This window comes from Bombina bombina, chromosome 1, assembly GCF_027579735.1.
Source record: "Bombina bombina isolate aBomBom1 chromosome 1, aBomBom1.pri, whole genome shotgun sequence".
NCBI lineage: Eukaryota > Metazoa > Chordata > Amphibia > Anura > Bombinatoridae > Bombina > Bombina bombina.
In genome coordinates, this window is record NC_069499.1 from 251,437,268 (window position 1) to 251,725,625 (window position 288,358).

General features: G+C 39.1%; 2 protein-coding genes across 4 annotated transcripts; one reads left to right on the forward strand and one right to left on the reverse strand.

Annotated features, from left to right (window-relative positions):
• Positions 1 to 59,202: 59,202 nt before the first annotated feature.
• NUBPL (NUBP iron-sulfur cluster assembly factor, mitochondrial) lies at positions 59,203 to 141,648 on the reverse strand. Its single transcript, XM_053697927.1, has 11 exons — positions 141,510 to 141,648; positions 134,715 to 134,862; positions 134,570 to 134,604; positions 134,226 to 134,316; positions 122,574 to 122,613; positions 122,038 to 122,128; positions 121,127 to 121,220; positions 98,203 to 98,288; positions 92,029 to 92,149; positions 75,886 to 75,968; positions 59,203 to 63,519 (listed from the first exon to the last, which is right to left on the reverse strand). The coding sequence occupies exons 1-11, from the start codon at positions 141,567 to 141,569 to the stop codon at positions 63,454 to 63,456; spliced, it is 915 nt and encodes a 304-aa protein (XP_053553902.1). The 5' UTR covers positions 141,570 to 141,648; the 3' UTR covers positions 59,203 to 63,453.
• Position 141,649: 1 nt separating this feature from the next.
• On the forward strand, positions 141,650 to 241,975 carry DTD2 (D-aminoacyl-tRNA deacylase 2). Of its 3 annotated transcripts, none has more exons than XM_053697928.1 (4): positions 141,650 to 141,744; positions 168,975 to 169,108; positions 191,612 to 191,681; positions 241,252 to 241,975. In XM_053697928.1, exons 2-4 carry the CDS (start codon positions 168,998 to 169,000, stop codon positions 241,575 to 241,577), a joined length of 507 nt encoding a protein of 168 aa, XP_053553903.1. In that variant the 5' UTR covers positions 141,650 to 141,744; positions 168,975 to 168,997; the 3' UTR covers positions 241,578 to 241,975. The 3 variants fall into 3 exon arrangements, with proteins under 3 accessions (XP_053553903.1, XP_053553904.1, XP_053553905.1); XM_053697929.1 differs by lacking the exon at positions 141,650 to 141,744 and adding an exon at positions 145,358 to 145,408; XM_053697930.1 differs by lacking the exon at positions 141,650 to 141,744 and adding an exon at positions 162,335 to 162,421.
• Positions 241,976 to 288,358: the final 46,383 nt, after the last annotated feature.

The following is a 288,358-nucleotide window of genomic DNA, read 5'->3' on the forward strand; positions in this document are numbered from 1 at the left end:
ATAATATAAGATACCAAATGATTTTGGATCAGCATGATCCCTTAATCTTTCAAGATAATAAATTAAAAATGTTCATGGCAAAATGGGATAGAGTAATTCTAGATTACCCAAGGGAAACCCAATTTTTGTGTATAGATTATTTTCGCACCTCACCAACCTTTATGCAATTGATACTATCTGATGACTACCCTGAGTACTGGAGACAGCATCTTTTCTCGGGGGGGGGGGGGGTGGGGGGAGGAAGGGAAGAGGAAAAATCTCTCTTAAAATGTCTTCCTTTTTTTTCTCTTTGTCTTATTTGGTTAATTTAAAATGAACAAGTTTAAAACTTAGACACCCTATAGGAATATTAGTACAGATGTATTGAAGCAAAATGATGTATTGTTGAATTGACTAAAAGGTAGAGATTTAGGTATATATGAGTAAACCGTTGGCATAATTCAGCTGTGTCCTTGTTTCTTTTTGTGTTTGATGTAAAACACACTGTAAATCGGTAAACATCAAAAGTGATGTAATGTACATTGTAATTCAGTAAACATCAAGAGAATCTGATGTTTGCCTTAAATTGCTGGCTATGACGGCTCTATGTAGATAACTATTTGATTGTTTTATTTTCTGTACCACTTTTACTTGATTATTGTTTATTTGTTTTAATATTTTTGTATACATGTGAATACTAATAAAAAAGATATAATAAAAAAAAAAAGAATCTCCACTGTGACAAGAGGTAAAGGAGCTTTTCTTCCTCAGGACAAAAATCTAAAGGGTAGATTTAACAAGCAGCGGATGCTGCTTTCTATGCCCGAAGTAAGACCGCTGCTCCTTAAAAGGTGGCGGACTGCATTCATCCCGATCCGGGATTGGCCGCGAATGTGCAGGGGGCAGCATTGCACAAGCATTTCACAAGAATCATGTCCATTCAACCTTTAATAAATCTACCCCCAAGGGTAAATCTAAAGCTACTAATCCCTTTCATTAGTATAAGGCACAGACATCCAGTTCTTCCTTTCAGATGCCAGGTACCTCTGATTCTGTCTGGCAGCCAAGTTCTAACTGGAACAAGTCTAAGCAATCCAAGAAATCTAATTCATCTTTTGAAGTCTGCATGAAGGTGAGGCCCCTGTTCCAGAGGCTGTATTTGGGGGCAGGTTACACCTATTTCAGGAGACTTGGTTCCAGTCTGTTCGGGATCCCTGGGTGCTGATGTAGTTTCCCAGGGTTATCAGATGGGATTCAGAATAGGCCTCCTAGGGGAAGTTTTTTTCTGTCCAATGTTTCAAAAAATCCTGTGAATGCTCAGGCATTTTTGCAGTCAGTTTTGGATCTAGAATCTATGGGAGTGATTGTGCTGGAACTTGGAAAGGGGTTTTATTCTAGCCTCTCCATTGTTCCAAAGCAAGAGGGAACTTTCAGACAAGTTTTGGAACTAAAGGCTCTGAGCAAATTTCTCATAGTTCCTACCTTCAAAATGGAGGCTATTCAGACTATTCTACCTTTTGATCTTCAAGATTAGTTTATGTCCACAATAGACAATCATTTTAAGTTTGTTGCTTTACCGTTTGGTCTGGCTACAGCTCACAGAATGTTCTCAAAGTTTCTGGTTTCCCTTTTTGTCTGTGATCAGACCTCAGGGTATTGCTGCATTTTCTTACCTGGATGATATCTTTGTTCAAGCTCCATCTTTTCAATTAGCAGAATCTCACACCAGCAGAGTGTTGTTGTTCCTTCAACAACATGGTTGGAAAATGAATTTTCCAGAGAGTTTGTTGGTTCCTCAGACAAAGGTTACTTTTCTGGGAGTGCAGATAGATTCAGTTTCCATGAGATTATCTTTGACAGATCTAAGGAGGGTAAAGTTAGTGTCTGCCTGTCTTAACTTGCAGTCTCTTTCCTTTCACTCGTTGCTACTTGCATGGAGGTATTATTTCTCATGATTGCGGCGTCGGATGCTATTCCATTTGCTCGTTTTCACTTGAGGCCTCTTCAGCTTTGTATGCGTAGACAATGGTGCAGAGCTCATACTTAGCTATGTCAGAGAATTCATCTAGATTTCAGAACAAGCCAGTTTCAGTCTCGGTGGCTGAATCATCAGCTTATTATGCAGGGGGCTTTTTTTGTTTGTCCTACTTAGTCTGTGATCACTACAGAGGCAAGTATTTCAGGTTGGGGGTCGTCTGGGGATCTCAAAAAGCACAAGGGGTTTGGTCTCCACAGGAGATGAGGTTACATATAGTTGTTCTAGAAGTCCATTTTCAGAGCCCTTCAGAGTTGGCCTCAATTTAAAAGGGAAAGTTCAATACTCCACAGCACCAAGGGATTAAGCAATTTTCTTTTATTGTCTTACAACATCACAGACAGAATGAATATGCAACGTTTCGGGACCTTAGTCCCTTTGATGCATGATTATGGGTTATGAATGATTATGGGTTGGAGGTCGCCAGCCTGACCACTTTGCACCAAGACCCAGTTAAGGGAATTGCCCGTTGCCGGTCTCCATGTGTTTTGCTGTATCAATTTAAAAGGGAGTCATCTCCATTTTAAGACAGACATTGTCACAGCTATGGTTTATGTCAATCATCAAGGGGGACTCACAGTCCCTTAGCCATGAGGGTAGGATCATTAATTATTTCCTGGGCAGAAATCAATTGTTGTCAAATTTCTGCATATTCCAGGACTGGACAACTGGGAAGCAGATTTTCTCAGTTGTCAGTCCTTGCATCCAGGGTAGTGGTATCTTCATATGGATGTGTTCAGTGAGATGGTAGATTTTTGGGGTCTCCCAGAAAAAGATCTGATGGCCTCTCGGTTGAATTACAACTTTCCCAGGTACTGTGTGAGGTCCAGGGATCCTCAAGCAGTGTTTGTGGATGTTCCTTGGTCATTTAGACTAGCTTTTGTCTTTCCACCACTGGTTCTTCTTCCCAGGGTGATTACCTAGATCACACAAGAGGTGGCATCAGTAATTCAGCTTGGCCTCACAGAGTTTGGTATGCAGAGCTAGAACAGATGTCTAGTAATGCTCCTTGACCACTTCCTCTGCATTCAGACCTTCTGTCTCAAGATCCGTTTTTTCATCAGGATCTCAAATCTCTGAGCTTGATGGTATGGAGATTAAACAAATAGTTCTTAAACAGAGAGGGTTTTTTTATTCTCTTATTGTAATTTTAATACATGCTTGTAAGCCTGTCACAATTAAAATTTATTAAAAGGTTTAAAAAAACTTTATTTCTTGATGTTCAGATAATGTTTTTTCATGGCATTCTTTTAAAATTCCTAGGATTTTGCAGTTTTTGCAAGATGGTTTGGATAAAGGTTCTTTGAAGGGTGACATTTGAGCTCTTTCTGTTTTATTCCACAAGATGATTGCTAATCTTACAGACATTCATGGTTTTTTTCAAGCTTTGGCTGGAATTAAACCTGTGGTTAAACCAGTTTTTCCTCTTTGGAGTCTTAACTTGGTTTTGAAGCTTTTGCATGATCCTCCTTTTGAGCCTATGCATAAAGTCGATATTAAGCTTCTTTCTTGGACAGTTTGAGCTTTTGTTCGTTCCTGGAAGACTGATTCTCTTTCTGTTTGAATTTTTATTATGACCCTGGGGAAAGTCTCCCTAAGAGTGGTGTGGGAAACCAGACGTAGACTCCTTGCCCAATGTGCTTAGAGGGATATGGCTGCACCTTACTGACGAAGCCCATAGAAGGCTGAAAAGATTGTCTGGGGTTGCCGTTTCCCTTGTTCAGAGAAAAAGTATTTGGTATTTTGGGGCTGGACTGACCTTGTTAGGCAGGATCAGACTAATATACTTCTGGAAAGTTTTCCTCTGTGAAAAGTACAATTGGGCAAAAAGAAGCTACTCCCAGGTGGTAACTGGGCCAAAGAACAAGCCACTGAGCTGTGAGCTGTTGTTCGTTTCTGGCAGACTGCTTCTCTTTCTGTTTGAATTTGTTTTCTTTGGCTATCTCTTCTGCTATAAGTCTCTGAGTTGTCTGATCTTTCATGTGATCCACATTATCTTATCTTTCATCAGGATAAGGCAGTTTTAAGGACTACATTTGATTTCTTGCCTAAAGTTGTGTCTTCAGACAACATCAGTCGGAAATTGTTGTCCCTTCTTTGTGTCCTAATCCCAAGAATGCTTCAGAGAGTTGTTGGCATAATTTGGATGTTGATAGAGCATTGAAGTATTTTATTGATACTACTAAAGATTTCAGACAAACTTCAAGTTTGTTTGTTCACTTTTATGGTTCTAGGAAAGGACAGAACATTTCTGCTGTTTCATTGGCTTCTTGATTGAAACTTCTGATTCGTAAGGCTCACTTGGAGGCAGGTCAGTCTTCACCTAAACAGATTACTGCTCATTCTAGAAGAACAGTTGACACTTCTTGGGCTTTCAAGAATGTTTCTGTTGACCAAATTTGCAAGGCAGCTACTTGGTCTTTGTTGCATACTTTCACTAAATTCTACAATTATGATGGTTTTGCTTCTTCTGAGGCAGACTTTGGTAGTAAAGTCCTTCAGGCAGTGGTCTCAGCTTTATTTATTTCTGTCTGTTGGTTATTTTTAATTACCTTAAAAAATGTATGCCCTTTTGGGTTCTTTTGGGGTTGTGGATTTAGTTTCTCAGTGAAAAAAGATGTTTCATAAATCCGCCCTTTATATTATTACTCATGGACTCAACTCCACAGCTTGGATATTAGTTCCCAGTAATGGATCGTAGATCCTCCTGTATGAAAGAAAACATAATTTATGCTTACCTGATAAATTCATTTATTTCATGGTTATGAGAGTCCATGATTTTTTTATTTCTTGAGCACATAATTGTTCCCTACTGTTTTTGTTTTTGCTCGTTTCTTTTCTTACCTCATTTTGCTTGGCTATAAATTAAACTGAGGTACCTATGAGGCAGTAGGGGTTCTATAGAGCTCATGGGGTTTGGGAATCTTTGCCTCCTCCTAGTGGTAGGGACGAGTAATTCCAGGAGTAATGGATTGTGTACTCTCACAACCATGAAATAAATTAATTTATCAGGTAAGCATAAATTATATTTGTTTTTTTATTAAAAGGGGCACTAAAGTCAAAATTAAATGTTCATGATTCAGATAGAACTTTCAATTAACAATAAATAAAATAAAATTTACTTCCATTATTAAAATGTGTACAATCTTTTTATATGCACATTTTCTGAGGAGCTCCTACTGATTTCCCAGTATATATGTAAATGCCTATTGTGGATTTTCTAATCATCAGAGCTGGGAAAGCACACTGCCGAACTTGCAAAACTAACCCTGCTACATATCCGATCCTAAATGGTTTGGATCGAATATAACTGAAAACAATTACATTTTACTAACATAAAAGAGGCTAGTAGCATACATACACACACACAAAAGAAATCCTAATGAATGTCCCATGTAATTTACACATCCCTTCACATACTAAATACTGCCACTTAAACTTGCAGAATATGGTAAAAAATATTTCCTTTATGACTTAAAGGGGCAGAAAACACTGCTTGTGTTAGTGAAATATGCTGTGCATACATCATTGTCTCTACTTCATTAAAGGGATATTAAACAGTATGATATTGTAATATAAAATGTTTAATTATGTGTAGTTGAAAAATTTTGCAACATCCTTTCATTATTTATTTTGTTCCAGTTTTCTAAATTCTACGCGTTTCTATAAGATAATGAGCACCACCATGAATTTATTTCTCCATTTATCTCTCCTGCTTTTATTTTCCCCACTTTTTTGTGTCATACCAATACAAGAAAAAGAAATAAACATGAGAATGCCTAAACATTTGTAATTGCAAAATTTTATTGGCGCAGTGGTGCATTATATGACAGAAATGCAGGTGTGACAATATTTTGGCCAATGACTGTAATTATATATATATATATATATATTATATATATATATATATATATATATATAATGCGATAGAGAGCACTCTCACTTTCAAAGTCCATAAATGCCAGGGTGCCAGCAGATAAGTATAAAAGGTGAAGGAAGGCCACTCGCTGGTCTTTTAATCAAAAGTTTATTAAATTTAAAAGACCAGCGAGTGGCTTCCTTCACCTTTTTTTTTTTATATATATATATATAATATATATATATATATATCATATATATGTCTTTATATATGGGTATATATTTGTATATACAACTGTTATTTATGTATTTATATATGTATATTTGTATATACATACATATATAACATATATACACATATATAAACACTTTGGAGCACTTTCCACTCAAATACCTTGAAAAAGCATTTTTAATCAATTTTAATATTTTATAATGTTTTTTTCTGTGTATGTAATGTAAATATTTTCCATTCCAATGTTTCTATTTTTAAATATACTGTATATTCCTATATATCTGTATATATTCATATACACGTAGATATATAGGTGTAGCTATATATTTTACAAAAACAATAATCATATATAGATATATATTTAAAAAGAAAAAGAAAAGTTTCTCCTCTGTGAACGACATTGGAATGTAAAATATTCATAACTAGCAATGTTTAGCAATATAAGTTGGGTTAATGCGCAAGCAATAACTGTTAGTTTTTCTTTCTTTAGCACACTCCATTGAAGCCTAAGGGGAGAAGTAAGTTTAATGCAGTACAATATTCAGAGTCCTAAAGTTAGCAAGCATCGGGCTTCGCTTGCTCACACAACAATTTACTTTTAACTTTTAATATGCCGCACCTTACCCCACCCACATTTAAAGTTTACTTTTTAAAAGCTGGTGATTCTACACGGCAGCCCTGTTGTAATTCCGTAGAGTCTCCAAACAGGAGAGGAATCGGCTAAAAAAACACCCTACTCTCTATTTATCACATAGCTTAAACTGGTCTTGGACACATAGAAAGAGATCTTAAAGGGACACTGAACCCAAATCTTTTCTTTCATAATTCAGATAGAGCATGCAATTTTAAGCAACTTTCTTATTTACTCCTGTTATCAATTTTTCTTTGTACTCTTGCTATCTTTATTTGAAAAAGAAGGCATCTAAGCTATTTGTTTGATTTAGAACCCTGGAAAGCACTTGTTCATTGGTGGATGAATTTATCCACCAATCAGCAAGAACAACCCAGGTTGTTCACCAAAAATGGGCCGGCATCAAAACTTACATTCGTGCATTTCAAATAAAGATACCAAGAGAATGAAGAAAATTTAATAATAGGAGTAAATTAGAAAGTTGCTTAAAATTTCATTCTCTATCTGAATCATGAAAGAAAAAATTTGGGTTCAGTGTCCCTTTAAGCATGTACATATGATAACACTATCCTCATAAACGGACTTATAATTTTTTGGATTATGTCGCTACCTGTTTAAATACGACTTTCACAGATGGACTAATATACCCTGATGATAGTCCATGGCTTGAAAACTGGGGACCTTATGTATAAAGTACACGGTTGTTGCCTACTATAAACTTATGAATGATGCTTTACTCCATAGTTTAATCCTTATTGGGGGCATGTTCTTGTACTCATATCCTGTGGTACGTAGCTGTATAGGACTCAACATGGTTAAATATTACTGTTTAAATGCCCAGGTTGAGTTTACAACAACACATCTATCAATGTGCTAGTATGTCATGATGTTTTTATGGAGTTCTGTACAGTCTCATACTATGACGATATTTTATCTGACAATATGTGAGGCTTTCATGTATACTGTCCCTAAACTACTAGCTGCCATATATTGCCAACACCAATGTCTTTAGCACTCAACATAGCTTAGACATGATATACACTATTTCATTACAAGTCTTAAATCATATACTATGTCTACTATGCCCAGCTAGAGCTTAAAGGGACATGACACCCACATTTTGTCTTTCATGATTTAGAAAGAGAATGCATTTTTAAACATCTTTCTAATTTACTTCTATTATCTAATTTGTTTTATTCTCTTCATATTCTTTGCCGAAAAGCATATCTAGATATGCTCAGTAGCTGCTGATTGGTTGCTGCACATAGAAGCCTCATGTGATTGGCTCACCCATGTGCATTGCTTTTTCTTCAACTAAGGATATCTAAAAAAATGAAGCAAAATAAATAATAGAAGTAAATTGTAAAGTGGTTTAAATTTGTATGTTCTATCTGAATCATGAAAGAAAGATTTTGGGTTTAGTGGCCCTTTAAATCCAGATAATTATTTTGTAGCATAGGTCTGATGTGTTATTAATTATAGTACTGAAGCACAACTTATTTATATACTCTATACCTTAGTTGCTGGAATACTTGAGTACCTGACAGAGAGACCCCTCTTTACATCTGGAGTTAATCCCAGCTTGTCTTGCTTTTCAGATAATGAGACTCATAATCCTAATTATATAACTATTACTATTTTTCAATATTTAATTGTATTTCAAAGTGTACCATAGTAATATCAAGACCTAAAAGTTGAGTTATGTTGGTTGATATTTTCAATACTATTGTGCTCCTATTTAACATACACTAGTGCCTTCGCATACACTAGTAACTATATGCAACCACTATAGCCTGACCTGCTTTAAGTCAGAAGCTTATAATTATTCGTTGCAAAAATACTGTCTAGGCTGAGGTATAGTACAGACCCATACACCATATCTATGTGTTACAAACATGCAGGTACTGTTTTTTTGCACATTTTGCTGCTTATAGAGGTCAATAGAATAGCCATTTTAGTTAATTCTAAAAAAACTTATTTCAGCTATAAGACATGGTCAGTATAATAGTCAGTCATGGTCAGGATTACTATGTGATGGATAAATATTTCTAATATCTATATTTCTCCGGTATTAACCAGTTATTGAATATATTTGTATAACCATGTTTACCATGATATTGAGAAATATATACTAACTTTCATCACTAAGGAGCTGAAGTAGCTAGATACAATGATCCTCTAATGGAATACACATTTACCAATATAGTTGACCTGTCTTTGGGTATAGGGCCCATGCCCAGATGACAAGATCTACACATATAATAAGAAGGAAAATGATCTCCCTATATTACAGATCAGATATCTTGGTATAGAGCTAACATCAGCCCTTTATCACACCTTATAACGGCAGAGATATTAATGATGAGGGTCTCTTATACTTCTAATAGTGGTAAACTCATATTAAGTTGGTTTACTTGGAACATAATGGTTCTTTTCTATATATAGGTTTTGGAATATACATGCAAGTGACCCTAGTACTAATAAGTTATTTGAAAATGTTTCTTATATTATTATATACAAGTCACGTTCCCCCCCCCCCCCCCTATAGAGTTCTGGCATCTCTGATTGTGTCCAGACACTTATTTGCGGTTTCTCTCGTAAACACCGCCACTAATATAATCTATTCTAAATATATCTCTAAGTGATAATTTGTGCTCTTATTCACATGTTAGGTTTCAATATGATACTCCTAGTTCTACCCATATATTCTAATTGGTCTTGTTATTACTGATAATCTTAAAATGTTTACATAGAGGTTCTGAATATTTAAGTTTTTGTTTTGTTTCCATAAACATGTGTCTTTTATGTCGATGTACGCATATTTAAAATTTACACAAATCCCTCCGTTGAAATGTTTAAATATACTGTATATATAGGTCCATGAGTGACCTTTGAAACTTTGGAGGTACCTATGCTCTGTGAAAAAATCGAAAATTGAAAAAAAAATTTGTTAATTGAAAAAAATCCCATTTAATGCCACCCACACTAAACTATCTCTGCTGCCACCACCTTAAGAGTATTATCCTAAGGAAGAAAAAAAAAAGACTAACAGATTAAAAATCCCAAAACACAATTTGGCAAAAATCTATCTAAAAACACAGTACTGTTATTACTAGTTTCTTCCGTAACATGGTTCAAATATTAGACAAAGGCAAATTAATAAATAAAATAAAAAAGGACTATACTTTATGCTTCTACTGCTTACTGTGGACAGTATAGTCTGAACAAAGCAACATCATGCAAGGGATTTTATGGCTTAAAGTGAATGTAAAGTTTGCGGAATGAGTGCCCGGTTTTTAAAAATCCTTTTAAAAACAGGGGCACTTTCATTCACCAAACTTTACATTTCACTGGTTTTGTTAAAATACTTACCTTTTCTTCTTGAAAGCCGCTCCAGGGCTTCTCCAGACCATCGCAAGCCTCTTCATACATCAGCAATGACAATTCCGGCATCCTCCAATCACGGCTTCCCCCTCGGGGGAATCATTGCCTAAAGCAACGCTGTGATTGGAGGAATGCCGGTATCGACATTTCTTACATAGGAAGAAGCTTGTGACGGGCGGGGGAAGCGCTGAAGCGGCTTTCACGAAGAAAAGGTAAGTATTTTAACAAAACCAGTGAAATGTAAAGTTTGATGAATGAAAGTGCCCCTGTTTTTAATAGGATTATTAAAAACCGGCACTGGTTCATCAAAATTTACATTCACTTCAACTGCTCTAATATGGAGGATGCCACCTAGTGTCATATTATCTAGACTCATTTACCTTTAAGAGGCGTATTCTTCATTTGCCTATTTAAGCTGCCTTTTTGCTTCAATACCTCGCTTGGTATTGAAGAACTTCCTATTTTTCCATATTTAATTGATGCCGGTAACAATATACTTCTTGGCCCCTACTTATCAAGCCGTCGACTTTCTTGCATTCGACGGCACCAATACGCTCGCCTAAGTTCGCCTAACATCGCTGCCGCGGACCTGAATACGTTCTCCAAAATTATCAAAAAGCCGCGCACCAAGTACGGGGCGATTAGCAGCGGACTGTTGGTAACTAACAGTCTTCGATCTCGCTGCTCTTCGGCTTTTTTACAGCTTTCTTGGTACCCTGTCACTAAACACCCACACTATACTATACAGTTTTACCCCCTAAACCACCGCTAACGGAGCCACCGCAACTCTAATAAATGTATTAACCCCTAAACCACCACTCCCGGAGCCCACCACCACCTACATTATACATATTAACCCCTAATCTTCCATCCCCTATACCGCCGCCACCTACATAAAGTTATTAACCCCTATCCTGCCGCTCCAGGAGCCCGCCGCAACTAAATAAAGTGTTTAACCCCTAAACCGCCGCTCCCTGAGCCCACCGCCACCTACATTATATTTATTAACCCCTAATCTGCCCCCCCCCTACACCGTTGCCACTATATTAAATGTATTAACCCCTAAACCTAAGTCTAACACTAACCCTAACACCCCCTAACTTAAATACAATTTAACTAAATCTAAATAAATTATTCCTATTTAAAACTAAATTCTTACCTATAAAATAAACCCTAAGATAGCTACAATATAACTAATAGTTACATTGTATCTAGCTTAGGGTTTATTTTTATTTTACAGGCAATTTTGTATTTATTTTAACTAGGTACAATAGTTATTTAAATAGTTATTAACTATTTAATAGCTACCTAGTTAAAATAAATACAAATATACCTGTAAAATAAAACCTAACCAAAGTTACAATTACACCTAACACTACACTATAATTAAAAAAAATCCCTAAACTAAATACAATTAAATAAAATTAAAAACAATTATCTAAAGTACAAAGAAAAACAAACACTAAATTACAGAAAATAATAAAATAATTACAAGTTGTTTAAACTAATTACACCTAATCTAATCCCCCTAATAAAATAAAAAAGCCCCCCAAAATAATAAAAAGCCCTACCCTATACTAAATTACAAATAGCCCTTAAAAGGGCCTTTTGCAGGGCATTGCCCCAAAGTAATCAGCTCTTCTACCTGTAACACAAAGTACAATACCCCCAACATTAAAACCCACCACCCACACACCCAACCCTACTCTAAAACCCACCCAATCCCCCCTTTAAAAAAACTAACACTAACCCCTTGAAGATCACCCTACCTTGAGACGTCTTCACCCAGCCGGGCCGAAGTCCTCCACGAAGCCGGGTGAAGTGGTCCTCCAGACGGGCAGAAGTCTTCATCCAGGCGGCATCTTCTATCTTTATCCATCCGGAGCGTCTCCATCTTCAAGACATCCGACGCGGAGCATCCTCTTCATCCGGAGTCTTCTTGAACAATGACGGGCCCTTTAAGTGATGTCATCCAAGATGGCGTCCCTTGAATTCCGATTGGCTGATAGATTCTATCAGCCTATCGGAATTAAGGTAGGAAAAATCCTATTGGCTAATGCAATCAGCCAATAGGATGGAAGTTCAATCCTATTGGCTGAATCAATCAGCCAATAGGATTGAGCTTGCATGCTATTGGCTGATTGGAACAGCCAATAGAATGCAAGCTCAATCCTATTGGCTGATTGCATCAGCCAATAGGATTTTTCATACCTTAATTCCAATTGGCTGATAGAATTCTATCAGCCAATCGGAATTAAAGGGACGCCATCTTGGATGACGTCACTTAAAGGGCCAGTCATTGTTCAAGAAGACTCCGGATGAAGAGGATGCTTCGCGTCGGATGTATTGAAGATGGAGCGGCTCCGCGCCGGATGGATGAAGATAGAAGATGCCGCCTGGATGAAGACTTCTGCCCGTCTGGAGGACCTCTTCTGGCCGGCTTCGATGAAGACTTCTGCCCATCTGGAGACCACTTCGCCCGGCTTTGTGGAGGACTTCGGCCCTGCTGGATGAAGACGTCTCATGGTAGGGTGATCTTCAAGGGGTTAGTGTTAGTTTTTTTAAGGGGGGATTGGGTGGGTTTTAATGTTGGGGGGGTATTGTACTTTTTTTTTACAGGTAATAGAGCTGATTACTTTGGGGCAATGCCCCGCAAAAGGCCCTTTTAAGGGCTATCCGTAATTTAGTATAGGGTAGGGCTTTTTATTATTTTGGGGGGCTTTTTTATTTTATTAAGGGGATTAGATTAGGTGTAATTCGTTTAAAAAATTGTAATTATTTATTATTTTCTGTAATTTAGTGTTTGTTTTTTTTGTACTTTAGATAATTGTTTTTAATTGTATTTAGTTTAGGGAATTTATTTAATTATAGTGTAGTGTTAGGTGTTAATAAAACTTAGGTTAGGTTTTATTTTACAGGTAAATTTGTCTTTATTTTAACTAGGAAGTTATTAAATAGTTAATAACTATTTAATAACTATTGTACCTAATTAAAATAAATACAAACTTGCCTGTAAAATAAAAAAAAAACCCTAAGATAGCTACAATGTAACTATCAGTTATATTGTAGCTATCTTAGGGTTTATTTTATAGGTAAGTATTTAGTTTTAAATAGGAATAATTTATTTAATGATAGTAATTTTATTTAGATATATTTAAATTATATTTACGTTAGTGGGTGTTAGGGTTAGGGTTAGACTTAGGTTTAGGGGTTAATAAATTTAATATAGTGTCGGCGACATTGGGGGCGGCAGATTAGGGGTTAATAAATGTAGGTAGGTGGCGGCGGTGTAGGGGGGGCAGATTAGGGATTAATAAATATAATGTAGGTGGCAGCGGTGTAGGGGGCAGCAGATTAGGGGTTAAACACTTTATTAGAGTTGCGGTGGGCTCCGGGAGCGGCGGTTTAGGGGTGAATACATTTATTAGAGTTGCGACGTATAGGGAGGGGCAGATTAGGGGTTAATAAGTATAATGTCGGTGACGACGGGCTCCGGGAGCGGCGGTTTAGGGGTTAAACACTTTATTTAGTTGCGGCAGTGTAGGGGGGGCAGATTAGGGGTGTTTAGACTCGGGGTACATGTTAGGGTGTTAGGTGTTAGGTGTAGACATTTACCATAGGAATCAATGGGATATCGGGCAGCAGCGAACATGAGTTTTCGCTGCTTTCCGACTCCCATTGATTCCTATGGCATCCGCCGCCTCCAGGGCGGTGGATTGAAAACCAGGTACGCAGGGCCGGAATAGTGGCGAGCGTATCTGGTAGGAATTTGCTAACTTCCAAAAGTAGTCAGATTGTGCCAAACTTGCGTTCGGAACATCTGTGGTGACGTAAGCATCGATCTGTGTCGGACTGAGTCCGGCGGATCGTATGTTACGTCACTAAATTCTACTTTTGTCAGTCTGTAAGGTTTGATAACTAAGGCGAATCAGGCTCGGCACAAATACGCTGCGGAATTCCAGCGTATTTGCGGTTGACAGCTTGATAAATAGAGGCCCTTATATTTACTTAACAAATTGGGGATTAAACCTTTATGTCTAGAAACACCGCTGCCTTCATGTATCCAGCCATACATAAAAGGTTTAAACCCCAGATACTAAATCCTCTCAAAAAAATTATAGCTAATATTGAAGAGTTAATATTCAGCTGTTGCCAAACTGAGACACTTACAAGCATTAATGTTACATTTGCTCTAATAACTGCAGAGGTCTGCAAAACTCAGAGTTTTCAGGATTTATAAGTGAAAACTATAACTCATGGACAACGGAGCAGTTTCGTGAGTAACAAGTGCGGGCTGAAGGAGTTCTGCCATCAATGGCCTCAATAGCAAGCGGAACGGACCGAGGCAAAACAGGAATGGAGTGCTTTGATACAAAAGCACTGTCAATGAAATAGCCCGCAGCACCGGAGTCAACAAGAGCCTGAGTGACTATGGAGGAGTCCACCCAGGAAAGGACAACTGTGACAAAAGGTTTCTCCTTAAGCGGTTTTGGGGATGAGGATAAACCACAATATCAGATTTATCCAGCAACAAAACCAGAGGATAGAGCTTCAAGGAGTCACTACCAAACTCCCCAACAATAATGCAAAAAATGAGGATGAAGCTCTCCAAAATGCCCAATTGTAAAATGCTTTATTAGAATAAGTGCAGAGTCATACAGCCACGACGTTTCGGGGAGCTATGCCCCTTAATCATGTGGTAAGTGATAATACAGGTACACCTGTTTAAATAGCTTTCACTGGGATTTTAACCCTTACAATCTTATGAAATGCCTATTTTAAATGTAACAGCACCATCTTGCCTCGAGATCCTCTGGTAAATCTCTGGCAGCAAGTTCGTCTTTAATCGCATCAGAGAGCCCATGAAAGAAGGCGGCAACAAGGGCTTCATTGCTCCAACCTACCTCTGCGGCAAGCGTACGGAACTCAATAGCATACTGAGCAACAGATCTTGTACGTTGCTGAATGAACATGAGTCGTTTAGCAGCAGAGGAGGAGCGAGCTGGAACATCAAATACCCTTCGAAAGGAGGCCACAAATTCAGGGTAATTTGAAATCACAGGTTTATTAGTCTCCCACAAGGGATTAGTCCAGGCAAGAGCTGTGTCAAAGAGTAACGAGATGAGAAATCCCGCCTTAGCTCTGTCAGAGGGAAACGCCTGAGGTAACATCTCAAAGTAAATGCTCACCTGGTTCAAAAACCCTTTGGTCCAAATGTGCAGTGCGAGTCAGCAGGGTTTGCAGGGCTAGTGGAAATTGATCCAAGCGGTGATCCTGTTCATCCATCCTGGAAATGATGGCAGGTAAAGGTGGATTATTAGCACCATCAGGATTCATGGCTGTTGCGTAATGTCAGGGTGTCAGGAATCAGACTGAGACGAGAAGTGCAAAAATAATCACACCTTTATTCATAGCAAAAAATAATAAAAAGTCCACAAGACAAATAACAAGCCAGGAGTCAAAATCAGAGCTGGTAGTCAGACGAGCCGAGTCAGGAGAAAAAGCGAATAGTCAGACGAGCCGGAATCAGGAGCAAGGAAAACAGCAGAGTCAGGAATAAGTCAGGGATCAGGAACCAGGAAGAACATCAGGCAGCCAGGTAATACACAGGAACTCTCAAAAACAGGTCTGAGACAACGCAAAGGCAAAGCATACTGAACAGAGGCCCTTTAAATAATAAGTGATGACATCACAATTCTGAGACTGCATCCTGTCTCACATGGATGATGCACACCAGTCTGCCCATAAAAGGAAGTGTAGGAAATGAGCAGCATCCCCCACAATGCACCATAGTCAGGAAGAGAGGTGAGTAAAATGGCTGCCAGCAGCACATGGCAAACAACAGGGAAAAAACCCTGACAGCAGGTCACCCAGGCAAGAACCAAATGATTTGGTCTGTCAATCGACAATTCTGGTGGCCAGGTCTTTGTTCTGATGTTGCTGCGTATGTTGCCTCCTGCTCAGTTTGTGCACAGAATAAGACTCCTCCACATCTTCCTGTGGGTCTTCTTCAACGTATTGCTAATGGTGAGCGTCCTTGGACACATCTTTCCATGGACTTCATTGTCGAGCTCCCTGTTTCCAATGGCAATACTGTTATCCTTATGGTGGTTGACCGTTTTTCTAAAATGTCACATTGCATTCCCTTGAAGAAGCTGCCTACCGCTCAGGAGCTTGCTTCAATTTTTGCCCGGGAGGTCTTCCGTTTACATGGGTTACCCAAGGAGATAGTGTCGGACCGGGGTAGCCAGTTTGTCTCCAGATTTTGGCGTTCCTTTTGTGCTCAAATGGGGATGCAGCTTTCCTTCTCCTCGGCATATCACCCTCAATCCAATGGGGCTGCGGAATGGTCTAATCAAGCTCTGGAACAGTTCCCCCATTGCTATGTCTCAGATCACCACAATAATTGGTCTGAACTGTTACCTTGGGCAGAGTTTGCTCGTAATAGTGCTATTAATGCTTCCTCCAAGTTATCCCTGTTCATGGAGAATTATGGGTTTCAACCATCCTTGTTGCCCGAATCATTCATGTCTCAGGGTATTCCGGCTTTGGAGGAGCATCTCCGGCAACTCCGTTCCCTGTGGGTGCAGATTCAGGATTGCCTTCATCGTTCTATGCAGCGCCAAAAAGTTCCAGGCTGATCGTAGGCGTCTGCCCGCGCCTTCCTACCAGGTTGGCTGTCCTCCCACAACTTGAACCTTTGTGTTCCTTCCAATAAACTGGCTCCCCGTTATGTTGGTCCTTTTCGAATACTCCGACGGGTCAATCCTGTGGCCTACGTTCTTGAACTTCCTCCTGCAATGCGCATCTCCAATGTTTTTCATGTCTCCCTCTTTAAACCATTTGTTTGTAATCGGTTTACCACTGTGTTGCCTTGTCCCCAACCTATCTTTGTTGACAACGATGAAGAATATTAGGTCAGCAGCATTACTGACTCTCGTATGTCCAGGGGCAGCGTACAGTATTTGATTCACTGGAGGGGCTACGGTCCGGAGGAGCGTTCATGGGTTCCCTCCTCTGATGTTTATGCTCCCGCCCTCCTCTGTGCCTTCCATGCCCGTTTCCCCAATAAGCCCTTTGTCCTCCCGTGGTTGAGGCGTCGTTGAGGGGAGAGTACTGTCAGGGTTTTTTCCCTGCTTTGTTTGCCATGTGCTGCTGGCAACCATTTTACTCACCTCTCTTGCTGACTCTGGTGCATAGTGTGTGATGCTGCTCATTTCCTGCATGCCATTTTATGGCCAGACTGGTGTACATCATCCATGTGAGACAGGTTGTAGTCTCAGAATTGTGATGTCATCACTTATTATTTAAAGGGCCTCTGTTCAGTATGCTTTGCCCTTGCGTTGTCTCAGACCTGTTTGTGAGTTCCAGTTCCTGTGTATTACCTGGCTGTCTGACGTCCCTCCTGGTTCCTGATCCCTGGCTTGTTCTCCTTCTTCCTGATTCCGGCTCGTCTGACTACTCGATTTGGCTCCTGACTTGGCTCGTTTGATTATTCGCTTTAGCTCCTGACTCGGCTTGTCTGACTACCAGCTCTGGTTTTGACTCCTGGCTTGTTATTTGACTTGTCGACTTTTTATTATTTTTTGCTATTAATAAAGGTGTGATTATTTTTTGCACCCTGACAGGGGGCAACATTCACAATAGTACACCGTTAAGTAACTGGTTAGCTATATTCAATGGAACTTATAAATGTAATAAAAGCACATGCAGTATGTGCAAACATATACTTAGGGGAGATAGTTTTCATAATTTCAATAAACACGGAACAATTTGAAATAAATAAAAAAGATGCACTTGTGAATCAACTTTTGTGGTGTACCTTATGAAATGAGGATGTGATTTAATCTATATAGGGCGCACACAAAGAAAAATAAGAAAAAGATTCAGTGAACACCTATATAATATAAAGAGAGGTTTGAATAGTCACAGTGTGTCTAATCATTTTAAGACCACACATGGAAAATGTAATAGAGGACTAACTATACAGGTTATAGATTCGATTCCTCCTAGTGTAGAGAATAGACTATTGAAACTTCGACAGAGAGAGACCCTATGGATTAAAAAAAACGAGGAGTTTACATCCTAGGGGTCTCTATATAGACCTTTATATAGAGTTTTTTTTTATAATACACTAGATAGTGGAGTATTAATATTTAATTAAATTATAATATCTTTATATCACTTATTTGTATGCCTTGGGGTGTCTATGTTAGATACCCTGTACCAGTTTATAACTCGGTATATGGTAATAAGGTCATTTTTTTCCTCAGTTTTATTAGAATTGGTACAAAACATTCAATTCCTCTATTTTACTAAATGTATTATTTTTACAATTAGTGTTACTTTCAATGTAAATGAAATATGTTTTTAATGAACAGTATAATTTGTATTAATTGGGGATTTTTTTCGGTTTCTGTATATTAATTTGTGTGTGTTTATATCCTGATTATTTATGAGTTTTAATTATTAGTTATTTTATATATGAGCATATGAATTTATAATGTATATTCATGCATTTGCGGTAGATATTCTGATACTGTATGTATTCGGTATAGCCTTTTTGCAATATATCTCATGTAATATAGGGGTTGGGTTAATTCTACCAATCAGAATGAGCATTACGCTATAAAAACTATTACCCCTCCTGCATTGAGATTAACCCTTGAAAAAGTCCAGCCGTTACTGAAGGAAACGCATTGGGTAGTTATTTTGGCTGATGCCAGGAGCCGTAGTCAGATTTTAGGAGTGACAAAGGCGGGGTGTTTGTATCCACACAGACAGCATCTCTAATTACAGCCTGTGATCTCCGTGAAAAGACTGTATGTGGCTACGAACCTCATTGACGAGGACTTGCTTTATGGATATTAGGAAGATGAAAGAAACAAGAGAGGCACCTGTGTGTACCAGTAGATAACCAAATGATAATTTTTAAAGAGCCCTAATCAGGGTACTCACATTTGCAAAGAGCACTCAGACAGTGCTATTGGAAACAGGCTGGATGTTTGACAGCAACCCAGCTCACTGATTGCAGAAACAAAATGACATCAAATCTGGAGAAGATAAGACAAAACAGGGCGCCTGTGTGTACCAGTAATAAACCAAAAAAATATCAGTGTAGATTCTCATTCAGTATACTCACATTTGTGAAGAGCACTCAGACAGTGCTATTAGGCACAAGCTGGATATTTAGCAGCAAACCAGCTTACTGATATGATGGTAACACAGGCACTGGAACACAGGGACACAGGAACACAGGTACTCCAAAATATATAGAAGAGTCTCAAAGGATAGAGACTATAAACTAAAACTGCAGAATGGACTGCAACAAATGCAGCCTATAACTCCCTAAGGAGTAACAGGTAGGTAGGAAAGGCATGGTTCAAATGTATAATGAACAAAATTTAAAATTGATTTATTGTAAATCAAAAATACAAAAAATACAGATAAAAATATAAAACAATGGAACCAGAAGGCAGGGGTTGCTAGCTACCCTCCTTCAAATATGCAACGCGTTTCTCAGTGATTTATCACACTGTTTCATCAGGCATTGATTGATTATCATTTGGTTATCTACTGGTACATGGAGGTGCCTCTCTTGTTTCTTTCATCTTCCAGATTCTTTGACATCCACATGTGAGGAGAGTGCAGCATTACTGTATCATCGTCATCAGATCAAAACAACAATTGTCTTCACCTATCCTTGGTTGAACTACACAGATCTTATTGGACTTTGCTTGTAAATGGGTTTGTCCATATATAGCATTGGAATATTATATGTATATTTCTATTGTACCTAGAATTTTGGGTGTTAACAATACTACTACTGGTACTCACATATATATATATATATATATATATATAATGCGATAGAGAGCACTCCCACTTTCAAAATCCATAAATGCCAGGGTGCCAGCGGGTAAGTATAAGAGATAAGGAAGGCACTCACTGGTCTTTTAATCAAATAGTAATTTTAATCAAGCGTGACGTTTCGGGGACACACTCCCCTTCCTCGTCACGCTTGATTAAAATTACTATTTGATTAAAAGACCAGTGCGTGCCTTCCTTATCTCTTATATATATATATATATATATATATATGTGTTTTTGTGTGTGTGTATAGTGTGCATGCACATTGGTGTGTGTATACTTGTGTGTGTATAGATATACAGGTATATATATATATATATATATATATATATATATACAGGTAGCCCTCAGTTTACGCCGGGGTTAGGTTCCAGAAGGAATGGTTGTAAATCGAAACCGTTGTAAATTGAAACCCAGTTTATAATGTAAGTCAATGGGAAGTGAGGGAGTTAGGTTCCAGGTCCCTCTCAAAATTGTCATAAGTAACACCTAATAAATTATTTTTAAAGCTTTGAAATGAAGATTTTAAATCCTAAACAGCATTATAAACCTAATAATATAGATTGTATCATCATCAAACCAAGTTTAATGAGCAAAAACATTTGCTAACAGCACCTAATTAAATAATTACACAACAGACTGCATCATCATCAAACTAAGTTTAATGAACAAAAACGTTTTTTTACTTGCATTTTTCTGCAAACAGTTCTCTGCATTGTTAGCATGTTAGATAATATTGGGTCTGCACCTGTTCTTTGCATTTCAATCTGCAGTGATTAATAGGCAGTTAGGAACCTTCACCTCAAGCAGCTGGACAGGAAGATAATAGGGAAGTGGCTGCTCGATAGCTAATGTCTGCTTTGTGTACATAGATCAATTTCAGACCTGTTAAGTTGCATAACTTTGCTGCAAAACAAGCGGACAGCCTCACTATACAGATCTGATCTTCAGCTTGCCAAAAGGAACGAACAAGCTTTACATATAGCGGCACCATTCAGTGTGAATGTAAAGGTTAATTTTCGATCGGATTCATGAAAATTACATCGCTGAATTTTTACTTGGAGACTGAATAAGTTTTGACCCACTGTAGTACTGGGGCACACTGCTGATACCAATTGGTTTTATTCATTTATGTTTGTATTGTATTGATTACTATATTAGCGCCGCTCTTTCTATGTAATTTGTTTGCAAAAAAAAATATTGCACAAATAAGTTATAAGGGCTCAAAGATAAAAGTTCTCAGGTGTTAGAAATAAAGGCAGGCACAGGGCTTTAACATAGATATATCTTGTCTATATATATATGTTGATATGAGTGTACATATGTATTTATTAATATGTGTATTAATGTATTTACAGACATATATACACATATAAAGGGGTAAATTTATTATTGTGCGGACAGACATGATACAATGTAGCGTATCATGATAAATGCTGACAGCATACGCTGTCCGCTGTCGGCATTTATCATTGCACCAGCAGTTCGTGTGAACTGCTGGTGCAATACCGCCCCCTGCAGATTCGTGGCCAATCGGCCACTAGCAGGAAGTGTCAATCAACCCGATCGTATTCGCCACCTCAGGCGGAACTGAAGCGGAGTGGGTCGGGTCGCTGCTTCATAAATCAACCCCATACACATAAATGAACATTTACATGTACACACATATAGACATATATATAAGTGCAGTGGAGCCCTTTGCAGTTAAAGTCACAATTTACTTTCATTTTGACTTAACTATTACGCAGGTAATACTAAATGACTTAGATTTAATAAAATGAACAGGGTACGCGAGCTAGCAGTTTGCAACACGCAGTTAGACTAAGCACATCAGCACTTTAAATAAAGTCCAAGAAGGATAATGACGTAGCTATAAACAACCCTATTCTATATTGGTCCATAAACAAGTCAAATAGCACTTCAAATAAAACTTTATTTAGTAAGAAAACCTTCACAAATAAATGTTGGTTATTTGTGTTCCTGTGTTGTAACAAAATAAATTAAAATTATTAGAATTGCTTGTTTGTGGAAGTATGAGAGCTAACAGCACTCAATCCAGGGGCAGTCTTTAAAGGGATAGTCTAGTCAAATATAAACTTTCATGATTCAAATAGGGCATACAATTTTAAACAACTTTCCAATTTACTGTTATCATCAAATTTGCTTTGTTCTTTTGGTATTTATTGTTAAAAGCTAAACCTAGGTAGGATCGTATGATAATTTCTAAGCCCTTGAAGGCTGTCTATTATCTCAGTGCATTTTGATAGTTTTTCACAGCTAGACAGCACTAGTTCATGTGTGCCATATAGATAACATTCTGCTCACTCCCGTAGAGTTATTTATAAGTCAGCACTGATTGGCTAAACTGCAAGTCTGTCAAAAGAACTGAAATAAGGGGCAGTCTGCAGAGGCTTAGATACAAGGTAATCACAGAGGTAAAAAGTATATTAATATAACTGTGTTGGTTATGCAAAAATGGGAATTGGGTAATAAAGGGATTAACTATCTAACTATCTTTTTAAACAATAACAATTCTGGTGTAGACTGTCCCTTTAAACAGTTGTGAAAGTCAAAATAAAACTTTAATGATTGAGACAGAGGGGCCGAATTATCAAGCCCCTGTTTAGGCTCGCCGGAAAGAGCAGTTATGAAGCAGCGGTCTAAAGACCGCTTCTCCACAACTGGTCTGCTGCCTCTGAGGCTGCGGTCTGAAATCCACCCAATCCTATATGATCAGGCTGATTGACAGCCCTGCTAGCGGCCAATTGGTCGCAAATCTGCAGGGGGCGGCATTGCACAAGCAGTTCTGGTGAACTGCTTGTGCAATGTTAAATCCTGACAGCGTATGCTGTTGACATTCAGCGATGTCTGTCGGACATGATACGCTACAGTGATCATGTCGGACAGACATTGATAAATCAGCCACAGAGACTTTTTAATTATATCTGATATCAAATTAACCTTATTCTCTTTGTTGAAAAGCATACTTAGGAAGACTCAGGAGCAGTAACACACTGCTGGGAGCTAGTTGGTGATTGCTGTCTATGCACGTCGCTTGTCATTGGCTCACTGGATGTATTCAGCTACCTCCGAGTGGAGCATTGCTGCTGTGAGACTGACTTTAACTATGTGTTTAAACTCAATGTAACATTTTCTTTCTGTTTTTTATTTCCACAACTGTATAACCAGCTTTGCTGGAATGTAGTTTATGGACATAAAACCCACAATTTTGCTTCCATGATTCAAACAGAGCATACAAATTTAAACAACTTTCCAATGTACTACTTCTATCTAATGTGCTTCGTTGTCTTGGTATCCTTTGTTGAAAAGCATATTTGGATAGGCTCAGGAGCTAGCTACTGACTAGTGGTTGCCCAAATATGGCTCTTTTGATTGGCTTACCAATGTGTTCAGCAAGTTCCCAAGTTCTTCAAGTGAAGATTCTAAGAGAATCCTCAAAATTGATAATAGATCATGAAATCATTTTCTGGGGTTTAATGCAAAGCATGATGAATAGATGAGAGTGTCATTTGTCTAAATGATTATATGATCGCTCTTGATATTTCTCCTTCTTTGAAAACTGAAATGTAACATTGATTATACATGAAAAAGTGTTGTTTTAGATATCAGACGAGTAGGAAAGGGAGAGAAACTGCTATGACCTCACTAAGCAACCCACACAGAACCCAGGAGAGGAATTCCTGGAATTCCAGCCAGGGCTCCTACTGCTCAACAAACCCCGCCTTGCTTCAAGTCTGGGCAAGAAAGGATTCTCTAGTAGGTTTCACACAGATTCCAATCCTACAAGGGAGAGGGATGTGGCTCTAAATCGAAATGATTTGGATACTTCACCTTTTTCATACTCAGAGCAGCTGCAGTGCACCTCAAACCAGGGACAGAGAACAATATAAACCTCTGCATAGAATTACAGAGTTTTTATTAGGATTTAAATTTTGTTTGGGCAGGATTCAAATCTTTAAAGTTCATGAACTCTCTTTAGCCTGCTTTGTAACCTTGTCTAGCAGAACAACCATTATGTTTATTCTGTATAAATGTGATGATCAATAAGCAAGTAACTTAAACACATTTCAGCGGGATGTTTATTGAAAAGAGAGGGAAACAATGTAATGGTAGTAATGAGAATAAGTAAACAATAATAGCACTATCTTTTAGTTCTTACTATGAAGTTATAGCCTTCAAATACTTTATTACCTTAAAGGGACATTGGACACTAGATTTTTTCTTTGCATACATGTTTTGTAGATGATCTACTTACATAGCCCATCTGGGAGTGTTTTTGTAAAAGTCTATAGTTTTGCTTATTTATTAATAACATTGTGCTTATTTTCAGACACTTAACCAAGCCCCTAAATGTCAGATGTATAAACACGTTTATAGACTCCTGCTGGCTTCTGTTTATGTTATCTGTCGTTTCATATGCAGAGAAGGGGGGGGTAGAGTGTCTGCACTTCTTTCTTGCTCAGACCCTTTCACTGGGTGTCCCAGCCAGCCCACATTAAAAGGGCTAAACAGGGAACTTCTAAGTAAGTTTTTAAAAGGTTTTATACTGGATTTTTAGATCAGCATCTGTGCATTTTCTTTTTTTATAGTAGTGTCTATTACATGCTGTTAAGTGAAAATTGGTGTACACTGTCCCTTTAAGGACAAACTGCAGGCAAATAAAGGAACTTTCAACATTAATTTTTTTTATACTTCATGACTTAAAGTCCCCTTCATTTATAGGCTAGCAGTGGTAAATTATATCGTTTCAAAAACCCACGGATTTACCATCAATTTAAACAATTTTCTAATTTACTTCTATTATCTAATTTTCTTCAATCTATTGGTATCCCTTATTGAAAAGCATACCTAGGTAGGCTCAGACACAGCAATCCACTACTGAGAGCTAGCAGCTGATTGGTGGCTAGCTACACATATATGCCTCTTGTCATTGGCTTACCTGATGTGCTCCGCTAGCCCCCAGTAGTGCATTGCTGTTCTTTCAACAAAGGATACCAAGAGAATGAAGCACATTAAAATGACATGCTATATCTGAATCATGCAAGTTTAATTTTGACTTTCTTATCCCTTTAAATGTGGTGCATTAACCTGTTTTCATCCAAAGTAATCATGAAAATCTTCTCTACTGAGTACTGGAGATGATGATACCCTGCTCTAGTGCATTTTGGGCTCCATGTACTAAGCAGTCAATTCATCCGTCATTGTAGACGCGGATAAACTCGCCGTTACTCGCCGCGGGCGAAATGGTGTCCGCTGTCGCTATGTACTAATATTCCCCCAATAAATAGACAAGTCTAGCCCGCCGCGAGCAGTTGCGGATTGTTGATAAATTTGACGCCTCGCTCGCCGCGACTAAGCTGATGTACTTAACTTTCAGTTGAATTGTCTGGCCAATTATTAACACGTGACATGCAAGGTGTCACGAACATCATAGTAGTCGCGGGAATAGAATTTTGCTCCTATAAAAGTTCAACTTATCTAAACAACTTTATTATTGTTCAAAATTTTTTGAAGAGTGATAACAGAGCGTTATTTTTGTAATATTTATTTACAATTTGGATATGGCTTCATCTGGATCTGATAATATATAAATATTAATATAAAAATAATTATAAAGATTGACAACTATACAATACAAATTTAAATAGATTACTCTTTAATTACAGTCGACAAATTGGGCGCAATTTATGTACATGGAAATGAGAGACAAATTAGACGCCAGTTATGCTGTAAGTACAATGCTGATATTACTGCCTTTTATATATGTCTAGACTGGCGTCTAGATTGACTTTCCTATTGTTTTGTACCTTGCCCGCCACCTAAAAGGTGGCAAGGCAAAAATAACGAGGTGGGAGCGGAAATTGTAGCGAGCGGACAAATAGATTTTTTAGTACATTCGTTTTTGGCGAGTTGGTGGTCAAATGTGTCTAATTACAGTGAAAAATGGAGCGGTAGCGAGGTTTGGCGGATAAGTACGCTCGCAATTTTAAAGATGCGAGTTTTAACATAATTGACGGCTTTGTACATATCAGTTTGCGAATTTTGACGCGAGATTTGTTGCGGGTAGCTCGCTGACTGCTTAGTACATGGAGCCCTTTATCTTGCCATCCACTGCCCCATCCAATAGCAATCTTCTGTTTCTTTTGACTGTATCCCTGAACCCACTGTGTGCATCTAGTGTTATATGTATGAAACATGTCTGTTTTCTCCCTGTGTACTACTTTAGTGTAATAAAGTGAATTTGCTGCCTGAGATTGTCAGTATTTATTACACAACAAGGCTGCTAGAGGTTCTACTCGCTGTGGGTTTGTAAGTTCCTTTTAAGGCTGTATCTATTTCCTCATGGGTACCACATGTTGGATATTTTTTGCAAAGAAACAAGAAGTTAGATTCTGTGCACTGAGAGCTGCATGTAGCATGCGTCACTATAGAGTTCTGGTTTACAAACTTGTACTCAGGCTCCCCAACAGGCTAGATTTTCAGGATTACCTTGAATGAGAGCAGTTAAATGTTTACTGATCAGCTGATTATTTCCCCTGTGCTCCAGTTCAGATGTCCTCAAAATCTGGTCTGTTAGGAAGGCCTGATGACAGGTTTGAAAACCAGTGCAATAGAGTAAGCGGAGGTGCAGGGGGCTGGGCTTGCCTCATAATTGTAACCAAACTGTGAGTGTAGCTAGGGGCTATATGAGAGCAAATCTTATCCCTAAGTTTTTACCTTTATGAATTAAATATTTCAACAACTAATATAATTGTAAAAAATACATCTACAAATCTTTGATTTGAATACAGCATGTATTTACTGTTAAAAGGGACACTAACGTCAAAATTAAACTTTCTTGATTTAGAGCTTGAAATTTAATTAAAAAAAACTTCCATTACCAAAATGTGCACAATATTTTTATATGAACACTTTCTGAGGCACCAGCTCCCACTGAGCATGTGCAAGAATTTACAGTATATACACATATGTGCATTTTGTGATTGGCTGATGACTGTCTTTTCCCTTTAAATGATTATAAAAGCTAAATAATAAAATGTTTTAATGTTATGGATCACATTATTATTGCACTAAATTTGCTTGCACAGAACTCTGTTTTAACCCCCACAAAGAGGTTAAGAACATAGTAAAAAAGTCAGCTCGGGGCCAGCAATGCACTATTGATCTGAAGCGGACTTTAACTATGTGTTTATTACCAGCCTTTTAGCCTGGTCCTCCCCACTTTTCTTCATTTGCTATCTCTTAGGCTGCCTTGTGTTTTAAGTTTCACCTTCTTTGAACCAAAGGTGTATAACAGAGCATCTAAATATCTAAATATTAAAAGGTAAACAAATTTAAATGAATTATTGGTTTGGGTGGATGTGATACATCGAGATTACCCTTTGGCAGCCAAAGAAGTCTACACTGCACTGCCAGTGACCCTTTTTTGCAGGTATGGAATGTAATTATTAAGAAAGATGTATTTCAGTATTGTTAATTATTGCAAAAATTCGAATATGCATGACAATTAAAGGGGCATGGAAAAACAATTCCAATTCCAATTTACTTCTATTATTTAATTTGCTTCATTTTTCACATGAGTGAGCCAGTCACATGAGGCATCTATGTGCAGCCACCAATCAGCAGCTACTGAGCCTATTTAGAAATGCTTTTCAACAAAGGTTATTATGAGAATTAAGCACATAAGGTGACAGAAGTAACTTGGAAAGTTGTTTAAAATGACATGGTCTTTCTAAATCATGAAAGAAAGAAAAAATGTGTTTCATGTCCCTTTAAGAGAGGTGGATATGTTGTGATATGTTACAAGGTTTAGGGAACAATGTTTATAAAATTATTATTCTATAATCACAACCCCTCAGGGCATGAATTTATGTCTATTGTCTACATATAGATTTTGGTGCTCTATGAATAAAAAAGAGGTATGTCAAATAGCAGCCAATTGCCTCACATCATACTATTCTGTCATTTCTCAGTACTTTTTCACACTTGCTAATCTGGGGGGGTTGATTAGATACACCACATAAATTTTTATCGGGAATGTGGAATGTAAAAAGGTGAGAATGCGCCAATGTTGTCCACATAAGGGTTGCATACATGAGAGCAATTCCACCTATACCTTCCAAACTGACTTGCAAATAAATGCTAGAAACGGATTTCCCTACATTACGTTTTTGAGAAGCAACTAGTGCTGTGCTCCACCTTGTGATAGAACAGCAAATGTGTAGATCCACACATAAGGTAATAATGTGGCATAAAATTTTTTTTAGAGAAAGTGAATAAGTTGTACAAAACATTTTAAGCTTGTACTTCAAACATTTTAAATTGTTTGATTTATTTGTTGGAAAGAAACTATTTGTTTTTTTTATCAGTGAAAGAAAACATCTATATCATTTTACTTGGACCCCATCCCAGAATTCAGCAAAAACCTGAAATGACATAAAGTTGTCCCCTGAAAGAAAAAAAAATCTGCTTTCTTGATATTAAGAATCAGATGATTGTTCTAGTCCAGTAATGGTGAATTGTTTTGTTTGTGAGTGCCCAAACTTCTACAGGAAACCAACACTACAAATTATCGATTCTTTTTCATTGGTGTCAAATAGTTATTTATTATTAAAACTCAAAGCTCCTTTTTTTCTCATTAGTATCAGAGGATTTTGCATCTCAAAGGGATATGAACCCCGAAATGTTATTTTGTGATTCAGACAGAGCATACCATTTTAAAGAAGTTTACAAATTACTTCTATTATCAAATTTGCTTAAAGGGACACTGAACCCAATTTTTTTCCTTTTGTGATTCAGATAGAGCATGACATTTTAAGCAACTTTCTAATTTACTCCTATTATCAAATTTTCTTTATTCTCTTGGTATCTTTATTTTAAATGCAAGAATGTAATTTTAGATGCCCATTTTTGGTGAACAACCTGGGTTGTCCTTGCTGATTGGTGGATAAATTCACCCACCAATAAAAAAGTGCTGTCCAGAGTCTGAAAAAAAAAAGCTTAGATTCCTTCTTTTTCAAATAAAGATTGCAAGAGAACGAAGAAAAATTGATAATAGGAGTAAATTAGAAAGTTGCTTAAAATTGCATGTTCTATCTGAATAATGAAAGAAAAAAATTGGGTTCAGTGTCCCTTTAATTCTCATGTTATTCTGTGTTGAAGAGATACCTAGGTAGGCATTTGGAACACTACATGGCAGGAAACAGTGCTACCATCTAGTGCCCTTACAAATAGATAATGTTCTTATAAAACTGCTGCAATATAGTGCTCCAGAAATGGACCGGCTCCTAAGTATATGTCCCTGCTTTTCAACAAAAGATACAAAGAGATTTAAGAAATGTGATAATAGAAGTAAATTAGAAAGCTGTTTAAAATTGCATACTCTACTTGAATCATGAAATAAAATATTTGGGTTTAATATCCTTTTAATGAATACCATATCTTGGGTCTGTGTCCTTTCTCTGTCCTCTATACTGTTTAGAAGCTAGAAGAAGGCCACCAATAGCAGCTGAATAAACTTGGGTTGTGGTTGGCTGGTGGCAGGCAGTATCAAGGAATGGCAGAGGGGACTTGCTATTAAAATATTTTTGATGCCACCAATGTTCCCTCTAATTCTTTTAAGCAGTGTGCGCAAACAGTTTGACCTGTGCAATTTTTGTCCAAGTGAATAAAATGTGTACGCACTATTCTTGAGTTTAGTCAATCTTGAAAATATTGTAAAAGTAGTAACACATTCTGTCACACATGCAGAGACACACACCCTCTATCACACACACCCTGTATCACACACACCCTCTATCACACACACCCTGTATCACACACACCCTGTATCACACACACCCTCTATCACACACACCCTGTATCACACACCCTCTATCACACACACCCTCTATCACACACACCCTCTATCACACACACCCTGTATCACACACCCTCTATCACACACACCCTGTATCACACACACCCTGTATCACACACACCCTGTATCACACACACCCTCTATCACACACACCCTCTATCACACACACCCTCTATCACACACAAGGACACATACCCTCTCTCACACACACCCTCTATCACACACACCCTCTATCACACACAAGGACACATACCCTCTATCACACATACCCTCTATCACACACACCCTCTATCACACACACCCTGTATCACACACACCCTCTATCACACACACCCTCTATCACACACAAGGGCACATACCCTCTCTCACACACACCCTCTATCACACACAGAGACACACACCCTCTATCACACACAGGGACACATACCCTCTATCACACACACCCTCTATCACACACAGGGACACATACCCTCTATCACACACACCCTCTATCACACACAGAGACACACATCCTCTATCACACACACCCTCTGTCACACACAGGGACACATACCCTCTATCACACACACCCTCTATCACACACACCCTCTATCACACACAGGGACACATACCCTCTATCGCACACACCCTCTATCACACACAGAGACACACACCCTCTATCATACACACCCTGTATCACACACACCCTGTATCACACACACCCTCTATCATACACAGGGACACATACCCTCTATCACACAGAGGGACACATACCCTCTATCACACACACCCTCTATCACACACACCCTGTATAACACACACACCCTCTATCACACACACCCTGTATCACACACACCCTCTATCACACACACCCTCTATCACACACAGGGGCACATACCCTCTCTCACACACAGATACACACTCACATACACATACATGCACAGTCTCTCTCAACACTCTGTAATAAATACACAAACACACACTCTCACACACACAAATACACTCACACACCTACACACATATATATGTACTCTCACACAAACTCACACAGATATACACTCTTACACACACACTCTAACTCTCACACAGATACACACACTCTCTCACATAGATAAACACTCTCTGTCACAAACACATACACTCACTCCCTCACATGCACATATACACACATGTATGCACACTCTCTTAAACACACACAAATGCACAGACAGATATTCACACACTCTTAAACAGACGCACTGGGGTTGGAAAAGTTTTGCAGTTGAATAATTATTTGAATTCTTAAAAAATCTGAGACAATTATTTTAAGCTTCTAGCTGCTGGGTCAATGGACCCTTTGGACAATCCAAAGTTAGGAGACAATATAACAGCTGTACAAGAAAAGGCCTTAAAAAAATTAAAAATAATGATCAAATCTGAATCACCCAAGCTGATAAAGGGGGGCATAGTAGTCTTAATTACCTGTGATTATTTACAGGAGGCTTATGGACAACTAAATAATACAAATTTATACATGAAGTTAACATTCTTCTATTAGCTTAAAAAAACAATTAGAAGATTTGTAATCTTAAGGAAATGTAAGGCAAATTGCCTGGAATGCACATAAGGGTTAAGGCCAAGACGGAGGAGGGGAGTGTTGTGTTGTGTGTGTGAAACAATGTTGCAGAAAGAGAGGAGGGGTTCCAGCTTACCTTTTTAAGCCCAGTACAGGAAGCACATGTCCTCTTTCTGCTGTTTTTCTCAAAGTTTTCACATGAGACGTTCAAGGAGATCTAAAGCACCTCCAAAGCGAATCATGGAGGCTGGGGAGGAACCTGCAGAGAGAGAAGTTGTTGAAGACAGCGATGAAGCAGCTGAGTGGATCCCTCCATCGCCAGAAACGGTGGGTCGAACCCCTTTACTTCCCTCCCTTTCCCCTTCACTTGATCAATCCTCCGGGGAGGTTGGGGGTAGTGGTGGGGAGATTTCAGATAGGGCCCTACTGGAGGTGCTGGCATTAGTGAGCAATATGGGGGGTAGTGCTGGGCATCCAGATGGCGCGTCTGAGCCCGTCGGCCATGCGGCCGGGAGTGAGCCCTCTTTTCGGGGGGTTAGTTCTGACATAGGCCCCAATTTAGTTACCACGTCGGGCCCTGCCGGGCCCGTTTCTGGCCTTCGCAGGCCCACATGTCCCCCTAAAGTAGCCGGTAAAGCGGGGGTCCCCGCTAGGCCCGCTATGCGGTCTACAGCCGCTAGCTCCACCTGTCCCCTGCTCTCCGGTCCCCCTGGCTGGGCCTCCCTCCCCTCGCGTGGTCGCAGCGGGCCCTTCTCGGCCTTGTGGCGTTCCGGTCCCCGGCCCCTACGGGCCTTGCTCTTTTGCCCCAATAGTTGGTAGTTTTAGTGGGAGCAGTTCGGCCTTACCTCCGACGTCGTCTCCGGTGTCTCAGGACTCCATCGCGGCCGCGGTATCCCTTTTCCAGATGTGGGCATCTTCTTTGTCGGGGTCTCCGGGTGCGTCCCACGTGGTCCTTGGTCCTCCGGCGGTGGTTGCGCAGGCTCCCGCGTCGACTGTTCCTCCATCGGCGGCGACTTCCGGTTTGCGGTCCTCCGAGGGCGGGACTTCCGGTGACGTCATTTCCGATGACGTCACTGCCGGTCCCGCCATTTGTCAGCGGTCATCGAAGCGGAGCAGGTCGAGTTCCCCGCGCGGCGTCCAAGGTAAGAGAGGAGTGCCGCGGGGGGGAACTTATGCTCCGGGGGGCAATTCTGCTGATGCAATGGGGTCTACAGGGGCAGCACTTGTGGGGGTTGATCTTCACGAGGGGGCTAATGGTGAATCAATGGAGGAATTACCTCAGGGGGGGCATTTCTCTGGCCAAATGAACCCGGGGGTCCCTGTTGGAGGCCCCCGTGGGCAGGTTGCAAAGGGTATTACGGCCCGGCAAAGGGCAAAGGCCCCGTCGGGCAGTAATCCTCGTCAAGGGGCAAAGGCCCCATTGGGCAATTATAAAGGTGTCGCAGCACCTATTGGGCACGCTAGGAGTATGCCTAAGAGCGCTGGCAGTAATAGTGAGGTTTCTTTGGGCGAAGGCGGCGCCCGTGCAGGCGGCGCTTTTGGCGCGCAAATTAGTGGGAGTGTAGGGGCTAGGCCTCAGGCTCCGGGCGCATCCCCGGCAGCAGCGAGGAAGGTAGTAACTAGGTCTTCTACCAAACATGGTTCACCAGAACAGTTTCAGAGTTTAGATTTAGCGGTTGCATCCACTAGACGTAAGAAAGCCACCCCTATCACTCAGAAGTCAGTACATTTTAGTGAAGAGATAGAGGACTTTACAGAAGATGAGCAGGGTGTGTATGATGATGTTGCAAGTGGTGAAGACAACCATGATGTGTGTGAGGGGATGCATGAACGGTCTGGGCACAGGGGGAGGGGTAGAGCAGACCTTCCCCTTCGTGGTACTCCTCTCTGGCAATCTCTTTTGCAGGAAAGCGACATGGCTACGTCAGGAGATTCAGGCAGCGGGTTGGAGAGAGGTGCTGAGAGCGGCCAGGACTCCATGGTGTCAGAGGATGAGCGTCCTTCTACTTCAGGAGTCGTGGCGATTCCAAACAGGACTGGTGTGAGAGATGGTGAGTCCTCAGTTTCAGTGGGGTTGCGGGGTTTTACCTCATCCTCGGATGATTCTGGGTCAGAAAATGACAAGGAACTGGGGTTGCATGGGAAGGGCAATAAAAGAATGTATAAGATGCTTAGATGGTTAACTGATGAGAAGAGATCAGAAAAAGGGGGTTTGCGTGACCGTCATGACTATATTGCCTCTGGTAGGTCCGACAGGGCTGCCCCACCCAGACTTCGCATAAGTGGGGTGGGGAGGCCTGTTAATCGGAAGGTGGCACTCCAAGGGGATACTAGATCCTGGTCTTCTTATGATCTGCACGAGCATTTGAAGACTAAGACAGTACGGAGAATTCAAGAGGGTAAATTTGTTAACATCTTCGAGCTCTCGGTGGAAGCCCTAAGGCAGAAAGCGAGAGCGGAGGATGGGACAGGCCCCAAGAAGTACCAGCGCCCAGATACATTTCACGAATGGCGCCGGTGTTTCAGGATCTATGCGTCCTGCTATTTGCAAAAATGGCCGGACCAGTGTTTAGCCGTGTTGAAATACATGGAAAACATGGAGATCATTGCTGATAATTATCGCGATGGTGCCTGGCGGGATTACGATGAGGAGTTCCGCAGAAAGATGGTGGGTAATCCACTGTTGGATTTCGGGTGCGTAGAAATGCAACTCTGGGCCCGGCTGGGTCCCGAGAAATCACTAGGTACTGCGGGGGCCCCGGCGGGTGCAACGCAGTTTCGACCCGCAAATAGATTTCGCAGACGCCCAGCTGGGGTTTGTTGGAAATTCCAGGACAAGCAATGCACGTTGGGAACCGCGTGTTCCTTTCGGCACGCTTGTCGCATCTGCGGGGGATTTCACCCTGCCGCGGACTGCGTTAAAAAAGGGGAGAGACAGGACAGGACTGGGCCAAGAGGCCCTGCTGTCGCTAAGAGCGGACACCCCGCTGAAGGTGGCCGCAATTAGTAAGTGGCTCACGCTATACCCCGATAGGGTAACGGCGGCCTTGTTGGAGTCAGGGCTCCGGGAAGGTTTTGTTATCCCCGTACAAGGTCCGGTTTCGGGTGCGGCTTCTCGCAGGAACCTGAAATCTGCCTCCCTTTTCCCGGAGGTATTGAAGGAGAAATTGGGTAAGGAAGTTTCACTGGGTAGAATGGCTGGCCCGTTTAGGGAAAAACCTATGCCGGGATTGGTTATCTCGCCTCTAGGGGTCGTGCCCAAGAAAGACCCAGGAAAGTTTAGGATGATACAACATCTCTCATACCCAAAGGGAAAGTCAGTCAATGACGCCATTCCTCAGGACTTAAGTACTGTATATTACCAGTCATTTGATGATGCCTTGCAAGTAGTACGCAGATCGGGTCATGGGGCTTTACTGGCCAAGCTTGACATCGAGTCTGCTTTCAGACTCTTGCCGATTCACCCCGCATCATTTTACTTAATGGGTTGTTTTTTCAACGGACACTATTATGTTGACCGTTGTTTGCCCATGGGGTGTTCCATTTCCTGCGCCTATTTTGAGGCGTTTAGTTCCTTCTTGCATTGGGCCGTGGCGGAAGTGACAGGAGAGGATAGGATTGCTCACTACTTGGACGACTTTCTCCTGGTCGGCAGACAGGGGTCTAGGGAATGTGAGCTGCTCCTTTACGCCATGCGGCTGTTGATGGAGAAATTTGGAGTCCCCTTAGCAGAAGACAAATCGGAGGGCCCTTGCACTTGTCTAACCTTCCTGGGTATCGAAATTGATTCGGTAGCCCAGGAATGTAGGCTTCCGGTTGATAAGGTACAGAAGATGTTGGCAGCAGTCAGGAGCCTCGCAGCGGCGCAGTTTTGCACGCTGAAAGAGCTCCAATCGGTTTTGGGTCTGCTCAACTTTGCAGGGAGGGTCATCCCGATGGGGAGGATTTTCCTGAAAAGAATGGAGCGCTTGTTGCCGGGAGTTACTTCCCCTAAGGCCAAACTAATGGTTAATAGTGACATGAGGGAAGACCTCCGTGTCTGGGATCTGTTCCTCAGGGATTTCAATGGGATCTGTATTTGGAGAACCCCCCAGACTCCGGCGCGAGAACTGCACCTCTTTACTGATGCTGCTGGGGGTTTTGGATACGGCGCCTATCTCAATGGCGAGTGGAGCGCCGAACCTTGGCCGGCAGAGTGGGCGGCCAGGGGCCTGACCAGGAACCTGTGCCTTCTAGAGCTTTTCCCCATTCTGGTGGCGTTGGAGATCTGGGGGGACAAGCTCGAGAACCGCTCCGTCATTTTTTGGACGGACAATTTGAGCGTGGTTTACGCCATTAACGGTCTCTCTTCGTCCTCACCACCAGTAATTCGATATCTGAGAATTCTGGTTTTGAGATGCCTCAAGCGGAACATTGAGTTTCGGGCTAGGCATGTCCCAGGAGTTAAAAACGTTATTGCTGATGCACTATCTCGCTTTCAATGGGAAAATTTTAGGAAATGTGCTCCTGAGGCTGCCACTCATGGCTTTCCCTGTCCCCCTTTTCTTTGGCAGGTGGCTTTGGATGGCAGTCCCTGATTCCGGTGCTTAAGGCGTCCCTGGCACCTTCCACTTGGAAGTCCTATATAAGGTACTGGGAAGAATGGGTATTCTTCTGCGATGTCCAAGGATTTCCTTCTTGTGCTGGTGAGCAGGACTGGCTATTGCGCTGGCTCGCGGAGCTTAGGGCTAAGTTAGCTAAGAAAGGGGCGGTATCCGCGCGGTTGGCGGCGGTGTCCTTTTTCTGTAAACTATTCACGCTGACGGACTCTTCCAAAACGTTTTTGATTCGTCAAATACTGAGGGGTTGGGGAAGGTCGGAAGTGCGGCGTCCAGACGTTAGGGAACCCATAACGGCGGACAGGTTGGTCCTCCTGCTTCGTGTTTTACCGGAGGTATGTTCCTCAGACTACGAGGTGCGGCTTTTTTCAGCGGCGTTCGCCATGGCGTTTCATGGTGCTCTCCGAGTGGGGGAATTGGTCCCCCAGTCTAAGTTGGCGAAAGTGGGTGGCGTCCTGGCGGAGCACGTCAGGTTTACGGATAATGGGGTATTACTTTTCATCCCTCGATCGAAAGTCGATCAAGATGGTAGGGGGGCCTGGCTGTCGCTACCCGCGCATGCGGGTTCCGCCTGCTGCCCTAGTGCACTGTTGAAGACCTTCTCGGACAGGCGTCCAGTGGGTGCGGTTAGATTTTTAATTCATCAGGATGGTACCCCCCTGACGAGGTTTCAATTTCGGAAGGTTTTGGGGTGGGCGGCTAAAAAAGTGGGCTTGAATCCCAATACTATAGCTCCTCACTCCTTTAGGGTTGGAGCTGCTACGACGGCGGCGACTTTAGGCTGGTCGGCTGACCGCATAATGGCGCTTGGGAGGTGGAAGTCTAAGAGGTATCAGATTTACGTTAGGCCACTTATATCCCAATGTTAATATTTGCTGGTTGATAATGTTGCACACTGCGTTGCCATTATATGCCCTAACTCTTGTTTCTATTGCAGGGCCTAGAAGTGGGCCACTTCGTGCCTGGATCGTTGGGCACTCGTTCGTACACTGGGCGGCTATCCGAGCGGCATCGCAACCTGGAGGGCAGCAGCTTGGGTTCTCATTCTCCAGGGTGGTAGTTAGGTGGTTAGGGAGGAGAGGCCTTTGCTGGGCAGATCTGCCTGGGTTACTGCAATCCGCCATGAGGCGGTGGGAGAAACCCCATGTGCTGATCATCCACTTAGGTGGGAATGATCTCGGCTCAATTCCCGGCCGGGACTTGAGCGCAGTGATCCAATCAGATCTGCGCACCTTTAAAGCTTGGTTGCCTGGTGTGAGAATGGGCTGGTCAAACATTATACCGAGGTTGACGTGGAGACACATGGCCAATCATAGGGCAGCGTTCCAAGTTCGCAAGAAGCTCAATAGAGATGTTAGGAAGCTTATGTGCGAGCTAGGTGGTTTTGTTGTGGAACACAAGTTCATTACGGCCGCTGACCGTAGCCTGTACCGAGGCGACGGGGTCCATCTTACGGACCATGGCATGGACCTATTTATTGAAGATATACGTCAGTCCCTACTCCTATTTGTGTGAGTTGGGTGGCGGCGAGAGTGGCCCTTGATATTCGGTGCTGGTGAGCAGGACTGGCTATTGCGCTGGCTCGCGGAGCTTAGGGCTAAGTTAGCTAAGAAAGGGGCGGTATCCGCGCGGTTGGCGGCGGTGTCCTTTTTCTGTAAACTATTCACGCTGACGGACTCTTCCAAAACGTTTTTGATTCGTCAAATACTGAGGGGTTGGGGAAGGTCGGAAGTGCGGCGTCCAGACGTTAGGGAACCCATAACGGCGGACAGGTTGGTCCTCCTGCTTCGTGTTTTACCGGAGGTATGTTCCTCAGACTACGAGGTGCGGCTTTTTTCAGCGGCGTTCGCCATGGCGTTTCATGGTGCTCTCCGAGTGGGGGAATTGGTCCCCCAGTCTAAGTTGGCGAAAGTGGGTGGCGTCCTGGCGGAGCACGTCAGGTTTACGGATAATGGGGTATTACTTTTCATCCCTCGATCGAAAGTCGATCAAGATGGTAGGGGGGCCTGGCTGTCGCTACCCGCGCATGCGGGTTCCGCCTGCTGCCCTAGTGCACTGTTGAAGACCTTCTCGGACAGGCGTCCAGTGGGTGCGGTTAGATTTTTAATTCATCAGGATGGTACCCCCCTGACGAGGTTTCAATTTCGGAAGGTTTTGGGGTGGGCGGCTAAAAAAGTGGGCTTGAATCCCAATACTATAGCTCCTCACTCCTTTAGGGTTGGAGCTGCTACGACGGCGGCGACTTTAGGCTGGTCGGCTGACCGCATAATGGCGCTTGGGAGGTGGAAGTCTAAGAGGTATCAGATTTACGTTAGGCCACTTATATCCCAATGTTAATATTTGCTGGTTGATAATGTTGCACACTGCGTTGCCATTATATGCCCTAACTCTTGTTTCTATTGCAGGGCCTAGAAGTGGGCCACTTCGTGCCTGGATCGTTGGGCACTCGTTCGTACACTGGGCGGCTATCCGAGCGGCATCGCAACCTGGAGGGCAGCAGCTTGGGTTCTCATTCTCCAGGGTGGTAGTTAGGTGGTTAGGGAGGAGAGGCCTTTGCTGGGCAGATCTGCCTGGGTTACTGCAATCCGCCATGAGGCGGTGGGAGAAACCCCATGTGCTGATCATCCACTTAGGTGGGAATGATCTCGGCTCAATTCCCGGCCGGGACTTGAGCGCAGTGATCCAATCAGATCTGCGCACCTTTAAAGCTTGGTTGCCTGGTGTGAGAATGGGCTGGTCAAACATTATACCGAGGTTGACGTGGAGACACATGGCCAATCATAGGGCAGCGTTCCAAGTTCGCAAGAAGCTCAATAGAGATGTTAGGAAGCTTATGTGCGAGCTAGGTGGTTTTGTTGTGGAACACAAGTTCATTACGGCCGCTGACCGTAGCCTGTACCGAGGCGACGGGGTCCATCTTACGGACCATGGCATGGACCTGTTTATTGAAGATATACGTCAGTCCCTACTCCTATTTGTGTGAGTTGGGTGGCGGCGAGAGTGGCCCTTGATATTCGGGCGATCTCGTGGCGGGTGGACAGTGTCCGGGGGCAGGATGTGATCGAGGTAGAGTGACGGCACTTCCGGCCAGGGATGAAGTCCCCAGACGCGCGTCTGGGGTGTTCCCTGCCCGTGTGATTACGATGCCGAGAATTCCCTGTTTTATAGTATTGAGCTACGCTCTGCTTCTTCTCCTGCGCCCTGGTACTGCCCATCTTGTTAGCATGGGTTACTACGTTTTTAGCTAGTACCTGATTGCCGCCCCCCTGGTCCATGTTTATTCAGACGGTCGTTAGTTCTTGTGTTGCCACAATAAACGTGACCTGCGGGTTTTCTCTAACCATAAAAAGTTGTTGTGTCGTTATTTTGTGTGTTATTTATTTCTACGTTTAGAAACTAAGTTGAGTTTATGTTAAACCAAGAATGTATATAGTTATAAGTTATTCTTTCCACAGAGGAGGATATGGCATTTAATCCCTTAAGGAAATGTAAGGCAAATTGCCTGGAATGCACATAAGGGTTAAGGCCAAGACGGAGGAGGGGAGTGTTGTGTTGTGTGTGTGAAACAATGTTGCAGAAAGAGAGGAGGGGTTCCAGCTTACCTTTTTAAGCCCAGTACAGGAAGCACATGTCCTCTTTCTGCTGTTTTTCTCAAAGTTTTCCCCACCCTTCCCTCCCTTTGTTTATTATTTTTGCAATCAGTAGGGGGATCCGTCCTTATGGTGGTCCCCAGGGACTAGGGCTCTCCGAAGGCTTGATGAGGGCTAGCCAGCCTATTTCTGTAAGTCCAAGGACGTTAAGTTTCAGCTCCCCAGGTATTTCAATCTGGTTTACGCACCTTTTTGATCCTGGCCCTTACTGGTACGGAGTGGTGGTTTGCACCCTGGGCTGGCGGGTGGACAGTGTCCGGGGGCAGGATGTGATCGAGGTAGAGTGACGGCACTTCCGGCCAGGGATGAAGTCCCCAGACGCGCGTCTGGGGTGTTCCCTGCCCGTGTGATTACGATGCCGAGAATTCCCTGTTTTATAGTATTGAGCTACGCTCTGCTTCTTCTCCTGCGCCCTGGTACTGCCCATCTTGTTAGCATGGGTTACTACGTTTTTAGCTAGTACCTGATTGCCGCCCCCCTGGTCCATGTTTATTCAGACGGTCGTTAGTTCTTGTGTTGCCACAATAAACGTGACCTGCGGGTTTTCTCTAACCATAAAAAGTTGTTGTGTCGTTATTTTGTGTGTTATTTATTTCTACGTTTAGAAACTAAGTTGAGTTTATGTTAAACCAAGAATGTATATAGTTATAAGTTATTCTTTCCACAGAGGAGGATATGGCATTTAATCCCTTATGATTTATTGCCCCAGAGTTAGTCAAATACTTAGTGGTGGATAATCCAAAAATACCTATATTTAAAACTTTGCAAAATTCCCCAGGAAGACCCATAGTGGCAGGGATTGATTCCCTCTTTGAAAAATTGGGAGAATGGGTGGATCATATACTTCAACTGTGCTTACTGTTTTACCAGGATATATTAAAGAGAGTATTTATGTAATTCAACGATTAGAAACAATAACCTGGATGAAATAACTTTACCATTGATGTGGAAGCCTAATACTCCAGCATCCCCCATACAATAGACCTTTGTCAGGATACCAGGAACCAGACAGAGATATGAAATGCTAAATTAATCACACATTTATTAAAAAATAAAAAATGATAATGAGCCCAAAAGCCAAAAAACAAGCCAGGAGTCAAAGCCAGAGCGGGTAGTCAGACAAGCTGGGTCAGGAACCAAAGCAAGTAGTGAGACAAGCCGGGGTCAGGAACCCGAAGATCAGTGAAGTCAGGAACAAGCTAGGGATCAGGAACCAGAAGAGGCATCAAATAAGCCAGGTAATACATGGAGTAAAGAACACAGGAACTCACAGAGAAGTCAGAGACAACGCAAGGGCAAAGGCAGACTGAACTGAGACACTTCAATAGTAAGTGATGACATCATAATTCTGGGACTTCAACCTGTCTCTCACTGATGATGTTCTCCCATTTGGCCATAAGAGGGAGCCTGGGTGTAGTGAGCAACGTTACACACTCTGCTTCAGGCAAGGAGAAAACACAGGTGAAAGAAATAGCAGCCATAACAAAAAGCTGCAAACAACAAGTGAAGTCCGGTGAACCCATAACAGTACTCTCCCCTCAACGACCCCTCCTCCAGGGGAGGACAAAAGGCTTATCGGGGTAACAGGCATGGAAGGCACGGAGGAGGGTGAGAGCATGAACGTCAGAGGAGGGAACCCAAGAACGCTCCTCCGGACTGTAACCAAAATACTGTATGCGACCTTTGGACATACGAGAGTCAATAATGCTGCTGACCTCATACTCTTCATGGTTGTCAATAGAAATAGGACGGTGACGAGGCAACACAGTGGTAAACTGAATGCAAACCAATGGTTTCAAGAGGGAGATGTGAAATACATTGGAGATGCGCATGGTAGGCGGAGGGTCAAGAGCGTAGGCAACCAGATTAACCCGTCTGAGTACTCAAAAAGGCCCAAAATAATGAGGAGCCAGTTTATTGGAAGGCACACAAAGGTTCAAGTTGCAGGAGGACAGCCAAACCCTTTCTCCGACATGGTAGGTAGGTGCAGGTAGATACCTACAGTCTTCCTGGAACTTTTGGTGCTGCATCGACTGAGTAAGGCAATCCTGAACCTGCACCCAAGTGGAATAGAGTTGCCGGAGATGCTCCTCCAAAGCTGGAATACCATGTGGCAAGAACATATCGGGCAACATGGATAGCTGAAACCCATAGTTCGCGATGAATGGGGATATCTGGGAGGTAGCATTGATAGCACTATTACAAGCTAACTCCACCCAAGGTAACAGGTCGACCAGTTATTGTGGTGAATGGAAACATAGCAACGGATTTATAAATCATTTACATTTTGTAACTTTTTAGAAGTATGATTAGTTTGTTTGATAAGGTTATAGACCGAGGAGAATCAATCTTTTTTTGATATTGTTGTTCCTACAGAGCACCACAATTATGGAACGACCTCCCGCACACTTTCAAACCTTCCCCAAGCCTAAAATCCTTTAAGAGATCCCTCTCTGCATATCTCAAAACAGAATGCACCTGTCATGGTTGAAATTAAATGTTTATCGCTTGAGCGCTTACCTGACTCGCGCAAAGAGCAGAACTTAGAATATGGTGATTATGTTAACGTACCATATTTGTGCACTAACCCAAATCGCCATGAGCCCCCTACTCTAATAACCCCTAAACTGCCACATAGCAAAGTCCCCTCTACACTATTAGCCCCTTAAGCTTTTTCTATTGGCTGATTTGAATTTGAAAATGAAAATCAGCCATTAGGAATGCAAGAGTACCCCTATATAAAAGGGGTATCTCGCATTCAAAATTCAGTGTGTGGCTGGTGACTGCACAAAGAGGATCGTTGATGAAGATCAGAAGATGGATGAAGACTGCCGCCACTGCAACAAAGATAAGATGATGGAGTATCGTGGGAATGAATAGAGACCACCAGGATTAAAATAAGCAGATCGCCGCTGGGATGAAGATGGAGCGCCGCCGCTCAGATTTATCTTTGCTTAGTACCATCTTCGGGGTTTAGTGTTTATTTTTGGGTGTTTTTTAAAAAAAAATAATTTAAGATTATCAAAACAGTTAAATGTCCCTTTCAGGGCCCTTTTTTTGTTTTAGATATTTTTTTGGGGGGTTAATGGCAGAGATTTTTTTATTTAATAAAAAGAGCTAAAACACTTTAGGGCAATGCCCTACAAAAGGTAGTTGTAGGTTTTTGTTTTTTGTTAAAGGTAAGGTTAGTTTTTCTTTTTACTTTTTCAGGTAAGTTTTTAATTATTTTTTTTAGGTTATTTTTTTTTTAAAGGTAAGGTTAGTCTGTTTTGGGGTAACTTAGAGGATGTTAGGTTAGGAGTTTAAATGTTAGTAAGTTACATTGCGGTGGGAAGTTTGGTGGTTTAGGGGTTAATAGTGTAGTGGGTTACTTTGTGGTGAGGGTGTGGCTCTTAAGGGGTTAATAGTGCAGTTTAGTGCAACTGTTTCCTCCGGACAAACTATTTACGCAACCTTTAAGGTCGCGTAAAAAGTTTGAGCGGTAGATTGATTGTGTTTGAGTGAAACGCTACACATATAAAATATGGGGAGCGTAAATGTTCGCACAAAGTCTCAGTCATTTTAACATCTAGCCACTTGTGCTATGGATTTGAGTCTAAAGAACACCACAATCTCACTTACGCTGCTTGCACTAACAATAGTGCCCCACTCGTAATCTAGCCCATTGTGTTTTATTGGCTAAGCTTGACATTGTAATTTTAGTGATCATTAGGGGCGCGATCCGATATCGATCGCAGTTTGCGGCGCAAGCGAGGGAACCGGCGTCGCCCGCAGTTTCAGCTCGCAACTCGAGCCATCCCATATAGGTCGCCGTCAGATGCTAACGTGCCGTAAGTCTGACAAACCAGCGATGTCCAGAAATCTGCGTAAGTACAAATTTCTGGCGTCGCCAGTGACTTGCGCCACGTTAGAATCTGCCGGCGCCTATAAAACTTGACTAAAGTTTAAAACACCCGCACTGTCTAACATGCCTCCCTAACATAGCCCGCACTGTCTAACACGCCTCCCTAACATAGCCCGCACTGTCTAACACGCCTCCCTAACATAGCCCGCACTGTCTAACCCTCTATCCGCTATCCCCCCTCACTAGCCTAACAATAAAAATGCTATTAACCCCTAAACCGCCGCTCCCGTACCCCGCCGCAACCTAATAAAGTTATTAACCCCTAAACCGCCGCTCCCGTACCCCGCCGCCAGCTATATTATATCTATAACCCCCTAAAGTGAGCCCCTAACACCGCCGCCATCTATATTAAATTATTAACCCCTAATGTAAGCCCCTTACACCGCCGCCATCTCTATTAAAATGATTAACCCCTAATTTAATCTACCTACCCCGCCGCCAGCTATATTATCTATATTAACCCTAAGTATATTATAGTTAATATAGTTATTACATTATATATATTAACTATATTAACCCTAATTATATTAGGGTTAATATAGTTAATATAGTTACTATAGTATTTATATTAACTATATTAACTCTAACCCTAACACCCCTAACTAAATTTATATTAAATTAATCTAATTAATTTATAAACTAAAATATTCCTATTTAAATCTAAATACTTACCTATAAAATAAACCCTAAGATAGCTACAATATAATTAATAATTACATTATAGCTATGTTAGGGTTAATATTTATTTTACAGGTAAATAGTTAATTATTTTAACTAGGTATAATAGATATTAAATAGTTATTAACTATTTAATATCTACCTAGTTAAAATAATTACCCAATTACCTGTAAAATAAATCCTAACCTAAGTTACAAATACACCTACACTATCAATAAATTTAATAAACTACAAACATCTATCTAAAAATACAATTCAATTAACTAAACTAAATTACAAAAAAAAAAAAACACTAAATTACAAAAAATAAAAAAAAGATTACAAGATTTTTAAGCTAATTACACCTATTCTAAGCCCCCTAATAAAATAATAAACCCCCAAAATAACAAAAATTCCCTGCCCTATTCTAAATTAAACACATTTCAAAGCTCTTTACCTTACCAGCCCTTAAAAGGGCCTTTTGTGGGGCATGCCCCAAAGAATTCAGCTCTTTTGCATTCAACAAATACAATCCCCCCCCCATTACAACCCACCACCCACATACCCCTATTCTAAACCCACCCAAACCCCCCTTAAAAAATCCTAACACTACCCCCCTGAAGATCTCCCTACCTTGTCTTCAGCACACCGGGCCGAACTCCTGATCCGATCCGGGCGATGTCGTCCTCCAAGCGGCAAAGAAGAAATCTTCCTCCGGCGATGTCATCCTCCAAGCGGCAAAGAAGAATTCTTCCTCCGGCGACGTCTTCCTCCAAGCGGCAGCAAAGTCTTCATTCTTCCGGCGGCATCTTCAATCTTCTTTCTTCGCTCCGCCGCCGCGGAGCATCCATCCCGGCCGACTGCTAAACTTGGAATGAGGTACCTTTAAATGACGTCATCCAAGATGGCGTCCGCCGAATTCCGATTGGCTGATAGGATTCTATCAGCCAATCGGAATTAAGTTAAAAAAATCTGATTGGCTGATTGAATCAGCCAATCAGATTCAAGTTCAATCCGATTGGCTGATCCAATCAGCCAATCAGATTGAGCTCGCATTCTATTGGCTGATCGGAACAGCCAATAGAATGCGAGCTCAATCTGATCGGAACAGCCAATCGGAATTCGGCGGACGCCATCTTGGATGACGTCATTTAAAGGTACCTCATTCCAAGTTTAGCAGTCGGCCGGGATGGATGCTCCGCGGCGGCGGAGCGAAGAAAGAAGATTGAAGATGCCGCCGGAAGAATGAAGACTTTGCTGCCGCTTGGAGGAAGACGTCGCCGGAGGAAGAATTCTTCTTTGCCGCTTGGAGGATGACATCGCCGGAGGAAGATTTCTTCTTTGCCGCTTGGAGGATGACATCGCCCGGATCGGATCAGGAGTTCGGCCCGGTGTGGTGAAGACAAGGTAGGGAGATCTTCAGGGGGGTAGTGTTAGGATTTTTTAAGGGGGGTTTGGGTGGGTTTAGAATAGGGGTATGTGGGTGGTGGGTTGTAATGGGGGGGGGGATTGTATTTGTTGAATGCAAAAGAGCTGAATTCTTTGGGGCATGCCCCACAAAAGGCCCTTTTAAGGGCTGGTAAGGTAAAGAGCTTTGAAATTTGTTTAATTTAGAATAGGGCAGGGAATTTTTGTTATTTTGGGGGTTTATTATTTTATTAGGGGGCTTAGAATAGGTGTAATTAGCTTAAAAATCTTGTAATCTTTTTTTTATTTTTTGTAATTTAGTGTTTGTTTTTTTTTGTAATTTAGTTTAGTTAATTTAATTGTATTTTTAGATAGATGTTTGTAGTTTATTAAATTTATTGATAGTGTAGGTGTATTTGTAACTTAGGTTAGGATTTATTTTACAGGTAATTGGGTAATTATTTTAACTAGGTAGATATTAAATAGTTAATAACTATTTAATATCTATTATACCTAGTTAAAATAATTAACTATTTACCTGTAAAATAAATATTAACCCTAACATAGCTACAATGTAATTATTAATTATATTGTAGCTATCTTAGGGTTTATTTTATAGGTAAGTATTTAGATTTAAATAGGAATATTTTAGTTTATAAATTAATTAGATTAATTTAATATAAATATAGTTAGGGGTGTTAGGGTTAGATAGAGTTAATATAGTTAATATAAATACTATAGTAACTATATTAACCCTAATATAATTAGGGTTAATATAGTTAATATATATAATGTAATAACTATATTAACTATAATATACTTAGGGTTAATATAGATAACATAGCTGGCGGCGGGGTAGGTAGATTAAATTAGGGGTTAATAATTTTTATATAGGTGGCGGCGGTGTAAGGGGTCACATTACGGGATAGATAAGGTAGATGGCGGCGGTTTTAGGGGCTCACAGTAGGGGGTTAGTTTATGTAGATGGCGGCGGGGTCCGGGAGCGGCGTTTTAGGGGGTAATAACTTTATTAGGGATTTCGGGGGGGGGGCATCGCGGTTGACAGGGAGATAGACATTGCGCATGCGTTAGGTGTTAGGTTTATTTTAGCAGATCGCGGTTGACAGGGAGATAGACATTGCGCATGCGTTAGGTGTTAGGTTTATTTTAGCAGCTAGTTTAGGGAGTTACGGGGCTCCAATAGTCAGCGTAAGGCTTCTTACGGCTGCTTTTTGTGGCGAGGTGAAAATGGAGTAAGTTTTCTCCATTTTCGCCACGTAAGTCCTTACGCTGCATATTGGATACCAAACTGCGCGGGTTTGGTATACCTGCCTATGGCCCAAAAAACTGCGGGCGACGGCAGAAATATACGCGCGTAACTTCTAGGTTACGCCGTATATAGGATACCAAATCCGCGCAATTATTGGCGTCGCCGGCTTTTGCGGGCGACGCTTTATATCGGATCGACCCCTAGGTGTTTATCTATGACATTGGTAATTTCTTAATCAAATAGTGTCTGTTTTTTTTTTAACCAGGATGAATGGGTACCAATTTTACTTGATGTCTCTATTAAAAAGGACATTGTGTTCCTATTGATGCACTTTAACTGCTGAGGTGTATAAAATTGTTTTCAAATAGACAATTTACCTTTGTTTTGACATTTGAAATAGCTGTTTTTGTCTGTTTAAACCACTGCCTATACTAAAATTTTCAATACTGCAGTGACTATACAAAAGCTTTTAAAGCAAGAGGCAATAGCAGAGATCAATCTCCTAGTGAGGGTGGGAGATAGAGAGCCCATTTGAAAGGGTGTTCCTGTAGCAGCTTTGTTCGGTGTGCATGCGTAACACATTTCTTCAAGGCCGCTCCACTACTAACGAGGGTGTGTGGCCTGTGGTGTTAGACAAATGGTCCCAGGCAAGGTAGGGAGGGGTGGGGGCTGGGCCAGGGGGGTCTGGGGCCAGTCTTTAAACATTTCTTAGTCCGGCCCTATTATAAGGTACTTTGCATTATTAATAAAAAAAAACACACACAGAGTACACTTACCAATTAGTGCTTTTGTTACCAATTGGTGCTAACAGAAGGGCATGAGCATGCAGGTGTTTTTAGCACTCGATGGCAGAAGTCTTTGCAACAAAGTCTGTAACGTTATACATTTTTCAAAATCACCACTGTGGTGTAGAGTGATACAAACGCAATAAAGGATACAATAAATGATACCAAGAGAATTAGGCAAATTTGATAACAGAAGTAAATTGGATTTTCCTTTTTTTCAGTAGCATGCTCTGTCTGAATGATGAAATTTAACTTTAACTTTACTGTACCTTATAGTGAAAGCACTTATCAACACCCCCCTTTTGGTTTGCTATGTCTGCTTTCTGAGTGCTTTGAACTCAGAGAATGACACATAATAGTGAGTGGTTATTTAAAGGAATAGGTGTTGCCCTGGTTTATCCATCAACCGTATTTTATTGGTAAATGCTTCAACTCAATTTAGTGAAGAAGAAGCACTTTGAGATTGTAATATAAAATGTTTAATGTAGATTTTGTTAACATAATGATAATGTTAAGCCCAGTTGTTTGCAAACTCAATCCTGGTTTGGCTTTTCCAAATAAGGAAACTGGGGGGTGGAATTTGACCATTTTCTTTTCAAATAAAGATAGCAAGAGAATGAAGAAACATTGATAATAGGAGTAAATTAGAAAGTTGCTTAAAATTGCATGCTCTATCTGAATCATGAAAGATAAAATTTAGGTTCAGTGTCCCTTTAATCTGGTTGGCAGTATATATACCCCATTAATTAGTTTCAAGTGGGATTCATGCCATGCTGCAGATGGCGTAGTTTTCTCCACGCTCGATATACTGCGTTTCAGAGAAACGTCATCTACTCTCATTAAGTCACATTGCAAACTTATGCATATTTTGTGTACGTTAAGATCTCCTATAGTAGAGAGTAACAATTTGTACCAAAAATTAATAGAATGGTTTCCTGTTTTAAAAAGGGAGAGTCCCATCTGTACACCGGAATGTGTCCAGGTAGTGTTAAGGTCCTTTAAAATCTCAAGAAACCAGTGTCGGACTTGCAGGTAGGCATAGAAGTATTCGTAAGACCATAACACTCGCTTAGAATGTCAAAAGTGTACACTCCAAGAGAGTCAGTTTAATTAAATTGACATAAATATATCAGACCTCTATTGTCCCATCTAGCAAACAGTATATTGTTAAGACCAGCAATAGGCAAAAGATCAGAAATGTAGGGATTAGTTTTTAAGGTATTTGTTGCCATGCTTTAATAATGTGATTTATAGTGAACATCTTAATTTTATTGGTAATAGATTTGTTTGGACAGTGCAATAGGGCAGACAAAGAGAAGGGATAAACTATCTTTTTCTCCGCCTCTAAGAAGGCAATGTAGTCACCTCCTGTAAACCAGTCCATTGCCACTTTGGCCAAACAAACACTGTTATATAGAAATAAAGAGGTAAGTGCTAGCCCCCCAAACTGTCTTAGTTGGGTTAATTTATCCAGAGCAATACGTCTTCTACCGGCCCCACAGAGGAACATCCTGAAAAGAACGTTTAAGTAGTTAATATCCTTTGTGGTTAAGAGAATAGGAACATTTTGCATTAAATATAGAAGTGTTGGTATTTTGAAAGGGGCTGATATGACCAATTAGTCAGTTCTTGTTTAATTTTGGTAATCAAGGGGGAGTAGTTTAACTTATACCAACTAGTACAGGGGTCAGCAACCGTCGGCTCCCAGATGTTTTGTAACTACATTTCCCATGATGCTCAGATAGCCTAAAGAGTGTCTCAGCATTGTGGGAAATGTAGTTCCAAAACATCTGGGAGCCGAAGGTTGCTGACCCCTGAACTAGTAGGATTAGTACATATTTTAATCCCTAAATATGTAAAATAGTCTGGAACTATTTCGAAGGTGGACAAAATATTATCATGCTGCGGTCTACCAATACATACAGTTTTTGATTTAGAGGCATTAACTTTGTAGCCAGAAAAAGAGCCAAATTCCTGAACTAGGTTTAAAATCAAAGGGATTTCTATTTGCGTATTGTTAAGAAATACAGCAAATCATCAGCATATAATAATTTAAGTTTTTTGCTTCCAAGGGGGATCCCTTGGAGTTCCCTACTAAGAGATATGGCCACTGGCCAGGAGTTCAATAGCTAAATTGAACAGTAATCAGGAGAATGGGCATCCTTGGCACGTTCTCTTAGCCATAGGAAAGGGAAAAATAGGAGAGCCATTTACATAAATTGCAGAAGAAGCTTTTGAGTATAGAGAAACAAAAAAGAGAACCAGTGCTAACAAACAATATTATCCCCAGTGCTAAAGTGAATATATAAATCAATCAAAGTGAATCAATTGAATAAATAACAACAAAGATATAATATATGCGAGGCGATATGTGCAAAAAATGTTGCTATGAAATCCAAGTCAAAAGTATGTGCACAGTCCTTGGACTGAAGAGTCACAAACTCAAGTTCATGGTCGCAGTGCCTCTCTCGCAAGAGGAGAAGTTCAGATATAAACTATAGAACCGACGAAAAGAAGAGAGAGCTCTAAGTGTAGCAGTTTAATATGAAACAATGTCACGCAAGGAATAAAAACACTTTAAGATATAAAAATATTAGAAGAGGTATAAATACATGTGGTCAGGGACCGGCTATACAGTCACTTCTCCCCGAATACCTCCCGGTGATCTTTATTCGTCCTCCCTATTGTTCGATGTTCCTGCGCTCCTCTTTGGTCTGTTCAGTCGTGTAATCGGCCGTTGGAACCAGCCGTTATCTGGATATACACTCACACCAATGGAGTTTGTCCGAGGAACACTCAGAAGGGACACTTCCGGGAAGCTGGGAATGTAGACACAAATTCTCACAGTCTCTCTACGCATTTCATCTGGACCCAGCCAGACTGTACAGGGTCTGCAAATTTTGGCAATGAAGCACCCAGGATAATAATATATACACTGAATGTCACTTAGAGTGGCGTGTGTGCTCTCATTTATTTTCGTTGATTTTAAGAAAAGAGATCTGATACCGTTAAGAAATTGATCTCTAAACCCAAATTGGCTGAGTAAAAAATAAGTGGTCCCATGTAATTGAGTCAAATGCTTTTTGGGCGTCGATATAAAGAATAGCTAGATAATGCAAAATTTTAATTTTATTCTGGCTATTAAGATTCCAGCAGGAATCCAATAGCAGGAGGATTTTATGAATATTGGCAGAGGGGTTTCTATTTGTCATAAAGCCGACCTGGTCCAGGTGTATTAGTTGGTCAAGAATTCCCTTAAGTCTGTGTGCTAAAATACTTGTCAAAAGTTTGTAGTCAGAATTTAATAGAGAGATTGGAGAGATAGGAGTCCTGAGATTCTGGGTCCTTACCCTTCTGGTATCAAAGTGATTGGAGAGGCCGAAAAGTAGGAGGAGGGGCTTTTCCCATGTGTAAAATAGTCATTGAAAAGACTCAATAGGGTTGGAGTTATTACATTTTTTAGAAGATTATAGAACTCTCCAGGTAGCAGGTTAGGGCCAGCAGCTTTAATCTGTCTATTGCGTGATGGATTTCAGTTTCTAAGATAGGTGCATTTAATGTTTCTAACCCTTCAGAAGTCAGAGTGGGAAGAGAAATATTCTGCCAAAATTTAGATTTATTACTAGAATTTATCTCTGGGGTAGAATACAGTTGTTTAAAAAAGTAAAAAAATAAATCTGTATTAATAGATTTAGGGTTAGTTAATCTAACTCCAGCCTTAATGATTACCTTAATATACTTGTGTGTATCTTGAGTTTTTACATTTAGCTAAAAAATTCCCGATCTTATCAGCATATCTATAAAATTTAGCTCTGGATCTAAATTCATGAATTGCAGATTTCTGTGAATTAATAATCTCCCACTCTTGTTTAGCCTTAATATAATTGTTCCAGTTTGTTTGATTGGGACAGGTTAAGTAAGTATTATATTGATTTTTAAGGTGATTTGAGAGTTCTAGATTAAAGGGACATAATACTCATATGCTAAATCACTTGAAACTGATGCAGTATAACTGTAAAAAGTTGACAGGAAAATATCACCTGAGCATCTCTATGTAAAAAAGGAAGATACTTTAACTCACAATTTCCTCAGCTCAGCAGAGTAAGTTCTGTGTAAAAAGTTATACTCAGCTGCAGGTAACAAAATAATAAAGAATGAACAGCAGCCAATCAGCATCAACAGTGCTGAGGTCATGAACTCTTTTACTGTGATCTCATGAGATTTGACTTAACACTCATGAGATTTCATAGTAAACTTACTTACACTGAATAGGGAAATAAGATGAGTGTGCACGAAAGCTCGCTCCTTCCGCTGTCCCGGGACAGACATACTGATTTGTTGCTTAGAAGTCCTTTACAATGGGATGTGGCTACTGAGAAAACTTTTGAGGTAAAATATCTTTCTTTTTTACATAGAGAAGTTCAGGTGATATTTTCTAGTCAGCTTTTTACAGCTATACTGCATCACTTTCAAGTGTTTAAACATTTGGGTATTATGGCCCTTTAATATATCTTTTTCTCAGTCTTATAGAATACCCTTTAATCTCCCCTCTGAGGACCGATTTTGCCGTTTCCCCCCAAAAATCTTGTTTTTATGGTTATATGAATGATTCCGTTTAGCGTATTCGTGCCACTTTACGGTGAGCCAGTTTTTAAAATCCACATTATTATACAGGAATCGAGGAAATATCTAGCTCTTAGAAGGCTCAGGTTTCACATCACCCCATGATAAATTTAGTGATATGTATGCATGGTCTGAGACAGTGAATTTCCCGATCTGTGAAAGTCTAAAAACTTTGTCTGCAATTTAAAAAAAGTCAATATGTGAGAGATTTATATTATTTGGATTCACATGTAAAAGCACGAGTATTAGGATTATGTACCCACCAAATATCCTTAAAGGACCAGTCAACACATTAGATTTGCATAATCAACAAATGCAAGATAACAAGACAATGCAAAAGCACTTAGTCTGAACTTCAAATGAGTAGTAGTTTTTTTTTATAACAAATTTCAAAGTTATGTACATTTCCACTCCCCTTGTACCATGTGATAGCAATCAGCCAATCACAAATGCATATACGTATAGACAGTGAATTCTTGCACATGCTCAGTAGGATCTGGTGACTCAAAAAGTGTAAATATAAAAGACTGTGCACATTTTTTTTAATGGAAGTAAATTGGAAAGTTGTTTCAAATTACATGCTGCATCTGAATCATGAACATTTAATTTAACCTGAGTGTCCCTTTAATTCTGAGGGAACTACAGAAATTTTTCAGGGGTTTAATCGGCTTTTTTGGTTGTCTTCGTCCTATGGGTATCTGGGGGATGAAATCTATCAATAATATTAAACACCCTATTAAAATCTCCAGCAACAATTAAGTTAGAATTTGCATACTCATATAATTTATTTTCTAGGTGGCCCCAAAATCTCTCATCAGCATTATTTGGGCCATAAACATTACAGAAAGTTAAAAAGACGTTTCCCAATAAGTAATTTCAGAATAATGTCTTTCATAGGGGTCTAATTCCTGATGAGTGATTTGGGACTCTAGTCCCCATTTAAAAAGAATCACAACTCCATGCTTCTCCACAATTTGTGCAACGCAGGGGATAGCAATAACTTCCCCCACCCAGTTAATTTTTGTCATCATTTATTAAACCAAAAGTATAGGCAAACAGGGGAGGAGAGGGAAGAAACTCCCCCCCCCCCAAGTTTGTCTCTTATTTGTACCAAAAATGAATAGTTTGGCCTTCTTGTACTCACTATTGATCTTCATATTTAAGTACTGCAATACTTTTTTTTTACTTAGCAGGAGGCATAGTATGTGAAATTTAAATGTATTCATCATTCATAGTTTACAGGTTACCTTTAAGTTACTGGAATGTGGATTTTTTTTATATTTAAAAATATTTTTATTGAAAAACAAACAAGTTGTACAAAATATTCAAAATACTGGAACGTGGATTTTTTTTTATATTTAAAAATATTTTTATTGAAAAACAAACAAGTTATACAAAATATTCAAAGTACTGTGCTTGTACAATTAAACAGCCGATAATCAGCGCCTTATACAGCTCTATTTAGTAATTGTGTAATGTCCATATGTGGTCGTTCCAGAGTGATGACAATTGTTAGCTTCCAAGTGGACTCTCCGGCTCATACAATATTGTAAACAGTAATTAAAAAAATCATATAAATCAAAGATTACATAAATGGTTCTCAAAACATTTTTAATGTAATATACTAAGGTGGTTTGGACCTCTCAACCTGATATAATCTATGAGCTATTGACTGGGTTTCTTAGTCTCTCCAGCATTCTACAAATGTGTTGTTGCAAACAGATTAAAGGTATGTTTCTTTCTGTTTTAGTGCTGCTAATTGAAGCACACTACTCTAGGCGACGTTTACATTTAGTCCACTGCTCTAACATTAGTTCGTGTATGTCTGTTGTCCCTTGTTGGATATGATGATATCATTCTAAATGGATCAGTGTGTCTACTTGCTGTTTCCATTCCTCTATTGTTGGGACAATCCGTGACTTCCAATGCTTTGGAATTAGCATTTTAGCACTGTTTAACATAACCAACATCAAGGCTCTGTTCGGTTTATTTTCAAGTTTGGGTAGTGATAGGTACAGTAATGTTTTAGGGCTGTTCTGTAGTGGTTTCCCTATTGTGTATTCTATGTGGTCAAGAATCCCCACCCAGTATGTGTCTAGCTTAGGGCAGTCCCACCAGATGTACGTTGGTGTTCCATCCCCTTCGCAGTCTCTCCAACATTTACCCGAGGCTAATTTGTAAATACGCTGTAACCTACTGGGAGTAAGGTACCAGCTTCCTAAGAATTTGTAGCTGGATTCCTATACTCTCGTAGATATTGAGACTTTTTTTGTGATCTGGAATGCTACCTGCCAGTCTTGGTTCGTTATCTCAGTTTGTAGTTCCTTTTCCCAGGCTTTTATATACGAAGGAAGGGAATGTGTGTCTTCCACTAGTAAGAGTTTGTACGTTAGTGATATTGCATGTGTCGTGGAAGTATTTCGCAGACATATGTTTTCAAATGGGGTCGCTTGTTGTGTAATGCTTTGTTTATACCTATGTGTCGCGAGAAAGTGATTAAGTTGTGTGTGTGAGAACCAACTCATGTTTATATCAGGCATAGTTTCTGTTATTTCATGATGTGGCTTAAGCTTACTCCCTTCGGTTAATGCTGCAAGTGTCCAGTCTTTAAAGGGTGTTTTTTTTTTTAATAATAATTTTTATTATTTCAATAAATGAGTAAACATCAAAAGCATACATTTGAATATCGGTAGTACAGAGTACGGTATTAGTTGGAAATTACAATATGTAGAACAGACATGCATAATAATAAAAATACAGAAGAGAACACTGAATGCTGAAAGCAAATGCCTATGGGTTATCAGCTATACCCCCATCTCAACAGATATGGGGGCCAACTGTTGGCTGCTTCGAGAAGGCAAACATGTTACTAGTTATCTAATTGAGGCAGCATTTTCATAAAGCATAAAAGTCTAAGCATGGCTGTTCTTACCAACATCAAAGCATAAACATACTGTGTTGCAAAGCAAGTATATCAATCGATCAAAATAATGACTGTGTCTAGCTATCAGTTGGGGGGGGGGGGGGGGGGAGGGAAAAAAAAGAAAAAAAAAGGGGTTATAGAGGAGGTTTAGGGGAGAAAGCAGGGAGAGTTGGATTCATTCTAGGGAGGGTAGGAAGGAAATGGGGCAGGTGAAAGTAATCAGAAGGGGCTAGGTTAAAACAGCGTGTAGGGTCTGTGAGTGCCCTATGGTATATACAGCAAGAATTACTTTGGGCCATACTTCCAAATTTTGATTTGGAGATCTGCAGATCCTTGAATATGTGAGACATAGGACTCCATTTTCCTCACAAAGTTTAAAATGTCAGTCACTTGTTCCCATAAGGGTGAGGTACGCTGCAGCCACATGCGGGCCACAGCCAGTTTGACGGCCAAGAATAGGTAAATACAAAACAACTTTTGAGGCAGGGTCAGCTGCCTAGGCAGAATATGAAGCAGACATGCACTTGGTGACATAGGTAGATGAATGCCCCCGGAGGAGCAAAATTGGATTGCCTTCTGCCAAAGTGGCTGAATCTGTGGGCAGGACCACCATATATGTTGAGGGGTTCCCAGATCATCGCATCCTCTCCAACACTTAGGTGAATTAACGGGCGATATTTTAAAAAGACGAATAGGGGTCATATGCCATTGTAGCAAGACCTTAAGAAACAACTCATATAGTGTAGTACAGTGAATAGCTTTTTTGGTTAGTTGGACTGCTTCTTGCCATTGGCGAGGGTCATGTGAGATCATTAAGGAGGACTCCCAGTGTCGTATCGGAGGAGATTTGTAGAAGACCGGGGAATTCAGGAGTACACGATATGAGACCGATAGGAGTCTGGTAGAGGAGGACGGAGAATCCCATTTTATTTCCCAAATGGTTTTGGTTCACAAAGGACCTTTATCAAAACCCCACGACAAAATGAGACTACGTAGTCTCCAGAACTCAAAGTGCAAGATAGAAGGCGGGTTAAACTTTCGAAGAAAATCTTGATAGGTGATTAGTTTATCCCCAATATAGAGGTCTGCTAGCTTGGTTAAGCCTAAAGCAAGCCATAGATTAGGGTGAGAATCTGGTAGAGACAATAGCAGCCCTCGTAACGAGTGCGATGGGGAAGGATGAGGCGCTACTGACGGAAGGTTGTGTATTTTATCCCAGAACCGCAAGTTCGATTTTATGATAGGGTTCATCAAGAGGCCAGGTGGCCTAGAGTGCTTAGGGATCCATGGTAAATCTCTCAGGGTGTATCCCGTTGGAAGGGATGCTTGCTCAATCTCAGCCCACCGGCTCACTGACTTCCATTGGGTCACATGGGACAATCTGGTTGCCTCATGATATTTTAAGATATTGGGGGCCGCCGCCCCGCCAGCCAACAAGGGCTGTTGTAGGATGTTGGTAGCTAGTCTCGGGACCTTGTTGCGCCAAATGAATTTATTGCACAATTGTTGGAATTTATAAATTGTGGACCTAGGGATTGGAATGGGTAGGGAGCGAAACAGATAAGTAAGTTTCGGAAGAAGACTCATTTTAAAAGCCGCTATCCGACCCAGCCATGACAGTGATGGAACATTCCACGTGCCTGTAGATTTCTCTACATCTGATAACAGAGGTGTAAAGTTCAATGCTATCATTTCAGAAACACTATGGGATAAGTATACCCCAAGATGTTTGATATGCGATGTGGACCATAGGAACTTATATGTGTCTTTTAGTGTGTTAAGAGACTCTTCAGATATGTTGAGCGCGTAAGCTTCCGTTTTGAGCACATTTAATTTATAGTAGCTAACCAGGGCAAATCTGTCTAGCAGTGAGAACAAGTATGGGAGAGATGTAAGAGGCTCAGAAATGAGTACTGTTAAATCGTCTGCGAACAGGGCTGTTTTCTGCTCCGTCTGATACATAGAAACTCCTTTGATCTGGGGACATAATCGAATAGCCGCAGCAAGGGGTTAAAGGGTGTTTTTTTACCTGGCTCTCTTTATGGTTCCATGGTACTGTAGGATTTTGGTAAATACGTGTCAGTGGGGAATGTTTTGAAGATATATTTGTCGTAGTCTGTATGATCTTGTCCCAATTTGTGTAAAAGTCTATGAATAGTGGGTATGTTGTAAATGCTGTTGGCCTTTCTTTCACTGAAATCCATGCTTTCAAGCCAGCATTTCTTGTGTCTAAGATGTCACAGTCCAGTTGTACCCACTGCTTGTCGGGATCATTGTAGCACCAGTCTATGAGTCTTTGTAGGGTGATGGCTTGTTTATAGATATGGATGTTAGGTACTCCAAGACCTCCTTTGTCCCTTGGTAGGTGGAGTGGTTTTTTTTTTAGCTACTCTGGTTCTGATACCTCCCCATATGTATTGTTCCAAAATGTTTTGTATCTTGTGTAGATAGTTTATTGGTAATGGGATGGGCATGGTCTGAAGCAAATACAGTAACCTGTGGAGTACATTCATTTTAACCGTGGATTATTTTTTTTTAATCAAAGTTCTTAGTTGGATCTTTATAACACTGCTTCTGTTAACGGATTTCTTATGAGACCATGTCATGATTACTGCTATAATCTATAAGAACATCCGTGCAAGATGTATACATCTCCTATAATAAAAGTTTATTTAATGAATCATCAACCCTTTCTGTAAAGAAATGCTTATGCACCTATTACCTTTCAACATAAGATCATAACCCCTTGTTCTGGTCTTGCTTTTCTTTATGAAAAATGCTTAATACTGTATACTGAAGGATTCGACCATATCTTTTTTCCATCTTTCCTCTAAGCTATACATATTTAGGTCATCACGTCTTAATTTGTAAGTTTTATTTTTAGTACAGATAACATTTTAGTAGTCCTCCTTTAAACAGATTTCAGTTTGTTTATATTCTTCTGGAGATACAGCCTCCAGATCTGTACACAATACTGAAGACGAGGCTTAAAGGGACATTGTACACAAGATTTTTCTTTGCGTAAATGTTTTATAGATGATCCATTGATATAACCCATCTGGGAGTGTTTTTGTAAAAATGTATAGTTTTGCTTATTTTTAAATAACATTGTGCTGATTTTCAGACTCCGAACCAAGCCCCAAAGTTTTAGATGTTTACTCATGTCTACAGACTTCTGCTTGCTCCTGTTTGTATAATGGGTCTTTTAAAATGCAGGGGAGGGGAGAGTGTCTGGTCTTCCTGCTTCTCATCCCATTTCAGTGGGTGTCCCAGCCTAACCTCATCAACAAATAAAAAGGTTTTATACTGATTTTATATAAGTATCTGTGCATATTCTTCTTTATAGTAGTGTAGATTACATGAATTTATATGAAAATTGATGTATACTGTCCCTTTAATGAATAATGTGTACGGTGGCATAATAACCCTACAAAAAATAGCCAGCATATTCATAAGTAGTCTGTCATGTTTTGCACATTCTACTGGAACTACCTCATAGAACATTCAGGATTTCAGCTTGTGTAATGGAAGCACTCAGACTTCAGGAATTTTAGGGAGATTACAAAAAGGAAAGCAGGTATACGTTTTTGATTGGTCAATTTTGCATCCCTAACATTTTTTTCTATTATAAAGTTTCTAATACTATTCCAGAAATGTGTTTGTTATCGCTCTTTGACCACTTGTACCATTGAGAGCTAACATGTGCCCCTTTTTGGCAACAATTTTCACACGCCGTTTTAGAGAGACTTTGTTTATACTAAATTTCCAACTGAGAAATGTCTTCTGTCAGTTGCTTCATAACATTAGATTTGTGGTGAATTTTATGAAAAGATTGTTTCACTAAACTCTATCAAATAACCTTAATCGCTACACATACCACAACTGGAAAAAAGTAAAAACAGATAATAAAATGTGGGATTTTTGCAACAGTTTTTAGCCCTAAGAGCATGGAGATATTGGTTATATATCAAATACATAAAAACACATTTATGAACCAACTTTATTCTTAAAAATGAATGAAGGATTCATATAAAAACACAAACACACACATGAACATACAATTAGCAATGAAATAAAATCTTGAGGTATGTGTCCACTGTCCATGCTTAAAGGGACATGCCACCCACAATTTTTCTTTTATGATTTAGAAAGAGAATGCAATTTTAAACATCTTTCTAATTTACTTATATTATCTAATTTGTTTTATTCTCTTGATATTCTTTGATGAAAAGCATATCTAGATATGCTCACTAGCTGCTGATTGGTTGCTGCACATAGAAGCCTTGTGTGATTGGCTCACGATGTGCATTGCTTTTCTCTTCAACTAAATATATCTAAAAAATGAAGCAAAATAAATAATGGAAGTAAATTGTAATGTTGTTTAAATTTCTATTCTCTATCTGAATCATGAAAGAAAGATTTTGGGTTTAGTGGCCCTTTAACAATTGTAATGCAACCATATTATCCTGTGGTAACATAAGAAGTGCCCCTGAAACAAAAATCCTTAGGCCCAATCCTTATATTAAAGGTCAAGAATGAGGTTTCTCATTCATCAGCCAAAGTGGGTTAAAAAAACAAACATTTTTCTTTCATAATGCAGACAAAGCATGACATTTTATACAACTTTCTAATTTCCTTTTTTTTAAATCAAATTTTCATTTTCCTCTTGGTATCTTGTTGAAAAGAAAGGGAGTCATGGCTAAATGGGAGGACGCTCTACATATTTCAGACACACTGGATAGAAAACATACACAGAGGTAAAGCCTTCCCTTTTAATGCAAATCTCAAATTGAATTACATCAAGGTACTTATTCATTGGTATATGAACCCAATGAGATTAAAGGGACAGTCTAGTATAAATTAAACTTTCATTATTCAGATAGGACTTTTGATTTTAATCAACTTTCCAATTTACTTTTATCATCAAATTTGCTTTTTTCTCTTGGTATTCTTAGTGTAAACTAAACATAGGTAGGCTCATATGCTAATTTCTAAGCCTTTGAGGGCTGCCTCTTATCACATGCTTTTTATATCTCTTTTCAACACAAAGAGACACAAAGTACACGTGGGCCATATAGATAACACTGTGTTCAGGCACAGGGGGTTATTTAAGATTTAGCACACTACAATGCTAAATTTAAGACAATAGATAATAAATAGTCACAGTCATGTGATCAGGGGGCTGGAAGAAGGTTCCTAGATACAAGGTAATCTCAGAGGTAAAAAGTATATTAATATAACTGTGTTGGTTGTGCAAAACTGGGGAATGGGTAATAAAGAGATTATCTATCTTTTAAAAAAATAACAATTCTATGGTAGACTGTCCCTTTAAGTCATATTTGCTGATATGCAGCCTACTTGTTTTAGAGGGTGCAATGAGACAGGTACATATTTCCATCTGTGGTGGACTTGTCCTATGGTGAGTCGTATATGGGAAAAAATATCTAAACTGATTGGGGAGGTGTTGAACCCGGATTTCTCTCTAACACCATCCCAAGCACTATTGCACTTCCCAATTAAGGGGATTAATAGACCAACCAACAAACTTATCGCTTTAATATGCACAGCTGTACGTACTTCTATTGTGAGATTCTGGAAAACATCAATCCCCAATTTTGAAGTCATATTGCAAAAGATTAGGATCTATTGGTCAATGTCAGAATGATCTTGTTTCTAGATAATAGAGAACAAGAACTAGCTATTTGGGAAAGATGGATTGAATGGGAGGAAAGGACAAGAATAGCTGTGTAAACAAATTATAGTGTTCAGGATACGATGATTGGCTATAACAATGTCCTCCATTCAGGGCCGGATTTGCCATTAGGCACAGTAGGCATGTGCCTACAGGCGCATTGCAGCAGGGGGCGCCACAGAGTCAGTGTATTTTTTTTTTCTTAAAAAAAAAAAATTTAACTTTTTTTTTTTTTTATGATTTTGTTGAGCCTGTGAGTGAGTGCTTTGTTTGATTTACTGCAGTGTTTAATTTGTACAGTAGACTAGTGCTTAGCAACTTTATCAGAACAGACTGTCAGTCACACAGAGCAGAACTAGTAGCAACAAGTTTAGCAAGTAGCGCTGCAGTTGTCTTGCGTCCTCCTAGGCTGACTCCCTCCGAGCCCTGACTCCACCCTCGCTCCCACCCCTGACTCTACTCTCGCTCCAGTCTCCAGTGCACAAGTGAAGTGAGTGACAAGTCGTCTCAGACTCCAGTCCCCAGGTGAGTGTGCAGCTGTGCTACTCTGCCGTGGTTGGCGCCACACATGCGCACCATTGCAGATTTGCCACTAATTTTGTTTGGGGCTGGCCGGGCGGCATCATGCCCACGTCTGTCACGTGATGCCAGCTACCGCCCTCTGCCTCTCAGAGTCAGACAGAGTACTAGGCGGGAAGATAGTGAGCTGATGTGCATGCTCATTGCTGCTGGCCTGGGCTGGCTGAAGTTTTGGTTGCTCCATGGTCCACCTTCTGACGCTGTCGGAGCGGAGCCTGTCGCCTGCCCTGGGCCCTGAGACGCCTGTCTACAGCATAACTAAGTGAGTGACTGTGAAAGTGAGTGACCAAGGCCAAGCAAGCGCTGTCTGAGACTGAGTCTGACAGACTAGCACACCCCTTTCATTCTCAGGCAGCCAGTGACAGTAATCACACCCCTTTCATTCTCAGGCAGCCTGTGACAGGAGTGTGATTGCTCTCACTGGCTGCCTGAGAGTGACAAGGGTGTGATTGCTGTCAGCAAACACACTCCTCTCACTGTCTGCCTGAGAGTGACCCCTTTCAGGCAGCTGCTGACAGTCAGTAAATGGGACACTAGGCACCATAACCACTACAGCTCTTTAGTAGTGATTTTATGCTTATTGTCTTTTAGGTACTGGCACTGCAACAGTTTTGTCAAACTGCTAGACCTGTAGTATATGTAGTATTTTGCTCAACATTCCATGCTAAATATGTACTATATGAGGAGTACGTAAGACTGCTGATGCTAAACCCCAGTGTGTGCTGTGCAGTTGAGAGGGCAGTATAGTACAGTGGGTTGAGATTGAAATTTGGTATTGTGTTAGAGGATGTACCAGAAGTAGTCTATCTATGTGGTTTGGTAGATATAAGTGCTATTGGTGAGTTGTGGTGAGTTGTGAGTTGTATTTTTCAATTATTACCCTGCCTTTACTAAAGACAAGAAATCCCATTAGGTATAAATATAATAGCGTCTAATGCTGATCACTTGGTTCTTTAGCTCGCTAAGCATACTGAGAGTTGTACAGCACAGACTTAACGGTTTACTAGGACACTTTGTATTTAAAAGGAAGCACTTTGTAGTGGTTATGTTGCTTAGAAAGACCCTTTTACTTTGAATTGCATTTATTTATTTAGTTATGTTCTAATTCTGTTGTACACTCTGATATACATATTTCGATTTTACACAAATTTAAATGTATACAGCACTTTTATCAATGGTTCTGATACCTCATTTATTTGATTTAAAATTTGTAATATTTATTTTTGTTCTAAATAGAAATATTTTGTAAAAAAAAGTACAGTATCTCTTTTTACTCTTTTTATGGGGGGGGGGGAGGGGGGCGCTTCAGATTTCTCTGCCTACAGGCTCCTGAGAAGTAAATCCGGCCCTGCCTCCATTGGTGTCACATTTAGTAAAGAATGATGCTGAGATGAGTGGTAATTACAACTGTGATGAGAAATGTACAAATGGCTTTATACTGTATTTACTTTTCTTTTACACTTTTTTTTATTTTTCTTCTTCTTTTTGTTGTTTACTGTTTGTATTAAATAAAATCAATAAAAATATATATTAAAAAAAGCAAAGGCGTAAGCTCAGGAGTGTGCACATATGTGAACTATATGGCAGCAGTTTTGCTACAATGTTATCCATTTGCAAGACTATAAAATGGCAACACTATATCCTACCATCTAGTGCTCCAGACACCTACCTAAGTATCTCTTCAACAAAGAATACCACGGAAACTAAGCAAATTTAAAAAAAGAATTAAATTGGAAACCTTTTTTAAATCGTATGTTCTGTCTGAATCACACATGTTTTGGGTTTGGGTGGATATCCTGCAAAATCATACTATAAAGCAATGCAGTTGAAACCTAAAACCTTAAGTGATCTGCGCAGTGGAGGCAGCGTCAGGACAGTGCATGACCTGTTGCACATCGCTCTCTATACACTGAAGTTGCAAATCACTTTCCAGAACAGTACAGGGTGATAAGAACAGAAATGTCATGTGATCTTCAGTTGAGAGATCCTATGTATCACTTCACTGGCAATATTAAGGTAAGCCTTGGCCTGTAGATAGAAACAATATTAGTGTAATATTAGCAACTCAAAAGTACTGTTGTGATGAGTTTTAGTGAAGCAATATATTAACAATCCACAATGTCAAAATAACAATCCTTTACACTTCTTGTAATATACAAAATGAAACCCTAAAAGCCATAAAGTTACAAAGAATAGTCTTATAAATAAAGGATCGCTCAAGTGCCTCTTCTCAAACCCCAGAGAAAGATTTGCACATTCATAGTTTGTATTCCTGCCTAGCCATATGTGGGTGCTTGCTTAGAAGATTAGGTATAGGGTGGAAGGTACCACTCTTTATATCACAAGGGGGGAAGATGGCATTGTTGTAACAGGAAGTATTTTATAATTAAGGACCAGCGACGTACCCTGTATGTCACTAGCCTTTTTTTGGGACTTGATTGTTTTATAGAGCGGTCTTGCCACCAGCGTTGAGACTGCTCTATTCCACAAAGCCTGCTGGAGGGAGGGCATTAATAGTGTGTTCTTGCTAGACTTGTGCTATTATGTCCTGAAAAAACCCTTAACGACCAGTGACATAAAGGGTACATTGTGGTCATTAAGGGGTTAAAATAAAAACACTTAAAGCACTCAAGATTGGCAGTGTATTGACATTCTGAAGATGTCTAACTGTATGTGTAAAAACAGTTTCAATATATTAATAGAAGCAATAAAAGAATGCTTTAAAATGGACATTAAATACTAAATAAATGCTAGATAGAAAGATGCAGTCAAAGAAAAGATTAGTCTGAGAATAACATGTAGATGTATATTTTAAAGTTTTATTAGCTATTTAAATAAGTGAAGAGTTTTAGTGTCTATAAAACAATGGGAGCTGCCATGTTGTAACTTAGGTTACCTTCTCTGCTGTGGGCAATTAGGGACAGTTATAAATAGGTCGCTAGCGTCGGCAGCCAATGGCTGTGTGGAATATAACAGTGTCTTGCCCTTCCATTTCTAACAGGAACTGAAAAGCTCACAATTTCAGAATGGAATTACAGGAAAAGAAGACTAAATAATTTAAGTATATTGCAGACTTTTATATATAACATTTAGCATTTTATATTACAATGTCAAGGTGTTTAATGTCCCTTTAAAGCATCATAGCACTTTTCTCATTGCAGACTTATGTCCATTTAAGCTTGTCCCTTTTTCCCTCTAAGCATGAAAAACATATATGTTACTATATATCCTGCAACTCAGGGTTCATTATATAAGAGAGCAAAAAAAAACAAAAAACACATAGCATTAGTTAAGGGGTTAAATGGATAAACAACTTACATGATAACATAAATTATGCTTACCTGATAATTTCATTTCCATCGAGGGGAGGAGAGTCCACTTCTTCATTCATTTGTTGGGAATTAAGAACCTGGCCACCAGGAGGAGGCAAAGACACCCCAGCCAAAGGCTTAAATACCTCCCCCACTCCCCTCATCTCCCAGTCATTCTGCAGAGGGAACAAGGAACAGTAGGAGAAATATCAGGGTATAAACGGTGCCAGAAGATAAAACATAATTTATGTAAGAACTTACCTGATAAATTCATTTCTTTCATATTAGCAAGAGTCCATGAGCTAGTGACGTATGGGATATACATTCCTACCAGGAGGGGCAAAGTTTCCCAAACCTCAAAATGCCTATAAATACACCCCTCACCACACCCACAATTCAGTTTAACGAATAGCCAAGAAGTGGGGTGATAAAAAAGTGCGAAAGCATATAAAATAAGGAATTGGAATAATTGTGCTTTATACAAAATCATAACCACCACAAAAAAAGGGCGGGCCTCATGGACTCTTGCTAATATGAAAGAAATGAATTTATCAGGTAAGTTCTTACATAAATTATGTTTTCTTTCATGTAATTAGCAAGAGTCCATGAGCTAGTGACGTATGGGATAATGACTACCCAAGATGTGGATCTTTCCACACAAGAGTCACTAGAGAGGGAGGGACAAAATAAAGACAGCCAATTCCTGCTGAAAATAATCCACACCCAAAATAAAGTTTAATGAAAAACATAAGCAGAAGATTCAAACTGAAACTGCTGCCTGAAGTACTTTTCTACCAAAAACTGCTTCAGAAGAAGAAAATACATCAAAATGGTAGAATTTAGTAAAAGCATGCATGCAAAGAGGACCAAGTTGCTGCTTTGCAAATCTGATCAACCGAAGCATCATTCCTAAACGCCCAGGAAGTAGAAACTGACCTAGTAGAATGAGCTGTAATTTTCTGAGGCGGAGTTTTACCCGACTCAACATAGGCAAGATGAATTAAAGATTTCAACCAAGATGCCAAAGAAATGGCAGAAGCTTTCTGGCCTTTTCTAGAACCGGAAAAGATAACAAATAGACTAGAAGTCTTTCGGAAAGATTTAGTAGCTTCAACATAATATTTCAAAGCTCTAACAACATCCAAAGAATGCAACGATTTCTCCTTAGAATTCTTAGGATTAGGACATAATGAAGGAACCACAATTTCTCTACTAATGTTGTTGGAATTCACAACTTTAGGTAAAAATTCAAAAGAAGTTCGCAACACCGCCTTATCCTGATGAAAAATCAGAAAAGGAGACTCACAAGAAAGAGCAGATAATTCAGAAACTCTTCTGGCAGAAGAGATGGCCAAAAGGAACAAAACTTTCCAAGAAAGTAATTTAATGTCCAATGAATGCATAGGTTCAAATGGAGGAGCTTGAAGCGCCCCCAGAACCAAATTCAAACTCCAAGGAGGAGAAATTGACTTAATGACAGGCTTTATACGAACCAAAGCTTGTACAAAACAATGAATATCAGGAAGAATAGCAATCTTTCTGTGAAAAAGAACAGAAAGAGCAGAGATTTGTCCTTTCAAGGAACTTGCAGACAAACCATTATCTAAACCATCCTGAAGAAACTGTAATACTCTCGGTATTCTAAAAGAATGCCAAGAAAAATGATGAGAAAGACACCAAGAAATATAAGTCTTCCAGACTCTATAATATATCTCTCTAGATACAGATTTACGAGCCTGTAACATAGTATTAATCACAGAGTCAGAGAAACCTCTTTGACCAAGAATCAAGCGTTCAATCTCCATACCTTTAAATTTAAGGATTTCAGATCCTGATGGAAAAAAGGACCTTGTGACAGAAGGTCTGGTCTTAACGGAAGAGTCCACGGTTGGCAAGAGGCCATCCGGACAAGATCCGCATACCAAAACCTGAAAGGCCATGCCGGAGCTACCAGCAGAACAAACGAGCATTCCTTCAGAATCTTGGAGATTACTCTTGGAAGAAGAACTAGAGGTGGAAAGATATAGGGAGGATGATACTTCCAAGGAAGTGATAATGCATCCACTGCCTCCGCCTGAGGATCCCGGAATCTGGACAGATACCTGGGAAGTTTCTTGTTTAGATGGGACGCCATCAGATCTATTTCTGGAAGTTCCCACATTTGAACAATCTGAAGAAATACCTCTGGGTGAAGAGACCATTCGCCCGGATGCAACGTTTGGCGACTGAGATAATCCGCTTCCCAATTTTCTATACCTGGGAAATGAACCGCAGAGATTAGACAGGAGCTGGATTCCGCCCAAATCAAAATTCGAGATACTTCTTTCATAGCCAGAGGACTGTGAGTCCCTCCTTGATGATTGATGTATGCCACAGTTGTGACATTGTCTGTCTGAAAACAAATGAACGATTCTCTCTTCAGAAGAGGCCAAAACTGAAGAGCTCTGAAAATTGCACGGAGTTCCAAAATATTGATCGGTAATCTCACCTCCTGAGATTCCCAAACTCCTTGTGCCGTCAGAGATCCCCACACAGCTCCCCAACCTGTGAGACTTGCATCTGTTGAAAATACAGTCCAGGTCGGAAGCACAAAAGAAGCCCCCTGAATTAACCGATGGTGATCTGTCCACCATGTTAGAGAGTGTCGAACAATCGGTTTTAAAGATATTAATTGAGATATCTTTGTGTAATCCTTGCACCATTGATTCAGCATACAGAGCTGAAGAGGTCGCATGTGAAAACGAGCAAAGGGGATCGCGTCCGATGCAGCAGTCATAAGACCTAGAATTTCCATGCATAAAGCTACCGAAGGGAATGATTGTGACTGAAGGTTTCGACAAGCTGCAATAAATTTTAGACGTCTCTTGTCTGTTAAAGACAGAGTCATGGACACTGAATCCATCTGGAAACCCAGAAAGGTTACCCTTGTCTGAGGAATCAATGAACTTTTTGGTAAATTGATCCTCCAACCATGATCTTGAAGAAACAACACAAGTCGATTCGTATGAGATTCTGCTAAATGTAAAGACTGAGCAAGTACCAAGATATTGTCCAAATAAGGAAATACCACAATACCCTGTTCTCTGATTACAGACAGAAGGGCACCGAGAACCTTTGTAAAAATTCTTGGAGCTGTAGCTAGGCCAAACGGCAGAGCCACAAACTGGTAATGCTTGTCCAGAAAAGAGAATCTCAGGAACTGATAATGATCTGGATGAATCGGAATATGCAGATATGCATCCTGTAAATCTATTGTGGACATATAATGCCCTTGCTGAACAAAAGGCAAGATAGTCCTTACAGTTACCATCTTGAACGTTGGTATCCTTACATAACGATTCAATATTTTTAGATCCAGAACTGGTCTGAAGGAATTCTCCTTCTTTGGTACAATGAAGAGATTTGAATAAAACCCCATCCTCTGTTCCGGAACTGGAACTGGCATAATTACTCCAGCCAACTCTAGATCTGAAACACAATTCAGAAATGCTTGAGCTTTTACTGGATTTACTGGGACACGGGAAAGAAAAAATCTCTTTGCAGGAGGTCTCATCTTGAAACCAATTCTGTACCCTTCTGAAACAATGTTCTGAATCCAAAGATTGTGAACAGAATTGATCCAAATTTCCTTGAAAAAACGTAACCTGCCCCCTACCAGCTGAGCTGGAATGAGGGCCGCACCTTCATGTGGACTTAGAAGCAGGCTTTGCCTTTCTAGCTGGCTTGGATTTATTCCAGACTGGAGATGGTTTCCAAACTGAAACTGCTCCTGAGGATGAAGGATCAGGCTTTTGTTCTTTGTTGAAACGAAAGGAACGAAAACGATAATTAGCCCTGTTTTTACCTTTAGATTTTTTATCCTGTGGTAAAAAAGTTCCTTTCCCACCAGTAACAGTTGAAATAATAGAATCCAACTGAGAACCAAATAATTTGTTACCCTGCAAAGAAATAGAAAGTAGAGTTGATTTAGAAGCCATATCAGCATTCCAAGTTTTAAGCCATAAAGCTCTTCTAGCTAAAATAGCTAGAGACATAAACCTGACATCAACTCTGATAATATCAAAAATGGCATCACAGATAAAATTATTAGCATGCTGAAGAAGAATAATAATATCATGAGAATCATGATGTGTTACTTGTTGCGCTAAAGTTTCCAACCAAAAAGTTGAAGCTGCAGCAACATCAGCCAAAGATATAGCAGGTCTAAGAAGATTACCTGAACACAGATAAGCTTTTCTTAGAAAGGATTCAATTTTCCTATCTAAAGGATCCTTAAACGAAGTACCATCTGACGTAGGAATAGTAGTACGTTTAGCAAGGGTAGAAATAGCCCCATCAACTTTAGGGATTTTGTCCCAAAATTCTAACTGTCAGACGGCACAGGATATAATTGCTTAAAACGTTTAGAAGGAGTAAATGAATTACCCAATTTATCCCATTCTTTGGAAATTACTGCAGAAATAGCATTAGGAACAGGAAAAACTTCTGGAATAACCACAGGAGCTTTAAATACCTTATCCAAACGTTTAGAATTAGTATCAAGAGGACCAGAATCCTCTATTTCTAAAGCAATTAGTACTTCTTTAAGTAAAGAACGAATAAATTCCATTTTAAATAAATATGAAGATTTATCAGCATCAACCTCTGAGACAGAATCCTCTGAACCAGAAGAGTCATCAGAATCAGAATGATGATGTTCATTTAAAAATTCATCTGTAGGGAGAGAAGTTTTAAAAGATTTTTTACGTTTAGTAGAAGGAGAAATAACAGACATAGCCTTCTTATGGATTCAGAAACAAAATCTCTTATGTTATCAGGAACATTCTGCACCTTAGATGTTGAAGGAACTGCAACAGGCAATGGTACTTTACTAAAGGAAATATTATCTGCATTAACAAGTTTGTCATGACAATCAATACAAACAACAGCCGGAGGAATAGCTACCAAAAATTTACAGAAGATACACTTAGCTTTGGTAGATCCAGCACTAGACAGCGATTTTCCTGTAGTATCTTCTGACTCAGATGCAACGTGAGACATCTTGCAATATGTAAGAGAAAAAACAACATATAAAGCAAAATTGAACAAATTCCTTAAATGACAGTTTCAGGAATGGGAAAAAATGCCAAGAACAAGCTTCTAGCAACCAGAAGCAATAAAAAATGAGACTTAAATAATTTGGGGATAAAAGCGACGCCCATATTTTTTAGCGCCAAATCAGACGCCCACCTTATTTGGCGCCTAAATGCTTTTGGCGCCAAAATGACGCCACATCCGGAACGCCGACATCTTTGGCGCAAAATAACGTCAAAAAAATGACGCAACTTCCGGCGACACGTATGACGCCGGAAACGGAAAATAATTTTTGCGCCAAAAAGTCCGCGCCAAGAATGACGCAATAAAATGAAGCATTTTCAGCCCCCGTGAGCCTAACAGCGCACAGGGAAAAAAGTGTCAAATTTTTGAAGGTAAGAAAAAAATGATTAATTCAAATGCATTATCCCAAATATGAAACTGACTGTCTGAAAAATAAGGAAAGTTGAACATTAAGGCAAGGCAAATAAATGTTTGAATACATATATTTAGAACTTTATAAACAAAGTGCCCAACCATAGCTTAGAGTGTCACAGAAAATAAGATTTACTTACCCCAGGACACTCATCTACATGTTTGTAGAAAGCCAAACCAGTACTGAAACGAGAATCAGCAGAGGTAATGGTATATATAAGAGTATATCGTCAATCTGAAAAGGGAGGTAAGAGATGAATCTCTACGACCGATAACAGAGAACCTATGAAATAGACCCCGTAGAAGGAGATCACTGCATTCAAATAGGCAATACTCTCTTCACATCCCTCTGACATTCACTGCACGCTGAGAGGAAAACCGGGCTCCAACTTGCTGCGGAGCGCATATCAACGTAGAATCTAGCACAAACTTACTTCACCACCTCCATCGGAGGCAAAGTTTGTAAAACTGAATTGTGGGTGTGGTGAGGGGTGTATTTATAGGCATTTTGAGGTTTGGGAAACTTTGCCCCTCCTGGTAGGAATGTATATCCCATACGTCACTAGCTCATGGACTCTTGCTAATTACATGAAAGAAATTTAGGTTTGCCCATCGGAAACACGGACGGGAGCCGTGGACTCTCCTCCCATTGATGGAAATGAAATTATCAGGTAAGCATAATTTATGTTTTCCATCTAAAGCGGAGGAGAGTCCACGGCTTCATGCATTACTGTTGGGAACATATACCCAAGTTCTAGAGGACACTGAATGAAAACGGGAGGGAAAAGGCGGACCCTAATCTGAGGGCACCACAGCCTGCAAAACCGTTCTCCCAAAAACAGATTCCGCAGAAGCAAAAACGTCAAATTTGTAAAACTTTGTAAAAGTGTGTAAGGAGGACCAGGTAGCCGCCTTACAAATTTGCTCCATAAAGGCCTCATTCTTAAACGCCCAAGATGAAGCCACAGCTCTAGTTGAATGAGCCGTGATACTCTGAGGAGGCTCATGTCCCGCTGTCTCATAGGCCAAGCGAATCAAGCTCCTCAACCAAAAGGACAAAGAAGTAGAAGAGGCTTTCTGCCCCTTGCGCTTCCCTGAATACACTACAAAAAGAGATGTAGACTGTCTGAAATCCTTTGTAGCCTGAAGATAGAACTTTAGGGCACGAACCACATCCAGGTTATGAAGTAACCTCTCCTTAGAAGAAGAAGGGTTAGGACACAAAGAAGGAACCACTATTTCCTGATTGATGTTACGGTTAGACATCACCTTGGAAAGGAACCCCAAACCAGTGCGAAGCACAGCCTTATCAGCATGAAAAAACAGATAAGGCAACTCACATTGCAAAGTAGCCAGTTCAGATACTCAGCGTGCCGATGCAAAGGCCAACAGGAAGAGAACCTTCCAGGACAGAATCTTAATGTCAATGTAATGCATAGGCTCAAACGGAACCCTCTGCAAAACCTTAAGGACCAAGTTTAAGCTCCATGGGGGAGCAGACTGTCTAAAGACAGGCCTGATTCTAGACAGGGCCTGAACAAACTATTTGATGTCACAGAGCTCAGCGAGTCTACTATGCAACAAGACTGACAATGCCAAAATTTGTCCCTTTAAGGAACTAGCGGCAAAACCCTTCTCCAAACCGTCTTGGAGAAAGGACAGAATCCTGGATACCTTCATCTTATGACAAGGATATCCATGCTTCTCACACCAGGACAAGTAAGTCCTCCACACCTTATGGTAGATGCAACGAGTGACTGGCTTCCTTGCCTGAATTAGAGTATCAATCACACTTTCCGAAAAGCCTCTCTTGGCCAAGACTAGGCGTTCAAACTCCACGCAGTCAGCCTCAGATAATCGAGATTTTGATGTTGAAAGGGGCCCTGTTCCAGCAGATCTCTGCGACAGGGTAACCTCCACGGCGGAGAGGATGACATCCCCACAAGATCTGCAAACCACGTCCTCCGCGGCCACGACGGAGCAATCAGAATGGCCGAAGCCCACTCCTATTTGATTCGTGCCACAACACAAGGTAGAAGTGGTAACGGTGGAAAAATGTAAGCTAGGCTGAACCCCCAAGGCACTGCTAAGGCATCTATTAGCTCTGCCTGGGGATCCCTGGACCTCGACCCGTATCAGGGGAGCTTGCAATTGAGTCTGGACGCCATGATCTATCTCCGGCGTTCCCCACCTGAGACAAATCTCCTCAAACACTTCGGGGTGAAGGGACCATTCGCACAGATGGAAGGATTGTCTGCTGAGAAAATCTGCTTCCCAGTTGTCCACACCTGGAATGTGAATCGCAGAGAGAGAGCAGACACCTCCCTCATAGCTAGGGAGCTCCTTGTACTCCCCTGATGGTTGATGTAAGCCACCAAGGTAATGTTGTCGGTCTGGAATATAATGAAGCTGAACGACCCCATAAAAGGCCATGCCTTCAGAGCATTGTAGATTGCTCGGAGTTCCAGAATATTTATCAGAAGGAGAGACAGCTCCCCATTCTGCCAGACTCGCGTACGTGGTCACAATCTCCCAGGACGGTCTTAAGAAGGATGTCCCCATGAACAGTTGCTCCGGACGAATCCACCAAGAGAGGGAGATCCGAGTCCGAGCATCTATGGATCTGCTGTGACAGATCTGAATGATCGCTGTTCCACTGTCTCAACATGCACAAGTGAAGAGGTCTGGAACCTGGCGAATGGAATGACGTCTATGCTGGAGACCATGAGTCCTATCACCTCTATACACTGAGCCACTGATGGGCTTGAGGAGGACTGAAGAGCAAGACAAGAGGACGCAATCTTCCTGCATCAATGGTCTGTGAGAAATATTTTTATGGACATAGAGTCTATTATAGTGCCCAGGAACTCCACCCTGTTGCTGGGAACCAGGGAACTCTTTCCTGAGTTGATCTTCCAACCATGAGATTGGAGTAAAAGAAGAAGAGCCCTTGAATGATCCTCTGCTAGACTGAGCAACGGCACCTGGACTAGGATGTCGTCCAGATAGGGCACCACAGCAATGCCTCTGGCTCTGGCCACCGCAAGTAGCGCCCCCAGAACCTTCGTGAAGACTCTCGGGGCTGTCGCCAGACCAAAGGCAAGGGCCACAAACTGGAAGTGTTGGTCCAGAAACGCCAATCTCAGGAACTTGAAGTGGTCCCTGTGGATTGGCACATGAAGGTAAGCGTCCTTCAAGTCTATGTTTTTCATGAACTGTCCCTCTTGAACTAGGGGCAGAATAGATCTGATTGTTTCCATTTTGAACGATGGAACACTCAGAAACTTATTTAAACACTTTAGGTCCAGAATATTGCCGGAACCTGCCCTCCTTCTTTGGAACCACAAAAAGATTTGAATAGTACCCTAGACCCCTTTCTGCTTGGGGTACTGGTACAATAACATCTAGAGAGGAGAGATCTCGCACACATTCTAGAAAGGCTTCTCTCTTTTTCGGTCTTGAAGACAGGTTTGATAGAAGGAATCTTATCCTGTATCTCGTTGATGGAAGTCTCCTCCTCGACCATTTCACACAGGGATTCACATCTATATGTCGCAGCACCGGCGACCGCTGCCAGCTGAAAAACAAACCCTGTGTGTTGAAACATTTTCCTTAACATGTTTTCCAACCTTTTATCCATGGGCTCTTTAAACGACAAACTATCCTCGAGGGGAATAGTTGTCCACTTCTTGAGCGTGCATATAGGACCATCTACCTTAGAGACAGTACCCCACAGCTCTAGCTGAGCATCCGGGACGGAGACAGTTTCTTAAAGGAAGAAGAAGGGGAAAAGGAAGAACCTAATCACTCTCATTCATTCTTAATAATATTTGCCATCTTAACAGGAACCGGGAAGGCCTGAGGCACCACCCTGTCCTCATACACCTTATCAAGCTTAGGAATCGCAGGTTCTTCTGGAAGTTTCGGTTCCGGAACCTCCAGAGTAGCAAGCACTTGTTTCAGCAAAAAGCTCAAATTTTCCATCCTAAACCTAAAGTCAGTCTCCTCCGCAGCCGGAGGTTTAGATGACACGGACTCCGACCAGAAGGGGCCTTCTCCGAAGAGTCGGAGTGGGCCTCGTAATCGTATAACGCCTCCGAAATTTCCACAGGCATGGACAATCCCTTGGCCCGGGCCACCATGATATGCCCTACGCTTGTGCTTAGCAGAACGTGGTAAGGCATGGACCACTTTCGATACCACCGTTTGCAGTTGATCCGCAAAATCTGATGGCCAACGAATCTCTCCCGCAGGAGTAATGGTTGGACCCTGGGGCACTGCATGTACAATTGGAGATGAATGCAGGGAACGCACCTCACGGGACGGGGAACCCTTAGAGGTGGACGGCTCAGTAGTACTAGACATCCGTTTACTTTTAGATGTTGTAACTTTATTAATGCATGTGGAACATAGTTGAGCAGGCTGTTCTACCAGAACCTCCTCACAATAAACACAGGAAAGAGATCTTGTTAAAGAGGGAGAACCCTCTAACGCGTCAGAGTCCTCCATAGCTTGCACTTTTATTACAGACTAGATTAACTTAATAAATAGGCACCTTTATAACCTCCAATGGCCGGGACACTCACCACCTTCTATGACCTGGACTACAGAAACCGTTTCGTCTCCAGCACCGCTGATCAATAGAGGAAGATAAATAGCCACACCTGGTTACATGGAATGCCCTGCAGGACCGCCCCTGTCTAAGGAGAAAACGCACCAAAAAACGGTTGCGCCATACTTTAATAAGGCACCTGAAAGTTCCACACATTGCCAGAGCCTCATCTCGCACATAACGCAGCAATGACACAATAAACAATATCATGTATAACCCCCCTGTTCAATAATCCCCTTACTAGGAATATTAACCCTTGATTCTATAAAGATAAAAAGGCGTCACACTGTGACCCTGTCTTGCGTGTTATCATTATGTAATAAAAAATGAAACGATCTTACCAGAATCTACGCTGTGGAAGAGGAACACGGCCCTTCAGGTGTGACAGGTTAGTAGCCTCACTCCTGACATGGACTTGAGTGAAAAAAGCAGGCAGCGAAACTCGTCAACGCTGATTGCTTGTGGAGCTGTTAATTAGTCGGGATGGTTTCACAGAAAGACTCTCCCTGCATCTCCTGAGTCTTTCGCCCAGGCTCTCACTGAGAGGCTGACAGAACTACTTAAAACTCCAGTCCCAATGCGAAGAATACTACCCTCCATAAGAGACTACTCTGATCTTCGACACTTCTCTGCCGTCTTCCTGTGACGAAAGGCAAAGAAAGACTGGGGGATGAGGGAAGTGGGGGAGGTATTTAAGCCTTTGGCTGGGGTGTCTTTGCCTCATCCTGATGGCCAGCTTCTTAATTCCCAACAGTAATGAATGAAGCCATGGACTCTCCTCCCCTTTAGATGGAAATCCTCAATACAATAGATGCAAAAGAATGGAGCCCATGTGTATCTTTCTACACTTGGCTAAAGAGATATTTAAAATAAGCTGAATTTGTAAAACATTTTAATCTATCAATCTTCTCTCAGATCAGAACAGCTTGTCTACAAATAAAGCAACACTTTATCCATCCTTACCTCATTGCTCCCAGGATCAGATACCACCACAGGTCGGCCTGTATCACTGGTTTCTCTTATGTTTAGATGCAGTGGGACATCTCCTACAAATAAGAATTAAAGGGATATGAAACTATAAACTTGCCTATCTAGGTATGCTCTTTAACAAAAAATACTAAAAGGGAACAAAGTAAATTTGAGAATAAAAGTAAATTATAAAGTTATTTAAAATTACATGCTCTATCTGAATCACGAAAGTTTAATTTTGACATACTGTTATCAATTAACTTAAATGGATAGAAAGGTCAAAATTGAAATATGTATGGGTGCTTTTAAATAAGCATATTTGCAATATACTTCCATTGGCAAAAATGTTTCTTGTAATACCATGTGCACCAGCATTCAAACCCACATCTATTTAGAGAGTCAGCAGTGGCTTGTATGACTGTATTACTGACACACTATACAACACGGCTAGCTCTCTGAGCTGGGATGGTGTTTGAATCCAGATCGTCTAATCACACAGAGCATAGCGCAAACTTTTACTACAAGTATGTTTGGAAGTAAATTTGCAAAAATGCATCTATTTAAAACTGAAATGCTTTAAAGAGGCATAATAGTTGAAAAATGACATGCTTTAATCTGTTAAGAGAATGTATTTTTTTTAACACTATTGACCCTGCTCTCCTGTGTATTTATTGGATCAGTGTTGGGCTCTTCTACTTCTACAGTGCATGATGAACTTTAATGCACATTTCAATTTCTTTTGGGGGGCGTAGCAAACTACTCAAGTGCCAGGACACATCTTGGAGAAGCACCAGGCTGAAATTTATATTTTAAGTGTTATTTTATAAATATAGGTATAGTTTTTACTTAATGTATCTTTAGTTTATTCCGGTTTTCATTTTTTTGGCCTGTTATTTTCTGTAAAATTATTGTGTAGCATATATCAAATTTGATGCTAGCCTAGAGCTGCTGTTTGAGTTCCTTACTTGTCTTACTGTTTTGCATATAATAATATTTTTCTAGGACTATACTTTATTTGGATAATTGGTAAAAAAAAACAAAAAAACCCTTAAATCTGATTCTGTTACACAGAACTAAATACAGAATAATACAGTATATTGATATTAAAACATAATTTATGCTTACCTGATAAATTCCTTTCTTCTGTTGTGTGATCAGTCCACGGGTCATCATTACTTCTGGGATATAACTCCTCCCCAACAGGAAATGCAAGAGGATTCACCCAGCAGAGCTGCATATAGCTCCTCCCCTCTACGTCAGTCCCAGTCATTCGACCAAGAATCAACGAGAAAGGAGTAACCAAGGGTGAAGTGGTGACTGGAGAATAATTTAAAAGATATCTACCTGCCTTAAAACAGGGCGGGCCGTGGACTGATCACACAACAGAAGAAAGGAATTTATCAGGTAAGCATAAATTATGTTTTCTTCTGTTATGTGTGATCAGTCCACGGGTCATCATTACTTCTGGGATACCAATACCAAAGCAAAAGTACACGGATGACGGGAGGGATAGGCAGGCTCATTATATAGAAGGAACCACTGCCTGAAGAACCTTTCTCCCAAAAATAACCTCCGAAGAAGCAAAAGTGTCAAATTTGTAAAATTTGGAAAAAGTATGAAGCGAAGACCAAGTTGCAGCCTTGCAAATCTGTTCAACAGAGGCCTCATTCTTAAAGGCCCAAGTGGAAGCCACAGCTCTAGTGGAGTGAGCTGTAATTCTTTCAGGAGGCTGCTGTCCAGCAGTCTCATAGGCTAAACGTATTATGCTACGAAGCCAAAAAGAGAGAGAGGTAGCAGAAGCTTTTTGACCTCTCCTCTGTCCAGAGTAAACGACAAACAAGGAAGAAGTTTGGCGAAAATCTTTAGTTGCCTGCAAGTAGAACTTGAGGGCACGAACTACATCCAGATTGTGTAGAAGACGTTCCTTCTTTGAAGAAGGATTTGGACACAAGGATGGTACAACAATCTCTTGATTGATGTTCCTGTTAGTGACTACCTTAGGTAAGAACCCAGGTTTAGTACGCAGAACTACCTTGTCTGAGTGAAAAATCAGATAAGGGGAATCACAATGTAAGGCTGATAACTCAGAGACTCTTCGAGCCGAGGAAATAGCCATTAAAAACAAAACTTTCCAAGATAACATCTTTATATCAATGGAATGAAGGGGTTCAAACGGAACACCCTGTAAAACGTTAAGAACTAAGTTTAAACTCCATGGTGGAGCAACAGCTTTAAATACAGGCTTGATCCTAGCTAAAGCCTGACAAAAGGACTGGACATCTGGATTTTCTGACAGACGTCTGTGTAACAAGATGGACAGAGCTGAAATCTGTCCCTTTAATGAACTAGCTGATAAACCCTTTTCTAAACCTTCTTGTAGAAAAGACAATATCCTAGCGATCCTAACCTTACTCCAGGAGTAACCTTTGGATTCGCACCAGTATAGGTATTTCCGCCATATTTTATGGTAAATCCTTCTGGTAACAGGCTTCCTAGCCTGAATCAGGGTATCAATAACCGACTCAGAAAAACCACGTTTTGATAAAATCAAGCGTTCAATTTCCAAGCAGTCAGCTTCAGAGAAGTTAGATTTTGATGTTTGAATGGACCCTGTATCAGAAGGTCCTGTCTTAGAGGTAGAGACCAAGGCGGACAGGATGACATGTCCACCAGATCTGCATACCAAGTCCTGCGTGGCCATGCAGGTGCTATTAGAATTACTGATGCTCTCTCCTGTTTGATTTTGGCAATCAATCGAGGAAGCAGCGGGAAGGGTGGAAACACATAAGCCATCCCGAAGTTCCAAGGTGCTGTCAAAGCATCTATCAGAACCGCTCCCGGGTCCCTGGATCTGGACCCGTAGCGAGGAAGTTTGGCGTTCTGGCGAGACGCCATGAGATCTATCTCTGGTTTGCCCCAACGTCGAAGTATTTGGGCAAAGACCTCCGGATGAAGTTCCCACTCCCCCGGATGAAAAGTCTGGCGACTCAAGAAATCCGCCTCCCAGTTCTCCACTCCCGGGATGTGGATTGCTGACAGGTGGCAAGAGTGAGACTCTGCCCAACGAATTATCTTTGATACTTCCATCATTGCTAGGGAGCTTCTTGTCCCTCCCTGATGGTTGATGTAAGCTACAGTCGTGATGTTGTCCGACTGAAACCTGATGAACCCCCGAGTTGTTAACTGGGGCCAAGCCAGAAGGGCATTGAGAACTGCTCTCAATTCCAGAATGTTTATTGGAAGGAGACTCTCCTCCTGATTCCATAGTCCCTGAGCCTTCAGAGAATTCCAGACAGCGCCCCAACCTAGTAGGCTGGCGTCTGTTGTTACAATTGTCCAGTCTGGCCTGCTGAATGGCATCCCCCTGGACAGGTGTGGCCGATGAAGCCACCATAGAAGAGAATTTCTGGTCTCTTGATTCAGATTCAGAGTAGGGGACAAATCTGAGTAATCCCCATTCCACTGACTTAGCATGCATAATTGCAGCGGTCTGAGGTGTAGGCGTGCAAAAGGTACTATGTCCATTGCCGCTACCATTAAGCCGATCACCTCCATGCATTGAGCTACTGACGGGTGTTGAATGGAATGAAGGACGCGGCATGCATTTTGAAGCTTTGTTAACCTGTCTTCTGTCAGGTAAATCTTCATTTCTACAGAATCTATAAGAGTCCCCAAGAATGGAACTCTTGTGAGAGGAAAAAGAGAACTCTTCTTTTCGTTCACCTTCCATCCATGCGACCTTAGAAATGCCAGAACTAACTCTGTATGAGACTTGGCAGTTTGAAAGCTTGAAGCTTGTATTAGAATGTCGTCTAGGTACGGAGCTACCGAAATCCCTCGCGGTCTTAGTACCGCTAGAAGGGAACCCAGAACCTTTGTGAAGATTCTTGGAGCCGTAGCCAGTCCGAATGGAAGAGCTACAAACTGGTAGTGCCTGTCTAAGAAGGCAAACCTTAGGTACCGGTGATGATCTTTGTGGATCGGTATGTGAAGGTAAGCATCCTTTAAATCCACTGTGGTCATGTACTGACCCTCTTGGATCATGGGTAAGATTGTCCGAATAGTTTCCATTTTGAACGATGGAACTCTTAGGAATTTGTTTAGAATCTTTAAATCTAAGATTGGCCTGAAAGTTCCCTCTTTTTTGGGAACCACAAACAGGTTTGAGTAGAACCCTTGTCCTTGTTCCGATCGTGGAACCGGATGGATCACTCCCATTAATAACAGATCTTGTACGCAGCGTAGAAACGCTTCTTTCTTTATCTGGTTTGTTGACAACCTTGACAGATGAAATCTCCCTCTTGGGGGAGATAATTTGAAGTCTAGAAGGTATCCCTGAGATATGATCTCTAGAGCCCAGGGATCCTGAACATCTCTTGCCCAGGCCTGGGCAAAGAGAGAGAGTCTGCCCCCCACTAGATCCGGTCCCGGATCGGGGGCTCTCGGTTCATGCTGTCTTTGGGGCAGCAGCAGGTTTCCTGGCCTGCTTGCTCTTGTTCCAGGACTGGTTAGGCTTCCAGCCTTGCCTGTAACGAGCAACAGCTCCTTCCTGTTTTGGTGCAGTGGAGGTTGATGCTGCTCCTGTTTTGAAATTCCGAAATGGACGAAAATTAGACTGTCTAGCCTTAGCTTTGGCTTTGTCTTGAGGTAGGGCGTGGCCCTTACCACCTGTAATGTCAGCGATAATTTCTTTCAAACCGGGCCCAAATAAAGACTGCCCCTTGAAAGGTATATTAAGTAATTTGGACTTAGAAGTCACATCAGCTGACCAGGATTTTAGCCACAGCGCCCTACGTGCCTGTATGGCGAATCCTGAGTTCTTAGCCGTGAGTTTAGTTAAATGTACTACGGCCTCCGAAATGAAAGAATTAGCTAGTTTAAGGACTCTAAGCCTGTCCGTAATGTCGTCTAGCGTAGATGAACTAAGGTTCTCTTCCAGCGACTCAATCCAAAATGCTGCCGCAGCCGTAATCGGCGCGATACATGCAAGGGGTTGTAATATAAAACCTTGTTGAACAAACATTTTCTTAAGGTAACCCTCTAACTTTTTATCCATTGGATCTGAAAAAGCACAGCTATCCTCCACCGGGATAGTGGTACGCTTAGCTAAAGTAGAAACTGCTCCCTCCACCTTGGGGACCGTCTGCCATAAGTCCCTAGTGGTGGCGTCTATTGGGAACATCTTTCTAAATATTGGAGGGGGTGAGAACGGCACACCGGGTCTATCCCACTCCTTAGTAACAATTTCAGTTAGTCTCTTAGGTATAGGAAAAACGTCAGTACTCGCCGGTACCGCAAAGTATTTATCCAACCTACACAGTTTCTCTGGTATTGCAACGGTGTTACAATCGTTAAGAGCTGCTAAGACCTCCCCTAGTAATACACGGAGGTTCTCCAATTTAAATTTAAAATTTGAAATATCTGAGTCCAATTTGTTTGGATCAGAACCGTCACCCACAGAATGAAGCTCTCCGTCCTCATGCTCTGCGAGCTGTGACGCAGTATCAGACATGGCCCTAGCATTGTCAGCGCACTCTGTTCTCACCCCAGAGTGATCACGCTTGCCTCTTAGTTCTGGTAATTTAGACAAAACTTCAGTCATAACAGTAGCCATATCTTGTAATGTTATCTGTAATGGCCGCCCAGATGTACTAGGCGCCATAATATCACGCACCTCCCGGGCGGGAGATGCAGGTACTGCCGCGTGAGGCGAGTTAGTCGGCATAACTCTCCCCTCGCTGTTTGGTGAAATTTGTTCACATTGTACAGATTGACTTTTATTTAAAGTAGCATCAATACAGTTAGTACATAAATTTCTATTGGGCTCCACCTTGGCATTGGAACAAATGACACAGATATCTTCCTCTGAGTCAGACATGTTTAACACACTAGCAAAAAACTTACAACTTGGTTATAATCTTTTTTAGCAAAAAAATACTGTGCCTCAAAGAGGTACTAAACGATTAAATAACAGTTGAAATAATGAACTGAAAAACAGTTATAGCATCAAACTTTAAAACAACACAACTCTTAGCAAAGGTTTGTTCCCATTAGTAAAATAACAATAATTAAATTTGACATAAAAAGTACAAAGCAACGTTTTTATGCACAGTCACTATAAGAATTCTCACAGCTCTGCTGAGAGAAGTTACCTCCCTTCAAAGAAGTTTGAAGACCCCTGAGATCTGTCAGAGATGAACCGGATCATGCAGGAAAAATAAAAATGACTGACTGGAATTTTTTGATGCGTAGTAAAGAGCGCCAAAAACGGCCCCTCCCTCTCCCACACAGCAGTGAAGAGAAACGAAACTGTCACAATTACAAGCAAAAAACTGCCAAGTGGAAAATAATGCCCAAATATCTATTCACACAGTACCTCAGCAATGTAAACGATTCTACATTCCAGCAAAAACGTTTAACATGATAAATAGTTATTAAAAGTATTAGTGACCTTTAGCAGAGTAGTTCCGGTGAAATACCATCCCCAGAATACTGAAGTGTATACATACATGTCATTTTAACGGTATGGCAGGATTTTCTCATCAATTCCATTCAGAAAATAAAAACTGCTACATACCTCAATGCAGATTCATCTGCCCGCTGTCCCCTGATCTGAAGCCTTTACCTCCCTCAGATGGCCGAGAACAGCAATATGATCTTAACTACTCCGGTTAAAATCATAGTAAAAAACTCTGGCAGATTCTTCCTCAAACTCTGCCAGAGAAGTAATAACACGCTCCGGTGCTATTGTAAAATAACAAACTTTTGATTGAAGTCATAAAAACTAAGTATAATCACCATAGTCCTCTCACACATCCTATCTAGTCGTTGGGTGCAAGAGAATGACTGGGACTGACGTAGAGGGGAGGAGCTATATGCAGCTCTGCTGGGTGAATCCTCTTGCATTTCCTGTTGGGGAGGAGTTATATCCCAGAAGTAATGATGACCCGTGGACTGATCACACATAACAGAAGAAATATTGTTTTAAGTAGGGATGCAGAAACATTTTGGTCGAAAATCGTATTATAGTTTTTTTTCGGTTTCGTTTTTTTTTTGCCCTTTTTTCTTAGTAAAATTGTGTAGCATATTGTTTTAAGATATTTTTTGTCCAATATAAGTGTTACTTTCAATAAAAGTGTGGTTATTTTATTGGCTTGCAGTTTTTCAATTCAGATTCATTCATTAAATAGTTTAATTATGCAAAGGGCATCCTGGATTTTCGTGTTCGGTTTCAGTCCAGAATTTCCATTTTGGCGCATCATTATTTATCCAGCTTTTTTCTACTAATGCACCTTGAGTGCATCTAAGACAAAATAATACTATTCAGCATACAATATAATCTGAACTACTATCTATCTTTCTACCGTTATTGGGTCAGCCGGTATGCTTTTCTGCTAAACTCCCAACCTAAAGTTTGGCATTGTCGTGATAATTTTGATCATGAAGGGCAGTTGGTGCTTGTTAGAGAGTAGTGCAATGGAGTGCTTGGTAGCTCCTGGTTGGAACAACCCCTTGACAGAAAAAGAACAGTGTGCTACAAGATGCTACACGTAAGCTATTAAAACTGCATATGGAGTTCTCTGGCTCTCACCTATCTGCAGACCTTTCGCCGATTAAGGATACTTGTGATATGACCTTACCAACTGATATGTCCACCTCTGAGTCATCAAAGTGTTCACTGCATGTGGTTGAGGCTACAGTGAATTTTATGGGACATGGGCCTGCTCTGCTCCAAAAGGGGAAACTGGAGGAGAGGATACCTCCTGCAATGTTCTCTATCAATGGATCTAGTGCGACAGCCCACCCCCGATGCGAGAGTACAGAATGCCTTATCTTTGGTCCTGAGGTGGCTCAAGTTGTAGAGTGGTCCCCTAACTTTGATGGCACAGATTTGCTTTCTCCTTTGTTAACCAAACATATTGTTGGGTGAGAGTTCCTAATCCAAACTAGTGTACAAGGAGTTTTAGTACAGTTTATTTTATTACAGCCTAGAACTCTAAGTAGGTGAAACTGCATTGTTGAATCTGAATCCCTCTATTATCTTTCTGGATTTTATAATTTATTTGTGCCTAAATATATGAGAACATTTCAGGTTTCAGTGTCTTTTCACTGTTTAGCGTTTACTGGAATTGATATGTTATTTAATTCATACAGCATTTTCCATGAGTGTTCGTATACTTTTAAGCATCTGTATTACTTATAATGATGATATAGAGGTATGTATTAGATACAAATGTTTGATACTCCTATAAATGCCTTCTCACATTTATAGTTCATATGGTGCCAAACGCATGTATCAGAAAGAGTGGCTTACAAAGGGAAATACAATGGCATACTCTGCCTTCTAGTTTCTTTCAATTTAGGTGATTTAGCCCTTGTCCCGTCCGAGATGGTATTACAGTTCAAGATACTATAATTTAACCCCTAACTTCTTGGAGAATTGTATTACAACAAGGCCTCTAGCCATATTGATTATATATCGTCCCCTGCTAGATTATTCAGCAGCACCCCACAGATGATAGTAGATTTGTAATCTTTAATATATTAAAAGTATGGCACCTATTTTGCTCTTTGGGTCCACTTGTAATGACATTGCTAACTCGTCAGAAGCTAACTATAAATAATTTACTAATAGATGTCACGCTGCTACCTAACCCTGACACATCTGTTTAACCCTTCTACTGAACTCCATGTTCCATGATTACCCCATACATAGGTTGGTTCATCAGTTCAGGTCATTTGCTAATTAGTTATTTTATATGCCTTTGAATCCTGTGTGCCCCGTGAGTTGCCCTCACTCCTTCATAACAATGATTACCAAATATACAAGCGTGGCCCTTAACTATTAGGAGGAATCACAATTTCTATATAAAACAGAGGGTTTGTATATGTTTGAACACTCTGGCCACAGGCATTACTATGCAACGCTATATCTGATAGTAAGGTACAATCAGCTCTGCAGCAATAAAGCTTATTATTATCCTACATACATAGCCTGTGTACTTCTAGGTTTGAGGCCTTTTGGTATAGCCCTTGTTAAGAAAGCCTTGGATAGGTCTCTCTTTCAATTTTTAACAGTTCTTTTCCTTATTTTTTTTATTAATCCAACAGAGAATACAATTTAAATGATACATGATTGTTAGATCCATGATACAAAAAAAAAAATAATACAAAAAAAAATCAAACACACAACAGTATCATCCTGAAAATTGGACAATCTCACTTAAAGGGACAGTCTACACCAGAATTTTTGTTGTTTTAAAAGATAGATAATCCCTTTATTACCCATTCCCCAGTTTACATAACCAACACAGTTATATTTATATATCTTTTACCTCTGTTATTATCTTGTATCTAAGCCTCTGCAAACTGTCCCTTTATTTCAGTTCTTTTGACAGACTTGCAGTCTAGCCAATCAGTGCCTGCTCCCAGATAACTTCACGTGCACGAGCACAGTGTTATCTATATGAAATACGTGAACTAACACCCTCTAGTGGTGAAAAACTGTTAAAAATGCAATCTGAAAAGAGGTGGCCTTCAAGGTCTAAGAAATTAGCATATGAAACTCCTAGGTTACGCTTTCAACTAAGAATACCAAGAGAACAAAGCAAAATTGGAGATAAAAGTATATTGGAAAATTGTTTAAAATGACATGCTCTATCTGAATCATGAAAGTTTATTTTGGCCTAGACTGTCCCTTTAACACAGATATGGACTGTGTTCTACATACATAATATACTATAAAATGCTCGTCCATATTGCACCTCCTAATGACAATAAGATCCCCACTCCATGATACCCCAACCGTCCTAGGTTCTTATAATCTGTGAATTAACCTATTTCTTAATAATACATTTGTACCACTCTTTTGGATTATTTTCTACCGCTAACACACCATGCCAAGCGAAGCCTGGCGTACCAAAACAGGACACAAAAACAAAACAAAACAAAAAAATACCCCCCTTATTCCATGATACTAGGGTATTCCTTCCTTTCAATAGCAAAAGTCAAGAACTCAGACCCTCTGAAGGGTGAAATTACCAGTCTTTGCTCTTCTATACACAGTGATTGAATAAACCTTCTCCCCTTATTAAAAAAATGTTTTATTTCTTTTTCTGAATTTATAGAGGTGTCATATTGTTCTACTATTGCCTGTCCTTTTATCTTGTTTATACATTCTGTTAAATTAGGGCTTTTCTTAGACTTCCAATATTTTAAAATTAATGATCTAACAATCAATATTACCGTATTCAAAAAACGTATTGCTCACTTGCGGTACTTGGTCTTCATGCAGAAAAAGAATATGACCCTCTGTCATTCTGATTTCTTTTTTGTTTATTTTATTTAGCTAAAACTTAAGCTTTTTCCAAAGATTTTGTATTTTGGGACAGTTCCATAGACAATGTTGTAAATCTGCTGCTACCAAACAACATTTAAAACATTTATTATTTAACGACTTATCCCATTTTGCTTTGACTGCCGGCATAATGTATATTCTATTTACAATTTTTAAGTGAGATTCTCTCCATGCAATTGGGTTGCTTGGTCTGTAAGCTTTTTTGTATTTTCTCTGCTGGTTGTTGCCAGTAGACTGCAATTTTATCTATATTCTCTTTCCCCTGCAAAGTTTTAAGTGCTTTGTATAATACAGAAATGGAGTGGTTCCCCACCTTATAGATATTCAGGATTGGCCCTAAAAGTTTCCATGAGCTATCTTCCAAATTCTCTACAACCATTTTATTATAAAAATGACACACCTGCAAATATGCAAAAAAATCCTTATCTGATAGCATAAATTTGTTTTTAAGCTCTTGGAAAGTTTTACACCTTCTAATTATTTTTTCTTTTAATTGTTGTATATAAATGAGACCTTGCAACTTCCATCTTTGAAAAACTTTTGAGCCTAGAGCCGGTTCAAAGTTCCGATTACCTGTTAGTGTAAGATATTTGGACAATCTTGGATTAGCTTGTGATATTTTAACAATTTTATGCCAAGCATATATTATATTATTAATAGAGGACAAAGTTTTAACTTCTATCAGGAGGTTCTCCTTACAGTGTAATAAAGCCTTAAGCGCATATGGTCTGACTAGTTGTTCTTCCAAACAAGAGATAGAATAATGGTTTGTCTCTGTTAGCCAATCCATGGCAATTTTCCCCATGCAAACTATATTATATAATTCTATATCAGGAAAGGACAATCCTCCTTCTTTTCTATAATATGCCATTTTTTTGTAATGCCAGTGCCCTCCGTTTTTTTCTCCCATAAAAACCTCACACACTTTTGCTTAAAATTCTGGAGATCTTTCCGTTTGATAAACACTGGTAAATTTTGTAATAAATATAGTAATTTGGGGAATGCCACCATTTTAATCAAATTGATTTTTCCAGATAGAGTTAAAGGAAATTTCGTCCAACTTGCCAAATCATTGAAAATTTTCGCAAATATATGGTTATAATTTGCCGAGTACCATTTGCTAGGGTCTCTATCCAGCCTAATACCTAAATAATTAATCTTGACTTTAGTTTATTTGAAAAAAACAATCCCTATAACTATCTCTGTTCTTATAAATCCAAAAAACTTCTGATTTGTTAATATTAACTTTGTATCCCGAGAATGTACTAAATTTTTCTAAGGCTTGTATTAAAGTGGGCATATTTTCCCTGGTGTCCCTCACAAAAACTAAAAGATCATCTGCGTACAGTAGCAGTGTCATTTTCCTCTTTCCCAACCAAATACCTTCCACTTCCTTTCTAATATATAATGCCAGCAGTTTAATCGCTAAATTAAACAAATATGGGGATAGCGGGCATCCTTGTCTTGTCCCTTTTTGGAGGAGGAAACTATCTGTGTTGCACCCATTGACTGCAATATTTGCCAATGGTCTATTATATATCAGTTGTATCATTTTGAGGAAGATTCCAACAAGCCCAAATTTATTTATTACCGTAAACAGGTGGTTCCATGTTATCATATTGAACGCTTTTTCTGCATCGATTGTTGTCACAGCCATATCAGTCTTAGGTATAATTCCTTTTTTATTTATTTGGGACCAATAATATTCAATGACCAATTGTAATTTCCTTAAATTAGTGGTTGAATTTCTACCTGGCATGAATCCCACTTGAGCCTTGTGAACCAATGGGGCCATCATTCCTTTTAATCTTTGGGCTATAATACTCATGAAAATGTTGTAATCATTATTTAATAATGAAATGGGTCTATACGCATTTAGATCTTCCGGGTCCTACCCCCTTTTTAGAATTAAAGATATTGTTGAAGCCGTGAAATACTTAGATTGTAACTCACCTTGTATATACATTGCATTAAATAGCCCTTCCAACGTTGGACTTATTTCCTCCTTCAACATTTTATAGAGTTCTATTGGTAGCTGATCTGGACCCGACACTTTGTTTGGTGGTGCAAACTTAATTGCTTTTTTAATCTCCTCTATAGTTATAGCGCTATTTAGTATCTCCAACTTATCCTTGTCTAGTTTTGGTAACCTAATCTTTTCCCAAAATTTTGTTTTAGTTTCCTGGCATATTATGCCCTCTGTATATATCTTTTGGTAAAATTCCAATATTCGTTTACTTATCTCCTCATTGTTTACAAAGCTTTCTTTCCCCACTTTAATTGCTTCAATGCCTTGTCTTTTCCTTTTAAGTTTGACTAAATTAGCCAGGAATTTTCCAGATTTACTGCTATACCTATAGTAAAAAATGCTCTAGTTCTTATTTCTTCTTGTCTCATTTTTTGGGTCAAACAAATTTCTCTTTCCTTTTTTGCCGTGATATACTTTTCCCACAATCTGTTTGAGGGATCACTAAGGAATGAATTATAGCAGTTTCTAACCTGACTAGATAATAAAATTTCTTTTCTTTGAGATTCACGTTTTTTTTCCCTATTAAATATGATTTTATTTCGCCTCTAATTACTGCTTTGAAGGTCTCCCATAATAATTAATGTCTCTCTTTGTACTCCTGATTATCAAAGTAGAAATCACTCAATTTGAAACTAAGTAATTAGGAAAGAAAATGTTTCCTGTATTATTCATATTAGCCTTTTTGATCTGCATCTTAAGAGATAGGATAGCATGATCGGATAACATTATATCTTTTATATCTGTTAGCATCTTCATTCTCATAAGAATTTCCCGAGACCAAGAATACATCTATTCTTGACATAGTTTTATCTGGGTTTTGGATTCTCCATATATCTTTCAATAATTAAGACCTGCAAAAACCTTTGAGTATCTTTGCTTCTTGTCTACTTTTATTGTTAAGAGACGGTCTTAATCTGTCTAATGTTGGGTGCATAACCATATTCAAATCTCCCGCCAGGATAATATTCTCTGGTCCCATATTTGTTAGTTTAATTTGTATTTTTCCCCCAAAAAATCTCTATCTAGAGTATTAGGCCCATAAATATTACAGAGGTTCAATAATTTCCCCTCTATTTCCACTTGTAAAATCATATACCTCCCTTCCTCATCTAACTCTCTTGTTACAATCTTATATTCCAAATGTTTATTAAAAAGAATTGCAACACCCTTTTTCCTGTCATGACATGGTGTTGCAATTACTTCACCCACCCATCCCGTTTATAATTTATTAATTTCCTGCTCCCTTAGGTGGGTTTCTTGGAGCATGGCAATATCTGCCTTATGCTTCTTAATAAATTTCAAAATATTCTTCCTCTTTATTGGGGAAGAAATTCCCCCAACATTCCAAGAAACCAAGTTAACGTGTTCCTTCATTTTATACTAATATTAGACATCCACCCATCAGGGAGAGGGGGTAGAAACAAAACCAAAACAAAAAAAACCCCAACTAATATTCCCCTGTATGGGGACCACCCTTATCTACTGCAGCATATTTTCCCATCTTCATACCCTCACATGATATGTATGGGTGTGATATGATATTGAGGCACTGAACAAACCGTGTGGTATCTACATACATCATTTCTTCATAATAACGAATGCCATGTAAAATTATGATATTATACTGAACATACATTCTATTCACCAACTCTTCTGTCGTTGCTTAACTATTGCCCATTTATAATTGGGCATCACCTAATATCTTTCTCCCCTTCTTGTCTGTTCTTCAAATATAACCTGGCCTCTTCGACATTGTTTAATATTGTGTTTCCTTGATCATCAAATATCTTAATCCTAGCTGGATAGATTATTGTAGCTTTAAGTCCTAGATTAATTAAACTAGTACAAATTGGTACCATTTCTTTTCTTTGACGTCTCTATCGAAAAATCTTGAAACATAAGTACCTTATTCTGTCCCACCATTACCGGCATTTTTTGTTTATATTGTCTCAAAGGGTTTACCTTATCCTGAAAGTTAAGAGATTTGATGATCGTTGGTCTGTTTCTCGGATTGCCATTTATATAATTCCTGATACCTCCTATCCTATGGGCACTCTCCACTTGTAGACCCTGTTGTGGTATTTGTAGCCCTAGCATCTGTGGTAACTGGTGTGATGCAAACTTCAGCAGGTCTTGAAATTCAATTGACTCTGGTAACCCTATAATTCTTATATTGTTATGCCTTGAGCGATCTTCTAATTCTTCTAATTTGTCTTGCATATTTGTATGGCCTGTTCATTAATCTTTATATCTTGTCTGTTATTTACATCTTCTAAGTCAGATATTCTATTTTCGGCTTCTACTAGCCTGTTTGAAAATTGTTTGAGTTCCTGTGACAATAATACTATCTCTTGCTTGACCTGTTCAAACTGTGGTAACATTAACTCAGCGATTTTTCTGACCATTTCTTGTGAATCTATGGTATGTAAGCTTATGTTGCCTAACTCTGAACCATTGTCGTTTACACTTCCATTATTTACTCTAGATTTTTTGTCCTTGGCTTTAGGTGGCATGGTGGGTGTTCTATTTTTAGAAGTGATAAACCTTTCCATGTGAATCTTAAATAATATAACAGTACTATATCAACCAACTAGTGTTTAGGGGAGAACTTAATATTCGCCCGTGTGATTTAGCTCGTGAAATAAAGTGCCTTCATTATACTTTATACATTTATTGTTAAGTGACTTAAGAAATAATAAAAAAAAATGTGTATAGTGTACTACAGCCAGCCAAAGCACAAATATATATATATATATATATACACACATATATATACTCTGGCCACAGGCATTACTATGCAATGCTATATCTGATAGTAAGGTACAATCAGCTCTGCAGCAGTAAAGCATATTATTATCATACATACATAGCCTGTGTACTTCTAGGTTTGAGGCCTTTTGGTATAGCCCTTGTTAAGAAAGCCTTGGATATCTTTCTCTTTCAATTTTTAACAGTTCTATATGATTGTTGAAGGGTTATTTACAGTGCTAATGGCCGTATAACATAAATGATCTTTTGCATTATATCACCCTGTCATTATTATATGTGAATGACCCGACCGTGTTTTTTTACATACAGTACATGTTAGTTTTTTGACAATAAGGGAAAAGAAGGGGATATATCTTCGCTGTACCTAGCAATTTATATATAAACTCCTCTTGTTAGCTGATGTATGTGATGTGTAATGGGGCCCAAGAGAGGCCTCTTCATCTCAGGAGTTATATTACCTGAGACATTGTTGTATCTTTAAATATTATTGTTTGTTCATGTAATTACATGACTTTTGGACAAATGTTCTGTATTTTATTTGTACTGTTTGATATACCTCAAAAGTGAATAAAAAAAAAGTTTGCCTTTCTATCCCTTTAAATATTATAATACACTATGCATGGGACAAGTCAGGGAACAGGGTCACAAAGTTTTAATTCCCTTTACTTTGGGCTCCTGGATCATAAAGCTGCCCAATGGCTTTAAATATACGTCTGTACTGGAAGACAGATCATTTTGCTTTTCTACATCAGTTACTGTTGTTATTTAATCTGTACTAGAGCATTCAGTGCCAATAAAGATAAGTTTGTCTTTTATAGAAGTGTCTGCTTCACTTCATACGTAAGTATAAGTGTTTCTGTCTGTCAAAATAACAAAATATGTTGATGTTTTGAAATTTATGGCACCATGGGTTAATTAAAAAAAAAAGAAAAGAAAAAGAGAATATCTAAAAATATTAAAGCCAACCCCCATTTCATACTACCTAGGACATCCAGCCCCAAGGACTGTGCTAGGCGCTGGGCACCATCAGCTCCAAAAATGTGCGTCTCATGTTCGCATTTTGGACAACGAAAAACGCTCATGTTCTGTACGAGGCCCAGCACCTAAAACCAGAAAGATGCAATAACGGGATGAAAAAGAAAAATCTGTAGAGCTTCACTTATGTCAGTATAGCAAAAAAAATAAAAAAAATATGTTTAACTGATAAATGAATTTATTTCATGGTGGTGAGAGAGAATGAACCATTACTCATAGAAAATACTTTTTTCTAACACTAGGAGGAGGCAAAGATTTCCAAACCCCAAGAGCTCTATAAAACCTCTCCACCTCACACATATCTTAGTCTAATGTATAGCCAAGCAAGTGAGGTAAGAAAAAGGAATAAGAGACAATAAAAGGAGTAGGAAAAAAAAATGTGCTGAAGAAAAAACTAACCCTAGAAAACAAAACAAAGGGTGGAGTCTCGTGGACTCTAAACACCATGAAAGAAATTAATTTATCAGGGAAGCATAAATTATGTTTTCTTTCATACAGGTGGTAATAGTTCACAATCCATTACTCATGGGAACTAATACCCAAGCTGTAAAGTCCAGGAATAATACCAAAGGGAGGGATTTAAAAACATCTCTTTCTTTCCTAAGATATGGTTAGTCCACGGCTTCATCAATTACTGTTGGGAATATCACTCCTGGCCAGCAAGAGGAGGCAAAGAGCACCACAGTCAAACAGTTAATTATCACTTCCCTTCCCACAAACCCCAGTCATTGTCTTTGCCTTTGGTGCAAGGATGAGGTGAAGTTTTTGGTGTCTGAAGAAGATTGGATTTATTTCACTTAAATAAACATTTTATTATTTTGAAAGCCAGAATAGGTTTGCTCTGATCTTTCCTTTTAAGAGAAGATTGGGTCTAGCCGTAATCCACGTTAGTCTCTTCAGTAGGGCCGTGGTGGCTTTAAAGCAGTTAGGAACTTGTAAGGGGGGCCTTGCTGCATTTTCCTAACATTGTTGCTGCCCATGGTATAGAAAGCCAGAGTAGGTTTACTCTGTTCTTTCTTTTCTCTACAGGTCTCTGTGAGGAGAGGCATCCTCTCATACTCCTGACGGACGGCTAGACTGCAGGTAAGTGCCTTTTCGTGTTCTGGGTAGGAGACTGGCACTAAAAGGGTTAAGGAGCATTCTCTGCAACATTATGTGGGACAGATATATCCAAGTGGGTGGTTGAATCTCTCTGTCTTCAAACATCGATACGAGATGTCCCAGATAGGCTGTGGTTATAGTACATCAGGGTTACTACAAAGTAATCACTCCTTCCCTCTCTATGGCAGGTTCCCCCTCTCAATTTTATCTGCAGGCCAGATAACAGTGAGGCATTTTTGTAGTGCGTTTGGGTGCTCTCTTCCCTGTGAGTGATTGTTCTTGTAAGGGAACAGGGTCTAGGATTCTATTTATTCCTGTTTGGGGTTCCAGAAAAAGAGGACATTTTTCGTTTTATGGTAGACCTAAAGTGTCTCAACCAGTTTTCTCAGGGTACTGCCCTTCCAAATGGAAACCAGTAGTTCCATTCTTCCTTTGGTCCAAGAGGGTTAGTTCATTGTGACCATAGACTTGGAGGACATGTATCTTCAAGTTCCTGAGTTTTGCCTTTCTGTCAAACACTTTCAGTTTGTGACTTTTCCCTTTGACCTTGCCACGGCTCCCAGAGGGGGCTATCTTGGCAGTGATCAGGTTTCGGGGAATTGCTGTCGTGCCCTTCCTGGACGACATAATGGTTCAGGCACCATCTTTTCAACAAGCAAAACTCTCATACAGAGATCTTGTCGTTTTTTTTTTCTTCATTCTCACGCATGGGAAGTGAATCTGAAAATGAATTAGCTTGTTCCAGCTACATGGGTAGTTTTCTTAGGGATCACGTTAGTTTCCCTATCTCTGATAATATTTTTGACAGAGGTCAGAAAATCAAGAATTTTTTCCTCTTGCCTCTCTCTGCACTCTACTGTTTGGCCCTTCAGTGGTTCAATGTCTAAAAGTAATTGGTCTGATGGTTGCTTCATTGGACATCATCCCTTTGCTCGATTCCATCTGAGAGTCTGCGGTTATGCATGTTCAGATAGTGGACAGGGATCTTGTGGCTCTGTCTCGCAAGATAAATCTAGATCTGTCGACATGAGATTCTTCCCTGTGGATCAGAGAGGGGAATTAGTGGTAGAGCGCTCGCTTGGCTTGCGAGAGGTAGCTGGATCGTTGCCCGCATTCTCCAGGATCTTTTGGTTTTCTCAGGAGCATCTGGCTAGGGGCACACGCTTCTGGAGTCCTTCCTGAGTAATAGTAACCAGGGTCGCTAGTCTGTTGGGTTGGTAACTATGGACTTGGGAGGAGTCTGCTCTCCTCATAACCATCTTGGAGTTGAGAGCGATCGCCAATGCTCTGGTGGCTTAGTCCCAGTTGTCTTAACCGGTTTGTCAGGTTCTAGTTGAACAATTTAATCTCAGTGGTTTATATTACACACCTGGGGGGAACCTGGAGTTCCTTTGTCGTGATTGGTGTGGATGACTGAGTGCTATCCTTAAGACATGCATTAGCCAAACTGCCATTAATGGGTTGCATTTGACATAGCAATATTTGGGAATAGCCCATAAGATCAAGTTAATAATCAATAATTCCCAAAGGGGGACTATGTTGGCTGACTAGCGGCATACTATGTGAAGTTAACCCCAATCAGGAAAGTTTATGTTGACTGCTGAGAGATATAGATTATTGGCATTATTCAATACTAGTGCACTAAACATATGCAATCTAGAATAACCGATGAATAGTGGTACGTAAACTGCACATTGAGGAATAGATAGAGCGTGGATGACGCTTTTCTATCGTATAATGCTAAGACAGAACCTGTTTATACCTAACGCTGTCTAGCGATAGTACCACAATAAGACAGGGTGTTATCTTTAAGATAAATATTAGCCAACCGCCATTAGTGGGTCTGTACTTGACATGGCAATACTTCGGATTAACTTACATAGATAATAATGGTTAATCCCCAAGGGAGGAATCCATGTTGACAGACTACCGGCTTACTAACCGAGTTAACCCCAAGTGGGGAATGTGATGTAGATTGCTGAGCGATAAAATAAATCAAAATTGTTGTTTAATACCAGTGCACCAACATAAACAATCCACAATATTGTATGAAAAGGGGTACGCAAACGGAACTATAATGACTAATAATATATTTAGTTAGAATACAGGTGAAATGCACTATACATGACAAACGATAATATTGTGGATACAGCACAGTAAAACACAGCTATCACAGCATCAGATTGATGTGACAATAAATAAAGTTATGTTCTCATATAAATAAGTTGTATTACAATTTTTGACCAATACAATGAGCTGTGACGGTTAATTATATCTTTAACCGGACAGACATACTTTAGAAATATGTATATTAGATACATTGTATCAACTTGATCATTAGAGAAGGATACAAATATCCTACTAATAGCACTCATACCTGAGTTCGCCGGCTACAATTATAACAATATAATGCACAGATATTTTAGACTGTGATATTATCAGTTACAAGATAGCTATAATAAAATTACAAACTAGGGTTTAATCTGATATACAGTGATATTGTCTAAAAATAATAAACTGAACGATGAGTTTCAAAGACTAACTTTAAGCAATTACATAAAGCTTCAACGGCTAATAATGAATCCAGCAAGATCAACAAGTCTAGTGCATTATATATATTGGTGACAACATTATATATACAACACAGCACAACTGGTTCACCAGGGATCACAAGTCCAATATTCATGTATATTATAGTACAAGTGTGCGCTATAGCTACCTGTGGAGATACCACCCATCACTACACACAAGATGGGAATTTTGGTCAATAGTAGACAGGGATAACCAACTAACAATAAAATGCATGATCATCTACCATCTTAAGCTCAGCAATTTATTCCCAATAGCACTGAGGACCAGACTTAGGTAACAACTCCCAATCGAGCCTATGTCACAGTAATTAGCTAGACACCATATCTACTATCCTAGTGCACCTGACAACCACTAGGTATTAGAATTTATTACATAATCTAGTAGTGATACTAAGAATTAAACTTTATGAGGCAATGATATAAAAGTATCGCATCTACACCATTTTGTACTCGGATTCTATCTGACATTATAGATTTTAAATATTTGAGTGGTTTTGTTCAACAATTTTTTTTTAACAATATGGAATAAAAGTTATATTTTATATTCATCCGTATGAAGCCACGCCCTCAGAGTCTGGGCATTAGAGTGCTATAAGTGGAGTGCTATAAGTGCATACTGTCCAGCGAAACAACTCTAGTTTCGCACATTGTTTAGATTAAAGGGACAGTCTACACCAGAATTGTTTTAAAAGATAGATAATCCATTTATTACCCATTCTCTAGTTTTGAATTACTTGTATCTAAGCCTCTGCAAACTTCACTCCTTATTTCAGCTCTTTTGACAGACTTGCATAAGCCAATCAGTGCTGACTTCTAGGTAACTCCACATGCGTTAGCACAGTGTTATCTATATGACACACATGATCTAACACCCTCTAGTGGTGAAAAACTGTCAAAATGCATTGAGATAAGAGGTGGCCTTCAAGGTCTAAGAAATTAGCATATGAACCTCCTAGGTTTAGCTTTCATCTAATAATACCAGGAGAACAAAGCAAAATTCATGATAAAAGTAAATTGGAAAGCTGTTTAAAATTACATGCCATATCCAAATCATGAAAGTTTATTTTAGACTAGACCGTCTCTTTAACAGCAGTCCTACAAACTGACTTTAAACGATTTCAAGGTTTATAATCAGAAACTTTAGGATCTTTAACCCCTAAAGTAACCTATTGGTCTGTTTGCATTAACAAATCTAAACATGAGCCACATAAATGAGCTGATGGTAGAAAGGCGTTCAGGAGACTCAGTTTCTTGGGTAGATTTATGGACAGAATCTGGATGCTACATTATAGCACATGGCAAAACAATGCAATAAACACTATTAAACCCCTTAAAAAAAACTCTTGAGGAATGGAAACCATTTACCCCTTCCTAAGCAACTTTAACAGGAACAATGCGCTCTAAGCCGAGCTGAAAAACAAAAAACATTACCTCCGAACTCGTGCCCAACAACTGAAAACTAAAAGGGAGATTGTGCCCCGTAATAATCAGATGTGCACATAGCCGAGGGAAGGTATGATAAACATTTGTGCGGGAGACTAAAGCCAAATGCCCCCAAAAAACTAGAGAGACTAAAGCGATGCATGCTAACCAGATGAGCATGAATAAGTATGCCAAAAATAAAAGCCGCTGCGCGGTAAAAGCAAGGGAATAGTGAGGATCTGTCCTAGGGTCATAAAAGAGAGAGAGAAAGAGAAAAAAAGAGAGAGAGAAAGAGAAAAAAAAGGGAAAGAGAAAAAAAGAGAGAGAGAAAGATAGATAAATAAATATAGCTATATGATTGTCTAAAAGTAAAAAAATAAAAAGATACTTACCAATAAACACTCGTCCACTAGCAATCAAGTAGCAGACAACCAAACCAATACTGAAACATAGCAGAGGTTATGGAAATAGAAGTATATTGTAGATCTATAAAGGGAGGCAGAATACACGTCCCTACGACCTATTATAGAGGGTCTATGAAAAATTTCCCAGGAGGTGAAATAAAGACTCATAAATGATACCCCAAATACGTTCCTTTGACAAGAACTGTACTCTGAGGGGAAACCGGGCCTCAATATAGACTAAAAAAAAACTTTCTCTGAGAAATTATATGGACATCTTCATTCTTTAACTACCTCCAGCTGAGGCAAATTAAAGACTAAGGTACTGTAAGTGTGAAGGGTTTTATAGAGTTCTTGTGGTTTTGGAATCTTTGCCTCCTCCTAGTGGTAGAGAACAGTAATTTCCATGAGTAATGGATCATGGACTCTCACCACCTGTATGAAAGAAAAGGCACCTCAATTCTTAGGAAGTTTTACAGCAGTTTCTGTATCATAATCACCCCAAAAAGAATAGTACAAAAAAAGCATTCACATATATACAAACCTTATTTGCAATTCTGATTGTAGTATAAGCCCTGTGTTATCCCCTTCAGTATTGAAACTTACCGGCACATTGACTTTCTGAAACATTTCAGCTCCTCTACGTGCGTCCAGCAAAGCAATATCCTGAGGAGTAGACACGATGACAGCTCCTGGGAATATGAATCACTCAGACTCACTATCTGGAATGAGATCCTGACTCACAGTCTTGCTGCCTAAGCCACGACTTGACTCTCTGCAGAGTGAGCTAACCTCTACAGGCCTGAGAGAAAGCCAGTAATGACACCTTAACCCCCATTTTCCAGCAGAGCAACAATTATTGTAACAATGAAGAACTGTTTAACAATTCTCTACAGTCTTAAAAGCGGGAAGTCTCCAGTCAGACAAATAGCTGTCTGTGTATTATATATGGAGCCCAATCACTACAGAGTGAGAGTGAAAGAATGCATAAGATCAACAAATAACAAAAGGGGATATAACAGATTAGGGGATCTGTTCCAGTCTTAGTAAATACAGTATTGAAAAAAGCAGCATCCCTATTCGTAAAAGTAATGTAGCATCTTTTACAACACAAAATAAACAGTAATTACTGGGGATTTGCATTAATACCTAAACAAAAAGTGATAATCTTGCACCCTGTGACAGAAGTGAGGAACATTCAGGGATCAGCAATATTGCCGGCCTTTTTTTAACTTTGGTTTAGCGCACACACATTTTTGCAGTTTTCATACACAGTTTGAAAGTTACATAAGATATATTAAAAAAAGGTCACATGAATAATGAGCATTGCAGAAACTGTAAAAATGCAAAGCTCCTGCTCTGTAACAAGTGCACAATAAAGCTCCTTAAAAGCCAGCAAAATCAATGAACTGTGAATGTGCATCACTTCTGTAAAGAACACCTACGTTTCAGGATTGCAATGTCCCATAGGAGGATGTGGAGCTATTAAAAGAGAACAGCTTTGAAGACAACAGGTACAAGAGGAGAAATATTAGCATGGGAAGTATTAACCATGCTTTTGTCATTTAATATATCTGTAAAAATATAACTTAATAGTACTAGGAAGATATATTGCTAAGATTCATTTACTGTGGGCTAGATTACGAGTGGCACGCTAACTGCTGCATGCTAGCAATAAGAGGTATTTTGCGGATCTTAGCACATGTTTGAAATAGCGCACATATTAGGAGATGAAAGTAAATTTGTTCGCTTGAACACAATCAAATTTAACACACATTGAGTTAGCACGACTTCAGAACTTTGGTTAACTGTTACACGACACAAAAATACATTTACCAGAACAATTACACTCAAATCAAACTGATAAAAATAATTTAAAAAAAATATTGCATTAAAAAGTTATAAAGGCTCAAAAGGTATGAGATCTCGGGTGCTAGAAAAAAAAAAAGGGAGTGGGAGACAAAGAACTAAACAACTGTAACATAGAGATACAGTACATAAATACTGTATATATATACACATACACAGACATGTACATATGTATTTATTTGTTTTACTGTATATTTATTGCACATATTTAACATCTCAATGTTCTTCACTTACAGGATGTCCTTTTTATTATAAAACAAAATGTATGCTTACCTGATAAATTTCTTTCTTTCTTGACACGGTGAGTCCACGGAATCAGCAATTACTGTTGGGAATATCACTCCTGGCCAGCAGGAGGAGGCAAAGAACACCACAGCAAAGCTGTTAAGTATCACTTCCCTTCTCACAAAACCCATTCATTCTCTTTGCCTTCAGTTCAAGGAGGAGGTGAAGTTTAGGTGTCTCTTTAAGATATCTTTTATCAAGTTTTTTTTTATTTTCAAAGCCTGAGCAGGTTTGCTCTGATCTTCCCTGTCAAGCAGGGTTTAGCTGTATTCCACGTTAGTCTCTTCAGTAAGGCTGTGGTACTTTTCAAGCAGTTAGGAACATGTGGGGTTGGCCTCACTGCGTTAAAAACTCAGGCACCACTACACCTTGTGTTATTTCCTTTCTCTCTTTTTCCTTCGGTCAAATGACTGAGGGTTGTGGGAAGGTAAGTGATACTTAACAGCTTTGCAGTGGTGCTCATTGCCTCCTCCTGCTGGCCAGGAGTGATATTCCCAACAGTAGTTGCTGATTCCGCGGACTCACAGTGTCTTAAGAAAGAAATACACACACACACACATATATATATCATGAAATAAAAAACATGGGTTTAATATGCCTTTAACGACGCATGTCGTACAGGGTACGTCCCACACAAACTGGTCTTTAAAGACCAGCGACGTACCCTGTACGTCATTAAGGGTTTCAAGTGGCTGGAAGTGATCCTGATCGCTTCCAGCAGCTTTCAAGGTATTGCAGTGATGCCTCGATATTGAGGCATCACTGCAATACCTTTTTTGGCACACCGATGCAGAGAGGGCCACTCTGTGGCCCTCTCTGCATTGGCCATCGACGGTGTAGATCGTTGGTGGGAGCCATTCCAGGGAGGCGGGTGGGCGGCCCATCACTGGGGAACTTCCTTCCGGCCAGTAGAGATGTTGGGTGCGCGCGCACCTGCGATCTAGCAGAGCACACAACAATTCAAAGTGCTGGGCAGTGGGACTGTGGGAGAGAGGGTGTTGGGTGGCAGAAGAGGAGGGGGGGGGTTACTTTTAAAAAGCGATCGGGGAGGTGGAGGGGGGAGGGTATGGAAAGGGCAGCTACACTACAGAAAAAGTGAGGGGTTTTAATAAAAAAAATATTACATTTTATTGCAAAGTGGGTACTGGCAGACAGCTGCCAGTACCCAAAGTGGTGGGGAATAGTTAGTGGGGGGAGGGTTAGAGAGCTCTTTGGTGGGGATCAGGAAGGTTGGGGGCTAAGGGGGGAACCTTGCTAAAAAATATGCTAAAAAATATAAAAACAAATAAAAGATATATTTTATTTTAGTACTGGCAGACTTTCTGCCAGTACTTAAGATGGCAGGGACAATTGTTGGGTGGGGGAGGGAAGAGAGCTGTTTGGGAGGGATCAGGGGGTGAGATGTATCAGGTGGGAGGCTGATCTCTACACTAAAATTAACCCTTCAAGCTCCCTACAAGCTACCTAATTAACCCCGTCACTGCTGGGCATAATACAAGTATGGTGCGCAGCGGCACTTTTATCGGCCATCTAATTACCAAAAAGTAATGGCAAAGCCATATATGTCTGCTATTTCTGAACAAAGGGGATCCCAGAGAAGCATTTACAACCATTTGTGCCATAATTGGACAAGCTGTTTGTAATTAATTTCAGTGAGAAACCCAAAGTTAGTGAAAAAGTTAACGATTTTTTTTTATTTGATCGCATTTGGCGGTGAAATGCCATTAAATATATCAAAATGGTCCTAGATCAATACTTTGGGTTGTCTACTACACTACCCTAAAGCTACAATTAACCCTAGAAGCTCCCTACATGCTCCCTAATTAACCCCTTCACTGCTGGGCATAATACACATGTGGTGCACAGTGGCATTTAGCGGCCTTCTAATTACCAAAAAGCAACGCCAAAGCCATATATGTCTGCTATCTCTGAACAAAGGGGATCCCAGAGAAGCATTTACAACTGTTTGTGCCATAATTGCACAAGTTGTTTGTAAATAATTTCAGTGAGAAACCTAAAGTTTCTGAAAATATTTATGAAAAAGTGAACAATATTTTTTATTTGATTGCATTTGGCGGTGAAATGTTTCTAAACTCAGGAAAAAATTTAGAAACTATTTAGCATGGGTGTTTTTCGGTGGTTGTAGATATGTAACAGATTTTGGGGGTCAAAGTTAGAAAAAGTGTGTTTTTTTCATTTTTTCCTCATATTTTTTTTATAGTAAATTATAATATATGATGAAAATAATGGTATCTTTAGAAAGTCAATTTAATGGAGAGAAAAACGGTATATAATATGTGTGGGTACAGTAAATGAGTGAGAGGAAAATTACAGCTAAACACAAACACCGCAAAAATGTAAAAATAGCCCTGGTCCTTAAGAGAAAGAAATTGTCCTTAAGGGGTTAATAATAAAAAGTACATTATTTTCTGTACGGTTAGGTTACTGCACACGGAAATTTAGCAATCTTAAGGCGAGTTATTGAAATATTAGATATAAAATATTTGTAAAAATTAATAAAAATGATTAAGTATAATGTAAAATATGAATAATTAATAGACTATATCTATATATATATATTTTTTTTTAATTAATTTGTATTGAGGTTTGAATGATACATACAAATAGAAAATAAAGACATGATACATTTCCATGCGTACAAAAATAAGTAGTATCTCAGTATAGCATGCCTAAAATTAAACAGAATCACAGAGTGGGTTTGTGTAGCAGCATAATATTTGTACATTGGAAAAACCTCAGTTTTGAATATTAACATAAGAAATATCCCTTTATATGGGAAGTCATAATGATAGGTAATTTATTCTGAGTCAAGTATAAGTAAGGAGTGTATAAAGCATTGTAAGTTGTTAGGGGTAATATGAACCTGATGGCAGCCATCTTGTTCTTCGCAGCCATCTTGTTCCTCGCAGCCATTTTGTAATGAATAGACTTTATTATACTGGGGTATTATGCAGTGAGAATTATATGCATGTTATGAGTTTCTTTAGCTATTCGGCCTTGCCAATGTACCCTGGCCTAATGCCTAGAAGTAAGATAGAATAAGATAATGTAAACAAGAGGCTTTAGACACTCGGTTGTCTCTGCAGATGGTAGTTTGTTATGACTCTGTAAATATTGTTATGAGAAACTCATGTTCCAGTTTTTCCTTGTAAATTGCTCTGTATAATTGTGTAAGATGACGCGGTCCTAACGTGTCATCCCCTTAACCCTGTATGTTACTATAAGAAAGGCTTGCACTGTGCAATAAACAGAATTGGCTTTCGATCATAATGCTGCGTGGTCTGAGTCATTCTAAGGGGCCCTTATCAGATAATCTACATATGCCTCAGGTGGTACACTAGGCCCCAGGCTTTGGCCTGCGCTGACACCCCCCCGTGGGATTATACACCTTACAATTCTTGGTGTCACGATAGTGGGATTCGCAGAGGGTAAGTTATCGTGGTTTTATTACGCTGCTTTCCTTCTGTGAATCTGAACCTAAATTTAATTGTTTGTATTTTTAAAAAAGGTGTAATATATGATAATGATATAAGGTTAAAGGGGTTCCTGTGGTTGAAGCACAGGTTTGCGGAGGTTATAGTCCTGCCGGCAGTTGTGATACCCCTCCAGACAGGTAATCAGTCCTGTGCTGGGACACGACAGGTATTGTGAGTCCTGTCTGTTATAAGCGCGCAAGTAATATATGTATGCCAGTTGACGGGGAGCTTTTAAGATAAGCTACTCCGGGCGAACTTGGCAGTGAAGTGAGTAAGTCTCACGTGTGTTGAAGTTTCCCATATTCATTCCCATAATAGAGTTTTGTTACCCACCTGAAGCTCATGTTGATATCTGATGCTTGCTTTGCTTTGGTTATTTGTGTGGTGCTGCTATATAAAATTATGCTGTGCGTAGAAAATATTAAGTGGCTGTGCATGTTATTATTGTGGCTATTATTGTATTGAGAAAGGGGAACTGCTCATAGATAAGATTGCATAGAGAAAATTACATGTATAAGGTAAAAGAAAAGAAGAGTTAATAGTTTCTGCAAAAGACAGAAATATTTTTTTAAAACACTGTCAGTAAGTACTGCTGTTTGATAAATAGAGAAATCTCTGTGTTAAAGAATGTAGCAGGCAAAGAAGGGGGGCCACCACTGAGCGCGCACATAGCTCAGAAGAAAAAAAAAAAAAAAAAGAGGAAAGAAACCTGCTACAGCAGCTCCGTTTGTAAGATTTTTTTTGTTTGCTTGCAGTAACAAAAATGAAATTTTGTATATTGAGATGCATAATGTGTGATGGTCTGTAGGTTCTCACTGTGGTATGAGTGTAACAGATTTGCTTTAAACCAAAAACAGAATGTATTATTTGAAAATGATTATCCCAATCCACGCAAAAAATGGCCATTTTGCGTGGAATCGGAAGGAAAAAGAATGCATTGTGGACATGGTGAAAAGTTAATCTAGTGTTTTTTATATATATATATATATATATATATGTATGTTGTACGCTATGAAATAGATGCTTTTCTGAGAAAGGAAAAAAGGGAGTGAATCTCTGGTATGCGAGATGGAATGAACTTGTGTGTCTGTATCGTAAGAATGTTTCCTTATGTTTCTCTGTTGGGAAATCAGACGTTTTAAGAAGATATTTTGTAATGTTATTTTATGTAACTGTATTTCAAAGTCACCAGCATGTTTTTAGTATGTGGTATTCATATGCAGTTGTAGTTTTAAGTGATAATTGTGTGGCGGCATGTAAAGATATGATATTGTTTTTGTAAGTGAAGTAACGGCTTTGAAAGTGGCTTTGAAAGTGCGATGGTGTGTGTGATTTTTTGTCACGCTCTGGTAAATATGAAACTGTTTCTGGTATGATTAATGGGTTAACGTATGTTGTATTTGTAAGGTCTGTGCACGGCGTGGGTGCACACAATGAAATATATTTATAGGCTGTAATTGAAAGTTTTTCTAAAAGGGCGTCCGTTTTTGTTGCAAGTAAATTAATCTGCAGGTCATGCTACAGTACAGAGGTGAAATTGGTGTGGTAAATCATACAAGCAGCCTAAATTATGGTTAGGATATACATATGTAATTTGCGTGATGAATGGTTAGTCCTTAAAGGGACAGTTCACTGTAACAAGGTGTTGCTATTAATGTATTGTCCATGACTTGTTATACAAGCGGCATATTATCTTATATTTGTCTGGAAAATCAGAGCTCAGTGCGTAGACGGAGCAATAAAAAATTGTCATTTTCTTATTTAAAGAACCAGTGCAATAATCCTGTATTAGTAGTTTGCTAAATATATTTTTAGAGACCTTTCTTTGTATATATTTATTTTAAATTTGCTGTTCAGATAGCAGATATTTTTTTTGCAGCATAACTTAATTCTCTCTGTAATGCAAACTGAAGTGATAAGTTGTCTACAATTTTAGTGGAGGGATCCGTGAGACTAGCGGACAGAAAAGAAAAAAAAACGAGAAAAAACAGAGGAGTGAAAATATTTAAAGGGATACAGGAAAACTGGTATAACATCTGAGAATTTAAGGGAATATTTACATAAAAGACGATGAGGTTTACTGTAAGCCTAACACTAGTATATTTCACTGTGTTAGCAGTTTCAATTAAAGATTATTTTTAATTTGGTTAAAATGTCCCTTTAATTAGCCTGCATCCCACTGTGAGTGCGTTCTTATGCTGCTTATGCTTGTTTAGGCTATTTAATGAACGTCAGTATACATTTTTTATTATAAGGATCATTGGGATTAATTTAAAGGGGAAATTGTATTAGTATTTCTTTTTCAGAAAGCTTATTTTTTTTGTGTTATATGCGGTTGTTATATTTGGCTGGAGAGCTGCAGAATGGGGAATATCAAATTATATACAACGTTAAATCCAATAATTTTGTTGTGGTTAAACTAATTAGCATTTATCAAGTTTTAGTGTGAATTTTATATTTTTAAGCAGTAAACAGTGTTTCTCCTTTAAGTAGAAATGAAACTTTGAGCTTGCCTCACTATCCTTGAGAAAGACTGATAACACTGTGCATGTTTTGGTTTTCTTTAAAAAAAAAAAAGAAAAGAAGTTTCTCTCTTGTGTTTGGCTTTGTTACAGAGAGAACAATTTGCACTGTACATTTAAAGCGGCAGTACTGGTGTTCTATGTTATAAAAAATGATAACTATAAATTGCTCACTACAAAGAAACAAGTATTTATATTATATTCTGTCATAGAATATAGCTTAAAAAATGATAATTTTATTTCTGTGGCTGTCAAACTGTATCTCACAGATATAACTCTTTGTTATTTAAAATAACCCCCACTGCGTTCAATAAATAAATGAGATATTATTTAATGAAGTGATTCCAGTGACACTTTAAAATATATATAGTTATTTGGTTATTAACTAGTCTACCACTATTATTGCAATGACGTTGATTGCTGCTTAACAGTTAAGCCGTGGTCTATAAGGTGTCTAGAAATAATATATAACTAGCTAATTTATCTGTTCACAGTTTTGGTTTTATTTATATGGCTTACGTGTATTCTGTCTCTTGGTGTTGTAATGAGATTTATACAGCCTGTGATAAGAGGCAGTCCTCAAAGGTTTAAAAAATTAGCATATAAGCCTACCTATGTTTGGTTTAATCTAGGAAGGTTGGTTAAAATTAAATTAAAAGTCCTATCTGAATAATGAATTTTCATTTATCCTAGAATGTCCCTTTAACAGTGGCTACTGTGGTTATCTGATCTTTCCCAAATAAGCGCAATTTTATTTGTGCAATCTGCAACTTAAGTTTCTTGGGCATCTGCTGTGATTGCTTTCTTTGTGTGATATTAAAGTTTTGTACATAGTGGATGTTTTTAATTGTTTGTTGTGTTCTGAGTGTGTTGCATTTCAGCGAATGTCAGAATATGTGTTGCATTCTACGTTAATTGTGGTTGTTTGCAATTTGTGTCAGCAGCTAATGTTTCGTTTTGTGTAAGACAAGAACGATTGGTTTTCATTGTTTGTTATGTTTTTCTCTTTTGTGGACAGCATATTGAATTGTCAAGTGTATTTCATTTTGCTTGCTATTGAGAATTGTCTCTGCATGAGTGGAGTGCATGAGTTATCGTTTAGTTTCTTGTTATCTTGTGTTTGCGTGTCACATGAGATGTTCCACGCAAACATGGGGGAAGTATTGATGAATATCTTTATGTAATGGAGGTGATTATTTTTAGGAGGTGAACCTAAAACGTTTTGAATCTCCTCGTACAATGTTATTGTGTTAATTTCAGATGCCTAAAATGTTTTATTTTTCTATGTGGTTCTTAACACTATATTTGTATTTGCAGGATGAGAGTATGCTGTCTTCAGAGATTGAAACACACTAACTGAATTATTTTTGAGTTTCCATATTTAGGTAAAATCTGTACAGGCAAAATTCCATAAGTGCACTCTTCAAAAGATTAAAGATTGAAAGCAAGTAAACCTTTAAAGAAAGAAAAGATACAGATGAAAGACCTTTTGTCAAGCTTGTTTTAACCATCATACTGCAGTAAAAAAAGTTACTGAACTATCTTTGGATCCATTCTTTGCTTTGCATGCTGGTACCAGCCCCAGAACTGGACTCTGGGTAATCCATGACTGTTTCCTCTGATGTGTGTCTTCAGGACATAAAGACTATCCTTCTCTGGACTGTGCCTTACCGCTCGATATGGAAGTCCTGTTATGCTGTTACAGGGTCAACCAATTAAATTAGGGGAGTATTGTTTTAACCCTATTCCTTATATTGCTTGTTTTGTATTCTCTTGTATTTGTTTTATTTTTATTGATCATATTTGGTCTAAGAAATCATATGCTTCATTGGTATTAGTGCACATTGTAGTTTATGTGCTTAACATAGTAACTTTTTAGATAAAGGTAACTGTGAACTTTGCAGTATTGTACCCTATTGAATGGCCCACTGAGTATAAGAAAATATGTTCAAGGAAAATGCTGCAACATAGCATAATATTTTAGACCCTTCACCCTTTAGAACATAAGGAGGACACGTCTAAGCTAGAAGTTTATAGTAAATATACAGAGAAATGTTACAGGGAATAGCCTAATTATAGTTTATGAAAGCAAAGGTATTTTTTCCCTTTTTTTAATTAGTATGGTATCTGCAAAGTGAATTTGGTCATTCCTGATGTTTGTCAAAGAGAGTAATTCTTACCATAAAGATGTGTTTACCTTTAAAAGAGCTTGTAGTTTTAAATGATGTTCTGTTTGTATGCTTTCCTCATATAGGAGTGTGAGAGAATTTAGGTTGGAGAATTATAAGCATTATAGATAGCAGCCATCCAGAATAAAGCAACACAAGGTTCTTTTATTTTTTAGAAGTTCAAAGTGATATTGTAAAGAAATTCATTTATTTTCATTGACTGTTTTCTTTTTTCCATTCTTACTACAGGGCAGGCCTTAGCATAAGTTTTAGCATAAACATTCAGGCCCTTGAGGAAGTCTGACAGGTTTTTACTTGCGTAGTATTCATGAAGTATCATTTAAAAGTGTATAGAGAAGTTGTAAATTATTCTCTGAGAAATGTCAATGTATTATATATCAACAATGTTTTGTTTGATTTTAAATGACATAGGATGAAAGTGACGTTTTATTTGGACATAATTGTGATTGTATTGCGGTGTGTACTCATCCTGTACTGTTTCTGTTTGCTTCCTAGACTCCCTGTGACTCGAGTGTCTGCTTGCCATGGGTATTCACTGGTTGCCTTGTCTACCCCATGAACAAACCATCAGATTTCCAGTATCTCCCTGCGGAAGAACCGTGGATAAGCACCCCTACTGCAAATGAACTGTTGGAGAACTGTATTATAGCAAAGTGTCAAGGTGCAGCGCTCTCAAATGGACAAAGACTGTTCTTAAAGTATTCAGAGGCCACCTAGAGACAGTTGTGCTGTTGCTATGTCATGCTTTACTGTGGAAAAGGAACTGTTGGACATATTGGGGGGTGCTAGCAATGCAGGTGGAGAGATAGACGATGCAGCGTTGTTTGGGGGTAGATGGGGGGCTGGTTGGGTCTCTGTGCTGGTAGACCGGTAGTTTTGGGAAGGCTGGAAGATAGATGGAAGGTATTGGAGGGACTGTACCTATATGCAGTGACAATTAGCCTATAAAAGTATATCACGACATGCGAATATTTTTCTCCTTAGTATTCTTATAGAGTTCTGTTACCATAATATAAGGCTTTACTAATTTTCTATGCCTGTCTATTTTTATGTTATTCTGTTAGAATAAAAGGATGGTATGTTAGGGGTAATATGAACCTGATGGAAGCCATCTTGTTCTTCGCAGCCATCTTGTTCCTCGCAGCCATTTTGTAATGAATAGACTTTATTATACTGGGGTATTATGCAGTGAGAATTATATGCATGTTATGAGTTTCTTTAGCTATTCGGCCTTGCCAATGTACCCTGGCCTAATGCCTAGAAGTAAGATAGAATAAGATAATGTAAACAAGAGGCTTTAGACACTCGGTTGTCTCTGCAGATGGTAGTTTGTTATGACTCTGTAAATATTGTTATGAGAAACTCATGTTCCAGTTTTTCCTTGTAAATTGCTCTGTATAATTGTGTAAGATGACGCGGTCCTAACGTGTCATCTCCTTAACCCTGTATGTTACTATAAGAAAGGCTTGCACTGTGCAATAAACAGAATTGGCTTTCGATCATAATGCTGCGTGGTCTGAGTCATTCTAAGGGGCCCTTATCAGATAATCTACATATGCCTCAGGTGGTACACTAGGCCCCAGGCTTTGGCCTGCGCTGACACCCCCCCGTGGGATTATACACCTTACATAAGTAAAGGGACCACTTGCGGGCCAATTTTCAAAAATGAACAAACATAACAACAATAATGGAGCCAAGAGTATTGGTATTTCAGAGGGACCATATGAGCTAAGAGTAAACTATAGTTTCTTGGCAGGCCATAAAATTAAGGCGAATTGTTATCTATAAACCTTCAGATCTAGCGTATAAAGTTATACAGACAATTATAGAGGGGGTGGGGTAGTGTAGTATAAGGTATATTTTAACAGATGAGCCTTTGCACACTAATACTTATGTGGGTGATCTTTAATAAGATGTGCCATCTCGGCCACAGACAGCGCCCCAACATAATTGAGTATAGTAAGGTGACCACCCAACCTGAAATAAAGCCCCAAAATCAATGTATGGTAAACTAATACCTGGACTATAGTATGGCATCATAGAAGGCATGAACATAAGTAAAGTATAAGTATAAGTCTCAGCAAACTCATATATCCATATAGAGTTAAGGTGCCATAACCTGAACTAATGGATTCAACTTTATACTGGTGTAGTTATAAAGTTTAGGGAGATAATGAGCTATTCCTAAAAACTATCAGAATTATGACACTAGGGCAAGAGCAATATCCTTATTATATTTGGCTATAAATAGACTCACTCATGTTAAAATAGTTAATGAGTTGAAGGAGAACGGTAACATCAGATGTAAAAACGCACTTAACAGCCAACGGTGATAGCAAACATTTTGAATTATCCAGTTAGGCATGTAAGCTACAATCTTTAAGGTTATCACGAGATAGTATAGCTTAATAAATCTACAGCTCATAACAGGTTTAAAGTAGATTGAATAGCTTTTATATATGTTGTTAGTGTCTAATGAGCCAACTGGTTGTTAAACATAAGGGTATCACAAAACACTGCATGCATTTATAGAAATAAAGAGAATGTATGGAAACAAAATGCAGTAATGGGTATATGAAAGCAACCTTTAACAATAATTAAAGTCGCATACAGTCCTCTAAAACATGGAAGGTTATAGGTCTCTTAGGGCACATACCTAAAAGGTTGTCGCTAAGCTTTGGACTCCAACTGACCTAACATTAACTCTTGGTGTTTGTTGGCCATATATGAGTTGTGGGAACGCAACCTGGCAGGTATTACAAGTTCTCGAGTGAAATGGATTATGTAACGGAGCTGCAGCCATCATTAGCCCATTCCGGTCTTTTGGAATCTAAAGGTTTCCATATAGTTATGGCTACAGTCTGATATAAGCAGAGTCCCTTCAGTGTAGTCTCGTCGTCATGATCGCTTGTGCAGGGTCTGAGCAGACATCATGATCCTCCATCAGCTTTTCCTCAGACACAGACGCAGCTCCATCCCTGACGGCCTCCCAATCACAGTGACATCTGTCTCTGCATCGGCAGTCATGTCGCGGGTCAGAATTTCTCCACCAGCCAGCGCACTCTACATCCAGACAGGCCTCCTCTCTGCTGCCTCCGGAACTCCGGTCCACCAGACAAGTTGGATGTAAGTGTCCAAATTGTGTTCAATGCCACAGTGCTCTCTTAGTTATCCCCAGCACGCGCCCAGCTAGGCGGCAGGCTAGATGCGGTATGGGGGCGAGTCTGATAGCCTCCAGGGTCAAAAGGCCGGCAAAAACAGAGTGCGCCCATACAATCCATGGGCTGATAAGAGGTTCCCTGAAATGCGGCCCCCACTGATGTCCTGTAGCTCGGTCTCTCTCTTTCCATAGGGAGGTAATGATACACAGCAAGGATTTTCACTGCTGTGGCCAGAGTCACTTGTATAGAACCCCATCGAGTATTAAAAGAGTCATCACTCGGAAGGTGCGGGCAGACCGCTGCACATGGTTGCGGGCCTGTCTCAGTGGTCTGAGTGGGTTTAGTCACTGTTTCTGGACAGGGCCGTGGGTTCACTATTTCTAGACCATCTGCAGTCTGAGGCAATGGCTCAGCTCCAGTCAAGACATAGCATTCGGTAGAAATATGACAGGCCGGGTCTTCACACACTCTCTCCAGCAAGAGTGGTAGTTTATGGGCCCTCAATGAGTTCCAGGAGCTGTACGTTACCCTCATGGGCTCCTCTAACTGTGCAGCGAAGCCTCTGATTCCGGGTCCCTATCACAAGGGTCGCGTGGAGAAGGGCAGCCTGCAAAACACTGCGCAATTATGCTCCTCAGTCCAGCAAAGTGCACATTAAGCATCTCATATATAGTGTCTACTGATGCTTTCATATCAATATCCATGTCTGATTCTAGTTGTGTAGTAATTAGTACTACTCGTAACCCCAGTCTCCCAGGGGGGGAATATGCGTAAACCCCGGCTCCAGAAACCACCAAGCACTTAATAAATGTGGCGGCCTTGAGGCCTAGCTGCAGATTTTAGACAGAGCAGTCAATCCAGAAAGTTTTCCCCTCCGGACTGTCAATTTCTTGAGTCCTGTAGTGTCCCTCTGGCCCCCATCCACAGGATTGGAGATTTTTATATAGGAAAACAATAAAAAAATGCATAAAACACTGTAGTGGAACCAGGAGCTCCCACAGAACACGTCCTGTCTCTGCAACTGTAGGCTCCGCCCCCTATATCTATATATTTTATAATACATTTAATAATTTTTATAAAAATATTTTATACGTAATATTTTGATAAACGCAAAAAAAGAGACACAAAACCCAACATTTTTTGCTTTTTTGCAAGTTATAGGGCAATAAATACAAGTAGCACTTTGCTATTTCCAAACCATTTCAAAATGAGCGATAGTTACTAACACTGATATGATATCTGTCAGGAATCCCTGAATATCCCTTGACATATATATATATATATATATATATATATATATATATATATATATATATATATATATATATATTTTAGTAGACAACCCAAAGTATTAATCTAGGCCCATTTTGGTATATTTCATGCCACCATTTCACCGCCAAATGCAATCAAATAAAAAAAAAAATGTTAACTTTTTAACAATCTTTAGGTTTCTCATTGAAATGATTTACAAACAGCTTGTGACTATTATGGCACAAATCATTGTAAATGCTTCTCTGGGATCCCCTTTGTTCAGAAATAGCAGACATATATGGCTTTGGCGTTGCTTTTTGGTAATTGGAAGGCTGCTAAATGTCGCTGCGCACCACACGTGTATTATGGCCAGCAGTGAAGGGGTTAATTAGGGAGCTTGTAGAAAGCTTGTAGGGTTAATTATAGCTTTAGTGTAGTAGACAACCCCAAGTATTGATCTAGGCCCATTTTGGCATATTTCATGCCACCATTTCACCACCAAATGCGATCAAATAAAATTTTTTTTTAACTTTTTCACAATTTTAGGTTTCTGTCTGAAATTATTTACAAACAGTTAGTGCAATCATGGCACAAATGGTTGTAAATGGTTCTCTGGAATCCCCTTTGTTCAGAAATAGCAGACATGTATAGCTTTCGCATTGCTTTTTGGTAATTGGAAGGCTGCTAAATGCCGCTGCGCACCACACTTGTATTATGCCCAGCAGTTAAGCGGTTAATTTGGTAGCTTGCAGGGTTGATTTTAGCTTTAGTGTAGAGATCAGCCTCCCACCTAACACATCCCCCCCGATCCCTCCCTGACCCCCCTCAAACAGCTCTCTTCCCTCCCCCACCTCACAATTGTCTGCCAGTACTAAAATAAAAGGCTTTTTATTTTTATTTTTTATATTCAGTCTGCAGTGATGGATCCCCCCTTAGCCCTCAACCTCCCTGATCCCCCCATACATCTCTCTAACCCTCCCCCCGCTACCTATTAACTGCCATCTTGGTTACTGGCATCTGTTTGCCAGTACCCAATATGCCCAAAATAATGTGTTTTATTTATATATATTTTTTTAAAACTATTTTCTGTAGTGTAGCTGCCCCCCCCTCAATACCCAACCCCCCCTCCCAGATCCCTTGCAAAACTATTTATTCCCCCCCTCTGTGTCCATCCTTCCTATACATTTAATGTATGTATTTAAGAATAAATAGAACATATTCTGCTATGTGAAGAACATTGGAATGTGAAATATAAATGTGATTGTTAACTTTAAAGAATGAAAGCCCAGTATCTAAAAATATTCCTATAAACAGGGGCACTTTTATTAATTCGTAATCGATTTGCTAAATACAGAAGGAGAAGCGAGCGGAGGATTGGCGATCTGTTTACCCTAATATAAAGGTATAGTGCCCCTGTTTTTAAGAGTATTTTTAGATACTGGGCTTTAATTCTTTAAACTTTACAATCACCTTAATATTTAATATAGTCTTGAATATATGCAGTCAGGTAAGCACGTGAGTATGAGTGTTGTTTTTTAAGTTTTCCCTCTACATTGACTTCTATGGGAGAAGACGTTAACGCAGTCATGATATTTTTTTTGCGCGGTGGGTTATGCTCGGGCAAACTTTTTACTTTCAAATTGTGATACGAGCGCAACCCGAAGCATATAAAACGGGATTGCTAATTTACGCTCCACTCGTTATCTAGCCCTTTCTATATACTCTTGTTGGAAAAATATTATTAAACTACACTACAACAGTACTAATAAAATAATCTGCAGCTTAATATTATTGCATCTCAAAAAAAGAAAATTTATGCTTACCTGATAAATGTATTTCTTTTTAGACACGATGAGTCCACGGATCATCTTAATTACTAATGGGATATTCAACTCCTGGTCAGCAGGAGGAGGCAAAGAGTACCACAGTAGAGCTCTTATATAACTCCTCCCTTCCCTGCCACTCCAGTCATTCGACCAAAGTTAGGAAGAGAAAGGAAAAGCCAAGGTGCAGAGGTGTCTGAAGTTTATAATAACCAACAACCTGTCTAAAAGAACAGGGCGGGCCGTGGACTCATCGTGTCTAAAAAGAAATAAATTTATCAGGTAAGCATAAATTTTCTTTTCTTTTTTAAGACACGATGAGTCCACGGATCAACTTAATTACTAATGGGATACAATACCCAAGCTAGAGGACAAAGATGATACGGGAGGGACAAGACAGGGAACTTAAACGGAAGGCTCCACTGCTTGAAGAACCTTTCTCCCAAAACCGGCCTCAGCCGAAGCAAAAGTGTCAAATTTATAGAACTTTGAAAAAGTGTGAAAAGAGGACCAAGTTGCAGCCTTGCAAATCTGTTCTACAGAAGCTTTATTTTTGAATGCCCATGAGGAAGCAACAGCCCTTGTGGAATGAGCCGTAACTCTCTCAGGAGGCTGCTGTCCAGCAGTCTCATATGCAAAACGGATGATACTCTTCAGCCAAAAAGAAAGAGAAGTAGACGTAGCTTTCTGTCCCTTACGTTTTCCAGAGAAAATGACAAACAAGGAAGAAGACTGACGAAAGTCCTTAGTTGCTTGTAAGTAAAATTTTAAAGCACGGACCACGTCCAAATTGTGCAGAAGACGTTCTTTCTGAGAAGAAGGATTAGGACATAAAGAAGGAACAACAATCTCCTGATTAATGTTCCTATCTGAAACAACCTTAGGAAGAAAACCTAGTTTAGTACGTAAAACTACCTTATCTGAATGGAAAAAAAGGTAAGGAGAATCGTACTGCAATGCCGAGAGCTCAGACACTCTACGAGCTGAAGAAATAGCAACAAGAAATAAAACTTTCCAAGATAACAACTTAATATCCAAGGAATGCATAGGCTCAAACGGAGCGCCTTGAAGAACCTTGAGAACTAAATTAAGACTCCATGGAGGAGTAACTGGTTTGAACACAGGCCTGATCCTGACCAAGGCCTGACAGAATGATTGAACATCTGGAACATCTGCCAGACGTTTGTGTAACAGAATAGATAAAGCCGAGATCTGACCCTTTAGGGAACTCGTTGATAAACCCTTCTCCAAACCCTCTTGGAGAAAAGACAAAATTCTAGGAATCCTAACCCTACTCCATGAGTAGCCCTTGGATTCACACCAATAAAGGTATTTACACCAAATTTTATGGTAAATCCTTCTGGTCACAGGCTTACGAGCCTGAACCATGGTCTCTATGACTGAATCAGAAAATCCCCGCTTGGATAAAATTAAGCGTTCAATCTCCAATCAGCTTCAGAGAAACTAGATTTGGGTGTAGGAAGGGTCCCTGAATCAGAAGGTCCTTCCTCAGTGGAAGTCTCCAAGGTGGTAGAAATGCCATTATATTATTATCAGGTATTTGTAGAGCGCCAATAGATTCCGCAGCGCTGTAAACATAGTCGGTGTACAGGATAGCTTTTGTAGGGGTCAAGTGGTAGAGGGCGGCCCTGCCGAGAGTTTCACTGTTGTAGTCAGTTCTTATGAAGCGATCTGTAAACAGCTGGGCCCATAGGCTTACATTCTAAGGGGTTCAAGGGGAAAGCAATGGAGTTACGAAAGATTAGTGTTGGTTGTATGCATCCCTGAATAGTAGAGGTTTTAGGGAGTGCTTGAAGCTGTTAAAACTAGGGGAGTCTCTTATGGAGCGAGGCAGGGAATTCCACAAGATGGGGGCCAGTCTGGAGAAGTCCTGTAAACGGGAATGTGAGGAAGTAACAAGAGAGGAGGAGAGGAGGAGATCCTGAGCTGATCGAAGGGGACGGGAGGGAGATGATCTAGAGACAATTTCTGAGATGTAGGGGGGAGCAGTGCAGTTGAGAGCTTTATATGTCAGGGTGAGGATTTTATGTTTAATCCTAGAGGCAAGAGGAAGCCAGTGAAGGGATTGGCAGAGAGGTGCAGCAGATGAAGAGCGACAAGTAAGGAAGATGAGCCTGGCAGAGGCATTCATAATGGATTGTAAAGGAGCTATGCGGCAGCTAGGTAGACCAGAGAGGACGGAGTTGCAGTAGTCGAGGCGGGAAAGGATGAGAGAGTGGATTAAAATCTTGGTTGTATCTTGTGTAAGGAAATGTCTAATTTTAGCGATGTTTTTAAGGTGGAAGCGGCAGGCTTTAGCCAAGGACTGAATGTGAGGAGTGAAGGAAAGATCTGAGTCAAGTGTGACCCCAAGACATCGGGCGTGCGGGGTAGGGGTAATGATGGAATTATCAACAGTTATAGAAATTTTGGGGGTGGAGACAATGGAAGAAGGGGGAAAAATAAGGAGTTCAGTTTTGGAGAGATTTAGCTTAAGGTAGTGAGAGGACATCCAAGATGAGATGTGAGAAAGACAGTTAGTGACACGGGTTAGTAAGGAAGGAGGTAGGTCTGGTGCAGAGAGGTAGATTTGGGTGTCATCGGCATACAAATGGTATTGAAACCCATGGGACTTTATTAAGGAACCTAGTGACGACGTGTAGATTGAAAAGAGAAGGGGACCAAGGACAGAGCCTTGAGGTACCCCAACAGAAAGTGGTAACGGGGCAGAGGATGCTCCGGAGAAGGCTACACTAAATGTACGGTTAGTCAGATAGGAAGAGAACCACGAGAGAGCTTTGTGTCACATAAGCCAAAGGATTGGAGGGTTTGGAGCAGAAGAGGGTGATCAACAGTGTCAAAGGCTGCAGACAGGTCAAGGAGGATAAGCAGAGAGAAGTGGCCTTTGGGTTTTGCTGTAAGTAGGTAATTGGTAACCTTGACAATTGCTGTCTCTGTAGAGTGATGGGAACTAAATTCAGATTGCAGTGGGTCAAGAAGAGAGTTTAGTGTAAGGAAATGGGATAGACGTGCATAAACTAGCTTTTCGAGGAGCTTTGAGGCAAGAGGGAGTAGGGAAATAGGGCGGTAGTTGGAAGGGGAGGTTGGATCGAGGGAAGGTTTTTTGAGGATAGGTGTGACCAGTGCATGTTTTAGAGATGAGGGAAATATACCAGTGCTGAGGGAGAGGTTGAAAATGTGTGTGAGTATGGGGGTGAGGGTAGAAGAGAGGGAGGGGAGTAGCTGTGAGGGCATGGGGTCGAGGGGACAGGTAGTGAGGTGGGAGGACAGTATAAGGGCAGAAACTTCATCCTCATTAACAGGGGCAAAAGAGCTGCATATTTGGATATTTGGGTTTTGGGTGATCGTGAGCTTTTGGGGGGTGCGAGATTGGAAGTATGTTGAGAGCTGATTTCACTTCTGATGGAGTCAATTTTGTTGTTGAAGTGGCTGGCAAAATCTTGAGCTGAGAGAGAGGTTGTGTTAGGAGGTGGGGGTAGGCGGAGAAGAGCGTTGAACGTGGAGAACAGACGTTTAGGGTTAGAGGAAAGAGTAGAGATGAGATTAGAAAAATATTGTTGCTTATAAAGATTAAGGGCAGAATAGTAGGAGTTCAGGATGAACTTGTAGTGAAGAAAGTCAGCTGAACTCCGAGATTTCCTCCAATGTCGCTCAGCAGTACGGGAGCACCTGCGTAGGTATTGTGTCAGAGGAGTATGCCAAGGCTGAGGATGAGAGTGTGGCTTCTGAGCTAAGGTTGGAGGGGCCAGAGTGTCAATGACCGATGTAAGGGTGGAATTATACTGGCAGATAGATTGGTCAGGGCAGGAAAAAGAGGTGATGGATGAGAGGAGAGGTTTGAGAGAGCTAGCGAGCGGATGCAGATCTAGTGACTTAGTGCTTCTGTGAAATTTGGTGTGAGGGGTAGAGGGAAGGGAAGTTGAAGGTAGGGAAGTGATGTTGCAAGTTAGGAGATGATGGTCAGAGAGAGGAAAAGGGGAGTTTGTTAAATTTGAAAGAGTGCATCGATAGGTCAAGGGAATGACCATCTTTGTGAGTGGGAGAGTCAGTCCATTGTGACAGGCCGAAAGAGGAAGTGAGTTGAAGAAGTTGTTTTGCAGAGGAGGCAGTGGGATTGTCAAGAGGGATGTTAAAGTCGCCAAGAATGAGGGCAGGGGTGTCTGAGGAAAGGAAATCTCCACCAGATCCGCATACCAAATCCTGCAAGGTCAAGCTGGAGCTATGAGGATCACCGAAGCCCTCTCCTGTTTGATTTGAGCAATTACCCAAGGAAGAAGAGCAAACGGAGGGAATAGGTATGCTAGACTGAAGGTCCAAGGAACCGCCAGAGCATCTATCAGTTCCGCCTGGGGGTCCCTGGACCTTGACACGTATCTCGGGAGCTTGGCATTCTGACGGGATGCCATGAGATCCAATTCCAGCTGACCCCACTTGAGAATCAGATTAGAGAATACCTCCGGATGGCGTTCCCACTCCCCCGGATGAAAGGTCTGCCTGCTCAGAAAATCTGCCTCCCAGTTGTCCACCCCTGGGATATGGATCGCTGATAGACAACAAGAGTGGGCCTCCGCGCACTGGATTATTTTGGTTACCTCTGTCATCGCTAAGGAACTTCCTGATGACTGAGGTAAGCCACTGAAGTTATGTTGTCCGACTGGAACCTGATAAACCGTAGTGAGACTAACTGGGGCCAAGCCAGAAGGGCATTGAAGATTGCTCTCAATTCAAGAATGTTTATAGGAAGAACAGACTCTGACTGAGTCCAAACTCCCTGAGCCTTCAGGGAGCCCCATACTTCTCCCCACCCTAGAAGGCTGGCGTCTGTTGTCACAATCACCCAAGACGGTCTGCGAAAGCAGGTTCCCTGGGAGAGATGATCCAGAGACAACCACCATTGAAGAGAGTCCCTTGTCTCCTGCTCCAGAGTTATTCAAGGAGACAAGTCCGCATAACCTCCGTTCCATTGCCTGAGCAAGAGGGAACTTCGAAATATCTGTCCAATTTACTAGACTTCGCAGGAGCGACCACTACTGTGGAATCACAGTCGTCTAAAGTAACCAAAACCTCCCTGAGCAACAGGCGGAGGTGTTCTAGTTTAAACCTGAAAGTTACAAGCTCCGAATCAGTCAGAGGCAATAAACTTTCTGAATCTGAAATTTCACCTTCCGATGGAACTTCCATACCCTCCACCTCAGTTCCCTGGGAGGGTACATCCGAAATTGCCACCATTGCATCAGAAACCTTACTTACTGCATGTCTGTCTTTCCTCTTACGTTTGCCTTGCAGAATTGGAAAAGCAGACAACGCATCAGAAATTGTGGAAGACATAAGCGCTGCTATGTCTTTTAAGGTAACTCCAGCGGGCACTAGAGCAGAAGTACAGGGCACTGCTTGAGCGGGCGTTAAAGTTTGGGACGCTTGGGGAGAAAGCTGCTTCATACTCTGAATTTTGTCATTAGACTCCTGAGAAGCATATGCTTTTGAAAAATTTTGCTCATGAAAAATCTTTTCCCTATAAATTAAAGCCCTCTCAATACATGAGGGACAGAAAGGGATTGGTGGTTCCACATTTGCATCCAAACACATGGAGCAAGTAACATTTTGCACGGCTCCTATGTCCATACTGAAGCACAAAAAGATGACAATGAAATAAAAACTTACTTTTACACAAAAAAGTTTGATTACAATAAAACGTTACTGTCCCTTTAAAATATAAAATGAAACTTTTTTACTACATGAGGAAAATGTGCCAAAAAAAAGGTAATAAGTTAATCAAATTACTTTAACTCAAAAAAGTTTGATTATCTAAACCGTTACTGTGTCTTTAAAATTTAAAAGGTAGCCTTTTTTTACTGCATTAGGAAAAATGTACCCCATCAGCTAATCAAAGTAAATTTCAGACACCCTTACACCTCAGCAACTCTGCTGAGGCGCCTACCTGTCACTCACTCCGTTATTTTTTTGGACTGGAACGATCCGGATCTTCAGGACCCCAATAGTGCTAATACCGCTTGCTCAATTGAGTAAAGAACCATGCGGTTTTAGTGCCACAATGTGCAGATGTCCATGTGATGCTAGAACGGCTGAATACTGCGCAGTTTATTTAGGAAGCGCGCAAACCAATAGCCCTGCCCATCGTGGGCGTTAAAGAAAATCTCATTACCCGATCAGCTTATATGTTTTACATAAACCGTTAGGGAAAAAAAACAGCATAAACAAAAATTGAGCTTAACTCCCAGCCCCAGTACTTATGGCTGTCCAATACCCTCCAAATAAGAGAGCTTGATGTCCCAACATAAAGAGCCCCTTGTCTGAGCCTTATATGTTAACCATTGATAAGATTAAAGTGCCCACTTTCCTCTGAGTTTTCTTTCCCAGAATAAAAAAAAGTCAGCACTTACCTTTAACTATGTCCGACAGCAGGACAGTCCGGCAGGTTTAAGAGGTCCTCTCCCTCCCATAGCCCTGTGGAAAATGATAAAGCCTTAGGCCATCAGGATAAGGGCAGCATAAATGTATGGGAGGCGCAGTGAGAATTATGTCCCACCAGTTCCCATTGCTCTAAAGCCACCAAAGCCCTACTGAAGAGACTGATATGGACTACGGCTACACCCTAGAACAAAGCAGCACAATCTTGCACTACTTTAAAAATAATAAACTTGATTGAAGAATCTTTTACCACATCCTATCACTAACGTAGGCAAAGAGAATGACTGGGGTGGGAGGGAAGGGAGGAGTTATTTAAGAGCTCTGCCGTGGTGCTCTTTGCCTCCTCCTGCTGACCAGGAGGTGAATATCCCATTAGTAATTAAGATGATCCGTGGAGTCGTGTCTTAAAAAAGAAAGAGTTTTGTTTTTTTTAATTAAACTGTGGTAAAACACTACAATCTAATTATTATTATTGATCTCTACCTGAAATTGGGATGTTCTGGGAGACAGACAGCTGCACGTCCCCAGTTCCAGGTGGCATATCGATCACCAAATAATCCAGCTCCCCCCAAGCTACCTACAAGAGAAAATGATAAATGTTCACTTATATAAACTTTTTAAATTATTATTGAGGTAATTATTATTTTTCTCCTTCCAATAAACTACAGCTAAAACGTTGATCAAATATGAATGACTGGAGATAGTTTACCTCCCAATAATTTCATAATTATCTAGCATTTCTAATACTATATAACTAAATCAGTAATTTTCTGATATAACTGCAAAAATAATCTGCAAAGTTATTATTCTAAAAATTATACCTTTCACTAGAAAACCATGATTTAAAATCTGGTCTTACTGACTAGTGATTTAAATCAATTTGAATTAAATCAAATTGTACACTGACTTTTATTAATTAATTTACCCACTTTTCATGTACCTTAACAGTGTAAATTCTGGGCTTCCCAGTTCTACGATTTGGAAGTGCAAAACTTCAGAAGCCAAATTCTACATATCTGTCACTAACTGGCCTCAGCAGATAAAGTACTGAAAAAATGTATGTTGCTATAACTAAATTAGTGTGGTAAATTCTTGTCTATTCCAGTAGCAAATACAAATTGGCTCCTCCAAATAAGGCAAGGGATGTGGGGAGTATGACCATTTAAAATATTTTTCACCAAACTAGGGTTGTTTTAAAATGTATTCAGAATGTTTTCACAAACGATTAATGTATTAGAATGGCCATGAATAAACCCTATGTTGTAAGAAACATCCCTAGCCCTGAAACTAGCAATATTTTCCTGTCAGGTACAGTTTTCTCCCTTTTGTATGATGTCATAACAATTCCCAGTAATTTGTGTCCAGAAACAGTGACCTGTATCATTCTGACTTACTTGTCTTAGGAGCTTCTCAATGGCAGACATGACCATCAAACCCCGCCATACAATCGGTGCAGTCTCCTCCACCAGGAAGCCCATAGACATGCTGAATCAGAGACACAATGTAAGACTGTGATCATTCAAGTCATCCTTTGTATCTCTATTAATGAGACTCTGACTCACACTGTGTGAGCATTTACTGACTCAGCCTGCAAATCATTTAAGGTACTAAACAAAAGAAAAGGAAAGTAACTAAATCTCTAAACCACATGTCATCATAACTGAACTTAAATCTTAATGCACAATCACAACTGCCTTGTGAGGTTTTCTTATAAGGTACTTTAACTACAAGTTTAGGAAATTTGTATACTTTGTTCCATATTTTCTGTCAAATAATAACAAAAGGCAAAATGAGTCATACACATGTAATTTATACAATAATATTGTCTGCAGCACCTTTTCTTCACCATCTGACTCTGAAAAGTCTATAAAATGTAGAGAGTATTATAAGAACTATAATTTTTAAGCACAGGCATGCAGGGATTTCTCACCAGCGTATCCCATAGTTGACAAGAGGAATCATGAGGTTTTCTGGGAACAAAATAAAGAGGGAAAGTTAGCTAACACCAGTGTATGGCTTTGTAATACCACACACAAGTAAAATGTTAATAAAACATAGGTACACACATTCAACTGAAACCGATTTTATAAATCTAAAAGAAAATGTTGGAAATCACTGATAAAAAATGAATTGATTCAAATGTAACCAGATAGCTAATTCTTGAACCAAAACAAAACCCCATTTACTGTTTGAGAAGGGTAGGAGCCTAATACAGAATATCACTAAACCCCATCTATTGTTAGAATCTGTTTAACAATATGTATTTTAAAGGTATATGAAACCCAATTTTTTTCTTTCATGATTCAGTTAGTGCAACTTTTCTAATTTACTCCTAGTATCAATTTTTCAATGTTCTCTTGGTATCTTTATGTTAAAAGCAGGAATGTAAGCTTACGAGCCGGTCCATTCTTGGTTCAGAACCTGGGTAGCGCTTGCTGATTGGTGGCTAAGTGTAGTCACCAAACAGCAAGTGCTAAACCAAAACTGGGCTGGCTCCTAAGCTTAAATTTCTGCTTTTTCAAAAAAAAGATACCAAGAGAACGAAGGAAAATTGATAATAGGAGTAAATTAGAAAATTGCTTAAAATTGCATGCTCTATCTGAATCATGAAAGAAAAAATTTGGCTTTCACATCCCTTTAATGTAATGAAAACCTCTAAAGCAATGAATACAAACAGTGCTACTCAAAAACAATTAAAATGTAAAGAATTTTAATAAAAAAAACAAAAACTTATTTTTTCTTATTTTTGAAAATAAACAAAAACAATATGAAACCCCTTTTGGCAGTTATAGCTGTTTTTATAATTGGTCCTTAAAGGGACACTGAACCCAAATTTTTTCTTTTGTGATTCAGATAGAGCATGCAATTTTAAGCAACTTTCTAATTTACTCCTATTATCATTTTTTCTTCGTTCACTTGCTATCTTTATTTGAAAAAGAAGGCATCTAAGCTTCTTTTTTGGTTTAGAACTATTGACAGCACTTTTTAATTGGTGAATGAATTTCTCCACCAATCAGCAAGAATAACCCAGGTTATTCACCAAAAATGGGCCGGCACCTAAACTTACATTCTTGCATTTCAAATAAAGATACCAAGAGAATGAAGAAAATTTTATAATAGGAGTAAATTAGAAAGTTGCTTAAAATTGCATGCTCTATCTGAATCATGAAAGAAAAAAATTGGGTTCAGTGTCCCTTTAAGTTCTACACATCAAATTGTCCTTTTCTTCATAACGTGTTCTGCTGGAGGATGTTCACTTGTGTCCAAGATATGCACCTAGAGTGATAGAGGCTCCAACTACCGCAATACCTAATATCATCTTGATCGATACCCAGGATTAATAGAATGAAGGCCTAGCAAATCCACAAAAGCATCCCAGCCTCATTGATCCAAGATCCAGTTTTGCAAATGTCTGTTCAGGTATTCAGTCATCCATCTTGCAATGGAGTCTACCATAGGTGACATCACTCTAGTCACGTTCTCTACACACATACCTCCAAACAAAACAAAAAAAGCTACAATGTGCCCCCAGTTCACCTTATCTTGGAAAAGTTCCTCTACTACTGCTGAAAATCACGGCCGTACAGTGGATAGGGTTAAATGGAGGAGTCCTGATATCTGCCTAAAGTCCTGATGGTACAGACGGGAGGCCTCATCTCCAGTTTGACTCAAGGTCTGGAGTACTGCTAGAGGCACTGGCCTTAAAAGGTCATTATTAGCATCCTCATCATCTACTGCTTGGCCTACATCTGGATCAACATTCCAATTTCTCTGTCTAATGTTCAGCTCATCCTGGGATGCAGGGACTGGGGAAGCAGCAGATGCTGAGTTTATGAGAGCAGCAGGTTGTCAGTATATTTATGAAAATCTTAGTAGTGCTATCCAAATAATATATCAGCTTATGGCAGGTTTATGACACAATACAAACAATAATTTTCCTTAAAAATAGAAACCCTTAATCAACATGCATCTACTAGAAACAATAAAATTAATATAAATACCTGAACTCTTTTATTTAGTTAATATCCATGAACATTTTTGAAATATATTTGCAATAAAAGGAATATGAAATAACTTTATATGCGCTTGAAAACTATTTAAATATGCTATGCAAAGTTCATACACGCTTATCTTTAAAACCAACCTTATTTATAAATAGCCTTTAACATCCAAGCAATACAATTCTTAACTGTGCTCTTAAACAATAGGATAATATATATATTCTGCTATTTAACTGCAATTTATCCTAATACAATATTGACGTAAAACACCAGAACTTTCATAGATAAATCACTTAGTCTACCAGATACAAATTTAAACAATACCTAGGCTTATAAAATATTAACTTGAAAAACACACTGCTTCTTTAAATATTTTAACTGTACTTTAAACTGCAGTGACTTAGAATTTAACTAATAGTCTTGCCAATAACCTTGAATACGTTACCAGGGTAAAGAGCAGTTGATATCCAATATTCCTTAATAGGAATTGTTTCACCTCAGAATACCAAAAAGTGTAATTTTGCAGTCAATGAGAAAGTGGTAGATCAGCTTTGCCAAAGTAAAATGGTCTTTTTCACGCCCAGCAGGAACCAGTTTTCAAATTTAGCTCAGCAGAAATCTGTCCCTCTTCTCCTTCATGCATTCACTTAAATAACTTTTTCACTCATTTATGAAACCATGGGAGTGGCCCTACGAGATCTGACCATCCCATTGGTTAGGTGGGATGTCTATTTGGATTGGCCCTTGGTCACCACGGAAACGCATCCTTTAAGCAGTTAAATCTCAACTGCTATACCGGTATCGGCCCTTCGGTGGCAGCAGACAGTACAAAACAAATTCATCCTTAACATTTCTAAACATTTTTAGACAGTGAAATATTTCTTTAAACTATGTAATAACTGCCATAATTTCTTGTATTAATCTCTCTTAACATCAATCATAGATGGAGCAGCATCAGATCAATTCCCTGATCGTTTTGATATCAAATATGTTATATTATTAACATTTTATTATATTAAGGCAATTTAATACTGCTAATTATTAGCTTGAAATGCATTACAATTTTATCAGTATCCTGGCATTTATATATAAATAATAGCCTATTTTGAATTCAGTATTGTATTGTATTCCAACAAGAATATGCCATATTTTATGTTTCTAATAAGCCCAGGATGTATGAACCTTCTTCATGCAGATCTGAGATTATATGTCTGAAAAATATAAACAATACAGAGGTTATTAAACATTTTTGACTGACTAAAACAGTTACCTCCCAAGCTTAGCAAATATCCATGTAATAATAGAGAATTAGACAATTTCCCAAATTTCTATATTTAATACATTCTGAGGCATGCATTCAATATAGAAAAAAAAAAAATTATTTGCTGTATGTTCAGTAGGTTTTCAGAGTCACACCTTAGCATTTGTCTGTGTTTTCTAAGGTCTTTACTGCCCCGCCCACATAGCATGGGGTCAATCCACGAGTAGTTGTAAAAGTCTTAATACAACATATTTTCTGTCTAGCTAGCAGTGCAGACGTGTATTTGATGTTTAGGGATAACTAACACCTATGTGCATAAAAGCTGTTTCCCTATGATTTTGACCAGTTCCAAGAGGGTATTTCAGACATCTCGTCTAATATATTTTGTGTGGTGTCACCTATCTGACAATCTATCCTCTTAATTTGCCTTTTATGACTCATCTTGTCTCAAACTGTAAGTTGATTATAGCAAATTTGGTATGGGCCTCATGTTCACACTTTAGCTAGGAATGACTCTTTTAAAGTAATCCTTAAGAGTTTCCTGTGTAATTGAAAAAGTGGGGGAGATTTAAACCTGTTTGAAGTCAGTTCTTCTGAATGCAATGAGTTATTTTCTACTGATCAGTGAAATATCTGATCAAAGATACAGATTTATTAATCTTGAAATATATGATTAAAATATATATTTATTGACCTCACATATACCTTGACAAGGTGCAAAGTCTACAAGGGTAAGAGGTGGATTACTTTTGGTTGTATTATCCGAGAAAGCATTAGCAGCAGGAATATATGAAGTATGGGGATGCCCAGGTGGATCTGCTGGTGTGCCAGACAAACCTTCATCATCACAATGATTATTATTTGCAGCAGGAGCGAAAAGATTAGCAGAGAACACATGATGTTGTCCCTCATCCCATTCATACCCTCCTCTGTGACAGCTTATAATGAATATAGTTCACCACTATGTCCACCACTATGTGGGTATGGTCGTACCCTTCTCTCCTAAGGTGAGGCATATTTTCCAAGAATAATATGGCGAGAGACTGGCAAATAATAGTAATAACAAAATAAATTGTTCAACCCCACCAAAATACCAAAATTTTGTAACCGTTATATTTAGTTTAGAAATATAGATATTGACGGCTGATAAGAGCCATAGGCCCAGCAAGTCTGCCCGATATTTCCTAAAAGTATAAACTTATCTAGTTTGAAGGATAGCCTTATCCCAGGCATTTTTAAAATCCCCCACAGTGTTTGTCACTGTGGAAGTTTATTCCATTAATCAATAACCGTTTCTGTAAAGAAGCTTCCTCAAATTACCCCTGAATATACTACCCTTCAGCTTGAGATCATGACCCCTTGTTCTTAAATTCTTCTTTTACTCACAGCTTTAGCTTTACTAAGCCCTTAAATATACTTGAAACAAGTTGATATCATATCACATCTTTCACTTCTCTCCTCTAAGCTATACATATTTAGGTCATTGAGCCTCTTCTGTATCCCTCTGATGCTTTTTCACTCATCATTCTCTGCATTGCACCTCCTCTTCCTTCTACTCTCAAAATTTTTAAGGGACATTCCCTTCTTGACACCATTTCTTGCTTGAGCAATGTACAAGGACACATTATGTTTAAACAAGTGATACCTCAGCATTCATTTGAAAAAAAAAAAATGGTTTGTCATTCAACACTCGTGTGAGCAACATTTCTTCCCAACAGCTCAAGTGGGTGTCTACAGGATCACTATAGGACATACAACCCACAGTCAGAGTGTGCTAATGGGTTCATATCATGGTTACCTATACCTTGTGGAATGGGTCAAATTGCTGTTACTTGATATGTAGTTGTTGCTACTCATAAATTAAGTGTAGGAGCAATAATTTGTGGAAAGAGGAAAATACAGGCCAACTATTCAGAATCATGCGTTACAGCAGAAGACACACATTCTCACATATGCAAGGAACACTTCCTCAAACATGTTAACTGTTGTAGGATGCAATACATACAATTACTGTATCACACCTCAGACAGCCATATTATCAGGAATCGCTATTTAAAAACCATGTGAAAATGTCTTGTCCAAACAAATCCACTCTGACAAACTCCACTGTAAGCAAAAGGGAAAACAGAGGCAAGATAGCGGCACACACACACAGATAACATATCTACATTTTATTATGCAACAACAATCACATATACAGCCGTATGCCAAAGTTTAGGAACCCCTGACAATTTCCATGATTTTCATTTATAAATAATAGGGTGTTTGGATCAGCAATATCCTTTTGATCTATCAAATAACTGAAGGACACAGTAATATTTCAGTAGTGAAATGAGGTTTATTGGTTAACAGAAAATGTGCAATATGCATGAAAATGAAATTAGACAGGTGCATAAATGTGGGCACCCTTGTCATTTTGTTGATTTGAATACCTGTAACTACCTAGCACGGATTAATTGGAACACACGATTGGTTTGGTGAGCCTATTAAGCCTTGAACTTCATAGACAGGTGCATCCAATCATGAGAAAAGGTATTTAAGTTGGCCAATTGCAAGTTGTTGTTCTCTTTGACTCTCCTCTGAAGAGTGGCAACATGGGGGCCTAAAAACAACTCTCAAATGACCTGAAAACAAAGATTGTTCAACATTATGGTTTAGGGGAAGGCTACAAAAAGCTATTGCAGAGATTTAAGCTGTCAGTGTCCACTATGAGGAACATAGTGAGGAAATGGATGACCACAGGCACAGTTCTTGTTAAGGCCAGAAGTAAAATATTGGAGATGCAAAGGCAAAGGATGGTGAGAATTGTCAAAAATAGCCCACAGACCACTTCCAAAGACCTACAACATCATTTTGCTGCAGATGGTGTCACTGTGCATCGTTCAACAAGTCACCGTATGGGAGAGTGATGCGGAAGAAGCTTTATCTGCACACACGCCACAAACAGAGTCGCTTGAGGTATGCAAACGCACATTTGGACAAGCCAGCTTTATTTTGGAAGAAGGTGCTGTGGTGACTGATGAAACAAAGCTTGAGTAATATGGTCATAACAAGGGGCGTTATGCATGACAGCAAAGACAGCGTTCCAAGACAAACACTTGCTAGCCACAGTAAAATGTGGTGGATGTTCCATCATGCTGTGGGGCCAGTGCCAGTACTGGAAATCTTGTTAAAGTTGAGGGTCGCATGGATTCCACTCAATATCAGCAGATACTTGAGAATAATGTTGAGGAATCAGTCAGAAAGTTGAAGTTATGCCGGAGCTGGATATTTCAACAAGACAACGACCCAAAACACTGCTCAAAATGTACTCTGGCATTTATGCAGAGGAAAAAGTACAATGTTCTGGAATGGCCATCCCAGTCCCCAGACCTGGATATCATTGAAAATCTGTGGGGTGATTTGAAGCGGGCTGTCCATGCTCGGCAACCATCAAACCTAACTGAACTGGAGATGTGTCAGGGTGCCAGGAATCAGACTGAGACGAGAAGTGCAAAAATAATCACACCTTTATTAATAGCAAAAAAATAATAAAAAAGTCCAGAAGTCAAATAACAAGCCAGGAGTCAAAACCAGAGCTGGTAGTCAGACGAGCCGAGTCAGGAGCCAAAGCGAATAGTCAGACGAGCCGAGTTAGGAGCCAAAGCGAGTAGTCAGACGAGCCGGAATCAGGAACAAGGAGAACAGCAGAGTCAGGAACAAGCCAGGGATCAGGAACCAGGAGGGACGTCAGACAGCCAGGTAATACACAGGAACTAGAACTCTCACAAACAGGTCTGAGACAACGCAAAGGGCAAAGCATACTAAACAGAGGCCCTTTAAATATTAAGTGATGACATCACAATTCTGAGACTGCAACATGTCTCACATGGATGATGTACACCAGTCTGGCCATAAAAGGACATGCAGGAAATGAGCAGCATCACACGCTATGTACCAGAGTCAGCAAGAGAGGTGAGTAAAATGGCTGCCAGCAGCACATGGCAAACAAAGCAGGGAAAAAAACCCTGACAAGATGTTTTGCAAGGAGGAATGGTCCAAAATACCTTCATCCAGAATCCAGACACTCATTACAGGCTATAGGAAGCATCCAGAGGCGGTTATTTCTGCTAAAGGAGGCTCTACTAAATATTATTGCGATATTTCTGTTGGGGTGCCCAAATTTATGCACCTGTCTAATTTCGTTTTGATGCATATTGCACATTTTCTGTTAATCCAATAAACCTCATTTCACTACTGAAATATTACTGTGTCCTTCAGTTATTTGATAGAACAAAATGATATTGCTGATCCAAACACCCAATTATTTATAAATGAAAATCATGGAAATTGTCAAGGGTGCCTAAACTTTTGCATACGACTGTAAAAGTAGCATAAAAGTGAACATATACTTTAAAAAACAAGGGCACTTTAATTTAATAAAATGTACAAACATGCTTTTTTTTTAAAAAAAAAAAAAAAATACTTTTGCATAATGGTAAACATAACGCTGATCCTGTGCCCGCAGCTCCTGCTTTCATTAACATATTGATGACGATCCGGCTTCCTACAATCGTTGCGTGCTTCACGAGCTGGACGCCAATGGGGCTACACAACAATTGGAGGAAGTCTGATTTGTCATCGATCTGCTAAAGAAAGCAGCAGATGCGGGCAGAGGATCGGCGTTATGTTTACCATAACGCAAATGTAAGTATTTTAAGAAAGAAGCTTCTTTGTGAACTTTAATGAATTAAAGTGCCCCTGTTTTAAAGAGTATTATTTGACACTAGGCTTTAATTTGTTAACGTTTACAATCAATTTAATATACTTTTTACCCCTGTTATTTCCTTTTATCTAGACCTCTGCAGATGTTCCCCATATTTCAATTCTTTTGGCAGACTTGCATTTTAGCCAATCAGTGCTGTCTCCTAAGTAACTCCACAGGAGTGAGTACAATGTTATCTATATGGCCCACATGAACTAGCACTGTCTATCTGTAAAAAAAAACCTGTCAAAATGCACTGAGATAAGAGGCGGCCTTCAAGTGCATAGAAATTAAAATATGAGCCAATCTAGGTTCAGCTTTAAACAAACAATACCAATAAAATTGCATGCCCTATCTGAATCACAAAAGTGTAATTTTTACTAGACTGTCCCTTTAACTCAGTCTTCTACTGGTACAATATGTGCCCATAGGTGTGAAATACAGGATGTCTTAATATGCTGCATGTGATTTATTTTTTTGAATAAACATGAATAGACAAATATGGCTTGAATTGTATGGCTGCCTATTGTCATAACATATACATGCACTGTGTCTTTTTGTACCTTTTTGAAGAAAACACTTTTTTTATCATAAGTTGATATATTCTCAATTATTGTGCTTAATTAGGCACCAGAAAGCTACAGATGAATATATTTAAAAAAAATATTTTTTTTTGACACCTTCTACAAATGACCTTTAGAATAATTCAACTTTTTATAAGAGATTAGTCATAGCAAGAGATTAGCAACATGCCATATAAACCTGTATGCTCTATGTGTATAAATCATATTGAAAGTATGTTGGACTTACAGAACACCCACCCATTAGTCATGTAACAAACATTGCAAACTCACTGAAGAAGTATTAATAGCACAACTGTGTCATGTGACAAACATTGCTAACTCACATTGAAAAAGTATCAATAGTGACATCACCAAGATTATTAACATATATAAGGAAAAAAAAAATCACATATAAAATGCAAAATACCTTATAACTTGTTCAGTAACTTAAAGGGATAGGAAATTCTAAATTAAATTTGCATACATTCAGATAGAACATGTAAGTATGATACACTTTTAAATTCACTTCTGTTTTCAAATGTGCTTAGTTCTCTTGGTATCCCTTGTTGAAAAATAATATGCACATATCCTACAGTAGTGGGAGCTAGCAGCTGATTGGTGCCTACACACATTTGTCTCTTGTGGTTGGCTTACTAGATGTGTTCAGCTTCCTGCCAGTAGTGCGATGCTGTTCCTTCAGCAAAGGATAACAAGAAAATAAAGAAAATGTGATAATAGAAGTAAATCGGAAAGTTGTTAAAATTGTACATTCTATCTAAATCATGAAAAAATAATTTGAGGTTTCCAGTCCCTTTAAAGGGACAGTCTAGTCAAAATTAAACTTTAATGATTCAGATAGGGTATGCAATTCTAAACAACTTTCAAATTTACTTTTATCATCAAATTTTCTTTTGACAGTTAGACACTGCTAGTTCATGGGTTTCATATAGATAACATTGTGCTCACTCCCGTGGAGTTATTTAAAAAGATAGATAACACCTTTACTACCCATTCCCCAGCTTTGCACAACCAACATTGTTATATTAATGTATTTTATAAAGTTGAAACCTCTATGTTTCTGCCTGTTTCTAAGCCACTATACACAGCCTCCTATCTCATGTAGTTTTATAGCTTTTCCCAGCAAGACCATGATAGTTCATGTGTCATATAAATAACATTGTGCTAACTCCCATTGAGGTATTCATGAGTCAGCACTAATTGTCTAAAATGCAAGTCTGTAAATAGCACTGAAAAAAGGGGGAAGTAGGCAAAGGCTTAGATACAAAGTAATCAGAGGTAAAATGTATATTAATATAACAGTGTTGGTTATGCAAAACTGGGAAATGGGTAATAAAGGGATTATCTATATTTCTAAGCAATAACAATTCTGGAGTAGACTGTCCCTTTAAGAAAGAAATTATTATAATCTAATAATAGGACGATAAAGGTCTAAATCTTATTTATTTTTTTTAGAAACGACAAGAAATGTGATCTCATATCCCATCAGGATAATATAAATCCCATTGTGAGCCACAGACAAGACCCTAAGCTCTGTAGCTCCCCCCTACCCCTTCATACACATTTGCTAGACAGGACCATGATTCACTTGGCTGCAACATTGCTGTGGCAGTCTGGCCAGGAGCTTTCATCCATTCTTCTCTTCCACTATGCACAAGGTGCTGTCTTAAGTGACAGAGTCCAGCACACAGGGACAAGAAAGAGGAGAAGGACGTTCTAGGCCTGGCAAAGGCACTAACAACATAAACAGATCTAGACTGCGTGGTTCTGTGTAAAACAAGAACACAAAAACGAGAATGGAGATAGAACCAGATGCAAGGCTTCATAGCAGAACAGAAAAGTATGGGAAGTGGGCGAAAACATCTGGTGTGGGTGAATACAGGAGAGGAGCAGGCACCTGGCCAGTGAACTTATATGTGCATAGGATTACAGAAGTCATGCACCTAGCCTGGGATCTGATGTGGGCATAAGAAATGTAGAATGCATGTAGTTGAACTGGTGCTCAATGTGGGCAAACGAGTGCATGTGGTATGTACTTAGTCTGCCTTCTGATGGGGCCATAATAATGTATAGGACATGTAAATGGTTTGTGGAGGCTGCTTTGGAGCCCTTTTTAGTGCAGGATCTCACCACAGAGGTGGCACAGTTAAATTAACCAGAACTTGCTTAGAAGTATCGGTGATCCCTTAAAAGGCAATAAACAAATCTTGTTTCTGTGTAAAAACTGTGCTTTGTCCCAATTACAAAAACCTGAAACTTTGGATTTCAAAATGCTGTAAACAGCCTAAACCAGCTATTTGATTGGAAACATTTCAGATTACAGAATTTGACTTTTGGCCTCTCTAGGGAGCATGGGACAACTACAATTTTATACAAAAGCAAGAGGTGTTTAAAGTGAAAGTAAACTATACTGAACCTCTAAGTGGCAATTGAAATTACAAATCAATTAAGGGGGAGTTTAATTCATGAATTTCTTTTTTTTGCTATAATAAAACTATAATTTTACATTTAGATCCGCTAATCTAAACCGCCGTCACTCCGCCTGGCTCTAAAAAATTTTTATTTTTAAATGATGAAGATCATCTTCTACTTTCTGATAGGTCCCCCAGTGGCGTCTGAATTCTAACTTTACGTCCATAAATTAAAGTGCGCATGCGTGTCTCATTGAATTTAATGACAACAAACAAGCGCGTTCATGAGACACGCATGCGCATTGCAGGTGGGACCGCTCTTACTATTGAAAATGGAAAATCTGGAAATGAGCGGGTGGGTGGTGCAAGATAAATATCGGTATGTTCATACGATACTGAATAAAAAATAAATAAGAAGGTATTTCTTAAATAAAAGTTAGCGATTAAATAGAAGTTTAGGAGATGAATAGATGTAATTAAAGTTTGGTCTGAAAACGTACTTTCACTTTAATGCCCTTTTAATGTTGTATGAAAGGATCAAGGAATCAGAAGTCTCACAATGACATTAAACAATGGTCACTTACTTTCAGACACCTCTGGGTTTCCTGTCAAATTCATCATTTTGGGAATTGATGGACCATACACATCAGCATCCAGCAAGCCTACGGAGTTAACCTTTAGATACAGGAAAAAGAACATCAGACAGGACAGACTAACACAGGGGTAATATATCTAAAATAAGCACTGGAACAGAGGGTCATGCATGATGTTAGAGCTAATGTATTTCCTCTGAATGAATTCACTAATATGTCTGTATTTACACAAGACTGAGGGTGACACATGAATGACAGATCTTTAAAGAGCTAAACATATCACCTCATAGTACTGAGGTCCTGGTGCAGTGTGTATCTCCAAGACATAAGCTCACCTGATCATTTGCAGCTATTCCCAGTGCCAAGTTCACTGTTAAAAAAAATAAAAACAGTATTATTTGCATTTCTGGAAGTAAACAAATGCAGTATTTACAGCATGGATTGCACTACAAGTCTGTAATAGCATAAAGGTAACTGTACCTGCTGTGGTTGATTTGCCAACACCTCCTTTGCCAGAAGCCACCACTACCACATGCTTTACGCCAGGAATTGGCTTCTGTTTTGGCAAACCACGAGACATCACTTGAGCCTGCCTCTCCTTGAGTTTCTCCTCTCGGGATGCTGAGGACTAGAAGGAGAGACCAGCAAGTGAGTTGGTGTAACACAACACAAGCTGACTACTGCTGCCATTGTTTGTCCCCTAGTGTGAAAACGTAAGCCAAACAATACATAAAATAAAGTAAATGGCAAGTCAGGTGTGAAAGTATATACTATAGGGAGGACAAATCTGCTCCAATCATTGACATGTAAGCAGTACAGGTATATGCCGCTTTGGATTCCAGATAAAGAAACATTGATTTTGAAGGCAGATAAGACCAATAGGCCCAGCAAGTGTGCCCAATATTTCCTAAATGTATAAACTTATCTAGTCGGTAGGTTAGCCTTATGCTTGTCCCAGGCATTCTTAAAGTCTCCCACAGTGTTTGTCATTTCCACCTCTTGTGAAAGTTTATTCCATGATGTTTATTGAAAAACAACAGTTTATTATTAATAACCGATAATAATAATAATTATTATGTTCTTAGGTGGATAGTTGCTTCATTCTAAAAGGCACAATGTTTTAAATGTACTATTAAACTCATTTCACATTTAGGAGAAAGCTGCAACATCTTTAGGACCAGAAAAAGGGTGTTTGTATGTTTGTGTGTGTACGTGTGTCTATATATTTGTTTGATAAATTATGTCTTGTCTCTTACAAATATTGTATCATTGTTGTACTTTTATCATTTGTATCTATGAACAGCGCTGTGGAATTTGTTGGCACTTTATAAATAAAGTATAATAAAAATAATATATAAAAGACAGAACAAAATTTCTTTGAGTTGTCTTTCAGACATACCTATAAGACTATTCTATAAGTCTGCAAGATCAAACAAAACAAATGGTAAGTATGCACATACACGAAGAACTATGTGCTAGAATTATTAACCCTGGTAATGTGTGTGTACTGTATACGTAGATTTTTGACACAGGACAGGACTGTGCATTAGCTTATATTTAAAGGGACAGTATACTGTAAAATAGTGTTTCCCTTAATGTGTTTATAATTGCTTTTTTTAACCAACTGCAGAGTATAAAATGTATGAGATTTGCTTTTTAAGGTTTATTTGTGTATATTAAAGCTCTGATTGTGTGTTTAGAAGCCACAACCTAATAAAATAGGTTGAGCTTGTAGGTATAATCAGATCTCATTACTGTATCACATTGTGTACATATACCTGTTTCTTTATCTTATGTCTGTCCATAAAACAATCGCCAGTACTTGGAGAGAACAATGGAAAATCAACATTTTATTACCTTATCTCTGCTATATCCCACTGGGAGTGTAATTTCTTCTGCTGGCTGTGTTTACAAAGTTTATCTATAGCTTGGACCTGCGGCCACAATCTTTCAGAATAGGTGGGGATACCACATGCTAAATCAACTATTTAAAATGCCAATATAAGGGTAAAGGAGCTACTTGTATACAATTTAATACACTCCAGCAGGTAAAGTGGATCATTGCAAACAAATTAAAGGGGAGAACATTTTTGAGTAAACTGTCCCTTTAACTAAAATACCCGATATATTACAGAGAAAAAAAGCTTTGTTGGGGTATGAGCAGGTGGTGCAGCAAGTCTAAAAACACCCAAAAAGCACTAAAGTAATTAGCATTTTGACAAAATAGATACTGCAATGTAAAGATATTTATGTCTAGTGTCCCTTTAAAGGACATTAAACCCAAATTTTTTCTTTTGTGATTCAGATAGAGCATACAATTTCCATTTTACTTATATTATAAAATTAGCTTCATTCTCCTGATATCCTTTGTTGAAAAGCATACATAGGTAGGCTCGGGAGCAGCAATGCACTACTGGCAGCACATATATGCATCTTGTCACTGGCTCACCCTATGTGTTCAGCTATCTTCTAGTAGTGCACTGTTTTTCTTCAACAAAATACAATACCACCAAGAGAATTAAAGGGACACTCAATCAAAATTAAACTTTCATTATTCAGATAGAGCATGTCATTTTAAACAACTTTCTAATTTACTTCCATTAACAAAATGTGCACAGTCTTTTTTTATTTAAACTTTTTGAGTCACCAGCTCCTACTGAGCATGTGCAAGAATAAGTGTGTATGCATTTGTGAATGGCTGATTGCTGTCACATGGTACGTGTATGCATTTGTGATTGGCTGATAGCTGTCACATGGTACAGGGGGAGTGGAAAAAGACATAACTTTTAAAATTGTCAGAAAAAAAATCTGCTACTCATTTGAAGTTCAGACTAAGTGCTATTGCATTGTCTTGTTATCTTGCATTTGTTGATTATGCAAATCTACAGTGTTGACTGGTCCTTTAAGTAAATTTAAAAGTTGTTTAAAAATATATGCTCTATCTGAATTATGAATGAAAGATTATGGGATTTATGTCCCTTTAAGAGCCCCCAAAAAAAGGAGTATGTACACAACTAGACTAAAAAACAAAAACAAATTTAAGAACCAGGCTTAAAGGGACATAAAACACAAAGTTTTTATTTCATGACTGAGATAGAGCATACAAATTTAAACAATTTTAAATTTACTTCTAATATCTAATTTGCTTTGTTTATCTTGCTATCCTTTGAAGAAAAAGCATACCTAGGTAGGCTCAGGAGCAGCAATGCACCACTTGGTGCTAGCTGCTGATTGGTGGCTTCACTTACACGCCTGTTGTAATTTGCTCACCCAATGTGTTAATCTAGCACCCAGTTGCTGCTGTTTCAACAAAAGATACTAAGAGACTGAAGCAAATCGGATAATAAAAGTGATACTAAGAGACTGAAGCAAATCGGATAATAAAAGTAAACTGATAAGTTGTTTAAAATCATATGCTCTATCTGAAGCATGAAAGAAAATCTTTGGGTTTTATTTCTCTTTAAATTCTAAGAGCTGCGGCTTCCTGATTTGTCTTGCCCTGGTATAGTCATTCCATATGTATTATTATATCCATTTACAGGGTCATAAAGTATACAATAATTATTTTTATAACAATATAGTCTAGAATCTATAGCACAGGATCACACTAAGAGTTCCATGTTCAAGCTGCCAGTACCTAAAATGGCAGGCATAGGGTTAGAGAGCTGTTTGAGAGGGATCAGGGAGGTTGGTGGGTAAGGGAAGATCCTACACTGCAAAAAATATAAAAATAAAATAAAAATATTTAATAATTAAAAAAGCCATAGATTTTCATACTGGCAGACTGTATGCCAGTACCTAGGATGGGGGTGACCAGTGGGGGGTGAGGGAGGAAAGAGAACTTTTTGGGAGAGATGTGTCAGGTGGGAGGATAATCTCTACACTATAGCTAAAATTAACCTTACAAGCTACATAATTAACCCCTTCACTGCTAAAAATAATAGAAGTGTGGAGCGCAGCTGCAATTAGCGTCTTTCTAATTGCCAAAAAGCAATGGCAGAGCCAAATATGTCTGCTATTTCTGAACAAAGGGGACGCCAAAGAAGCTTTTACAACCATTTGTGCCATGATTGCCCAAGCGATATGTAAATAATTTCAGTGAGAAACCCAAAATTTGTGAAAAGTTTACATTTTTTTTTATTTCATTGCATTTGGCAGTGAAATGTTGGCATGAAATATACCAAAATGGGCCTAGATCAATACCTTGGGTTGTCAACTTAAAAATATATAAAGTTTTGACAGGTAAAAAACAAAACAAAAGCGGGGTGGCGCTTCCCGGCGGTGGCCATGACAGTCGTTTATTTCAGTGGCTGAAGAGTTGTTATATATCCACTGCTTATCACTTAACTACGGCTCCATCTAGGACTGAATGAGATACCAACTTTTGTCCTGAGGTACCGGAACAGGGAGGTACGCAGTGACGGCCTAGAAGCGGGTCAAACCTTCACCTAACCCCCCCCCCCCCCGGTGATCCGGGTATAACAGTTTTGTAAGCTGTCTTGTCTCTTCCGAACTTAGAAGCACACAAACATATGGGGCTGTCTTTTGGTATCCTTTAACAACCACACCGCCAACAGAATTATGGCTCTCGAGTGGCAGCTTCTCGAGGACACAGTGCTTAACCTATTGGAGGTGATTTACCAGAATCTATCAAGCCTAATTGCGGCTAGCTTTGGGATTCGATCACAGTTATGCGCAGTGGATGGAGCTGATCAGGTATCTCCAATAACCTAGCTGGAATAAATACCTACCGAGAAGGCCTCAACACATCCCGTACTTGTAGTCAGCCAGGGTGACAAACTTACCGCATACACAGCTGACTTAGCGGGAGGGAGCTCCCAGGTGTCCCTGATATTTAACTCTGCAGCCACAGACGACAGCGGAGCTAGATCCTGGACAGTCCGTTCTGGAGTCATGCTGCGTTTTTCTGAAGTACAGCTCACGCAGGCTGAAGTCCACGGTCTTGGAGATTACTCAAAGAACCATGGATTGAAATATCATGAATCGAAGCAGAAGCAGCTAGGCCCGAGTTTTTCTTGCAGGGCTGAGATCAGGCCCCCAGTACATCGGACACTGTGTTCTACTCAGCCAAAGGAAATAACGAATCGACATGTGTATCTTAAAGCTAATATTGCCTACCCTCAAAGGAGACTGCTTGTGTCTCCTACAATGGATTGCGGGACCATATACCCAGGGCTTCTTGGCGACACATTATTTCTAGGCTCCCATTGGAATGATCTTTTGTCACAATATCAGGTTAGTGCTTTGAATCGCACAGGAGTGGGCTAAACTTTATCCTCACTGAGTACCTATTAAACCTTTGCTTGCCCGTGATATGTTCACAAATAAGGAAAACATATCTTTCATTAAATGTTGTTCCGCTGGGACTGAACTGTCATCGAACTGAGTCTCTCCAGAACCCCTTTCTTAAATATAAATACTCTTTAATGATGGCTACTGAGCCTGATTCAAGAGGACCATCACCCTGTTATCATGCCCAGACGGGCCAGGAGGTATCTTTTGGGACTACACATGTTCCAGAGAGTGTATACTTGTCAGACTTGATCTTTTATTCTACAAAGTAAAATTTCCATATGGGTTCCTTCCAATATCCCTTTTTATGGTTTTAGAGTTTTTTTTTTTAGCACTAATAATGATTAGCTTGTATACCTCAGTAATAGTCTGTAAAGATATTTTAGTTCAATTTAGCAAGCCCTACCCTCTTATTTGTAACTTCCTGTGTAGTAATGGGATGGCTACCAAACTAAGCTATATGGAACTTAACACTTTGGATAGAGACAGATATGTTGTTTGTCTTTCCAATGATGTCCACAATACACTTCCTACTCTCCTAGTTGTCGTGCTGTCGGCGGCCGAGACAGTGCGACAGCTATCTGCTTAAGCAAGTGGAGTTACCTACATTAAATAAGAGAGGAATTTTTAAATTGGGACATTAGGTCTGAGGTGGCCTCCTAGAGTGCTGGCTAAGCATAGATTCACAGAACAACACTTACAACTGAGAAGTAGAGCTAATACCCATGCATACATAAGAAGTATAACAAATATAATATACCTACAGACGCTATACACATTATAGGTCCAATGTGCCTCACTGTCCCACTCAGTTTTTCTTTATAAGCCATACTGCAGTACATTCTTTTACAGCTAGTGTCCGCATGAGCTCTCAGCCTTTATATACAGCTAATCTATATATAGCAAACCACACTAGGATTTGATAGTGATGTTTATCAACCAATCAAGGCTGGTGTAAGCCGTTGTTGCCTCTCTCTTAGAAATACCTACACCCCAGGCTTTTAGAATCTCCTAGCACAATTTTCCCCCAAGGATAATATCAGTAATAGAGTTTATATGCAACACTTACAGGGTTCTTCATATTTTGTTTAGTGCATCCATTTAAAAAGTGGGTAACGTTTAACTCTAATGTCGACTAATAAGTATGAATGCTAGATCGGCTATCTGTTATAGTCCTCGAAGGATCATTTTCTCTTATGTTTGATACGGGGCAACAGTCTAAGATAGTTTATTGTTCAGAAGTTTACCTATACTATATAACTGATTTTTTCGGAGTTCATGTTATGGTCCCGTAAAACATGTTTTTACCATAGGTCCCTAAATGTGCTATCCTGTTATCTAATGTATGCCACGTCCTCATCCTTCTTAGCCTAAGAGAGATTCCCATCGCCTCCAGTTTATAATCCATATTGCCCATCCCCCTAAGCCTGCTTCGTAAAGATATAAAATCAGTCTATAGATGTCAGTCAGCCTCATGTTCTTGCATATTATATTCTTGCATTCATAGTTATTGTGTTCAACAGTGTTTTGAAGTCCCAGAAGCGGTCTTATATTATAATATACTGCTACTTTAATGTTTCATGTTTTAATGGTGGTATAAAAGTGACCAGATATGCTCAAAGGAGGAATAAAAAAATAAAGGTTTTCATTTTATAGGTCACTACTATTAATGTCACTTAGCTATATATTCTACAAATCATACATGTTTTTGTGACTCTATTATATATGTATTTGTCATTGTTCAATTGTGTCATCTATAGGTTGTGACCTTATCTTATTGTAATGTTTATTAAATCTCAAAAATTAGAACGCTTACTACTGTACTAAATCTGCAGGGTTTTGTTGTATTGTTAGTCACACAGGCTCTATCGTTACAAAAACAAATACGGTACCATAATCAGAATCTAACTACAGGCTCTAGCAGACCTTTCCGGTCATGCAGGTACGTAACTTATCACGTACCAAGAATTGCTGCCCCAGACGGCGCAACAGCCCAGCTCTCATAAGCCTGAGACCTGACATTAAGCCAGCCACCAGAAAACAATCGTCCACACCAGAAGATAAGATCAATGTCAACACCAGCGTTTCACTTTACTACACGTGACGGTAACTGTAGGCGGAAGTATAATTTCCAAGAAATTGAATAGGCGGAAATGTGCGTTCCAAGCCTCCAATCTGATCAGCCAATCAGAGCAATGTGAGTAGAGAAATCATTTACCTTTTACCATTCAAAGAGGTTAGAGGAGTACTGTTGGTAAGTGGGAACTAGGTTACCTGTGCGCTTTACAGACACGAATTGTTACAGAGTATCAGGATCATTTATTTTTTTTATGCTGAAACTAAAATAAGGGTTTCTTTCACGAAGTGTGTTCATCTTTGTAGTTTTAAAAATATCAAATTTAAGTGAATTTTGGGTTATGATGCAGAGCAATACATATATTCATATGAATAAATAGTATATGTATTGTATATATATTTATAACAAGTTCTGCCCAATCAATTATTTTTTTAAAAGCTTATTCTGTTCTCGATCCTTTAAGGAGTACACAGTTGTAAGAGATCCCTGTTCTCTAAAATACCAATACTGTCATGTGGAGCAGGGTGTTCTTTCCCTGTTCATTGAAGCCTGGTTATGGTTAATATTTCATCCTCCCTTTGCTAAGTGGATTAATTCTTCTATTCTCATGGAGAGAGGGCCAAAGCTGGAAATGCCTGATGTAAACAATATTTTTTTCAAGCTAATTTAGTGTGTTCTTGAGAAGAAATAATTTGAACCATTCAGCAGGCCAAACAATCAATGTTCCCCTTTGCATTTAGTTAAAGGGATATTCCAGCCAAAATTGCAAACCATATGGGTGCATTTCGGTATTGAACAGAAGCAATTTTGTAATATATATGTATTAGGAAAAATGCTTCTAATAAAAGCTATAGCTGTTTCAAAAGTGTATTTAAGTATGCACCGTGCACCAGCATTTTAAACACAACACTTGTTCAGAGAGACTACGGTGCTTGTACCATCTGGTAATGACTCAATTTGTTAATTGGTGACATACAAGCCCCACTGATGATCTGAGCAGCTGCATTATTTCACATGTGGGTGCAGTGAAAATATCTAGCTATGCTTCACATGCACGTGCAGAGAAAAATGTTAACACTAAAACAGTGATAACTCTTAATAGAAGCATTTTTGCCAATACATGTTTATTGTAAATATGTTTCTATTCAAAGATGCAATAAATCTATGTGCATTTATATTTTGAATGCAATGTCCCTTTAAATACATTTTGTACATCTATTTCTTCAGTCGTTTTGACACCAACACACACACTATTTCTTATGATATAACTTTACACTTTCTGCTTTAAACACACTAAATAAAAGATATGCTTATGTATGCAAAGTAAATGTTAGCCTGTGAATACTATGTAATAATAATAATAATATTATTAATATGTAGTTATAATTATTTAAAGCAATGGTAAACTCACTCAATCTACTTTGCAGCATTTAAAAGACAAAGCAGTAAGAGCAGTCCATATTAATATCATATAAGTAGAATAATTATTTTCAAATTAAAACTTTTATATTTTATTTCTCCATATTATTTCCCCCGTCCACCTCTGTAAAAGCTTCTTTTTTTTATATATATTAACAGACACATATAATATGTGTTTTATAAATGATATTGCCAGTGATGGACTTTAGGCAACTTAAGAGTAAACATACAAATCACAGTCATACAAACACCCTTGGCTTTATTATAAACTACTGAACTTTCTCATTGCAGGATATGACAGAGACATGTTGCTATCACATATCCTGTCACACTGTCCCCCACTGAGTGGCTAACAAAACAAGGTCTAAACACACTGTTACTGAACAAAGACAATCGCATGATGGTAAAATACAGTATATGAGGTTTGGCAAAATACACACAGCAGTGTCATGAAGACCTAATATTTTTATTTCTTTGTTTTTTCTTCTCTGCAATTTACAACTCTGTACCATAACTATCTAAAAAGTCAAACTTATGGGACTACTGATTATTACTACCTGCATCTGGCTCAACTAGACACTACCATGGTTTTTATGAGGCAATAATGACAACACAGAGTTGAAACACTAGGATATCTTAAGACATGTTTTATACAGTTTTATGTTACCGGATGACCAAATATAAGCGACATCTGTTAGTCTGGGTTTTTCCTTAGACTTTCCATATGAGATAGTTTAGTGTAAGTGGCAGAGTTTGTGCATTTTTTCTGGGTTTAGTACAGACTGTGCTTTTTAACCCTTGCTCCCACTGAACTAAATTGCAAGCTTGCCTGGAGTGGCTAGACTGTGACAAACTGGTGACTGTTGCAGGGTTGGTTAATCCCGTACGTCACAGGAAGGTTTAACTGAGATCACATTCTAAAGTTTAACTAAAACAAAGCAATGCCTTCTGTATTCTGAAAGTGACAGCAGTGCCCAGGAGGGAAAAGTATTACATCTTTGGCGCTTGATTGTGTTTTTGTTGTTTTTTTGCCAGGCAGGTGGTGCAGCCAATAGGATGCACACCACCTACCCTATCTTAGTCTATTAAAGTGCATTCTCACGTTTATCTCCTCTGATTGATTGTTTTAATGCATTTTGTTTTCCCCTAAAAAAATTATATTATATTATAACATTGTGTTTCCAAAATAATTCCTTTAAAAGCTATTCAAGAAATAAAAGCATTAAACACTTTTCACTTACTTTAAATAATTGGTCAAACTGCTCTTTATATATATATATATATATATATATATATATATATATATATATATATATATATATATATATATATATATATATATATATATATATATATATATATATATATATATATATATATATATATATATATATATAGTTCCAGGATGAGCACTCTCACTTCAATTTCATCAGCCAGGGTGCTAGTAGGTAATAGATAATGGTAGCAAAAACTTGCACTCACTGGACTTTTTGAAACACCAAAAAATTTCTTTTTAATGTGACGTTTCGGAGACAAAGTATCCCCTTCCTCAGACCTGAGGAAGGGGATACTTTGTCTCCGAAACTTCACATTAAAAATAAATTTTTTGGTGTTTGAAAAAGTCCAGTGAGTGCAAGTTTTTGCTACCTATATATATATATATATATATATATATATATATATATATATATATATATATATATATATATATATATATATATATATATATATATATATATATATTTCTATTATGGGTGTAACATATACTATTCACAAATTCATATAATACAGTGTGTGTACATCTTTTCCAGAAATTTCTATGTTGAATCTGTCCAGGACTATGCATTTTTGAAGTCATCCTGTAGATTGTTACATTTTGTATTCTTGTATGTTCTAAGCATAAAACAGAAAAACAAAAAAAAAACCGTTGAAACAATATTGTAATTGGCAAGAGTCCATGAGCTAGTGACGTATGGGACACACAATCCCACTAGGAGGGGCAAAGTTTGCCAAACCTCAAAATGCCCATAAATGCACGCCTCACCACACCCACAATTCAGTTTTACAAACTTTGCCTCCTATGGAGGTGGTGAAGTAAGTTTGTGCTAAGATTTCTACGTTGATATGCACTTCTCAGCATTTTGAAGCCCGATTCCTCTCAGAGTACAGTGAATGTCAGAGGGATGTGAAGGGAGTATCACCTATTGAATGCAATGGTTTTCCTCACGGGAGATCTATTCATAGGTTCTCTGTTATTGGTCATAGAGATTCATCAGTTTCATATTTGGGAGAATAACCTATTTAGGAGTGGCTAACAAAACAAGGTCTAAACACACTGTTACTGAACAAAGACAATCGCATGATGGTAAAATACAGTATATGAGGTTTGGCAAAATACACACAGCAGTGTCATGAAGACCTAATATTTTTATTTCTTTGTTTTTTCTTCTCTGCAATTTACAACTCTGTACCATAACTATCTAAAAAGTCAAACTTATGGGACTACTGATTATTACTACCTGCATCTGGCTCAACTAGACACTACCATGGTTTTTATGAGGCAATAATGACAACACAGAGTTGAAACACTAGGATATCTTAAGACATGTTTTATACAGTTTTATGTTACCGGATGACCAAATATAAGCGACATCTGTTAGTCTGGGTTTTTCCTTAGACTTTCCATATGAGATAGTTTAGTGTAAGTGGCAGAGTTTGTGCATTTTTTCTGGGTTTAGTACAGACTGTGCTTTTTAACCCTTGCTCCCACTGAACTAAATTGCAAGCTTGCCTGGAGTGGCTAGACTGTGACAAACTGGTGACTGTTGCAGGGTTGGTTAATCCCGTACGTCACAGGAAGGTTTAACTGAGATCACATTCTAAAGTTTAACTAAAACAAAGCAATGCCTTCTGTATTCTGAAAGTGACAGCAGTGCCCAGGAGGGAAAAGTATTACATCTTTGGCGCTTGATTGTGTTTTTGTTGTTTTTTTGCCAGGCAGGTGGTGCAGCCAATAGGATGCACACCACCTACCCTATCTTAGTCTATTAAAGTGCATTCTCACGTTTATCTCCTCTGATTGATTGTTTTAATGCATTTTGTTTTCCCCTAAAAAAATTATATTATATTATAACATTGTGTTTCCAAAATAATTCCTTTAAAAGCTATTCAAGAAATAAAAGCATTAAACACTTTTCACTTACTTTAAATAATTGGTCAAACTGCTCTTTATATATATATATATATATATATATATATATATATATATATATATATATATATATATATATATATATATATATATATATATATATATATATATATATATATATATATATATATATAGTTCCAGGATGAGCACTCTCACTTCAATTTCATCAGCCAGGGTGCTAGTAGGTAATAGATAATGGTAGCAAAAACTTGCACTCACTGGACTTTTTGAAACACCAAAAAATTTCTTTTTAATGTGACGTTTCGGAGACAAAGTATCCCCTTCCTCAGACCTGAGGAAGGGGATACTTTGTCTCCGAAACTTCACATTAAAAATAAATTTTTTGGTGTTTGAAAAAGTCCAGTGAGTGCAAGTTTTTGCTACCTATATATATATATATATATATATATATATATATATATATATATATATATATATATATATATATATATATATATATATTTCTATTATGGGTGTAACATATACTATTCACAAATTCATATAATACAGTGTGTGTACATCTTTTCCAGAAATTTCTATGTTGAATCTGTCCAGGACTATGCATTTTTGAAGTCATCCTGTAGATTGTTACATTTTGTATTCTTGTATGTTCTAAGCATAAAACAGAAAAACAAAAAAAAAACCGTTGAAACAATATTGTAATTGGCAAGAGTCCATGAGCTAGTGACGTATGGGACACACAATCCCACTAGGAGGGGCAAAGTTTGCCAAACCTCAAAATGCCCATAAATGCACGCCTCACCACACCCACAATTCAGTTTTACAAACTTTGCCTCCTATGGAGGTGGTGAAGTAAGTTTGTGCTAAGATTTCTACGTTGATATGCACTTCTCAGCATTTTGAAGCCCGATTCCTCTCAGAGTACAGTGAATGTCAGAGGGATGTGAAGGGAGTATCACCTATTGAATGCAATGGTTTTCCTCACGGGAGATCTATTCATAGGTTCTCTGTTATTGGTCATAGAGATTCATCAGTTTCATATTTGGGAGAATAACCTATTTAGGAAAATATTTTTCTTACCTGGGGTTTAGTCTTTTTTCAATTGACTGCTTTATATATATATATTTTTTTAAAGTTTATTGCGTCATTCTTGGAGCGAGATTTTTTTTTGGCGCAAAGGTACGTCCGATGACGCAAATTCATCATTTCCGGCGTCTTATTTGACGCTGAGTTCCTTGCACAAGGTTGCGTCTTCAATGATGCGAGTGTGTCATTTCCGGATGTTGTTAGCGACAAAAAAAATTCAGTTTGCATTGTGCGTCATACTTGGTGCCAAATAATTTCATTTTTTGAAAAAAACAATACCTATATGCCTCTTTCTATATCAGAGGGCTATGCTGTTTGCATTTTTTTCCCATTCCTAAAACTGTCATATAAGAAAATTAATAATTTTGCTTTAGATGTCTCAATCTGATACTGTCTCAGAAATCGCTGTTGGAACCCTGCTGCCTGATAACAGTTTTATCAAAGCTAAGTGCATTTGTTGTAAATTTGTGGAGATGGTATGTAATAGTTGTCATGATAAGCTTTTACATGCAGAGAATGTGTCCATCAGTAATAGTACAATGCCTGTTTTTCCTTCAACATCTAATGTACATGATATACCTGTGAATATAAAAGATTTTATTGCTGATGCGATTCAGAAGGCTTTGTCTGCCATCCTGCCTTCTAATAAACATAAAAGGTCTTTTAAAACTTCTCATAAAGTTGATGAAATTTCAAATGACCGACAACATACTGAATTATCCTCCTCTGATGAGGATCTATCTGATTTAGAAGATTCTTCCTCAGATATTGACACTGACAAATCTACTTATTTATTTAAAATGGAGTGTCACGGATACCAGACAACTAAGGCTACCCCCCACCCCCCTACAACCTCACCCCTGTTGTTTCTCAGTGGTTTTGGGCTCCTCACAGCAACCACAATCTCTGGAAGCTTTTGGTTGCATAGTTTTGTGTTCCAAACTTTTTTTTAGAAAAGAGCTGGTCTATAACCTGGAAAACCCTCCTAGGCTGGCTGGGCTCCTGGAACTTCCGGTCTGCCGCCTCACAACGGACACCCACCTAAGCCCTCTCAGGCTGTCCGAGCTCCTGGAACTCCCGGTCGGCCACAGGACAGAAGAACACCCGCTAACTTTACCCCTGGTCGCTCCAGCAACCATGTGCCCCAGAGCCCCGCTCTTTTGTGTATTAGTAGCCCCTAGGGAGGACAAGAGGTGGGAGAATTACCAGAGGGGAGCTGCTTTGGGAACTGGGGGTTTTGGACACCCCTATCCCCATAACTTCAACGGGCTGTATCTCCAGTCCCCAATAACGAATCACGCCGCTTTTTGAACTGCAGCATCTGGGGACCGAGAGCTTTCAAATGACACCCTGGAAGTGCTGCCACTCTGACGGGATCGCCCCAAAACCGTCACCATTGTGTCCTGGGATTCTGTGAGACTATGGTTGCTATGGAGGCGCCGGTCATTCTGGAGGGGCGGGAATGGCGGGAAAACTGTGGCATTGTCTCCCTGTTTTATCAAGATAAGCTGTGTGTATAAAAGGAGTGTATGTTGTACAATAAAATCAGTTCCTGTTTCACCTGAATGCTAGTATGTCTAGTTATTTGGGTGGGCTCCTGCTAGAATCACTTTCCTGAGCTACATAGCAGCCTGTTCCAGGCAGAGGAAGGACACTCTGGAAGAGCTACCTAATCTGGGTAGCTGGAGTCTGCCACAGGGTGGGATCTTGAGTACTGGTGCTGTCAGGCATCAGGGGTGGCTACAGGCTGTGGTCACTTGCCAGCTACATAGCTGCAGTCGGCAGGGAGGAAGCAGAACCCGTTTGGCAGAGCTACCCAGTCGGGGTAGCCGGGGTATTCGTCACATGGAGTATATTCGTTCCTTGTTAAAAGAGGTGTTGATTACATTGGATATTGGGGAAACTAGTCCTCTAGATATTAAAACTAGTAAACATTTAAATTATGTTTATAAACCTCCTGTGGTTACTTCAGATTTTTTTCCAGTTTCTGATACTATTTCTGATATGATTTCTAAGGAATGGAATAGGCCTGGTACTTCTTTTATTCCTTCTTCAAGGTTTAAAAAATTGTATTCTTTGCCAGCAGTTAGATTGGAGTTTTGGGAAAAGATCCCCAAAGTTGATGGGGCTATTTCTACTCTTGCTAAACATACTACTATTCCTATGGAAGATAGTACTTCCTTTAAAGATCCTTTAGATAGGAAACTTAAATCCTATCTAAGGAAAGCTTATTTATATTCTGGCCATCTTCTTAGGCCTGCCATTTTTATGGCTGATGTTGCAGCTGCATCAACTTTTTGGTTGGAAAGTTTAGCGCAAGAGGAAATGGATCCTGATTTGTCTATCATTGTTCGCTTGCTTCAATATGCTAATCATTTTATCTGTGATGCTGTTTTTGATATCAAAATTGATGTTAAATCTATGTCTTTAGCTATTTTAGCTAGAAGAGCTTTGTGGCTCATATATTGGAATGCTGACATGGTATCTAAGTCTAGATTACTATCTCTTTCTTTCCAAGTTAATAAGTTCTCAGTTGAATTCAGGCCAGTTCTTGATCTGAAAATTTTGAATCGTTATGTAAGAGTGCCAACTTTCAAAATGGTGACTAGAAGGACTATTCTGCCTTTTGTTCAGCAAGGGCATTATATGTCCACAATAGACTTACAGGATGCATATCTTCATATTTAGATTCATCCAGACTACTTTCAGTTTCTGAGATTCTCTTTTTAGACAAGCATTACCAATTTGTTGCTCTTCCATTTGGCCTAGCAACAGCTCCAAGAATCTTTTCAAAGGTTCTCGGTGCCCTACTCTCTGTAATCAGAGAACGGGGCATTGCAGTGTTTCCTTATTTGGACGATATCTTGGTACTAGCTCAGTCTTTACATTCTGCAGAATCTCACACGAATCAACTAGTGTTGTTTCTTCAAAGACATGGTTGGAGGATCAATTTACCAAAAAGTTCTTTGATTCCTCAGACAAGAGTCACCTTTTTAGGTTTCCAGATAGATTCAGTGTCCATGACTCCTGTCTCTAACAAACAAGAGACAATTAAAATTGGTTTCAGCTTGTCGGAACCTTCAGTCTCAATCATTCCCTTCAGTAGCTATGTGCATGGAAGTTTTAGGTCTCATGACTGCAGCATCGGACGCAATCCCCTTTGGTCGTTTTCATATGAGACCTCTCCAGCTTTGTATGCTGAACTAATGGTGCAGGGATTATACAAAGATATCACAATTAATATCTTTAAATCCCAATGTCCACTTTCTGTGACTTGGTGGTTAGGTCACCATCGTATAGTTCAAGGGGCCTCTTTTGTTCAACCAACCTGGACTGTGATCACAACAGATGCAAGTCTCTTAGGTTGGGGAGCTGTCTGGGGATCTCTGACAGCATAAGAGGTTTGGAAACCTCAAGAGGCGAGGTTACCAATCAATATTTTAGACCTCCGTGCTATTTTCAGGGCTCTTCAGGTTTGGCCTTTGTTGAAGAGAGAACCATTCATTTGGTTTCAGACAGACAATGTCACAACTGTGGCATATGTCAATCATCAGGGTGGGACTCAGTCCCCAAGCTATGAAAAAAGTATCTCAGATACTTGCTTGGGCGGAATCCAGCTCCTGTCTAATTTCTGCGGTTCATATCTCAGGTATAGATAATTGGGAAGCGGATTATCTCAGCCGTCAGACTTTACATCCAGGGGAGTGGTCGCTCCATCCAGATGTGTTTTATCAGATTGTTCAGATGTGGGGTCTTCCAGAAATAGATTTGATGGCTTCCCATCTAAATAAGAAACTACCCAGGTACCTGTCCAGGTCCAGGGATCCTCAGGCGGAAGCGGTGGATGAGTTAGCAGTTCCTTGGTGTTACCAAACTCCTTATATCTTCCCACCTCTGGTTCTTCTTCCAAGTGTGATTTCCAAGATCATCATGGAACAATTGTCTGTGTTGCTGGTAGCTCCAGCATGGCCTCACAGGTTTTGGTATGCGGATCTTGTTCAGATGTCCAGTTGCCAACCTTGGCCACTTCCATTAAGGCCAGACCTTTTGTCTCAAGGTCCATTTTTTTCCATCAGGATCTCAAATCAATAAATTTGAAGGTATGGAAATTGAACACCTAGTACTTAGTCATAGAGGTTTCTCTGACTCAGTGATTAATATTATGTTACAGGCTCGTAAATATGTTTCTAGGAAGATTTATTATTGAGTGTGGAAAACTTTTATTTCATGGTGTTCTCCTCATAAATTCTCCTGGCATTCTTTTAGAATTCCTAGAATTTTACAGTTTCTTCAGGATGGTTTGGATAAGGGTTTGTCTGCAAGTTCCTTGAAGGGACAAATCTCTGCTCTTTCTGTTTTATTTCACAGAAAGATTGCTAAGCTTCCTGATATTCACTGTTTTGTACAGGCTTTGGTCCATATCAAGCCTGTCATTAAATCAATCTCTCGTCCTTGGAGTCTTAATTTGGTTTTGAAGGCTTTATAGGCTCCTCCTTTTGAGCCTATGCATTTTTTGGATATTAAACTACTTTCTTGGAAAGTGTTGTTCCTTTTGGCCATCTCTTCTGCTAGAAGAGTTTCTGAATTATCTGTTTTTTCTTGTGAATCTCCTTTTCTGATTTTCCATCAGGATAAGGCAGTTTGCAAATTTCATTTAAATTTCTATCTAAGGTTGTGAATTCTAAAAACATTAATAGAGAAATTGTTGTCCCTTCTTTGTGTCCTAATCCTAAGAATTATTTGTAGAGATTCTTACATCCTTTGGTGGTTATGATTTTTTTGTATAAAGAACAATTATTTCCAAATTCCTTTGTTGATGCTTTTTACTCCTTTCTTTATCACCCCACGACTTGGCTATTCGTTAAACTGAATTTTGGGTGTGGTGAGGGGTGTATTTATGGGCATTTTGAGGTTTGGGAAACTTTGTCCCTCCTGGTGGGATTGTGTGTCCCATACGTCACTAGCTCATGGACTCTTGACAATATGAAAGAAATGAATTTATCAGGTAAGTTCTTACATAAATTATGTTTTTATTATGGTTCCTTCTCAAAACCAAACAAATCATAATTATATAACATACTGCTCTATATAAATCTTTTTAACTGTTTACTTCATATTTTTGCTTGGCCTTTCGGCTCAATTATCTGATTACATAACTGCTCAGTATAAATATATACGTGGTGGTGCACATACACCAGAGAGAGAGAGAAAAAAAAAAAATAATAATAATAGAAATAAAAAATTAGATGTCTCCCCCCTCTCTAATCCTCTGTATAAAAGTACCTCTTATATTCCATAACCTTCTTAATATACTAGAGGAAATTCTTCTCTAATAATGGAATTAATTAAATATTCTGAAGACCTAAATGGGTACATTAATTTGTTCTGTACTTCTAAAGAATATGTTTTAATCATATCGCCCCATTTATTAAAAATAAATTCTATTTCTTTTTTGAATGATCTACGACACATTGGTCCAATATCATTAGATTGTATATATTTGCTTGAAATTGAGCCATATTTTTTTTTTTATCCTGTTTTTTAGAATTAAATATCTACCTGACAGAATCACTATTTCTATGAATGTTTTCTCTCTATAATGCACATTTTTGGTAGGAGAAAAATTATAGCCTCTTGATCCAGCTTCATCTCTTTTTTTTTTTTTTTTTTTTTTTTTTTTTATATAATCTTGGACATTTCCAAAAGTAATGTACAATATCAGCGTCTGAACTATAGCATTTTATGCATTTATCTTTAACCCTATTACCCCATTGGGATATTACTTATGGTGTAAGATATGTTACCCTATTTGGACATTACTGCTGGTGTAAGATATATTTGATATATTAAATTAATATGGGCCTCTCTATAGTAATTAGCTTTAGCTATTTTCGTTACCCTGTGGATACTGTTTTGAATTCTTTCATTTTTAATATCTTTAAAATGTTTGATATGCCACTTTAACCCTGTATGCTTTAAATTAACATTTCCCTCTATTTCAAATATAGTTTTATATCAGTTTTTGATAAAATAGTCTCCATTTTGATATCTTTTCAAATTTCCCATAATTAATGACCAAGTCCAGTCCTCACCATTTAACGAACATAGGTTTTGCGCCAAGTTTCTCAGTTGTAGGTAAGCATAAAAATCTTTTACGGGAAGATCAAATTCAATTCTAAGAGCTTTAAATGTTTTTATAGTCAGTCTAGAATGCATATATTCGAAATTTTTTATCACCAATATAAGGCCCTTCCTTCTCCATCTGTGAAATACCCAATGTTTAGAGGCCTTAGAAAAAGGATTGCCTAAAATTGGTTAATATTTTGAAGCAAAACAATTTAAATTAATTAATTTACAATTCTTGTGCCATGCTTTAATGATACCATAAATGGAATTTACGTTCTTAATTTCTTTGGGCAAATCTTTATCTTGTGTATGTAACAAAGCTTTAAGGGAGAAAGGATTCTTGTAGTTTAATATTCTATGGCCTCCATTATCTTTATGTTGTACAAGTTTTGTTAACGCAATTATAAATGGTAAATTTTGTAGTTTGTATAAAATTTTTGGGAAAATAATCATTTTGACCAGATTTATCTTACCTGATAGTGCTAATGGGATATGTTTCAATGTCTTTAAATATTCTTAAAACTTTTGAAAGACTAATTTGAAATTATCTGCATACCAATCGGCTAGATCCCTGCTAAGATATATACCTAGATATAATATTTTGTTAACTATTTTAAATGGGCTATTTTTAATTGACTCGTTAGTTTTGTTTATTTGTATTTACTTTGTAACCGGAAAAAGATCTGTATTTCTCTATTAGTTCTAATATTTTGGGAATAGTTTAACTTGTATTGAGAGCAAACAAAAGAATATCATCTGCATATAGCAACATTTTAATTTAAATATTCTTACAGACAGCTCCTTGCACTACCATAATTTTATCTCTAGGGATTCAATAACGATATTGAAAAGGAGGGGTGACAATGGACAACCCTGTCTTGTTCCCCTTTCCAGACCAACTTCTGGTGATTCCAGACCATTAACTAATATTACTGAAATTGGATTAGAGTAAATTGATTTTATATACTTTGTAAACAAACAACAGTAAAGGCAAATTTTTCCAATGATGTAAATGGATGGTCCAAATTGGACAGCGTCAAAAGCTTTTTCCGCATCAATTGCTATCATAGCTATATCTGACCCTATTTGTTTGTTTCTTAAATTCCAAAAATAATCCAAAACAATACTTGTTTTCCTTATATTTACTATTGAACATTGAATTGTTTGAGTCTTTCAGCAATTATTGAAGCTAGGAGCTTGTAATCTATGTTTAGAAGGGAAATTGGTTTGTATGAATCTAAATGAGTAGGATCTTTCCCCTTCTCAGAAATTAGAATAGTTAAAGCTTTGGAGAAATTTTTGGACATGCTACAGTTCTGAATAAAATAAAAATAAAATAATTCTGTAATGTATGCTAACTGCGTCTTTTTATTTAATATTTTATAAAATTCTCCCGGAAGTTGATGCAGACCGGGTTTCTATATTAAGCTTAGCCTTTTAAATTGCTGCTTCTACTTCTTCTTCTGATATAGGCCTATTTATACATTCTATATTATGTTTAGAGATAGTGGGTAAATCAATATTATTCCAGAAAAAAAATATTTTTTCTGTGCTTCAATTTGACTAGCACTATAACAAGTATTTAAAAAAGGCATCACAGATTTCTTCAGGATCTATAGAATTCTTTTGATCTAGTTTAATTAATTTAACCTCATTTTATTTTTTTATTTTTTTACTGATCTTAACCACTTTGCCCAAAAAGCTTCCTGTCTTATTTCTGAATTTCATAAATCTAGCTTTACATTTTAGATCATCCTTATATGCTTCTTGTAAGAGGAAAGTATCTCTTTCTTGCTTGAATTCTATATATTTATCCCAGTTAAGTTTCGAGGGAGACAAGAGATATCTATTATATGCATTTTTTAATTGATTAGCAAGTTGTATATCTCTTGCCTTTCTCTTCCTCTTATATCTAACTATATAACTCACTATTTCTCCTCTTAAAACCGCTTTAGCTGATTCCCACAATATCTCTATTTTCTCTTGATATTCTTGGTTAAAACTTAAAAATTCATTCCATTTTTCTTTTAACTAAACAGAGAAAGCATTATTCTTGTACATATATCTGGGGAAGAAAAGATTACATTTTTTAGCATATATTTTATAACCCACATTGGTTATTTCCAATGTAATTGAAGCATGATCAGATAGTTCAGATTCTTTTATGTCTGCTTTAATTTTTTTAGTGTAGAGAGACTCTGAAATCAGAAAAAATTCAATCCTAGATAATGAGGAAAAAGCTTTCGACATACATGTATATCTGTGTTCAATAGGATTTTGATTTCTCCAAATATTATATAATTTGAGACCCTTCTTAAATCTATTCAAAAATTTATTTTCTTTCTTTATTTTAAAATCCCTTGTTCTACTGTCAGGGTTTTTTCCCTGCTTTGTTTGCCATGTGCTGCTGGCAGCCATTTTACTCACATCTCGCTGACTCTGGTGCATAGTGTGTGATGCTGCTCATTTCCTGCATGCCTTTTTATGGCCAGACTGGTGTACATCATCCATGTGAGACAGGTTGCAGTCTCAGAATTGTGATTTCCTCACTTATTATGTTCAGTATGCTTTGCCCTTGCCTTGTCTCAGACCTGTTTGTGAGAGTTCCTGTTCCTGTGTATTACCTGGCTGTCTGATGTCCCTCCTGGTTCCTGATCCCTGGCTTGTATCTGACTCTGCTGTTCTCCTCGTTCCTGATTCCGGCTCGCCGATACTCGCTTTAGCTCCTGACTCAGCTCATTTGACTATTCACTTTGGCTCCTGACTTGGCTCGTCTGACTACCAGCTCTGGTTTTGACTCCTGGCTTGTTATTTGACTTGTGGACTTTTAAAATTATTTTTTTCTATTAATAAAGGTGTGATTATTTTTGCATTTCTCGTCTCAGTCTGATTCCTGGCACCCTCTATCTGATCTCTACCTACTGAGCTTTTTCTATCAATTGGGAACTGTAATGTTAAATTGAAATCTCCCGCCACAATTAACTGAGTGTTAGTAAAATCTATTAGTCTTGCAGGTAATTTAGCCCAAAATTCTGTGTATTTTATTCGGGCCATACACGTTGCAAAGTGTGAGAATGGAACCATTAAATTTTCTTTTGGTTGGCGAAGTAATGCCACCCACGTTCCATGATGTAAAATTTAAGTCTTCTGACATTGCTTTTGGCAATTAAAAGTTATTGCCTGTAATCCATACAAAGAGGAAGGGGAGAGAAAGAGAAAAAAAACACCACCGTATCTCTTATAAAAATGTCATCCTTAATTGGATCAAGCCAGTCAACACTATACAAGAAACACAATAAAACGAAGAAAAAAAAAACAAGTAAAACCGTTTATCAATCTTGACAGTCATGTTTTCTTTTAAGTTAGCTACTTATTGACCTCTGATCTATTAGCGGATATTATGTTGTTCTAGAAAATCTTTAGCCTCTGTTATATTAAAGGGAGAGTCAAGTCCAAAAAAACTTTCATGATTCAAATAAGGCATGTAATTTTTTTTTTTATTGATATTTCAGTTCAGGGTACAGAAGAGAAAAAAAAGGGGACATTATCTTTATGTTAACATATTTGGGGGTGATTTACATATCCATTTTTATCAATCATAGCTTAATTTCCCAGAAGTAAAAAAACCCAACAACTTAACATCTTGCTTCTGCAATAATTTTATGCTAGTTACCCTAATAGCTTCCTTACCCTTGAATACACATCATTTTCTGTAACAAGACAAAACCTAATAAAAAAAACAAAAAGAAAAAAAAGAAAACAAACAACACAAACCAAAACACAAAAAAAAAAAAAAAAAAAAAATAATCATAAACAAAAGAACATTATTTTATTGCGTCTTGTCACTAGATTTTTCATTTTGTATATCCCAAAACCAACCTCAATCAACCATTAGTTAGGCCAGTGAGTAGCATACATAAAAAACAGAAACAAAAACAAGAGAGAAAAGAAAAAAAAAAAAAGGATTTTTTTTTAAGGAAAGGGTTCCCCCCTTCCCCTCTCCCCCCTTTCATATTTCTGCTACCAGACACCAAGTAATACTAGCTCTGAGTTCCTAAATGGAAAGATCATGTATTCTAGTTCCGTCTTTGGATATATTTTTATAAAGGCTGACCATTTTATGATTTTTTTTTTAATATCTTCTTCATTATCTGCATTGGTGTCTCTTTGCTCCAGCATACACTGTTTCTTAAGACAATTTCTAACTTCTGATATCGTGGGAATCTTATATTTTTTCCAGTGTTTAAATATTAAGTATCTGGCTGCTAAAATTGCCAGAGTTATTCATTTTTCCTGTGGTTGTTGTTCTTCACTAAGTTTTGTACAAAATATAATTTGTATCAATGTGAGAACCAGAGGAGAAACTTTTAATGAATTATTAACCCAGAATTCCAATTTATACTAGAATTGTCTGATTTTCGGGCACTTCCATACCATGTGTATGAGATCTGCTGCAAAAAGAGAACATTTTGGGCATTTGTTATAATTTAGGTTGTGTAATTTGTGCCCTTTTTCTGGAGTAAAATATGCTCTATGTATTAATTTAACTTGCGCTTCTCTCCAGGTAGCGGAGAGGGTAGCCTGAGTTACTTTGCCTATCGATTTTTGTATAAATTTTGAGTCTATATTATTAGGAACAATTAGCCTATTCCAGGCTAGCACCATTTGTTCTATAAGAGGAGCTCCCTTATTAGCACTGAGGAAAAGATAACAGGGGGTGATTGACATGCGCCCACTTTTGATTAAAAGTAGCCAGCTTTCCACTTTTCCCAAGGCCCAACACCAACCTACATCTCTGACAAGTTCTATTATATAATGTCTTATTTGTAAGTATGCGAAAAACTCTTTGTTTGATTGATCAAACTCATTCTTCAATTCATCAAATGTTTTTACACATTTTCTTTCTATATTAATTAATTGCTGAGCCCTGTCCAAACCTACAGAGGACCATCTTTTAAATATCGCTAAATTCAGGCTAGAGTGAAATTTTGGATTTCCCGTTATTGGCAGATATTGAGAAGCCTTACAATTAATTGTTAACAAGTTTCCTATTTTCCACCATGCCTTTATAGGGTTACAAATAGCTTTAAGCCTCTTGATTTCAGGAGGTAATTCTTTTGGGTCACAATGTGCCAGCCCTACTGGGTCAAATGGATAGCAAATATTTTTTTCTAGCGATATATATTAGAAATAGGGTTGCACCGATACCGATACTAGTATCGGTACCGATACCAAGTATTTGCATGAGTACTTGTACTTGTGTAAATGCACCGATACTTAAACCAATACCTCCACTTCCTACCCAAATGCTATCTTGTGACTTTTTTTCAAATTGCATGTTATTTCATTTTAAGCTGGAGTGGAGACTAAACTAAAAATTGTTTACTATTGTTCTGCCAATACAAATTGTTGTTATTTGTATTATTGTAGGAGAGATCACTGTACCTCGTTCAGACAAACCCCTGAAGTACTGGGCAGTTAATAAACTGAGATTTTCAGCACTGGCTAAAATGGCCCAAAAATATATTTCTGCCCCATGCAGTAGTGTGGAAAGTGAAAGACTGTTCAACTTAGAGTCGAACCTCCTTACTGATAGGAAAAACAGACTCAGACTAATAGCTGAACATGCAGAGATGCTTCTGTTCTGTTCCTTAAAAAGAACTTGCCACTAACTTTTGAAAAATTATTCGTATTGCTTGATTGCCTTTTTTACTGCTAGTTCTCATCTTGCAGAATTATGTTCAAAACATACTGTACTCTGAGAAACATCCATACCCTTAGATTATATAATTGCAGGAAGAGTACTCATAGGACAAATTAAGTTAATTCCAATGAACACACATCCTGCAATTATAGGACTAGATTTAGATTACATTTGATTGGTAAGCTTTACCAATGCTCTGTTCACATTTCCAATTCCATAGACTTTAATGGAATATGGCATGTAATGAGATCATTGGTAAAGCTTGCCAGTCAAATGTAATCTAGCCCATAGTGTTGTTCCCCATGATTAAACAGTGCACTGTTCTATATTTTTACTGTATTGCACTTTTGGTTGGTTGTAATTTTATATTTGTTATTTATTGTTGTTGTTATTAATATATTTCTTTGTAATATTTTTATTTATAAACATGTTCTGTGAACTTTGTGACAAATAAAACAGTTTTATTATTTCATAATGTCTTTTGAGTTACAGTCCTTCATAATTATAAAGAAGGAATCTTAAATAGTTAGTCTGTATTGTGCTTGGTAAACTGTCACATGACAGTAAAAAAAAGTATTGGTAATTGGTATCGGCGAGTATTTGAAAACGAGTATCAGTACTTGTACTCAGACTTAAAAAAATGGTATCGGTTCAACCCTAATTAGAAACATAATTTTTAGAAAGAATCCAGTCTGTCACTGTTCGTGCCAAAAAAAACAAGTTATATATTCTAATATCGGGTAGAGCTAAGCCTCTATATTCCTTCGTAAGAGATAATTTCAATAGAGATATCCTTGATCTCTTCTCTTGCCATATAAATCTTCTGACTGCACTGTTAAGTGAACGAATATCTTTTTCAAAGATTATAATTGGAGTATTTTGTAAAACGTATAGGAGTTTTGGAAGAAGGACCATTTTTTATAGTGCTATTCTTCCAGATATAGATATTGGTAAATTTTGCCAAATTTTCAATTTCTCACATATGTTCGTTAAAATTGGAATTATGTTAGAATTATATAGATCATTGGGATTAACTTGAATGGTAATTCCCAAATATTTAAATGATTCAGAGACCACTTTGAACGGAATATCTTCTATTGTATCGACATTTTTCCTAAGCCAGTGTATCTCTGATTTAAACGCATTTACTTTATATCCAGAGAAGGATCCGAATTGATCTATTATACTTAAAAGTTTAGGTATATTTGTCTTAGTATATGCAATATAAAGAAGTATATCGTCCGCGTACAGCGCAATTTTAATCTCATGCTTACCTATTTGGTTCTACAGCTACATCAAAAAGAAGGGGCGATAGAGGGCATCCCTGACGTGTTCCCCTCTCAATTGCAATTTCTGGAGACAGAGAATTATTGACTATCAATCTCGTTCGAGGTCTCTTATATAAGTTTTTTATAAAATTAAGAAAACTATCTCTGAACCCAAATTTATCTAAAGAAGTAAACATATGGCTAAAATAGACTAAATCAAAAGCTTTTTCAGCGTCATTTGTAACTATTGCGAGGTCAGGGGTGCCCTCCATCCTCCCCTCACTTCCTGATTCCGAAAATATTCCATTATCTCTGATTTTAGAGTCAGAGTTTAGTTGATAAAGAAACCCTGCTTGGTCTGTATGAATAATCTGCGAGAGCCCTCTTTGGAGTCTGCCTGCTAAAATTGAGGTAAAAATCTTGTAGTCTGAATTCAAGAGAGCTATGGGGCAGTAAGACTCCTTAAAATTGGGGTCTTTTCCCCCCTTAAGCACTAGGGTTGTATAGGAAGCAGAGAAGGAAGATGGTATGGTTTCACCATTAATATAAAAATCGTTGTATGATTTACACAAGTGTGGGACAATTTCTTGGACTAATATCTTAAAAACCTCATTAGGAAGCCCGTCGGGGCCTGCTGCCTTATTTAGGGATATCTCAGAGATAGTTTTCCTAACTTCTTCCTCAGTTATCGGACTATTGAGACTATTCATTATTTCCTCTGTAATTGCTCCAGAATTCTGCGGACTGACATTCATCAGCAGAATCAGCAGTTCTCTCGAGTAAGAAAGTATTTTGGATTGTTATATATTCAAAAATTCATAATCTTAAACATTAGGTGCGTAAATATTACATAATGTATAAATTTGTTTAGCAATTTTAATTTTCAGTATTCACCTCTGGATCTCTCTTAAAATGTATAGTTTCAAAATCTACCCTTTTCCCTATCAAAATAGCCACTCCTCTTTTCCTCCTAACACTAGGTGCAGCAATTACTTCTCTAATCCAAGAACCCTTCAATTTCAATATTTCTTCCATATTTAAATGTTTCTTGCAAAAACGCTACTTCCGCTTGCATCTTTCTCATGTGAGAAATAATAGCTTTTCTTTTAATAGGAGTAGAAATGCCTCCCACGTTCCATGATACTAACTTACATTTATCTATTACCTTTGTCATTTTCTAAGGAGGGAGGAGAGAGGTTGGGGAGAAAGGAGGGAGGAAGAGAGAGGGGAAGGGAGAGAGAAAGAGAGAAGGGAGAGAGAGAAAAAAGAAAAAAACGGAAACACAACACAATCCAGGGAGAAGAGGATTAAACACCCCTCTTCTTCCCTTACCCAGGAATAAACCCTATCTAGGACCTGCATCACTTTATACTAATGCATGAAAGTCTTGCATGAGACCTATTATACTAGGGAATCCAACTCATTAAAAAATTTTCGGCCTCTTTTACCTTATTAAAGTAATAAACATTCTCTTCAACAGAGACCTTAAGTTTTGACGGGTATATTGGAGTTGCTCGATACCCCTTCTGTATTCATTTTGTACAAACCTTTTATAGATAGTTTCAGCTGAAAAATCCTGAAATATTAGAATTTTAGCTCCTCCAATGCTAATGGGTTGTTTTTTTTCTGTACTGCTGAAGTACATTAACTTTGTCTAAATAATTTAGGAATTTTGCTATAACTGGCCTAGGTCTTTTATTATTTTTAATATCGGTCGGAGAAGGCCCTATTCTATGCACTCTTTCAATTATTATCTGTGTACGAGGCAAATCAAGGAGTTGAGCTAATGTTTCTGTTATAAACAAGGTTAAGTTTTCATACTGTTTATCCTCAGGTATGCCTATAATCCTAATATTATTTCTTCTGGACCTATTCTCAAGGTCTTGCAGTCTTAACTGCATTTTTTTAATTTTCGTATTTTTATCTTCTATATTAGAGCTATGTGATACAGTGAGGTCCTCAAGGTCTGAAACCCTTTTCTCTACCTCTTGCATTCTATTTGCAAATTGTCTTATTTCCTGGGTAAGTAAGGCAATATCATGTTTTATTTCAGTTTTCAGAATATCATACTTAGGAGTTAATGCCTCTGAGATGTTAGTAACCAGGCTTTGAATATTCACAGCCTCATTTATAGGGTTTGCATTTACTATTACAGAGTGCGTATCTAGTACATTGTCTGGGGTTCCTTTAGGTTTCTTATCTTTGTGTCTGCCCGCCATGCTTGGAGAAAGAGTCTTGGGGGAAGTATTTAAAAACATATCCATGTGCTAAGTGCTTCATTTAGGTTTAAAGTGACTCAGGGGGCGACCCCCCCCCCCCCCCAAAAAAAAGGAAAAAGTGATGAAAACAGTTATAATTTGTTTGTGATTAAGTGCTTATGTGTGAGCTTGTGAGGGGAAAAAAAAGGGGGGTGAAAAAATGTATCTAAGGACTGTTTAACCAAGCACTAGCGGTGCTAATTACATAAACCATTTCTTTCAGGACAATCAGGGTTTCCCCTATCAAAACAATTTAAACACACCCTTATTCTAAATTTACACTTTATTCTTTTAGCCTTGAAAAGAGGAAAATATTGATAACTTCAATAGTATATATTTCTGCTCGGGAAGCTATCTACAGGTTTTTCCCGTGGTTTTTAAACCTCACCTCAGGTCCTTATAAGAACATATAGTTGAGAAAAAAAAAAAAAAAAAGAAGGGAGAGCTTCTACTTGTAATAAAAGTTAATTCTCCAGACACCTCATTGTAGCATTTTATCTTAACATTCAAACAGTACTTATAAACTATCCAGTTAATTTCAGTAAAAAAAAAAACAACTTTTCAACTGGGGAGGGAATTAGAACTACCTAGGCCAATGTAAAACTTGTTCTATTCAAATATATACCAGAGTTATACAACTTTCCCAGGTCTATATTTATCTGGTTAAGCAAGCATGTTTGTTGGTCCTTCAACCATTCAGTAATTCAATTATCAACAATACCCCTCTCTTTATACATAGAAGAAGAGATATCCCTTCTAACACAAGGTTGAGAAGAAAAAAGAGAAGGGGAGGCTATTATTTGAAAAGTAGATCAATTCATCTAGTGCCTCTTTATAATATTTTATGTTAACTTTCAAGCAGCATTTTGTAAGATATTCAGTTAATCTGAGGGAGAAACTACATGTGTCCTAATGAGATTATTTTCACTTATCTTTGAACCCTGTCATTCCCATCAGACATAGAATAGTGTGATTTATAATAATCCTGCAATCACTTCTATTTATAATGGTAATAGCTACTCATACCCAGAAAAATAATTAAGCAGACGTAATTATAAGTTTTTCAGATATTCAGAGGTTCCTTTTCAATTTACCAACCTATCTTATAAACTCTTAATTGACCCTGTAACGCTAGCTGAGAAGTCCAATGTATAATCCACCTCCCTTGAACTTGTCGTCTCAGCTCTGCTTTTCAAAGTTATAGCAAGGTAATTTCCTTCTTCTGCCTTATTTTCCAATAATAAGAGATATCTTAATGTCCCATTTATATGCTAATAGTGAGCAATTGAACATTTAGTCGAAGTGAGATACATAGAGATACATAGTCAATTTTTGTCCCATATTCTTTGTGTCTGTTTAAGTTATAACTTTTTTGTATCCATCTATAGGTTATCAAAGTGCACCCTTTTTATGGGATTTTAGATTGTATACCAGAGACGATGTGACCTTATGCTGTATTTCCCAGTTAATCTGACATAGATTCCAAGTCTCTCCTACCGTCTCATTTATTCTTGTGCTTTTAAAAGACTTCCCCTTCCACCGTAATAACACAGAGAGAATATCCAAGAAATATTTTCAATGCCACTCACCCCCTCATTTGCAGCGCTCTCAGAGTTCTGAAGTCCAGCGGCTTGGTCCTCGATGAGCCAACCTCCTCCCTCGCAGCACCAGTGGGAGAGGAGCGTTTACGGTTACCAATTATCTGACCGGGTTTACCCGGTGATAGCGTAAGGGTCCGTGGGTCCTTCTAACCCTGCAGTCAGGTCTGTACCAGCCTCGCCTCCTCCCTCGCAGCACCGGTGGGGGAGGAGGGAATCCTTTCACTCCGCCCTGCACAGGTCCGCCGAGGGACTCAGGGGAAAAAAAAAAAGAAGATCCTCTCGAGGCGCATCAAGCACCGTTCCTTTCTTCGCACCGATGAGGAAGGTGAGTGAGCAGTTGCTGAGATCCAAGGGAAGGTCCGAGTGACACAGGTCTCTCTCAGTTCAGTGTGGTAGCCTTATGCAAGGATCTTAACTCCTCTTGTACAGAATCACAGAGGGAAGGTGAAGAACATTTGAAATAGGTCTTTATGGCCGTTAAACTGCCTTCTTTAGATAGTGTATGACACAATACAAGATGCAGGTCTTTTCCAGGCTAAGGGATATTGATACAGTGGTATGAAGTTCCACTGTCTTTGTTCCGGCAGCGTTAGATCTTGCTGTCCAGCCAGCTACCACCGCAATTTTCAGGGCTTGGCACGTGAAATCACCACCAGCAGCTGTAGGACTGAAGTACAAGCCCTCAGCCACCTGTGCTAGGCTCCTCCTCCGTAACACAGGGCATGTAATTTTAAACAACTTTCCTATTTACTTTTATCACCAATTTTGCTTTGTTCTTTTGGTATTCTTAGTTGAAAGCTAAACCTAGGAGGTTCATATGCTAATTTCTTAGACCTTGAAGACTGCCTCTAATCTGAATGCATTTTGACCACTAGAGGGCACTAGTGTGTTTCATATAGATAACATTTAGCTCATGCACATGAAGTTACCCTGGAGTGAGCACTGATTGGCTAAAATGCAAGTCTGTCAAAAGAACTGAAATAAGGGGGCAGTTTGCAGAGACTTAGATACAAGGTAATCACAGAGGTAAAAGGTGTATTTCTTTTTTTTTTTTTTTTTTTTTTTAAGTTTTTATTGAAATATCATTCAAGGGTACAGAAATAAGACAAGGAAAATCAATTATTAACACATCAATTACAAAATAAGGGAAACATACCAATTCTACATTAGCATATTAAATTAAACTCCAATACACTTTATGCTTATGGTCCTTTACACAACAAACAATGACATTTAGATCTTGTTGTCAATGAAAATTAATCTTACTGGCTAACTCCATGGAACCTCCTGGAGTGGACAATCAGCCGAAACCCAGGGTGACGAAGGGGGACACTAAAGGCGGTATGGCGAACAGCAAAAAAAGATAAAAAAAGAAAAAAACAAAACAAAAAAAAAGCGCCTAAATTACATAGACGGCAAAATCTCTTAAAGAGGCGGAGGCAAAAAGGGAAAAACAAAATTTTTTATATTTTCCAATTAGATGGAAATAAGCCAAGTTCCAAGTGCTGAACAAACCAACAAGATTCCCTTAGTGGGGCTATTAACTGCAATTGTGCATCTAAAGGGAAGGTTATTATTACTTTTTCCCATTTAAGAAAAAATCTTTGGATTGACTTGTCGCTATAAAAGGTGTATTTCTATAACAGTGTTGGTTATGCAAAACTGGGAAATGGTCAATAAAGGTATTATCTTTCTTTTTAAATAACAAAAATTCTGGTGTTGACTGTCCCTTTAAGTAAATTTTTTGTTTCACCATTAACCTCTACAGAAATTTCTGGCCTTCCATTTAGCTTCAATTAATTTAGAGCATATAGGTGCTATTTCTTGTCTTTTGTGACCAGTTTCTATAGAGAAATCTTAAAACAAAAATACTCTATTTTGACCTATCATGAGCTCTTTCGCTTTTTTAATTTTCTGTATTGTCTGAATATGTTCACTTTGTCTTGAAAGTTTAATACTTTGATCATAATAGGTCTAGGTTTCCTATTATGCTCTGTATCTACTCTTAGAATCCTAACCTATGTGCCCTCTCAATTTTCAGTGGATATTTTCTAGAGAGACTAGGCTTTGTAGTAATATTGTTTCTGCAAATTTAGGTAAATCCAGGTACTCACTAGATTCTAGAATACCAATTACTCTTATATTATTTCTTCTGGCTCTGTCTTCAAGCTCTTCTACCTTACATTGTAAAGCTGTTAGCTGTTTACTGTAAAGGGCCCAACACTGATCTATCTTATAAATTTGATCTTCTGTATTAGAAATTCTCAATTCGGCTTCTGTCAATCTGGTAGAGAATTGTCTAACTTCAATCGACAGTGAGTTTAATACTATCAAATTGTGGAAGAATAAGGTCAGATATTTGTTTTATCAAGTGTTGGTGTTCTGTGGGGCTTAACTGTGAGTCTTCTAGATTAGATTCGTTACTGCTGTCGCCATCTTTCAAGGGATTTTTTTTCTCTTATTTTTGGCGGCATAGCTGGTGATTTTTTTAACAAACTTGTGCAATTACCCTGGCCTTTGTAGGGGGTGCGAAGAGATGAAAGAGAAAAAAAAGGGGGTTGAGGAGTGTGTTAAATACTCTTACTGATAGCTAGGATAAATGGAAAAAAAATTATACTTAATTAGTGAGTGACATGCCTTAGGGATTTAAGTGTAAAACAATATATACTAGTGATAGTATTAAGTGATGGATATATGGCTATGCGCCACAGTAAGGCAATACAGAATCTATGATATACCTTTTAAACAGAGACCAAACTACCTTTTAACACTACTGAGATTTTTAGAGTGTTGTATTTATAAATCTGTCACCAAAACATTTATATTTCTATACAAAATTAATACTGGCCATGAATGAATTTCCCAATATATATAACTGCGGAAAATACCGCCTATGTATGGCCAAACTTAGCATGACTATGTTCCTTGTACCTTCATTTTTCAGCCTATTAAAAAACAGCTGTATGCAAAAAGATAATATAAATTTTACTGCTAAACAATGAAGCCAGCATAAGTAATCACATATATAACCCAGAGGTTTGGCGTTATTAAATCACTGGTTGTTCCAAATTCTTCTTAGGAAGACACTATAATGTCCATAGGAATAGTCTCTCTTTTACAGTCAGCAATGTCTTTTGCAGAAAGAAGTTTGTGGATTGTTTTCTGTGCGACACTCAGCCAGGCTTATATATTTTAGCCCACTTTACTATGTTTGTTCACACAGTGGAACTCAACCAATTATTCCAGGACAACACCTATAAGCCAACTGCTATTAGAAAGATTTTTTCCATACACAGCGTTATCTAGCTCTCATTTCTGTACAGAGTGTCTTATAAGCTTTGAGGCTAGTTTCACTCTTCTATTTTCGCAATGTGCCAGATGCCACTCTCTATTATTTGAGATTAAACCCTTTGATGATTTGTTAGCCTGGATGGTCAGTGTCCCTTAGGACCTCAGAGAGAATCCCTTTATTTAAAATCGATTTCTTAGAGTGTTTACCTTTTCTGCCTTCACAGAGATAATTTCAAACAAACGTTTGGTGCACACAGACGGTATAGAGAATAATAGGCTTACACTGGCTTCCTGGATCTCCGTGCTACCAAGAGTACCTGTATCTTATAACTGTATTTGCCCAGGTAGATTATCGAAATATGTATAGAGGTTAGGAGTGTAGTTTCACAGATTTAACCAACAGGAAAAGATAACATACACCTAGATACTTGCATTTGTCAGGTTAGTAATGAGATGCCTCTTCTTCTTAGCTTGTATATAGTAATTTGCAGTGCCTTTTCTCCTCCGTGAGTATTTACTTTAGCTTTTCCTTAGCCGTAGGGTCAGCGTACCACTCCATATATCTCTGCCTCTGAGCTCCTTACTACCGCTATTAGATCTCAGTCGTCAGCGGCTCTCGTTTGTAATCCAGTGCAATATTATTGCGGCGTCTGTATTGAACCCCTTTACGTCACCTCTGGAGGGCTTCACAAGAGTTTTGATACCCTTTGCTTCTATGGGACTGTGCAAGATTGCGGCCATGGCAAGCTGGCCTATCGCCGTCAGTTGGACTTCCTATCGCCTCGGCACCCACCACAAATGGCGTGCTCTGAATCCGGACCAAAGCTGCTTCTGTCTGCCAAGGATTTTGGCGTGTTAGTCGTAGTTGTTCTTGCTCCGACATTTCAGAGCGTGCGTCCCAGCTGCCTGTCTGCTGGCTCCATCTCCAGAAGTCCTGTATTGAAGGTCAAACTGCTCATTTAGTTCTGTTGGGTATGAAACAGGCAAAACAACCATGTGACGTAAAGTAACCACTAAGCTATAATATAGCCAGTTCACTGTTTACTTTAGAGAACTCAAATGTCAGTCAGTGCTGTCCAACACAATCTGAGAAGATAAGCATTAAAGCTTTCTTCATACATCTTATTGACTTCTGTTTGAAATATTACATTGTAAAGTCTTAAATCTCCTCTTCCAATTCACATGGGAAATAAAAGCCCATGATTTCCACAGTTAAATTATTGCAAAAGGGGACAAAATCTTTAATAATAAAATTATATTGCAAATCTTTTTACCATACAAAATTATAAACAACTTATATTGCAATCTCAAAGTGTATACTCTCCCGTTAAGGCTATGGCTGTTTCAAAATGAAATCATAGGTTATGACTGTTTGGGTTCATATCATTGTGTTCCTTATAACTCTTGACTTCTTGCTGTCTCTAGGTCAGGGCTCAGCGTGACTGAAGATGGCAGAGGCGACAAGGGAGCCAGCTGCCCGCACAGTTGTGCAGCAGTGTTTATATGCCAAGCTGCAGGTCAAACCTTCCGATCAGAACTTTGAGGCAGAGTGGGTAGAGGTAACAGACCCCTAAGAGTTAGTGTATATAATGTACTATAATGTTTCTATTAATACCACCTTTATTTACTACATCTCCAATGGCTTTTACTGTACTATATTTTCTCTTTTGCAACAGCTCTTAATATTTTTGAGACAGTTATTAGACAGCAATAATAGTAACTGATTTAAGGGACACTCAAGTCAAAATTAAACTTTCCTAATTCAGATAGACAAAGCAATTTTAAACAACTTTCCAAATGGCTTCCATTAAGAAAATGTGCACAGTCTTTTTATATTTACAGCTTTTGAATCACCAGCTCCTACTGAGCATTTCAAATAATTCACAGAATATACTTATATTTGTGATTGGGGGATGGCTGTCACATGGTATGTGGGAGTGGAAATGGACATAATGTTGAAATTTGTCAGAAATGTGATTATGCAAATCTGTTGTATTTGCTGGTCCTTTGAATAACTCCTTAAATCTTTAAATGTTATATCTACAGTAGATATATATGTATCAATACTGTACATGCTAATATAGCACTATCATTTACACCAGTGTTTCCCAAACCCAGTCCTCAGGACCCTTACTCAGGACAGATATCATTATATCTTAACTAAAGCACATGTGAAATAATCAGCTGATGGGTGAGCTTATTGTTTCACCTGTGTTCTAGTTAAGATATAATGAATATCTGGCCTGAGTAAGGGTTCTGAGGACTGGGTTTGGGAAACAATGATTTACACTATATGACCAAATGTATGTGGTCAACCCTACTAATTATTGAGTTCAGGTGTTTCAGCCACACCCATTGCTAACATGTACATAAAATCCAGCACATAGCCGTAAAGTCTCTACAGACAAACATTGGCAATAAAATGGGTCATACTGTAGAGCTCAGTGACTTTAAACATGGAACTGTAATTGGATGCCATCTTTGCCACAAATCAGTTCACAACTTAGTTTGTGAAATTCCTGCTTTGCCATATTTGCCCAGGTCAACTGTAAGTGCTATTATTTTGAAGTGGAAGCATCTAGGAGCAACAAAAGCCCAGCCTAGAAGTGGTAGACTACGCAAACTCACAGAGCGGTGCCACTGAGTGCTAAAGTTTCAAACTGCATCTGGATGCAACATCAGCACAAGAACTGTGCACGCTGCCACTTTACTCTGAAGCAGAAGAAATGTGTTCCCGGAGTGACGAATCACACTTCACTATCTGGCAGCCCTGGGGGTGGCAGATGCCAGGAAAACACTACCTACTGAAATGAATAGTGCCTACTGTAAAGTTTGGTGGAGGAGTGATAATTTTCTGGGGCTGTTTTCGGGGGTTTGGGCTAGGCCTCTTAGTTCCAGTGAAGGGTAATCTTAATGCTACCGGATATAAAGATTATCTTTTTAGATAATTGGGCGCTTCCATTTTCTGGCAACAGTCTGGTGAAGGCCTAATACTGTTCCAGCATGACTGTGCCCCTGTGCACAAAGTAGGGTCCATGAAGACATGGTTTGATGAGGTTGGTGTAGAGGAACTTAGTGGCCAGCACAGAGCTTTGACCTCAACCACATTGAATACTTTAGGGATGACTTTGAATGCAAATTGTGAGACCTTCTTAGTCAGTTTTTCCCCAAGTTTAATATAACATGTAAATTCAAAGATATTGATTTGACACATTTATTTTAAAAAAAATGTAAGAAGCCAATTTTCTTCAGCTTAGTTTGTTGTCAAGTATGTTTAAAATTAAACCCGGTAAGGAAGTAAATATAAAAGTTCAAGTAAAAAGCAAAAAAAAGTCTCATAATGGGGGACATCTGGCCTATAGCCGAATGTGGTCACTAATCTGGGACCCCCGAGAAAGTACTATACATTCCCCCATGTATTTTAATATGTGGAAGCCATCCAGCAAGTATTTTGGCTTAATAAAGAGGATGCTTTGCTGACTTGGAAGATATTAAGATTTATATACTATGGGACTCTAGATGGCCAGATCACTAATGGATTAGGCGGCCCAGAGTGTGAAAGACTTCAGCACTCCCTGGGCTTTGAGTGAGCAACAAAATATTTCACTCCTAACATATACCCTTGTAAAGCTGCAACCCATTTATCATAACTTCATCTCCCCTTTCTGTGGTATTATACAACACTATGTGGGAATATTTACAAGCGATTGATCTGTAGGCTTAGGATGCCTCTACAAGTAAGATGGCGGATATGGATCATTACCTTCTGGGAGACTTGAAGATTCTTCTCGAAGATCACTATTAACAGCAAAATATCTGCCTTTACCGGTTAATTTTGACTGTTTTGAGATTATTCAAAATTAGTCAACTTTGGTTATTCATTAGTCTGGTTTTTTTTTGTAACTCTCCCCCAGTGGATATGCATGACTGGTGCCAGCTGTCTGCGGCCAGGACAGTTGGAGCATGGTTATTTTATCTAATACTGGGGGATAGATTTGAATTTCCTTCTAAACTCTGATTTACTGCAGGGCCTTCAATTATAGGTTAGTTAAACCCTGATCTTTTATATTTAAAGTGTGGGTAGGGCGTTGTCGTGTAAATTTCATTGGAGTGGAGGCCCACTGTCTAAAACTTTGAAAACCCCAGTTTTAGTATGTAGAGCTAGCTCTTTATAATTATGCATAGTCATTGCAGACAAAGATATGTATTTCTCTCTGTGAACTGTATTGACAAACTCGTATTGTTATCTTGTCATCTCATATGTGAATTTTATTTCTTTGTTAACCTCAATAACCATTAAATAAAAATAAATAAAAGCTCCATTTAAATATCAAAACAGTGAAATCATCCAGTTCCATCCCTAAATTTGTATTCACAACTTAGACCAACTGACAAAATCCTTCCAGGTTTCAGCAATAAGCTTGTTCCCATATATATATTGACCTACAAAGGCTTCCTGTAGTAACAGAAAGCAGCCATAATCCTCAAACTGTAAATCCTTCTGCCCCTTAAAAAAAGACAGTCTGTACAATATATTATAGGGCAAAGCACCATGAGCAGTGTCTTAAAGTAAGTCAGCAGACAGAAGGCATCTATAATCTGCTGCGGTTATTATTATTATTATTATTATTATTATCGGTTATTTGTAGAGCGCCAACAGAGCAGTTTGTCTGTATTTGCAGTCACAGGGCCAATGGTCAGTGGGGATGCAAGATACACTTTCAAATTCCCCATCGAAAACCGAGCAGTGCCATCTAGAGTAAGGTTGCTTGAGAAGACAACCACCAAGTAGTCACCAACATACAACGATCAATTTAGCTGTTACATAATGTTTCAAACAGAGGGCTAGATTATGAGTGGAGTGGTATTTTACAGTTGTGCATTAACTGTGCTAAAGGTAAACTTTTTGCACGTCGAATTGTGCGCATATTACAAGTTCAAAGTAAAACATTAACCCGACGTGTGCAAAAAGCTGAAGTTAGACTATCACAACCTCATTAACATATTCCCCCATAGAAGTCAATGGAGCAAGAAAAGTGGAAAAAAATACCTAACACCCTACTTGTGCGTAAACCCGATCGCATTTTCTCAAGTGCGTTAACCCAACATGAAAATAATATTTCATATTCCAATGTTCTTCACATAGCGCATATATATATATATATATATATATATATATATATATATATATATATATACACACACAGTGGATATAAAAAGTCTACACACCCCTGTTAAAATGTCAAGTTTCTGTGATGTAAAAAAATGAGACAAAGATAAATAATTTCAGAACTTTTTCCACCTTTAATGTGACCTATAAACTGTACAACTCAATTGAAAAACAAACTGAAATCTTTTAGGTAAAGGGAAATAAAAATAAAAAAATAAAATAATATGGTTGCATAAGTGTGAACACCCTTAAACTAATACTTTATTGAAGCATCGTTTGATTTTATTACAGCACTCAGTCTTTTTGGGTATGAGTTTTTAAGCATGGCACATCTTGACTTGGCAAGATTTGCCCACTCTTCTTTGCAAAAACACTCTAAATCTGTCAGAATGCGAGGGCATCTCCTGTGCCCAGCCCTCTTCAGATCACCCCACAGATTTTGAATTGGATTCAGGTCTGGGCTCTGGCTGTGCCATCCCAAAACTTTAATCTTCTTCTGGTGAAGCCATTCCTTTGTTGATTTGGATGTATGCTTTGGGTCGTTGAAAGATGAAGTTCCTCTTCATGTTCAGCTTTCTAGCAGAAGCCTGAAGGTTTTGTGCCAATATTGTCTGGTATTTGGAACTGTTCATTATTCCCTCTACCTTGACTAAGGCCCCAGTTCCAGCTGAAGAAAAACAGCCCCAAAGCATGATGCTGACACCACCATGCTTCACTGTGGGTATGGTGTTCTTTTGGTGATATGCAGTGTTGTTTTTGCACCAAACATATCTTTTGGAATTATGGCCAAAAAGTTTCATCAGACCAGAACACCTTTTGCAACATGCTTTTGGGAGACTTCAGATGTGTTTTTGCAAAATTTAAGGGGGTTAGGATGTTTTGTTTTGTAAGAAAAGGCTTTCGTCTTGCCACTCTACCCCATAGCCCAGACATATGAAGAATACGGGCGATTGTTGTCACATGTACCACACAGCCAGTACTTGCCAGATATTCCTGCAGCTCCTTTAATGTTGCTGTAGGCCTCTTGGCAGCCTCCCAGACCAGTTTTCTTCTCGTCTTTTCATCAATTTTGGAGGGACATCCAGTTCTTGGTAATGTCACTGTTGCACCATATTTTCTTCACTTGATGATGACTGTCTTCACTGTGTTCCATGGCATATCTAATGCCTTGGAAATTCTTTTGTACCCTTCTCCTGACTGATACATTTTAACAATGAGATCCCTCTGATGTTTTGTAAGCTCTCTGTGGACCATGGATTTTGCTGTAGGACGCGACTAACAAAATGTCAGGAAAGACCTACTAGAACAGCTGAACTTTATTTTTGGTTAATCAGAGGCACTTTAAATGATGACAGGTGTGTACTGACTCTATTACTGTTACTATTTAACATGGTTTTGAATGTGATTGCTTTATTCTGAACACAGCTACATCCCCAGTTATAAAAGGGTGTTCATACTTATGCAACCATATTATTTTATTTTTTTATTTTTATTTCCCTTTACCTAAAAAATTTCAGTTTGTTTTTCAACTGAGTTGTACAGTTTATAGGTCACATTAAAGGTGGAAAAAGTTCTGAAATGATTTATCTTTGTCTCATTTTTTTACATCACAGAAACCTGACATTTTAACAGGGGTGTGTAGACTTTTTATATCCACTGTGTATATATGTATATATATATATATATATATATATATATATATATATATATATATATGTGTCTGATTATATATAGGTATATATATTCCTATATACTGTATCTGTATATATCTATTTAAAGCACACTGAATATATTCTGCTATGTTCAGAGCATTGGAATTTGAAATATTTACAGTAAATACACAGTATAACACTTTATTAAAAATGAATATTGCATAAATATTCTTTAAAGGGATACAGAACCCAATTTTTTTTTCATGATTCAGATAGAGCATGCAATTTTAAGAAACTTTTTAATTTACTCCTATTATCAATTTTTCTTCATTTTCTTGGTATCTTTATTTGAAAAAGCAGGAATGTAAGGTTACCAGCCAGCCCATTTTTGGTTCAGCACCATGGATAGCGCTTGCTGATTGGTGGGTACATATAGCTACCAATCAGCAAGCTGTACCCAGGTGCTGAACCAAAGATGGGCTGTCTCGTAAGCTTATATTCCTGCTTTTTTAAATAAAGATACCAAGACAACAAGTATAAATTTATAATAAGAGTAAATAAGAAAGTTGCTTAAAATTGCATGTTCTATCTGAATCATGAAAGAAAAAATTTGAGTTCAGTATCCCTTTAACATGTTTTCATCTACTTGAAAGGGCTCCAATGTGATAATGTATATGTACGTATACGTCTGTAAATATATGTAAATATATATATATATATATATATATATATATATATATATATATATATATATACATACACACACACACACAGTACTGTGCAAAAGTCTTAGGCTACCTTCAGATTTGTTGTTTTAACAATGGTATAATGACTATATATAATTATTTCTCAGTCTCTTTATTAGAATACAACCAGAAAATACAGGATTTTTGTATGCAGTATTAAAAAACTGGAAAAAAATAGCAGGCACCTGGCTCTCATAAACCTAAATGGAATCAAACCCTAATAATGTCATTGCTAACACCTGTATTTGTTCTACTATTTCATGTCAAAATGACTGCTGTGAAAAAGGTCTATTACACCAGGTTTGTGCAAGACATGCTTGAGCATTACATACACATGTGGTATGAGTTTAATTCATTGGAAGCTTGCTAATAAGATTAACTTTCAATCACATCATTCCATTCAAAATGCCAAAGATCACAGAATTTGACAGACATTAAATCATACTTTTGCAACAGCAAGGCCACTCTCAAAGGGAAATCAGCAAACAAACTGGAGACTCAAGATATGGTATTCAAGCTGTTATAAAGGGGAAAAGGACTGGAAGGCCAAGAACAAAATCTGATGAGAAGTTTCTCAGAGTTTCTTCTTTGAGAAACTAGAAGATACCCAGCAAGGACCTGGCTCAGCATCTGGCAGCTTGATCAGGATGCCAAGTTGCCCTTCTACAGTCCAAAGAAGCTTGATCAGGAATGATCTTTGTAGGAGGGTAGCAGCCATTAAACCACTTTTTCGTAAGGGGAACAGGGTGAAAAGGCTAAGATATGCTAAAGCTCACAAAGATTGGAATGAAGATCAGTTGAAAAGAGTATTATGGAGTGAAGAATCCAAGTTTGAAATTTTTGGGTCCAATCATTGACAATGTGTGAGAAGAAGAGTTGGAAAGAGATGGAAAAATGAGTGCTTGCAGCTTTCAGTGAAACATGGTGGAGAGTCTGTCCTGATTTGGGGCTGAATTTCTGCCAGTGTTGTTGACGATATTGTCCGAATTGATGGGATCATGAATGCTGAAAAGTACAGACAGGTTTTAATTCCTTCTGGAAAGCACCTGATTGGGAATGGTTTTATTTTTTAGCATGATAATGATCCCAAGCACACTGCTAATGCAGTGAAATCATATTTGGAGAGAAAAACAGCTGATAAAACACTGACAGTCATGGACTGGCTTCCACAGTCCAGACCTGAATATTATAGAGGCAGAATCGGATCACCTGGACAGAGAAAGAAAGAAGAACTTTGGGAAGTGCTGAAAGAAGCCTGGTATAATATACGAGAAGAATACTTCAGAAAACATCAGGACAGTCTCCCCCAAAGAGTTCAAATGTGCTTAATGCCAGGGGAGGTCACACTAAATACTCCACTGACTTTTGCCTGAAGAAGCCATTTTGTTCTGCAAATTATGTTTTTTTTTATATTTTGTGTGCATAGTTCCTGTATTTTCTGTTTGTATCTTAATAAAGAGACTGGAAATTAAATATGGATGGTCATTAAAACTTTACTGTATATATACATTTACATATACATATTTAGACATATTAACTTTTTAGTGCAATATTTTTAAAAAAATATTATTTATCAGATAGTGCTGTTATGAGTGTAACTGTACTTTTCAATGTATTTTGTATGTGTTTTGTGACACTTTGTAATACAAAATTTACATCATTAGATTAGCAGGGTAGTTTGACTTCCACTGCTGATTCGCTCACCAACTGTGGGAACAAGATTTTGGGCAGGACGTTAAATATGTGTTTAACCTCTTTGAGGGTGGGGCATAACTAAATTTAGCTTGATTATGCCCACCGTCTATCAGGTTTTAAGTCTCCCCATTTTGCTATATTTTTGTTTTCAGCAACCCCTTCTTCCTGCTTTTGAACACTTCTTATGCTAGAAGTTATTCATCTTGTCCCTCCACAGCAGTAGGGCTAAGGCTTCTCCATGCTCTCCATGGTAAAAGACAGCCAAGGGTGCTTTTGTCTATATCTTGAGTGCTACATGTTCATAAAGCCTTATGTTTTCAGTATGCAGTTGACATGGTTATGTGAGATATGGATCCAAGTTCATGACCATAATTAGCGCTCCACATTCCCCTCCTATGCTTATTACTATCAATACCTCAATTGGGTCACCTTGATTTTCAATTAGAGGTGCACTTCTCTTGCCTCAGATCTGACGTTTGTTAAATTTATTCTGTCAGCTCTCCTGATATCACAGCTTAGTAAAATAATATCTGTTCAGGAAGGGACCCTTAGGTTGGGAAGTGATAATGTAAACACAGTGTCCCAGCACAAAGATTGTAAACCAGAATGTGACCAGTAATTGTAAGCCATGGCAAAGTGGTACAGGCAGGGTTGGCAAAAAGCGGTGGGTAAAGAGGTTCCAAATCACAGTCTAAAGAGAGAAAAACATTAAAGGGACCATCAACACCAGCATTTTTGTTGTTTAAAAAGAAAGATAATCCCTTTATTACCCATTCCTCAGTTTTGCATAACCAACACTGTTATAGAAATACACTTTTTATCTCTGTGATTACTTTGTATTTATGCCAATGCAAATTGCTCCCTTATTTTAGTTCTTTTGACAGACTTGCATTTTAGCCAATCAGTGCTCACTCCAGGGTAACTTCACGTGCATGATCTCAGTGTTATCTATATGAAACGCATGAACTAATGCCCTCTAGTGGTCAAAATGCATTCAAATTAGAGGTAGACTTCAAGGTCTAAGAAATTTGCATATGAACCTCCTAGGTTTAGCTTTCAACTAAGAATACCAAGGGAACAAAGCAAAATTGGCGATAAAAGTAAATTGGAATTTGTTTAAAATTACATTCCCTATTTAAATCATGAGTTTTTTTGTTTTTTTTTGGACTTGACTGTCCCTTTAAGGCAAAAAACAGACGGACAAATAACCAGCCAAAATCACAATCCAGAAGCATAGTCGAGGATAAGCTAGAGGTCTAAGGAAGCAGCAAAATGATCAAAACACAATCCAAAGGGAGGAATCCAGTCAAATAGGTTGATCCACAAAAACAATCCAGCAATACAAGGGCACCCAGAAGTAAATACTTATACATGGGCAAGAAGAGAATAAAAATCAGCCTTAATTAAAGGGCTACTAAACCCAAAATCTTTCTTTCATGATTCAGATAGAGAATAGAAATTTAAACAACATTACAATTTACTTCCATTATTTATTTTGCTTCATTTTTTAAATATCCTTAGTTGAAGAAAAAGCAATGCACATGGTGAGCCAATCACACGATGCTTCTATGTGCAGCAACCAATCAGCAGCTAGTAAGCATATCTAGATATGCTTTTCATCAAAGAATATCAAGAAAATAAAACAAATTAGATAATATAAGTAAATTAGAAAGATGTTTAAAATAGCATTCTCTTTCTAAATCATAAAAGAAAAAATGTGGGTGGCATGTCCCTTTAAGTGTGCCAGAATCCGACATGAGATTAGCTCGCCAAACTTAGAATTTTTGCAACGGCAAGAGAAGTCTGGCGGGCACAAAGGCAAAAGCATAGTACTTGATAAGCGCTAAGAAAGAGCGCAAGCCCAACATGTGATGAGGCATGCGCACATATCCTACGAGCGCCAAGTGTAAGTGCTGCCATGATGCCTGGTTTCTTAGAATCTCTGCAGGATCATCATTCCCCAATAAACCAATATTTCCTCATTATAGTTTATTTTTATACCTTATCAAAGGCCCAGATGAATGTGGTCCCCAGTACCATGGATGGTTTGTCTGTATTTTAAACAGCAACATCATACCATCTATCTAACTTTCCTTTTTAGTCATATTAGTACTATTAAATGCCTCTTTGGAAACACTTTCTCTCTCTTTATTCTGCTACTAACCTTTTCTTCTTATAGGATGCTCAAGCTGACCTCTTCCTGCTGGCCCTTAAACTCATGGTAGTAGCACACCACACCCTTCCCTTTGCCTGCTTTTACTTTTGACCTCAGCAGCTGCTTTTAAAATATAAAATATATAAATAAAATATATAAAATTATATAACAAACGAGAGAAGCACCCAAACAGGGAATGTGCAAACAGCATAACAGCTTGCTCTATAGTTACTACCCACCCCAGGAATAGTCCCTTTTCATCCCATAACATTCCCGTTCACAGAGAGGAACAGGAGTCGCCTTGTCTCTCATTCAGGCCCTGAAATATTCAAAACCTTTCTGTTCAGGTGAGATATTCTAAAATGATCCTCCAGCACTGCAAGATCCCTAGTAAAATATTCAAAGGCAGATTTTGCTTTGCTTCTCCAAGGGACATTTCCTGCATTTATGCATGTGAAGGAGAGACAAGCCGAGTGCAGTATAGCACTGCAGGATATGACAGTTCTGCTGCATTTACACTTTGTGCTTTCTAATTTTTTTTTATCAATTTACAGTTCAAATTAAATTGTATTACATTATACTTTGCACTTCCTATTTTGTATTTTATTTTGTATACAGCAGTGTATTTAGGATTGTGATTTTTCAAATTCTGATTATGCCTTCACAGTTTGTGTAACTTTAACAAATTAGGCTCATACTTTGTGTGTGTGTGTGTGTGTGTGTGTGTGTATATGTATATATATATATATATATATATATATATATATATATATATATATATATATATATATATATATATATATATATATATATATATATATGTGTATCTTTTATAAATTAGATTGCACTTTGCATGTCTTTTATTTAGATTAAAACTGAAAAAATTTCAGCTTCAGTTTCCCAGATAGCATCATTACTTTGAGAGAGAATATAGTGCTGACTTCACAAGAGCAGAACTCACTGAGGGTCACATTACGAGTGGAGCACAAATGTTTGCGCGTGTACTATAAGGGGTTTATCACGGGTATTTGCATAGAAATTAATGAAGCTCTCTGGGATACGAAATTTCTTATGGGAGAGAAGGTAACTGGAGAACTCCTGGGGCTGATATAAAGACTCTGTTTGCATCAATTCCAAATTAAACTGAAATGTTTTCACTACAATTTAATGTGCTTTTGTCTATATTTAGCATATATTACTTTTGTTAGTTGAGAGCTTCAGACATACCCTGGGGACTCCTCTGTTAAGTCCAAGGAACTGCCCTGTACCTTCCACTTTTTTAAACTGTCAGTTTACAATGGAGAAAATATACAAAGTGCAATGTAATTTGTAAAAGATACACAGAAATATACAAAGTAACAGAAATATACAAAGTATGATCCTAAGTTATTAAAGCAACACAGAAACTTTCAAAGCATAACCAGAATGTGTAAAAGCACTGCTAGATCAAAATTTAAAGGGGCACTGAACCCAAATATTTTCTTTTGTGATTCAGATAGAGCATGCAATTTTAAGCAACGTTCTCTTGCTATCTTTATTTGAAAAAGAAGGCATCTAAGCTATTTTTTGGTTTAGCACACTGGACAGCACTTGTTTATTGGTGGGTGAATGTATCCACCAATCAACAAGATCAACCCAGGTTGAAAAATCGATAATAGGAGTAAATTAGAAAGTTGCTTAAAATTGCATGCTCTATCTGAATCACGAAAGAAAAAATTTGGGTTCAGTGTCCCTTTAAATGTTTTAAAATACAAATGAAAATGCAAAGCTTTTTAAGGGATACTCAAGTCAAAATTAAGCTATCATTGTTCAGATAGTGCATGCAATTTTTAAAACACTTTCCAATTTACTTCCTTTAAGGACCACTCAATTCAGTAAAATTGCTTAATTAACAAGTGAATAATAAAAGGACAATGCAATAACAACTACTCTGAATTTCAAATAAGCAGTAGATTTTTATCTGACATTTTTTTCCCTCCCATTTTGTGGCCCCTTGTATCATGTGACGGATATCGGCCAATCACAGACTAGTATACGTATACCCTGTGAGCTTGTGCACATGCTCAGTAGGAAAGTGTTTATATAAAAAGACTGTGTGCAAAATTTGATGATGGAAGTAAATTGGAAAGTGTTTTAAAACTGTATGCTCTGTATCCGCTGCACCTCTCTGTGAGTCCCTTCACTGGCTCCCCATTCACAGCAGAGTTAAATTCAAAATTCTCACCCTGACCTACAAAGCCCTCACCAATACTGCCCCACCCTACCTGTCCTCCCTCATCAACAAATATACTCGAGCCCGCCCCCTAAGATCCAACAATGACCTGCTCCTTGCCTCCTCTACCATCACCTCCTCCCATGCTAGACTACAGGACTTCTCCCGTGCAGCACCAACCCTCTGGAACGCACTTCCTAGAGCTGTCAGACTTTCCCCTAACCTGTCCTCCTTTATGTTTAAATATTTTTTATTAAGTTTTTTACAACATGAATACAACAGCATACACATTGTAACTTAAAGTAAATACACCAAAGCCCCTCTAAGTGGGGCTTAATTGGTATCATAAGCTCGTATTAATGTCTCTTAATATGGCAAAAGAGAAAAAAAAAAGAAAAAAAAAAAGAGAAAGGAATAGAGAGGGTAAGGGAATTGCCCTGAAGTTTCAAAAATAAAACTGGAAAACACATGGGCAGAATAGGCCATATACATATAAAACAAAAAGAAAAAAATAATCAAACCGGGGGGGGGAAACATATTTTGTACCCACATCTAAGTTACATATATCGCTTTCAAATATCTGACTTTACGAAGAGAAGAAACCAAAAAAAACACCCAAGAATTGTTTTTTAAAAACGCCCTTCTCGAAACATCACACCGCTGTTATTGTGTATATTTTCTTCTGATCCAACCCCTAAGTCTACCATCTACACTGTATAGCATTTAAGTGGCATTCGTGTTATTCAGGACCCAATAGAACCACACCTTCTCGAATGACTCTGGTGTTCATGATCCATGAGGCAGATTCGTACATTCTAAATGTGTTATTTATTTTGTTTCTTACCTCCATCCATGATGGTACCCCCGTTTTCCAGTGGTATGCTATTGCTATTCTAGTGGTCGTGCACAGTATTCTGATTAAAGTGTTAACTTCTTTATTATATTTTTTGAAACCTGTGTGTAATAAAGCTTGAGAAATATTAAGCTCTATCTCCTCCTCTAGAATCGAGCTATGTAAAGTGGAGAGGGAGTGCCAGATCTGTTTTACCCCGTCACAATCCCACCACATATGTTTAAAGTTGCCTACGTTCCCACATCCTCTGTAACTGTCAGGGTTTTTCTCTGTTGTGTTTGCCATGTGCTGCTGGCAGCCATTTTACTCACCTCTCTTCCTGACTTGGTGCATTGTGGGGGATGCTGCTCACTTCCTGCACTTCCTTTTATGGCCAGACTGTTGTGCATCATCCATGTGAGACAGGATGCAGTCTCAGAATTGTGATGTCATCATTTATTATTTAAAGGGCCTCTGTTCAGTATGCTTTGCCTTTGTGTTGTCTGAGACCTGTTTGTGAGAGTTCCTGTGTATTACCTGGCTGCCTGACGTCCTTCCTGGTTCCTGATCCCTGGCTTGTTCCTGACTGCTGTTCTCCTTGTTCCTGATTCCGACTCGTCTGACTATTCGCTTTGGCTCCTGACTCGGCTCGTCTGACTACCAGCTCTGGTTTTGACTCCTGGCTTGTTATTTGACTTGTGGACATTTTATAATTTTTTGCTATTAATAAAGGTGTGATTATTTTTGCACTTCTCGTCTCAGTCTGATTCCTGGCACCCTGACAGTAACATAGGTTGGATGCAGCTTGTGACATATGGGAGGTTATGTTTGGGTTGAGATACCAACGAATTGCAATTTTGAGGGTATTCTCACGTAAGTCTGCACTGATCAACCCTTTTCCAATGAAGCTAAATATATTCTCCCATGTATGTTTATCATAAGTGATGTTAATGTCATCTTCCCACCTACGCATCAGGGTTGTTTTAGGGGCATTGACATCTTTCTGTATAGCTATATTTATAATAGAGATTGTATGCTTAGGCCTAGATATTTGTGAGTACATGCTTTCCAGTGCCTTAGGGGGAAAAGTCCTAGCGTTGCCCATATATTTTCGGATGGAGGTGGACATCTGTAAGTATTGAAACCACCTCATCTCCAACGGGGTCAGTTTGTCTTGAATCTGAGTGTAGGTCATAAGTGTGTTATTGAGTAAAGCGTCCGCTACTCTATACAGCCCTTTATTGGCCCATTTGTCTATAGTGGTATGAAGCTCTTGGGGCATAATTTTCCTAAGCGGAATCATCACTGATCTCGGAGGTAGTATAGTGTGGTGATCTGTTATCCATTTTTTTACTTATCTGGTTGATGTATAAATTGGGGATCTATATATATGTGTATTACTTGTTTGGTCATTCCATAGTATGTCATCTGCTTGTGGAAGTCCCTCTATCCCCGCTTCTAATATGGGCCAAACAATGTCCCTTTGTCTTCTCCCCATTAGTATTGTTTGTGAGATTCTGGCTGCCTTGTAGTAGTCAATCAGGTTTGGGACGCCCACCCCTCCCAGAGTTTTATGCTGTGTCAGAACCAGTGAAGGGATTCTCGCTTTTTTGCTACCCCTAACGTAAGCTATTAATTCCTTTTGTAATGTAGACAGTTCTAAGGTCGGGATTGGTATAGGTAGTGTGCGAAATAGAGTAAACGCGGGAAAACATTCATTTTGATCGCGGAAAGTCGGCCATACCAAGAAAAAGTATATCTCCTCCAACTCTGGAGGTCCTTTCTTATGGTTTTAAATAATGGTGTATAGTTATATTTATATAGTTGGTGATATTGAGCTGTCAGTTGGATTACCAGGTATCTAAGAGAATGTTTCACCCATTTAAACTCAAAGTTAAGCTCTATGGTTTTCTTTGTATGGGGGGGGGGGGGGGTAAAGGTATTGGTAGTGCCTCACATTTCTCGAGGTTGATTTTATATCCCGATATCTGTGAAAACCTATCGAGGAGGTTGTACAAATTTGGGAGAGACAACAGGGGTCTTGTAACGGTAACCAAAATATCATCCGCAAAGAGGGCGAGCTTGTATTCATGGTTAGCTATTAAGGCACCAGTAATGTCTGGAGACAGTCTTATTCTAGCTGCTAGGGGCTCTATGCAGAGTGCAAATATTAGGGGAGACAGTGGGCACCCCTGTCTTGTCCCATTCCTTATGGGAAAAGGTTTAGACCTATAGCCTGCAGATACCACCTGTGCAGTGGGGTTAGAATAAATTGCCTGGATTGCTTTAATAAAGGGACCATCAAACCCCATGTGCTGCAGTACCATCATCATGTAGCCCCAATCCACTCTATCAAACGCCTTCTCTGCATCCAAAGATAGGAGCAGAGAAGGTGTTTCCTCTCTTCCAAGATGATCTATGATGTGTATCATTCTTCTTATGTTATCCGGGGCCTCCCTGTTTGCTACAAAGCCCACCTGGTCCGGATGGATAAGTGAGGGTAGTATTGTTTTTAAGCGATTGGCCAATATCTTGGTGAAGATCTTTAGATCCTGATTTATGAGCGATATAGGGCGATAGCTGGCGCATAGTTTAGGATTTTTCCTTGCTTTAGGAATGACCACAATTTTAGCCCCCAATAATTCCTCTGGTATTTCCCGGCCCTCTAAGAAATGATTACAGAATTTCGTAAGATGGGTCAATAGTGTTGTACGGAATAGCTTATAATAATCCCCCGGGAATCCATCCGACCCTGCTGCCTTTCCCACCTTCAACTCTTTTATAACCTGTGTAACCTCTAATGGAGAAACAGGGCCATTTAAGGTAGTTTTGTCCTCGTCCGAGATAACTGGGAGATGTGCATCAATTAAAAAGCTATGTGTGTCTTATGTCCGTCATAAAGTTGGCCGTAGTACCTTGCAAACTCATCTACTATCTCCTGAGGAGATGCTGTTGCATCTCCATTGGCTAGCTGTATAGTAGGAATAGCCATAGCCCTATTTCTCTCCTGTAGTTTATGTGCCAGATACCTGTCTGGTTTATTGGCAAATATGAAATATTGTACTTTTAATTTATGTATTGTTTTAGTTGCATTAGTAGTCAGTAGGTTAGCCAATGTGGTTCTTTTTGACTGTAAGGTTCTCAAGGTAGTCTCATTGCGTGTAAGTCTGTGTGACCTCTCTAAATTGGCTATCTCTTGGTGGAGTGTAGATATTTGTTTTCGGAGTTGTCTAGTATGTGCCGCCTTCCCTTGCATTAGTATTCCCCTTAGATATGCTTTGTGGGCCGCCCATGTTTATAAAGGGTTGGAGGTGGTGTCTATATTTATGTCCCAGTACTCTTTAAGATATTTTAGGACATGGTCCTGTGCTTGGGGCTGCTTAAAGTATTGCGGGTCATAAGACCACGATTTTTCTCATTTATTATCTTGTACCCCATCTAATGATAACGGCAGTATGGAATGGTCAGACCAAACGCATGGGTGAATCTCAGATGATAGTAAGAGCGGGTGAAAGATTTGGCTAGTATAGATATAATCAATTCTTGTATAAGATTTATGCGCTGCCGAGTAGTAGGTGGTGTCGTTTGTAGTACCATATAAGGCCTGCCAGGTATCTATAAGAGTGTGGGATGCCTGTGTTCCTGAATGTGCTTAATATTTCGATTGTGTTGCTGTTTCTTATGTGACAGAGTCTCCCGGTTGGATGTCTGGATCGGAGATAGGCTAATGTTAAAATCTCCAGCTACTATGATCCTATTCTGGGACCACTGAGTTAGAAGATATGAAATATGGGCAAAGAATTCTGTCTGTTTTGTATTGGGTGCGTATATATTGCAGAGTACTATGTCAGTGTTATCAATTTGACCTTTAACTATTAGATATCTCCCCTCCTCATCTGTGGTTATGGATTCAAGTGCAAAGTTAAGGGCCGAGTGAATCAAGATGGAGACTCCTCTTTTTTTAGTAGAGGCTGTGGCATGATAGTGTTGTTGAAAGTACCTGGACCAATATTTAGGGATCTGATTATTAAGAAAGTGAGTCTCCTGCAAGAAGAGAATATTGGCTTTTATATTAATGTATTGGTTCATTGACACTCGTCTCTTTACATCTGGCTGGGGTTCTAGTTGTAGGGCCGAGACCGGCAGGTCAGGCATTTTTGGTGTTTCTAGCCCCAATCGTTGACATAGGTCAGGGATTTCGGCTGCTTCCTTGATAGTCAATGTCAAGTTGTCCTTCAAAATATATAGAGCGAAGGGGAACCCCCACTTATATTGAATCTGTTGTTTTCTTAATAGCTGAGTTAAAGGACGTAAAGAGTTCCATCTTTGGAGAGTCCTAAAGGACAGGTCTTGATAAAATTGAACAACTGACCCCTGGAATTTAAAAGTAGGAGCATTTCTAGCTGCCGAAAGTATTAGTTCCTTGTCTTGGAAGCGCAGCATCTTCATTATTACATCTCGTGGCGGAGCCTCCCCCTTAGGTTTAGCCCTCAGAGCTCTGTGAGCTCTTTCCATAGTAAAATCACTGTCTCCTTTATTTCCTGTTATGCTTCTGAAGAGTTGCTGTAGATAAGCAGGTAGATCTTTACCAACAACTGTCTCCGGGATACCTTTTAGCCTTAGATTACTTATTCTTCTCCTGTTCTCCAGATCTTCTATCTTGTCTTGCATCTCTATGAACAGCTGATGGTGTGAGGCAATGGTTTGTGAAAGTCTGTTCACATCTTCAGTGATTGCTTCTGTATGTTCCTCGATTGTGTCCATTCTACCTCCTAGTTCTGCGATGTCGGACCTGAACTCTGTTAGACTAGCTGTAACTGCCGTGTGCATGGAATCAATTTTAGTCCATAATTTATCAAAGCTGGTTGAGATGTCTTGTTTTGAAACTAAAGATTGCAGGTCTGCCTTAGTCACTGGGGTCTGATCTGTGATTGATAGTGCAGACTCTGAATCTGAGTCCATGTCTTCTGGGATCTCAGCATCTGGTTGGTCTATCTGTTTCATTGTTTTGGATGACTTGAAGTATGTGTTCAAAGATGTAGACTTACTTTGTTTGTCTATAGAGGATTTCCTGGCAGACATTTCGGGAGACCTGTGGAAACCCCCAGGTCCCCTCTGTGAAGTAGTGTTGTGGATCAGGGAGCAGATGTCGAAAGGAGTATGATCTGTTTGCTGCAGAAAAGGTAACTTTTGGGGTTCTCAAAGGTTGGAGGGGGAGGCTCTCGTCACGTTGTCTCTATTTATATATGCATGTGTATTATCGATGTGGTTTTGGTATAATGTCGGTGTTCTCCGTCCTGCTATGGGTAATACAGGTGAAACGCGAAAAATTAGAATATAGTGCAAAAGTTCATACATTTCACTAATGCAACTTAAAAGGTAAAACTAATATATGAGATAGACTCATTACATGCAAAGCAAGATAGTTCAAGCCGTGATTTGTCATAATTGTGATGATTATGGCTTACAGCACATGAAAACCCCAAATCCACAATCTCAGAAAATTAGAATATTACATGCAATCAATAAAACAAGGATTGTACATACCTGTAGAACAATATTAGACCTCTGAAAAGTATAAGCATGCATACTGTATGTACTCAGTACTTGGTTGGGGCCCCTTTTGCAGCAATTACTGCCTCAATGCGGTGTGGCATGGAAGCTATCAGCCTGTGGCACTGCTGAGGTGTTATGGAAGACAAGGATGCTTCAATAGTGGCCTTCAGCTCTTCTGCATTGTTCGGTCTCATGTCTCATCTTTCTCTTGGCAATGCCCCATATATTCTCTATGGGGTTCAGGTCAGGCGAGTTTGCTGGCCAATCAAGCACAGTAATCCCACAGTCATTGAACCAGGTTTTGGTGCTTTTGGCAGTGTGGGCAGGTGCCAAGTCATGCTGGAAAATGAAGTCAGCATCCCCATAGAGCTCAACTGCGGAAGGAAGCATGAAGTGCTCCAAAATCTCCTGGTAGACGGCTGCGTTGACCCTGGACTTAATGAAGCACAGTGGACCAACACCAGCAGATGACATGGCTCCCCAAATCAACACAGACTGTGGAAACTTCACACTGGACTTCAAGCATCTTGCAGTGTGTGCCTCTTCATTCTTCCTCCATACTCTGGGTCCTTGGTTTCCAAATGAGATGGAAAATTTGCTCTCATCAGAAAAGAGGACTTTGGACCACTGAGCAACAGACCAGGTCTGTTTTTCTTTAGACCAGGTAAGACGCTTCTGACGTTGTATTTTGTTCAGGAGTGGCTTGACAAGAGGAATACGACATTTGAAGCCCATGTCCAGGATCCGTCTGTGTGTGGTGGCTCTTGTGAAAGTCCCCAACACTTTTGAATGGCCTTTTCCTGACAATCCTCTCCAGGCTGCTGTCATCCCTGCTGCTTGTGCACCTTTTTCTTCCACACTTTTCCCTTCCACATAACTTTTCTGTTAATGTGCTTTGATACAGCACTTTGGGAACATCAAACTTCTTTTGCAATTACCTTTTTGAGGCTTTCCCTCCTTATGGAGGGTGTCAATGATGGTTTTCTGCACAACTTTCAAGTCAGCAGTCTTTCCCATGATTGTGATTCTTACTGAACCAGACTGAGAGACCATTTAAAGGCTCAGGAACCCTTTGCAGGTGTTATGGCTTAATTAGCTGATTAGAGTGGGACACTTTGAGCCCAGAATATTGCACCTTTTCACAATATTCTAATTTTCTGAGATTGTGGATTTGGGGTTTTCATGAGCAGCTGTAAGCCATAATCATCCCAATTATGACAAATCACAGCTTGAACTATCTTGCTTTGCATGTAATGAGTCTCTCATATTAGTTTCACCTTTTAAGTTGCATTAGTGAAATAAATGAACTTTTGCACGTTATTCTAATTTTTAGAGTTTCACCTGTATATTCCGGGACACAGATCCCCAGAGACTCCCATATGACTCATTTTAACAGCCTAGCAGGATATCAATCCGCACTTGCACAGTATAGGATCAGCAGCTAAAAGTTCAGCATATTTTTAGATTTCAGTCACTGCTTTTGTGAGAATTCACACTACTTCAGGTCTATCTCTACTCCCCGGGGACAGTGTCCTCACAGGACGATCACGGAAAAAGGGTTTCAGGATATGACCCACCACCGTAAAGGATAGCAGGAAAAGGGAGGGGAGAGAGTAGTACCATGCTGTTATTAAGTTGTTGCAGCTCAGATGAGATTTCTAGGGCTCCGGATGCTTTATGTTAGATGCAATGTGTGAAACCATGCTGGGGGTCAGCAGTCCTTATATTACACAACACTGTGATTAACGGACTATAGGTTATTTGGAAGAAAAAAAACAGTGTAGGCTCCCAGTGCTCTCTATTATATTTGTGAACCTACGGAGTCGATGCAGGCTGCGCTGTCTGAAAAAGAGTGCTGTCCTATATCAGAGGCTGCAAGAAAAGATGGCCACTTTTCCCACCACTGGCAGTCCTTTGAAAGTATAGTGGTGATCCTCCAAGTTGTTTTTTAAGCCCCAAAATGGTAAATTCAGTTGTAAAGTGTCCCAAAGTATAGAGTCAGCTATCTGGATGTGTGCAGCTAATTTCCTTCTGCTATGTTTTGGGAGAAAGGCCCGGGAGTGTTTATAACTGGCTACAGTCAGTAAATGTGTCATATCTCACCCTTAGTAGTCTCCTGGGGTCTCTCTCCGCTGCACACCTGTAATCGGATGGGTCACTGGCTTCTTTGTTCCCTTTTTTAGGGCCGGGGGTTCCGGAGTAGGCCGCAGCCGCGGACTTTCCTAGAAATCTGCTGGTACTCGTTTTCGGGTATACCGGAAATCGGCAGGAATCCACTCCAAAGTTACACCGGATAATCCCTGCTTGTATATCTACCACCCAGAGGGCTTTTTGAGGTGAAATTTCACTGATAAATGAATAAAACCAGTGCTATTTGTCACTTTCTGTGTAGAGCTGCATAAAAGTGCTGCTACTCCATTTGCTGGCCACCTGTCCTCCTTTAAACGCTCCCTAAAGACCTTTTTGTTCAGGGAAGCCTATCGCCCAACTCACTAACAAATGAATTCAACTTAACCAACAGTTGTCCTCATCTAACTCCTCACTAACATCATTCTCACCTTTGCAGTCCCCACCTCCTGTTTCCCATCCTCCTACCCATCTAGATTGTAAGTTTCCATGGGAATAGGGCCATCAATTTCCCCTGTATTTGTCTGAAAAATGTTGTCTTATATTGTATTGTTTCACTGTTGTACTTTTATCTTCGTACCCATGGACAGTGCTGCGGAATCTGTTGGCGCTTTATAAATAAAGAATAATCATAAAAGTTTATTTTTACTTGATTGTCCCTTTAACAAAATATCCACAGTCTTTTTATATTTACACTTTTTGAGTCACCATCTCCTACTTAGCATGTGCAGGAATTCACAGAATATATGTGTATATGCATAGGAGGAGTGAAAAAAAGACATAAAAAACTTGGAAATTTGTCAGGAAAAGAAAATCTACTATTTATTTGAGGTTCAGATTAAGTGCCATTGCTTTGTTTTGTTATTATGCAGTTGTTGATTATGCAAATCTACTGTATTTACTGGTCCTTTAAATGCAATAATACTGAACGGACCCAATCTGAAATGTATAGAAATATAAAATACAATGCACAAAGTGTAAGTGTAACAAAATAATCATATCCTGTAGTGCTATATTGCACTGGGCTTATCTCTGCTTCACATACATAAATGAGAGATCTCGCTGTGCTGGAGAGTTCCGCCCTTTTTCTTTTGAAAATGCAGTGAGTTCAGCCTTTGTGAAGTCTGAACTACAATTTCTCTCCAAGCTGGAGAATCTTTGAATATCAGGGCCTCAGAGAGGAATTGCTGGGTATTTTGCTTCTTCGTATGCTTCTGCTTTTTCATTAAAGGGATATGAAACTAACAAATGTTCTTTTGTGCTTCAGACATAGCATACAATTTTATTAAAGTTTATAATCTATCAAATTTTCTTTGATGAAGAGATACCTGGGTAGTTGTCTGGAATACTACATGGCAGGAAATAGTGCTGACATCTACTGCTATTGCAAATTAATAATATTCTTGCAAAACTGCTGCCATGTAGTGCCCCAGACACGAACACACGCCTGAGCTTGCATCCCTGCTTTTCTACAAATGTTATCAAGAGAACAATAATAGTTTTTTTTGTTTGTTTAAAATTGCATGCTCCATCTGAATATTTGCGTTTCATATCCCTTTAAGAACTTGAATAAAGATCCTGTTGTTAGTTATTTCAAATGATATAATATAACTGACAAAGGACGGAGCAATAGAAAGGTCTGTATGCCCAGCTCAGTGGTTGGCAACCACTAATTGTAGTGGTTGCAATTCCTTTGATATAATTAGTTTGGTCACTCAATGCCCTAATGAGCTTTCTTCTTACTCTTTTTAACGTATTGCCTGACAGCTCCCTCTAATTGATTATAGTTTAGTATTTTCCCCAATGTCCATCCATCCTCCATGCTTCCTCCTTTTGTATGCCTTGCTTTCTGTAGCTGCATTTCAAATAATTCACTCTATAACCTCCTCTAATTGCTCCCTGTTTTACTGTTTTCAGATCAAGAGAGGCATGGTCATTTATGTTTGCTTCTTCAAAGGAGCAGATGCTGCTGTGATTCCAAAGATGGGTAGGTGACGAAAGTATGGTTTATTTCCTACTTGTATTGTGATGTGGATTCTGCAAATTAAAATATTTTTATTTATTTATTATAAAGTGTTATATATGTTACGCAATTGCCTATTGCAATCGTGGGTACATTTCCAGACTTTCATGAATTAACACAATGGGACATTAAAGTGATGGTAAATCCAGGCGTATAACAAACGTTAGGATTTACCATCACTGAAAACAACCATTAGTTTAAGTCATCATTTACTAAAAAAACGGTATTAAACTCACGCTATATGTGCCGCAAGTATATCTCTAACTCAACGCCTACGTTCAGCCCCTTTGCACAAACGTCACGGCCCAGGGGGAGAAACAACGATTAGTGGATTGCAGATTCGTCATCTGTCAATCAATTGAGAACTATGACGGGCAGAGGAATGGTGCTTATCGTTATAGTGGTTTAGCATTGATTCTGCTTAGTTAATCAGAATTTTTTTTAACAGATCCAAATTTATTCCTAATCTGCACTCTATCAATATATATATATATATATATATATATATATATATATATTTATAAAATAAAAAATCAAGCAAAATAAGTCATGTATATTGCAATGTTGTTGTATTTTCATTAATTAAATAATTTATAGCTTGTTGTCCATTTAAGGAAAACAGATGTGCCAATTATATTGTACCTTAGTTTAAAACTTAAAAAAGCCAAAAAAAATCCTGCTTAGAACTTTTGTGTTTAATTATATTTACAAATATGCTTCAACCCACAATCATTTGCTTTTTCATATCAGGCTTGTTATATTTCTATGCAAATTATAAAAAAAAAAAAAGCTTTGTGTGGAGGGACCAGAACAGTCAGGTACGTCTGAGGTTTAAATGCTGTGGTTTTTACCAAAATGTCTTTTTACATACCCTATGGTTGGCTTGATAATAATGTGAGATACCAAGGCCAAGATCATAACAGGAAGCCTAATTTCCGCAGTTCCTTCTTGGCTGGTCTGGGATATTAGAAATAAAATAATATATATACAGTATATAGAATTGAAAAAGGCATTCACTTTATTGGCACATCAAAAACAAAAAGGTAACGTTTTGGGGATCAATCACCCCTTCATCAGACCTTTCACTTGGCACTAATTCTATATGGTATAAAACTACCTCCCATTAAGCTATCCTCTACACATTGTGGACGATCGACATCACATCACTGAAGTGAAAATAAGAGAGATATCTATTGTTCTATTAATATTTGTATACACAGAGACATTATAATTAAATCTCTATGGGAACATAGAGAGACACCATTTTTTGAATCACTAATTCACTCTAAATCACCATATGTTTTTCTTTGTTTGATACATTGGGAAACCACACAGGAGTTACAAGGAGATTTGGAAACATTGTTACATTTTAATCTGCATTTTTTTTAAACCTGATGAATATTCTACTTAGCGGCATGCTGCCCATATACATTTATATGCGGAATATTGCTATTTGTTACTTGCACTGATATAATTATATCCGATATATGTTTTGAGATATTGTGTCTCTATGTATAACTAATTTAATTCAAGTTTATTTTTTATGTATTGATATACACTGTTCGTAGCACTTTTGTGTAGCATATGTTATGTTTTTAAATGAGATCTTAATAAACTGATTTTTGGGTATCCAGTATACCCATACTGACCCTGTATAAATTGGGTACTACTATACATTTTATATATGTTATAAAGGTTGTGCCCACAACATTATATTATGTGTTCATCTTTGTCTATTTTAAATGTATTGTTGAATTGTATTTTTACGTCTAGGGTTAAATAAACCTTTTATTTAAGTCACTGTACTCTTTCATACTTTGCAGAGATTAGATAGGATATACTCCCTTCCATATATTAGAGCATTTTATTATATATCCTCAGCTTTCATTAGCGCCACTCAACTATTGTTTTTGTTCTAAATACACCTGAGTTTTTGTTCACTTTTCACTTGGTCTGATGAAGGGGTGATTGATCCCCGAAATGTTACTTTTTTGATGTGCCAATAAAGCACTATATTTGCACAAATCCAGTGAGTGCATGCATTTTTCAATTCTATATTCAACGTTTGCCTGCACCCTGGTAGTACTTGTCAGTTAAGTGGGAGTGCGCTCTATTTCTCCAACATAGGTGTGTCCGGTCCACGGCGTCATCCTTACTTGTGGGATATTCTCTTCCCCAACAGGAAATGGCAAAGAGCCCAGCAAAGCTGGTCACATGATCCCTCCTAGGCTCCGCCTACCCCAGTCATTCTCTTTGCCGTTGTACAGGCAACATCTCCACGGAGATGGCTTAGAGTTTTTTAGTGTTTAACTGTAGTTTTTATTATTCAATCAAGAGTTTGTTATTTTAAAATAGTGCTGGTATGTACTATTTACTCTGAAACAGAAAAGAGATGAAGATTTCTGTTTGTATGAGGAAAATGATTTTAGCAACCGTTACTAAAATCCATGGCTGTTCCACACAGGACTGTTGAGAGGAATTAACTTCAGTTGGGGGAACAGTGAGCAGTCTTTTGCTGCTTGAGGTATGACACATTCTAACAAGACGATGTAATGCTGGAAGCTGTCATTTTCCCTATGGGATCCGGTAAGCCATTTTTATTCAGTCAGTAAATAAGGGCTTCACAAGGGCTTATTAAGACTGTAGACATTTTCTGGGCTAAATCGATTCATATATTACACATATTTAGCCTTGAGGAATCATTTAATCTGGGTATTTTTGTTAAATAATATCGGCAGGCACTGTTTTAGACACCTTATTCTCTAGGGGCTTTCCCTAATCATAGGCAGAGCCTCATTTCTTTCATGTAATTAACAAGAGTCCATGAGCTAGTGACATATGGGATATACATTCCTACCAGGAGGGGCAAAGTTTCCCAAACCTTAAAATGCCTATAAATACACCCCTCACCACACCCACAAATCAGTTTTACAAACTTTGCCTCCAAGGGAGGTGGTGAAGTAAGTTTGTGCTAGATTCTACGTTGATATGCGCTCCGCAGCAAGTTGGAGCCCGGTTTTCCTCTCAGCGTGCAGTGAATGTCAGAGGGATGTGAAGAAAGTATTGCCTATTGAATGCAGTGATCTCCTTCTACGGGGTCTATTTCATAAGGTTCTCTGTTATCGGTCGTAGAGATTCATCTCTTACCTCCCTTTTCAGATCGACGATATACTCTTATATTTACCATTACCTCTACTGATTCTCGTTTCAGTACTGGTTTGGCTTTCTACAAACATGTAGATGAGTGTCCTGGGGTAAGTAAGTCTTATTTTCTGTGACACTCTAAGCTATGGTTGGGCACTTTATTTATAAAGTTCTAAATATATGTATTCAAACATTTATTTGCCTTGACTCAGAATGTTCAACTTTCCTTATTTTCAGACAGTCAGTTTCATATTTGGGATTATGCATTGAATTATCATATTTTTCTTACCTCAAAAATTTGACTTTTTTCCCTGTGGGCTGTTAGGCTCGCGGGGGCTGAAAATGCTTCATTTTATTGCGTCATTCTTGGCGCGGACTTTTTTGGCGCAAAAATTATTTTCCGTTTCCGGCGTCATACGTGTCGCCGGAAGTTGCGTCATTTTTTGACGTTATTTTTCGCCAAAGATGTCGGCGTTCCGGATGTGGCGTCATTTTTGGCGCCAAAAGCATTTAGGCGCCAAATAATGTGGGCGTCTTATTTGGCGCTAAAAAATATGGGCGTCGCTTTTGTCTCCACATTATTTCAGTCTCATTTTTCATTTGCTTCTGGTTGCTAGAAGCTTGATATTTGGCATTCTTTCCCATTCCTGAAACTGTCTTATAAGGAATTTGATCTATTTTGCTTTATATGTTGTTTTTTCTCTTACATATTGCAAGATGTCTCACGTTGCATCTGAGCCAGAAGATACTACAGGAAAATCACTGCCTGCTGGATCTACCAAAGCTAAGTGTATCTGCTGTAAACTTTTGGTAGCTATTCCTCCAGCTGTTGTTTGTAATAATTGTCATGACAAACTTGTTAAAGCAGATAATATTTCCTTTAGTAATGTACCATTGCCTGTTGCAGTTCCCTCAACATCTAAGGTGCAGAATGTTCCTGATAACATAAGAGATTTTGTTTCTGAATCCATAAAGAAGGCTTTGTCTGTTATTTCTCCTTCTAGTAAACGTAAAAAGTCTTTTAAATCTTCTCTCTCTACAGATGAATTTTTAAATGAACACCATCATTCTGATTCTTTGGACTCTTCTGGTTCAGAGGATTCTATCTCAGAGATTGATGCTGATAAATCTTCATATTTATTTAAGATGGAATTTATTCGCTCTTTACTTAAAGAAGTACTAATTGCTTTAGAAATAGAGGATTCTAGTCCTCTTGATACTAATTCTATACGTTTGGATAAGGTTTTTAAAGCTCCTGCGGTTATTCCAGAAGTTTTTCCTGTTCCTAATGCTATTTCTGCAGTAATTTCCAAAGAATGGGATAAATTGGGTAATTCATTTACTCCTTCTAAACGTTTTAAGCAATTATATCCTGTTCCGCCTGACAGGTTAGAATTTTGGGACAAAATCCCTAAAGTTGATGGGGCTATTTCTACCCTTGCTAAACGTACTACCATTCCTACGTCAGATGGTACCTCGTTTAAGGATCCTTTAGATAGAAAAATTGAATCTTTTCTAAGAAAAGCTTATCTGTGTTCAGGTAATCTTCTTAGACCTGCTATATCATTGGCTGATGTTGCTGCAGCTTCAACTTTTTGGTTGGAAACTCTAGCGCAACAAGTAACAAATCGTGATTCTCATGATATTATTATTCTTCTCCAGCATGCTAATAATTTTATCTGTGATGCCATTTTTGATATTATTAGAGTTGATGTTAGGTTTATGTCTCTGGCTATCTTAGCCAGAAGAGCTTTATGGCTTAAGACTTGGAATGCTGATATGGCTTCTAAATCAACTCTACTTTCCATTTCTTTCCAGGGAAACAAATTATTTGGTTCTCAGTTGGATTCTATTATTTCAACTGTTACTGGTGGGAAAGGAACTTTTTTACCACAGGATAAAAAATCTAAAGGTAAAAACAGGGCTAACAATCGTTTTCGTTCCTTTCGTTTTAACAAAGAACAAAAGCCTGATCCTTCGTCCTCAGGAGCAGTTTCAGTTTGGAAACCATCTCCAGTCTGGAATAAATCCAAGCCTGCTAGAAAGGCAAAGCCTGCTTCTAAGTTCACATGAAGGTACGGCCCTCATTCCAGTTCAGCTGGTAGGGGGCAGGTTACGTTTTTTCAAAGAAATTTGGATCAATTCTGTTCACAATCTTTGGATTCAGAACATTGTTTCAGAAGGGTACAGAATTGGTTTCAAGATGAGACCTCCTGCAAAGAGATTTTTTCTTTCCCGTGTCCCAGTAAATCCAGTGAAAGCTCAAGCATTTCTGAATTGTGTTTCAGATCTAGAGTTGGCTGGAGTAATTATGCCAGTTCCAGTTCCGGAACAGGGGATGGGGTTTTATTCAAATCTCTTCATTGTACCAAAGAAGGAGAATTCCTTCAGACCAGTTCTGGATCTAAAATTATTGAATCGTTATGTAAGGATACCAACGTTCAAGATGGTAACTGTAAGGACTATATTGCCTTTTGTTCAGCAAGGGAATTATATGTCCACAATAGATTTACAGGATGCATATCTGCATATTCCGATTCATCCAGATCATTATCAGTTCCTGAGATTCTCTTTTCTAGACAAGCATTACCAATTTGTGGCTCTACCGTTTGGCCTTGCTACAGCTCCAAGAATTTTCACAAAGATTCTCGGTGCCCTTCTGTCTGTAATCAGAGAACAGGGTATTGTGGTATTTCCTTATTTGGACGATATCTTGGTACTTGCTCAGTCTTTACATTTAGCAGAGTCTCATACGAATCGACTTGTGTTGTTTCTTCAAGATCATGGTTGGAGGATCAATTTACCAAAAAGTTCTTTGATTCCTCAAACAAGGGTAACCTTTCTGGGTTTCCAGATAGATTCAGTGTCCATGACTCTGTCTTTAACAGACAAGAGACGTCTAAAATTGATTACAGCTTGTCGAAACCTTCAGTCTCAATCATTCCCTTCGGTAGCCTTATGCATGGAAATTCTAGGTCTTATGACTGCTGCATCGGACGCGATCCCCTTTGCTCGTTTTCACATGCAACCTCTTCAGCTCTGTATGCTGAACCAATGGTGCAGGGATTACACGAAGATATATCAATTAATATCTTTAAAACCGATTGTTCGACACTCTCTAACGTGGTGGACAGATCACCATCGTTTAATTCAGGGGGCTTCTTTTGTTCTTCCGACCTGGACTGTAATTTCAACAGATGCAAGTCTCACAGGTTGGGGAGCTGTGTGGGGATCTCTGACGGCACAAGGAGTTTGGGAATCTCAGGAGGTGAGATTACCGATCAATATTTTGGAACTCCGTGCAATTTTCAGAGCTCTTCAGTTTTGGCCTCTTCTGAAGAGAGAATCGTTCATTTGTTTTCAGACAGACAATGTCACAACTGTGGCATACATCAATCATCAAGGAGGGACTCACAGTCCTCTGGCTATGAAAGAAGTATCTCGAATTTTGGTTTGGGCGGAATCCAGCTCCTGTCTAATCTCTGCGGTTCATATCCCAGGTGTAGACAATTGGGAAGCGGATTATCTCAGTCGCCAAACGTTGCATCCGGGCGAATGGTCTCTTCACCCAGAGGTATTTCTTCAGATTGTTCAAATGTGGGGGCTCCCAGAGATAGATCTGATGGCCTCTCATCTAAACAAGAAACTTCCCAGGTATCTGTCCAGATCCCGGGATCCTCAGGCGGAGGCAGTGGATGCATTATCACTTCCTTGGAAGTATCATCCTGCCTATATCTTTCCGCCTCTAGTTCTTCTTCCAAGAGTAATCTCCAAGATTCTGAGGGAATGCTCGTTTGTTCTGCTAATAGCTCCGGCATGGCCTCACAGGTTTTGGTATGCGGATCTTGTCCGGATGGCATCTTGCCAACCATGGACTCTTCCGTTAAGACCAGACCTTCTGTCGCAAGGTCCTTTTTTCCATCCGGATCTGAAATCCTTAAATTTAAAGGTATGGAGATTGAACGCTTGATTCTTGGTCAAAGAGGTTTCTCTGACTCCGTGATTAATACTATGTTACAGGCTCGTAAATCTGTATCTCGAGAGATATATTATAGAGTCTGGAAGACTTATATTTCTTGGTGTCTTTCTCATCATTTTTCTTGGCATTCTTTTAGAATACCGAGAATTTTACAGTTTCTTCAGGATGGTTTAGATAAGGGTTTGTCCGCAAGTTCTTTGAAAGGACAAATCTCCGCTCTTTCTGTTCTTTTTCACAGAAAGATTGCTATTCTTCCTGATATTCATTGTTTTGTACAAGCTTTAGTTCGTATAAAACCTGTCATTAAGTCAATTTCTCCTCCTTGGAGTTTGAATTTGGTTCTGGGAGCTCTTCAAGCTCCTCCGTTTGAACCTATGCATTCATTGGACATTAAATTACTTTCTTGGAAAGTTTTGTTCCTTTTGGCCATCTCTTCTGCTAGAAGAGTTTCTGAATTATCTGCTCTTTCTTGTGAGTCTCCTTTTCTGATTTTTCATCAGGATAAGGCGGTGTTGCGAACTTCTTTTGAATTTTTACCTAAAGTTGTGAATTCCAACAACATTAGTAGAGAAATTGTGGTTCCTTCATTATGTCCTAATCCTAAGAATTCTAAGGAGAAATCGTTGCATTCTTTGGATGTTGTTAGAGCTTTGAAATATTATGTTGAAGCTACGAAATCTTTCCGTAAGACTTCTAGTCTATTTGTTATCTTTTCCGGTTTTAGGAAAGGCCAGAAAGCTTCTGCCATTTCTTTGGCATCTTGGTTGAAATCTTTAATTCATCTTGCCTATGTTGAGTCGGGTAAAATTCCGCCTCAGAGAATTACAGCTCATTCTACTAGGTCAGTATCTACTTCCTGGGCGTTTAGGAATGAAGCTTCGGTTGACCAGATCTGCAAAGCAGCAACTTGGTCCTCTTTGCATACTTTTACTAAATTCTACCATTTTGATGTATTTTCTTCTTCTGAAGCAGTTTTTGGTAGAAAAGTTCTTCAGGCAGCGGTTTCAGTTTGAATCTTCTGCTTATGTTTTTCGTTAAACTTTATTTTGGGTGTGGATTATTTTCAGCAGGAATTGGCTGTCTTTATTTTATCCCTCCCTCTCTAGTGACTCTTGTGTGGAAAGATCCACATCTTGGGTAGTCATTATCCCATATGTCACTAGCTCATGGACTCTTGTTAATTACATGAAAGAAAACATAATTTATGTAAGAACTTACCTGATAAATTCATTTCTTTCATATTAACAAGAGTCCATGAGGCCCACCCTTTTTTGTGGTGGTTATGATTTTTTTGTATAAAGCACAATTATTCCAATTCCTTATTTTATATGCTTCGCACTTTTTTTCTTATCACCCCACTTCTTGGCTATTCGTTAAACTGATTTGTGGGTGTGGTGAGAGGTGTATTTATAGGCATTTTAAGGTTTGGGAAACTTTGCCCCTCCTGGTAGGAATGTATATCCCATATGTCACTAGCTCATGGACTCTTGTTAATATGAAAGAAATGAATTTATCAGGTAAGTTCTTACATAAATTATGTTTTTCGCGCCGGTATTGCGCACTTGTTTTTGAGAAGCATGACATGCAGTCGCATGTGTGAGGAGCTCTGATACATAAAAAAGACTTTCTGAAGGCGTCATTTGGTATCGTATTCCCCTTTGGGCTTGGTTGGGTCTCAGCAAAGCAGATACCAGGGACTGTAAAGGGGTTAAAGTTAAAAACGGTTCCGGTTCCGTTATTTTAAGGGTTAAAGCTTCCAAATTTGGTGTGCAATACTTTTAAGGCTTTAAGACACTGTGGTGAAAATTTGGTGAATTTTGAACAATTCCTTCATACTTTTTCGCAATTGCAGTAATAAAGTGTGTTCAGTTTAAAATTTAAAGTGACAGTAACGGTTTTATTTTAAAACGTTTTTTGTACTTTGTTATCAAGTTTATGCCTGTTTAACATGTCTGAACTACCAGATAGACTGTGTTCTGAATGTGGGGAAGCCAAGGTTCCTTCTCATTTAAATAAATGTGATTTATGTGACACTGAAAATGATGCCCAAGATGATTCCTCAAGTGAGGGGAGTAAGCATGGTACTGCATCATTCCCTCCTTCGTCTACACGAGTCTTGCCCACTCAGGAGGCCCCTAGTACATCTAGCGCGCCAATACTCCTTACTATGCAACAATTAACGGCTGTAATGGATAATTCTATCAAAAACATTTTAGCCAAAATGCCCACTTATCAGCGTAAGCGCGACTGCTCTGTTTTAGATACTGAAGAGCATGAGGACGCTGAGGATAATGGTTCTGAAATGCCCCTACACCAGTCTGAGGGGGCCAGGGAGGTTTTGTCTGAGGGAGAAATTTCAGATTCAGGGAAAATTTCTCAACAAGCTGAACCCGATGTGATTACATTTAAATTTAAGTTGGAACATCTCCGCGCTCTGCTTAAGGAGGTATTATCCACTCTGGATGATTGTGAGAATTTGATCATCCCAGAGAAACTATGTAAAATGGACAAGTTCCTAGAGGTCCCGGGGCTCCCAGAAGCTTTTGCTATACCCAAGAGGGTGGCGGACATTGTAAATAAAGAATGGGAAAGGCCCGGTATACCTTTCGTCCCTCCCCCCATATTTAAAAAATTGTTTCCTATGGTCGACCCTAGAAAGGACTTATGGCAGACTGTCCCCAAGGTCGAGGGAGCGGTTTCTACTTTAAACAAACGCACCACTATACCCATAGAAGATAGTTGTGCTTTCAAAGATCCTATGGATAAAAAATTAGAAGGTTTGCTTAAAAAGATGTTTGTTCAGCAAGGTTACCTTCTACAACCAATTTCATGCATTGTCCCTGTCACTACAGCCGCGTGTTTCTGGTTCGATGAGCTAGTAAAGGCGATCGATAGTGATTCTCCTCCTTATGAGGAGATTATGGACAGAATCCGTGCTCTCAAATTGGCTAATTCTTTCACCCTAGACGCCACTTTGCAATTGGCTAGGTTAGCGGCGAAGAATTCTGGGTTTGCTATTGTGGCGCGTAGAGCGCTTTGGTTGAAATCTTGGTCAGCGGATGCGTCTTCCAAGAACAAACTCCTTAACATTCCTTTCAAGGGGAAAACGCTGTTTGGCCCTGACTTGAAAGAGATTATCTCTGATATCACTGGGGGTAAGGGCCACGCCCTTCCTCAGGATAGGTCTTTCAAGGCCAAAAATAAACCTAATTTTCGTCCCTTTCGTAGAAACGGACCAGCCCCAAGTGCTACGTCCTCTAAGCAAGGGGGTAATACTTCTCAAGCCAAGCCAGCCTGGAGACCAATGCAAGGCTGGAACAAGGGAAAGCAGGCCAAGAAACCTGCCACTGCTACCAAGACAGCATGAAATGTTGGCCCCCGATCCGGGACCGGATCTGGTGGGGGGCAGACTCTCTCTCTTCGCTCAGGCTTGGGCAAGAGATGTTCTGGATCCTTGGGCACTAGAAATAGTGTCCCAAGGTTATCTTCTGGAATTCAAGGGGCTTCCCCCAAGGGGGAGGTTCCACAGGTCTCAATTGTCTTCAGACCACATAAAGAGACAGGCATTCTTACATTGTGTAGAAGACCTGTTAAAAATGGGAGTGATTCATCCTGTTCCATTAGGAGAACAAGGGATGGGGTTCTACTCCAATCTGTTCATAGTTCCCAAAAAAGAGGGAACGTTCAGACCAATCTTAGATCTCAAGATCTTAAACAAGTTTCTCAAGGTTCCATCGTTCAAAATGGAAACCATTCGAACAATTCTTCCTTCCATCCAGGAAGGTCAATTCATGACCACGGTGGATTTAAAGGATGCGTATCTACATATTCCTATCCACAAGGAACATCATCGGTTCCTAAGGTTCGCATTCCTGGACAAGCATTACCAGTTCGTGGCGCTTCCTTTCGGATTAGCCACTGCTCCAAGGATTTTCACAAAGGTACTAGGGTCCCTTCTAGCGGTGCTAAGACCAAGGGGCATTGCAGTAGTACCTTACTTGGACGACATTCTGATTCAAGCGTCGTCCCTTCCTCAAGCAAAGGCTCACACGGACATAGTCCTGGCCTTTCTCAGATCTCACGGATGGAAAGTGAACGTGGAAAAGAGTTCTCTATCTCCGTCGACAAGGGTTCCCTTCTTGGGAACAATAATAGACTCCTTAGAAATGAGGATTTTTCTGACAGAGGCCAGAAAAACAAAACTTCTAAACTCTTGTCAAACACTTCATTCCGTTCCTCTTCCTTCCATAGCGCAGTGCATGGAAGTAATAGGTTTGATGGTAGCGGCAATGGACATAGTTCCTTTTGCGCGCATTCATCTAAGACCATTACAACTGTGCATGCTCAGTCAGTGGAATGGGGACTATACAGACTTGTCTCCGAAGATACAAGTAAATCAGAGGACCAGAGACTCACTCCGTTGGTGGCTGTCCCTGGACAACCTGTCACAAGGGATGACCTTCCGCAGACCAGAGTGGGTCATTGTCACGACCGACGCCAGTCTGATGGGCTGGGGCGCGGTCTGGGGATCCCTGAAAGCTCAGGGTCTTTGGTCTCGGGAAGAATCTCTTCTACCGATAAATATTCTGGAACTGAGAGCGATATTCAATGCTCTCAAGGCTTGGCCTCAGCTAGCAAAGGCCAAGTTCATACGGTTTCAATCAGACAACATGACGACTGTTGCGTACATCAACCATCAGGGGGGAACAAGGAGTTCCCTGGCGATGGAAGAAGTGACCAAAATCATTCAATGGGCAGAGACTCACTCCTGCCACCTGTCTGCAATCCACATCCCAGGAGTGGAAAATTGGGAAGCGGATTTTCTGAGTCGTCAGACATTACATCCGGGGGAGTGGGAACTCCATCCGGAAATCTTTGCCCAAATTACTCAACTGTGGGGCATTCCAGACATGGATCTGATGGCCTCTCGTCAGAACTTCAAGGTTCCTTGCTACGGGTCCAGATCCAGGGATCCCAAGGCGACTCTAGTAGATGCACTAGTAGCACCTTGGACCTTCAAACTAGCTTATGTATTCCCGCCGTTTCCTCTCATCCCCAGGCTGGTAGCCAGGATCAATCAGGAGAGGGCGTCGGTGATCTTGATAGCTCCTGCGTGGCCACGCAGGACTTGGTATGCAGATCTGGTGAATATGTCATCGGCTCCACCATGGAAGCTACCTTTGAGACGAGACCTTCTTGTTCAAGGTCCGTTCGAACATCCGAATCTGGTCTCACTCCAGCTGACTGCTTGGAGATTGAACGCTTGATCTTATCAAAACGAGGGTTCTCAGATTCTGTTATTGATACTCTTGTTCAGGCCAGAAAGCCTGTAACTAGAAAAATTTACCACAAAATATGGAAAAAATATATCTGTTGGTGTGAATCTAAAGGATTCCCTTGGGACAAGGTAAAGATTCCTAAGATTCTATCCTTTCTTCAAGAAGGATTGGAGAAAGGATTATCTGCAAGTTCCTTGAAGGGACAGATTTCTGCCTTGTCTGTGTTACTTCACAAAAGACTGGCAGCTGTGCCAGATGTTCAAGCCTTTGTTCAGGCTCTGGTTAGAATCAAGCCTGTTTACAAACCTTTGACTCCTCCTTGGAGTCTCAACTTAGTTCTTTCAGTTCTTCAGGGGGTTCCGTTTGAACCCTTACATTCCGTTGATATTAAGTTATTATCTTGGAAAGTTTTGTTTTTGGTTGCAATTTCTTCTGCTAGAAGAGTTTCAGAATTATCTGCTCTGCAGTGTTCTCCTCCTTATCTGGTGTTCCATGCAGATAAGGGTGTTTTACGTACTAAACCTGGTTTTCTTCCAAAAGTTGTTTCTAACAAAAACATTAACCAGGAGATAGTCGTGCCTTCTTTGTGTCCGAAACCAGTTTCGAAGAAGGAACGTTTGTTGCACAATTTGGATGTTGTTCGCGCTCTAAAATTCTATTTAGATGCTACAAAGGATTTTAGACAAACATCTTCCTTGTTTGTTGTTTATTCTGGTAAAAGGAGAGGTCAAAAAGCAACTTCTACCTCTCTCTCTTTTTGGATTAAAAGCATCATCAGATTGGCTTACGAGACTGCCGGACGGCAGCCTCCTGAAAGAATCACAGCTCATTCCACTAGGGCTGTGGCTTCCACATGGGCCTTCAAGAACGAGGCTTCTGTTGATCAGATATGTAGGGCAGCGACTTGGTCTTCACTGCACACTTTTACCAAATTTTACAAGTTTGATACTTTTGCTTCTTCTGAGGCTATTTTTGGGAGAAAGGTTTTGCAAGCCGTGGTGCCTTCCATTTAGGTGACCTGATTTGCTCCCTCCCTTCATCCGTGTCCTAAAGCTTTGGTATTGGTTCCCACAAGTAAGGATGACGCCGTGGACCGGACACACCTATGTTGGAGAAAACAGAATTTATGTTTACCTGATAAATTACTTTCTCCAACGGTGTGTCCGGTCCACGGCCCGCCCTGGTTTTTTAATCAGGTCTGATAATTTATTTTCTTTAACTACAGTCACCACGGTATCATATGGTTTCTCCTATGCAAATATTCCTCCTTAACGTCGGTCGAATGACTGGGGTAGGCGGAGCCTAGGAGGGATCATGTGACCAGCTTTGCTGGGCTCTTTGCCATTTCCTGTTGGGGAAGAGAATATCCCACAAGTAAGGATGACGCCGTGGACCGGACACACCGTTGGAGAAAGTAATTTATCAGGTAAACATAAATTCTGTTTTTGAACATATATATATATATATATATATATATATATATATATATATATATATATATATATATATATATATATATACCAAAAGCAGCCTCCTACTTCTGTATTCGGCAGTGAATTAAACTGCTGTATGCGCAATCAATGCAAAGTTTTTCAATCCCCATCCAGCGCCTTGGGTCCTTGAAGAGGGGAGTACAAAGACACAAGTATAAACTTGTTTAATTTATCTAGTTTATTAGAGACTATTTTTATGTTCATGTTTTTGGTCTATTTATGCCAACAGTTTATAGTCATTTAAAATCAGGAGTCCATCTTGTGAATATAATTCTGTGCTCATAATATTTTAGAATAGTTTCGAATCCTATTTGCCACAAATCTGTAACCATAAAAATATACATAGTTTTTATATATATATGTATATATGTGTGTGTGTGTGTATGTATGTATGTATATATGTGTATATATATATATATATATATATAGTAGTCAAGTGTTTTTTTGATTTGCGCTGTGTATATGGCAAGTGTTTATTTTGCTTCAAAAAAAGTTCCTCCTGATATATTTCAATGGCAGCTAGTTTCTGAGTATTCCACTATCATCAAATGGAACATGAAATGTAGGGTGAAGAATGGGGTTTCAGAGTTCAGCGCTCATAGAATGGAGAAGAAACAAACAAAAACTAATTTCAGCACTCATAGAATGGAGAAAAAACAAACAAAAACAAATAATAATAATACATATATGTGTATGTATGTGTGTGTGTGTATGTATATATATATATATATATATATATATATATATATGTATATGTTCTGTGTTCTGTTATTTGTCGGTGCTCAATAAAATATATTATTAATAATAATAATTTTAAGATACTGTATATCATGATACAATCATAATTGAAACTTCTGTGTTGATTTTAATTGGTTATTGGTTATAATAATTATTATTATGATCTTTTATTTGTTTAGTGCCACAAAATTCAGTAGCATTTAGTACATTAAAATACAAGTTGGGGGGCGGAGCCACCGGGCAAGCAAATTGTCGCATGAGTACAGAACTCCAGCACAATTTCACAATGCACTCTGTTTTGAGACCGACAGGAGAGCTTTCAAGTGAAGCTACAAATATCTCAGGTGCCGCTAACACTAGAGGACCCAATTCCTAGCCGGTGCGGAAATCTATAAAGACTTGTTTCGCCTTTACTCAAAAGGGCAGCCATCTTAACAGCGGATGCGCAGCAGATCTAGAAATAGATAAAAGTTCACCGGAGCCTGAAAATAATTGCCTGCCAACTAAACTCGCCAACGGAAGAGCTCAGCGATACATAAAACTACATTCAGCTCACAATACTGCTCCACAGCCCAAGATCGTTGCAAACGGTATCTCAGTACATCAGAAAGGGCCTTGACTTCCTCGTGGGCAGACAAAATAAGAGGTAATGCTATAAAGCTGGCAACTATCTGCATACTCCAAGTCTTGACCTCTCTTCAGACAAGGGAGATTGGAAACTGAGTTCAATTCTAAACAGTGAGTACTGTAAATAATAATGTAAACACTACTCTAGGGCCACAGACATATCATTAACACAGATAGTGTCCGGACTTATCACTACTAATAATAGGAACTACAAACATTTCTATGTGGTCTTTAACGCCCAATATACGGCCCTATATTTCTGCCACGCTGTGCACTATAATCATGATGGCATAACTTTACCCCTAAGGGGGGGTCGTATGGGAAACTATACACACCCTTAACTTTGAGCTTCTCGGATATATCACATTGGTGACAAATATCTTATCTTCCAGTGGAGTATATCTTGGGGACACTATTACAAATACCGCTCTCCTTCTTGTATGCTAATATGTCTCAATCACAGAAAAAGAAGGCTAAGGCTGCTAACACTCAGTTAGATTACAAGTTTTGCGTTATGAGTGAAAAAGCATCGTTATGCTTCATAACGCTGCTTTTTGCCTAACGCCACTATTACAAGTCTTGTAGGTATAGGTGTACCACACACCTTTTTTGGTCATCACGCAACGTCAGTACCGCACTTTTAAAAAAGTCCTTTTTCAATCGGACTCCCATATCGCCGGTATTACGAATTTGCCTGGGAGGCCAAAAAGTGAGCGGTACACCCTATAACCACAAGATCCGTACCGCCATCTAAAGTCAGTAGTTATGAGTTTTACGTTACAAAGCTGATCCAATCAGCCAATAGGATTGAGCTCTCATTCTCTGATTGGAACAGCCAATAGAATGAAAGTTTAATCCTATTGGCTGATTGCAACAGCCAATAGGATGTTTTCCCCTTTAATTCCTATTGGCTGATAGAAATCTTTAAGCCAATAGGAATGTAAGGGACGCCATCTTGGATGACGTCACTTAAAGGGAACCTTCAGTTGACGCCGACAACCGTAAGAAGAGGATGCACCGCGCCGGATGTCTTGAAGATGGACCCGCTCCACGCCAGATGGATGAAGATAGAAGATGCCGTCTGGATGAAGACTTCTTCTCGCTTGGATGAGGACTTCACCGGATGGATTAAGATCGAAGAGGCCTCCTGGATGAAGACTTCCTGCCGCTTGGATGAGGACTTCGCCGACTGGCTGAGGATGGATGTCCGGACTTCGATAATTGTAAGTGGATCGTCGGGGGTTAGTGTTAGGTTTTTTTAAGGTTTTTTTGGGTGTTTTTTTTTTTCACTTAGGGTTTGGGCAATGTAAAAGAGCTAAATGCCCTTTTAAGAGCAATGCCCATCCAAATGCCCTTTTCAAGGCAATGGATAGCTTAGGTTTATTTAGATAGGTTTTTATTTGGGGGCGTTGGTTGGTTGGGTGGTGGGTTTTACTGTTGGCAATGCTCCACAAAGGGCCATTGGCAGTTTATTGTAGGCTACATTTTTTTTGGGGGGGGGGGGGGCTTTTTTATTTTGATAGGGCTATTAGATTAGGTGTAATTCTTTTTTATTTTTGATAATTTCATTTATTTTTTGTAATTTAGTGTTTTTTTTATTTTTTTTGTAATTTAGAAAATTGTATTTTAATAATTTAATTTATTTTATTTTATTGTAATGTTAGTTTTTAGTGTAAGGCAGGTTAGGTTTTATTTTACAGGTAAGTTTGTATTTAGTTTAACTAGGTAGTTAGTAAATAGTTAACTATTTACTTACTAGTCTACCTAGTTAAAATAAATACAAACTTACCTCTGAAATAAAAATAAAACCTAAGCTAGCTACAATGTAACTATTAGTTATATTGTAGCTAGCTTAGGTTTTATTTTACAGGTAAGTATGTATTTAGTTTTAAATAGGAATTATTTAGGTAATAATTGTAAGGTTTATTTAGATTTATTTTAATTATATTTAAATTAGGGGGTGTTAGGGTTAGACTTAGGGTTACGTAAGGGTTAGGTTTAGGGGTTAATATATTTATTTAGTGTTAGTGATGTTGGAGGCCAGAGGTTTAGGGGTTAATAACTTTAGTATAGTAGTGGCAACATTGGGAGTGGCAGATTAGGGGTTAATAACTGTAATGTAGGTGGCGGCGATTTTAAGGGTGGCAGATTAGGGGTTAATAAGTGTATTTAGGTGGCTACGATGTTAGGGGCAGCAGATTAGGGGTTAATAACTGTATGTAGGTGGCGCCGATATCGGGAGCGGCAGATTAGGGGTTAATAGTTTTATTTAGGTGGTGGCGATGTTAAGGGCGGCAGATTAAGGGTTAATAACATTATGTAGGTGGCGGCGATGTCGGGGGCGGCAGATTAGGGGTGTTTAGACATGGTTTTTATGTTATGGTGTTAGGTTTAAACATAACTTTTTCTTTCCCCATAGACATTAATGGGGCTGCTTTACGGAGCTTTTGTTTTCGCGATCGCAGGTGTTAGGCTTTTTTTTTGCGGGCTCTCCCCATTGATGTCTATGGGGAAATTGTGCACGAGCACGTCAAAGCAGCGCTTGTATTTGGGTGCGGTATGGAGCTCAACGCAGCCATTTCGCCTGCATAAGCTTGCTTTTTGTAAACTTGTAATAGCAGCGCTATAGGGAGGTGAAATAACGCTCCTTTTGTGGCGGTCGTTAATTTCCCTATAGCGCTCAAAACTCGTAATCTAGCTGACTGTCAAGCGCACAGTAATAGACCACTTCAAGCCCAGAACATCACTTTTTGTCTGAGGAGATTATTAAAGATCTGCAGAATGTGGATCAAGCATCTAACTCCAGCAATCATACTAAATTCTTTAAAGTTAATACTTGACTCGCACCATAAAATCTTTTGCTGAAAAACTGACATCTACAATTGCAGAGCTCAGAAAAGATTTAACTACTTCCAATGAAAGGTTGGATACACTAGAGAGAAAGTAGGAAGATGTTGCAGTGGACCAATCGAACCTCAGCTACACACAAATTCTTGCAAATTTAATGTCGGACATAGAAGATAAGATGACAGATCCGGAGAATAGGTCTCATCGAAATAACTTAAAGATTAAAGGTATTCCAGAAGATATTACATCTGCAGACCTCTCTAAGTATTTAAGAGTATCTAAGTATGGCTGCTCCACTTACTAATATGGAAAACTTGATTGACAGGGCTCATAGAGGACCTTCAACTGCACAGCCCAGAGATGTAGTGGTGCGTCTACACTTCTACACATATAAAGAACATATACAGAAGGCTAGCACTCACAATTTACATTTTCCAGAGAAATTTGCTAACTTAAAGATCTTCCCTGACCTAGCCCTACGAACACTCCAACAGAGGAGAGATTTTGGCAACATCACCAGAGAGTTAAGACAATATAACAGCCGGTATCAATGGGGTTTCCCAAAAAAACTTTTTATTACAAAAGGAAATCATACATATGAAGTATCAGATGTGGTGCAAGGAACTTGAAAGATCTGTGATCTTTCAAGTCTTGGAACTTGAAAGATCACAGATCACCTGAGTCAAACCATCAATCACCAAAATCTACATTTGTTCCCTCTACAGCTACCGGGAAGATCCCCTCACTGAACCACACTTTTTCTAAAAGCCCACTACGGATTGGGGCACATGTTTGGAAGCCTAGGCCTCAGAGAAGACGACAAGATCTGGACTATACTTGATAGACTTCCTCTAATTTGTAACCTATTAAGAGACGATAGGACTGTTTGTAACCAAGTGTGTCCCCTGGGTGAAAAATGCGGAGGAACATACGCTAAGTATCACTGAATATCTATAAACCTTTGTTCTATAATTGTTAATTCTACTATATATATTCCTTTTTCTAATTATGAGATAAATTGAACTACTTTTATTGTTTTCACACATACATTAGTATTATATCTATTTACTTACGTGGGCCTACCCTGAACATGTCTATAAGCACTCATATATTTAATTATATCCCACAGACGCCATAATTTCCTCTTCTAGAATTCTAAGATGACAGTACACCTTGCATCTCACTTCTGCTAAACATTAACAACAAGACTAAATTTGATAGGTCTAAGTTGAAGCCCCACATAACATATTACTAGACCTATTTATTTAGATGTTATATGAAGACATGTTTTTACAATCTTTGCACCCAAGCCTAAATAGGCACTCACGCCGCTTTAAGTAAAGATATTTGGTTATATAATATAGTTGAATGTTTCTGAAGTTGCACTAAATTTTAGAGAACATGCTATTATAATAGGTGTGTCCTAGTTTTTCACACACGTTCACATTGTTTTAGGTAAAGTTTGTATTATCATTCATAATGTGTTAATTTACTATGTATATTTATTGGTACACTCTTAAGAGCCTATTCAAAGTCTATCCACATGGATCTCTCTTAATGTAATTTGATGTGAAATTTATATCCACCAATACGTATAGGACATTGTGTGCTCAAATATTTTTCAACATAAAGACACATTACACTTAAACATCAGATCCTCCTTCTAAACCTACTTATTACAAGATTAAAACATGTTGCTATGATTTCTATACCCAAATCTTGACGCATGTTCATACTGCTCTGAGTAAAGGTATGTTGTTATAATCTATAGTATTATATTCTCCAAATCGCCCCAAATCTTATGCGACATATTATACTTTGAATATCTTGGCTTTTACACATGTTCACATTGTTCTTAGTAAAGTTTTTTGGTCATTCCTGACATATTAATATACAATATTTATCTGCTGCTTTACAATTAAAGGTCTAATCTTTATCGGTCCACATGGACCACTCTAAAAATATCTAAATGAGAAGGTCAAACAAAATTACTCTTTATGGTACCAATTTACTTCTTAATTGACCTTGTAACTGAAACATGAAGGTATTATATTTATATGCTTTGGATTTCTCGCATGGTTGTAAAGCCTTCAACTAAGATTTTACTACTGTATTTCACAGTTATATATGTTTAAAGCTATAAGGTTCATCTCTTATTGTATGTATGAGATTACCTATGCTAGAGTTACTTGAATCACCTTTTGAGTTTTGTGAAAAATGTACTTGGATTCTAATTACACTTGTTTTACCAAAATTCTACCATAACAAATATATTTGTTCACTTTACCAACCCTACAATTCCCACACACTAAGTATACATAACAATAATTGCACTTATTTAAAGTCCACATAAGATTCCATAATTTCTTCCTCCAAAGGAAGGGGAAAAGAGAGAAAAATAATTTTCCTTTTTTTTTTTTTGTCCCTTCCTTTAAGGTGTATTTTTTTATTTTGTTTTCCAGTTCTGGGTGTGTTGGTCTCGCCCAGTTATACCCCCGATATTCCCTAATAGTTTAAATAAATTGAATTCTATATATTTCTCCAATTCATCGTCTGTTTACCACTCAAACAGTGAGTGACATCTTTGCCCGGTTGGCTCTCTATTTCTCCCCCCCACTACTATTTTATAGCACTCTGGTTATTTTAATTTTAGCCAGAGGCTAATTTTGCACTTTCCCTCGAAACACACAGCTATTAATATAAATAAACAATATCTTAGCAATACCCCCAACTTGCACTATACATCCCGACGACAACTACAGCATAGATATATGAACTCCCTTTCCTGTCCCTTTCCCCCCTTTTTTTCTCTCTCTTCTTCCCGCGCATGCGGCTCTCTAAATTGCTGTGACCTGCGCTTATCACAATGTCAGGGGTCTTAATTCCCCTACTAAGCGAAGCCTTCTGCTCTGCTCAGTCAAACACTTACAAGTAAAAATAGTATTCCTGCAGGAGACTCATTGGCTAGCTAAAGATCCCCCGCCAATTCAATCTACACTTTTTCCGATAGTCGAAACAGCCTCGTATACAAAAAAATCGAGAGGGGTAGCTATACTCATAAATGAAGACATTACTTATGAGAAAGTCGCAATTCACGCTGATAACCAAGATTACTTTATAATATTCTTTTGCAAATTGGATGGAAATCTACACACCCTAGCTTCATATTATGGTCCCAACATTAAACATATTAAACATCTTTCTGGGACGCTTGGAAAAACATAAGCAAGGTAACCTACTCATAGCAGGAGACATTAATATGGTTCCTGACCCCAAGATAGACAAACAAATTCCCAAGACTCGAAATATAGATAAATCTACTTTTTCCACTTCCCAAAAATTTACATCCCTCCTGACTCAATTCAACTTGTTTGATGTGTGGTGCTCATTACATTCAATTGCTAAAGATTATACGTATTATTCCCCAATTCATGACTGCTACTCTAGGATAGACTTTTTCTTTTGTGCCCCATGGTTACTAGATAGGATTAAAGAATCCAAGATAGGAGATTGCACTTGGTCAGACCACTTTCCGGTTACAATCCAACTCTCAACGCTGTCTTCCTTCACCACAAGACTTTCTCCAACATAGGTGTGTCCGGTCCACGGCGTCATCCTTACTTGTGGGATATTCTCTTCCCCAACAGGAAATGGCAAAGAGCCCAGCAAAGCTGGTCACATGATCCCTCCTAGGCTCCGCCTACCCCAGTCATTCTCTTTGCCGTTGTACAGGCAACATCTCCACGGAGATGGCTTAGAGTTTTTTAGTGTTTAACTGTAGTTTTTATTATTCAATCAAGAGTTTGTTATTTTAAAATAGTGCTGGTATGTACTATTTACTCAGAAACAGAAAAGAGATGAAGATTTCTGTTTGTATGAGGAAAATGATTTTAGCACCGTAACTAAAATCCATGGCTGTTCCACACAGGACTGTTGAGAGCAATTAACTTCAGTTGGGGGAACAGTGTGCAGTCTCTTACTGCTTGAGGTATGACACATTCTAACAAGACGATGTAATGCTGGAAGCTGTCATTTTCCCTATGGGATCCGGTAAGCCATGTTTATTAAGATAGTAAATAAGGGCTTCACAAGGGCTTATTAAGACTGTAGACTTTTTCTGGGCTAAATCGATTCATTATTAACACATATTTAGCCTTGAGGAATCATTTATTCTGGGTATTTTGATGAAGGCATCATTTGGTATCGTATTCCCCTTTGGGCTTGGTTGGGTCTCAGCAAAGCAGATTCCAGGGACTGTAAAGGGGTTAAATATAAAAACGGCTCCGGTTCCGTTATTTTAAGGGTTAAAGCTTCCAAATTTGGTGTGCAATACTTTTAAGGCTTTAAGACACTGTGGTGAAATTTTGGTGAATTTTGAACAATTCCTTCATACTTTTTCGCAATTGCAATAATAAAGTGTGTTTAGTTTAAAATTTAAAGTGACAGTAACGGTTTTATTTTAAAACGTTTTTTGTGCTTTGTTATCAAGTTTATGCCTGTTTAACATGTCTGAACTACCAGATAGATTGTGTTCTGACTGTGGGGAAACCAAGGTTCCTTCTCATTTAACTATATGTATTTTATGTCATAAAATTTTTTTAGTAAAAATGATGCCCAAGATGATTCCTCAAGTGAGGGGAGTAAGCATGGTACTGCATCATCCCCTCCTTCGTCTACACCAGTCTTGCCCATACAGGAGGCCCCTAGTACATCTAGTGCGCCAATACTCCTTACTATGCAACATTTAACGGCTGTAATGGATAATTCTATCAAAAACATTTTAGCCAATATGCCCACTTATCAGCGAAAGCGCGAATGCTCTGTTTTAGAAAATTCTGTAGAGCATGAGAACGCTGATGATATGGTTTCTGAAGGGCCCCTACACCAGTCTGAGGGGGCCAGGGAGGTTTTGTCTGAGGGAGAAATTTCAGATTCAGGAAACATTTCTCAACAAGCTGAACCTGATGTGATTACTTTTAAATTTAAGTTGGAACATCTCCGCGCTCTGCTTAAGGAGGTGTTATCCAATTTGGATGATTGTGATTATCTGGTCATTCCAGAACCACTATGTAAAATGGAAAAGTTCTTAGAGGCCCCGGGGCCCCCCGAAGCTTTTCCTATATCCAAGCGGGTGGCGTACATTGTTAGTAAAGAATGGGACAGGCCCGGTATACCTTTAGTACCTCCCCCCATATTTATAAAATTGTTTTCCTATAGTCCACCCCAGAAAGGACTGATGGCAGACAGTCCCCAAGGTCGAGGGGGCGGTTTCTACTCTACACAAGCGCGCCACTATACCCATAGAAGATAGTTGTGCTTTCCAAGATCCTATGGATAAAAAATTAGAAGGTCTGCTAAAGATGTTTGTTCAGCAAGGTTCCCTTCTACAACCAATTGCATGCATTGTCCCTGTCACTGCAGCCGCGTGTTTCTAGTTTGATGAGCTAGGAAAGGCGATTATTAGTAATTCCTCTTCTTATGAGGAGATTATGGACAGAATTCGTGCTCTTAAATTGGCTAATTCTTTCACCCTAGACGCCACCTTGCAATTGGCTAGGTTAGCGGCGAAAAAATTCTGGGTTTGCTATTGTGGCGCAGAGCGCTTTGGTTAAAATCTTGGGCAGCGGATGCGTCTTCCAAGAACAAATTGCTTGACATTCCTTTCAAGGGGAAAACACTTTGGCCCTGACTTGAAAGAGATTATCTCTGATATCACTGGGGGCAAGGGCCACGCCCTTCCTCAGGATAGGTCTTTTCAAGACCAAAAATAAACCTAAGTTTCGTCCCTTTCGCAGAAACGGATCAGCCCCAAGGGCTACGTCCTCTAAGCAGGAAGGTAATACTTCTCAAGCCAATCCAGCCTGGAGACCTATGCAAGGCTGGAGCAAAGGAAAGCAGGCCAGGAAACCTGCCACTGCTACCAAGACAGCATGAAATGCGGGCCCCCGATCCGGGACCGGATCTGGTGGGGGGCAGACTCTCTCTCTTCGCTCAGGCTTGGGAAAGAGATGTTCTGGATCCTTGGGCGCTAGAAATAGTCTCCCAAGGTTATTCTCTGGAGTTCAAGGGGCTTCCTCCACAGGGGGAGGTTCCACAGGTCTCAGTTGTCTTCAGACCACATAAGAAGACAGGCATTCTTACATTGGGTAGAAGACCTGCTAAAAATGGGAGTGATTCATCCTGTTCCATTAGGAGAACAAGGGATGGGGTTCTACTCCAATCTGTTCATAGTTCCCAAAAAAGAGGGAACGTTCAGACCAATCTTAGATCTCAAGATCTTGAACAAGTTTCTCAAGGTTCCATCGTTCAAGATGGAAACCATTCGAACACTTCTTCCTTCCATCCAGGAAGGTCAATTCATGACCAAGGTGGATTTCAAGGATGCGTATCTACATATTCCTATCCACAAGGAACATCATCGGTTCCTAAGGTTTGCATTCCTGGACAAGCATTTCCAGTTCGTGGCATTTTCTTTCGGATTAGCCACTGCTCCTAGGATTTTCTCATAGGTACTAGGGTCCCTTCTGGCGGTGCTAAGACCAAGGGGCATTGCTGTAGTACCTTACTTGGACGACATTCTGATTCGAGCGTCGTCCCTTCCTCAAGTAAAGGCTCACACGGACATTGTCCTGGCCTTTCTCAGATCTCACGGATGGAAAGTGAACGTGGAAAAGAGTTCTCTATCTCCGTCAACAAGGGTTCCCTTCTTGGGAACTATAATAGACTCCTTAGAAATGAGGATTTTTCTGACAGAAGCCAGAAAAACAAAACTTCTAGACTCTTGTCGGATACTTCATTCCGTTCCTCTTCCTTCCATAGCGCAGTGCATGGAAGTGATAGGTTTGATGGTAGCGGCAATGGACATAGTTCCTTTTGTGCGCATTCATCTAAGACCATTACAACTGTTCATGCTCAGTCAGTGGAATGGGGACTATTCAGACTTGTCTCCGAAGATACAAGTAAATCAGAGGACCAGAGACTCATTCCGTTGGTGGCTGTCCCTGGACATCCTGTCACAAGGGATGACCTTCCGCAGACCAGAGTGGGTCATTGTCACGACCGACGCCAGTCTGATGGGCTGGGGCGCGGTCTGGGGATCCCTGAAAGCTCAGGGTCTTTGGTCTCGGGTAGAATCTCTTCTACCGATAAATATTCTGGAACTGAGAGCGATATTCAATGCTCTCAAAGCTTGGCCTCAGCTAGCGAGGGCCAAGTTCATACATCAACCATCAGGGGGGAACAAGGAGTTCCCTAGCGATGGAAGAAGTGACCAAAATCATTCTATGGGCGGAGTCTCACTCCTGCCACCTGTCTGCTATCCACATCCCAGGAGTGGAAAATGGGGAAGCGGATTTTCTGAGTCGTCAGACATTGCATCCGGGGGAGTGGGAACTCCATCCGGAAATCTTTGCCCAAGTCACTCAACCGTGGGGCAATCCAGACATGGATCTGATGGCCTCTCGTCAGAACTTCAGAGTTCCTTACTACGGGTACAGATCCAGGGATCCCAAGGCGGCTCTAGTGGATGCACTAGTAGCACCTTGGACCTTCAAACTAGCTTATGTGTTCCCGCCGTTTCCTCTCATCCCCAGGCTGGTAGCCAGGATCAATCAGGAGAGGGCGTCGGTGATTTTGATAGCTCCTGCGTGGCCACGCAGGACTTGGTATGCAGATCTGGTGAATATGTCATCGGCTCCACCATGGAAGCTACCTTTGAGAGACCTTCTTGTTCTAGGTCCGTTCGACCCACTCCAGCTGACTGCTTGGAGATTGAACGCTTGATCTTATCAAAGCGAGGGTTCTCAGATTCTGTTATTAATACTCTTGTTCAGGCCTGAAAGCCTGTAACCAGAAAAATTACCACATAATTTGGTATATCTGTTGGTGTGAATCTGCAGGATTCCCTTGGGACAAGGTTAAGATTCCTAAGAGTCTATCCTTCCTTCGAGAAGGATTGGAAAAAGGATTATCTGCAAGTTCCTTGATGGGACAGATTTCTGCCTTGTCTGTGTTACTTCACAAAAAGCTGGCAGCTGTGCCAGATGTTCAAGCCTTTGTTCAGGCTCTGGTTAGAATCAAGCCTGTTTACAAAATTTTGACTCCTCCTTGGAGTCTCAACCTAGTTCTTTCAGTTCTTCAGGGGGTTCCGTTTGAACCCTTACATTCCGTTGATATTAAGTTATTATCTTGGAAAGTTTTGTTTTTGGTTGCAATTTCTTCTGCTAGAAGAGTTTCAGACTTATCTGCTCTGCAGTGTTCTTCTCCTTATCTGGTGTTCCATGCAGATAAGGTGGTTTTGCGTACTAAACCTGGTTTTCTTCCAAAAGTTGTTTCTAACAAAAACATTAACCAGGAGATAGTTGTGCCTTCTTTGTGTCCTAATCCAGTTTCAAAGAAGGAACGTTTGTTGCACAACTTGGATGTAGTTCGTGCTCTCAAATTTTACTTAGCAGCTACTAAGGATTTCAGACAAACTTTGTCTTTGTTTGTTGTTTATTCTGGTAAACGGAGAGGTCAAAAAGCAACTTCTACCTCTCTCTCCTTCTGGATTAAAAGCATTATCCGATTGGCTTATGAGACTGCCGGACGGCAGCCTCCTGAAAGAATCACAGCTCACTCCACTAGGGCTGTGGCTTCCACATGGGCCTTCAAGAACGAGGCTTCTGTTGATCAGATATGTAAGGCAGCGACTTGGTCTTCACTGCATACTCTTTCTAAATTTTACAAATTTGATACTTTTGCTTCTTCTGAGGCTATTTTTGGGAGAAAGGTTTTGCAAGCCGTGGTGCCTTCCATTTAGGTGACCTGATTTGCTCCCTCCCTTCATCCGTGTCCTAAAGCTTTGGTATTGGTTCCCACAAGTAAGGATGACGCCGTGGACCGGACACACCTATGTTGGAGAAAACAGAATTTATGTTTACCTGATAAATTACTTTCTCCAACGGTGTGTCCGGTCCACGGCCCGCCCTGGTTTTTTTAATCAGGTCTGATAATTTATTTTCTTTAACTACAGTCACCACGGTAACATATGGTTTCTCCTATGCAAATATTCCTCCTTAACGTCGGTCGAATGACTGGGGTAGGCGGAGCCTAGGAGGGATCATGTGACCAGCTTTGCTGGGCTCTTTGCCATTTCCTGTTGGGGAAGAGAATATCCCACAAGTAAGGATGACGCCGTGGACCGGACACACCGTTGGAGAAAGTAATTTATCAGGTAAACATAAATTCTGTTTTTTTTTGCGTTTACATGACTCCATACTATTCCAGGTCTTAAAGATACCATTATGCCAGACATTTAACCATTTTCTTCAGATAAATGTTACAGGAGAAGTCAACAAATTCATCTTATCGGGAGCATTTAAAGCATTCATCAGGGGACTATTAATTAAAAAAGGAACACAATCTAGAAAGCGCTCTTCCTCTTCCTTAGCACAATTACATCAAACCTTACGTTCTTTATTAAGCCAGCACAAATCTTCATTAGATCCAAATATTTTACAGCATATCACACAAACCAAGCATGACCTATAAATTTGAGAAATTTTAGAAAACCAGAAAGTCCTGGAAAGAATTAGAGAGAGTAGGCATTTGTTTTACTCAAAAGGCAATAAAGCAGACTACCTTCTAGCTAGAAAGCTGAGGGAGCACACTGCACAAGCCAGGATACCCCATCTATATGCTAGAGGTCTAAAAGTTACTAATCCTAAAGACATAGGAAATAAATTTGCTAATTACTATAACCATCTTTACAATTTAAACCTCTCCCAAGACCAAGTTAACCAGATAGAGACTCCATTAACTCATTACTTTCTCAATTACACCTGCCAAGTCTCACACAGGACCATATTGACAGTCTTAATGCCCCATTTAGTCTAGAAGAACTCTGCAATGTAATATCTAAATTGAAACCTCGCAAATCCCCAGGCCCTGATGGGTACATAGACCTTTTTTACAAATAATTTTCAGTGCAGTTATCCCCAAGTCTTTAACAAAGTGTCAGGGTGCCAGGAATCAGACTGAGACGAGAAGAAGAAAAATAATCACACCTTTTATTAATAACAAAAAATAATAAAAAGTCAAACATCAAGCCAGGAGTCAAAGCCTGAGCTGGTAGTCAGACGAGCCAAGTCAGAAGCCAAAGCGAGTAGTCAGATGAGCCGGAATCAGGAACAAGGAGAACAGCAGAGTCAGGAACAAGCCAGAGATCAGGAACCAGGAGGGACGTCAGACAGCCAGGTAATACACAGGAACTGGAACACAGGAACTCACAAACAGGTCTGAGACAACGCAAGGGCAAAACATACTGAACAGAGGCCCTTTAAATAATAAGTGATGACATCACAATACTGAGACTGCAACCTGTCTCACACAGATGATGTACACCAGTCCGGCCGTAAGAGGGCGTGCAGGAAATGAGCAGCATCAGACACTGCACCAGATTCAGTAAGAGGTGAGTAAAATGGCTGCCAGCAGCACATGGCAGACAAAGCAGGGAAAAAACCCTGACAGTACCCTCCCCTCAACGACCCCTCCCCCGCGGGAGGACAAAAGTCTTATTGGGGAAATGGGCATGGAATGCGTTGAGGAGGATGGGAGCATGAACATCAGAGGAGGGAACCCATGAACGCTCCTCCGGACCGTAGCCCCTCCAGTGAACAAAATACTGTACGCGGCCCCTGGACATATAAAAGTCAATAATGCTGCTGACCTCATATTCTTCATGGTTGTCATCAGAGATAGGATGAGGCAACACAGTGGTAAACCGAAAATAAACCAATGGTTTCAAGAGGGAGACATGAAAAACATTGGAGATCCGCATTGCAGGAGCGTAGGCCACATGATTGACCTGTCAGAGTATTCGAAAAGGACCAACATAACGTGGAGCCAGTTTATTGGAAGGCACACAAAGGTTCAAGTTGCACGAGGACAGCCAAACCCTCTCACCAACCTGGTAGTAAGGCGCGGGCAGACGCCTATGATCAGCCTGGAACTTTTGGCGCTGCATAGAACGAGGAAGGCAATCCTGAATCTGCACCCACGTGGAACGGAGTTGCCGGAGATGCTCCTCCAAAGCCGGAATACCCTGAGACATGAATGAATCGGGCAACAAGGATGGTTGGAACCCATAATTCGCCATGAACGGGGATAACTGGGAGGAAGCATTAATAGCACTATTATGAGCGAACTCTGCCCAAGGTAACAGTTCAGACCAATTATTGTGGTGATCTGAGACATAGCAACGGAGGAACTGTTCCAGAGCTAGATTAGACCGTTCCGCGGCCCCATTGGATTGAGGGTGATATGCTCATCTGAGCACAAAAGGAACGCCAAAATCTGGAGACAAACTGGCTACCCCGGTCCGAGACTATCTCCTTGGGTAACCCATGTAAACGGAAGACCTTCCAGGGAAAAATGTAAGCAAGTTCCTGAGTGGTAGGCAGCTTCTTCAAGGGAACGCAATGTGACATTTTAGAAAAACGGTCAACCACCATTAGGATAACAGTATTGCCATTGGAAACAGGGAGCTCGACAATGAAGTCCATGGAAAGATGTGTCCAAGGACGCTCACCATTAGCAATAGGTTGAAGAAGACCCACAGGAAGACGTCCAGGAGTCTTATTCTGTGCACAGACTGAGCAGGAGGCAACATACGCAGCAACATCAGAACGAAGACCTGGCCACCAGAATTGTCGAGTGACAGACCAAATTATTTTGTTCTTGCCCGAGAGACCTGCGGCTTTAGGATAGTGGTAAGTGTGCAATAGTTTAGTTCGAAGATTCTCAGGAACAAAGCACTTACCACTAGATTTCTCAGGAGGTGCATTGGTTTGTGCAGCCAGGATCTCCTCCCCCAAGGGAGAAGTCAAATTAGTACGTATGGTAGCCAAAATATAGTCAGGAGGTATAACTGGAATAGGTACAAACTCCTCCTTGGACAGAGGCAAAAATTGTCGAGAGAGGGCATCAGCCCTAACATTCTTACTACCAGGCAGGTAGGAGACCAAATAATTAAACCGAGACAAAAATAGTGCCCATCTGGCCTGTCGGGCGACAAACGTTTTTCTTCGACTAGATAAGTCAAATTCTTGTGGCCAGTAAGAATGAGCACTGGTACGCTAGTACCCTTGAGAAGGTGCCTCCATTCCTTGAGTGCCAAAATTATGGCCAGTAATTCCCTGTTGTCAATTTCATAATTGCACTACGCCTGAGACAATTTCTTGGACGCAAGGAACCGTCAGGCATAGGACGTTGAGACAAGAGGGCACCTACTCCAGTCTCAGATGCATGAAAGGCAGGACAGGGTTATGATGAGCCAGAACTAGAACTGGAGCGGTAGCAAATACAGTCTTAAGACTCTCAAAAGCCTTATTGGCAGTAGGTGACCAATGGAGTGGATCATTCTACTTACGGGTCATATCAATGATAGATTTGACCAAGGAAGAAAAGTTTTTAATAATCTTCCTATAGTAATTGGCAAAGCCCAAAAAACGTTGAATAGAGCGAAGACCAACTGGGCGAGGACACTGCAGGACTTTAGACAACTTGTCAGGATCCATGGAGAACCCTGAAACGGAAATTACATAACCTTGGAAGGTCACTTGAGTCTGATAGAACTCACATTTCTCAAGTTTACAAAACAGGCCGTTCTCACGTAATCTCTGAAGTACCCGTGTAACATCAGAATGATGAGCCTCAAGAGTGGGTGAGTGTATGAGGATATCATCTCAGTACACCACGACACACTGTTGCAACATATCTCGTAGGACATCATTAATAAATTCATGGAAAACAGCTGGAGCATTACATATGCCATTACAAGATACTCATAGCTGTTTTCCATTCGTGGCCCTCCTTAATCCACTGTTGCAACATATCTCGTAGGACATCATTAATAAATTCATGGAAAACAGCTGGAGCATTACATATGCCATTACAAGATACTCATAGCTGTTTTCCATTCGTGGCCCTCCTTAATCCTAATGAGATTGTATGCTCCTCTCAAATCCAGTTTAGAAAAGACCGTAGCTCCCTTGAGGCAGTCAAAGAGTTCCGTAATGAGCGGAATAGGGTAAGCATTCTTAATGGTAAGACGATTAAGACCCCTATAATCGATGCATGGTCTTAACTCGCCACCCTTTTTCTTCACGAAGAAGAAGCCAGCCCCTGCAGGAGAGCAGGACTTGCGGATGATCCCCCGCGACAGAGCATCGGCAACATACTCCTCCATAGCACAATTCTCTGCAACAGACAGAGGGTAAACCCGGCCCGAGGAGGAATGGCTCCGGGTTGCCGGTCTATAGCACAATCGTAAGACCAGTAAGGAGGCAATGTACTGGCACGCACCTTGTCAAAAACATCTAGGAACTCTCGGTACTCCTCTGGCAAGATACGGAAGAAGTGCACAAGACTTTGACTGGTTTCCAAAGACAAATGGAAATACATTGCGGGGACCATGACAAAATTTCAGACCTTCGCCAGTCGAGACTGGGATTATGCTTTTGGAGCCAGGGATAACCCAGAACAACTGGAAAATGCGGTGAGTTTATCACCTGGAACTGGAGGGTTTCAAAATGGAGAGCCCCAACAGCCATGGATAACGACTAATGAGTGCGGGCTGAAGGGGCCTGCCATCAATGGCCTCAATAGCAAGCGGAACGGACCGAGGCAATATAGGAATGGAGTGCTTTGATACAAAAGCACGGTCAATGAAATAGCCCGCAGCACCGGAGTCAACAAGAGCCTGGGTGACTATGGAGGAGTCCACCCAGGAAACGACAACTGTAACCAAAGGTTTCTCCTTTAGCGGTTCCGGGGATGAGGATAAACCACCCAAGGTCTGCCCCTGACAGGACCTTAGGTGAGAGCGTTTCCCGGCCATGTAGGACAAGACTTCAAAAGGTGGCCCTGTAACCCACAATAGAGGCAGAGCCCCTCCCTCCTCCTAAAGGCCTTCTCCGCTTCAGAGAGATGCGTGAATCCCAACTGCATCGGCTCAGCAGTACCTGGTGACTCGGGACCAGGAGGCATGGGAGGAGAGGGAGGCATGGGTAGGAACGAACACGTAGGAGACAACGTAATGGGAGGCTTCCACTAGCGGTCCTTGAAAGAGGGCCTCTCACTTAGTCTGATGTCAATTAGGATTAAAAAAGACACCAATGCCTCGGGATCCTCTGGTAAATCTCTGGCAGCAACTTCGTCTTTAATCGCATCAGAGAGCCCATGAAAGAAGGCGGCAACAAGGGCTTCATTGTTCCAACCTACCTCTGCAGCAAGCGTACAGAACTCAATGGCATACTGAGCAACAGATTTTGTACCTTGCTGAATGGACATGAGTCGTTTAGCAGCAGAGGAGGAGCGAGCCGGAACATCAAATACCCTTCGAAAGGAGGCCACAAATTCAGGGTAATTTAAAATCACAGGTTTATTAGTCTCCCACAAGGGATTAGCCCAGGCAAGAGCTGTGTCAGAGAGTAACGAGATGAGAAATCCCACCTTAGCTCTGTCAGAGGGAAACGCCTGCGGTAACATCTCAAAGTAAATGCCCACCTGGTTCAAAACCCCTCTGCACTGAATAGGATCGTCTCCATATCGCTGAGGTAGAGGTGCAGAACAGGATATGCTCCTGGTAGGATTAGGTGCAGCAGCGGAAACAGGAGCAGCCATAATTTGTTGGACACTTTGGTCCAAATGTGCATTGCGAGTCAGAAGGGTTTGCAGGGCTAGTGCAAATTGATCCAAGCGGTGATCCTGTTCATCCATCCTGGAAATTATGGTAGGTAAAGGTACATTATTAGCACCATCAGGATCCATGGCCCTTGCCTAATGTCAGGGTGCCAGGAATCAGACTGAGATGAGAAGTGCAAAAATAATCACACCTTTATTAATAACAAAAAATAATAAAAAGTCCACAAGTCAAACATCAAGCCAGGAGTCAAAGCCAGAGCTGGTAGTCAGACGAGCCGAGTCAGGAGCCAAAGCGAGTAGTCAGACGAGCCGGAATCAGGAACAAGGAGAACAGCAGAGTCAGGAACAAGCCAGAGATCAGGAACCAGGAGGGACGTCAGACAGCAATACACAGGAACTGGAACACAGGAACTCACAAACAGGTCTGAGACAACACAAGGGCAAAACATGCTGAACAGAAGCCCTTTAAATAATAAGTGATGACATCACAATACTGAGACTGCAACCTGTCTCACACGGATGATGTACACCAGTCCGGCTATAAGAGGGCGTGCATGAAATGAGCAGCATCAGACATTCTGCACTAGATTCATTAAGAGGTGAGTAAAATGACTGCCAGCAGCACATGGCAAACAAAACAGGGAAAAATCCCTGACACAAAGCGGGTCAGTTGGGATCCTTTCCAAAATATTTTTTGCAAGCTACAATTATTACATTACCCAAACCGGGTAAAACACCTGATGCTTGTGCACATTTTAGGCCCATTTCATTATTAAATCTAGATACCAAATTGTATGCAAAAATTTTAGCTAACCGGATATTTAGTTAACCCGGACCAAGTAGGTTTTACCCAAGGACGGGAAGGACCGGATAATACCCGTCGGCTACTTCACATTTTCCTTCAAGCCAGTCGACTCAGTCAACCCTGCGTAACTTTATCTTAAGGCTTTTGACCGAGTCGACTGGCTTTGTTTACTAGAAATTCTACAAAAATTCTGATTTTTTTTTTTAAATATATGCACGAAAATCATGGCTTTATTTTCATACCCAACAACAATGGTGCACGGTCTAGGTTTCTGTTCCCTTGAATTTACAATAACTAACTGAACTCGGCAGGGATGTCCCCTTTCCCGTTTATTTGCTCTTGCAATAGAGCCTTTAACCTTCCACAACCATAGAAGGGGTACAATTACATGGTAATACACAAAAAAAAGAATTTATGCTTACCTGATAAATTACTTTCTCCAACGGTGTGTCCGGTCCACGGCGTCATCCTTACTTGTAGGATATTCTCTTCCCCAACAGGAAATGGCAAAGAGTCCCAGCAAAGCTGGTCACATGATCCCTCCTAGGCTCCGCCCACCCCAGTCATTCGACCGACGGACAGGAGGAAATATATATAGGAGAAACCATATGATACCGTGGTGACTGTAGTTAGAGAAAATAATTCATCAGACCTGATTAAAAAACCAGGGCGGGCCGTGGACCGGACACACCGTTGGAGAAAGTAATTTATCAGGTAAGCATAAATTCTGTTTTCTCCAACATTGGTGTGTCCGGTCCACGGCGTCATCCTTACTTGTGGGAACCAATACCAAAGCTTTAGGACACGGATGAAGGGAGGGAGCAAATCAGGTCACCTAAATGGAAGGCACCACGGCTTGCAAAACCTTTCTCCCAAAAATAGCTTCCGAAGAAGCAAAAGTATCAAATTTGTAAAATTTGGCAAAAGTGTGCAGTGAAGACCAAGTCGCTGCCTTACATATCTGGTCAACAGAAGCCTCGTTCTTGAAGGCCCATGTGGAAGCCACAGCCCTAGTGGAGTGAGCTGTGATTCTTTCAGGAGGCTGCCGTCCGGCAGTCTCATAAGCCAATCGGATAATGCTTTTAAGCCAAAAGGAAAGAGAGGTAGAAGTCGCTTTTTGACCTCTCCTTTTACCAGAATAAACAACAAACAAGGAAGATGTTTGTCTGAAATCTTTAGTAGCCTCTAAATAGAATTTTAGAGCACGGACTACGTCCAAATTGTGTAACAAACGTTCCTTCTTTGAAACTGGATTCGGACACAAAGAAGGTACAACTATCTCCTGGTTAATATTTTTGTTGGAAACAACTTTCGGAAGAAAACCAGGCTTAGTACGCAAAACCACCTTATCTGCATGGAACACCAGATAGGGCGGAGAACACTGCAGAGCAGATAACTCTGAAACTCTTCTAGCAGAAGAAATTGCAACCAAAAACAAAACTTTCCAAGATAATAACTTAATATCTACGGAATGTAAGGGTTCAAACGGAACCCCTTGAAGAACTGAAAGAACTAGATTTAGACTCCAGGGAGGAGTCAAAGGTCTGTAAACAGGCTTGATCCTAACCAGAGCCTGAACAAATGCTTGAACATCTGGCACAGCTGCCAGTCTTTTGTGAAGTAAAACAGATAAAGCAGAGATCTGTCCCTTCAGAGAACTTGCAGATAATCCTTTCTCCAAACCTTCTTGTAGAAAGGATAGAACCTTAGGAATTTTTATCTTGTTCCATGGGAATCCTTTAGATTCACACCAACAGATATATTTTTTCCATATTTTATGGTAAATTTTTCTAGTTACAGGCTTTCTAGCCTGAATCAGAGTATCTATTACAGAATCTGAAAACCCACGCTTTGATAAAATCAAGCGTTCAATCTCCAAGCCGTCAGTTGGAGGGAAACCAGATTCGGATGTTCGAATGGACCCTGAACAAGAAGGTCCTGTCTCAAAGGTAGCTTCCATGGTGGAGCCGATGACATATTCACCAGGTCTGCATACCAAGTCCTGCGTGGCCACGCAGGAGCTATCAAGATCACCGAGGCCCTCTCCTGATTGATCCTGGCTACCAGCCTGGGGATGAGAGGAAACGGTGGGAATACATAAGCTAGGTTGAAGGTCCAAGGTGCTACTAGTGCATCTACTAGAGTCGCCTTGGGATCCCTGGATCTGGACCCGTAGCAAGGAACCTTGAAGTTCTGACGAGACGCCATCAGATCCATGTCTGGAATGCCCCATAATTGAGTTATTTGGGCAAAGATTTCCGGATGGAGTTCCCACTCCCCCGGATGGAATGTCTGACGACTCAGAAAATCCGCTTCCCAATTTTCCACTCCTGGGATGTGGATCGCAGACAAGTGGCAGGAGTGATCCTCCGCCCATTGAATTATCTTGGTCACTTCTTTCATCGCCAGGGAACTCCTTGTTCCCCCCTGATGATTGATATATGCAACGGTCGTCATGTTGTCTGACTGAAACCTTATGAATTTGGCCTTTGCTAGTTGAGGCCAAGCTCTGAGAGCATTGAATATCGCTCTCAGTTCCAGAATGTTTATCGGGAGAAGAGACTCTTCCCGAGACCATAGACCCTGAGCTTTCAGGGATTTCCAGACCGCGCCCCAGCCCACTAGGCTGGCGTCGGTCGTGACAATGACCCACTCTGGTCTGCGGAAGCTCATTCCCTCTGACAGATTGTCCAAGGTCAGCCACCAATGGAGTGAATCTCTGGTCTTTTGATCTACTTGAATCGTCGGAGACAAGTCTGTATAATCCCCATTCCACTGTCTGAGCATGCACAGTTGTAATGGTCTTAGATGAATTCGTGCAAAAGGAACTATGTCCATTGTTGCAACCATCAATCCTATTACTTCCATGCACTGCGCTATGGAAGGACGAGGAACAGAATGAAGTACTTGACAAGAGCTTAGAAGTTTTGATTTTCTGACCTCAGTCAGAAAAATCCTCATTTCTAAGGAATCTATTATTGTTCCCAAGAAGGGAACTCTTGTTGACGGGGACAGAGAACTTTTTTCTTTGTTCACTTTCCATCCGTGAGATCTGAGAAAGGCTAGGACGATGTCCGTATGAGCCTTTGCTTTTGACATGGACGACGCTTGAATCAGGATGTCGTCCAAGTAAGGTACTACTGCAATGCCCCTTGGTCTTAGAACCGCTAGAAGGGACCCTAGTACCTTTGTGAAAATCCTTGGAGCAGTGGCTAATCCGAATGGAAGTGCCACAAACTGGTAATGCTTGTCCAGAAAAGCGAACCTTAGGAACTGATGATGTTCCTTGTGGATAGGAATATGTAGGTACGCATCCTTTAAATCCACGGTAGTCATAAATTGATTTTCCTGGATAGTAGGTAGGATCGTTCGAATAGTTTCCATTTTGAACGATGGTACCCTGAGAAATTTGTTTAGGATCTTTAGATCCAAAATTGGTCTGAATGTTCCCTCTTTTTTGGGAACTATGAACAGATTGGAATAAAAACCCATTCCTTGTTCTCTTATTGGAACTGGATGTATCACTCCCATCTTTAACAGGTCTTCTACACAATGTAAGAATGCCTGTCTCTTTATTTGGTTTGAAGATAATTGAGACCTGTGGAACCTTCCCCTTGGGGGTAGTTCCTTGAATTCCAGGAGATAACCTTGAGAAACTATTTCTAGCGCCCAAGGATCCTGAACATCTCTTGCCCAAGCCTGAGCAAAGAGAGAAAGTCTGCCCCCCACTAGATCCGATCCCGGATCGGGGGCTATCCCTTCATGCTGTTTTGGTAGCAGTGGTAGGCTTCTTGGCCTGCTTACCCTTGTTCCAGCCTTGCATTGGTTTCCAGGCTGGTTTGGGTTGTGAAGTATTACCCTCTTGCTTAGAGGATACAGAATTAGAGACTGGTCCGTTTCTGCGAAAGGGACGAAAATTAGGCTTATTTTTAGCCTTAAAAGACCTATCCTGTGGGAGGGCGTGGCCCTTTCCCCCAGTGATGTCTGAAATAATCTCTTTCAAATCAGGTCCAAATAATGTTTTACCTTTGAAAGGAATGTTAAGCAATTTTGTCTTGGAAGACACATCCGCTGACCAAGACTTTAGCCAAAGCGCTCTGCGCGCCACGATAGCAAACCCTGAATTTTTCGCCGCTAATCTAGCTAATTGCAAAGCGGCATCTAAAACAAAAGAGTTAGCCAATTTAAGTGCTTGAACTCTGTCCATAACCTCCTCATACGAAGATTCTTTACTGAGCGATTTTTCTAGTTCCTCGAACCAGAAACACGCTGCCGTAGTGACAGGAACAATGCATGAAATTGGTTGTAGAAGGTAACCTTGCTGTACAAAAATCTTTTTAAGCAAACCCTCTAATTTCTTATCCATAGGATCTTTGAAAGCACAACTATCTTCGATAGGAATAGTAGTGCGTTTGTTTAGAGTAGAAACCGCCCCCTCGACCTTGCGGACTGTCTGCCATAAGTCCTTTCTGGGGTCGACTATAGGAAATAATTTCTTAAATATAGGGGGGGGAACAAAAGGTATGCCGGGCCTTTCCCACTCTTTATTTACTATGTCCGCCACCCGCTTGGGTATAGGAAAAGCGTCGGGGGGCACCGGAACCTCTAGGAACTTGTCCATCTTACATAATTTCTCTGGAATGACCAAATTGTCACAATCATCCAGAGTAGATAACACCTCCTTAAGCAGTGCGCGGAGATGTTCTAATTTAAATTTAAATGTCACAACATCAGGTTCAGCTTGATGAGAAATTTTTCCTGAATCTGAAATTTCTCCATCAGACAAAACCTCCCTCATGGCCCCTTGAGATTGGTGTGAGGGTATGTCAGAACAGTTATCATCAGCGTCCTCTTGCTCTTCAGTGTTTAAAACAGAGCAATCGCGCTTTCTCTGATAAGTAGGCATTTTGGATAAAAGATTTGCTATGGAGTTATCCATTACAGCCGTTAATTGTAGCATGGTAATAAGTATAGGCGCACTAGATGTACTAGGGGCCTCCTGTGTGGGCATAACTGGTGTAGACACAGTAGGGGATGATGTAGTATCATGTTTACTCCCCTCATTTGAGGAATCATCTTGGGCAATATCATTATCTGTGGCATTACTGTCCTTACTTTGTTTGGACACTATGGCACAATTATCACATAAATTTAAATGGGGAGACACATTGGCTTTCATACATATAGAACATAGCTTATCTGATGGTACAGACATGTTAAACAGGCTTAAACTTGTCAACAAAGCACAAAAAACGTTTTAAAATAAAACCGTTACTGTCACTTTAAATTTCAAACTGAAAACACTTTATTACTGAATATGTGAAAAAGTATGAAGGAATTGTTCAAAATTCACCAAAATTTCACCACAGTGTCTTAAAGCATTAAAAGTATTGCACACCAAATTTCAGAGCTTTAACCCTTAAATTAACGGAACCGGAGCCGTTTTTACATTTAACCCCTATACAGTCCCAGCTATATGCTTTGCTGAGACCCAACCAAGCCCAGAGGGGAATACGATACCAAATGACGCCTTCTATAAGCTTTTTCAGTGATTCTTAGCTCCAGACACATGCATCTGCATGCCTTGCTCTCCAAAAACAACTGTGCATTAATGGCGCGAAAATGAGGCTCTGTCTATAACTAGAAAGGCCCCCATCTGAAAAAGGTGTCCAACACAGTGCCTGCCGTTTTTCTAAACGTTCCCCAAGATTATAATACCAATTATTAGTTAGAATCTGCATAATATGCCTAGTAAAGCAATCGTTTTAGCCCAGAAAAATGTCTACCAGTTTTTAAGCCCTTTTTGAAGCCCTTTATTCTTTTATGTTTAACTAAGAAAATGGCTTACCGGTCCCCATGAGGGGAAATGACAGCCTTCCAGCATTACATGGTCTTGTTAGAAATATGGCTAGTCATACCTTAAGCAGAAAAGTCTGCTGTTTCCCCCAACTGAAGTTACTTCATCTCAACAGTCCTGTGTGGAAACAGCAATCGATTTTAGTTACTGTCTGCTAAAATCATCTTCCTCTTACAAACAGAAATCTTCATCCTTTTCTGTTTCAGAGTAAATAGTACATACCAGCACTATTTTAAAATAACAAACACTTGATAGAAGAATAAAACTACATTTAAACACCAAAAAACTCTTAACCATCTCCGTGGAGATGTTGCCTGTGCAACGGCAAAGAGAATGACTGGGGTGGGCGGAGCCTAGGAGGGATCATGTGACCAGCTTTGCTGGGACTCTTTGCCATTTCCTGTTGGGGAAGAGAATATCCCACAAGTAAGGATGACGCCGTGGACCGGACACACCAATGTTGGAGAAAGAAGCACTCTTTGCTGATGATTGAACTATATTCATCTCAAACCCATCATCCATCGGCTTATGCTTTAAATATTCCCCACGAAGACCTGGCCAACTTACAAAGGCAATTTCCTTTCGCATGGTCAATAGATAAACTAAAACACCTAGGTGTTTATCTGTCTCACGACATCAAAACTATTATTTCATTGAATTTCGACCCCCTGCTACAACAATTTAAAGACCTTACAAAAAGATGGAACTCCCCCAGTCTCTCCTGGTGGGGCAGAATTGCTGCTGTGAAAATGAATCTGTTACCTAAGATAACTTATCTATTTAGATGTTTACCAATCCCTATTCCCAAATCTCTTATCCTTCATTTTCAACGCTTGTGCAGCTCTTTCATATGGCAAGGAAAACAACCTAGAGTAGCTATGAAATGGTTACAAAATCCAGTTACAGCAGGAGGTGCTGCCTTGCTTAACTTACTGGCGTACTACGAAGAAGCTAGACTAACACATATTTTGGCTTGGGGCACAGAGGAAACCACTACGAAATGAGTGTTATTGGAACAAGATTCTATTGATTTTCCATCTCTCTATGGGATATAATATGGATCCCGAAGCATGTCAGAAAATCTGACATAACAGGTAATTATATTATCACTTCCACCCTTAAGTTTTGGAATAAGATAAGACACAGGCAGGGAATCTCCCCTCATCCATCCCCAATCCACTCTATTGCAGGATTGTTATCAGCCCTTTCAGATGTCCATCCTAATCTGTAGGAAGGAATTGAAGCCAAAATTGTGAACAACTTATTTGTTAATGACTCCATTATGACATCTATACAGTTTCGTGATAGATTTTCCCCTTCACCGTTATTTTACTTTGAATTTTTTAGACTTAAAAGCTTTTTGAAATCTTGGGGTTTTATTACCACACCACTCAGACAAAATACTACCTGGGAACAACGGTGGCTAACCAAAACCCGTGTCTCAAGAATGTTTTCCCTTTCTTATGTAGACATGCTACAACCTCCCCTTTTTCATAAAACACCTTATATTAGGCAATGGGAACAAAGCCTTAATTTTGAAGCTGAGACCTTTTGGCCTTTAGCAACAGTCTCCACTAAAAAAGCAATCCATGGAACCACTCTTTATGAGCTTTTTTTTAAAATCCTTACCCAATGATACTTCACTACCCTAAAACTCTTTTAAATATTCCATATAAACTCACCATTAAACTGGAGGAGGTGTGGTTAAATAGGAACAGCAACTCATGTGGTAGGAGTGCTCAAAAATTCAACTGTTATAGTCCAGAAGCTTCCATTACTGCACGAAACTCAGCATTAATATGAGAGAGGTCCCAGGCAGGGTTATTTCACATATTTCCAGAAAAAAAAACAGCTTTACATACTTAACATATGCATTTATTTATGGCTACTAAACTAGCGATTGCTAAAGTTTGGCGAAAACCTAAGGGCCCTAGGGGGAACCAGGTACTAAGCAATTTTATCCACAATGGAAAGTATGATCTTTGCAACAAACGATAAAATAGAGACTCACTGCATGAGCTGGGAATTGTGGAGACAATGGGGGGTAGTTATCAACGTGTCAACTTTCCTGCCTTCGCCGGCCCAATATGCCCGCCTAAGCTCGCCTCACATCGCCGCCGCGGACCTGCAAAAATTCGCCTAAGTTATCAAATAAAGCTGTCAAAAAGCCGCGGGGCGATGAGCAGCGGACTGTGAGAGTTATCACTCATCCGATCTCGCTGCTCTTCGGCTTTTTCCCAGCTTTATTGCTAGCCTGTCACTAAGCACTCACACTAACTACACTGTTCTACCCCCTATACAGGCGCCACCCGCGCCCCCCGCAACTAAATAAAGTTATTAACCCCTAAACCGCCGCTCCTAGACCCTGCTGCAACTCTGATAAATGTATTAACCCCTAAACCGCCACTCTTAGACCCTGCCGCAACTCTGATAAATGTATTAACCCCTAAACCTATGTCTAACACTAACCCTAACACCCCCCTAACTTAAATATTAATTAAATAAATCTAAATAATATTTCTATTATGAACTAAATTAATCCTATTTAAAACTAAATACTTACCTTTAAAATCAACCCTAATATAGCTACAATATAAATAATAATTATATTGTAGCTATGTAAGGATTTATTTTTATTTTACAGGCAACTTTCAATTTATTTTAACTAGGTACAATAGCTATTAAATAGTTATTAACTATTTAATAGCTTACCTAGCTAAAATAAAGAGAAATTTACCTGTAAAATAAAAACTAACCTAAGTTACAATTACACCTAACACTACACTATCATTAAATAAATTATTCCTATTTAAAACTAAATACTTACCTGTAAAATAAACCCTAAGATAGCTACAATGTAATTAATAATTACATTGTAGCTATTTTAGGAATTATATTTATTTTACAGGTAACTTTGTATTTATTTTAGCTAGTTAGAATAGTTATTAAATAGTTATTAACTATTTAATAACTACATAGCTAAAAGAAATACAAAATCACCTTAAAAGAAATCCTAACCTAAGTTACAATTAAACCTAACACTACACTATCATTAAATAAATTACCTACAAATAACTACAATTAAATACAATTACATTAAATAACTAAAGTACAAAAAATAAAAAAAGCTAAGTTACAAAAAATAAAAAAAATAGGTTACAAACATTTTTAAAATATTACAACAATTTTAAGCTACTTACACCTAATCTAAGCCCCTTAATAAAATAACAAACCCCCCAAAATAAAAAAATGCCCTACCCTATTCTAAATTAAAAAAGTTCAAAGCTCTTTTACCTTACCAGCCCTTAAAAGGGCCATTTGTGGGGCATGCCCCAAAGAATTCAGCTCTTTTGCCTGTAAAAGAAAAATACAACCCCCCCCCAACATTAAAACCCACATACCCCTAATCTAACCCAAACCCCCCTTAAAATAACCTAACACTAATCCCCTGAAGATCATCCTACCTTTAGTCGTCTTCACTCAGCCGAGCCACCGATGGAACTGAAGAGGAGACCCGGACCGGCAGAAGTGATCCTCCAAGCGGCGCTGAAGAAATCTTCCATCCGATGAAGTGATCCTCCAAGGGGCGCTGAAAAAGTCTTCCATCCGGGCGATGTCATCTTCCAAGAGGCGCTGAAGAAGTCTTCTATCCGGGCGATGTCATCTTCTAAGCCGGGTCTTAAATCTTCATCCCGCCGACGCGGAACATCCTTCTTTACCGACGGACTATCGACGAATTAAGGCTCCTTTAAGGGACGTCATCCAAGATGGCGTCCCTTCAATTCCGATTGGCTGATAGGATTCTATCAGCCAATCGGAATTAAGGTAGGAAAAATCTGATTGGCTGATTGAATCAGCCAATCAGATTCAAGTTCAATCTGATTGGCTGATCCAATCAGCCAATCAGATTGAGCTTGCATTCTATTGGCTGATCGAAACAGCCAATAGAATGCGAGCTCAATCTGATTGGCTGATTGGATCAGCCAATCGGATTGAACTTGAATCTGATTGGCTGATTCAATCAGCCAATCAGATTTTTCCTACCTTAATTCCGATTGGCTGATAGAATCCTATCAGCCAATCGGAATTGAAGGGACGCCATCTTGGATGACGTCCCTTAAAGGAGCCTTCATTCGTCGGTAGTCCGTCGGTAAAGAAGGATGTTCCGCGTCGGCGGGATGAAGATTCAAGACCCGGCTTGGAAGATGACATCGCCCGGATAGAAGACTTCTTCAGCGCCTCTTGGAAGATGACATTGCCCGGATGGAAGACTTTTTCAGCGCCGCTTGGAGGATCACTTCATCAGATGGAAGATTTCTTCAGCGCCGCTTGGAGGATCACTTCTGCCGGTCCGGGTCTCCTCTTCAGTTGCATCGGTGGCTCGGCTGAGTGAAGACGACTAAAGGTAGGATGATCTTCAGGGGATTAGTGTTAGGTTATTTTAAGGGGGGTTTGGGTTAGATTAGGGGTATGTGGGTGGTGGGTTTTAATGTTGGGGGGGGTTGTGTTTTTCTTTTACAGGCAAAAGAGCTGAATTCTTTGGGGCATGCCCCACAAATGGCCCTTTTAAGGGCTGGTAAGGTAAAAGAGCTTTGAACTTTTTTAATTTAGAATAGGGTAGGGCATTTTTTTATTTTGCGGGGGTTTGTTATTTTATCAGGAGGCTTAGATTAGGTGTAAGTAGTTTAAAATTGTTGTAATATTTTTAAAATGTTTGTAACCTATTTTTTTTATTTTTTGTAACTTAGCTTTTTTTATTTTTTGTACTTTAGTTAGTTTATGTAATTGTATTTAATTGTAGTTATTTGTAGGTAATTTATTTAATTAATGTAATGATAGTGTAGTGTTAGGTTTAATTGTAACTTAGGTTAGGATTTATTTTACAGGTGATTTTGTATTTCTTTTAGCTAGGTAGTTATTAAATAGTTAATAACTATTCTAACTAGCTAAAATAAATACAAAGTTACCTGTAAAATAAATATAATTCCTAAAATAGCTACAATGTAATTATTAATTACATTGTAGCTATCTTAGGGTTTATTTTACAGGTAAGTATTTAGTTTTAAATAGGAATAATTTATTAAAGTATAGTGTAGTGTTAGGTGTAATTGTAACGTAGGTTAGTTTTTATTTTACAGGTAAATTTCTTTATTTTAGCTAGGTAAGCTATTAAATAGTTAATAACTATTTAATAGCTATTGTACCTAGTTAAAATAAATTGAAAGATGCCTGTAAAATAAAAATAAATCCTAACATAGCTACAATATAATTATTATTTATATTGTAGCTATATTAGGGTTTATTTTAAAGGTAAGTATTTAGTTTTAAATAGGATTAATTTAGTTCATAATAGAAATATTATTTAGATGTATTTAATTAATATTTAAATTAGGGGGGTGTTAGGGTTAGTGTTAGACTTAGGTTTAGGGGTTAATAATTTTATTACAGTGGCGGCGGTGTAGTGGGGAGCAGGATAGGGGTTAATAAATGTATTATAGGTGTAGGGGGGGCAGATTAGGGGTTAATAAATTTAATATAGGTTGCGGTGGGCTCCGGGAGAGGCGGTTTAGGGGTTAATATGTATAGAGTAGCTTGCGGTGGGCTCCGGGAGCGTTGGTTTAGGGGGTAATAACTTTATTTAGTTGCGGCAGTGTAGGGGGACAGATTAGTGGTGGTTAGACTCGGGGTACATGTTAGGGTGTTAGGTGTAGACAGTTCCCATAGGAATCAATGGGATGTCTGGCAGCAGCGAACTTGTACTTTAGCTATGGTCAGACTCCCATTGATTCCTATGGGATCCGCCGCCTCCAGGGTGGCGGTTTGAAAACCAGGTACGCTGGGCCGGAAAAGTGCCGAGCGTACCTGCTAGTTTTTTGATAACTAGCAAAAGTAGTCAGATTGTGCCGCACTTGTGTGCGGAACATCTGGAGTGACGTAAGAATCGATCTGTGTCGGACTGAGTCTGGCGGATCGAAGTTTACGTCACAAAATTCTACTTTTGCCGGTCTCTAGCCTTTGATAACTAAGGCGAATCAGCCTCGCCATAAATACGCTGCGGAATTCAAGCGTATTTGAGGTTGACGGCTTGATAACTACCCCCCAATGTCCGGGAAACACATATTATTGTTTATTGGAGGGAAAACAAGTGTACTTCCTCAGCAGCTTTCTCAACTCAATATTTTTACTAATAAACAATACGCTTTCAATTTCTCCTGCACTTTGGCATGGAACACAAGGGAGCTGCAGGCGTGGAATTTACACATTTCCACTCTCCTCTTCCCTTTCTCCTCAAGATTTTTTTTTTCCTCCTCTCCTCCCTCTCTCCCACCCGTTATTCTCCAAGATAATTAAACATTTATGTGAATACATAGGTTTACTGGATACGTAATCCTCAATGGACTGATGAAAGTTATTTTTTATTTTTTTATGTTATCAGGTCCTATATGTTCAGTAATCAAAACTCTACATATTACGCTGTTTATGTTTCTCAAATTCTATATGAAAATAGTAATGTTACTGTAATTACTATGCATTTGACATTTGTACCATATTTGAAAAACCCAATAAAGAAAATTAAAAAAAAAAAAAAAAAAAACACGTTTCTGCTGCGCAAATATTTGCTTGAAGAGCATAGGAAAATGTTAGAGGTTAAGGTCTTATTTAATACTTAGACATAAAAAGAACAAACCTAAAATAATCAATAATAAGTTCATATGAAAAAATGAAAAAAAATGTCTAAACCTTGAAAGAGTCCTAAATCCAAGATAGATTGATTTGTCTACCAGTAACAAACAAGCTTCTATAGTGTAGTAATATCACAAAATAAGAATACGCCCCAAATGCAAAACTCTCCGCTGCTACAGCAAACTCCTTCCTGCTGTGTTGCTGTTCCATGGTGAGTGTCAAACTTTGAGCATCACCAACTCCACCTCTAGCCAGCAATAATGATACCGGATAGCATGTATTAAAAAATAAAGTATTTAGAAGCAGGCCTGTAAATAGGTGCTCATGCCCACATAGAAGCAATGCGTTTCGGTCTAATCACAGCCTTTCTCAAGCTTCATAAACCTGTTATCCCTAGCTCACCAATTTAACCTGTTCTCCAATTAAGAGCGAAATAAACATAAAGTGGCAGTGGTTTACTTTAACTAGCACCGTGGACCAACTTCTTGCCATTGCTCTACAGTATCGGAATAATAGATACAATAATTCAATATTGAAACAAATAATTGGTTACCATTATATCTTAAGACACTATACAATATTTAAAACAAAACATAATATTGAGAGGAAACATTATACTATTTGTGACTTACAGGGTTTAACCCACCCTGCGACCATCACCAGTTTGTCACAGAAACTGTCCCTTTCCATCTTAAACAGTTTATCACAGTCAAGCCACTCCAGTCTATGACTTAGTTTAGTTGTTGCAAGGGTTAACAAACATTCTCTTGTCTGTACTAGACCTAGAAAAATGCCCAAACTCCCATTTAATGCCCCCCACACTAAACTATCTCTGCTGCCACCACTTTACGATTACTATATGGAAAATCCTAAGGAAAATCCAGACTAAGAGATTAAAAATACCAGAACACTATTTGGCAAAATCAATCTAAAAAGCACAATACTGTTATTACTAGTCTCTTTGGTAATGTGGTTCAAATAATAGACAATGGCAAACATTTAATAAAGGAACATTTATTATGAGCAAATAAAGATGTAAAGGGCATTTATATAAAAAAGGAGAAATGCACAAAAAGCAAAAACATTTTTAAAATAAAATGTAGAAAATATAACAAAACCTAAAATTTGACCAGAATAGCCTCTGCTCCAGGGAAATGGGCAGACACGCTATTGTCCTCAGATTCTCATGTGGAATGTCCATTTTTTTTCTTTTATACAGGTGGTAAAAGTCCACAATTCTTTACTCATGGGAATTACTTCTCTACTGCTAGGAGGAGGCAAAGATTCCTAAACTCTGCGCTCTATAAAACCCCTCACACCTCATACATATCTCAGTATATATATATATATATATATATACTATAATCACGTTTGTAACGCGTCTGTCGCTGTCGCCAGTTGCACACGCATCCTCAAAGGAATGTTGGCTGTGCAAGGCAGCCAAAAGAATCCTGCATCCAGGTGGATTCCGAAAACTAACCTCCCGCACAAAGTATTAACAAACACCGAAACCGCAAACCCCCACATCACAAAATAATAAAGTGATTAACCCCTAATCCGCAAATAACATAATTAAAATATTAACCCCTTAACCCCCAACATCGCAATAAACCTAATTATAACCTAATAATCCCTGAACCACCAAACCCCCACATTGCAATAAACCTAATTAACCTATTAACCCCTAAACCTACAAACCCCCACATTGCAATAAACCAAATTAACCTATTAACCCCTAAACCGACAAACCCCCACATCGCAATAAAACTAACCTATTAACTCCTAAACCGCCAACCCCCCACTAGCAGTAAAAAAAAAAACACCCACCAAACCCCCCAAAATAAAAAAAATTAACACTAAAAAAACCTAACCTACCCATTGCTCCTAAAGGGGCATTTGTATGGGCATTGCCCTTAAAATGGCATTCAGCTCTTTTATAGCCCATTAAATCCTTAATCTTAAAAATAAACCCCCCCCCCCAAAAATAAAATAAAAAAAATCCTAAAACTATATTTATATATGCTCTGGTTGTACTAGGCCATGGTGGCGCCTCTGTTTTTCTATCTCTGCAAATCCTAAAACTGAGCCCAAAATATGTACTTACCATTCCTGAAGTCCGGCGGAGAAGGTCATCTTCCAGGCAGCTCCATCATCTTCTATCTTCATCCGGATCGAAGGCGGCACGGAGCAGAGGTGTGGAGCTGGCTTCCCCAAAGCTCGGATCCTCAGCGGCAGTCCTCAGTGCCGTGGGGGCGCCTTTTCATGCGATCGTCTGTCGCACACTGAAGATTGAATGCAAGGTACCGCATATTTATTGGGGTACCTTGCATTCCTATTGGCTGAAATTTTGAAATCAGCCAATAGGATGAGAGCTACTGAAATCTTATTGTCTGATTTGTACAGCCAATAGGATTTCAGTAGCTCTAATTCTATTGGCTGATTTCAAAATTTCAGCCAATAGGAATGCAAGATATTCCCAAATTGAATGCGGTACCTTGCATTAAATTTTCAGTGTGTGACGGACGAAGAGGAGCCTCCACGCCGCCGAGGATCGCCGCTGCTGAGGACCGCTGCTCCGGATCCACGCATCAGGGAAGACCGCTCCGCAACTCCGCTCCATGCCACCTTCACACAGGATGAAGATAAAAGATGACGGAGCCGCCTGGAAGAAGACCTTCTCCCCCGGACTTCAGGAGCGGTGAGTACCTATTTGGGGCTTAGTTTTAGGATTTTTTTTTATTTTTAAGATATGGGATTTAATGGGCTGTAAAAAAGCTGAATGCCCTTTTAAGGGCAATGTCCATACAAATGCCCCTTTAGGGGCAATGGATAGTTTAGGTTTTTTTAGTGTTAGGTTTTTTTATTTTAGTTGGGTGGGGGGTTTTACTGTTAGGGGATAATTGTTAATTTTTGTAAGTAAAAGAGCTGTTTAACTTAGGGCAATGCCCTACAAAAGGCCCTTTTAAGGGCTATTGATAGTTTAGTATTAGATTAGGTTTTTATTTTGGGGGGTATTTTTTATTTTTATAGGGGTATTAGTTTAGGTTTAAATGTTTTATTTTGGATAGCTTTGTTTATTTTTTTCTGTAATTTTACTTTTTTGTAACTTTAGCTTGGGGGTTTGCATTTTTTAAACATAGACTGCCCTCTGGCCTAGTATGTATGTATGTATATATATATATATATATATATATGTATGTATGTATATGTGTATATATATATATATATATATGTATGTATATGTATATATATATATATATATAAATAAAAAAATGTGTATACACATGTACAGTAAGTATAATGCTCAATCCGTTATCTAGTAATAGTGTTTGTTCAGGAAATTACAAGGGTGTCTAATTTGTGTTATCTGCTGACAATAGTTTGTGTTTCTTACAGTGAACTGTCTACTGACTGTGAAGCTAAGTGAGACAGACAGCGGGAAGCATGTTCCTATCACAGATCTCCCTGGTGATGTCCTCATTGTCCCCCAAGCCACTCTAGGTGGAAAAGTTAAAGGTCGTGTAACACAGTACCATTCCAATGCCAGCAAGGAACTAGGAATGGAACTATATGCTGAGTTCATAGCTCAATGTCAACGGGAGTTGGAAAATCATCCTAAGTGGGCTGAGTCAGGGTCTGTGCTACGTTATGGAACCTATGGTAATAGGCAAGTTCTGCAGCTCAACACAAATGGACCTTACACTCACCTGCTTGAGTTCTGATTTCAGATTAGTGGCTCCATTTAAGTGTCAATAGATCATATGATGCAAAACTAGCCTATTGTTCGTCTGACTTTCTGATTAGGACTCATTCACACTCATGTTTGCACTTGCAGAACTTCAGTAATATAGAAGACAAAGCATATTTTCAACAGTAACTGTCAGCATCAAATAAATGCCTATTTTAACAAGTACTTTTGTCTGTGGCACTATATCTAATGCACAAAGATAAAGTACTGGTTTACAAGTTTTCACAAACTATAATGTAAAGTTAGGTATGATGCAATAAATATCACACCTGCACTGGGGAATCTAATATACTCTGGATTTATAGCATAGATAAATAAAGTCTTTTTCAATAGAGAAATAGTTCAAAATAAAAAGCTGATGATTTTTCTCAATCTTCTGTTTGATTATTAGAATCTGCAAATCTTCATGTAAATAGTCTGAACATCACTGGCTTTATTGTGAACCACCCCTGACCCATGTGAATTATATCAGCACAGGGAACAAGGAAGTCCCTGCTAATGCAGGGATTTCCTTGTTAGTCAGTCTGCAGTTGTAGGGAGTGCTTTACAACCACATATCTCAGCAACTTGACCACGCCCGAGTAAAATGCACTTAACATGCTGTTTACACTGAGGGGGAGACTGGATCTAATGAAGCCCCTATATCCCCCTGTGTTAGAGGAAAGAAATAACTCCTCATTTGAAAGAACACACTTCAATTGCCCTAAGATGCAGTGAATCACAGCTGAAAACTGTGATCACCTGAGCCACTAGAAACCAGCTATTTTACAGCCCCTATGTCTCCTTCTGATTAGAGTGGTATGAGACACCCCTGTGAAAGAAGTGATTTCCCCCTCTTAAATGAGAAATGAAGAATTACATCTCCAGCTAAGTTTCATGTGATAACCATGGTAATTGTGATCACCTGACATAATTAAGCAGCCATGCAGTGTCTAATGAGGGGGAGGTGGCATTGTTAGAGACACTATTCTTCCATAAAACACAGAAAAGCATGAGACCCCATATATAACAGGGTAGCCTCTTCTTTTAAATGTGTGGTGTCATACCCATATAATTAGCTGGTAACTGCAATAGAAATGGCAGTCACCTACCTAATATATTTTTACTTGTGGGGTGGTTGCTCTAAAAGAGCCCCTAAAGAAAACATACAACACATACAGTACCCCATACATTAAAAAGGGGTTTTATTCCCTCTTATGTTGCAGGTAGTAGCCATAATAATTGCAATCACCAGTCTACTAGGTGTTTTTCCAGTGCTCTTGGCTTTAAAAAGGTACCCTAGCGCACACCTAACTAAGCCATAAAAAGAGGGCAATTGACTTCTCTTATAAAAGGTGGGTATTCCCTATATCCACCCCCACAATACAGAGAGAAACTTGATATTGCTTATTTGAAAGCAGCAACTATCTCTCAAATGAGTGGTTGTGTGTCTGCCCAGCTTCCAGATGATTGTCATAACAATAATTTATATTGTACTTACCTTGGTCTTATTTTGGGCGTTTAGGTATTTTTAAGAGGCTTTTATTACTTCTCACCATAAAAACATATAATTAGACCTCTCATTTCCCACAATGTCCCATCATTCATAGAAGTTGTTTCATGTCAGTATAATTACCAAGTGATCACCACAGTAATAATAATCTCCTAACAGCAAATGCCAGCCCCATTTTATTGTGGTGTTGATCTTAAAACTAAAAGATCCATGTTTCTCTGAACAAATAAAAACTCATAAGAATTGAAAATAAATGGGAGAACTGGGTTAGTGTAAAAATGTATCATACTTTGTAAAATGCTATGTATAAATGTTTTTGAAGCAATTAACATACATTTTGCAATACTGAGTAAGTGTGGGCAGGGGTTAGAGCAGAGCTTTCCAAACTTTTTATGTTGGTGACACACTTTTTAGACCTACATCATTTCGCGACACAGTAATTCAGTTGTACCAGCAAAAAGGAGGTTAAACTAACTTGTTTTAAGAGATACGGACACATACATGAATTATATAATAATGAAATGTATTTACAAGTAACAGTATGTATGTGCAAGAATTAAAAAAAAGTTTAATAACACCAATACCTACTTACTATTTTAATGGGATGTATGAGGTTGAATTTCTGAATATTTGGTGGAATATTAGATAAAGACACTCGCATTTCATCATCAAGCATTTCTAAAGCTTCCAGTTCCTATCCATATATCAAGAGCAGAAGCAGCAATGCACTACTGGGAGCTAGTTGCAAAAAAACCCCCACTGACTTCTGACTTCAGCTCAGCGTTTAACCCCTTAATGACCACAGCACTTTTCCATTTTCTGTCCGTTTGGGACCAAGGCTATTTTTACATTTTTGCGGTCTTTGTGTTTAACTGTAATTTCCCTCTTACTCATTTACTGTACCCACACATATTATATACCGTTTTTTTCGCCATTAAATGGACTTTCTAAAGATACCATTATTTTCATCATATCTTATAATTTACTATAAAAAAATTTATAAAATATGAGGAAAAAATGGAAAAAAACACACTTTTTCTAACTTTGACCCCCAAAATCTGTTACACATCTACAACCACCAAAAAAGACCCATGCTAAATAGTTTCTAAATTTTGTCCAGAGTTTATAAATACCCAATGTTTACATGTTCTTTGCTTTTTTTGCAAGTTATAGGGCCATAAATATAAGTAGCACTTTGCTATTTCCAAACCACTTTTTTTCAAAATTAGCGCTAGTTACATTGGAACACTGATATCTTTCAGGAATCCCTGAATATCCCTTGACATGTATATATATTTTTTTTAGAAGACATCCCAAAGTATTGATCTAGGCCCATTTTGGTATATTTCATGCCACCATTTCACCGCCAAATGCGATCAAATAAAAAAAAAAAGTAAAATTTTTCCAAATTTTAGGTTTCTCACTGAAATCATTAACAAACATTTTGTGCAATTATGGCACAAATGGTTGTAAATGCTTCTCTGGGATCCCCTTTGTTCAGAAATAGCAGACATATATCGCTTTGGCGTTGTTTTTAAGTAATTAGAAGTCCGCTAAATGCTGCTGCACACCACAAGTGTATTATGCTCAGCAGTGCAGGGGTTAATTAGGGAACTTGTAGGGAGCTTGTAGGGTTAATTTTAGCTTTAGTGTAGTGTAGTAGACAACCCCAAGTATTGATCTAGGCCCATTTTGGTATATTTCAGGCCACCATTTCACCGCCAAATACGATTAAATTAAAAAACTTTAGGTTTCTCACTGAAATTATTTAGAAACAACTTGTGCAATTATGGTACAAATGGTTGTAAATGATTCTCTGGGATCCCCTTTGTTCAGAAATAGCAGACATATATGGCTTTGGTGTTGCTTTTTGGTAATTAAAAGGCTGCTAAATGCCACTGCGCACAAAACGTGAATTATGCCCAGCAGTGAAGGGGTTAATTAGGTAGCTTGTAGGGAGCTTGCAGGGTTAATTTTAGCTTTAGTGTAGAGATCAGCTTCCCACCTGACACATCAGACCCCCTGATCCCTCCCATAGAGCTCTCTTCCCCACCCCACAATTGTCCCCGCCATCTTAAGTACTGGCAGAAAGTCTGCCAGTACTAAAATAAAAGGTTTTTTTTTAATTTATTTTTTTAAGCATATTTACATATGCTGCTATGTAGGATCCCCCCTTAGCCCCCAACCTCTCTGATCCCCCCCAAAACAGCTCTCTACCCCCCCCACTGCCTTATTGGGGGCCATCTTGGGTACTGGCAGCTGTCTGCCAGTACCCAGTTTGCATATAAAAATGGTTTTTTTTTATTTATTTTAGTTTTTTCTGTAGTGTAGCTCCCCCCCCCCCCCCAGATCAATCCCCCACCCCCTCCCAGATCCCTTCCATTACGTTTTATTTGTATTATTTTGTACAAAAATATGTACAAGTTTCTGTAGTGTAAGCGGTTCCCACCCGCTCCCTCCCCGTGCACGCGCCCTCCCGCCGCCCCCTGTGCACGCGCACGCGCGCCTGTGCGCGCCCCCGGCGATCCCGCCCCCGATCCCGCCCCCCTCTCTGACTAAGAAGCCATCGATGGCCGCCCACCCACCTCCCATTTACGCTCCCACCCACCAACGAATGCGGCCATCGATGTCCGGTGCAGAGAGGGCCACAGAGTGGCTCTCTCTGCACCGGAGGGGCAAAAATTGTTATTGCAGGATGCCTCGATATCGAGGCATCCTGCAATAACCGGAAAGCAGCTGGAAGTGATCAGGATCGCTTCCAGCTGCTTTCCAAACCGAGGACGTGCAGGGTACGTTCTCAGGCATTAACTGCCTTTTTTCTGAGGACGTACCCTGCACGTCCTCGGTCGTTAAGGGGTTAAGCTGCCTCCCTCATAGCTCGGTGAGTCTGATTGACTACTGCCCACGCTGCAAACACACTGCTCTCCCACTCACTGACTACACGTGCAGTCACAAGCAAATTAAGGAGACTACACGTGCAGTCAGGAACCAATGTGCCGCCAATGGGAATAGTTTTAGTTCCCACTGAGCTGCGCCAATAGGTTAAGATGATCTGTGTCCCCCTAGGTATCAATCACGTGTCAACCATGTGATATGCATAATAGGCAGGTGGAAAGTCAGAAATCAAAAAAAAAATTACAAATAATTTGTGCTGAAGCAGGGACACACCTACACACTGCTGCCGACACACTAGTGTGTCCCGACACACAGTTTGGAAAGCACTGGGTTAGAGCATGTGCACATTGTCAACATAAATTCAGCCAATTCTTTGGAAAATCAGAAATTTAAGTAACATTTATTTTTATGGTTAGATATTTTTTCTCCATACATTGCAAGATGGTGACAACAATATTTAATTTTTCGAGTATTCTTATTAAACAATATAAAATCTTACACTTTAGTGTATTTGGAAGGTGAAGTGGAGCCCCAAAAAATGGGTGTTTAAAATATTTAAGAGCACAGGAGTCATTATTTCTTATTTACCATGTACGTGAGTGGTGTCCAACATCCTAGCACATGCAGCATATTAATATATATATATATATATATATATATATATATATATATATATATATATATATATTAAAAATGTCCAGTGGCACAGGGAAAGATATACATATTTATTAATGACTTGTTATACCAGCAGCTGAGTATAAAATGTATGAGATATTGATCCTTTAGGTTTATATTTTATATGAAATAGCTGGTTTTGATGTTTGAGACCACAACTATCAAAATGGGTGGAGCTTGCAGGGAAATCAGGTCACCTTATTTTATCCTTTTCTGTACACACAAATGCTTCCTTATGTATGTCTGTATTTCAAATCCCAATACTTAGGGCCTGGTATTCAAAAGCTTGCCAGCATGGAGAGAAATCATGCAAAATCTTTGGGATTTTTTTTAGACCTTATATTGTGATGTAGGAGTCTCTTCTTCACATTAAGAACCCTACATAGTGAGATGAACATCTTTTAAACTAAAATTTGTGTTTCTAACATTTTTTTGGGACCTATCCGTACTGACAATACGTCTTAGATCAACTCACCTGAGTGGTGAGCTTTTGAATATCAAGCTCTTAGAGAGAACTATTGGAAAGTAACATTGTATTACTTACCTCTCCTACCCTCACTGCGAGTGCAAATTCTTCTGCTGGCTATTTTTACACAGCTTTTCTATAGCCTGCCCTACACAGTATATATAAGGATACCACAGCCAAAATCAGCTATTTCAAATGCAGATATTAAGATAAACTAGCTCTTTGAAAACAGATCAAAGTCACATAAAACCGCAAATTATTTTTTCATGATTCAGAAAGAACATACAATTTTTGAACACCTTTCCAATTTACTTCTAGTGATTTTGTTACTCTCCACTATCCATGCCACCCACCCATTTCACAATTCTGATGGTCTATTTACATTTGACTAAAGCTATTAAATTACTATGTTAGCCTGCTGGCTTGTGAACCTATTCATGGAGTGAATGCATTATTCTCCATACATGTGCACTTAAACCTCCCCTTGTGTGTACAGACTGACCCACACTTTCTTCCTCTGTCCAGTTAATTTGCCGACCTTCATATTAAATTAGACTTCACTTATCCTAAGTTAGTTACCCATTCTCCGGTTTTGCATAACCAACACAGTTATATTAATATACTTTTTACCTCTGTGATTAACTTGTATCTAAGCATCTTCTGACAGCCCCCTGATCACATGACATTTTATTTATTATCTATTGACTTGCATTTTAGCCATTTAGTGCAGTGTCTGCCACAAGCCATGGGCGTGATCACGATACCTATATGGTTTACATGAACTAGCACTCCCCTGTTGTGAAAAGCAAATAAAAAGTATGTGATTAGAGGCGGCCTTCAAGAGCTTAGAAATTAGCATATGAGCCTTCCTAGGTTTAGCTTTCAACTAAGAATACCAAAAGAACAAAGCAAAATTGGTGATAAAAGTAAATTGGAAAGTTGTTTAAAATTGCATGCCTTATTTGAAACATGAAAGTTTTTTTGGACTTGACTGTCCCTTTAAAAGCTCTATTAGTCTCCACTTACCAATTCACCCACCCATCTAGTGGCCATATTAAAGGGACATAAAACCCCCCAAAAAATTATTTCATGAGTCAGACAGAGCATACAATTTTTTTTTTTTACATCTTTTATTTATTATCAGCAGGGATAACATTAGATTTCATAGTAACAAAGAGTTCATAACATAATATTTTTCTAAAAGGATAACATATGATAAGATATTAATTTCATATCAAATACATCAATTCGATAAATCAATAAGAAAGACAAAAAAAAAAAATTTCTAATCTTGAACCGTTGATATGAGTTACTACTTAGTTCAATCTGACTAGATATAAGTCTGCTGGATTTTCCTTTTAAAATAACAAAAATAAACCAGAGAGATAATATTCCTGGAATGGATTAACTTAACTATTTCTTGTGTTAGATTGTTTGCTTTCCTTTTTCTTTTTCTCTTTTTCTCCTTTTACTTTTGAATGTATCAAATTATGTCCAGAGCTGAGGGGGAGAGGGAAGGGAAGGGGGAAACAAAAAAAAAAAAACAAAAAAAAAAAAAAAAGAGCTGTTTGTTGTTCAGATAAGATAAGTTAAGTTACCATATGTCTAATAACACAATTTCGGTATTCCGAAATGGATAGATTAGAGTATCAATCTCGCTAGGGGGGAATATCCTAATAAATCTTGACCACTTTCGAAAAAAGCTAGTTATCTCTTGCTCCGAATTCAAGTTCGTTGCTAGTTGTTCAACTATACATTGTTTCCTAAGATAGTTTTTAATCTCTGTTATTGATGGTATAATATTGTGCTTCCAGTCCTTAAATAACAAATTTCTAGCTGCTAAAATGATTAGATTTATTATTCTTACTTCTTTTAAAGTTGGACTCTTATCTTTCAAGAAAATTATATCTATGCCTGTAAGCTTTAGAGGAGTTATTTTTAAGACTTTTTCTATCCAAAATTCTATTTTGAGCCAGAGTTGTTGCAGTTTAGGGCAAGACCATAATACATGAATTATGTCGGCCGCTGGTAATCTACATTTGGGGCAGCTATTAAAGTTTGTATTATGCCATTTATAACCTTTATCTGGGGAATAGTATGTTAAGTGTATGAGTTTCACATGGGACTCCCTCCAAGTCTCAGCTATTGTGGTCTCAAAAAGTAAGACTATAGAACGTAAAACCTGCTTCTTATGATCAATATTAATCATAAAGAGGTTTGTCCATTTTTGAGCTATTTGTTTGACGCACTCTTCACCCTTAAACCCTACCATATATGTGTACCATGAAGAGATAGAGGTAAGTCCGGCTTTAATCAGAACTGGCCAATTCCCTAACCTACCCCATGTCCAGTTCCACGGGAACTTATGAATTAATTGCGTTACGTAGTGTCTAACTTGCAGATATGTAAAAAAGTCACGATTATCCAAGCTATATTCTTGTTTTAAGTCTTCAAAGGATTTAATGTTCCCCGTCTCAAAATTAACCACTTGTCGTGCATAGTATATTCCCTGCCTCTTCCATTTCATCATTATGGGTGAAGAAGTTCCTTCTTGGAATTCTGGATTACCAATAAGGGTTTGATGTTTAGGTATATCTGTGTTAATTCCAACTTTTGCTCCAATCTTTTTCCACGCCTTAATGATTATAAAGATTGTTTTAAACTTCTTTACTTGTTTAGGAATAGAGTTATAAGACAAGTGCAGCAAAGATAGTGGAATTAGAGGGAATATTATGTTTGCCTCAAGATCATTGTCTGTGAAATAATCTGCTTCTGCTATCCAGTCAGAAGCTATACGACCTAGAAAAACAAGATTATAGGAATGCAGATCAGAGAGTGCCAGTCCGGCATATTGTTTAGGGAAGGCTAGTTTTTGAAGTGAAATTCTAGGTTTTTTTGAATACCATATAAAACTTCTAAGAGTAGAATTAAATTTCTTTATATCATATATTTTAATCAGAACAGGAAGGTTCTGCAAGATATAGAGAATCTTAGGAAGGATAGTCATTTTGTAAAGAGCTATTCGCCCTGAGATGGAGAGTGGCAGATGTTGCCAATTCTTCATATAGCTCAGAGCTTGTTTTAATATAGGAGATATATTTAGAGAGTACCAATCTTTAGGATTATCTGATATTATGATTCCTAGATACCTAAAGGAACTTGTAACTAGTTTGTAAGGATGTTTTGTGCAGGAATCTTTCATTTTCCTCAGCCACAATAGTTCAGACTTTGTGTTGTTTATTTTATATCCTGAGCATCGACCGTATAAATCTACTATTTTATTAAATTTGGGAATATTTGACGATGTGTTTGAGATATATAGTAGAAGGTCATCGGCATATAGGGAGACCTTCACCTCTTTTTTATGAATTTTTATTCCCTCAATCTGATGTCTAACTTTCAGTGCAAGTGGTTCAATTGCTAGGTTGAATAATAGAGGTGAAAGAGGACATCCTTGACGGGTTCCTCTTTCCATTCTAATTGTATCTGATACATGCCCATTAATAACTAGACTCGTGGATGAATATAAACATATATTTTCCACCAGTTTATAAAATTTGTTATCAATTCCAAAGCGTTGTACGGCATCTAATAAGAACTCATGATTAACACGATCAAATGCCTTTTCGGCGTCTACCGCTAATATTGCGGCATCAGACTGTTCTTTCAATGTACTCTCTTTGACATTCTTAAAGTAGTCAATAATTAGAAGTAATTGCCTAATTTTTGCTGCTGAACTGCGGTTGCGAATAAAGCCCACTTGGTCTTTATGAATGACATCTGCTATCCCCTCTTGTAATCTTGCTGCTAAAATTGATGTGAATATCTTATAATCTGAGTTTAACAGTGCTATTGGTCTATATGAGTCCCTGTTCACTGGATCTTTCCCAGGTTTAAGTAGAAAGATAGTATTAGATTCTAAAAATGTATTTGGTATTTGGACCTCGCCTGAGAAATATTGGTTAAAGAGTTTAGTTAAGTGGGGAATTAAGGTAGGTGCCATGATTTTATAAAAATCGTTAGGCATTGCGTCCGGACCTGGAGCTTTCTCAAGTTTTAATGATTGGATAGCTTTTGAGACTTCGAGCTCAGAAATGGGCCCATTTAATTTCTGGCTGAACTCAGATTTGAATTTCGTGATCTTTAAGTCTTTCCAGAACACATCCCTAGCCGACTTATCCATAGGTGTAGATGAATAAATTATTTTATAATGTTGGTAAAAAGATTCCAATATGTCTTCTGGGGCATTCAAATGACTATCCTTGATCTGTATTGATTCTATTGTTGGTGATTGTTTAAAGTTTTTTACTAGTTTAGATAGCAGCTTACCTGATTTATTTCCATATTTATATAGGTTCGCTTGATATTTTAGTTCTGATCGAATTGTTGAGGCTGTTAAGAAGGAATCCCGTTCTTTTTTCAATTTGGCATATCTAGTCCAGTTTTCTTCTGATTGAAAATTTAAAAATCTGTTATAAGCATTACTTACTGCTGCTGTTAGTTGCTTTTCCTTTAATCGAGAATTACGCTTGCCCCTCGCCATATAGGCGATGATTTCTCCCCTTAATACCGCTTTCGCTGTCTCCCAGACAACTGAGAAGTTAGATACTGATCCAATATTAAACTGAAAAAATTCTTCTAGTTTATTTTTTAGCCAATTACTGAATTTCGGATCGTTATTTAAATATTTTGGATAGAAAAAACGCGCTCTTCTTGTAGATAGATTATTTACTGTGATATCTAGCATCACAGGGGCGTGATCTGAGATACAAATTTCTGAAATGGTAGCTCTGGCTCCTCTTTGATATAAGCTATCATTTACTAGAATAAGATCAATTCTGGATAATGATTTAAATGCCTTTGAATAACATGTATAATTTTTTAAATCCGGGTTTTGGACCCGCCAGATATCTCTGACGGCTAGATTTTGAAAGATAGTGTTAAAAATTTTTGCTTCCAAGTTATCTTTTTTAGTTTTTTTTTGCGCAGTACCTCTTCTCAGTCTATCGAGGGGACATCGGGGTGCCATATTAAAATCACCTGCAACTATTACATAACCTTCTGCTACTTGAAGTAGTTGAGATTGGAGGGAGTCCCAGAATTCTGGTTTAATTGTGTTGGGGGCATATAAGTTGCATATTGTATATATAGATCCTGCTATTTTCAATTTTAGTATTAAATATCTGCTTTCTAAGTCTACTATTGTGAGTAGTTTGTCATATACTAATTTTTTTCCTAGTAAAATAGCTACCCCGTTTTTTCTATTGGAGGTCGGAGCGCAAATTACTTCTGACACCCATGTCGATTTAAGTTTCATGGATTCCTCTAGATTTAAATGTGTCTCTTGAATTAATGCTATTGATGTATTAATCCTTTGTAGGTGTGATAAAATCATTTTTCGTTTAATAGGGGATGTAATTCCCCCTATGTTCCATGTTGTGAGTCTAAGATTTTTACCCATCTAGTATATATTTATTGGTGTAAGTAGCAGATATGCAACAACAAAAAAATAAAAGAAAAATAAATAAATAAATAAAAAAAATAAAAGAAAAAATAAATAAATAAATAAGGAGAAAAAAGGAAAGAAACAAAGGTCTCCCTCAGCTCTGGAATTACAAAAAGTTTATCTATTATTAATATCATGGTGTAGATATGCAAGAATTTATTAATGGTATGGGAGAAAAAGAAACATAGAAAAAATGTATCTAAGCGATGGTTAAAACCCATGCTCTGCTAATTTTCTCTCTGCCTCGGCTACTGTTTGAAAAAAAAAAGTTTGACCTTCTACAGTTACCTTGAGCCTAGCAGGATAGATAACTGTGGCTTGCCAGCCGACCTTTAGCATTTTTCCACAGACTGGGGAGAGCTCCTTTCTCTTAGAAGATATCTCCATAGAGAAATCTTGAAATAACAATATCTTTGAGCCCTCATAGACCAAGAGCTGCTTTTTTCTGTAATATTGCATAAACAGCAATTTATCCTGATAATTTAAAAATTTTGCGATAATTGGTCTTGGTTTAGAGACATTTGGAGATCTCCCCAATCTGTGAACTCTCTCTATCAGAAAAGGCGTAAGTGGTGGGGGAATATTCAGCAATTGAGGGAGTGTGAGTGTCATGAATTTCATTAAATCTTCTTGCTGTACAGATTCTGGGTATCCTATAATTCTTAAATTATTCCTCCTTGCCCTATTCTCAAGATCATCTATTTTAGCTTGGAGTTTATTTATTAACTTTTGGTTTCCCTCAATTTTTGGGGTCTGAATATTTGTCTTATCCTCAAGATCAGAAATTCTCTGTTCTATTTCTTGTAGTCTACCAGCGAACTGTTTCACTTCTATTGCTAGTGATGCGATGTCCTGCTTTATTTCATTTTTTAGGGAATCAAATTTAGGTGATATGGCCTCTAGGATACTAGAGACTAAAGATTGTGTGTTTTGAGATTCTATGGAGCTTATGCTCTGTGATTGAGCAATAGAGTCATGTGGTGCTACAGGGCTCTCTATGTTTTTTGTTCTGCGCTCCTTTGATTTTGCTGCCATACCTGGATTAGTCTTGGGAGTGCAAGTGGGGGAAGTGATATATTTGTCCATATACTCAGAAAGAGAGAGAAAAGCAAAAGGGTTCAATCAATGTGTGTGCGTGTGAGAGAAAAAAAAAAAAAAAAAAAAAAAAAGGAGGTGCTGAGAGTGAAAAAAAAAAAGAGGTGCTGAGAGTGAAAAAAAAAAAAAAAAAAAAAAGTGCTGGGAGTGAGTGTGGGGATAAAAAAAGAAAAGGGGTGATTAATATGTTCTTATGTGAGTTTGGACCAGAATTGGCAGGGAATGTAAATAGAGACTACTGTGCTAAAGAAAAGAAAGATTCTCATTAAACCATGAGCTATTAATTAACACAGCCAGTTCACTAGCTCCAAAGAAAGAGGCAGAGATCTCATGTAGAAGCCTTTTCTAATTGCTTATACGATTTTGGAGTACTAAATTTCAACTTTGTATGCTTAATATAGATCTGTTCTTTAAGAGATATTACAGCCTCTGCAGCAAGATCTTAATTTTTTGAGTAACTATTGTATCAGTATTCTTACAGGTGCTATGGTTTATAATGTGACAGATTTCTGGCCCTTTAGGCTCTCAATTAGTTAAAATACAGACTATTTGTAAATTATATATCACCCCTATAAATCTCACTTCTATAGTTTTTCCTTTAAATATCTAGTAAAGAAATTTAGTGACTACAATAACAGGGATAAGCCATTCAATTATACAATTATTATAAGTTGTAACAAATTCTGGTATTTTTTCTAAAGAGTAATACAAATTCCCTTTTTAGTGAGGTTAACAGGCTCACTGGAAAGAATGGGTTCTCTGTTTGCCAATAAGTAGAAAATATATCATGTTATAAAGATAGAAAAAAAAGGCTGCACAGATACTTAATTTTTAGATATTAAAGTAATACCCAGTTCCTGATTTAAAAAAACAATCTGAGTTCCTATAGGCCAAAAAGCCTTGCTGCAGTTCTTACTGAGATTAATAAATACAAAGGTAGTTCTTAAGCCAGTTACATATGAATCTAGCTTTTAAGCATACTTTAGTCCGTTATCAAGGCAAAGATATAAAAGAGTTCTTATAGTTTTTGTAGATAATTTTACTTCCTTGCTATGCCTTTTATTCATTAAAGGGGAGGTTATTCTCAAAGTAGCTTGATTTTAACTTCTTAAGCAGGTTTTTTTTTTTTTTTTTTTCCTTTTTTTTTTTTTTTTTTATTTTTTTTTTTTTTTTTTTTTATTTTTTTTAAGCAGCAAAACTTGTAGGATAGAAAAGTCAATTTCAGTTAAATGCCTTCAATATTTCAACTTTAGCATAAGCCAGAGAGCAGAGTTTTGCCAAGTATGGATCAGGTAAAAAGACACAGATTATTCCCCCTTACCCCAATATGTTCCTTGTGCTTCAAGTTGAAGTTGGGTATGGAGCAAAAAAGAAAGTTTGTTCTGAATCCCAACCTTTCAAACTCTTTGCAATCTTTAGACGCTTACCGGGCTTAGCGGGGTGTCCTTCCAGCTGGTCTCAGCAGGTCCCGGTATGCTGAGTGCCTCCGTCTCCGAATCCCTCCGCGCAGTTCCGGGGGAGGAGAGGAGGAAATAAAACCAGGTTCACTATCCTCAGCGCTGAGCTCAATGATCCATCCGCTCACCACACGCAGCACCGGTGGGTGGGAGCGGGCTTGATTGCCCCCGAGGCAGGTCAGGTGCCGGTAAATTGCTGTGAGGGTCCGCGCTTCAGTTTAGCAAGGGGGAATAATTCAAGGCAGGCTGCTTCTTGGTGCTGTTATGCTGCGGATTGCTAAGTCTGGTTAGCCCGGCATTTCCTCCATCAAGAAAAAAAGTCAGCGCTTCACTTGTGCTGCTAGCCAGGGTATTATTCTTTCATTATGGTAAGTTTACCCAGTAAAATGCTCAAATGGGTTATTAGTCTCTCCAGAGAAAGGTCTTTTATCTTAAGCGTATGATATCAGTTTACGCTGTGGAGGGTAGCTGGTGTGTTGGCTTTAACCAGCTGCAGAATTTCCTTCTAACATGAAGGATCCAAGCGCTACAAACCGCCAAGGTGTAACTGCAGGGGAGTGATGTCTGTACAGGTGCTCAGGTGCACTAATGCACAGGTGCAGCCTATGCACAGTCTCCTCCTCTTCCTCCCAACATCAGGGCCCAGAGCATACAATTTTAAACGACTTTCCAATTTACCTCTATTATCTAATTGTCTTCGTTTTCTTGTTATCCTTTGTTAGAGAGCAGGAATGTAAGCTCAGGAGTGTGCACATATCTGCAGCAATATATGGCATCAGTTTTGCAACAATGTTATAAATTAGCAAGATAAATAGTTGGCAGCACTATTCTGTCATGTAGTGCTTCAGGCATGTGCACGCTATCTACCTAGGTACCTCTTCAACAAAGAATAACACGAGAATTAAGCAAATTTGATAATAGAAGTAAATTGGAAACTTTTTATAAATGGTATTCTCTATGGCCTAGATTTGGAGTTTGGCGTTAGCCATGAAAACCAGCGTTAGAGGCTCCTAACGCTGGTTTTAGGCTACCGCCGGTATTTGGAGTCACTCAAAATAGGGTCTAACGCTCACTTTTCAGCCGCGACTTTTCCATACCGCAGATCCCCTTACGTCAATTGCGTATCCTATCTTTTCAATGGGATTTTTCTAACTCCGGTATTTAGAGTCGTTTCTGAAGTGAGCGTTAGACATCTAACGACAAAACTCCAGCCGCAGGAAAAAAGTCAGTAGTTAAGAGCTTTCTGGCTAACGCCGGTTTATAAAGCTCTTAACTACTGTGCTCTAAAGTACACTAACACCCATAAACTACCTATGTACCCCTAAACCGAGGTCCCCCCACATCGCCAACACTCGAATAATTTTTTTTTTAACCCCTAATCTGCCGACCGCCACCTACGTTATCCTTATGTACCCCTAATCTGCTGCCCCTAACACCGCCGACCCCTGTATTATATTTATTAACCCCTAATCTGCCCCCCACAACGTCGCCTCCACCTACCTACACTTATTAACCCCTAATCTGCCGACCGCAAAGCGCCGCCACCTACGTTATCCTTATGTACCCCTAATCTGCTGCCCCTAACACCGCCGACCCCTGTATTATATTTATTAACCCCTAATCTGCCCCCCTCAACGTCGCCGCCACCTGCCTACACTTATTAACCCCTAATCTGCCGAGCGGACCTGAGCGCTACTATAATAAAGTTATTAACCCCTAATAAAGGTAAAGACCCAGAAAATCCAAATGCATATAGACCAATATCACTATTAAACAATGATTATAAACTTCTCACATCAATAATTGCAGACAGATTAAAAAAATACATAAATAAGCTGATCCACCAAGATCAATCAGGGTTTATGCCAGGGAGAAACGTTTCAAAAAATATAAGAAAAGTTTTAATGACTTTAGATCATTATTGGTATGAAACTAAGGCTAAAGGAAAAAAATGTGAAAATGATGTTGCCCTAATAACATTAGACGCGGAAAAAGCTTTTGATTTAATTAATTGGGACCACCTGTTTACTACTCTATCACAATTTGGCTTAACAGGGAATTTTTATAATTTTGTGAAACTGATTTACAATACTCCATACTCCTGCCTTCAAATAAATGGTCAACTGTCGCCAAAAATAAGGTTAACAAAAGAAACAAGACAAGGGTGTCCGTTATCACCCTTATTATTTAATTTGTCACTAGAACCATTTGCCACAAGACTGAGACAAAGCTTACCCGGGGTAAAAGTAGGAGATGGCAGGGTGTCTCTGGCATTATATGCGGACAACATAATACTTTTCTCGCCTAGAACATCTCAAACTATACCAGTATTACTAGAACTAATAGAGGAATTCAGTGCATTTTCTGGCTATAAGGTCAACCAGGGTAAATCAGAAATACTATGGGTTAGAAAACCCTGTGGGCAGCAGGGTAAGTATCCCTTTCAAGAAGTAGAACAAATTAAATACCTGGGTATCAATGTAAGTAGTAATCCAGGATTATGGTATAGCTTAAATTTTTCAAAGTTCTTTCAAGAAAGTAAGAGGCTTCTAGATGGATGGAGACCACTTCCCATAGCTTTATCAGCCATTCTTGGATGACGTCACTTAAAGGAACCGTCATTCGTCGTTAGTCCGTCGGGCCAGCAGGATGTTCCGCGTCGAAGGTCTGCAAGATGGATCCGGAAGAAAGAAGATTGAAGATGCCGTTGATAGAAGACTTCATCCGGATCATGGACCTCTTCAGCTCCCGCTTGGATGAAGACTTCATCCGGATCATGGACCTCTTCAGCCCCCCGCTTGGGCTTGGATCAGGACATCGGAGGAGCTCTTCAGGACGGATCGGTGAACCTGGTATGGTGAAGATAAGGTAGGAAGATCTTCAGGGGCTTAGTGTTAGGTTTATTTAAGGGGTGTTTGGGTTAGATTAGGGGTATGTGGGTGGTGGGTTGTAATGTTGGGGGGCTTGGGTATTGTATGTTTTTTTTTACAGGCAAAAGAGCTGAACTTCTTGGGGCATGCCCCGCAAAGGGCCCTGTTCAGGGCTGGTAAGGTAAAAGAGCTTTGAACTTTAGTTATTTAGAATAGGGTAGGGCATTTTTTTATTTTGGGGGGCTTTGTTATTTTATTAGGGGGCTTAGAGTAGGTGTAATTAGTTTAAAATTGTTGTAATATTTTTCTTATGTTTGTAAATATTTTTTTATTTTTTGTAACTTAGTTCTTTTTTATTTTTTGTACTTTAGCAAGTTTATTTAATTGTATTTATTTGTAGGAATTGTATTTAATTAATTTATTGATAGTGTAGTGTTAGGTTAATTGTAGGTAATTGTAGGTAGTTTATTTAATTAATTTATTGATAGTATAGTGTTAGGTTTAATTGTAACTTAGGTTAGGATTTCTTTTACAGGTAAATTTGTAATTATTTTAACTATTTTAGCTATTGTACCTGGTTAAAATAAATACAAAGTTACCTGTGAAATAAATATTAATCCTAAAATAGCTATAATATAATTATAATTTATATTGTAGCTATATTAGGATTTATTTTACAGGTAAGTATTTAGCTTTAATTAGGAATAATTTATTTAATAAGAGTTAATTAATTTCGTTAGATGTAAATTATATTTAACTTAGGGGGGTGTTAGTGTTAGGGTTAGACTTAGCTTTAGGGGTTAATACATTTATTAGAATAGCGGTGAGCTCCTGTCGGCAGATTAGGGGTTAATAATTGAAGTTAGGTGTCGGCGATGTTAGGGAGGGCAGATTAGGGGTTAATACTATTTATTATAGGGTTAGTGAGGCGGATTAGGGGTTAATAACTTTATTATAGTAGCGCTCCGGTCCGGTCGGCAGATTAGGGGTTAATAAGTGTAGGCAGGTGGAGGCGACGTTGTGGGGGGCAGATTAGGGGTTAATAAATATAATATAGGGGTCGGCGATGTTAGGGCAGCAGATTAGGGGTACATAGGGATAATGTAAGTAGCGGCGGTTTACGGAGCGGCAGATTAGGGGTTAATAATAATATGCAGGGGTCGGCGATAGCGGGGGCGGCAGATTAGGGGTTAATAAATGTAAGGTTAGGGGTGTTTAGACTCGGGGTACATGTTAGAGTGTTAGGTGCAGACGTAGGAAGGGTTACCGCATAGCAAACAATGGGGCTGCGTTAGGAGCTGAACGCGGCTTTTTTGCAGGTGTTAGGTTTTTTTCCAGCTCAAACAGCCCCATTGTTTCCTATGGGAGAATCGTGCACGAGCACGTTTTTGAGGCTGGCCGCGTCCGTAAGCAACTCTGGTATCGAGAGTTGAAGCTGCGTTAAAAATGCTCTACGCTCCTTTTTTGGAGCCTAACGCAGCCTTTATGTGGACTCTCAATACCAGAGTTATTTTTATGGTGCGGCCAGAAAAAAGCCGGCGTTAGTTTTTCGGGTCGTTACCGACAAAACTCCAAATCTAGGCCTATGTGAGTAACGAAAGAAAATTTTTGGGTTTCATGTCCGTTTACTACATTCCAGCAGGTAAAATGGATCATTGAGAACAAATTAAAGGGAGAAAATTTAGAGTAAACTGTCCTTTTATGTAAACTTGCAGGGTACCTGTTCTCCCTTATTTTGAGTTATAATCAACCTTGTTAGTCTACCCACCAGAAATCCCCAAAGTACATATGTTTAATTCCACTTTTGCTCGGCTTGGATGAAGACTTCTGCCTGTCTGGAGGACCACTTCTGCCCGGCTTGGATAAAGATTGGAGGACCACTTTGCCTGGCTTGGATGAAGACGTCTCCCGGTAAGTCGATCTTCAGGGGGTTAGAGTTAGGTTTTTTTAAGGGTGTATTGGGTGGGTTTTATTTTTTAGATTAGGGTTTGGGCGGCAAAAGAGCTAACTGCCCTTTTAAGGGCAATGCCCATCCAAATGCCCTTTTCAGGGCAATGGGGAGCTTAAGTTTTTTTAGTTAGTATTTTATTTGGGGGGTTGGTTGTGTGGGTGGTGGGTTTTACTGTTGGGGGGGTTGTTTGTATTTTTTTTTACAGGTAAAAGAGCTGATTACTTTTGGGCAATGCCCCGCAAAAGGCCCTTTTAAGGGCTATTGGTAGTTTAGGTTTTTTTTTTATTTTGGGGGGGCTTTTTTATTTTAATAGGGCTATTAGATTAGGTGTAATTAGTTTAAATTTCTGTAATTTGTTTATTATTTTCTGTAATTTAGTGGTTTTTATTTTTGTACTTTAGCTAATTTAATTTAATTTAGGTAATTGTATTTAATTTATTTAATTATAGTGTAGTGTTAGGTGTTAGTGTAACTTAGGTTAGGTTTTATTTTACAGGTATATTTGTATTTATTTTAGCTAGGTAGTTAGTAAATAGTTAATAACTAATAACTATTCTACCTTGTTAAAATAAATACAAACGTGCCTGTAAAATAAAAATAAATCCTAAGATAGCTACAATGTAACTATTAGTTATATTGTAGCTAGCGCAGGGTTTATTTTATAGGTAAGTATTTAGTTTTAAATAGGAATAATTTAGTTAATGATAGTAATTTTATTTAGATTTATTTAAATTATTTTTAAGTTAGGGGGTGTTAGGGTTAGACTTAGGTTTAGGGGTTAATAACTAATATAGTGGCGGCGACGTTGGGGACGGCAGATTAGGGGTTAATAAATGTAGGTAGGTGGCGGCGATGTTAGGGACAGCAGATTAGGGGTTAATAATATTTAACTAATGTTTGCGAGGCGGGAGTGTGGCGGTTTAGGGGTTAATATGTTTATTATAGTGGTGGCGACGTTGGGGGCGGAAGATTAATGGTTAATAAGTGTAGATAGGTGGCGGCGACATTGGGGGCGGCAGATTAGGGGTTAATAAATATAATGTAGGTGGCGGCGAACTTGGGGCAGCAGATTAGGGGCTCATAAGTATAATGAGGTGGTGGCGGTGTACGGAGCGGAAGATTAGGGGTTAATAAGTATAATATAGGTGTCGGCAATGTTGGGGGCGGCAGATTAGGGGTTAATAAGTGTAAGATTAGGGGTGTTTAGACTTGGGGTTCATGTTAGGGTGTTAGGTGTAGACATAAAATTTATTTCCCAAAAGGTATCAATGGGGCTGCGTTACTGAGTTTTACACTGCTTTTTTGCAGGTGTTAGACTTTTTTTCAGCCGGCTCTCTTTCCGTTGACTCCTATGGGGAAATCGTGCACAAGCACGTTACACCAGCTCACCCCTGACTTAAGCAGCACTGGTATTGGAGTGCGGTAATGAGCAAAATTTTGCTCAACGCTCACTTCTTGTCTTTTAATGACGGGTTTGTAAAAACCCGTAATAACAGCGCTGTAGGTAAGTGAGCAGTGAGAGAAAACTGCTCGTTAGCACTGCATCGCCTCTAAAGCAAAACTCGTAATCTAGGTGTTAGTTTCTCTGCCTATATCACTTTGTTCAGGTGCTGCAGCTTTTAGCAGAGAAACTAAGATTTGAAAATTCCCCCAGCCGGCTGGGATCCAATCGCATTATGAGGCAGTATCACATGATCGGCTCTGTGGACGCGAGGAGGGTGCTGAGATACACGGAAGGCGAGTGAACTAGCTGTGAGAATGGTTTGTTACGCTCCTAAGAATTTCCCTTTACAGCTAACTCTGAAGCAGGAGGAGCCTGTGAGTATCAGTGACTGTCGTGTGGATTGTTTCCTTATCTATGGAATAATTTAGTTAATGATAGCAATTTTATTTAGATTTATTTAAATTATTTTTAAGTTAGGGGGTGTTAGGGTTAGACTTAGGTTTAGGGGTTAATAACTAATATAGTGGCGGCGACGTTGGGGACGGCAGATTAGGGGTTAATAAATGTAGGTAGGTGGCGGCGATGTTAGGGACAGCAGATTAGGGGTTAATAATATTTAACTAATGTTTGCGAGGCGGGAGTGCGGCGGTTTAGGGGTTAATATGTTTATTATAGTGGTGGCGACGTTGGGGGCGGAAGATTAATGGTTAATAAGTGTAGATAGGTGGCGGCGACATTGGGGGCGGCAGATTAGGGGTTAATAAATATAATGTAGGTGGCGGCGAACTTGGGGCAGCAGATTAGGGGCTCATAAGTATAATGAGGTGGTGGCGGTGTACGGAGCGGAAGATTAGGGGTTAATAAGTATAATATAGGTGTCGGCAATGTTGGGGGCGGCAGATTAGGGGTTAATAAGTGTAAGATTAGGGGTGTTTAGACTTGGGGTTCATGTTAGGGTGTTAGGTGTAGACATAAAATTTATTTCCCCAAAGGTATCAATGGGGCTGTGTTACTGAGTTTTACACTGCTTTTTTGCAGGTGTTAAGACTTTTTTTCAGCCGGCTCTCTTTCCATTGACTCCTATGGGGAATTCGTGCACAAGCACGTTACACCAGCTCACCCCTGACTTAAGCAGCACTGGTATTGGAGTGCGGTAATGAGCAAAATTTTGCTCAACGCTCACTTCTTGTCTTTTAATGACGGGTTTGTAAAAACCCGTAATACCAGCGCTGTAGGTAAGTGAGCAGTGAGAGAAAACTGCTCGTTAGCACTGCATCGCCTCTAAAGCAAAACTCGTAATCTAGGTGTTAGTTTCTCTGCCTATATCACTTTGTTCAGGTGCTGCAGCTTTTAGCAGAGAAACTAAGATTTGAAAATTCCCCCAGCCGGCTGGGATCCAATCGCATTATGAGGCAGTATCACATGATCGGCTCTGTGGACGCGAGGAGGGCGCTGAGATACACGGAAGGCGAGTGAACTAGCTGTGAGAATGGTTTGTTACGCTCCTAAGAATTTCCCTTTACAGCTAACTCTGAAGCAGGAGGAGCCTGTGAGTATCAGTGACTGTCGTGTGGATTGTTTCCTTATCTATGGATTACTTTTATTCCGGAGTCTGGATATTTGCACATCTGCACCTGTAGGCGAACTGACAATTCAGAGACTCTTGTGCACATTTAGGAGTCGCTACTCCTTATACAAAATAATATTTATTTGTTCATATGATCTAGATCTGGTGGATAACTAAGATTTTAGGTGGATTTTAGCTCCTGATAGGAGGTATCTGTTATGTTTTATATATATATATATATTCATTGTTAATATAATATAATATTGCTGCTGATTAGGTGTTTTATGTTTTGGGAGATATTCCTCACACTACCTTTAGAGATTTAAATATATTTTAATAAATATTGTCTAGAGGGATGCTTCCGGGCGGCGGCCATGATGGCTGTTTATTTTTGAGGCTGAAGAGTCTGGCATATATTTCTGCTGCATATAGCCAGTCTATGGTATCACTGCTGATCTTATTTGACATATTCTAAAATTACAGATTTCGCTGAACAGTTTGATCTGATTTGTGTTGCTAACTTCAATCCTGAACTACCGGAACGAGAAGGTATGCAGTAGGTCAGACCTTCCTCTAATCCCCCCGGTAATCCGGTTAGAAAGACTTGTGCCGTATATATATTCTTATTTTTCAAAAGAGATTAATCTGCTAAGAGAGACACCCTCACACTTAAAATTTATTTGTAAGACTGTGCAGCTAGTCTGCATCTTAAATCAATATGGCGGTAACTTTGCGAGAACTAGAAGCATCTATCATTGAGCTATTGGAGAAACATTTTCAAAGGCTTAGCAGGCTTATCGGTAATGGGTTTAAACTTGATCTAACCTATCAAAGAGAGGAGGATGAAGAATTCACCTCGACACCCCTTACAGCCTCACGACTAACTGGGAGAATTGCGAGCAACCTAGAGCATGGTGAAACAACCAGCCTGAGCATGGAAGACACGGCTCTTACTCTCACTACGGACGGAAAAATGCAGAGAGATTCCACAAGTCCAGCTGCTGTCTGCAGCAATATACACGATTCGAGTGGTGCCATAATTGATGCGTCTGATTCCTGTGAGATAGATCGGGCCAAAGGTTCCCTTCTGCTACACGGAGATTATCAGCAGTGTTTGGTGAGACAGAGCCTAGGTAACTGGTTATTGGAAGCGGTTATGCTTTCAGATTGTGTCGCAGTTGGCGATAGTAAAGGTATCACTTCTTTGGGACTGCTGCATGGACACCCTACAAGAACTGGCCCTCTGGTCAGCGAGGAGATACTTCTGCTTGTTTTTTCCTCAGCAGTATACAAGTTGCAAGGAGATAGAACCGTCATTGGATAGATATTCAGAGCAACAGTCATGCTCATAACATTCACAACCTGAATATGCTTGAGGAGCGAAACTGTGTTTATAATTACTGTCTATGGATGTAATCCACTTAGGTTTGGTGAAAACATTGATACTTAAGGTCCTCGGGCTATTTATATATGATGATCTATAGATCTGAGACACTCATAAATGGCTCTGCAACTATATTATATGGAAGTCAGGTGGAACAGCTATTATACTCTTCTAGTTCACATACCACTGAAGTTGGCTACCCTATGCAAAGAACAAATACCTTTCCTTACTGTTGATTAATATGTTTCATAGGGCTGATAATATATTCATATACCCATTATTTGATAGCACTAAGGCAGTGTGAACAATAATGAAAGTGAACAATTTTAAAATTGTATTTTCCTCTTCAGTCCATATCATTTATATGTTATAGCCTTTTTGTGTGAGGTAGAGGTGATTATGTAAGTAGACATGATAGTATCAAAGCTTAAGCTATAATTAGACTAATATCTAGCATGGCTTTCTAGAATTTTCATTTACTTAGACCAGCTGCCTGCGGCCAGAGTAGCTGGATTGTTCTATCCCTTGATAGAATTTATTTAATGTGCCGTGTTAATAGGTTTTATTCCAGATTTTAGTTGGATACAAACTACAGTAAAAAAAAAAAAAAAAATACTCAAAATGATACAAGTCTGTGAATATGCACACACATACTTAATCTGTTTATAACTTCTGGTAAATTAGATCATCATTAGTGATGTTTTTCTATCTGGTTTGCCTTCCTGATGAAAAGGAATACATGCTGCTTGCTTATTGAATTTATTAGAGATGTATACAGCTTCTATCAAGATAATCCACACCTTATATTTAAGCCTATATGCTGTATAGAAGATGCCTTAGTTGAATATATTAACCCCCCTCTGTCATTCGCTAAAGTAAAGTGCTTTCTTTAATCTCTAAGCTAAAATTTTAACGGGCACAGGGTCTGAGTCCTATGGTAATCTTGATAAAGCGTTGATATTAATAGTTCCATATAATCCTATTCTATATAGTAAAAAAATAGATTCATAATCTGAGATCCAAAAGTAGTCTCTTACTGATTATAGTTGCCTTCTATACCGTTTTATTTTATGATATTATGATGTCCAAAAGTGGCCTTGAAAGGTTTATTTTCAGATGGCGTATAGTTTGGTGGGTATTAATTGCGCATATTAATGTTTGCAGTTGTCTTGTGTCCATGTGTGAGGATAGTTGGATTCATAACAATCATTTTACTCTGTGTAACCTTGCTTGTATAACTTATATTGACATACATGTTTTGTATACCTTGAATGAATCTCAATAAAAATATTAAAATAAATAAATAAATATTGTCTAATTAACTTATAATATATCCAGTTTCCTTTTTTTTTTTTTTTTAAATATTTATTTTTTCACGTATACACAGTCATCTAAATACAGGTCATGAAACAAAATTACAAACAATGTTCTTTACAGAGGCGAGACAAGTCTTGACAAGTTATAGAGCAAAAAAACAAAAACAAACACAGCTTATCAGTAAAAGATACAATAATGTCCCAAAAACTCTGTGTTAGAAGGAGTATGGCCAGAGAAAGTTATAGGCTGTGTAACACATAATTTGAATTTATCCTGGAGAATATATAAAGCAAGTCTCTATAAGGACATAGGAACATTAATATCTGTCCTAGGGTGGATTGAACCTACTTATAAAAGATATCAATACGGGGGGGGAGGGGGGGGGTGAAAAGAGGTGGGGGAGGAAGACCCAGAAAAGAGAGGAAAGGAACAAAAGAGAGAAAAAAAAAAAAAAAAAAAAACAACAACCCTGCAATACCCCCCAGCCCACTCTGCTCCTACGCTATTCGGCCCAAAATGCTGGGTATCTACCCGCATTAATCAATTCCAAAATGTAGGCCGATTGACTAAGTGGCTTAATTAATTGTTGCTGTGCCTGAGAGGGAAGTGACAATATTACTGGGCCCCATTTTTCTAGGAATCTCTTTATATGGGCCTCATTATACTTAGATATTGCATATTGTTCCACCATACATTGTTTCAATACTTCTTTTTTGAATTTTATGAAAGAGGGAAGGTGGGAGAGCTTCCAGGATGTCAGAATTGCATTCCTGGCTAGTAGAATTACGGTATTAATTAGCTTATAATTCTTTTGTTGTTGTGAAAATTTAACTAAAAAAATGACCATTTGGGCTTCTAACCTAATTTCTGTATCTAGGATTTTATCCAACCAAAAGTTTATTTTCAGCCAGAACTGGTGGACTTTGGGGCATAGCCAGATACAATGTAAGAGATTTGCTTGTTGAGCCTGGCATTTCCAACACCCGATAGTTTTTCTATACCATTTAGACAGTTTGTCCGGGGTAATATATGTCGCGTAAAGCATTTTTAAATGCCTTTCGCGCCATGCTAAGGCATTTCCTGTTTTATTCAACAAGTTCAGGCTTACTTGGATTTGTTTAGGCCTAAGCTCTGGAAAAGTATTATTCCAAATAGATACTATTTTCTCCAGTTGGGCCTCGTGTTTGGAAAATGACATCAACCGGTAAAATGCAGAGATTGACGAAGCCCCGCTGGTATATTGATTCATTAAGGTCCTTAACGGGACATATGTCCAATTAGAACCGAATCTAAGTTTAAGATCTGTAATGTAATGCTTTATTTGTAAGTACGCAAAGTGATCAGTTTGAGGAAGCCCGTATTCTGCTCTGATGTCGAGAAATGTTCTAATTATTGTAGTGGGAGTAACTAGTTGTTTTAAGAAGGTCAGCCCTTTCAATTTCCACCTCTCAAAAACCTTATAAGTGAAACCTGGAGCAAATCCTGGACATCCCTGAATTGGGAGATATTCTGAAACAAATGGGGTTGTGCCAATTTCTACACAGAACTTCTGCCATGCCAGGATCACGTTTTTGAACGTCGGCATTTTAACAATTAAAGGAGGAAGTTGTGACATTGGACAATGTAAAAGAGCTTTCAAATTGAATGGGTGGACAAGGTTAGCCTCCCCAGCAAGAACAGTAAAAAATTCTTTCTCTGAGATCCAATCGGCCGCTAGTTTTGCGATTGAAGCAATGTTATAGTAAGTAATATTCGGGAAAGCAAGACCAGCCGACTCTTTAGAGAGTGATAATGCACTTAATGCAATTCGGGGTCTTTTTCCTTTCCAGATGAATTCAGTAGATATTCGGTTAAATAATTTTATATCTGCCTTATGTAGTAAAAAAGGTATATTTTGGAACAGATATATTAACTTAGGTAAAAGTATGATTTTAATAAGCATAATCCGTGCAGAAAGAGAAATAGGGAGAGAGGCCCAGTCATTCAATTTCTGCTTACAATAATTGAACAATTTAGCATAATTCAACTCATACCATTCATGTGGAGCTTTTGACATTATTATTCCTAAATATTTTATTTGAGTAACTTCTCTAAATGGGTGATCTAGTGCATGGCAGGAAGTTCTGTGTATCCATAGTAATTCGGATTTTTGAAGATTAATTTTATAGCCAGAAAATGACGCGAATATTTGCACTGATTCTAATAGCTTAGGAAGACTTTCTTTTAGGCCGGCTAAAAAGAGAAGTAAATCGTCAGCATACAGAGCAAGCACATATTTTTGTTTACCAATCTGGATACCTTCTAGCTGTTGCCTAAGAAGGATCGCCAAAGGTTCTAATGATATGTTGAAGAGGATAGGGGAAAGGGGACATCCCTGCCTAGTGCCTCTCTGGAGATTAAAACGCTCCGTAATAGTACCATTAATAAATATTGCTGAGGATGGATTATTGTAAATAGCCTTCACCAAATTTATGAAATTTCCAGAAAAGCCAAACTTTTCCAAAGCCGAAAAAAGATGGTCCCAACAGATATAGTCGAAAGCCTTTTTGGCGTCGACTGTTAAAATGGCAGCATCTTCTTTTTTTAATACTTTCTTACTATTCCGCAGATAGTCCAGTACCAGCATAACCTTACGGATATTTTTTGTCGGGCTTCTCCCTATCATGAAACCCGCCTGGTTATCATGTATAATATTATTTAAGTGGGGGGCCAATCTTTTTGCAATTATGGATGTAAGAAGTTTATAATCAAAGTTTAACAGGGAAATAGGGCGATATGAAGAAGGAATTTCAGGATCTTTTTCTTTTTTAAGAACTAAGGCTATATTGGATGCCGCAAAATATTGAGAACATGGGATATCTGCGGAATAGTAAGAATTAAATAGTTTATGTAAAATAGGGGCTATTTGATCTGCAAGGATCTTATAGAATTCAGCAGGGAGTGAGTCGGGGCCGGGAGCTTTATTAAGTTTGGCAATTGTAATACCAGTAAGAATTTCTTGTGTAGAGATCGGGTCATTAAGTTGATTAATTATCTCCTGTGGCAATTTAGGGATCTTAACATTATCCCAGAACCTCTCTTTTGATTCTATATTGGGAGGTTCAGCTTTATAGAGATTTTTAAAGAAATCTGTAAACGTATGTTGAATGTCGTGATTGGAGGTAAATCTGTTTTTCCCAGATCTAATTGCCGTAATATAATTAGAAGATCTCTTTTTGGTAATTTTAACGAGATATTTTGCTGCTTTCCCTGAATAGCCACCATAAAGTGATTTCTTTCTTATGTCTTCAGATATCATTTGTTGTTTAAGAAAGATATCCCTTTGTGTTTTTAAATTTGTATATTTTTCTCCCAGCTTTTTGGAGGGAACAGCTATGAACGCATTGTATGCGTTCCTCACACTATTAGAGAGTTGAGTTTCTTTCTGTAAATATTTTTTTTTAAGAGCACACATATGCGCCTTAATGTCCCCACGTAACACAGCCTTTCCAGACTCCCAAAGTATTTCTGGCTTATCCTTATAGTCATGATTATAACTCTCAAATTCCCTCCATTTGTTTGCTAACCAATTTTGAAAATGTAAGTTACTATGTAAATGGTTGGGGAAAAAGAAATTATTATTCGGTCTGGGTGTAAGAGATTTAGAATTAAGTTCTAAAGCTATCACCGCGTGGTCAGAAAGGACTATATCTTTAATATCGGCCTTTACTTCCTTACCACTTAAGTTTTCAGAAATTAAAAACATATCTATGCGCGACAACGCTTGATGTCCTTTTGATAGACAGGTAAAAGCTTTAACATCTGGGTTCAAACTTCTCCAGATGTCGTATACACCTACTTTATGGCAGAATTTTTGTAGTGTTCGTGTTTTCTTCACTCGCTTAGTACTTTTAGATCTACTTAGTCTGTCTAAATTGGGATATGCTGTTAAATTGAAATCCCCTCCAATCACGACATTACGTCCTCTGTATATTACTAATTCTAATGCTAAATCCTCCCAGAACCTGACATCAGGCTGATTAGGGCCGTAAATGTTACAGAGAATAAAGGAGCTTTTCTCTATTTCAATATCAAGAATTTGATAACGGGCCTCTGGATCAATTTGGCTCTTATTTATTTTATATTTTAAATTTTTGTTAATCAGTATTGCCACGCCTTTCTTCCTAACCTGTGACGGGGCAGCGATCACCTCCCCCACCCATTTAGATTTAAGTTTATCAATTTCATCCCTTTTTAGATGAATCTCTTGGAGCATAGCAATACCAGGCTTATGTGAACCCAATAATTTTATTACGGCTTTCCGTTTGATAGGGGAAGTAATCCCACCCACGTTCCAGGAAAGAATTTTAATCGACCCTATGCCCGGTCCAATTTTAGTAAGATATAGCAAGACATTTTAAAGCAAGCCATCAATTTATACCATAACAAATAATTACAGGCCATAGGAATATAATAGGACGTAAAAGCAGAGGGGTGGGAGGGATGCAGGGAATGGCAAAAGAGAAAAAAGGAGAGAGAGGAGAAAAAAAAAAAAAAAAAAAAGGGGGAGAGGGGGGGCCCCTCCCCGTTTGTATAACAAAAATTGGAATACATCTTTGCATACATACTCCTGAAAAGACCTTTTCAACAATAATTTTACATTAAAAGAGTTGCTCATCATCCAACATAAAAATGACTTCAGACAGTCAAACCCAACCTTAACATTCAGGGGATACCATTATCTAAACAAAACTTTTGCGCTTCTATAGTATTATTTAATATACTTGTTTGACCCTCAATAATCATGATTAATCTTGCCGGATAAACAAGCCTAACATTATAATTTGCTTTCAAAAGTCGAGAACAAAAGGGAGACATTTCTTTCCTTTTGTTCGTAGTTTCGGAGGAAAAATCTTGAAAGATTAATACTTTTTGTTGCTCTAATATTAATGGGTTAACTTTTCTGTAGTATCTAAGAATATTAATCTTGTCCTGGAAGTTTAGCATTTTTACCAATATGGGTCTAGGTCTAGTGATACCTTCAGAGTTTTGCCGTACTGGGCCCACTCTGTGAGCTCTTTCAATAATCATAGGCACCAGGGGAGCTGGCATTTTTAATAATTGAGGGAGTTTAGTTGAGACGAAAGCAATTAGATCTGAGTATTCTGTGGATTCGGGGAGACCAATAATTCTTAAATTGTTCCGCCGCGAGCGGTCCTCTAGGTCCTCTAATTTGGCTTGTAATACAGCTATTTGCGACCTAGATTCTTTATTGGACTGCTCACATTTATATAATCTATCTTCAGAGTCTGAGATTCGAGTCTCAATTTCCTCCAATCGAGCTGTAAACTGCCTCACTTCCAGGACAATATTATTTATATCTTGTTTAATTTCTTGTTTAACAACATCTAATTGCGGGGAGATCATCCTTGAAATCTGTTCAACTAATTCCGAAAAGTCAGAATTTGGGCCTATACCATTATATTGTTCTTGTGAAACTATTAAAGAGCTCTCAGATAACTTAGTGGATTTCTTGTCTTTATGTTTGGGGGGCATAGCCGGAGATGTTTGTTTATGTTGTGTAACAAATCTATCCATGTATGGTGTACTTATTGTTCAAGTTAAGAGAAGGAACGATATAGCAGTATAAGGCGGGAGAGAAAAAAAAAAAAAAATTTTTAAGGGGGGGGGGGAGGGGGATTTGAAAGTGAGGGGGGACTCCGACTGTCACTTATTATCCCTCAATGTGACAGAATGTAATGTAGTGAGTAAGGACTTATTAGTGTGCAACACTTAAAGGTGGAGATGTGATGTGTGTGAAAAAGGTAGAAAATTAGTGAAAAAAAGGAAAAGTGTACTCTGTGATGAAAGGTGGGAGTGTATTTCCAGCTGTCACTTGTTTCCCCTAAGCGTGGCAGTGGATACTATCGTGAATGAGGACTTGTGTTATAGTGTAATAAAACATAGAGGTGTGAAACGTGCGCAACACAAAAAAAAAAAAATAAAAAAAAAAAAAAAAAAAAAAAAAAAGGGCAAGTTCTCTAGCCCAGAGTTGAACTGCTTAAGTATTATTGTATTTATGAGTCATGCAACAGTATTATCAGTGCTTACTATCACTAATCGGCTTGCCTAGCTTCTATTTATCACAACGTTATCTAACTTAATGCAGAGAACCATCAACATAGGGAAACTGTTGAGAATGGATCTAAGGACTCTCTTAAATATCAAATGGTCTTGCGTGGCCTGTTTCCAGGGAACTCTTAAAGTCCATTAATATTAACAATAGACCATTTCATCCCAAAAAAAAAAAAAAACACAGGATAGGATAACTTTTGCGGGCTACCAGGCACACTGTACAATGATTATATCTATAGGAAAAAAAGGATGAAGGGAAAAAAAAAGAGAAAAAAAAAACAGTCTTAGTTGTAATCCACACGATGGCCAGACAAAAAATCATACAGGAAAAGATACTTCTATGGACATCCAACCTTCCTTTGTTCAACCTCCTTCACTTTAGCCCTATTAGGGCAAATACAGTCTTAATGATAGAATGTGTATCCGCAGTAGTGAGCGAAACTAGTGTCAATGATATATTTCTACTCTGTAACAATGTTGTGAGACACTTGTGCTGAGTTTCCCTCTTGGACTTCTATTTAGAAAAAAAGATGGCCTGAGGATACCATTTAGAAATTGATGAAGAGCTTCCGACAAAGTGTGTGGTAATAGCCCTTAGGTGGAGATTGGTATCAGAATTATGTTCCTACCCTGCAGCAGGGTCCTGGGAACTGTTACTAGGCTATCAGATTATTAAATCCATTTACCATGGAAAAATACCAGTATAGGCCCTGTGTTCATTATCATCAGCGGCCGGGCTTATTACAGGACTTCGTAGCCCAAAATGAAAGTCGGTCCCTTTAATGGGGGGGGTAGTGTTCCTACCCTGTGTCAAGGTCCTGGGGACTGCTGATCACTTTCTATTGCCAAATTTCTTTTACGGCCTTTGGATGTATTCTGGAGGTCCCAAAAAAGGCAGCACCACTGTCACCCCTTGAGTTATTTATTATGCAATGTGGGTAATGGTGACAATCTGGTAGCAAATCTTAAAGGCACTTTTTCCCAGCTTTGAATCTCTCTGAGACCGACCACTTTTCACATCTGTTAGAACTTTATGTAGCGCCCATACCGCTGTTCTTAAGTGACAGAATTAGTAGAATATAGCCCAGCTAGATATACCCCAAATAAAGAGCATGAATAGACAGGGGGTCCAGACAATGTAAGTCTTTTAGTACTCACGACCAGTCTTCCAACCGGATTCCAGTGTAGCGATTCCTGACTTTTCTCGCTAAGTGTCTTTTCTTGAGGGGTGACCCTGGGGGATGTATCCCAAGCTCTGCTACACGTCTCAGGAATTTTCTCGCAGAGTTCCACTCACTGCGTTCCCCTCACAAGCTGGACTGTGTGAGAAAAAGAAAGTAGGTGCCGCGCCAGGGCGGCGTTGCTTCCACAACGAAGCTGCTTCTGTCTTGTGACTTCGGTCACGCTGATAGCCTTAGGCCAAGTCTCCGGTCTGCAGAAAAGAGTTGCAGCGCAAGGAGGGTTAGCGTAGGGGCGATGTAGCAGGCCCTGTATTTTCGGCGCGCGAAGCAGCAACCAACCACCTCGCTCCGCCTCCAAACCGGAAGTCCAATCACTTCCAGTTTCCTTTTTAAGGGGATTGCTTTAGCACCCTCCTATTCTAACTCTTGTTCTACATTTTGGGTATCTATAGGGAGACTCCCACTAGAAGAGGCTTGCCCCTGTTACATACATTCTTAGCGCTTCCTTTTCTACTTATTTTGATATCAGACATGACTTCTCTGACTTGTTTAGTCCCTGTTAACATCAAATAAATAAAATTTACCTTGAGATATCCTAGTACAAAATCTTGTTAGGAGTGTGTATTTAGTGAATTCTGGTGTGTCAGCCAAATTGACGTTTTAGAGCAGAAAAACTATTTTTACCAGGTCAGCCGTAACTATCTGCAAATTGGTTGTGAGATTCCACACACAAATTCACAGCTATATGGTACTTTACAGAGGTGTACCCCTCTGAATTCTCTTCTATTAAGATTGCTGTGTTACCTGTGCTAAGAGTAGGAGGTGGTATAAGGCCCAGATTAACACCAATTTGTGGATGGTTATTCTTATGGAAATCATTGTATTTATGTCACTGATCTGCTTTCCTAGTTTATGCTCCCAGCTTTACCCTTGCTTGTACCTTAAACTGTGGACTGATAAACTGGTACATACATTGAAACATAACGTTTGACTATCCTTTTGCCTGCTCCTTCTGCTGTGACATCTGGTTCCTGATGGATACTGTGGTATTGAACTTTGTATTGGTTGCTAACCATTCTTCTGATGTTCTTTAAAGTTAGATTTTTGGCTCTGTTTACCTTGGATGACTTCAGCCTATTTTGACATCTGTTTACAACACAACTCCTGCAAGCTTGGTTCCAGATCTCCAACAATGCAAATCCATTACTGCCTTATAAGAGGCCATTCTTCTCTGGGGCACATCCAAAATTGAAGACCCCTCCTACCTCTGTTATATGCAACTTGCAGTAGCGAGACAGGCTGGAAAAATAAAAAAAAAACTCCTGTGATTTGCTCAAAAGTACATCAGGTTTGACTTACTCCATGATCCTCATAAACAAGGTAGGCTTGCTGCAGCTGGTTTAACTATCACAAGAGGGTCCAATATGATCTAGGTTCTTTCCCAAACTTCTGCCACATTTCCTTACCATGGACTATAGATGTAACTCTGAGCTCAGCCACTCTGTATGTGTTTACGGGTGTGCTAGTGGCAGAAACATAGCAAGAAAGGTTTCTTTTTGCTACAGCAAGCAAGCTGGTCAACGTCAGAGGAACTAATACAATGAGAATTAAAGTTGCTGAACTCCTATAGTATGTTGTCTTTTGTCACCTCCATAATATAGTTAAGCGGTTCTGTCTCCATTTTGTAGATATGTTGTGGCTGCCCCTTAAGAATGAAACAAAACTGTTTCTCAAAAGCATCCATGATAATATATAAGGTAGCATACAGGTCCTTCATGGTTAAACAGAAAGCAAATAATAGAGACTGTAAGCACTGATACTCCACACTCAACACCAACTATAAAAATAACGACTTACTTTATCGCTTAAAATTATCAGGTGGAAGCTATCCCCAAAATATAGTACAATCCAATCTACTTATCCTCAAGTATTCAGGTTCAGGGTTATCCTGATTGACACTGAAAATGTCAATAGCATTTCTTCTTCAGACAGGGCCCTGCCGAGACTCTACCCTTTTTTCTAAGCAATATTTATCTCCCCCACTTCTGTAGCAGATTGTTGTGCCACATCTTTATTTTTTCTTCTGGGTGATAAGTCAATATGGTTATATTTTAAGATTTCTGGTCTCTTCACAAGCCTGTAAAAAAACATCTATTTTGATGGCCCTCACTGAAAGTCCCCCAAGAAAGCCTATTTGTACACCAATTCATTGACAAGTATTTCTGTGACTGAAGATGTATTATGGATTTTCATATTGCACAGATGGACAGTTTAACCCCCCCACCCCCACCATAGTTTTATGGTGTTAAGTCAGATCTATGAAGACATTTACAGGTTTACTGATTTCGTGTCAATACTATTCTTAGGATTATGAATGCATATATATAGTTGGTGCTGGAATATTTAGCAGATCAAGTGCTTTTAAAGAAACATTAACATATTTTACTTAGTATGAAAAAACAATTTTTATTTTTCATTTATCATATTATATGTTAGTTGAAAACAAAAGTACAGTCAAAAAGATTGAAAGGACATGAAACCCACATTTTTTCTTTCGTGATTTAGAAAGAGCATGTCATTTTAAACAACTTTCTCATTCACTTATATTATCTAATTTGCTTAAAGAGACACTGAACCCAGTTTTTTTCTTTTGTGATTCAGATAGAGCATGACATTTTAAGCAACTTTCTAATTTACTCCTATTATCAAATTTTCTTCATTCTCTTTGTATCTTTATTTGAAATGCAAGAATGTAAGTTTAGATGCCGGCCCATTTTTGGTGAACAACCTGGGTTGTCCTTGCTGATTGGTGGATAAATTAATCCACCAATAAGAAAGTGCTATCAAGAGTTCTGAACCCAAAAAAAAGCTTAGATGCATTCTTTTTTTTTAAAGATAGCAAGAAAACGAAGAAAATTTGATAATAGGAGTAAATTAGAAAGTTGCTTAAAATTGCATGCTCTATCTGAATCACAAAAGAAAAAATTGGGTTCAGTGTCCCTTTAATTCTCTTGATGAAAAGCATATCTAGATAGGATCAGTAGGTGCTGATTGGTTGCTGCACATAGATGTCTTGTGTGATTGGCTCACCCATGTGCATTGCTATTTCTTCAACAAAAGATATCTAAAGAATTAAGCAAATGACATAATAGAAGTAAATTGGAATGTTGTTTTAAATTGTATTCTCTACCTGAATCATAAAAGAATAATTTTGGGTTTAGTGTCCCTTTAAAGGCACAGTCTACAATAGAATTGTTATTGTTTTTTAACGATAGATAATCCTATTATTACCCATTCCCAAGTTTTGTATAATCAACACAGTTATAATAATATACTTTTTACCTCTGACAGCCCCTGATCACGTGACTTTTTATTTATTATCTATTGACTTGCATTTAGTACAGTATTGTGCTAAATCTTAAATAACTCCTCAGGCGTAAACACAATGTTATGTATATGGCCCACATGAACTAGCATGTAATAAGAGGCTGTCTATAGTGTCTTAGAAACAGTCGGATATTTAGAGGTTTAAATGTTATAAAGTATATATTAATATATCAATGTTGGTTGTGTTAAGCTGGGGACTGCATAGTAAAGGCGTTATCTATCTTTTTAACAATAACAATTTTAGTGTTAACTGTCCCTTTAAAGCTAAATTGGTGCTGAATATATGTATAGTTTTATGTACAAGTAAATCTACACATGGGGTCCAGAAGGATAAATAGCAAAGTTATGACAATGTTTCTAGCCACCAACAGTAAAAAAAAACAATACTGAAACCCCTGGTACTGACGGGGTTAAACCATTGGTTGGCCTGCACACTACAAACTCATTTGTAATGTTTCTATGAGAATACTAATAATGATTTATACTGTACTCTTACCTTAGAAATCATTTGTTTTATCTAAAGAGAGCAAATCAATATAGTTAGCTATGATAGTGTTAGTAAGATAAGGTGGATTATGGTTTTTTCCCACAGATAACCAACGTCACACCTTAATTTTTTTTTCTTTTGCTGAAGAAAGTCTGACAAATAACACCTCGTCCTGCCGCTCTGACATGTTTGCTTTCCCTCCCTGTAGCATGGTCATATTGTCATTAGTTTGATAGTGTCTTTAGAGCTTGTGATGCTTTCTGAGAGTTTAATTGTAAAGTCCAAAGTTCCAAAGTGTGTCAATGCAATGACTGTATAAATGATTAAGCTTAGTATGAGGTTCACCATTACAAAACATTTACACAGTCCTTAAAAGGACATGAAACACCAACTTTTTCTTTCATTATTCAGATAGTTTCCAATTTACTTCTATTCGCAAATTTGCTTCATTCTCTTGTTATTCTTTGTCGAAGAGATACCTAGATAGGAAGTGTGCACATGGCTGGAGCACTACATGACAGGAAATAGTACTGCCATCTAGTGCTCTTGCTAATGTATAACAGTGTAAAAACGTATCAGTTCAGCAACATATGGGGGCCCATTTATCAAAGGGCTTGCGGACCTGATCCGACACTGCGGATCAGGTCCGCAAGACCTCGCTAAATGCGGAGAGCAAAACGCTCTCCGCATTTAACATTGCACCAGCAGCTCACAAGAGCTGCTGGTGCAACGCCGCCCCCTGCTGACTCGCGGCCAATCGTCCGCCAGCAGGGAGCTGTCAATCAACCCGATCGTATTCGATCGGGTTGATTTCCGGCGATTCCTGTCCGCCTGCTCAGAGCAGGCGGACAGGGTTATGAAGCAGCGGTCTTTAGACCGCTGCTTCATAAGTTGTGTTTCTGGCGAGTCTGAAGACTCGCCAGAAACACGGCCCTTCAAGCTCCATACGGAGCTTGATAAATGGGCCTGTAGGAGTCCAGTGCACGTGAAGACAGGGACTCTGCCAGGCTCCCCCAATTCTGTAAAAAATCCTCCTGTAAAAAATCCTCTTGTAACATAATTTACATAAAATCAATTGGTAAAAAATATTTTAGCTATGAAAGAGATTAGTTTATAGCATGAAATGAATTGTTAGAATTTGACAGTGAATTCCTAGATAAAGAAAGGCATTTTTTAGGGATTATTGAAATAAGACCCATGTTAATGAAATGTATATATATGAGGAAATGGTGAAAGTTTATTGCAGGGGATGATTTTTTGCATATGATAATTTTTTTACATAAGATGAATTTTTGGATAGGATGAATTTTTTGCATATGATGAATTTTTATGTAAAATGAATTTTTGTAAATAATTAATTTGACGGTGCTCTGACAAAATGCAGAAGGACATTTGGCAGATGGACATTTGGCAGACGGACATTTGGCAGACGGACATTTGGCCGACAGACAGAAAGCTAAAGAATGTTCCGATGACGGCCGAGGGCAGATGCGTTCCAGAGTGCTCTGTTCTAATCAGAGCCTTGGGCGCCGCAACTGCCTCTGGGAACCTTACCATGGGTCCCAGACGCACGTCTTGTAATTCTCTGTCTGGGAAATGATCTATCTATCAAATCTATCTATTTATCTATCAAATCTATCTATGTATCGTATCTATCAAATGTATCTATTGCGTCTATTGATCTATCTATCTAATCTATGTATCTATCTATCTATCTATCTATCTATCTATCTATCAAATCTATCTATCTCGTGGCCGGACTGTTATCTGACAGCCACTTGTGTTTCGGCCAAATGTCCATCGGCCAAATGTCCGTCGGCTAAAAGTCCGGCCACGAATTTGACAATCTTGTGAAACTGGTATAATGAGATGTGATATTTAGAGTAAAAAAGGCATCATAAAGATTGATACTACTATGTAAGCAAACAAATGTAATAACATAGTTACATTTTATTATGTAATTACTGAGAATGTTTTTATTGTGTAATTACTATTTCTGGTCAGTAGATGGCAGCAGAGACACTAAGTACGGTGGTTGGCGCGAAACTGAGGGTTTTAAAAGTGGAAGTTTGATACAATGTAACTAGCATGATTAAGAGTGGCAACACTCAAAACGTTGCTATTTTATGTCTGTACCTTAACAGAGAATAAAGTGATTTAAGAATAACAGTGCTGTGGACCAGTTTGTATGTGCTAATGTATAACAGTGTTGCAAAACTACTGCCATATAGTACTGCAGACATTTCTGAACTTATCCTTTGTTGAAAAGCAGGAAGGTAACAGGAAAACAGAGAACATTTTATAATGGAAGTAAATTGGAAAGTTGATTAAAATTGTATGCTCTATCTGAATCATGAAAGAAAAAATTTGGTTTTATGTCCCTTTAACATACATAACACATGACAAGGAAGGAACAGACATCAGCAATAAATAAAAAAAAATGAACCAAGGCAGTTTTTTTTCCCTGAATAAACTTTGCTATGCTTAAGCAGGGAAGTAGGGATGATCCAGGAAGCTATAGACCAGTTAGTGGGGAAGATATTTGAAGGGATTATATTGATGAGCATATTCGTGTAAACAAGATTATGAGTTCTAATCAGCATGGTTTTATGAGAAATAGATCATTTTAAACTAATCTAATTAGATTCTATGAGGAAGTAAGTAAAAATATAGATAAAGGGGAATCAGTTGATGTGATATACTTAGATTTTGCAAAGGTGTTTGATACAGTGCCACATGAGAGATTAATGCACAACATTAATGGACTGGGAATAGCTGAAAATGTTAGTTTGTGGATAAATAACTGGATAAAAGATAGGGAGCAACGAGTAGTAGTAAATGGATCATACTCAGATTGGACAAAGGTAATCAGTGGAGTACCCCAGGGAGCAGTGCTGGGCCCTATTCTTTTTAATATTTTTTATAAATGACTTGGAGCTAGGATTAAATAGCGACATCTCTATTTTTGCAGATGATATGAAGTTAAGTAAGGTCATTAGGTCAGAGCAGGATGAACTTTCATTACAAAGGGACCTGCAAAAATTAGAAGTATGGGCAGGTAAATGGAAAATGAGATTTAATACGGGAAAATTCAAGGTTCTACATTTTGGAAGTAAAAATAAGCAGGCAACATATTATTTAAATGTGACAATACTTAGCCAAACACAGGAGGAAAGGGATTTGGGGGTAGTAATAGATAACAAGCTAAAGATGGGTGCACAATGCAGGGCAGCAGCTTCAAAGACTAATAAGATACTAGCATGTATTAAAAGAGGCATTGACTCAAGGAAGGAAAGCATAATTCTGTCACTATATAAAGCCCTGGTAAGACCTCACCTTGAGTATGGAGTGCAATTCTGGGGACCAATCACAAAAAAAAGATATTGCGGAACTAGAAAAAGTTCAGAGAAGGGCCACAAAGCTAATAAGGGGATTGGAGAATTTAACCTATAAGGAGAGGCTAGCCAAATTGGGTCTGTTTTCTTTAGAAAAAAAGCTCTTAAGAGGTGACATGATTACTTTATATAAATATATTCAAGGCCCATATACAGAGATGGCAGAAGCTCTGTTTATTCCAAGAAAATTGTTTGTGACCAGAGGTCACAATTTAAGGTTGGAGGAAAGGAGATTTAACCTCTTAAGGACATATGACAGAATTTTTCCGTCATAAAACAATTGAGCAAACTGAAAGCTGTGTCCTTAAAGGGTTAATCTCCTGCAACGGAAACGTTTTTTCACTGTAAGAGCAATAAAATTGTGGAACTCATTACCAAAGGAGGTAGTGAATGCCAATACCTACATTTAAAAATTATTTGTATACATTTCTGTCTATTAACAAAATTCATGGATATGATTTCTAGTATTAAATGGGTCACCTTTTAGTGGGATTATTTAAGCTTAACTGGAGCTTTTTGTATATATTTTAGATTTGTATAGGTTGAACTCGATGGACTTCGGTCTTTTTTCAACCTCATCTACTATGTTACTATGTTATTTTCTAACACATTTTTTCTTTGCATAATGGCTTTAAAAATTATGATGGTACTATATAGCCCCACTATACATATGACTTCTATGTCCTTTTAAAAGTTCATTGCACTCTAAAATATAACTATTGAATATGAAAGAGCATTACTGCATGAATAAAACGGTTAAATGGACATAAAAGTGCAAAAAGAAAGTTGCACTAATGTGTTATAGTACTTTCTTTTTTCCACTACTGCTTGCATATAACTCGGCTCCAGAGCAGCAATGTACTTAAAGGGACAGTCTAGACCCAATACATAATTTTGATAATTTATTGTTACATACCAGAGAAGCATCCTGCAACTGGTCCCACATCTATAAGCTTGTAAGAAATACATGCAACATTGAAATATTCATTGTTTGGAGCTCAAAATGGCAGCCAAGCTCCGCCCACCTATTGCATCACATGCCTGGCCCTGCGGTTCCTCTCAACCTCCTGGTGGGGTATATTTGCCAATTACTTCAACACATTCTGATGGACTGCAGCTATGGATTCTTAAGCTTGTTACAAATAGGTAAAACAGTAATAATATATTTCAATACTGAAACATAATAACTTGCTTTTAGTTATATCCTGTACATTTACTAAATCAATTGTTAACACAGACGGTACAATTGTATGGATCCAAAACCCTGTTGTAGTAATGCTTGACACATACCGTAGTTCAGCCGTTAGTCTTCAGAGCGTAGTGACCACTCACATCCACGGCTAGACGCCAAACAGTCAGGTCTATGACCTCTAGGACAAAAATTCCGGGGAAGGAAGTAAACCAACAATCTTCATACTGGTGAACTGCAACACTTGTAACACCGTAAAAATCCGGACGGTATCTGACTTGTCAATCTGGTGTTGAAAAGTGCTCTCCCACAGACCCTTTAATAATAACGTAATGGTAAACTGAGCAAAAGGTACAACACACAGGATCAGCAACAAACCATATGACAAACAGGGAGGCTGAAGATTATATAATTAAAACGTCCACTTTTATTGGATATACATTATAAAAATTCGTAAAGGCACAGCAAACACAGACCTGACTACAGCTGACGCGTTTCCTGCCACACTCTGCACTTTATCAGAGTTAACCGGTGTATAGAAATCCTTTTCTCCAACATTGGTGTGTCCGGTCCACGGCGTCATCCATTACTTGTGGGAAATATTCTCCCCCACAGGGAAAGGCAAGGAGAGCACACAGCAAGAGCTGTCCATATAGCTCCCCCTCTGGCTCCGCCCCCCAGTCATTCTCCTTGCCGCTCTGAACAAGTAGCATCTACCACGGGGATGGCGAGGAGTTTGTGGTGTTAGTTTGTGATGTTAGTTTCTGAATTATCTGCTTTGCAGTGTAATCCACCATATCAACCAGGAAATAGTTGTTCCTTCTTTGTGTCCGAATCCAGTTTCAAAGAAGGAACGTTTATTACACAATTTAGATGTTGTTCGTGCTTTAAAGTTCTATTTAGAAGCAACAAAAGGTTTTAGACAAACCTCATCTTTGTTTGTCGTTTACTCTGGTAAGAGGAGAGGTCAAAAAGCTACTACTACCTCTCTCTCTTTCTGGCTGAAAAGCATTATCCGCTTGGCTTATGAGACTGCCGGACGGCAGCCTCCTGACCGTATCACAGCTCACTCTACTAGGGCTGTGGCTTCCACATGGGCCTACAAGAACGAGGCTTCTGTTGACCAGATATGTAAGGCAGCGACTTGGTCTTCTCTGCACACTTTTGCCAAATTCTACAAATTTGATACTTTTGCTTCTTCGGAGGCTATTTTTGGGAGAAAGGTTTTGCAAGCCGTGGTGCCTTCCGTTTAGGTAACCTGATTTGCTCCCTCCCTTCATCCGTGTCCTAAAGCTTTGGTATTGGTTCCCACAAGTAATGGATGACGCCGTGGACCGGACACACCAATGTTGGAGAAAACAGAATTTATGCTTACCTGATAAATTACTTTCTCCAACGGTGTGTCCGGTCCACGGCCCGCCCTGGTTTTTTAATCAGGTTGAAAAATTTTTCTTTATACACTACAGTCACCACGGCACCCTATAGTTTCTCCTTTTTCTCCTAACCGTTGGTCGAATGACTGGGGGGCGGAGCCAGAGGGGGAGCTATATGGACAGCTCTTGCTGTGTGCTCTCCTTGCCTTTCCCTGTGGGGGAGAATATTTCCCACAAGTAATGGATGACGCCGTGGACCGGACACACCGTTGGAGAAAGTAATTTATCAGGTAAGCATAAATTCTGTTTTTATACCTGTTGGAGGCGTTTCCACCCCCCCTCCAAGTTCACAGTATAATTTAACATGTGAAAGGTAGAAAAGATTTAAGGAACTACAAATGTTAAAATTTAGGAACATCTAATGGGAAACTATTGCTATTCTAAACATATATTACTTGCAATATTAGTGCAATATGTATGGGGAAAAAAAAGAGTTCAATATTAAATTTATAATCCTAACCAGACAAATAAAAAACATAATGTTACGGATACCAGACAGCCAAGGCTAAACAACCAACCCCCTACAACCTCACCCCTGTTGTTATCTAGTCTAGGTTTGAAGTTTCTTTCTGTTATTGTGTGAGTCATCCATTGTCCTTTTGTAAGTCAGGATGTGATTAGAATCTCTTTTAACAAACTATTGTCTGATGTTTGTCTCATTGTATAATATTTGTTTCTATTTGTGTAGTAACTACCCCCATTTGTTGGAAATGTATAAAAGCTGTGTTTTCTGTGCAATAAAGCAGTTCTTATTTCACCTGAATGCTATTCTGTCTAGTTATTTGGGTGAGCTCCAGCTAAAATCACTTTCCTGGGCTACATAGCAGCCTGTTCCAGGCAAAGGAAGGACCCTCTGGCAGAGCTACCCAGTCGGGGAAGCTGGAGTCTGCCACAGGGTGGGACACTGAGTACTGGTTACTGGTGCTGTCGGGCATCAGGGGTGGCTACCAGCTGTGGTCACTAGCCAGCTACATAGCTGCAGTCGGCAGGGAGGAAGCAGGACCCGTTTAATCTGGGGTGGGAATACAACTGGGAAACCAGCACTAGCTTTGTTTGTGGGTGGGTCAGCCTTTTACTAAACAGAGGGTCACAGAGAGAGGCAGTGTGGCCATGGAACTTAAGGACAATGGAACTTGTGGGACAGCAATTGTTTGGGAGCTGGCCTTAGCAAACTTGTTTGGGACTTTGTCTTATGTGACTATCCCTGCGCCCAGCTAAAATCACTTTCCTGGGCTACATAGCAGCCTGTTCCAGGCAAAGGAAGGACCCTCTCGCAGAGCTACCCATTTGGGGTAGCTGGAGTCTGCCACAGGGTGGGACACTGAGTACTGGTGCTGTCGGGCATCAGCGGTGGCTACAGGCTGTGGTCACTAGCCAGCTACATAGCTGCAGTCGGCAGGGAGGAAGCAGGACCCGTTTGGCGAAGCTACCAAGTCGGGGTATCCGGAGTATCCGTCACACATAACATATGTAAAGTCATAATTAGGTAAATCATTTAAGCAAATCTATAATTTGATTCCAAAAGACAGTCTGTAAATGTATATATAGTAGAACACACAGAGTAATGAAGACACAGATCCAAATAGTTAAAGAATCTCCATACAATTCTGCATAGCTATAGGTATCGTCATACTCAACAGCTACATAACATCCTTTACAAATAATGACAACTTTAGCCTTGTTAAACACACTGACTACATAGAACAACAATCACTCAGTTTCAGGTCATGGAGCTATCCCCTAACGTTCCGCCAAGTATAAGTCAAATGCTACTGTAAATGGATTAATATGGGAACAGATCCATGACCAAAGTTTTCGATTGTACTCTAAACAAGACCCTTAGACTATACACTTATAGTTTCAATGCTTATCTAAGAAATACCAACTCTATATAAAATTTGATATCACTTATTTTATTAATGCCAAAATGGGCACCAGTCTTAAGAGTATGGATCAGGAAAACTTTTCTCCTGCTAAGTGCAGAGTATCTATCACCTCCCCTGGGTCCTAAAATTACCATTTCTATTCCTTGAAAGCAGAAACCTGCAGTATTACCGTTCTGTAACGCAAAATGTTTTGCAACCGGTGTTTTAGGGATCTTTGCATCAAGGGATAGAAGATGTTCTCTTACTCTATCCTTTAACATCCTCGATGTTAAACCTACGTACTGAAATTTACAAATATTACACGTGAGTAAATATATTACAAATGTAGATGCACAGGTAATATATTCTTTGATATTATAGACTATCTCAGTCTGTGTTAATGTAAAGGTGTCCCCTATAGCTGCAAAACTACAGCTTTTACATGGTCTCACGTTGCATTTAAAGAAACCTTTACAAACACAAAAATATTATATCAGCGCTAATAAACTGAGGACTCTCAAGCCACCTGTACTGTTTCTATGAATTAAATTAGAATAACGAAAAATACAAAATATCAAAACACAGCAATATGACACACCAATAAAACACCACAGTAAAAAATACAATTGAAATATGCACATTAGAAACAATTACCAATGTAGCAAAGGATTCTAACCTAGAGTCCAAATGTATTTCAGTAACAGAGTTCCAACAGAGATAGAGGAAATTCTAAATCTTAAAAGGATTCTTAGGTGTACTCAAGTTGATGCCGCTTCTTTTTGGTGATGATTCTTGAAATCACCAGAGTTGAAAGCAAGACTAGGGCAAGAAAGTACAGAAAGCGCAAGAAGCCTTGAGTTATTTATTGTAACAACAAATTGATATAATAAACATAAAAACGTACATTCAAGTAAGCACAGTAATGCATCGAATTCATAGACAGCCGCAGTCTAAGTCCTGATCCTCAGGCAGAATTGTCCAGTTTTCAAAAGGACCGCCGAACAAAGTCGGCGTCTGACGTCACTGTAAGGATCCGGCACCGGAGCGTCCCCTTTCAGGTCTATACCTCTTAGACTGCTGGATTGTATTTAATGGTTTGCAAACCACTTTTCCACCTTTATGTTGTTATCTGAAATAGCTGCTTTTGCCTGTAGAAAATACCACAGTGGCCCTTTAAGTTTCTTCTTTTTATTGGCCAGTGACCAGTTTTGCACTCAACGGAGTGCCTAGCTGTAAGCCAATTCCTCGTTATGGATACATTATTCTTTTTACTGAAATCCCTTCTCACCAGGTCTCCAATCGTTTTAGCCCTGCATGAGATATAATTACACTTAGTGGATATACCTTGTAGATCTACATCTCCATCCAATATAGTCAACCTCTTCTTAATTAGCTTACAGATGGAATCAAATTGCTTACTAAAGGTAGTTATAAAATGTATACCTTTTCTATCTGAATCCCTTTTAGTTTGATCTTTGAGAAGAGTTTCTCTATTGAATCCTCCCACTTGTTCTGCTAGGCCCTCGAGTTTTTCTGTCATAACCTCTCTCACTTAAACATGAGGTCAGATCATCAACATGAGCCTTATAGCTCTCTATATTACTACAGTGTCTCCTAAGTCGGATGTATTGTCCCTTTGGTATCCCTCTTTTCAAATGGTGTGGGTGACGCAAATCTACTCTAAGGTTTGTATTCCCCGATATATCTTACCTGTATACTTCTGTGATGACTCTATTCTTATCATTACTTAGTTTAACATCTAGATATGGTATACTTAATTAGAAGCACTATAGGTAAATTTCAAGTTATCATTGTTGGTATTTAGATAACCTACAAAATTAGCCAAATCACAGCTTGTCCCATTCCAAAATAAAAGCATATTGTCTAAATAACGAGTGTAATAGACAATGTTGTGCTTAAACTTATTTGGGTCCCCAAATAAGATTCTATTTTCAAAATCTGCCAGGTAGAGGTTAGCATACGATGGGGCGAATTTCACCCCCATCACAGTACCTCTCAGTTGAATATAAAATTCACCATTGAAAATTAAGTAATTGTGACTTAGAAGGAAGGTAGTTACCTCCAATAAAAATTCAATCAAATCTGAGTCATAATTCGAGTACTTAAGCAACATTCTCTTCATGGCTTTAATTCCAAGTTCATGTGGGATACATGAGTAAAATGAGACTACGTGAATGGTCGCAAAACTATAGTCAGCCTCCCATTTAAATAATGTTTGGTATCTCTAAGGAACCCCGGAAGTGACTGTACAACTGGCTGTAATTGGGCATCTAACCATTCACCCAGTTTCTCCCCTAATGAGCCAATGGCTGAAATTATGGGCCTACCCGGTGGACTAGTTAGGGATTTATGCACTTTAGGCAAAAATATAAAGAGCGGATTCCGGGATATTCAAAATAAATAGATTCACATATCTTATTGCTAACAATACCTTGTCTCTGCCTCCATCTAATAGATGTTTGAGCTCTATCTGAAACTTGCTACTGGGATTATATGTTAATTGTAATTGTTTATTAGGTACTGTTTCACAAAGAAACTTTAATTGTACACACGTGTTTAATCATGCCTCCAAGGGGGTGTGTTTTATCCTTTGTTTTAATTGGCTATTCATTGTTTAAAGGTTTAGGAGATAGTAAGGTGCCTATATGCCTGAGGAAACGGCGATTTTATAGCCGAGAAATGCGTTGGATTAGGGGCTCTACATGTTTATGCCCTCCTATCACTTGAAGCTTTTGTTTTTATGTGAGTTTTAATAAACCTTGTGTTTTACATAAGCCAAGTGTTAGCACCTTACTTTTATCCCTATCGCTCTTTGGGGCGAACTGCATTCAGTACTGCACCTGGTGTTCCTGAGTGTTACCTGCTTCCTGGGTTAGCTGATACACCCTGAGTTATTAGCCTGCTACCACAAGCACACAAGGGTGCTTCAGCTAAATGTGAGTATCCATTTGGCTTTCTATTCAGTGTGGGATTTGTTACATCTCTGATCTACATGAGGCGTCCCTTTGTCTTTTGTATCCAAATCTCCCAACTGTCTAAATGCTTTGTCTAAATACTGTTTCTTATTCAAAATCACAATAGAACCACCTTTGTCTGAGTTAATCACCACAATATCTTGATTGTTACTGATTTTATCTAGTGCACGTTTTTCTCTTTTATTTAAATTAGTGTACTTTTTATCACCCCTAGTACAAATCTGTTCTGCCAATTGTGTTAGATCTTGTTCTAGTATCGAATGAAACACTTCTATCAGATCAGTGCGTGCATTCACTGGATAAAATGTACTTGGTTTCATATTTTTAACATATTGTTTTGTTTTACAACTAGTTGCCTCATTTTCATCATTTAAATCAAATAAAGTGACAATGTCACATAATGCAGAGAAAGTCCATTTATCATTAAGAGACACTGATGATGTCACCCCTAGTGGACTCTCATTTTTAGACATAGCAGTATCCTTATTAAAGTGTTTCCTCACAGTTATTTTGCGTATGAATTTATTTAAATCCAGGATGGTACTAAAAAAGGTTAAAGTCCTGTGTGGGAGAGAATCCAAGACCTTTA

Bases quoted from the DNA above. Each gene is read 5' to 3' on its own strand.
- DTD2 (XM_053697928.1), top strand. From the start codon at position 168,998: ATGGCAGAGGCGACAAGGGAGCCAGCTGCCCGCACAGTTGTGCAGCAG. The intron at 169,109-191,611 runs GTAACAGACCCC...TACTGTTTTCAG, and splicing joins TTGAGGCAGAGTGGGTAGAG to ATCAAGAGAGGCATGGTCAT. The intron at 191,682-241,251 runs GTAGGTGACGAA...TGTTTCTTACAG, and splicing joins TGCTGTGATTCCAAAGATGG to TGAACTGTCTACTGACTGTG.
- NUBPL (XM_053697927.1), bottom strand. From the start codon at position 141,569: ATGTCAGGTCTCAGGCTTATGAGAGCTGGGCTGTTGCGCCGTCTGGGG. The intron at 134,605-134,714 runs GTACAGTTACCT...TTTTTTTAACAG, and splicing joins TGGCAAATCAACCACAGCAG to TGAACTTGGCACTGGGAATA. The intron at 75,969-92,028 runs GTAGTATGAAAT...TCTTATTTGTAG, and splicing joins CTTGGGGCTGGATGTCCTAG to GAGATGTCCCACTGCATCTA.